We start from the raw sequence: 227,832 nt of genomic DNA, 5'->3' as shown, positions 1-227,832 counted from the left end.
GGAGAAGACTGGGTTTAGTACACTGGGACCTCCCAGCTATACAGCACAATGGTTCATCAGCTCAATAAAATGAAGTGCATACAAGTTCTGCAAATGTAGAGAAGACTGCCTACTGCATGGCTGATAACTGACTGCTCTCTCCCTCTCTTCAGTTAGTGGGAGATGAGCTGCTGACTCTCCGCATCAGATGTGATTGTTGCCAACACACGTAATGCGCACACACAGTAGAATTGCTACTGAGGCTGTTCTCCTGAGCAGCCAAGATGAGCCAGTGCTCCCTTAACCCTGTTTATTTGTCTACCAATGTTAGCTGCTGCTGTAACACTGATGGACACCGACCTGTTGCTGTGGAGATCTCCACAATGCACCGTGTGGTGCATTGCATTTCTAGAAACTTCTACTCTGCCTGGGGCAGCTGGTGACTGTCTGGCTGTGTGTGATCAGCAAGGACTCAAGAATTATCTGTGGCAAGAGAGAACACCTGATGCTAACAAAGCAATTAGGCCAGGAAGAGAAGGCAGATAAGACAAGTGCAGCAGCAGCCTCCCACACAATAGGGATGAGCCACTGAAACACTTGAAAAAGAATTATCGGGAGTCAGTCCCAACACAGGATATTCTTTGATGGGGAAAGTAAGTTTAAGCAGCCTTCTCCCACCTGTCCAGTCAGGAGAACCACCTGCATTCTACCTCCTGTGTGAGTTACTACTCTGGGCTTGTCTTTCAGTCAATAGACCCATAAAACAGCAACTTTTGTAGAAGTGTAGTAGGTGAGCTACAGGAGAGAATCTATGTGGTTGCTAAGAGTCGGCACTGACTTGACAGCACTTAATCAGCAGGTGAGCAATTCTTGATATGTTAAGAGTAAATCTTTGAAGCTCCAGTTTTAACCTGGGGGAGTGGGGGGAAACTCCCTACTATCAGAAGGTTGGAGTGTTGTCAAATATTAAATTTGCAGTAGGAAATGCTAAGATGGAAGTTTTTTTTAAAAAAACTACTTTTGGCTCTAGCTGATTTTTGATCCTTCCAGACAGTCTGAATTTGAACAAAGGAAGACATCTAACACTTGTACACACAGAATGCTGATTTAGACTTGGTAAGATTTAGAATGCTATGTAATGAAATCTTCATGGATGGCGATCTCTCGGACCCTCTGTTGTCTGGACTTACTGCTTTTAGTAGGGTTAGATCATTGTCAATGATCTGAATCTTTGATTTTGTATGTAACAGGAGGGAGAGGGATAATTTTCTATTGACATCCAAGAACGTAAAATCTCTTAATGGTGCTGTTATTTGTCCTGTTCTCTTTACATCTTCCTTCTTTGTAAGTGTGGGCTATCAAGTGACTCTGTTCCAAACTAGATGCTCAAAAGTTCGTTTCCTAACTCAAAATGGGTTACATTATTAAAATCTCTTCTGCCCAGGAGCGACTGCAGTAATTTTTAAATGTACTTTTACTCCATGGTAGCTACTTAGTGGCAGCAGATTGAGGCAGGCCAGGAGTGAAATCCAGATTATGCTTTTTCAGTCCCTTAAAGTTTTCCACTTTCTCAGCCTTTGCCTTAATGCTGCCCCATGAGCTATCTCACAATCTCTTCTTGTTTTCAGTTTGAGACATTAGCACACATACTATACAGTGAAGCAGGCATTTAAAACATTTGAGGGGAACACCAAGATGGTCTGCTGGAGTTCTTGTTGCAGTGGAGTCCCAGGTGTGAGGCACAAGAGAGCAGGAAGATGCTTTGCAGTTGGAGTCCTCAGTTGGAAGGACAAGGGAGCACATAGTGGAGTCCCCAGGAGGATGGAAAGGGGAACACACTGGGTCATGGATACTTATATCCCCTTAGAGGCATAATTTATTTTGTCATACTTTGCTGAATAGAAGAGTCCAGACAGACTGGCATGGAATGCATTGTGTTTGATCATCCTTCCTGAGTAGGAGGGTGTGTGAATTGCCTATTGTTTGCAAGGCTGATAATTAAAATCAGAGTGTGCAGGTGTGTCAAAGAATATCCTGTGTTAATTCTATCAAAAGTTTTGATGGGCACCTTTTGAAAGGTACGTCACTGACTCATCTACTGCCTTCACTTCCTGGCCAAATTGCTTCATTAGCATCAGGTGTTCTCTTGCTTGTGAGAGAATGAGGGGAATTTTAGAGTTCATCCTAAGTCCAAAATGACCTCAGATGCCAGACAACTCGCAACAGCTAGTTCTGGAGTCTGCTTAACCAGAGCGCCCTCACAGAAAGAGGGAGTGCGGATCTAATGCCCTTTCCCATTTATGGGGCATGCAGCCCAATCTAGTCCACAACCAGTCCACTGCCAACTAAGCGACTTCTCCCCATGTATAACAAATTGGGAGCTGATATGGCATGCAGCTGTAAACAGGAAGGTTTCTGGGAGCCGAGCAGAATAAGCTCAGATAGTAACACAGTACAGCTGGGTGCTGAACTATCAGCATTTCACTGCACAGTATGCAGGCCACTATCCTCACTGGATTATCTTTTCAAACTTTTTGGATGATTGTCTTTTTGCCTCCCTTATCTATCTATATACCCATTTTGCAATTAGTCTAGTTAACAGGCTGCATTGAGGGAATCTTGGCATTTTCACTCTTTTCCTTGGGGTAATGGCAGTTACATATATGAGTTGGGGAGAACCACTGCACAGGATCTTGCCATCTGTCCCATCCCCAGGGTAGGGGAGGGAGTGTAGTAGATGCACCCAACATGGTGGCTTTACTGTCAATGCACTCATCAACTTCTGTTACAGAACAGTTTGGGAATAACTGCACTAAGTGCTCAGTTGTGTCCATAGCTATCACTCAAGTCTAGTTTTCCACAGCAGCAGCACGGTCTGTAGAGTTGTGTTTAAAAAAAAAAGTGTTCCAGCAGTTACAAAAGGGGTGTGGGTGTTTAGGAGACTTACAAAACACTCATGCCTCACACAAAAAAGTAGAGAAACATGAAAGAGCAAGAATTAACACTCTTGTACAAAAATATTTCCTTTATTGTGGTAGTCAATCTGACCACTACAAGGTCCCCTTAAAATAATGCAATCCATAGGGTTTTCGAGACTGAATTCTCATTGCATTTTCATGTTTATACTACCTTGAATTGAAAACACTATCACAGAGTGCCATCTTCCTGATACATAGTTTTCTGCTGTTATACAGTACAAGTTTGTTTTAAATGCTTCACAAATTCAAAGACAGCAGTACATAGGTCACAATTTACTTGTGATTACCAGTCAGTCAAAGATTGTCTGAAGCCAAATAATCAACATCACCTCTTTGGAACCATGTGAAAGCTCCCAGCACTTACAGAGGCGGGTCTCACAATCCGTGAGACCCGCTTTTTGCAAAACTGTGGGGAGAGCGGGCTAAGCCTGTTCTCCCTGCAGACGAGCTAGCAGGGAGCCCTGGGCTGCTGGATCGGCCACCCACACGATTGCCAGCTCCATGGCGGAGGCTGGGAGGAGCGGGGACCATATGGCCCCTGTAAGCCCTGCGTGAGCACGCAGGGCATACTGGGGAGACCCCCGGAGTTGGGAGGCAGCTTTTCGCCTCCCCTCAAGGGGTCTACTCATGAGTAGCTGCAGCACGGAGCCATGCCACGGCTACTCATGACCAGATAGCCTGGGTTTGCGGAGCACTCGCTCTGCAAACCCAGGCTATGGGGAGGGCTACAGGAGCGGGTTAGCCACTTGCAGCCGAGCCCAGTGGTTCTGACGATCAGCAAAAATCGGGCTAGCGAAGGCTAGCCCAATTTTTGCTGATCGTCAGAATAGCCCCTCAGTGTTTCTGGGGTGGGAACTCCATCCTGGAACCAGAGTCCTGAACTGCCCCAGCAACAGTAGGGAAGGCACATGGGGAGATGTAGTTTTTTCAGGTTATGATCAGAACTAGGTTTGAGCTTATTTTCAAAATATTTTTCAAACTTAATGTACAGGTTTACATTTAAGATTTGTTTAAAAATTATCTGCACTTTCAAAATTCAGGAATAAATTAACTTTGAACTCATTTACTTTCCTAATTAAATCTCTGAAGAAGTTCCTTTTCCTTCTCGTAATCTTTCCCACTGTTAGCTGTAGTCCCAGCTGTGAGACACTCAACTGTTACTTTACACGGAAGCTGGTTCAGGTATTATGAAGGGACTATGTCTCTCACTGGAATTTCCTGATATTTAAAATACTTCCTCTCTTTTCATTCTTTGCTTCTCACTTGAAAAGTTCCTTTATTTCCATGCCTAGCCATTTAGCTTCTTTTCTTTCTGCCTTCAGCCTTCTGTTTAACCTTTCTTTCTTAGGATTCTTCACACAGTGTAGTCTGTATCAACTTCAGACTGCAGGTGGAGATTTCAGCCCAGCATTCTCCATAACATTGAGTTTTCTGTGTTCCATTACAAACTACACCACTGAGGTGTCCCTGTGTGTCACTCACTACAACTGTAGTAAATTTGGTTCAAATCAGTTAGATAGTCCTCAAGTTAGTGCACTTGTGCCTCAAATGCTCACACATGCACCATCTTGGATCAGTGTGGATGACATCACAACTACACCATTGGGGCATCCCTATGTGTCCCTACAGCTGTAGCAAATTTGGTTCAAATTGGTTAAGCAGTTCACAAGTTAGCCCACTTGTGCCTCCAAAGTTTACGAGTATGTCATCTTGAATCAGTGTGGATGAAATCATCACAAACTACATTGCTGAGGTGACTCTGTGTCACTCACTGCAAGTGTACCCAATTTGGTTCAAATGGGTTAGACAGTCCACAAATTAGCTGGCTTGCACTGCAGGCATTCATGTAACCACCATTTTGGATTGGGGTGGAAGACATCACCACAAACTACACCATTGAGGTGTCCCTATAACTATACCCAATTTGGTTCATATTGGTTCAGGCTTTGTGAAGTTGATAGGAGGGGGAGGGAGGGGGATGGGGAGACACACACACACACACACACACACACACACACACACACACACACACACACACACCTACCTGGGTGATCTCTTAACCCTACGTGGAAATAGGTTAAAAATTAGAGAGAACCCTGCTCTGGACCTTTCCCAAACATTCCCTACTTCTCCAGGCTCCTTCTGTCTAGAACAGGGCTGCACAACTTTGGCCCTCCTGCAGTTGCTGGCCTATAATTCCCATCATCCCTGACTATTGGCTACTGTGTCTGGGGATTATGGGAGTTGTAGTCCAAAAAGAGCTGGAGGGCCTAAGTCGAGCAGGCCTGGTCTAGAACTGGAAACATTAAGCAAAAGGCTATCAGATACATTTCTGCCGGAAGTTCCCCTCTGACATCAGGACATATTACTCAACCACTGCTAAAAGGGCTTCAGCATCAAAATCCACCATCTTGAGCGCATTATGGTATAAATTTTTATTGCATCTACAGTACAAAAATGAACTTATTCAAACACAGTTGCACAGGCCTCCATGTTTACTGAACTAAAGAAAATAGCAAGATATGAGAAGTATTTAATATGTGTACAACTGACAGAAGTGTTTGTGTCCCTTGACCCACACTTCAGCGGCATCGTGCCCCCAACATACTTCTTCACTCACTTGAGGCTGAAGAGAGCAAAGGAATAAGCACAAGGTCTCTCTTTTTTACGTTTTCATACTATACAGCTTATATGACTTTCACAGTTCTGGTTTTAAGACTGTTGCACCAGTGGCACCACTATCATTCTCCTTTAAGTTATTTAAAACAACAAATATCAGAAAGAAAAACATATGGTGACCAACAAAAAATTCTGAAGAGAGATCCATATTACAGATTAAAGTTAGATTCATTCCAAAAATTTCAAATGGTACTGTATTAGCACATTATCAGTTCTTAATATCTAACCTAAAAAATAGATTTTGCATCCAAATTAATATACAGAGCCAGCAATTTCCAGAAGCTTAGCTTCATTTTTAAATGGTACTTTGAGAGATACAATACATAAATAGGAGTATTTAAAAATTGCATTATAACAAGGGAGAATAAAAAAAGTTTAAATTAAGCTACAAATTTAACAAATTTCTTTAAAAGTAATCTCAAACTGTAAATGTGATATACAGTGTGCCTCAGGAACAATTTATTCATTGCTAAAATGAAACTATTCTCCTAATTTCTTCTTCTTGTCCTCTGGTTCACTGTTTGATTTCAGAGCCTGGGTGGAAACACTACTGCCTGATACCTGCCAAAGGAGTGGGGTTAAAAAAAAATAGTATAAGGCTAAAGTGGTTAAAAAAACAAACCAGTTAACCAATAGAACGTACATATTTCAAAAGCTCAAAGGTGCTTTTTATCAAGAAAGCTGCAAGTTCTCTTACAGTTTCAGAAACAGAAGCTCTGCTTGTTGCTAAAAGAACATCCATCCATAGAAAAGTAGATTCTAATGTTTAATCACACTCTAGAGTGACCACATCCCATGACAAAGGCCAAAGGCTGGTTTGCTTCTGAATGAATGAAGTCACCAGACTGGACTGCTGGCCACTGTGGCTGGGGATGATGGGAGCTGTAGTCCAACAACAGGTGGAGGACTGAAGTTGTGCAGCCCTACCCTAATCCCAGCCGTTGTAAAGCCTCTCCGCTTTTGGTGCCATTTTTTGCCTGCCCGTGCCATATCAGAGCTCCCTGCTGGGACTACCCCCTTCAGGCTAGAGTAGGCGTGTATTTTTTGTTTAGCTAATCAAAACTGTCCTGCCTTGGGCATGTGAGGGGGATAACCTATAGAGACGTCCTTGACCCCAGCATCAGAGAAACATTTATTTTTGCACATATAGACGTATGAATAACAAGAACATAGAAAGCTGCCTTCTACTGAATCAGACCACTGTCCATCCAGCCACTGGTCCATCCAGCCCAGTGTTTCAGATCGCCATATTTTTCTAGTCCTACCTGGAGATGCCAGAAATTGAACTTGGGACCTTTTACAAGCAAAGCACTCTCTCTTTACATCATACCAGTGGCATGGGAACTGCTGTAGCACAGCTCATTTCCATACTGCAAAGGTAATCTTAGAAGCCCCAGCCCATTTGGGAGAAGCCTACATTGCAGTTACTCCATACTGCCCAGAAACTGGGTCAATGTGGACACTGACTGGTGTCCATAGCATAGGCTCCTCCCACATGGTTCTCAAACAGCATCAGGAGCTGGCCAAGTGGAGTACTGGCTGAGAGCTCACAACCAGCCCAAGGCCCTGGTGCACTGCTGAAAAGCTCTCCAGGCTATCACTGCTGCTCAGGTTAAGCCTCCACAAGGGTTTCAGGAGACCTATTGTGGTGGCGGCAACACCACCTAAAATCATTTGGTGGTAGCTACCAGCTTTTTCAACTAATAATGCGATGTCCCAGCCCCCATCATTAAGTCACAGTGATGAAATAGCAGAGATATTTGCCTTATTGGCAAAGACGCTGACTGCCCTGCTAAGGGGGGCAAGCACATAATGGCAACTGGTTGAGGGCTCACAGAGTCCTAGTGCCCCGCATTGTCTTGGCAGTGAGTGAAGGGGATTCTGACTGAACTGGAGAAGGAAGCAGCTCACCTTTGAAACACACATAACATAGGTCTTAACAGGGGAGATTGCACAATATTTGGACTGTTAAGTTACTTTTCTTCCTAGATCAAAGTTCTTCCCAAGGAGAATGGATAATCAGTAGGAGTAAAAAGCATTTTAGAACCCCTTACACCACAAAAAGGCAGATAGTAGGCAGAGTAATAAGATGGACAAAATTGGTTTAATCTCACATCTTCCATGAAAGTTCTCCTATGAAACGGAAGTCAACTTTTGTTTTACTACTCTCATAGCTTAAAACTACGAATACACCCCTCCCCAGCAAGGGAGCTAGTCTAAAACTAAACTTTTTAAAAGTGTTATTTACCTTCAAAATTTCTCAGGTATTTTATCCAAGAAAGAACCTTCAAATGCATTTCATATTTAGCTTTAGGCTCTAACTTAAAGCCCTGACAGTGTTTTGATTTACCAGCAACTTACCTTGGGTTCTACCAGAGCCATTCGGATTTTCTGGTGTTGGAGATTGGAAGCATCTAACATGATGTTAACTTTAACTTTGTCAAATATATAGAATGTGGTGCCTTCCACAGTAAGTGAGGGAATCTAAAAAAACAACAACACCCAAACAAACCCATACAACGTTTTTCTAACTCAAGGTTTTGAGTCTATAACAGAGTAATATTGCTTAATTGTAGTATATATTTTTCTAATTTACAACATTAAGTATTCAATAAATTAAAGTTTTAAAAAGTTAAGAATAGTTGATAAAAAGTCTTTTAAGTTTAGGCTTTCATGAGACATGCGAAAGACTAATCCCTAAAGAAAACACCAGTGGCATGCAAGACATTTGGCATACAAAACATAAAGATTTAAGTTAGCATCCCGAAACAGACATGTCAGCTGCATGGCCACCAGATTTCCTTCAAACAGCTCAATCTACCGAACTATCAAGCTACAAGAGCTGATTAACAAGGAGCACATATATATTGTGCATAAAGACAAGAAACAAAATCCCCCCTTAAGCAACATCATGCTTACTTCCCCTTTTTTAAACTTGGGGAATTCTAAGTGCAGTATGGGTAAAAGGTAGCTGTCCCAAAGCTCATCTCAACAGCTTGCTCTCACACACTGCTTTGTATCATAGCTTTACTTGATAGCTTAAATACATTTGGTCTAAGTCAGTAAACTTTCCCAGATATATTTGTACAGAAAGCACCAGAATTGGTGCCAAACTAAAGTTTTCTGTCCAAAAGTGGAAAAAAGATTTTACCTCATCGTTATACAGGAGCGTTAGTTTTGGCTTATCTTTTTCTTCAAAGAACACAGTGCCTTCTAAGCCATATTTGGGAATCAGAACCACAACTGCATTCTTTCTTACGAACAGAATATATGCTTCTTCGTTCACCACACCTTTACTTTTGAAAAACAACTGGGGAAAACACCAAAACTATATTAAGCATTTCAGTTTGTAAAAAATGTTCTCCATCAAAGTGTCCTGACAGAATACTATGCATTTGAATAGCACTTTCTAGTGTTTCCTTCTTGTTTCCTTGCAATCCCTATAACAACCATTTAGGTAAATATGATTATCCCCATATTGCAGATAGAAGGCTGAGAGGAAGTGGCTAGCTTGAGACCAGAATCTTGAGAGACTGAGTTGAACCGATCTGAACTGAAGGTTTCCACATTCTCAACTCAGTTCCTCATACACTATACTACACCAATTCTCTAAATCAGTCTAGAAGGAAAGGTATTTCACTCACACATAATCACCAGTACATTTGAAGATTTATATTTTTTTTCCCTATGGCAAAAATAACATAAAATATAGGTGACACTTATGAGATTTATATCCCATCAACAGCAAAAAGCTCTACCCAGTGATGGGGCCATGCATTCTTCTATTTGATTCTACAGGCAGAAAGCAACCTACTATTGTTGCTGAGTTATATCTGGAAGGTAGGTGGGAAGCTTTTTTTTTTTTTAAAGAAAAGTTTCATTTTTAATCCATTCCATTAATAACATGTGCTTAACTCTCTCCTAGTGCAATCAGTCGTACAAGACAATGCTTCATTTGCCTGCATCATGCCTTTAAGAGTTCTTAAAGAGGAGTTTGTTGAAAGTGCAACAGTCATATTCATGATGGGTGTTTATAAGCCTTGTCCACGAGTTCACTTACCATGGAAGACTGTCTGTAAGCCCTGTCCTTGTCCTGAAATACACTCCCCTCCCCCACACACTTTAGAGGACAGCTTTTGAAGAGGCAAATGCTTTACTCAGGAGAGTTCTCCCACATGCTAAGAATTCCACATCATGGGGGAAATGTGTCTCCAAGTACAGAAATAATCTCCTTGGACAAATGCTATTCCCTGGTACAGAACGGGGGGCGGTGCTAATGAATGTGCCAGTGTGGGGGGCTTTTGGAATGATTAAAGAGGGCTATATTGAAGATTGTAACAAACTGAGTGAACAAGATCACTAAGTGAGTGGTGTCACATTTCTGAAGCTGTGGGGGCCGACATTGATGACGGGACAGGAGATCACTAAGCTATGAGCTTTCTATGCAAGAGTGAGATATAATCATTTTAAAAATGTATTTACTTCATTTATAGCTTGACCTTTTGCTCAAGGAGCTCCAAAAGCAGCCAACAACATAAAACCATTTAAAAACTGTACATAAGAACAACATCTCTAACACAAGATGAACCAGCTATATCACCCCAATATCACTCAATTCTCAAGGCCTGGTGAAATAAAAAGAGAGAAAAATTCACCTGGGTGTGGAAAGCAACAGATGCTCTCTGGGCATACTGAGCCATTTTATGCCTGTAATTGAGATTCTTACACAAATCTGATAATTTATGTTTATCTGTGAGGTCAGGGTAAGTACTGTCTGCTCCTATAGCCACAGCTAATAGTCGATGCACAATTATATCAGCATATCTGCAATAAGAGAAGAAAAACACCCTGATCAAGGGCCAATTGTAATGTATTTGTTACAGGTACATACAATTCCTACTTCCATGTTTTGTAGCTGTTATCTGAGATAGCTGCATTTCACTGAATTTCTGAAGCAACAGTCATTTATTTACTGTAATAAGTGGAGAAGCATGTCAGTCAGTTCTTTATTATGGTCAATGATGAGCAAGAAGATAAAAAGAAACGGTTATGTAAGGTATTTGTACATTTCTGACCGATATTGTCTAAGCAGAAGCTACAAGGAGCCCTAGAAGCTAAAAAGCAAAATTTAGCTACTTTATAAGTCACAGACAGGTCTCTATCATCTGAAAGAAGGTTTATGTAAGAGTCATCCAGGCGACTTGGAAATTTCACTAATATTGGTAAAATCAAGCCTAGCCTCAGATCACAACAGCAACATCGGAGAAAGACGTGTTGTTGACTCAATCTCACCAGAGCCACAAGGACATTGGTGTTGCAATACAGGTATATGCTGGAATCTACCTTTTAATAATGCTGAGGGGGCATTAAAACGGGCTCTAGAAAAAGCCCAGCAATATTTTGGGTAGGTAAGAGTTGATAGATAGGAAGTTTGTACAGGTCTAGAAAGTCCCCTCAGCCACCTATAGGAACTAGACAGCAAGCTTAAATCACTCTGCAGTTCAGAATCCAATATATGCTGTTGGATGGTATCTTTAGATTTCTCATGGCCCAGAGAGTAAAAACCCAGAAGGAAGGCGATAAAGAGCAATTTGTGCTTTATACCCTTCTGCTAAGCAGGCTGAAAATTATCTGATATAAATGAGTCAGTCCTACAGGGATAAAATTGAGCCTAAGCCAGAAGAAAATAGCAGCCATCCAAACTCTGGCTTCGACTCTAATCATACCTGCTTCCACTCACAATACAGCATTTGTGACACGTCTCGGTGTGGTAAAAAGAGCTCTTAGGAATCCAGGTTGAACTCTTTCAAGCAAGCCAAAGCTGGAATATGGGCCCAATTGCACTCCATAGAAGAGTTGTGTTAATGGCTTAGCAGAGAATGAATTAATGGCTGCAGGGAGGCAAGTTCCTCCCTGGGCACGATGGAATCTTAAAATTGCCATAGCACTTCTCAGGGCCAATGTAACAGCATGTTTAACTTGTTCAGCTTTCTTTCCATTAGCCTGAAAAACGACACCTAAATATTTAAAGCAGCTTACTTGCTCAATAGATTGATTATCAATATAACTATTATAGATTTTTGGCCCAATGGAGAAGACCATAATTTTTGATTTTTGAATAATTGATGACCAAGTGCTCCTTGCAATATTGTGCAAGGCCTTAAGTGCTCGCTTTAGGCCATTTGAGTTTGTGATAAAATTACTGCATCATCTGTGTACGGTCAAATAGGCAGCTGTCTGTTTGCCAGCTTAGGGGCATGAGAAGCATGAAAGAGTACGATCCAGCCAAATTTAAGTATGTTTATGTCCCACTGATTTTGGTGGAAGAGTCAGGTATGTGCTTAATGAAGCTTTTTCTAATGAAAGCAATGGTACCTGAATGTGCTTACCTTTAGTTGGATAGTACCCATAAGATTATTTATACAAACCCAGAAAGAGAACAATTTTGCTGAATGATAAAATACTGAATTGGATATTGCAGAGAAGATCAATAATTTACACTATAGGAGCTACACAGTAATGGACACACAACAGGATTGTATGGCAGAGCTGGCCAGTTTTGCAGCAAATAGGTTGCTTTTCATTGTTACGAGCAGCAGACTTTTATCCTGAATCGCTGCATGTAAAAATTTCTGCCAAGGCTAACTAATGAAAGAGCCCAGAGAGGATTTCCTACATCATTCACCATGTAGGAAACCATGCAATATGCTTTCTCATCATGCAATAAGCCATATTTTAGGCCAATTCTTCCTAAAGTATTAAGATTTATGGCTGGCTTCCAGACTAACATTACATGTGCCAAATAACATTTTGCATGTGCAATGAGAGAGGGGCAATTTTCACTGATCCTACCTCAGTTCTGCAGTCCTCTGTGTCCCTGAGGGTTCTGGGATCCTTGGGACATATTATTAAATGCAAAAGGCCGTGGGTGGAATCAGCACCTCCCCATTATTTGGTGGATGCAACATTGGCCTGGATCCTGGCCATTGACAGTTTTTCCACAACTGTGTGCAAAAGCCATCGTAACATTCATTGAGTGTCATAGAATAAGGGGCCAGGTTCATGTATGGATTGGTAACTGGTTTAAGGACAGGAAACAGAGAGTAGGAATAAATGGCTAGTTTTCACAATGGAGGGGAGTAAGAAGTGTGGTCCCCCGGGGATCGTTACTGGGACCAGTGCTCTTTAACTTGTTCATAAATGATCTAGAAGTTGAGGTAAGCAGCCAAGTGGCCAAATTTGCAGATGACAATAAACTATTTAGCGTAGTGAAATCCACAATAGATTATGAGGATCTCCAAAAGGATCTATCTAAACTGGGTGAGTGGGCAACCAAATGGTAAACATGGTTCAGTGTAAGCAAATGTAAAGTTATGCATATTGGGGCAAAAAACCCCATCTTCACATATATGCTGATGGGAGCTGAGGTGTCAGTGACAGACCAGGAGAGATCTTGGGGTCATGGTAGACAATTTATTGAAAGTGTCAACTCAATGAACAGCAGCGGTGAGAAAGGCAAATTCCATGCTAGGGATCATTAGGAAGGGGTTTGAAAATAAGAATGCTAGTGTTATAATGCCCTTAATACAAATCTATGGTGTGGCCGCATTTGGAGTATTGCTTATAGTTCTGGTCACCGTATCTTAAGAAGAACTATTGTAGAACTTGAAAAGGTGCAGAAGGGGGCAAACAAGATGATCAGGGCCCTGGAACACCTTCCTTAGGAGGCAAGGCTACAGCATCTGGGGCTCTTTACTTTGGAAAAGAGGCAACTACGGGGAGACATGACAGAGGTATATAAAATTATGCATGGAATAGAGAGTGGACAGACAGAAATATTTCTTCCTCTCTCACAAAACTAGAACTAGGGTCACCCCATGAAACAAAGTCAAGAAATGTAGGACCGACAAAAGTACTTTTTCACATAGCACATAATCAATCTATGGGATTCTCTGACACGGGATGTGGTGATGGCCATAGCTTGGATGGTTTTAAAAGGGGCTTAGACAAATTTCATTGAGGACAGGTCTATCAATGGCTACTAGTCTGGTGGCTATGGGACACCTCTAGCCTCAGAGACAGGATGTTTCTAAATACCAGTTGAGGGGAGCAACAGCAGGAGAGAGGGCATGCCCTCACCTCCTACTTGTGGGCTTCCCAGAGACAACTGGTGGACCACTGTGTGAAACAGGATGCTGGACTAGATAGCCCTTGGGCCTAATCAAGCAGGGCTTTTCTTATGTTTCTATGAGAGCACACAATAATACAAACTGAAAACAAAGAACTCATGCTTTAAAAAAAAGAGGGCAAACCATAGAACAGTGTGGGATGGATTGTAACTTTGCATTTTGTTTATAGACGCTCCTTTCATTCATTGATTGAGCTTCTGTAAATCCAGTGCAAGTTTAGAATCCAACCCTTTGTTTTAACTACCTTAGATAAGTAACGCTGAGCACAATCCTACCAAAGTTTAGCACTGTAAGTTAGAAAGACATCAGTAGGGGAATTTATAATGAAGCTAAGTCTTTTATATAGAAATCAAAGAAACTTAAATTGAAGCGTCAATCTTTCTATTACTTCCAGAAATGAATTTTTTTTTACATCCCTTCATGTCCTCCCAACCCCAAATCGTTTTCTATTTTTTTAAATTTCTGAACAAATCCAAAAGAGCTAATAATACAAAATTCCGCAGAATAAACCAAGATTATGCAATTAGAATAAAATATAAAAACTAAGCAAATGTATGCAGATATGCATAACTTAACATAACTGCAGAATGTGAGGGAAGTCATCTATCCTAAAGGAATGAAGACATTGTCAAACTTTTTAACTGGCTTTAAGTTTTCTCCTTTGAAAATGTCATGCACCACAGTACCTTCTGATTGGTGAAGTAAAGTGCGTATAAATAGGTGATGCTAAGCCATAGTGATGAAAATCATTATCCATTCCAGAGCAAAAGTAAACAGCTTGCATCATGCAGCGAGTAGCCAAGATACGTAATAGAGTATTCAGATACGGGAAAGAGGGAGATTCTGCACTATCAAGAGAATCAGCCAGGGCTTTTGCTGAATCGGTTTTGATTTCCAAACCCTGAAAAGGAAAAAAGTTGCTTTAAATATTTGGCAGAGTTCAGTTTGGCAGAGTTAGATTTGTATTGCTGAACATATTACCAATCATATGCCAAAGCATCAAGTACAGTATGATGTCTTCATCTCATTGATGGGATAAAGTGGTGGGATAAAGTTAACAAATGAACTTAAAATTCTAGCATGTGATTTTAACTCAAGTGACATCTAATGGCCCCTTCAGAGTCAGCAGTGTGGAACACCATGTATGGCGACTGGAATATCAGCTAGTATCTGGGCCTTTATTGGTTTGAATTCCAAATATTCAGAACTTGCCTTAGACTTTGCTGCCTTCACAAGGATATCATAGTTTGAAGGAGGAGGAGCAGGATGCTTTCTCAGCAAGGCGTGTTCTGAGAATTCATCATAAATTTTTTGTGCTACAGAGATATTAGCCAGCAACATGAATTCTTCAACCATAGAGTTGGTTTCTCTGTCAACAGAAAAATACTATACTTGTAAGAAGAGAAGTTAGGCAAAGTGATAGTTTAGATCTAGCATGTTTATTCTGTGCACTAACTCATCACAGGTGAACTTTAGCAAGAATCAACATATAGCCCCAGAGGAAAGGGATGCTATATCTTTGCTGATTTTTTTATATATTCCAGGTTACACGGAATAACCATGTAATAAACTAAAGGTCAAATCTAGCCTGAATAAAGATGCAGTGCCCACAAGATTCCTATAAGAATAGAACTCTGTTTCCCCCCATCCACCTTCCCATATGTGAGTGCACAGGTAGCACAAGGAACCATTCTACAGAAAGGGGTGTACATGAGCCTACCACTCACATCCCCATTACTTGTGGAGCATGAGTAAGTGCTAAACATGAGAAGTATGCACAAGCCTTCCATGTCTATCACTCTTGTACTGCCTATATGCACATTTTAGCACTTGCACAGGTGTGTGTGTGTGGGGGGGATGTGGATTGAAAACACACACTGGATAGGACACGATGCTGAATATGCAACTTAATCTTGTGGGTTTGTCAAATAGTGTGTTTCAATAGTTCTACAAGAGTAGAGTTGGCCTTCTGCCAACATAAGAAGTGCAATCTACCCATTCAAATGATTACCCATTTCCACAACCCCACATACACACATTTCAGGAAGACGGCGGACCAGTCCAGCCTCCTCTTTCTGTCTCCCGCTACACTGCAACTGACATATGTATGCCATATGTACTAGTTGTCATTATGAGGTTTGCAGCTTCTAAAAACTCTGCCTCTTCCTTCCTTCCCGTTTCCTTTATCTGCCTAATCCTGGATCCTAAAGCAGAGTGAGACCTTGAAATGTATTGGTCTTTGTTTTATTTTACAAGTGGGTGGGATAAATGTTGAATTTAAGGAGATATTAAAGTGATTTTGTGCCTCCACTACATATAATTAATTAATTAATTCTTGTATGTAAACCGCTTTGGGAACTTTGGTTGAAAAGCAGTATATAATTACTCATCGTTTTTGAATATATCCAGAATGGATTATGTTTCAATAACTTGTACTGTATTTGTGAAAGTAACCTATGGCATTGTTCTCACATTCAATGGGTCACTACTAGTGGTCATACATGATGCAAAAGGAAAAAAATGGACTAACCAACTTGCATCTAATATTTTTTGGTGAGCATAGGCAGATACTTCCCACCAACAATAAGGAAGATTAATTGTACCCCTCAAGAACTATCACCAATTACTTAACATTCCCATTAGCACAATCTCATTCTCCTTTTTCATTTAATATTTTATGTGGATAAACAGTTTATATTGAAACTGTAGAAGAAAACCAAGCTTACAAATATTAGTTGGGAAGAGGTAAACCTAGGAGTTGTGTAGCCAATATTAGATGCACAAATTTGGAAGGTTTAGGCTCATGATTGCAAGCTGTATGAAGTAGGCACTTGTTTTGTTTACAATGCCATGTACACTGATGATATAGTATAAATTTATAATACAAATAAATACATTAAGGACAACATATTAAGTAGTTTTCCAACTCTCATAATTTTTGAAGTCCATAGTGAGCACCTCATGATTAAAACACTGTGCTATAACATGCCTACAAATCATAGTTCGGTACATATTCTGTAGATTATGCTGATGGTATGGATCTAACAAGTGCAAAATCTATGCGCAATTCCTTCAGCATTCTAAAGTCCTAATGCTGAGTGCTCCTTTATGCATGTCATATCTTCCTTAGCAAATATAGAGAATGAATGGTGCATTGCTAAAGGGATACTTAAAAATGATTTAATCATTACAAAAACCCGTAATTAAAACATACCTGAGCTCCTTTGTCTGCAAGTCAATAGGATCATGGGTTTCACTATCCATGTGGAAACGAACTTCAGGTGAAGAAAGTGTTAAAGCCCTAGAAGGTAACATGTTTGAACAAAATCAAGATATTTTACAGAATCAGGGTGACTGATTAAAGTAACCGTCCTTGAATTAGCATCAATCAAAGCTAATGTATAGCATAAGCTATAATCACAGTCTGACATAAAGACTAACCCCTTGCCAACATGGCAAGGTTTTCTGTCTTGCCTTGCAAGGGGGAGGGGTGATTTCCAGCCATCCTCCCCTTCCCTCTGCAGCCAACTGTGCCCCCAAAATCATGTTTCCAAGAGTTGGGGGACCCTTCGAGACCACTTTAGAAGTTAAAGGTGGTCGAAGAGGGAAGGGGGAATTGCTGAAAGTTACCACTCCCATAAGGGAAAACCCTGGTGCGCTGGAACAAGGTTAGCCTGTATGTTAACCATTAGCTTTCATACTTTCCATTCTGACTCACCTGCCAAGGACCCTATGTGCATCTGCTATGGAACTTAATGCATAGCAGATCATTCTAGGTGGTATATACAGGTCACTGAACAGCCCAGAAACATATTCAACACTCTAGTGACACACACAGCAGGAGATGATTCGTAGTGGTAGGCAAGCTGTCTATTAGAGAAGCTCATTTGATCAAGAACTGGATAAGCTTCTAACTAACAGAGTTTCACCAAACAGTCTGAAAATCAATGGGTAACATCTAAATCTTTAGTGGAGTAATACTCCACTAGCAGACGCTGCATCTTTTCACCACTCCATTAAGAGTATCAATGCCACCCACTATGTTACATAATATAGGAGTTCTGCCATAATTTTCTTTTCAGCATTGGCATTAAGAAAATCTAGTAACAAATGCTACATGGCTGTACTGGGAAGCAAAGTCCTAGGACCAAGAGAGAACAGGCGAAGCAGCAGGTACAGTATGAACTACTTACCCTTTTTCTATCCGGTGCTTTTTAAGAATTTTGGCAAGCTTATTTAGTCCACGTAAACTAGTAGTAATGTCATCATTCATGCTGGTGGAATCTATTTTCATCTGTGCCTCAGCATATGTAAGGGAAGCCTCCAAAGAAGGAAGGTTAAAGAAAGAGAGAGAGGGAGAAGCATGAAATGTAAGGGCAGCAGTGATTATTCCTAAATGCAACAGATCTGCATGCAACAGAATGCAAAATGTTCTTCAAAGGCAGTTTGGACACAGTATGCAATTGCTTCAGATTTTTTAAAGCAGACATTCTGCTCTTCCATACTTTACTGCAGAGGTAAGGAAAAGAACAATCTGGCCCTAGTCCCTGGTGAGCAGATTGAGGGCTCCTGAGATACAATCCCTGCTCCCAGCCACTGTCTGGAGAAAACTTGCTTCTCCCACCCTCCAAGAAAGAGCTCTCCTGCAATGTTCGATTGTCCTGTGACTACAGTGGCAATCACGAAGGACCACCTGGCCTCAGTTATTGGCCAAATATCATTAACTGTGTTCTCATCTTCCATGAACTGTTTGGATGGATTCATGAAATATTTAGAGAAGATCAGTTTCTTTGGTTTCTCTCACCCTCCATGAATGAATAATTATTGCTAGCTGGGTCAGCGCAGAACATCTGTGCACTAGTTCTCTGGCCGATCCGGCCACCCCCCACCCCCTGCCTTAAAGCTGCTCCCGGGATGGCCATGGGGGTAGCAAAAGCTCCTTCTGTGAGCTCTCATGCCAATCTGGCCCCTCCGCCTTCTCCTCCCGCTACCTTAAGCCGCCCCATGCCATCCGGGATGGTGCTGGAGGCAGCAAAAGCTGCTGTGGTGAACCCTCCTGCTGCCCAAATAAGGGGTGAGGCAGTTTTTGGCCCGTTTCAGGACTCTCTGTGCACGTGCATAGAGAGCCCTGAAATGGGCTGAAAACAGCCTGGCCTGTCATTTGGGCAGCAGGAGGGATCACGGAAAGAGCTTTCGACGCCTCCGTGGCCTGGCCCGCCACCGGGCCGAGTGCCACCTTTGTGGCCGGGCCCGCCACACCAAGTGCCGCCTCCGCAGCCTGCCGCTGCCGCTTTCCAGTCTTTGTGGCCACCCAAGGAGACCGGCCACCTCTTCCCCCACCCCCTGCCCCAGTATTGGGGCCCGCCACCGCCTCAGCCCTTGGCCGGGCCCACCGCCACCTCACCGCCTCGGCCATGCCCGCCACTGCTTCGCCGTGGCCGGGCTGCCAGCAGCCCTGGCCCGCCGCCAGCCAATTCTCCTCTCTCCTCCTGGGTGCGCCAGCCAATCAGGTGCCTTTGCAGCCCAGCCAATCAGCTGGGCTGCCGGGATGCATTCCAATGGCACACCCAGGAGAAATATATAGATTCCAAAAGGACTCACTCTAAAAAGAGAACATAAAGGAGACAGAGCAACAGCCACTGGAGACACACTATGCTGGGCTGATATATATTATATCTATTACATGTAGTCCCTTTTCAGGATTCACAAGAGTTCAAAACAGCCGACAGCCAGACTATGTGCTGGCGAACACGCTAAGGATAGTTTTAGGAATCACACGAGAGTTGCAAAGGGAAGGGGAGACTGCTGAACACTGGTGGAATGTTGTGTGAGCCACTTTATTCAACATGGTTTTTCTAAATACCCAATACATTTTAATCCTACCTTGGAATTAATGACACTTTTTGTAAATCTGGTTTTCAAGATTTCAGCATTGTGATTCATTTCCCATATACATGAAAATGCAAGCCTAGGAAGAGGAAGAAAATTACTGATGAAATAGGCAAAATGTATTCACGATGTCTTGAATATTTTCAAAATTGTCAACATTCAATTACCTATCCACATTGGATCTCAGGGAACATAAGTTGGAACTAAGTAGTTCTGGAACCATATCAATTCTCTGTAAGATGGAGAACAAATATACAAGTTTGCTTCAGTTATTTAAACCAATATTGTTCACAGCTACTCCCATAAAATAGGTTTAAAGAATTGTACCCAATTTGTTAATTAAAATTTTGGGCTTAACACCTATGGGGAAAACCTGCCTTTCTCCAATTAAAGATACTTGTCCAATAGCTATCTCAGGATATGAAAAGTTCTGTTTCATTGTACTGGATTGAATGCACACACAAAAAACCAGTCTCATGAGTAACTGCCAATGACAATCTGCCCACAAATGGCTCAATATAAGACATATTTCTTATCTGCATTGATGAATAATCATAAGCAACCTTAATTAAGATGTAAAACCAGGTTGCTTAGCTGTAAATGATGATCTGGAAGTGATTGGTTGGTATCCATAAGTATGGGTTCTGCACTTGCGCAGGACCTTGCGGGTGGAATGCTATAGCTCCGTGTGGCGCCCGCGTGCTCGGCATGCTAATTATTTAAGGTGGCCAGGGCACCATTTTCCTGTTTCCTGGATGACCGCCAGAGTAGACAGTCATCCTCAACTGTCATTGGTAAGTGAAGTTCTCCTTAATAGTATCTATATGTACTATCAAACTACTGTGGCAGGGAGGAATGGGAGGATCTTATGGATATCAACGGATCACTTCCAGATCATCAGTTATAGGTAAGCAACCTCTTTATGTGGATTGTGATCTGTTGGCCACCCATAAGTATGGGTGTTTAGCTAGCTCCCTTAGGAGGAGGGTGCAGTATTTATTGCAACATCCTTTTCAACACGTGTTTCCCAAAGTGGGTCTACTTCTGTTTATACACCACCAAAATTAGTTCTACTAGCCAATGTGACGGCATTGTCTAGAAACACATTGCCCTTTAGACTTTCCTTTGTAGGAAACCAATAGACGTTTAGTCAGCCTGAAGGATTTTGTGCAATGCAGATAATATAATAATAACCTACATACATCGAGAGCATGCATTGACTTCTCTATGAGAGTGACAGGATCTCTGAAGAACGTGGGAAGTACAATATATTGAAGTGAAAGTCAGATACTATCTTTGGCAGGAATGCATGGTCCATGCGCATCAGCACTTTACACGTAGAGCGGTGAGTTCACTCACTTGTGAGCAGTGGTGATGGCTATTAGGAATACCATCTTGGAAGTAACCAGTTTGAGAGGGGCTGTTGCCACAGGCTCAATGGGCCCCCATGGACAAGGCAGATAGGTCCAAGGATAAGCTCCACTGAGCTACTGGTTGTCAAATAGGTGGGTACACATTTGTTAAACCTTTGAGGAAACTCTTACTATTGGGGTGTCAAAAAACAGATTTGCCATCCCATCCGGGATGCATGGCTGAAATAGCAGCCAAGTGAACCTTGATGGATATATTCGCCAAGACTTCTGTTTTCAGGGACATTAGATATAGGAGTAAGCCCCTGATAGAAGCCTGCAAAGATGCAAAACCAGTCAACTTTGTGTATGTAGAAAACTATTTACAAGCGTAATTAAGTCTTGTGGATGGTTTACACCAATTCAGTAAGATATCATACAGAAGTGTATTCGCCAAGCTGTGAGTCTCAGCATGCCTATTTCTGGATGTAGTACCCAACCCTTGTCCTGAGACAGAAGATCTCCAGTATCTGTGGGGTGACAGTCTCTGTGAGTACCAATGGAAACCAAGACTGGCAGGGCCACCAAGGCGTTATCAATATGCAAGACACCTGGTTTGTAAGCAACTTTGCCACCACCTGTCCTAGTAGAGATTGTGGTGGAAAGTCTAGAAGGCCTGAGTTCCAGTTTATCTGGAAGACCTGAGAAGGCCTGAGTTCCAGTTTAACTGGAAGACATCCCCTAGGGATCTTGGGTCATCCTGCTCTTGAACAGAATCTCCTGTGTTTGGTGTTGTGAGAGGTAGCAAAAGGTTCTATTACAGGATAGTGCCACGCACTGAATATGGGTGTCAATATCTTGAGTAAATCTCTCACTCATGGTGTTGTTGTTGTTGTACAAATGACCTGCTTAGGCTGTCCACTAGCACACTGTCTATGCTCTTTATGTGTATAGCTATTGGATGAATCTGGCTGTGAATGCACCAGTATCAAAAAGGCTATAAGCTTAGGGCACACAGTGACCTGGAGATGGTGCCCCCTTGCCTGTTGATATATGCAATGGCAGTAGTGTCATCCAGTTGCAGCTGTACCACATTGCCCTTTAGGAGGGGTAGGAAGGCCTTCATTCCCAGAAAATGGGCCAGGAGCTCTAAGAAACTGATGTGCATCAGTCTCTGCTGATGAGTTCACACCCTTTATACTTGATGCCCTTTGCAAGGAGCTCCCCACCAGATAGGGATACATCTGTGGTAACACAGATTGACAGTACTGGAGTTTGAAAGTGGACTCCTTCCTTAAGATTAGTCTGTTTTGTCTACCAGTTCAGAGACTGCAATACAGGAAAGGGGATGGTGAGCCATAGATGCGGGCTGTCTATGCTGGGGCAGAAAACAGAGGAACCACAGCTGTAGTTTCCTCATTTTCAGACGTGTGCAGTGTACAGTTGCACTGCAGGCCATTAAATCCAGAAGACATTGGATGGACAGAACATTCCTAGATAAGTTCTTTTATGAGATCCTAACTGGTAAGTATGCCCTTTTTGTTTCCGTGTTCAAAACAGCCCCAATGTAAATTCTAAAATTTTATTGTCTCTGGGTGAGACGATCCAATTTACCTAAATCTCCAGACTGTGGAGAAGATTCAATACATAAGATGTTTGAGAACATAACTTTATCTCTCTTGCTGCCAGGAGCCAATCATCCAGGTATGGAAAGATTGTGATTCCCCTTGTTCATAGGTGAGCCACTATAACTGCCATGCATTCTGTAAAGACTCATGGTACTGTTGTCCAAACAGTAATACTTTGTACTTGTATACTGAATCGCCCACGGTGAAACTTAGAAATTCTGATGCCAATGTGAAAATAAGCATTTTAAAGGTTCAAACGGTGCAAGCCACTGTTCTGGAATAATAGTGAAAGTATGTTTTGCCATGTTATAATGCACAACTTTTTCAAACGGACAAATTTGTTGAGTTGACACAAGTCCATGATGGGACATTTGGGGATCTGAAAATAAATCCTCCCCGTTTACAGATCCCAAACAGATCCTCCCTGATTGAGTATCTGAAAATAACAGGAATAGAAGCCATCCCATTGGCTTGTCCACCACAATAGCCCCTTTTCCCAACAAGTCCTTCACCTCTTCCATCAGAGATGGCATTGCATGAATGTATCTGAGAAAACTTGCAAGGTCTTCAACACTATGGCATAGCCCAGAGAAATGATCTTGAGGACCCAACAGTCTGAAGTTATGTGGTGCCATGCGGGGGCATGGCTTGCCAGTTTGATGAATATGGCATTTAAAGATGGGATTGGAGATGCCAGTGAGATGGAATTGGCAACAGGCTGTTGGATTGTTGGTCGACTTGAAAATGAATACAAAATGCTATTTTGGTATCTCTGACTGCTCCTGGTTAATTTTGTTCTTGTGGCTGGGGGCATGTTTGTTATATGGTTGTTATGGTCTCCTATAATCTCTGCGATCTTGTTGTTTATAAGTGGATTGCTGTTTAGGGTAAGACCTATATCCTGAAGATGAGTAAGAAGTGGATAAAGGCACTGTAAATGATTTAGCTGTAAATTTTGATTTGTCCAGCTTTTCCATGGTGGAATCTGTTTCCTCGCTAAAAAGACCCTTACCATCAAAAGATAAGCCCTCTATTTTTTCTTTCATGTCCATTTCTAACAAAGCAGAACAGAGCCAGGCATGTCTTCTGATGGGTATTGTGGTGGTCATAGACCTCTGCCAGTTGTTTTGGCAGTGCTCAGTTGTTGTCGACTTACCACTGTCGATTTTGCCATGGTCTCAGAGAAATGCTTTTTAAACTCTTCAAGAGAGAAGGTATTAAAGTCCTGTGGAAGGTTTTCCCATAAAGAATTATTATAACTTGCCATACAGGCCAAGTAGTTGCCAATTTTAACAAAGGCATGCTGTGGAGTACACCTTCCATCCCATGATGTTTAATTTTCTTTGTCTGCAGGTGTGGTATGTCATCTGCCTGATGTGGTGGTGTCAATCACTAGTGAAGTAGGGACAGGATGTTTTTTTAAAAGTTAAGTATTATCCTCTTCCTGGACCCGGTAAAGGCCCTCCAGACTTTCTGATGCTGGGGCAGGTGTGTGAATGACCTCCCATGCTGATTGAGCTGCACAATAAATTACTGGCAATATTGGTAATGCTACTGGATGTGCAATCTGAGAGGTTGACAAAAAGTCATGTACTGGGTCCTTGATATTTATTGTTTGTGTCTTTAAATCAAGGCCCAGCACTTCTGCTATTTCCTTGGCTTGTAAATGATAGGCCTTTAGTTCTTCCTTTGGGGATATATGAGTCGCTGGTGGAACATCGTAGAGGGGTTGGTAGCATGTAGTATTCTCTCTGAGTCTGGTTCAGAATCAGAAGAATCATAAGTTCCATCTGAAGATATCACAATAGATGTAGGTACATTTTGGGTTCCTGTAGGGGTGGTTTTTGGAATTTCAATTACAGGAACTATAATTTGAGTAGTGGCACTCTCAAATGTGGGCTTCTCGATGCGACCATCTTGTATAGTGGGTGTATCTTTAAGAGGAGTTAATGTTTGGGTTGTTGACACTGCAGTAGTTGGCATCACATTCACATGACTTGCAGAAACATCACCAGCAGCTAATGTCTTAACAGGCACTGGTCACGCCAAGGTAGATGAAAGAAAGAACAGATGGGTCTGTGTCACCTTAGGTTGTTGTGCCTTCCATAGCCTGTATTCCTAATAACTATAGGGCATCATAGGAACATAGGAAGCTGCCATATACCGAATCAGACCCTTGGTCCATCTAGCTCAGTGTTGTCTACACAGACTGGCAGCGGCTTCTCCAAGGTTGCAGGCAGGAATCTCTCTCAGCCCTACCTTGGAGAAGCCAGGGAGGAAACTTGGAACCAAGATGCTCTTCCCAGAGCGGCTTCATCCCCTGAGGGGAATATCTTCTAGTGCTCACACTTCTAGTCTCCCATTCATATGCAACCAGGGCAGGCCCTGCTTAGCTAAGGGGACAAGTCATGTTTGCTACCACAAGACCAGCTATCCTCCCTTACATACACACACACACACACGCCATTGGGATGTGCTCACCAGAGGTGTTGCCAGATGTGACACTGTGAAAGCAAAACAGGCTGGTGGGTGAAACAGACTTTGGCTAACACTGAACCTGGTACATGTAGGTGACAATGATAGTGTCTTCGGTACTGTGGCTGGAACCTCTGTAAACTCTTGGACTTCATCTGGATCCTCATCTAGCTCTGGGGCAGGAAACATTTGAATGTTGAGGCCAGTGGTATACTGCCATTGGAGTCCAGTAGTGTTGTTGTGATAGAAGGATCCAGACCAGAATCCAAGCCTTCAAGGTCAGTCTCAATATTGAAGATTGGTGGAGGTGGGGAAGGTTCATGGTGTTGAGGAGTTACTTGCTTTGAGGTGTGAGAACTGGAGTATTCAGAAGAGATGAGGTCTCTTGATGTCAATCCATCGACGGTGATGGAGAAAAAATTGGTGTCATGGCAGGCGAGATCATTGTTAGGTGTAGACTCACCTCCTGGAGTGGAGTGCTCAGTGTTGAGGGTTTCGATGTTATGCACTGGTCAGATGTATGCTCATCCCCACTCTTTTTGGGGGTAGAGAATGACGTCAAGGGCTTGGTATGTTTTGTATGGAAAGGCACACTCTGAAGTCCAGCTGGAGATGATGTCTTAACCAAAGTTTGATCCCGACTCTTATACTTCTGGTGAGCTGAAGCCAAGGATTCCTCATCCGAGGAATGTCGCTTTTTCTTTGATTTATAGCGCCAAGTCATAGAACCTCCCGATGGTGGTGGAGGTTTAAATACTGGAGCCAATGAAGCACTGGACGCTGGGGGTTTAGAATGTTTTTCCCCCCTGCAGTTGTTGGCATTGGTATTGATTTAGACAAAGGGGCATCCAGTCTTGGTGTTGGGGGCCTGAGTATGTCATCATACAGAGCCGCTCTCAGTCTATGTGCCTGATCTGCACCCACAAAAGGGAACCAATCCAAGTCGAGGAGCAATGAAGACAAGGTCTGTACGCTATGGTGGTCAGAAACAAACTGGGGAAATGGTGCCTCGGCCGCCTTAAATAACAATGATGCCGAGCGCATGAGGCAGAATGTGGGCACTATGAGGAGCTATAGCATTCCACCCGCAAGGTCCTGCGCAGGCACAGAACCAATATTTATGGATGGCCAACGGATCACGATCCAGATTATCAATTTACATCCTGAAAAAACACTTATGTATATTTGGTGAATACAGCTGCCAAGAAATGCTCAGGATGCAGCCCTGCACAGCAGACAGTTTTGACAATGTAAAGCATGTAAGCTCATTGGGACAGAGAACTCACTTTTTGCTTAAGATATCCTATAAATCAATCTCTCTCTCTCTGTCTCTCTCTCTCTATCAATTACATAATACATAATTGTGAAGTTTTAAGGAAACATGACACATTAATTCCAATGAAGTATTAAGCTGCCCATCATACAGGGCCGCTCTTAGTCTATGTGCCCGATCTTTTTCCCCATTTGGGTGGAAAACGACGTACACATTTTACAAGTGGCTGTATTGTGTCATTCACCCAGGCAAATTAAACAGGAGTTGTGGCGATTTTGGGATGGTAGCTTCATCCCTTAAATGCTCAAGGAGAAAAAGAAACACCTGAAAGGCAGAACTGTAGAAGGTACAACTCTACACAACCGCTTTCTCCACCCCCACACCAGAACAGATTCACAGGGGTAAAGTGCCATCTTTGAAAGATATAACTTGTGCACGATTAAACCAGATACAAATTGAAGTTTGGTAAAAAGAAAGTCACATAATGGTGAGACTATATAGTATTAGAATATCTTGGCTTTTAAACAAAAAGCTGTATTTAGACTCGTCCCGTGTTCTTTCTTTCCTGGCTGTATTTACCAACACTCATCCTTGGGCTGATAGTAACTACTAATCTCTGGTTATATTACTTATTGGAAGCTTGCCATATGACATTAGACACATGAAGCTACCTTATACCAAGTCAAATCATGTATCAAACTCAGTACCGTCTACACTGACTGGCAGCGACTCTCCAGGGTTTCATATGATTGTCTTTCTCAGACCTACCTGGAAATGCCAGAGATGGACATAGCAAGGTTAGTCCCATAAATTTATGAACTCTACTGATACATATTTCAGAGGTATGCACAATACAAATTTAAATATTTTGATTTTTTCCGCTTATCTATTTTGTCTCCTCACAACTATTGCTAACATCAAAATTTACAGCTAATTCCAAGAGGTTTCTGCCTTATCACAGAAGCATGGCCAAAATCCCTTTACCTAGTTCAAGTTTGGAATGTATTCTTCTCTGGAAGAAACAAAGCTGTAACCAAGACAAGAAAAGAATCCTGCTGGAACAAAGAGTTACAATGAAAAAGAAATTTACTTTTTCACACAGATACACAGTTGTGCCCCTTTTTGCAGATTCTTGATCCAAAGCATTTCCTGGTCGAATAAAATGGCTGACATCTGCAATGTGTACACCAACCTAAAAAATAATTAGAATAATTCAGAATTTCCAGGACTATACATTTTATTGTATCTCTCACACTGGAAATCTATTATGTACATTTACACAGAGATAATTTACAACCAACTCTCCTGTTTTCTAGAACTACTAGATACTTATGTTTTGTGGTAGACTGGCAAATTTGTTGTATCTGCAACAGTGCAGTAATACCTAAACTAAATGTCTTGATCTGAAGTATAAGTAAGGAACTAAAAAACCCCTGTGTATATATTGCACACACGCCAAGGCAAGAGTCCTATACTCATTTACAAAAGTATTATGTCATTGCCTTCAACTGCAAACTGTAAATGGATATAGAACTGCAGAACAGTTTATATGAATTCAGGCATATAAAGTGTCAACAATCAGACCCTAACAAATATATCCACAAGGGCAAAAAAACTATTTACAGAGTTGCTTGTTATTTATTTATTCAACATATTTCTATAGCACTTAGCACTTACGTTTATATACCGCTTTATAGCCGGAGCTCTCTAAGCGGTTTACAATGATTTAGCATATTGCCCCCAACATTCTGGGTACTCATTTTACCAACCTCGGAAGGATGGAAGGCTGAGTCAACCTTGAGCCCCTGGTCAGGATCGAACTTGTAACCTTCTGGTTACAGGGCGGCAGTTTTACCACTGCGCCACCAGGGGCTCTATACCGCCCCAAACTCACGTCTCTGGGCATTTTACAACAAGCTAGAGAGTATTAGACAGTGAGTGATACCATTTATCTCTCACATTTGGTTCTTTCACATACAGAAACCATAATATCCCCACACCTAGTAGAAATGAGCCTCAGTAAGGAGAGCCACAACAGTTTGCTGGGCATGATGTTATAGAAAGGAGCCTCAGCCCTCCAAAACCTATTCTTTGTTACAGATCTTTTATAACAACAAAAGGTGCAATCTGCACATGTTGTACAGTCAGCCAATCACAAAATGCATAAATTAATCAGTAACTTTCGGCAATAATTAAGAAAGCAAGTGCAATTAAGTATGTGATGCAAGATATCTTACAGGTAATATTTCACTTTCTCCAGAATGTTAGCTCTTTACTAAAGGTAAAGTTGTGCTGTCGGGTTGGTGTTAACTCCTGGCAACCCCAGAGTCATTTGGTTTTATTTGGTAGCATACAGGAGGGGTTTACCATTGCCATCTCCCACACCGTATGAGATGATGCCTTTCAGCATCTTCCTTTATTGCTGCTGCCCGATACAGGTGTTTCCCATAGTCTGGGAAACATACCAGTGGGGATTCAAAGCAGCAACCTCTTGCTCGCTAGGCAAGTTACGCCATTAGGTGGCTCTTTACTACTTTGACTATAAACACACAAACATATGCTCCCTCCCTCCCTGAATTACTCTCTTGGGAGTCCATTTTAAATCCATTGCACCATTTCCTCTTCAAGCTACAGTTAAGAGGATGGTTGCTTAACCAAAGTTTCCCAAACTACGCTTCTGTATTTTCATCATGCCTTTGTTACTTGATCCTGACACTGCTCAATTTCTGCTCATAATCTGAGTTTTCCTTGAGGAATAGACGAAAAATGAAGTACAACGTTCCCTTAGGTTCGGATTCTGACCATATAGTCAAAGCTATGAGTTAGCGATTTCACTGAATCCTTTATGGAGAACAGGTCTATCAATGGCAACTAGTCTTGATGGCTACAGATTACATCCAGGTTCAGAGGCAGGATGCCTCCCAATACCAGTTGCAGGGAAGCAACAGCAAGAAAGGAGGTGTGCCTTCATCTCCTGCTAATTAGGCTTTCCAGAGGCAACTGGTGGGTCACTGAAGGAAACAGGATGCTGGATTAGATAGGGCTTGGGCCTGATCCAGCAAGGTTCTTATGTTCTTTTTGAAAGCTTGCTTTTACAGTCAAAAAGAGCACTGTCTCCCAATGCTGCTTTCAGTAGGAGTGACCTGACAAGCACCACTATGGTCTCGAGTCCCAGGCAAGCCATTGAAATGAATGGCCTTCATGGAGAAAATCTAAACTCATCTATGCATTCAATGAAATACTGCTACTGCAGGTTCACACTGGTCAAGTGTCACAATAAAACAGAACTTTAGCTTTTACAAGCCATTCCATTTTACAGCAGAAGGCAGGGCCAAGCCTTCCATTTGACACATCAGCTGCTGTTACAGGGAACATCAACCATCAATGATGGAGTGAAGGGTCAAGGAGTGTCTCCCATTTGTTATTCCAGCTGCAACCAAGCAACAACAATTCTCAGAAACAGACGGAGAAGCCAGATCTCAATTTGTTATCCCATTATGATTTACAACAAACATATATAGTAATAATTGTATGTCAGCCTTTCATTGAAATTGGAGAAAAACTTACCTCCAGATTTCCATTTTCCAGATCTCTACAATGCAATGCATCATCAATATCAGTACAGCCAGGAGGATCTACACTGCACACACACAAATGCCTCAGGTCCTCTCTAAATTTCATATCCTGAAATATTTTTGCCAACAAAAAGAATGTTAAAAACCAAGTACAAAAACTCAACTATGGAGCACATGTGCACAGGGACCCACCCAGTTTATACTCTTGTTGCTTCAAATTATAAACTCAGTAATTAAGGCTAGCAACAGTGGAATGCCAGACAGGTAGCCATGTTACTCTCTTCAAAGATTTTGCTGTAACAGTCTTATGGAACCTTACACAGTAACAGAATGTGGCTGGCATAAACTAACTACAGGCCATCTTTGTCAGACACATGAAGTAGTCAACCAAGTGTGTAGGTATGGATGCTGTGAACTTCAAGAGAAGAAGAAAAAACACAAGCTACTTTGTGAAGACAAAAAGTCAAGCGATGCAAGAAGCCACAGAAGGTATGCCATATTATTTATTTATTAATTTATTTATTTTTGCATTTATATACTGCCTTTCGTTTACTACGCAGTTCAAAGCACAAACGAGTACAAGACTTAATCAGAGTGGGTACAACTTGTTCCCAAATGGTGGACCTTGTAGCAAGATGAATAGTGAAAAAAAAATAGCTTTAAAAAGGGTCAATTACTTGTGCAGTAAATCTGCCTGAAAACAGCAGAATGCTGATAATGGTACTAAGAATGCAAAGAGATATTAAGCAAACACTAAGTTCATGATAATTTCATAGTTAAGGAACCGAGACAGATGAGGGTTCCAATCACCACGGGGAAATGAGCACTAAATTTCTGGCTGCCTCTGTTCTACTCCAATGACAATTCTGAGAGTTAAGGTCAAACATTTAAACTTGCATGAGGAAGAACCAGCATTTGCAAGGAGATTTTAAGATTTCCACCCCTACAGATATTGAATCTAAATAATACTCTTCTATTTCCATTATTATTCCCTTTCTTCACACTGCAGTTAAAATGTCATCAACTGGCATTTTTGCTTGCAATTAAGTGCCATCATTGTACCTGATCAGTAATGCTCCAGGGCATTTGAGGCAGGAAGCTAAGAACAGCTTGGGAGAAGGGCTGGTGAGGGACATCATGTTCAAGTAACAGGACCTCAGTCTCAGTCTCCTTATCTCCAGCAGCTCCTAAATTCTTTACAAAATGGCCCTAGGGAAATACACATCTTATTTAGTATTATAAAAACAAGGCCACCTGAAAAAAACCCAGGACAATTAAAGACTATGAAACAGACTATTTAAGGATGCTTATGTACAATTACTTGGTAGTAAGCCCTGTTGACCTCAGTGAGTTTATAGTAAACCTGCTTAGAATCAGGCAATTAATCTATTTATTCTTACTTGAATACAAGAGGAGTCTCCATGGTCCTGAACTGGAGCAGCTCAGGATCCATGGCAGACTGCATCACAACAGTGAGATGAATTTTGCAACAGAATGGCAGGATGTTGAGAACAGTCCTATAGTTCACATATTAACCAATCCAAAATGACACCAAAAGAAAACCAATTGAGGCTAGCCTCTTCTCTTTAAGAGTTTGATCATTAAGTTGACTTGTTAACCTTCAGAATCAATTTAAGAATACGCTACATTGTATTTCATACTTACGTTAGGATATCTCGAATTTCTAGGCCAGCCATCAATAGCAACTATAATCCTTTGGCCTTCAAGTGCTGTAGCCTGTCTTGTTTCTATTCGAATTCGAGGGATTCTGCGTTCAGCTGGTGTAAATAAATGCCGTCTTGCCTGTTAAGAGAAAAATGATGGCAACTTTTTGACTGAGAAAATTGCAACAACTGAAATATTCAGACACAGTTATTCTTACCTCTTTTATATGTGATTTAGAAAGCATGCCACAAAAAGGCCTCCAGTTTCTTTTGATAATGCCCACAACCCTGCCAGTTGGTCGCAGCATATTCTTGCTAACAGAAACCTTGAACTAGATTTAAAAAAAGAGAGGGGAAAAAAGAGTAACAACATGTTCTGAGTTTAACGTGGATAATCAGGTAGTGCAACAGTTCCTGCTTAAATGGTAGAACTGTCACGTTTCATGTCACATGCTATATTATGACATCATTTGAATCATCCTGCTTTGCATAAGACTCCCGTAGGGCTTTCTGAGTTGATTACTACGGTTCTGCACAAGCACAGGTTCTAGTGCTGCCTGCAGAATTAAGTAAAAACAGGTTGCTGACCTGTAACAGATGATCTGGTAGTGATCCAGTAACATGCATAAGAATTGAGTTCTGTGCCTGCATGGAACACTTCAGGCAAAATTTGTTAGCTCCTTGCGACTCCAACCAACCACCATTGCGTGTGCCCTGCACTTGTTCATATCGGCGGTTTGGCACCCTATAGTTCAGTTTCTTGATGGCTGCTTCAAAGCAGCCTTCCCTTTATGTGTGTGGACTTGTAACATATTGCTTGCAATATCTGTAGTGGAGATGGATGGGAGGGTTTTATGAATGTTTTCGGATCACTACCAGATCACCTGTTACAAGTACGCATAAACATCCTGTTTATCTGGTTCATGATCTGGTAACATCCATAAAAGGTGGGTGACTCATGAGCTACATCACTCCCAGAAGTGGGAACATACAGCTGGAGTTGTATAACGTCACAACCCTTTAGCAGTAGATGCACAGTCAATAACTAAAGAGTTTGGATTTGGATGATTGAGCAAGTAATCATTCGCCTCTTCCTGTATTCTGTACCTTTTTGAAGTTGGTGTTGATGTGTACAGCACTTGCCAAGCCATCTGAGCAGCTTTTGTTATCACCAGAAGCATTGGTAAATATAGTGGCTGAGTCAAGTTTGACTTTTTCATCAGATTATATACGGGGTCATCCAGATCACTAACTTTCTGTTTCCAATCCAAACCAAGCATCTCCACAATTTGGAGATGATAGGACTTCATTTCCTCTGTTGGGGAAATTGATGGTTCCGTTGGGACATTGTCCTTTTGAGTCCGAATTGTGACCTGTCAATATCGATTCTGACGAGTCAGAATCATAGTCATCCCCTGAGGACATTGGCTCTGTAGGATGAACCCCAGACTTGCTAGTGGAAGATGAATGGAAGCTGGAACCCACACTCTTATCAGTTCCTGAACCTACAGTGATTCGCGTCAATGTTTTAACTGGCACTTGAATACGTCCAGTGCACACTTTCTTCCCTATATCTCATTCTAAACACATCTGTGTAGACATAGACGTTTGTTTTGCTGGCTTGGGTACCAACAGCGGCAAGGATGCTTGCACACCAGCATCCTGGGCCACATACACTGGTTTCACATTTTGTGCAGTGACTGAATACCCTTGGTGGAGTCATTTGAGTAGCAATTTGTTTCGCAGGAAGCTCCACAACTTTAGGGTGAGTCATCTGTGTTGCCATCTGGACCAGTTCTGTACGCCTTCTAGCTGCCTTCCTAAATTCTGCATAGTCAGCAGGGTGCATAGGGGTGGAATTTGTGGACACATTACCCCATCCACCAACAAGCAATAAGCCTGTCACAGAAATCCCCAAATTGCAAGGGGGTAAATGAAGGTGTTTTTGGCACTTCCATTAACTCTTCCTCTTCCATATGTATTCTATTATTTTTATTTAAAATATTTCTACCCCGCCCAAAACTTGCGTCTCGGTGAAGTTTATATTGAGAACATGGCTCAAGAAGCCCTGAAACATCAACGCCGAGGGGGTACTGTCATTCGATTCCAGCATGGTAAGGGTGTTCTGTGTCATTTTGGGGTCGAAAAGTGCCTCAGTGTCGTCAGCGGCATCGAAGTTGACATCAAACAGCACCGGCGAGTGGTCTCTCCACTCCAACATTGAGGTCCTTGGCATGTGTTCCCTCCACTCTGACATCGGGGTTCTCGGCATCGACGGAGACTGATGTGGGGTAGGTGCAGGCAACAGATAATCTGCTTGACGCCAAGGTGCCAATGTCAACATCGTAGTAGCTCTTCCCCTTTCCAGCATCAATTTTGATGGTGATGAATGTGCTAGGCAAAAGCCAGATGGAGGGGGAGTTCTGGTGCTGGGCACTGACAAATGCTTTCCCCTCCGTTCACTCTTCTACCTGTGCTTTTTGAGGGAAGAAGAACCCGAGTCATCCTCTTGCCTGCGCTTCCTATCCTTATCTCGAGCAGTGCGTCCCACAGGAACTCTCAGCTCCTTAAAAGCGAGAGTCCTTCAATGTCAACAGCCCTGGCATCGGGGATTTAGACTGCGTTTGGACTGCAGTTCCTAATGCTGACTTCAAGGTTGCGATCACCTCCTCCGGAGGTGTGGAAACACACTTTGGAGTAAGGGCTTCCTCAAATAACGCCACTCTTAAGCATGCAGTTCTATTCTTTAAAGTTTGGAACATAGGAAGCTGCCATATACTGAGTCAGACCATAGATCTATCTAGCTCAGTCAGGTCTATCTAGCTTCGAGTATGAGCTGCTGACAGAGCATGCAGCAGCGTTATGCCCTTCCCTCAAACATAGGACATAGAGGTTGTGTCCATCCATGGAGGGGATCTTCCCCCTACATTGGGTACTCCTTTTGAAGGTGGTCTTTATCCTAGGTGTTGGGCTTGAAAAAGACATTCTGAAATCAATAACTTTACCAGTCTGTAGTCGTACACTTTAAATCGCTTTACTGAGGTACCGATATCCATTACACGAAGGATACTCTTTCCCAGTCCAAGTCATACACAAGAAGTTACAACAGAATCTCCAAAGGGTAGTCTGATCACTAGTCCAGTCACATTTCGAGTCAAAACCTTTAAATTCACCCACTAAAATATTTCTGAGGAGCCAAGAACTAATGAAGAACCAAACGCATTGGAGATCAGAAAGAAACTGAACTATAGGGCGCCAAACCGCTGATATGAGCAAGCACTGGGCACGTGCAGTGGTGTTTGGTTGGCGCCACGAGGAGCTAACCAATTTTGCCCCAAGTGTTCCACGCAGGCGCAGAACCTACTTTTTATGGATGTTACCGGATCACAAACCCGATCCTGAGAATTTCAGCTTCCATCAGAAAGAAGAACAGAAAAATAGAGACACACCCCTAGCCTTTATAGTTACAGGGATGGTTCGAAAGTGTGTGGACAATTGTCTAGTGGAATCTTAAAAGCCAAAAGAACTGATTAGAATTTCCATCCTTCAAGGCAATGGTAATTTGCAGAGCTCCTTGAGCCTCCTCCCATGACTAGGCAGAACAGAATAAACTATGCCTAAATTGTACACTAAACACAAGACCAAGTTCTGAACCAGAAAATCTGAATTCTGCACCTGTAAAACTGTGGAAATTAAACACTTCCATTAGCGTTCTCATTTCTGCCATTAATTCTGTATCAGGCGGTACAGTGGGAGGGAGTGGCAAGAAGATATGCAGTACATAGATGCCTCATCTCCGGCCTCTGGAAATTCTACTAAGACCCTTCCTCTAGATTTGGATATTTCACCAAGCAATACCTATTCACCACCTTCACAGGGAAAAGGGCTAAAAAGGTACTTTTAAAGGTGAAGTTACGTGGAAACTGAATTCTGCACAAAATGCAAGATTTTTTTTTCTTCTGGGTTTGTGGGTGCATGGTCGAGAACGTTAAGTTCAGAAGAGTAGAGAAACCTGGCATGTTCATGTCATACACTTTTTTCTTTCTCCTCTTCTTTTTCGACATCCTCTTCATTCTGACCCTCATCATCAAGCAAGACCACAGATGATGGTGCAGCCCAGGCATCTTTTGGCAAGAGTTCCACTGCTACAATATCTTCATGTACTGCTCGGTTTAAGTTTCGAAGTCCTTGTATTATTATCTGTAACAGTGAAAGGAAACAAATAGGTTCGATGTTAATAAAACCATCTGATGAATCACAAACTAAACTAATACAAACTAAACTGATACAAAGTAGAGAAATGTCAAGCTTCAAGCTAAGTTAATCAAGTGCACTGAAAGCAATGCCTCCCAAAAGGTAGACTGGATGAGTCCCCAAAAAAGGCCTGAAGTGAAAGGCTGTAGCTAGCTGGGCAAAATGGCAGTTGGCTCATTAAAGTAATGGTCACATTTTCATAGCGTCTCAATGGCTAGTATAAAGATTACATTTAGACCAGGTTAAGATTAGGCAGGACTAGTTGCCTTAAACTGATATTAGCAATACCTGATGCTTGACACTTTACAGACAGAGCCAGAGAAACTGCTTAACTATGGTTTGCTCAGAGCAGATGTAATCCTCAACTATAAATAATGCAAATCACAGTTTGTAAACTTACTGGAAATATGTACAAAATTAAAGATAAATTAAGCTTAAGACATAATAAATCCATATTCTGCACAGTGAAAGTGAAGTTTACAGAGCAACACATATAAAACAGTGCCACTGAGATGGATGCAAACAAGTATATTTGTACATTATGACAAATATGAAAGGAAGATTAAACTTTTCAGAAGTCATGATGATGCATGTGAAAAGTTGCAAAAAATATGTTTGTTTTTTTAATGAAAGAAATTAGAACAACATAGGCACAACAGCTTAGATCCAAAGAACCGTGCATGAGTTTCACACCCCCATTTCTGCAGAAGTCCTCCTGTCCCTGGCTACTTAAGGGTCAGGGCACCTTCTGGAATAGCTTGTAATGTGTTGTGAAGGGTGGGGGGCACCGTCTGGTGGAAATCAACAACACTTCCCCCCACCATGAACACAAGTCCTTTCCACTTGACATACAGCAGTTTGGACCAAAGCCAACAATTTCAACTGAAGAGAACCTGAATCTTTAGCATAGGGTACAAATTTAAGCCAGCAACAACTCGCAGCTCAATTCTAACCAGATACAATAGTAGTAATAGCCAGATGCAAGTCCCATTGTTGTCAACGATTCAGCCTAAGAATACGATCCTAAGCATACTTACTCAGACATAAGCCCCACTGATTTCAATGGAAGTCATTGCCTAGTAAACGTGCTTAGCATTGCGCTGAAGTGAACTCAAATCTTAATACATATGAGATTATTTCACACACTCTTCCCCACCCCCACCCTGGCCCCCTCTCTCACACACACCCCACCAGTTCATTACCTTTTATATGTTGAGGCAAATGGCAATAAGCCATTGTGCCCTCCCTTGCTGGCTCTGCCCCCACCTCCTGGCCCAGACACTGTCCCTATTTCCCCTTGTTGACCTCACCTTGCAGGGTGTGCCACTGCCTGTTGTTGTAGGCTGACAAGGCAGCGTGTATCCAGAGGCGCCAGCTTCTCCTCCACCAGCATTCTCTCCTCCTTTCTCCTCTAGCACCAAACTTATCCATTTTGCCTGCTCTTGAAATGGAGCATGACTGGTGCTGGTGGGGGAGAGTGCACTGGTGCAGCAGTGGGAGAGGCCGAGGGAAGAAACTGCTGGCACTGGGTACACACTCCATGTTGTCTTGCTGGCCTACAGCAGCAAGGAGCAGCACACCTTGGAATGTGATACCAGTGAGGGGGAAGAGAGGCAGAACTGGGGCCAGTTCCACCCCTGGAAAGTGCTGGATGGGAACAAAAGGTAGGGAGTAAGGAGGATACAAGAAGTTTGGAGAAGGAACAAGGTTATATTGCTTAGAGAGCAGTTTGGAAAAACTCGTTGCACCAGCAATGGAAGGCTGAAATGGAGGTGGTTATGCAGGAACTAGAAAGCCTCTACCCTCTCCTAGAATCTCTCTGAGGCCCACCCCGACAGCTGTTTGCATTCCCATCAGAGAATCAAGCACTCTGCCATCCTTGCTGCAATTGGATCTATGTTCAATACCAATGGCATTCTTCAGAGTCTGGTGGAGAAGCTGGTGGTTCCTCAGTGGGGACTGGACCTTGGGTCTCTGGAACATGGTCCTCCCCAGGAGTAGTCTTGCCCAAGACCGACAGGGCTGTGAAGAGATCTCTTGCTTCAGATCAAGGGAATTGCTGGTTGTGGGCTACTTTTCTGCAGAGTCCCAGTTAAAGGGGTCACTGAGAGCTGGTGAAGCAGGGACAGGCTGGTAAAGGGGAAAGGGCCCCAAAACAGGCAGAGGCAAGGGAGGTTGCAGCAAGCAGGAGGAATGATGCCTGCAGCAGGAGTGGGCATCTGCCAGCTGAGGCTCTCACCTCATGAGGGAGCCACGCCACCCCTCTGCCACTCCACATTTGCATACCTTCACTACCTATCTTGAATGTGAAAAAAATTAAGAAAAGGGTACCTGTATAAAAAGGGAGGGGGGGGAATCAAACTTTTCCCAGAAAGGGATTTGACATGCAATCATGTGTCAACAAACCTCTCTCTCATCTCCATCTCCATGAACCCAAACTGTAGCTTCGAGGTAATTATCTCTGTTGGCTCTGAAGGTTCCTTGAAGGTAAAGGCCAGATTTTATGCCCTGCTGCAGTTTGCTTAGAGGAAGATGCTCCAAGAAAATGATCCTCCCACTTTCTATCTCATTCTGTAACAACAATGTATACATACAAACAATTAGTTTTCTCCAAACTAACTAATTGCTCCAAATATTTAAATTCAGTAGTATAAGGTTCAGCCCGTTATATTGCACTCTAATTTCTTATACCAGTATGATCAACACTAGTGGTTACGATAAGTCCCCATAAGGTATGGAAGAGAGTGAATATTACAGAATCAACTGGCTTGCTCTGCAAGCATTCTTAATTTAGCCATCAACAGCAGTATTTAAGGGCACTAAAGTTATTTTAAACATTTACTAGTTTAGATTTAACAGCTTCTTCAGTCAGATGCCATAACAGAATACCAAGATATAAATTACGTAAAATAAAACACACCTAACACATAGAACAACATAATCACTCACCACATTTACTAGGTCTCACTTTAAAAACACTTAGCAAAGGCAAACCACTCCCAAGTAGATATTCAGCTATACCCAGTGAAACCTATGACACTTTGTTCTACACTAGTAGGTCCAGCCCTCAATCCTAGAGATGCTTCATGGAAGAGGAACTTACAACAAAACATGATTTTAGATGTGCTTAAATTAAAGACCCAAGCCTGATTTACAAAACTAACAGTGTTATTAACTACAAAACTTAAACTGATATCGAAAACTACCACAAAAATAGTGTTAAAAAGTACAAAATATTTTTGGTGAAAACACTAAGAGCTAATTTTACAGAATAGATCGAACATCATAATCACAAGTCTCAGAACAGCTCAAAATATAACTATTTTCCCTAGTTTTTAATAAGGTGCTGGGATTAAGACAGTACAAGTCTCCTGGCTGCTTCTTTTCAGACCATCTGCACTTGTGCTTCCTGGTGCTATCTGGTTCAGCTGTAGGTTTCATAAGCTCAGGAGTGGTTCTGTGCCCAAGTATCCCCAGTGGACAGCTTCCCACCCCCTCTTTTGCTTCTTGTCACGTCAGTGGCACCAATGATAGATAAAAACTACTGTCAAATAGGAGAAAGAGTGATAAATTCACACATGCCATCCTGAGTCTTCCTACAACAATGGAAGGAAATATTTATTAAGGCTTTGTTGCAAACCTTCTTCAGTTGGAAAGTTATACCATGAACCATTCATATTCAAAGACTTTTAATCAGAAGTCTAAAACATACCCCGTCATCATTTAAGGAAGCAAGTCGATCCACAAGTTCAGGGTTTGCTATCAAGCTCTTTATATATTCTTCACCTATAAAACATTTATAAAAACCACATTTACTGTATATAGTAACAGTTATAAACCAAGCAATACTAATTTAAATAATCCAATATTAAAATTTTGCATTCATTTGTTTACTACAGCAGCAAGTCTTCACTTTGGAGACTTACATGTATAAGCAGTTATTCCCTCTTCCAAAGCACGCTCCTTATTTGTTCGGTCATTTGTAAGCAAGATAACTTGCACCTTCTCTTTGCTTTGCAACTTCTTCAGGTGTTCATTATACCATTTTACAGCCACTCTGATGGCTCTGTCATTGCGGTCATTAGAATTTTCTCCTTGTTCTTGTTCTATATATGTTTCTCTGGAGACAAAAAAATATTAAGAAAAAACACACACCAACAATCCAGTTGTTGATTAAAATGCATTCCTTGGTAGTTTAGAAAAGGGAAAAATCTTCTGGATCTGCTTCAAATATATCTCAGTGTAATCAAATTCACCCCCACTCTATGAGGCTTCTATAACAACTTTTTGAATCTGATGCCATTCCAGGCTCTGAAACTGAGCTTAGAATAGTCACAAGGCTTTAAGGGATATGCAGACTGGTAATCAGTGCAGGGTCAACACTGCAAAAAACTGGAAACCTCTGTTTATTTGCAGTAGTGCAGCATATGGGTGTCTCTTTTCCTTCAGTGCACAGGAACAGAGACCTCCGACACACTGCAGGATTACATTATAATCTGATGCTAATATGCATCCTTTGCACAAAGTTGTAAATCCAGCACAAATCCCAGTTGAGGCAAAATTTGGTACTATCCCTAGAATAGTTCTACAAGTAGGTTTCATCCCAAGCTGAGTAAATATATTCATTGGCTAGCATCCAGGGCAGTGCTAGCAAAAGCAAGAGTTAGCACAAGCAATTTCCATTGCCTTCTCCCCTTATAGTGCCACCCACGGAAGGTGTCTCCATTTGTTTTTTGAGGCCTCCCTCCTCCCCGTGCAGCTAACACCCCTGACAAGGTGCCCTCAACCCTCAGGAATGGCTTTTTGGTAGGCTCAGGGGACTGCAGGAGGAGGTGATGGCAATGGCAGAAATTGCTTGTGCCAATACTTGCTTACACAAGTGCTACTCTGGATGCCAGCAAATAACTAAAATCCTGCTACTCCACCTCTGCCAGAAAGAGAGAAAATATCAGGAGATTAATGAGACAACTCTATGGAAGGCAAGAAGCAACACAGACTGCAGCACAGTACTACAATATATTGGAAACAAACTGCTGCTGTCTGACAGGAGGAAAGTGTGCTTCACCAACTCCTGTTATTGGTCAATTATCCTAAAGAAAAGTGTGTATTGCTCTGGGTTTTTATCTAATATGCACTTGTCTTGATTGAAGAACTCTCGCAAAGCGATGGCAGCAGTGTAATATTTAAGTTTATTTTAATATGATGAGAAATCCTGATACAAAATACAACAGTGCTATAGAAAGAAAGGAAATCCAACCTGCATTTCTCTCTGGCATCAACAAAAGTAGGTCTGTAACAAAAGTTAGTATATGAATATAGCATGTACTGATTTACTGACATTTGCCTATGGTCTTAAAATGAAATTACCTAGTTAACTGCTTTTAAAGGGTGGAGAGGGGGAAGGAGAAGGACAGTGTTCTTTCTAATTTTTTCTATCTGTGTGTGGAATGAGTTTTGTTCTGGGCAGCAGTATCAAACCAGTGTTTATGCACATGCATTCAGAGTGGAACCTTACTGATTCAACCTGAGCAAGATCTCAAATTAACTGAGCAGACATTTAAGAACTTGTGAGTGCACGCCTTAGAGGGAACACTGAAGGAATAGCATGCAGATTTAATTTCCTCTCCAAGCAATGCTGCAAGTACCATGGCTGCAGACCACAGAACCTGAGCTTACTGTAAGAATTCATCTATCTTCCATCTCTAGCCTTTTGCACCCTAATGCTCTGCCTCCTGTCACACAGAGATCTCCATTGTAAACACCTCTTTTGTCAGGCTGTCCCTCTCTAATCAGCACCTCCTTTTCCCTGCCTCCTATCTCTGTTGCCATTCTTTGTAACTGTGTAAAGCTCTTAAGCATTGTTTTTTTAATGGGGGGGGGGCAGCATCCAGACTAGTGCTTCATTAGCGGAAGCTTGTTCTGTTAACAGAAAGAGGACTGCACAAGTGCAACACTCCTTCCATTCATGAAAAGATTTCTACTGATGTAATGCTAGTCCAGATGCTGTCCACTATTTGTTAAAAGTTGGCAGGCAGGGAAAATATCTGGACTCTCAAAATAAACTTAACTGTTAAAAGAAAGAACTTTAAAAGGCCAACACACTCATGGGGTCCCTCCCTTCTCCACATTAGTAGCTTTGCCCTGTGGTATTTTTGCTACCTTCTTTGAATGAACCTGCAAGACAAGCAAAATATTGTTACAAATAAATTCTAACTGCACCTAACACACATGTTAACATTAGATATTTCTATTAGCATTAAATAAATGTTAAAGAGTGAAGTAGATTTAATACTGTTCATGCTTACTTGTGATGCTCATTAGTAAAAGAATAGAAATGTTTTTCAGGATTAGCTATCACATCTCTAATTCGCTTGTATACTGGTGCACTCCGCCTCCTTACTTCCTGCAAAACCGTCTGAAGAATGATCACATTTCTGATAACTTGATCTTCAAGGATATCAATCTGAAAAGAAAATGTGTTACTGGAGTTCTTAGCTTGTGCCAGTTACATATTACAAGGATGATCAGGCAGACTTTTTCTTCTGCAGCAGTGTAATTCATGAGCTAAACTAGCCCTCACTTTTGGAAAACAAACTGATTTGCTGGATCAGATCATTCATCTGGCACCAAATCTCTTCTTTAAGAGCAGTTAGAAAAATGCTTCCAGAAAGTGAACAAATGCATCAAGGTGACCACCTCTGCCCATTAGTCCCCAGCATCTGGTACTCATACAGCCTCTCTACATGATTCAGTTATCATGATGAACAAACAGTGACAGGTGTATCTTCCATGAAAACACACCAGAAATGTTAAAACAGCAACTCTGATATCTATGGTATAAGAACATCTGCTGGGTGAGGTTAGGGGTCTACTCAGTCCAGCACCTTTGTTTTCAACACTGGCCACTCAAGTACCTTCAGAAAGCTCACAAACACTGCTTCTATATTAAGGCCCCCCCCAACTAAGAGTTGTTCATAAATCCCACCCGTCATGAGCTTGCTTAATGATCCTTTCTAAATGTCACATAAGCTTTTGGTGATGCAGGGCATTAGCACCAACGAGAAGAAACCCAATGCATAGCATATCAAAAGTAATACCCATATTCTTTCTTGTGGCTGAGAACGTGTGTTTGTTTGCAGGGGGAACGGGGCTAGAAGTGTGGCATTACTTATATTACACATACCAAAGCTGCCTTTTCCCTTTAAATTTATACTCAGTCATACCCACCAGGCCACTTCTCCAGGACTCTTTTACTCCGATTTCCTCTTACCTGGTGCAGCAGTAAATTGGTGTCCAGCAGCAGGTAATGCGGGTCAGGGCAGAGGGTGCTGGCGGCCCCGCTGGGCTGGGCTTCCAGGAAGGAGCGACCTACCGGGCCGTCCTTTTCGCCGGCGGCACCGCAGAGTGTGCAGGCAGCCGCCCCGCAGGAGATGTCGTCCCGCAGGTAATGCTCGCGCACCACTTTCATCACCGCCCCGGCGCGCGTCCGCTTCAGGAAAGTGCGCGAGGTCAACATCTTCCTCCACGGTCTCCTCCTGAGCCACGCAGGGGAAAAGAGACTCACTCCCAGAAAGAGCAGGCACGAGCCCAGAGGCTCCCAGAACACACCGCGCCAAACACGGCCCGCCCAGGAGGGAGGAAAATCAGATGACGCGCACGAGCGACGGAGGGCAGAAGGACTCCTTCGCTCACCATAAAGATCGGGAAAGACGGGCAAAAAAGCATGCACCTTCCGGTTTCTGTCTGAGCGCATGCGTGAGGCAAGAGTGTCATGAAGACGGGGGAGTTACTCTAGTGTCTTCCTATCCTCATGTTTTTGCGTTGGTTGTCCCGCAAGTTCAGCTGAGAGCTGGAAGTGTTGCTGCTGTTTTGACGCCGTCCGTGCACGCGAAAAGGAGCGAGAAAAAGAGAAGAGGAAATTAAACGGGCTGCTAGTCTATTGACAATGCGATGCCAGGCATATAGAACTTTCACCACAGAGATGCAAGGGAGCTAGAGCGATGCTGCAGCGGTGCCATCGCGAGTGAAGGTAGCCAATCAATCGCCACTTTCAATTGAGTACCTGAGGTTCAGTCTGCGTCTCTTTATCTCTATGGTTGCAGCAACGTCTTAGTCCCCCACCCCCACCCCCACCCCCCACTGATTTCTATGGGCATCCACTGGATCCGGCATGCCATGCGAAAGGGCGGGAGAACTAGAAGAGGAGTGCCGCGGTGACTTTACCTTCTGTAGCATCAGTTTCGTTGCTATGGTTACAGAACTGCCTCTCTTCTCGTCCTTGTCGCGTTTGCTCCTTAATATGCGAACGAATTTAGAGAGGAAGCGCGTGAGTAGTTGGTGGTGGTTGCAGGGGCTCTGGATGAGTGGCTGCTGGGGGCGGGGGAGTCCGCAGTACTTTGTCAGCTTTTTCTTTTTTCTACTCATTCTCAAATCTAAGTTCACGGCTTGATTGACAGTGACAGAAAGGGGCTGTTTGGCTGCGTTGACGCTTAAGGAGACAGAAAAATGTCCCAACCAGGACACCGTCCTTCCTCCTCTCCCACGTTCTTTATCTCAGAATCTTCCTCAGCCCCGCATCCCTCCAAAAAATAAAAACCAGGATTTAGTCTGAATGCTGACTAAAGAGTTGTGGCCAAGTTTAATAATACTAGTTAGCAATGTGTTATTTAGTACTTTTAAGGATAATCAAAGCCCAAGCCCTATTCCCATATTTTAGAAAGGGCAAGAAGGATCAACTGTTTCCAAAGTAGTGGAAAGAAAGGGGTCAGAAGAGAGTGGTAGTTGCAAGGATGGGATTTTCTGGGATTGGGTTCTTGGCCCAGTACATTCTCTCCTTCTTTCTCAAAGTGGCTCTATGGCAAAACTGCTTGCTGCTGACTGCTCTACTCACCCGGTTAGTAAATCAGCCTCTGGGCTGTCCCACTTCAGTCTGCTGCTGGTGTATTTCTGAATGTTTCTCCAAACACAACACTGTGAGTCCCAGACTGAAATAATACAATCAAGTCATATGTTCTACCACCTTGGTGAGAACTAGGGCTTGGCAGTATTCCTTAAGAGTTGTATAACAGGAAACGTTTGCTAGCTTTCCTTGTTGCAGTTCTCCTAGCCAAACAAGCTGTAACTGACTGAATGTTCTGTTCTGTATGGCTGAGGTTCACCAAGGTTTTTTCTAAAGTCAGTTTCATTAATTTCATTGAGGTTTACTCCCAATTAATTATACTTAGGATTGCATCTTTAAAGTCTGTCACTCTTTAGGATTTGGACTCGGCAACTTGTTCTTTTTACTAATCACACAAATTCTCTATACATTGGCACCAATTCCATAAATAAAAGTTTCCAAAAGGGTTGTAGGTACTTTACTAATGAGATGAATGAAATCTACTCTGATAATATTAAGAGTAACTGCTTGGGAATGTGATGTATGAAAATGCAAACACAAACATTTTAGTTTTTCCTAAAGACTTAAATGTAAAACACCTTAAAAGCTGAACCACATATATCTATGTATTGGGAGAAATATTGTGCTCTTGTAACTTTTTGGTTGACCAACTAATGAGTATTTGAGTTTAGTAATATTCGTGGTTCTACAGTCTTGGTATCGTAGTATACCAAGTATGTTGTACCCAGTGTATTTCCTTGTTAAACCCTCATCTGACTCTGCATTTAAGGGTACTTGAGGCCAACCTTCAAATTTAAAGTTTTAAAGTAACTTTTCCCCCACTGTAAATATCTGTAAATAAGCGCAATTTGAAACTAGAACAGTAGAGTACTTTACTTTTCTGAATCCAACCTTATTTTTTTATTTAATATAGTATTTCACACACACTTAATGGGTACAAGAATGGCTTGTTTTATTATTTCAAAGAAGATTGTTTCTAGACTATTAGTTGGGGAATGTGAATATGTTGCTTTAAATACATGCTTCCTATGTTTCAGATGTTGCACAAAGAAAAATGAAATCTTTCATGAAACAATTATTTTTACCAGCTTTTTGTATTTTGTTTTTCAAGGTTTTTACAGTTTTTAAACTGTAAATAGAAAATTCTTTAACGGAAGAATGTCACGGAAAGTCTCCAGGGAAACTAAAAAAGTTAATGTTTCCAGCTCCTTGGAATCTGAAGATATTAGTTTGGAGACTACGATACCCACAGATGACATTTCATCCTCGGAAGAACGGGAAGGTGCCATAAAAATCACTAGACAGCTGATTGAGCGGAAGGAGTTGCTTCATAATCTTCAGTTACTGAAAATAGAGCTTTCTCAGAAAACCCTGATGTTAGATAACTTAAAGGTGGAATACCTGACAAAAGTAAGAGCATATTGTTTGTGTGCTTGTTAGTGTTGTGCTGCACAGCGCTATGTATGTTTACTCTGAAGTGAGTCCTATTACGGGGCATACTTTTAAGAAAGTGTGCATAGGATGGCAGCCTTAGGGTTGCACATGGCAAAGTAATTCTCATTAGCATCTTCTGGTTAGGTAACTTTCAAAACAAAATAACTGACATCCACTCCTCAGCTTCCGTAATGGCTTTTGGAAAGAAAGCTATAACATGGTTTCTTACTCTGGCTTTTAAATGAGGGCTGTGTTCTGTGTTGCTGCTGCTCTGTACATTGTTGTTTTGTTACGTACCTCCCTGCTGCCCCAGTGTCCTCTTTGGCCTGAAATAAAAGGAAGTACCCTCCCCCACTCTTAAAGGTACCCCCCACCTTTGAACTAACCCACACCAGTTCTGTGCACATCCCTACTGTGTCTATGATTTTTAAAAAACTTTAAATAACTCTTATTTGTGTATTTTTTATTTTTCTCTGTAAACTGCTTTGAGAATTTTGTTGAAGAGCGGTATGTAAATATCCGTAGTAGTAATGGATTATTATTATTAAATATTTTTAATATTGACATTTAATATTTGAGGTATCTATCTAATATATATATTTTCTCAAAGGTACTGTATTTTAATGAAAGGCGGTATACAAATCTGACAATAAATAAATTGCTTTAGGAAAAGTTCTTCGTCACTTCTGTAGCATACCGTGTTCACATGGAACATATCTATGTTCACTTTGCCTTTTAGAAATGTGTGTGTCTGTGCTATATTCTTAGCAGCATGAATGACAGATTCCTCTTTGATGCATTGAAACTAAATAAGCATCCCCTTTTTGAAGGGCATACAGTGTGGATTAGAGTATTTCTTTAAAATGTTATTAGCCACCCTGAGTATATATCTGTATATTTAATTCTCTAAGGCGTACCCTTGGCTAGAGGCGCAGATGCTCTGCACCAGGCCCAGCTAGTTTGACATAAATAGAAAGATGGGATAGAAATATAATACAGAGACTGTGGACATATTGTTGGTTTTGTTAATACCGATGAGGAGAGAAAAGTATATCCTAAACTGTAATTGAACCTGCAACTGCTCTAACTTTGAAATAGCCTAATTTTGGAATAGCTTCATTTAAACTTGGTTCAATAACTCTTCATTCTTTTTGTATGATTTACCTGTTTTAGATTGAGGAGCTTGAAGAGAAATTTAATGATGCTCTGCATGAGAAACAGATGCTATCTTTACGACTAGATAGCCAGTTGGCACTGCAGCAAGAAGATGCTCGGTATGAAAATAAGGGATCAGAATTAACATACTTTGAACTTGCAGGGATAAGGCACAACATGGTTGACTTCACAATAAGAGACCAACTGTGCAGTATATTTTGTTTTACATTTTTAAATTGAAACTTCAGGTATTTTCTCAGATATTTACAGTACTTGGCATGGATGTTTCTGTCCCATGTAATCCTGTGTCACATGCCACCTTGTTTCAAATGTTCCCCCCCTCCCCCGGACTGTTGGGAATGGCATTTTTTGGGGGGTGCAAGGGGCTACAATAGGGTGGATGGGGTAGGGTAGAAAGGTCCTCTTTTATGAGCTTCCGGGTGGGTGAGTGGATGATTAGATACAGCTCATGATGTTGAAATATAAGCTCTGAGAACAATGACAAACATCCTGGCTTACAAAGTATCTGTGCAAGTAGGGTCTGCGAAGACACAATACCCCCCCCCCCCGCTTGCAAAACTCCCCGTGTCCTGTGCTTGCACTGTTGCTCCAGACTCTTAGTCCTCTTGTGCACTTTGCATTCTCTGAAGAAGCTTAGTAAGGCTGGAAACACTGGAAACACTTTGTCAGAGAGTCAGCAACATGGTTGTTTGTTTGTTTATGTATTAAGTGGATTTTTATACCACCCCAACCCAAGGTCTCAGGGCGGTTCACAACAAACAAAACCCAAACATTAAAATCAATTAAGTACTAAAAACAGTTTAAAACATATCAATAAACAATACATTATTTAAAAAGTTACAAAGTTAAAAAGCTAAAAGTTGAAGTTAAAAACATGTTTCTGAGCTTACTAAGTGTGGGAATGTTCTGGACACTTAGCGCTCTTGCACCATAGTGCAAGCACAAGAGGATGGGTGGGTTGTGTGAAGGGTGCTGCTGTGTCCCTGCAGGCCATACTTACATTCGTTGGTTAGAATGTTGGCCATCAATTTTAATTCACTTTATGGGAAAAACTTAATGACATAAGATTAGGAAGATTCTAATTGTCTGAAAAACCTCGTGAAACAGTTGATATTCTTATTGGACTGATTAACTTTCAGATTATCTTGAATTTTCAAGTTATGCTGAACTTTTTTTATGGCTCTAATAAAAAATGGTGGAAACACGCATATCTGATCTGATGGTGTAATTCTGGTAAAGCTGAGAATAACAAATATGTAGCATTATGTCAGTTACATCTGAAAGAACTTTGGAATGCACTTCCAAGCAGAATTGGTGCTTCCCCATCTCTGGCTGCTTTCAAGAAACAGCTGAAGACATAACATATTTAATCATTCCTTTGGTTAAATAATTTTAAAATGTATACTGTTAGAAATTTTTTTTAAACGGTCTTGTTGGTTCTGTGTTAAATGTTGGTATAATGTTACAGAAATATGCTAAATAAATAAGTCAAACTTTTACCTGCTTTTTGAAAGACTTGCTTCTGTAAAAGAAATATTAATGATTATAATATGTAAAACTAATATATCTGGGTCGAGATCCGTCGAGATCCATAAGAAGTGGGTACTGCGCCTGTGCAGGGACCACGCGGTAGCTATGCCGAAGCTTGTCGAGGCATCCTGGCCACGCCCCACGCTTTGCGCGTGCTATTTAAGGGCAGCCAGGACGCACGTTCCTCAGTTCTTTTCCGACCGCCGTTGCGTTAAGACCTCAGTCTGCCACTAGTTGGGAAGTTCCTCGTTTCTTTTTCTTCAAGAGTTTGTGATTCAACGGACTGCTCTTTCTCCTTTATTCGACTCAGTCTGGCTGACGTGCTCTCTCCCTCATTTTGAACTTGGACTGGCTGACCGATTCTCTCCCTCTCCCCGAACTGGCTGACGGAAACTTCTGGCTCTCTGACCTACGGACTGACTGATGATCCTTCGACGTTCTCATGGCACGATGGCTGAGGAGAAAAAATCCTTTAAGAGGTGTGAGCGCTGTAGAGCAAAACTCCCCTCTAAGGACTTGCATGACTTATGCCTCATCTGTCTAGGCGAGCAGCATAACGTCACCACATGCAAAATTTGCCTATCCTTCTCGAAGCAAACTAGGAAAAACCGCGCGCTTCGATTACGGGCGGCCATTTATGAGGACATGCTGAGTCCTTCGACACCGGGAACACCTTGCCCTTCGGCATCGGGTAAGCGAACTCCCCCGAAATCATCCTCGGCTCCACCGTCGGCATCGACTTTGCATAAGCAGAAGTCGCACGTTCGATCTTCGACTCCGAGCCCTGGCCGTTCTTCGAGGGCCGCAGCGAGTAAAACTGACAAACGGGCCTCGACACCGCCCTCGACGTCGAAAGTGAGAACCCCATCAACGTCCACGGCAAAAGCTGCGTCGACACATAAGGCACACCGCTCTTCGACGTCGGAGGCGGCTCTGGAGACGTCTCTTCCCTCGATGTCTAAGTCACCAAAACGAAGGCATGAACACCCCTCGACACCGGGAAGGAAGCATCAGAGGCTTATCGATTTGACGGAAGAACATACTCCATCACCCTCAAATGTATACCCTCACTCTCCTCTGTCGGCCCCTGCCACCTCGGCCAGCGCTTCGCAACCTTCTCTCGTTACCGAATCATCGGTACCGAGTGTGACTATCTCGAGAGCACTATCTCTTTCCCCGGCCACGACGCCAGTTACCTCGTCGCCTCCACCTACACCGCGGACGACAATTCCTCCTCTCTCGACACTACATACTCCGATAGTCTCGGTATCTACTCAAGTCTCGCCTCGATGTCGACCACCGACCTTCGATGTCGAAGTTGCGGAACCTGTCGACTCCTCGGTGCCTCTCGTCTGGACGGAACAGAATGCTCTCCTTAGTTTGCTAGATTCGACATCCAACACCCCGTTGACATCGACGTTTCTGGGTTTTTCCCCAGAAGTAGAGAACCCTGGATCTGCGGCTTCGCTGCCTCGTCCGACCACAACACTGACAGCAGCCCACCTGCGCAGCCCCTTTTCATGGCATTCATGTGGATTCTCCCATGTCGGTACTGCCGAGAATCTGGGCCCTTCCTCACAGGTGGCCACCGGCGTAGGTGAGGCACTGGGGCCGTGGAGACCTGTTTCTCAGCTAGCCCACCCTGCTGCATTGATAACATGCCCGGAGTGCACGGTGGCTACGACACAGACCGCTTCTGTCACTTTACTACACCAAGCCTCACAAACTAGATCTGTGGGTACACGGTCCATGTCCATCCAAACTGACCTTCCTCTTCTTCTTCAGAAGTCTATTGTGGAAACCCAAACCCTGATGCCAGCGTCACCCTCTACCTTGCATTCTGACCACGGGGGCTCATCAGACTTTGTATCAGATCAAGAAGAAGAGGGAGAGGAAATAATTGTGGAACCGCCGACGGAAGTGGCTCCTACCACCTATGTGTCGCCAAATGAGGAGCTCAAGGCGTATCACAAACATGTACAAGCTATGGCTGACGCCTTGGGTCTGGACCTTCGTTCAGAATTGGCAACCATTGACGACCCGGTCTATAATTTTATGCTAAAGACCCAGTCAGCTGCACCTGTTGCCCTACCTATGCTTCCTGTTATCACACGGGCTGCAAAGTGTGCCTGGGAGGTTCTCCACACCTCCACCCCAACGTCGAAGCGCCTGGAGAGCTTATATCGTATCCAGGACAAGGATAATGCCTATCTTCACAAGTACCCTGCACCAAATAGCCTTGTGATTGATTGCGCTGCAACATCCAAATCAGGGAAGCGCTATACAGTGCCGCCTGACAGAGAGAGTAGAAAATTGGATCTCCTGGGCAGGAAGGTTTACTCGACCTCCTGCCTCTCCATAAAGGTGGCAAATTACTCTGCCTGTACCGCCAAATATAGCCACAGCATCTGGGAGAGCTTGCTTTCAGACTTTGACACACTACCCCCAGAGGAGTTTCGTAAAAGAATTCTGCCACACTTTAGAGCGCTCAGGTGACTTGACCAGGCAACTCCTGAGCATTGCAAAACACTTGGCGGAAAGCGAATCCAGGGCAATGACTGCCGCAATTACCCTACGCAGGCATGCCTGGCTGCGCTCCACTAACTTACAACCCAATATGAGGGGGGAAATCGAAGGGCTGGCCTTCGATGGCACTGGCTTATTCAGCGACGCGACTGACTCCACAATGGAACAACTAAAAAAGTCAAAGTTTACAGCAAAGACCTTTGCATCTCAGGCCTCAACCTCGACCCCCTACCAGTCATGGTTCCGCTCCTTGTTCCAACGTCAAAGACCCTCATACCATCGCCAAGATCACCGTGATTACCGTAGGCCGTACAACCAGTTCCAAAGACGTAACTTCAAGCCAAGTCTAAATCAGGCCAAGCTCATCGGAAGTCTACTGACACCCAGAAGCGTCCCTGAACCACCCGTCCGCCCACTGACGCCTCCTCTTCCCCCGTCCCTGCCTGCGGGGTATCTACCATCGTCTGTGCCGCCACATTACATCAGACTGCCAAGCCATGCCCCCGCATGGCACCACATAACATCGGACCGTTGGGTCCTCAAGATTATATCCTTGGGATATGCCATCGAATTCAGGGCGATACCATGGTTCACTGCCATGAGGTTCACCCCTCCAACGTGTGCTCTGCGGGAAGAGGTAAAGGAACTATTGCAAAAAGGGGCAATAGCCCCGGTGTCCTGGGCGGACCAGCGGGAAGGCTTCTATTCCCGCTACTTTCAAATCCCCAAGAGGGATGGGGGACTTCGTCCCATTATGGACCTCCGCTGTCTGAACAAGTTTGTGCCCGTCCAGAAATTCCGCATGATGACATTACAACAAATTCTCCCCCTCCTTCAAGGAGAAAGGTAGCTTGCGACTCTGGATCTCAAGGACGCCTACTTCCATGTCAGCATCAGGCCTCAACATCAAAAATACCTGAGGTTCACAGTAGGAACGCAAGTGTTCCAATACAACGTATTGCCCTTCGGACTGTCTACAGCCCCGAGGGTCTTTACAAAGTGCATGGCCCCAGTGATCGCCCATCTGAGGACACTGGGAATCTCGATTTACCTGTACTTAGACGATTGGCTCTTGACCTCCAAAGAGCAAAGACGAGTTACTTTCGCATATCCACTGTGTGTTGGACCTACTCTCCGACCTGGGCATTCAGGTGAACTGGAAGAAGTCTCACTTGGACCCAGTACCGGTGACCACGTACATTGGGGCTGTCTTGGACACGAACACCCAAAGAGCATACTTACCAGAAGAGCGATACGTACACATCCACGACCTGGTACACCTCTGCCGCCAGTTCCCTGTCCAATCAGCTCACACAATACAACGCCTTCTGGGCTTGATGGCGTCTTGCAACACTGTCATACACTTTGCATGCTTGAAAATGAGAAAACTACAGTTATGGTTCCTATCTGTCTTCCACTCCTCCAGACACAGTCAATGCAGACGTCTGGAAATCCTGCCCCAGGTCCTAGACTCACTCATCTGGTGGATGACGGAACGGAATCTCCTCGAGGGCATGCCCTTCCAACCCCCAGTCCCGACTGTCTGGCTGAAAACAGACGCCTCTCTTCTGGGTTGGGGAGCGCATTGTGGCCGCCACCGGACTCAAGGCCTGTGGACACCAACACAGGCCAGTTTTCATATCAATTTTCTCGAATTGCTTGCGGTTTTTCTGGCTCTGCAAGCCTTCCAACCTCTTCTCCAGAGCTCGTGCGTACAAATACAACTAGACAATACAACTGCTCTGGCTTACATAAACTGTCAAGGTGGGACGGTGTCTCGCAGCCTATGTGCCCTGGCTGTTCAAATATGGAATTGGTGCCTCCGTCACCAAGTCTCACCCATAGCTGTCCACATAAAGGGGTTGGACAATGTCCTAGCGGACGACCTCAGCCGGGTTTTCCCTCGGGACAAGCCCCACGAGTGGACGCTCAAACTGGAGTATATCACCCCCGTCTTCGACCAATGGCTTCAACCGACGGTGGACTTGTTTGCGACAGCCATGAACACAAAGTGTGCCCGCTTTTGTTCCAGAGCGGGGCGCGACCCGCTGTCTTTGGGAGATGCTTTCCAGTTGGACTGGGCAACAGAATTACCATACATGTTCCCACCTCAACTGATAATAGCCAGGGTGGTGGCCCGTCTCCTAGCAACTCCCATCCAGTCTCCTCGTGACACCGTGGTGGCAAGGCAAGCTTGGTTTCCACAGCTACGCAGACTCTCCCAGAACAGATACCAACGTCTCCCACAGGTGCCGGACCTCCTGTCTCAAGACGACGGCCTCATCCTTCACCCGGACGTTCACACCCTGAAACTGACCGTGTGGCGCGTGGGATTTTGAAGAAAGTCCTCTTGAACTGTAGAAAACAATCGACAAGGCAAAATTATGCCAGCAAATGGCTCCGCTTCCAAAACTACGCAAAGGCCGGGGGATTTTGCCCCATCGGGCCTCTGTAAAGCAAGTCCTACTCTACCTCTCCTCCTTGAAGGCCCAGGGCCTGGCTAATGTTTCCTTGAAAGTGCACCTGGCTGCCCTGTCTTCCCATCACCCTGGTGCGGATGGCAAGACCCTCTTCTCTCACCCGGGACAGTAAGGCCTTCCTGAAGGGCTTGGCTAACGTCTACCCTCCGGTCAAACCGCCTGTGGAACCTTGGAGTCTCTCCTTGGTTCTTTCCACGCTTACTGAAGCGCCATTCGAACCCATGGCAACAGCACCTGTGAAACTAGTCTCCTGGAAGACCGCTTTTTAAATCGCCATCACGACGGCCAGACGTGTTAGTGAGCTAGTGGCTCTGCGAAGTGACCCCCCGTTCACTCGATTCTTTCCCGATAAGGTCCTATTGCGTATGGATTCCTCCTTTTGGCCTAAAATAGTCTCCAGTTTCCATCTGAACCAAGACATTGTTCTCCCGACGTTCTTTAGAGACCAATCCTCGGCTCTGGAACGATCCATGCACTCTCTCGATGTACGCAGGGCCCTCCTTTTCTACCTGGAGCATACTAAGTCGTTTCGCAAGACGGTTCGGTTATTTGTGGCCTATGCGGGCTCCTCCACGGGAACCTGCATCTCCCGTCAACGTCTGTCCAGATGGCTAGTGGATCTTATACTATTTACATATAGACTTCAAAACCGAACTCCTCCGGAAGCCATCAGAGCCCATTCTACCAGAGCTCATGCTTCCTCCGCTGCACACATCTCCGGAGTGACCTTCATGGACATCTGCAAAGCCGCGACCTGGTCCTCCGAGACTACCTTTGTGAGACATTATGCCATAGATATACGTTCTGCTGCAGAGACCAACTTTGGGAGGAGTGTTTTTAAAAGGGTGTTACCTTGATTACTACTGCTCCTCCTCCTTTTTGGGAGCTTGCCAAACACCCACTTCTTATGGATCTCGACGGATCTCGACCCACATAAAGAGGTTGCTCACCTGTAACTGATGATCTGGTAGAGATCCGTCGGCATCCATAAGATCCTCCCGTCCTACCCCTCTGCAGTAGTGTGTCAGGTGTGCAGCATTTGTTTCCGCTAGGGTCTTGTGTGCCTTCACAAACTCACCTGGATGATCATCACCTTGCAGCGGTCGTCCAAAGAACTGAGGAACGTGCGTCCTGGCTGCCCTTAAATAGCACACGCAAAGCGTGGGGCGTGGCCAGGACGCCTCGACAAGCTTCGGCATAGCTACTGCGTGGTTCCTGCACAGGCACAGTACCCACTTCTTATGGATCTCGACGGATCTCTACCAGATCATCAGTTACAGGTGAGCAACCTGTTTTTGTGTACAGTACAGTCTATGCTTTTAAATAGGTATAACATTTTCTCTCATTTTGTGGGGTTAGCAGGTATAAGTTTAGGAGAAGAGTGCTCTCTTCTGTAGGATAAATTTGGTTTACGTAAATAAAAACTTGCATTATTACAAATAACCTTTTAAAACTGTCTTCACAGAAAACATCAAGAACTAATGAAACAGGAAATGGAAACCATCTTGTTGCGCCAGAAGCAACTAGAAGAGACCAATCATAGGTTAAGAGAGTGGGCTGGAGATATCCGTCGCAGTTTGTGGGACCTTGAATTGACTGATGAATACTATGCCAAACTCAAATCTGTTTCTGAAGATGAGCTTTCTCTTCCTGAGTATGTGTCTGTAAGTACCTTTGACTACTCATTTCAATGTTATGTTTGTGTTTCACTGCTGGACAAATTTGTGTTTCTGATGTCTTGTTAATTTGAACAAGACATCAGAAGCATAAATCTATCCAATCTAGGGAGCTCACTTTGGATAAAATAACTTCTTTATTTAGAAAAAGGAAATAAACAACAGAAGTAAACACTTGCATATATGAGAAATTGTATTGTTTTCTGGGATTGTTATGTTCATGCTAATGGTTTCTGGAACTGGTGAGGTAACACATTTGCATTTGTGTTTTTAATCTAAAAAGTAAACCTGCTTTCTACAGCAGGGAAGGAGTGCATCTGACAGGGGGTTCCTTCTCATTGCTCACTTCTAGATGAGGCCACTCAGAAATGTCAAGTGCCACCCCCCACCCCCCTGGAGGAGCCTCCCCTGAAACCCTAGTTCTACCCTGTCTAGCTCTGGAACAGCAGAGTAGCCACAGTGCATTTCATTCCTTTGATCTTTCATTTTCATACCATTCAAGTTCTCTGATGAGAACTTATTGATTCACTACTTCTCTTATTTCTCTCTTAATGGGCAAAAAAATAACAAACAAACAAAAAACCCTCGAGGTTTATGATAGCTAGCCAGAGCATGTCAGCCAGGGAGTCAGCCCTTGATGCAGACTGCTCCCCTGCGGGCACCACCCCACTTTCCACCCCATGCTAACCTTGCTGAGGGGGCTCCAGGGCCAAACTGCCCAAGAAAAGGAAGAAAATAGTGGTTGGATTGGGCTCTGTTTCATGCACTGAGTCTTCAGCAGCACCAGAGGCCCATTCACTCAGGCAGTGGGTAGAGGGGCCATGTGTCCAAGAAGTCCCCACCCCCCTCAGATCCAACTTCTTGTCAGCATCTTCAGTTTTCAGATGCGCCCTACATAGGCATGCAGGGAGCTCGCTCGAAGTAGGGGATATGTTCCATTTCAGGGACTGAATAGGGCCAGTTATACTCCCGTTGCTAAATAAAGAGTATCGCCACATTAAAAAGGTGCCTCTTTGCCCAGTTAGCTAGGGTAGCTGTCCACCCTCATCCATCTCCTGGGAAGCATGGTCTCTTGCTACGATCTGGTTCCCTTGGCGAGATTTCATTTGCATCCTCTCCAGTGGGCCCTTTTGCCATGGCAAGACAGGCTTGCACTCCAAAACATGGGGTCCAATACCCCTCTCCACGATGGAATCACTGCTTTGGTGGGTTTTTCCATCTCTGGGCCATAGGGTATTCTTTCTCCCTTTGGACAAGATTCAGGTCACCACAGATGCCAGCCTTTTCAGGTGGGGTGATCACTGTGATTCTCAAATAGCATAGTGGCAATGGTCACAGAAGGAGAAACCACACAGGATCAATTGGTTGGAACTCCAGGCAATTCGTCTCTCTCTCCTGAGTTTCCAGTCGATGGTTCATCACCATTATGCTCTTGCCCAAATGGCCAAATATGAGCGCACACCTTAGAGGGGACATTGGCTCTAGTACAAAGGTGGTCTCCCGGCCTCCTGTATGCTTTCCGCCTCAGACAACTTTGCCTCACACAACTTGATCCTTTGAATTGTTTTGTGAAGAAGTGGTTCTAGTAGCTCCAGCCTGGCCATGAAGGCCATGGTTTTTGGACCCATTCCAACTGTCCATGAAACCTCAGCTCCCTTTGGGGGAGAGCCTACATCTTCTTTCTCAGGGTCGCATCCTCCAGCCAGACTGGTTGAGTCTCAAAGCATGGTGATTGGTGGGAGGCCCTGGATAGAAAAAAGAACGTGTTAAATACCCTGATGACTTCAAGGAGAGGCTTTACCAAGCCATTGTACCAAGCCGCTTGGAAGGCTTTCTCTAATTGGTGCAGGGCAGAAGGAGTGGTCCCATCCCCAACATCTATGACTTCCATTCTTGCTTTCTTACTAAGTGGATTGGACCAGGGGTTCAAATATGTGTGAGCGCACACCTTAGAGGGAACATTGGCTCTAGTACAAAGGTTGTCTCCGAGCCTCCTGTATGCTTTCCAAGCCTACTCATCCTCATCCTTTCCAAATCCTACTCATTTACCAAGCCTACTAATCCTCCGGCATTACTCCTCCATCTGGAGTGGTGATGCATTCCACACGTAGTACTACTGCTTCGGCCGCTTTTTCTACTCAGGCACCCTTGATTGATGTTTGTCAGGCAGCCATGTGGGCCTCTTCCTCCTCCTTTATCTGCCACTATAAACCAAGTTCACTGGTGTCAACAGACACATCCTTTCGTTCCAAGGATGAGATGGAAGTCCTTATAGTGTGTGTTTGTGAGTGTTTGTGTTATTTGTGTTTGTCTTTTGATGTTGTTAAAATTCAATAAAAAGTATGTACAAAAAAAAACCAGACACATCCTTTGGAAGGAGAGTGCTACAGCAAGTAGTTAAGACGTAATTAGCAGAAACATACGCTCCATGGGACTGAAGCTGAGGTACATCCTGCTGTTGGATGTACTCTTTCCCTGCTGGAGAATGGAACATTGTGACTTGCCTGAAGAGTCCATTCTAAGCAGGAAAACGGAGTGAATCCATTCCACCTGTTGGTCTTTGCATCTTTGCTTTCAAATTAATATACTTCTTTTTTTTCTTGGTGGTTCCCCTCTCCTTCAGGGATTCAGGTTACAGACACTGTTCTTGTTTCTAGCATCTGTCAGTTATGGTTCTGGACCTAGTTTTCTAAATATGCCCCATTGGCTTAGTCAGTTGAATCTAGGATTCCAGGCAAGACTCCTATTCAGAGCACTAAACATTTCTGATTGGCCTTATCTTTGGGCGAGTAATGTGGAGCAACCTGCTGAGAGTGGACTCCTCATGTAAGTCACAATGTTCCTTTTTTTTAATCTTTAGTTCACGTGAATGAATATTTATTTATTTTATTTATTTTTATTACATTTTTATACTGCTCAAAACTCTGGGCGGTTCACAATTAAAATAATTTAAAACATCAAATCACTTAACTATTAAAACCATTCATTTAAAACATTAAATTTTTTAAAACATTTAAAACCCAGTATGTCAGTAATCCAGATTTCCTGTAACACATGATATTCATAACAGGAGTCAGTGTGTGTAGCATCACTTTCAGAAGTAGCTTTCGGATCTCTATTGATCTTGTGGCCCTTAATTTGCAAAGAACAGTTGGCTTGTAGGCACTGCCAGTTGGAAGAGAGGTGACAGAATACATTTCCGTAGCTCCGGTCGCATGACAAAACTTAGGAACTGAAATGGTCTGACCTTCAGCCATCTGATCAAATATCTTCTCTTATAGCCAACTGTGTTCCAATTATATTGGAATTGTAAGTAGACATGTAGTAAGCCTCATTCTTAGTAATCTCATCTCTGAAAAGTAGTGCTGTAAATCATGATAGATACAGTGTTTCATCTTGGAGATAAACGTCTATGGACAATTATCCATGTAATTTAAACATTAATCCAGGGACGTATCTAGGGAAAATAGCGCCTAGGGCAAGCACTGAAATTGTGCCCCTGTCCAGACAGGGATGATGGGACTTGTAGTCAACAATATCTGGAAATCCCTGTTAAAAGGAACACTGTAGTCTTTATTAGTACAGCCAGTGGCCAGAATTAACACTGTACCATCTAGATTAGAACACTGTACCACCTAGACATGGTTGTTGATCAAAACCTGAAAACATGAGCCATCTCTGAACAACAGTCAGGAGTTATGTGAGGATTCCAAGTGTCATTTTTTGTCTCCTCTCATGTTTAAAAAACAAACCATGACTTTGTCCTAGAGGATCACCTGCCCAAATAGCCACTAGCAAAATAGGGAAAGAAGAAGGTGGCCAGGGGTGGGGGAGCCTATAAACCAGTGAAGGATTCCTGCCAGCCTTTGTCTTGTAATAACTGTTGGCTCATGATGGGGTATATGTGCATTCACCACACTAGTGCTTACTCTGGCACCAGGAGGGAGGAGGATGCATTAGTTTATCACACGAGAAGAATTTGCAACAGAAGCAGACAGCCAAGTTCTGCCAGGGCCAAAACCAGCCACTGCCAGATTAAGAAATCATTGTAATTTGCCCCTTCCTGTCACAAGCAGTGTGCTGTTCTTTTTTTTAATTGACTCTAACTCTCAGATATCCCAGTCATGTATGGAGAATTCAGGGTCAATTTACAAGAGACTCATTTTCTACATGGAAGTTTCTTCTGTGCAGGTGTTGTGCAGAAACCCATGTGTAGTATCTATTCTGCCAGGGGCATAGCAAGGTTGGAATGGGCCCAGAGACAAGATTTTAAAATGGGCCCCCAACCCCTCAAAGTCCAGGACCTCCACACACCCCAGGCAGGGGCGTAACAAGGCTGGAGTGGGCCCAGAGACAAAATTTTAAAATGGGCCCCTCGCTGATACAAGCACACACACTTCACAATATATAGTCATGTGACTTGCCTCTGGGGGGCCCTTGAGGCATGGGGGCCCCCAGGCAGCCGCCTCCCCTTGCCTAATAGTAGTTACGCCCCTGACCCCAGGCCCCCAAGGATTTAAGTCTGATATTTCAAAATAAGTATGCTGCCTGGATATACATTTCACTGAATACACACACACACACTTCACAATATATAGTGATATACATTGAGTACTATATATTTGTGCTACTTTTAATGCCTAGAACACACTAGAAACACTAATTATTAAAATGGCCCCCTCGCTGCAGATTAGTAAAGGAGACTTTAAACCATGGAGTGTGAGCCTATGTTTGTTTTCTCAGAATTCTGAACAAATTCAGTAAAGTTTGATTCCAGGAGGTTTTTCACACGAGGCTTTTAAAGCCTTTTAACACACATCTCCTCTGGAATGGAAGTGCATTCACATGTTGGCCAGATTTACCCTGAAGTCCCTGAGAGTTATCGGGGAGCAGTTCACACACAGGAAAAGTAAAATAAAAGCACCACACATGCTTCACAGTTCTCACTCAGATCTTCTGGGCTGCAAAACAACTTGAACATAAGTGCATTTATGAATGAATGAATAAATAAATATAATATTGTTCCAGAAGTTTTTGTACTTTTCTGCCATGAAACAAGCCACTTATAGGCCTTTTTAGATAGTTTTTGTTTTTAAAGCCAGCAAAATTTCCAATCTGTTTTAAATTAAATATTCAGAGACTTCTCAGTCTCCCCCCACCCCAATCAAAGCCCTATAGCAAACAGATTCCTATATATCAGGGGGGGTGGTAACCACAAAAAGGAATTCACATCCATTCAGCAGGCAAAGGCTTATCTGTGCTGGGCAGAGAGAACTGTGGTGGGTAAAAGGCAGCCAGTGATGGCTACTCGGCCTGCCTCCTCCTTCTTTCCTTGCTGGCTGCCTGCCTGGGCACTGGAGTTCAGGCTTCAGGGAGGCCTGCACGGAGGTCTCTCTGGAAGCCCCGCCAATCAGCTGAGAGGCAGGAAGAGGAGCTGCTCTGTCGCAGTTTGCATACTGCTCCAAAGGGCAAGGCCACAAGGAGAGAAGGCAAACAGGCAAGTGGCTGAGGGGACTTGGGGCTGGGCAGGTGGACAATGGGGTGGGGGTGGCAGGCACTGGCATGGTGCTCACCCTCAGTGGCGCCTGGCTGCCCCCCACCCAGTTACGCCCATGCATTAATCTAAAGTTCTCTAGTTTGATATTGAGGACATGGCTTTGTATTCGTATGATCTCAGTTTTAGGACTTCGTTAAACTGTGTGCATTTACCATCATCATCATTAAAACATTTAGAAGCTTGAAGGTAGCAAGAAAACACACAATTGGTGTTTTTGTGTATCCAGATAGAAAGCAATTATTTGCATTTATCATGCAAACACTTAATATGTTTTTTGCAGCACTGTAGCAGGCTACCTGTACAATACCAAAATAAGAGCTTTTCTATAATCCATCAGGGATTTGTGTATTCTTGCCTTATCTAATGAGCTTTATGTTGATGAAGAAACATTGCATCATTTGCTTGAAGTTATGTGCCTAGATTTTAAATTTACAATGTACTGTAAGTGAAGATAAGACACAAAGAGAAAGGGGATAGGGATGGGAGAAAAGAGATCACATGTTTGATATTCTGTTACTTTAAGGAGTAATAACTGTGTGTCTTTGCTTTCTAGGTTAGGTTCTATGAAGTAGTACATCCCTTAAAAAAAGAGCTAAATGAACTACAGATGAAAAAGGAGGCATTATTTGAAGAACTAAATGATAACAAATCTCAGCTGAAATACCTGCTGGAGGTTTGTATGTTGAAACCATTTTTAAAAAAAAAAGAATAGTGTGTGTATGTTGTGCACACACACATACTGCATAGTACATTATTACACTGCATAGTACATTATTTTCCTTTGGGCACTTGCATACAGGAGAATCTCTGTATTCATGTCTGTTTTGTTCTCTGCTGCTACTGCAGATATGGAAGCATTGGGGCAATTGGATTAGGTTCCTGGAGGTCAGAAAATGTTCTGGAAATGGTCATGCAGATGCAGGGAGAAGTGACCTGCCATGATCCACGGGTCCCCAGCAGCACGGCAATGCCTCAATAGGAAAAAAACGGCCGAAAATTGCAGTCTTTTGCCCCTTGGACTGTAGTTCTCTTTAATTTTTGTGACTCATCAGAGGGAGCTCAGGGAGCTTGTGTAGAGAATGGGCAGGTGAAAGGTACCTTGTGCTGGCACTTGATTTGCCAGCAGAATATGGTTGGTGCCATCCTGTTTTCAAAGTTGATGAGAAACCATAATCTCTGACTTGCTCACAAACCGTTTTTTTTTTTAAAGGTAGAACAGAATTGGATTTCTTTTCATAACTTTTTTTAAAGCACCCTTGAGTCCGAGTTTATCAGAATAACAGACTTCAACATGATTTATTGTTACTGCAGGCTAATCTGGCAATTGTATATACAATATATGTGAATTGAACCCATAATTATTTTGTGTAGTGCCAACAATTGCTACTGGATTTCTGGAAAATGTGCTGTCATTCACCCTTTCATCCGTGTGTGTGTGTGTGTTTGTTTGATACAAAATAGCTTTAACATACTGAAAAGTTCTGTTTCCGCACTTACTGCTGCCTGTGTATTTTATACAGTGTGTATCTATGGCTTTGGCTTAACTGAGAGGAATTTGCACAAAACCAAACTTGCAAGTATGAATAACGCAGACTTCAGTCTAGTCAGCGGCAAGACAATGTTAGGGTGCACCAGAGGCAAGACTTCTGAAAATGAGAAATATTTATTTCCATGTAAAATATGGTATCTGGCAACCTTGGCACTGTCACAGTTGTGCAGGGTGTGAAGACTTATTTGAAGAAATAAGAAGGGTGAGGGGGGTAAAGGCTCTAATAGCCTGGTGGGCATTGAAATGTTGACAAAAAGTGGGGGGGGGGAGACTGAGGGGTGGGGTGTGTGTGAAAGAATCAGGAGCAGCTTTGATACCCGTTCTCAAGTCTGCTATTCATTGTACAAATGAAAGGGGCAAAACTTACTGGGGGTCCCATCCACAAAGGATTTGCCAAAGAAGCAGGCAAGGCTTGGCACCATGTTCCAAGGTATGTGGCACTTGGTGTGCTCACTGCTAGCACAGGGGAGCACTGGGTTTCCTGGGTAGTCGAGTGCAGGAATTTGCCTGTGACAAGCCCATGTAGGGAATGGCCAGCCTCAGTGGCTCAGTGATCTTGCTCCATAGTCAAGGGACTTTCAGCCAAGTACAGATTAACCTGAAGCAAGCCCATGCAGAGAGCATTCCAGGAGTGTCCAGGGCAGTTCTGTGCAGGTGTTTCTACAACTGACCTGTGCAAAGAGCACTCAAGGATAGCAATTCCATCTGGACCTCACAGTCCAGTTTTCCAACTTTTAAGGGTTAGTAGTGCACTGATTCAGCATAGCAGAAAGCTGGGCAGTAGACCTCTGGGCAGCAGAAGGCTGTGTATGCCACCAAGCTCCTGCAGTAAAAGCTTGAGTAACTGGGATCCAAGAGCACTGAGGCTTTATGGGGTTTTGCCCTCTGCCAAGTTCCAAAAATGGGAAAACTTATAAATACATAGGAGAAGACTGCAGCATGGGATCCTGAATAAGTTGTCATAATTGCTATTCAGATAAAGCACAGAACAAAAGGACTCCGTCCTGCCAAATCCTAACTAACTGATTTGGGTCTTGACCTTCCTTGTGCTTTCCCTGCTCTAAAATTTTTCTTTTAAGACTTTTTTTTTGGGGGGGGGGGTCACATCGGGAATTGTGGCTTCATTTAAAGGATACAGAATTTAGGGTGGTTACATCCCCTTTTCCTAGGTTCTTGAACCTTGCACTGGTTCAGGGGTTGCATGACACAGCTGTATGATTCCAACAGAAACCAACTTTTCTCATAAGAACATAACAGCCCTGCTGGATAAGGCCCATCTAGTCCCGCATCCTTTTTCACACAGTGGCCCACCAGATGCCGCTGGAAGCCTACAGCAGGAGTTGAAGGCATGCCCTCTCTCCTGCTGTTACTCCCTTGCAACTGGTACTCGGAGGCATCCTGCCTTTGAGGCTGGAGGTGTCCTATAGCCCTTAAGACTAGCAGCCGTTGATAGACCTCTCCTCCATGAAGTTATCCAAACCCCTCTTAAAGCCATCCAAGTTGTGGAGAATTCCACAAGTTGACTATGTGTTGTGTGAAAAAATACTTCCTTTTGCTGGTCCTAAATTTCCCGGCAATCAACTTCATGGGATGACCCCTGATTCTAGTGTTATGTGACTTCTCCGCTGCTGCCCCGAGGCTTTGGAATGTGCTCCCTAGTGAAATAAGAGCCTCCCCATCTCTGACAGCTTTAAAAAAGTCTTTAAAAACACATTTCTTCACCCAGGCTTTTAATTAATGTTGTTTTAATGGTTTAATGCTGTTTTAAAGTATTTTAAAAATTTTAAAATGTTGTAACGTCCCCCCTCCTCCATATTTGTCTTAATGATTGTTTTATTTTGTTTTTGTTCTGTCGTAAACCACCCAGAGATGTACGTTTTGGGCGGTATAAATTTTTTTAACTAACTAAATAAATAAATAAATGTGAGAGGGAAAAGAATTTCTCTCTGTCCACTTTCTCCACTCCATGCATGATTTTATAGACCTCTATCATGTCTCCCTGCAGTCGTCTTTTTTTCTAAACTAAATAGCCCCAGGTGTAGCCTTGCCTCATAAGAAAGGTGCTCTAGGTCCCATATCATCTTGGTTGCCCTCTTCTGCACCATTTCCAGTTCTACAATGTCCTTTTTTAGATGTGGTGACCAGAATTGTACACAGTACTCCAGGTGTGGTCATACCATAGTTTTGTATAAGGGCATTATGATATTAGCAGTTATATTTTTCAATCCCCATCCTAATGGTCCCTAGTTTGGAATTGGCCTTTTTCACAGCTGCCGCACATTGCGAGCTGTCTTCCACGACCCAAAGATCCCTCTCTTGGTCAGTCACTGACAGCTCAGCTCTCCTGATAGCAAATGCTTGCCCAGACCTCACTCATCATTCCACTGGAAGCCAGAGTTTCCAGAGAGAAAGTGGTAGGGTGAGGCTGTCTGGCAACAAGTCTTTTGCAAAATCAGTCTTTTAGCAGACGTAGAAACATTGAACAAACAAGAATAGACCATTTATTTGGTCCAACTGATATTTTAAAATGCAGGCTAGGAGCTTTAAAGTTACAGAGAACACCTTCCTCAGACTGGATATTCAGTTAAAAACAAAAACAAAACCCAGACGCTTCTGTTCATAAACAGTGACATGGCTGTCTTACATTTGCAGGCTTTTTCCAAAATGGAAAACGAATGTCACATAAAACAAGAGTGATTTAATTAAGTCAAAGCAGGGCATACTTAGAATTTCAGGTCACACAAGGCCCTCTTGTGTTAAACTGATATATCATCATGGCTTACATGAGTCATTACAGCAGTTTGAAATTCCCTAGATTTCAACCTCCTCTCAAGTCACTTGTAGATGCTGTGTGACAGTGGCTTCTCTCTACTCTGTTAAAGTACAGGACATGTTTTTGTGTGCCAGTCAAGACTTACTGTTTCTGTGTGTAAATGCCCAAAATGACATACAATCACATAAAGACCCTAAAGACATAATTATAAAGACAACGTATAACTAAAGACATAATTATAAAGACAACTTATAACTTGTCTCTGCCATCTGATCAACATCCAATAGAGGATAATACATTTTATTGTATATCTGTGTGTACACACACACACACACACATATATGCAGGAATGCCTAAATTTGAGTTTTTATTTTTTGCCACTTGGTGTCAGTGTTTACTCAGCAGTTGTCAAACAATCTAAGACTTTTTCCTTCCAGTGATTAGGATGCTGCTCAGTGAAAGTTGAGGGTGCTGTGTCAGTTTCCAGCAAAAGTTTGGAATTTAACCTAGTGTGCTACAGAATATGAACAAAAGTAGCCCTAATTCTGATTCCTGTAGAGAATCAACTGTGTTCCCCTGGTGAACTTCAATACTATATTGTCTCTTAACTAAACTTGGCATACTCAGTCTCGCATATTTTTCCTATACTTTGTATCTTTTGAATGTTTGTGGGAGTCACACTGAAAATGAACTGATCTTTTCAACATTTCACATCTTGATCCGTTTATATCGTGAAAGAAGAAACTCCTGTGCTACCAAAAGAAAATAAGACTTGGGGTGGGTTCATATGTTCCATGGAATCACAGTTAAATGTAAGTTCTGCACGACTTATCCTAGTCTTGGTAGCACATGCTCCCCTTCCTTGCCTGTGTGCAAATTAGAAAAATTCTTCTTTGGTTTGGGGTTAGGAACAAACCCCAGGTTGGTCATGGTGTCTGAATGGAATCATTATTCTTATATACTTACTTGCAGTAAAGAGATATATGAAACCCACTTCAACCCTAAGGTTCACATCTTGATTTATTTCAATTAGATAGTTTAAAAAAATTAAAATGGGTCAGTTCTGTTGTCATGACTGATCTTGGCTTACTCCTAATCTCAGTTGGAAGTAAAATTCTTCTGACTTGTACATAGGGAAGGGAGAGGGAATGCATGCTCCCAATACGGATGTGCATGTGTCCGAGCACATGTCAGGAGCGGGGCGCAGAAGCTTTAAGAGGAGAGCAGGTCCTTACCTGCTCTCTGCTGCCCCATGCAGCTGGGGCAGTGCACAACCCAGAAAGCCCTGTGCGGTACCAGCACACACACCGTCCACGCATGCGTAGATGCCATTTGTGTAGACAGCAACACTATGTTGACCATGTAAATGGCTCCCGCACATGAACGGATGTTATGTGGGGCTTCTTGGGACACGCTTTGCTGCAGCTGCATGAGGCAGCAGAGAGCAGGTAAGGACCTGCTCTCCTCTTAAAGCTTCTGGGCCCCGCTCCTGAAATGTGCTCGAACCATGGTTCATGTACATCCCTATTTCCCAAGTCTAGGGAGTGTCATACAGAACTGACTTTTAACTGTTGTTTCCTATGATGCCTGAATGCCCCCAGTGTAACTGCAGGTTGCTTGCCTGTAACTGGAGTTCTTCTGGTGGTCATCTGTCCACCACACTGATGGGCTTCATGCCTGTGTGGAGAACCTGCCGGAACACTCACAAGCTTTTTTTTTTTTTAAAGGTAGCTAGACTCCACCCACTTACACCTTAGTCACATGATCTACACCCTTCTCCTCAGTTCTGAAGTCTGCCAAACAAGGCTCTGCAGCGGGGTAGGCTGGGTGGGTGTGTGACTGGACAGATGACCACCAGAAGAACTCCAATTACAGGTAAGCAACCTACAGTTCTTCTAAGTGGTCTCTGTCCATCACACAGATGGGCGCATAGCAAGCTCCAGAACCTTGGAGGAGGGGCAGAGCCTCAGTAACAGAAAAACACGGGAAGTATCAGCCATAAGGTGTGCCCAGTAAATTTGTAATTGAACAAATAAGTAAAGCACACACACGGGACACCAGCTTGGATTCAGAACACATTGTTCTTGTTATACACATTCAACGGAGTATACGAACAGTAGTGAGAGAAAAATACATATGGATAACTATAAAACTTTATCATGAACAAACGGCTTGTAAAACAGATTTTCCAAAATCAGCCTCCTGTTGTGCTCCAACATCCAGGACATAATGCCTAACGAAGGATGAAGGGGAGAACCATGTTGCCGCCTGACAGATAGTAGCTATGGGAAGACTCCTATCAAAGGCAGTAGAAGTGGAGACTGCCCTATTCGAATGCCAATTTAATGGCATGTACAATCGAGGCAGAAATAGTTTGTGAGGATGCCCTGTTGCCCTTACGGGGCGACCCATATGTGACAAATAGTACTTCAGTAGATCTAATTGGGGCCGTGCATTCCACGTAAAAGGCCAAAGCCCTACGAATGACTAGTGTATGTAGACTTCATTCCAGTGATGTTACAGGATTGGGAAAGAATACAGGGAACACTATGGACTGTGATCCGTGAAAAGTGGAAGCCACTTTTGGCAGAAAAGAGAAGTCAATTCGCAACACCAGTTCTTTGTTCTGGAATATTAAGTATGGGGAATAACAGCGCAAAGCGTGCAACTCTCCTACCCTCCTTGCCGAGGTAATTGCGACTAAAAATATAGTCTTAAGCATCAGCAGTCAGAGATCACAAGTCGCCATAGGTTCAAAGGGCTTTCCCATGAAGGCAGTCAGAACATGCAGCAGTTCCCACGAGGGGTCTACCGGTGATGGATCTGGGTGTAAATAAGCTAAACCCTTTAGAAATTGTTTAACTTCCTTGAGTGCAAACAAAGAAACAGTCCTATTATCGGTGGCATGAAAAGCAGAAACAGCAGCCAAATGAACACGAACCAAAGACATAGATAAACCAGTTTGCTTGAGGTCTAACAGATAAGACAAAATACAGGATACAGGTACCCTTGTGGGATCATAGTTCCATCTCTCGGAAACGAAATTTAAGAAACGCTTCCATTTGGACTCGTAAGATGCCATAGTGGAAGGCTTCCTACTGGCGGACAGAACTGCCTTCAACTCCACAGGTCAGTCTGCTGAATCTTCCATGCAGTCAGGCACAGTCCCCGAACATCTGGGTGCAGAACCCACCCCCGCCCCCCCGCATGGTAGTAACGTTGGCAAAGAGGGAAGGTGGAAGAACCGTCTGTGGGACAAATGCAGAAGTCGAGGGAACCAGGGTTGGCACGGCCCCCAGGGTGCTATCAGGATGCAGTTTGTCAAGTCGAGACAAATCTTTTGAAGAACTCGAGGTAGTAGCAGGATCAGAGGAAACAGGTAAAAGAGCTTCTCTGTCCATTCCATCACGAAAGTGTCTCCCAGGGAATTCCCTCCCCTTCCTGCTCTGCAGCAGAATGTGAGACAGTGACTGTTTTCCTCGCTGGCGGTCTATGTCTGGCAACCCCCAATGACCGAAAATTTTTGCCAGGACTTCTGGATCTAACTTCCACTCATGAGAGGAAGTTTGTGTCCAACTCAGTTTGTCTGCTATCACGTTGTCAAGTCCTTTTACGTGCATAGCATGGGAGAGAGCCCAATGCCAAATCTCCTGAGTAAGACGAAGCAGAGAGCGAGACTGAGTACCTCCTTGCCTGTTGGTGTACGACTTTGCTGTAGTATTGTCCGTCAACAGAAGCACATGATGGCCTTCCACTTCTGGCAGGAAGCCCTTTCGGGCCTTGAAAATCGCTAACAGTTCCAAGTAGTTGATGTGATGTGCAGACTCTTTTGGAGACCAATGCCCATTGATGTTGAGGTGATGCAGATGAGCTCCCCAGCCTCCTTCTGAGGTGTTGGTTGTAAGTCGTACTTGGGGAGGTACCCGCTTGAAGGGGGTTGACTGTTTCAAATTGCGCTCTTGGGTCCACCACGTGAGAGACTCAAGGACAAATTTTCCTACAAGCGGATGGAAGGTGTCTAAAAACCATTTTTGAAGGGAACGCATAAAGAGTCTCACCATTGGTATAACCCCTGTGGTGGAGGCCATAAAGCCTAACATACGCTGCACGTCCTGTGCAGTATGTATTGGGCTCCGACCTAGTTTCTGCACTAAATTCTGAATATTTTTAATGCGATCTTGAGGCAAGGATACTTGTGCTTTTCCCAAATCAAAATTGAGGCCCAGGAACCTTATGCTTTGCATTGGTTGTAGTTGCGACTTCCTGTAGTTTGTGGTTAGGCCCAAATCTTGTAAGAGTGAAGCTGTCGTCTCGAGGTCATGTAACAGACGCTCTGGAGAATCGGCCGCCAACAACCAGTTGTCAAGATATGGAAAAATCTGAACGCCTTTCTCCTGGAGATGACCTATGATGACGACCATATATTTTGTGAAAGTTATTGGGGCCGAAGAGAGCCCGAACGGCATTGCTCTGAACTCGTAGGTATCCTCGTTGACCTGAAAATGGAGATACTTCCTGTGCTGCAGTCTGATTGTTACGTGATCATGAGCATTCTCCAGGTCGATGGATACAAACCACTGTCCCTCAGTGAGGAGGGGTAGAATCTCTGAAACAGTCAGCATCCAAAAACGCTGGTAGCAGACGTAGGTATTGAGGAGGCGGAGCTCTAAGTTTTGTCTCAGAACCCTAACCCTTCTTGGTATTGTGAAATAGCGTGAGAACAGGCCATCCTGTAGATGGGAGGGGACACGTTCAATAGTCCCTTTCTGCAGGAGGGTAGAGATTTCCTCTTGCAGCACTGTAGTTGCAGGTGTAGTATTTACACCAGAGTCTGGGGGCCTTTCCAAGAATTCAACGGTGTATCCGATGCGTATAATGGTCAGGACCGAAGCGTCTGATGTAATTTCTTCCCATCGTTCTAGGTAGGGTCTTACCCATAACCAGGGATAGTCACGCTCTTTTATGAGCAATTCCAGGCTTATATTTTTGTTGTCCCTGCTTGGGGCCCTGGAATGGTTGCTTTCTGAACTGCTGGTTAGACTGGCCATAGCAAGATTGTAGAAAGGAATGGTTGAAGATTGGAGCCGTGGATGCACGTTGTTGATATGGCCGCTGTGGACGAAATGGCCTATAATGGGAAGACGCAACGGAGGAGGAGAAACTCATAGACTTTGTGGTCTTGCACATTTTCTGGACCTTCTCCATGGTGTCATCTGTCTGAGATCCAAAAAGAGCAGCCCCATCGAATGGGAGGTCCTCAATACGGGTCCGCACTTCGGCATATAAACCAGAGGACCTGAGCCAAGCATGCCGGCATAACGAAATAGATGATATTAAGGCTCTTGCAGCACAATCGGTAGTATGCTTTGATGTATATAGAAGTTGTTTGCTCAACCTAATGCCCTCTCTATGCAAGGAACGAACAGCCTCTTTCACAGTTGATGGGAGCAAGCATAGGTGCTATGAGATCTTCTCCCAGATCAGATGATTATATCTGGATAAAAAGGCTTGGTAGTTCGCAATCCTTAGCAGCATCGAGAGACCAAAATATAGACGTTTGTCTACCGAGTCCAGTCTGCGGCCCTCCTTGTCCATGAGCGATGTAAGTTGCTTATTCTTAGACTTACTCTGCGCCGCCTCCACTACTAGGGAATTCAACGAAGGATGTTTGAGAAGGAACTGAGAGCTGGATTCTGTATAAAGTCTCGAACTTCCTAGAAGTTGGCAGGATCACAGAGGGCTTTCCCCAATAACTCTGGATGATCTCCAACAAGGCCGGATTCATAGGAAGTGCCACCCTCTTGGTTGCATCGTTATCTAGAACATCGAAAAGAGGGTTCGAGGAGGGAGCGACTTCCTCCTGTAGTCGCACACCCAGAGAATTAGCCATGGCAGACATATACATAGCAAGAGACTTGGCATCCCCAGATGGAGAGGACAGAGCCAAAGAGTCCTCTCCTTTCTGTTTCTTCTGTTTCTTCTTGGAGGGGGCTCCATCGGAGAAGCAAGAACTCGAATCAGAGTCCGAATCAGTGGATGAATCAAAAGAATTTTAAAAAATTTCTGGAAGGACCAGGCCAACTGGCTCTAACGCAGATGTGGTAGCAGGGCACCAAATCTGAGTGGCAGGGGTTGCAGAACTGTGCCCATGAGAAATGGGAGCCATAGATGGAGGCGGTGGTTGTTGGGTCCTGATGAAGGATATGCTGCCTCAGGTTTGCAGTATCGGGGTGCCTGGTCGAAAGAAGAATGCGCATCCCCCTTAGTTCCATCCGCCTGTTGGTCGCGCTTACGGTGGCCAGTTGTGGCTGAATAGTGTCAATCGCGGGTAGGGGATCTACCTCTATGCACCATGTCATGTCGGGCCCCACGCACAGGTGGGGATTGAGACCTTGACCTCCATAACCTCATAGGCAATATTGAATGGTGTCTATATCTTCATTTAGCATCATGGATGTAATATTCCCTGGGGTAAGTGTGATAGGCTCTGGATGGATGGTAATGATAGTCATCTTCAGAGTAAACTTGATCACTCTCCTCAGTAGAGTTGAAAGTATGGGAAGGGTAATACTTGATAAAACGATGAGGTGACAGTCTTTTAGCACTAGCAACTGAAAAATGGTCTTCCTCAGACTCATAATTATCCCTTTCCAAATCGGAGTAGTCAAAAAGATCACCCTGTTCATTGTCCTATTGGACGCCTGACTGAGAGCAGTGTCTTGCAGTGAGGTGGGGAGGGGGGCAGGTTGAGCCAGGATCCTCACGGTCTGTCCTGCATTCAAGCCCCGAGCCGGTACTGACGCCTCCTGCTGTGTACTCAGAATGGGCGCTCTTCTGCTTCTGCTTCCCAGGCTCCGACCATGGCTCCTATCAGCACATTTGCGCATGCGCAGGAGCCACTATGGACACAGAGCCTTCCGAAGCAATCAGTCCTGGCTTGTCCTTCGGTACCGAATATGTCTGAGTCTTCTCCTTCTTTTTCTCTTTACCTTTACAGCCCTTAGCGGCGTCACAGAGAGTCTTTCCCCACACGGGAAGGCTTCGGCTTTACAGAAGCACCAGAGGGAGCCGGTTCTGGGGGCTTTGTTGACGTCTCCAGAGTATGCTGAGAGACAGGCACCCCTGAGGCAGTGGAGGCAGAGGTAGTCCCCAAAGGAGTCCCAGGCCCTCCTAGTGGTAACGAGACCACTGAAGCGACAGTCTCCATATTGGTAACACTCTTAGTAAGGGTTAAGTCCAGTTGGTCTGTCGCTGACATCGCTGCCTCCCAAAGATGTAATCGCAAGCGAGAGGCTCAATTCCATTCAGCCTGCCTTGAAAACTTCAGGCAGTGAACACAATTCGTGGTCTGGTGAGACTCCCCCAGGCAGATTAAACAGTAACTATGGCCGTCAGAGGAGGGAAACGCAGTCTTGGACATTAAGCGGCGTTTAAAAGTTCCTTTTGCGGCCATACACCACCAGACTTCACCTCAGCAATCTCCTCAAGAGAGAGAAGTGTGAGGGTGGGGGATGGGTGTTAACTAGTATTCCCCAAAAAACAATAACACATAAAGTGAAAAAGAGGGATGTATGGTGAAGAAACAGAAAGGAATAAACTATAAAAGAAAATATAGATATAAAGTAAGTGACAAGTGACAGAAGCCTGTAAGTGTCCCAAGAAACTATCTCTTAGGCAAATGAAAAAGAACTGAGAAGGATGTATATCATGTGACTAAGTTGTAAGTGGGTGGAGTCTAGCTACCATTTAAAAAAAAAAAAAAAAGCTTGTGAGTGTTCCGGCAGGTTCTCCACGCAGGCGTGAAGCCCATCTGTGTGGTGGACAGAGACCACTTAGAAGTAGTGGTGTGCACGGTTTTGGTCCGGCCCCATGGGAAAAACCACCGGACCGGTCTGGATGGGTGGGGGACTGTGACTTTAAGCGGAGGGGTGGTAGTACTTACCCCCCGCCGCTGCCGCTGCCGCTCTTCCCCCTCCGGTGCTGGTCCGTTGAAAAATCTTCTTGGGGCGGCAGAGTTCCTCCCTGCCGCCCCTGCCCCCGTCGTTGTTAGTTAAGGCTTAAAAGAGACGAGCGAGCGCGCCACTCAGGGCACATGCACACCGCGCACGCTCGTCTCTTTTAAGCCTTAGCTAACAACGATGGGGGCAGGGGCGGCAGGGAGGAACTCTGCCGCCCCAAGAAGATTTTTCAACGGACAAGCGCCGGAGGGGGAAGAGCGGCGGGGGGGGGAGTAAGTACTACCACCACCCCCCGCTTAAAGTCACAGTCCCCCCCTTCCGGACCGGGGGGGACTCCGGACCATGCACACCCCTACTTAGAAGAACTTGGGCTCTCCAGCATGTAGAAAGAAACTGTCAATTTCAGCTATCAGCCAATATGCTTGAAAAACATCTATCTAATCATGATCAAAATTGGAATAATAGTAAGCACCATAGTATACTTGCTTGAATTATTGGAAGCAACTTGAATTTTGCTTCATATATTTGGCTGACCTGGTTTTTTTGGTGGTCTTTTGAAGTTTACATGTAATTTTCAAAAGCAGTTTTACAAACCTGTTTACTAACATGATGAATATATACTATTCCTAGAGCAGTTCTAGGAAGATAGTGATTTACAGTGCAAAGAAAAGGTTTGTGAATCCCAAGTAGGATAATGAGAATCACACTGCAAGGTCTTACCATAATACCCTTGTGTAATTGAAACCAGTCTTTCGTAATGCAATAAAAGGGCATGAATTAAACTATGTTGTGTTGCTTGAGACACAATAATGTACGAAGTGGAGAAAATGAGACTAATTCAGGACAAGTGTGTGAGCTAGTAAGTGAACTTCTATTGTCCTTAGCACAAATAATGGGGTAATCACAATCAGGTGCCTAACTAATTGGGGGACAAGTAAACCACCCTGCAAAGGAAAGCTGCATGACTGAGTCTAGACATTCTGTCCTATATAAAGGTCCTGAATTAGGTCTGTATCATGACACTCATTTGGAACTCTTCAAGCCACAATCAAAAGAAATTCACAGAACCTATGAAAAAGAGTGGGTGATGCTCATCTGCCTGGACAGGGTTACACGGCCACTTCTAAGCAGTTGGGGCTCCATCCTTTCACTGTCAGACACATAGTCTACAAATGGGGGAAAAGTTGAAGACTACAGTGACTGCCCAGGAGTGGTCATTTTGCCAAGATCACCCCAAGAGCAACTTGGAAAATCATCCATAAAGTCACAAAGAACCCCAGACTAACTAGGGATGTGTGGAACCATTTCAATTTGAACCTGGTTTGATTCAAACCAGGCCACTTAGACCAGTTTGAACTTGAACTGGACTCCCCCCCACTGCCCGCCAAAAGGTGTGCTAGTACAAGTTCAGACGGAACCTACCCAGTTTCTAATGGAACTGGTTTGGTGGCTTGAGGGGTATGCTTATAAAGGGGAATCCACTGAGGATTCCCCTTGACAAGCAAAGGGGGAAATCCTGCCTTTAAAATACTTCTAATGGTGTCCAGCAGGGTGGGTCTGGTGCTCTCAGCAGCATGGCCCAGTACTGCAGAGGCCGCAACTGAGCTGTGCTCCTGGGAGTGCCAGACCGGTCTGGAGTTTAGAGAAGTCTCTGCCGCCGACAGTGGTAAGGAGTATTTTAAAGGCAGGGTTTCCTCCTTCCACTGGATTCCCCTTTACAAGCATATCCCTCAAACCAGTTTGATGGTCAAACTGAACTGGGGGCCAGTTCAACTCGAACTGACTAACAGACTGGCAGTCCGTTTTGAATTTGGCTTGAATTTGAACCAAACCGTCCGAATTGGTTCCATTCACACTCCTAAAGATCTGCAGACCTCTTTCACTGTAGCTGATGTGAGGGTTCGTGTATCAAACATCAGGAAAAAACTGAATGGAAATGGTGTTCATGGGAGGATAGCTAGGAAGAAACCAGTGCTCTCTAAAAAGAACATTGCTGCCCGGCTCAGGTTTATGAAGGAACACCTGGATGACCTACAAGGCTTCTGGAATAATGTTCTCTGGACAGATGAATAAAAAATTGAACTTTTTGGATTATCACAAATGTTTTGTTTGGTGAAAACCCAACATTGCCTTCCAAGGTAAGCACCTCATCCCGACTATCAAATATGTTGATGGACATCATGGTTTGGGGCTGCTTTGCTGCATCAGGTCCTGGACGGCTTGCCATCATTGATGGAACCATGAATTCCACCTCATATCAGAAAATTTACAATTAAAATTTTTACAATTTTACAATTTACTATTAAAACAAACCATCAAAACAGTAAAGAGCTAAAACAAAAATTAAAAAACAATGTAACAACAATTAACAATTTAAAAACATTTTAAAACAATTAAACAGTCGCAGTAATTAAAATCTCTGAAATATTAAAACCAATTTAAAAAACCTGAAAAGCCAGGCCAAACAGATACGTTTTAAGGGCTCTCCTGAAGGCTAATAGAGAATTCAAATTATAGATTTCCGCAGGGAGTGCATTCCACAGCCCCTTTAGATGAAGACAACTTACTTGCAAAATACTAGGCCTTTTGGCTGACATTGGAAACAATATAGACTTAAATTCCATCCTAAACTGGCCACTTAAGTGGGAGTTTCAGCCAATACAACACTCATTTCTTCCTTGATCATTTCAGGTCTTGGAATTTGGCTAAATATTATCACTAACCTCATCGGATTGATGGAATTAGGGTGGAATTGTCCTCAAGAAACCCATGACTGATGGGGATTGTTGGCCTCTTCCCCCACCCCCTGCCCCCACAACAAGGGCAGATTGGTACCTTTGGACAAGAACTTGGGTGTAAACTAGGAAGATGAGGCTTTGAATAATAGCATAGTACCCTCAAGTGATGACAAATATGATTATGATTCTGTGGTTAGATTAGATCAGGATTTCTTCTTCTTTGTAATGAGTACCTGAGGGGAAGGGTCTGGCTGGGGATACAGAATTTTCCTGCTACCTTCTCTCTCTCTCTCTCTCTCTCTCTCTCAGATTTGTCTTGGTATGTAGGCAAACCAAGTCTGCTTAGTAAAGTGTCCTTTCTCCTCTCCCTGCCGCCACCCACCTAAGCAACTGATGTTGTACATTTTTTCTATCTGATTGTACAAAAAATGTCCCATATGTATGAAAAAATTATTGCTTGATTTCCTGTTATAAATTTTTATCATATCAAATTTAAGTTAAAAAATAATCTAAAACATTCTGATGGAAAAATAGGACTAGTAGAGTTCTGGAGGAGCATTAATACCCCATTCTCCAGAGCTCTGTGAGTCTTATTTTGATCACTGAGAGGGCAGAATGAAGGTAGAAGTAGACATTACACCTACCATTGGGGATACTGGTAAAAATGGCATCCTGTGGCAAGTTCTTCCTTTTTGTAATGTTTAGCTCACTCACCAGGTGATGTTGCATTACGTTTTGTGTTTTCCCTACCCTGTTCCACATCATTAGCTGCTTACACAGTAAAACATAATGTACCTTCAAATTATAAGGTGGTGGGATGGAAGAGCTTCTCATATGCATGCTGCTTTTAAAAATTTGTTCCCGTGCTGGGTGTAACATTTACTCCTAATTTAAATATCCATTTCCAATTATTTTTGTACATGCGTAATAAGAAAATAATACCTTATTTTTAGCTTAATTCATGCATATGCATTTCTATTTTGTCTCTCCCAGAGGTTTAGAGCAAGAATAATTACATAATTGTGTGGCTATATTTGAATACTGTATACAGTTCTAGTTGTTGCATCTCCAAAATAATTGCCATAGAGCTGAACAAATATAGAAAAGAAAATGATCAAGGGCTTAGAGCATCTTCCTTTGAGAATAGATTAAAGAATTTAGGGAAATAATATATTGAGGGGCATGAGAGGCATGCAGAATTATGAATGGTAGGAGAAAGCAGATAAGTACATCTCTTATCTTTATTTCATAATACATACTATGCTCATAATACTAGAACTTGGGAATACCTAACGAAGTTGGTTGGTTGTAGACTCAGGACCAAGAAATGGGCAAACTTTACACAAAAAAGGAAGTACTGATTCAAAACGGGTGGTTTAGGTGTCATGCAAAGCCAGCATTAAACTTAGCTTTGCGTGCTGCCTCTTGGCCTTGGGAATGCACGCTCCTCCCTTCCCTGCCTATAGGTTGGATGAATTCTGCTTATAATTGTCTTTAAAAAGAAGCTGGGATAGATTGTGACATCTGAACTGGCCAATCCTGGCTTATTCTACCAAAGTGTATGTTTTAAATAAAACATGAACTGAATCAAAAAGTTTGAAGTTAATGGTTAGAATAAAACAGGTTCTGTTGATTCAGATATTGCAACCAGTCTGACTCATTTCTAACTGTATTTGGAAACAGAACTCTGCCAATCTCTGCTCAAGTTGGGGGCTTGGAATCAGGTTTGACTGTGCTTCCTAATCCAGTCTGGGACCTTCCTCAAACAATTTGGGGAAACTATAATGGTCTTTCAAGTGTTGCAAACCTATTGATTATTTTAAGCAATTATGACCAGTTTGCTGCATCTGAACTTAGTCTTTCTTTGTAAATGAAAGGTGTAAGTATGAAAAAACTAGGTTTTTTCAGGGCTAAATAAATCCACCTGTTTTTAATGGTGATTCAACTGCTTGGACAAGTTGAAAATTGTCTGTACCTAGCTTAAGGGTAAATAGTGTCTTGTGACATCAGCGATACTTTTTTTAAAGTGAACTTGCCTATTACTACTAACATTTTGTTAATGTGCTGCAAATCAGTGTCTTCCCCTTTAATCCCTAAATGGCAGTAGAACAGGATGCAATATATAGAATATATGAATGATGATGAAGATGTAATATGTAAGAAGAAGAATAAATTATAATTTAGAGTTCTTGGGAGGTTCCAACATGTGTAGAGTTCACCTTTTTTAAGAAGTTGAGACAGCTTCAAACAGTCTTGCAAATAGTGTGGTGGATTAGTTGAGATTGTGAAGATGGCAGGGAGACTGAAACATGACTCTAAAAGGTTCAAGATTCAGAATAAGCACAATACATTTAAAGGTCAGATTTCACTAAGCAATGTTAACAAGATCCCATAGATAGAACAATTAAAAAGAGAGGGAGTCTAGCATAAGACAACAAGAAAAAGAAATTGAAATAATCTTTTTAGCAATCTGCAGAGCAAAAGGAGAAAGTAGCATGTGTAGCTAAGATCATTATACATGCTTTTCAAAATAAAGCTTTTTTTCTTTGTAGTTGTAATACTGTTTTGATGGTCATTTTCCAATACCATGGAGTGAAAAACAGAGAGTAGTGTTAGCAGATATAACATACAGCTGGATCTTCAAAGCGGGAGGGAGAACCATGTTAATAATAAATGCCTATAATGCAGTATATCAGAATACAAGATATCATGTATCTTATTATCCTTGACTGTGCTTGCTTATCCATTACACACAGTTGTAAACGAACTTTAAATACTTAAAAGAAACAGTTTGCATGTCTTCTGCAGTAAACACAGGCCTTCATCTGTCTTAAGGCCTTAAGTGTGTCTCTTTAATAGGCACACTCCAGCCTTTGGACAGCTGCTATTGAAAATACAGCACTGAAAGATAGGGAAGGTTCTAGAAGAAGCTCAAATAGTTTCTGCCTCTTAAAATGAGGATAGATAGTATTATTGGTCTATTTGAAGTCCATAGAAATAGACCAGAATTAATTGTTAGTCTGACTAGAGAGTACTCGTGCCAACCTAATGGCCTTTTGGTCACCGTAGAAACAGTTGTGTATGTGAAACTCATTCTGAAATATGATAGTAACTCATAATGGGATTGTAACTGAAAGGCGGCGTGATGGAATAGACAGGACTTCACTTGTCATACTTAGGAAAATACTGAACTGCATTGTTATGAACCACTATGTGTGCTAGTTGCAGTTATGTAGAGCTAGAAAACTGGGTTTCTCATAGTAATTGCTAAAGCATGGGGCTGTCTTTACAGACACTACTTACGTTTGTTGATGTACGCATCCATGTGAGAATGTACGCTACACTTAGCTCTCACTTGAGTATCTTTGGGTTATGACTTCCAGAACTCACTCCTATCTCAAGGAATATAGTCTTTGTAGTTTTACAAGATTGCCTTTCTGGCCTGGATCCAAAGAACCATTTAACTAGTTCAATGCTTTGCGGCTTTGGGTTGTATTTCTTGAACATCAGCTCCCTCCTCTACAGGTGCCCCATGGCAACTCTCTTTTGAAACTGAGGGAATTTCAAAAGCAGTTTGTGGTATGGCATGCTTGTCAGCTGATGAAGAAAAAAGGTCAAAAATGCTACTGGGCATGTCTAAGCCGTGGGCACGCTTTAAAATAAATATATGGATATCTCCATCTCCGTGTAAACCCATACAGAGTTGCTGAATAGTTAGGAAATTACAAAAAGCTTGAACCCTTAATTCCAAGCAAAGATGACTTTTTAAAAGCATTATAATCCTAAACATTTGCACTAATGAGATGTTCTGGCAAATATCATGTCTTGTGACAGCAGTTGGTATTCTCCAACCTAAGCACATGTTTTCCTCAGTGGACAAGTATTATGATTACATGGTAAGAGCAGTGAAAACGTTTTTTCAAGCTTGACATTTTAGATTTAATCAACTGAAGGTAATAATTGCCAAAGATAATGTAGTAACTGAAAATGGTAAATCAAATACAATTTAGTCTCTTCTGGAATAATTAATGGTTATGAGCCAAAGAAGCTTGCAACTAGATCCCTGTTTCTCTACTGCTGGATGAGGACATCTCACGCGGGTTATCCTTTCCATGTGCTCCAGAGGGCAGGACTATGTTAATAAAGTAAACAAGCTTTATAAGCCTGGGAAGGAGAACCCCACCCAGTTCTTCCAGTCCTACATCTAGCTCCATGTTTGCCTTCAGCCAAGTGTCTCTCTTGTTTTATGCCTTAAATCTTAGTTCTGTCTCCTTTGCCCTCCATTTTTTGTCTCCTTCACCTCTTCCTCCTCGCCTTTTTACTCCTTAAAAACCCTCCCCCTCACTTCCACAAACTGTGGCACATCCTAACGCCCAAGGGCAAGAATCCTCTCTTCCCACCTGCGGGTAAGACTACTCTGACTTGTTCATCAAGCTGCTGCTGACCTCTAGGTTCTCACTGGTGCCGCTAGAGGTAGGAGACGGTCCTGATCCATTAGAGCACTCCTCGGGCCACAGGCCGCACAAACGTAGCTGTTCTCCAGCACCGGCTGTGCCTGGTCTGCCAGTGGATCCCACCTTTCCACCTGCGGAGCCTCCCAGAAACATGGAGGCCCCTACAGGACCAACCACTTCTCTTGTACAGCCTCCCAAGCAACTGTGGTGAGAGAAGACTCCTCCTGCCGGGCCTGTTACTCCTGCCGCTGCCTCAACTGGGCCTCTGAGAGAAATACCCAGAGAACTTGTGGAGCAATTGGAGGGGCCATCTGGTAAGTGCTTCGCGTGGGCCTCTCCCAACCACTACAAACAAGGCAATGCATTGTTTGCATGGGTACTGCAAAAAACAGCAGAGAAAAACTGAGAAAACAGAACAGCGCTTCGACAAGGACAACGTGGGAAGGCCTTCACAACCAATGCAGCCTGGCCAGACTTGGGAGAGGAAATGCTGAATTCACCACCCAGACTTACAGTGCCTGAACCAGTGAGACCAGGGCCTTCTCTCCTCCTCCCTCCCACACTCCTTAATCAATCTCCTCTTGTGGTCTTCATACCTACCCTTCACACTGAAATGCCTGCAACCTGGCAGACATAGTTCCAGAGTATTTTGGATAAGTCACTGCAGCAGTGCCAGTGCACCAAATCCTTTTTTTTTTTTAAAGAGGGCTAGGGATAGAGAGTACTTCTTCTCCTCCTCCTCCTCTATTTCTCCTCATCAGGGAGTTCACCTAAAAAGGCCAAGAAAAGATATAAACAGTTCATGCAGGCTTTTTATTCAAAAATTCCAGATGACTTTACGCATCCTTTCATACAGCCATTCATACGCTGGGCCTAAACTTCACCATAAGAGCAGCCTACCCAATCTACGGAAAACCTAGTGTTCCCAACAACAAAGCCACAATACCTTCTATTTCCATTTCCAAACTGCTTTGCAGCTACAGTCAAACAGGAGTGGCAAACACCAGCAGTGCATAGGAAGCCCATTCTGCTGGTTAACAAATTTTATGCTCTCACACAGGCTTCCTCAGACATGTTTCAAGTTGCCCCAAGGAATGCCCCAGTTGTGGCTCTGCTGTCTGGTGCAATTCTGCCTCATGATGTGAACTGCTCAAATGAAAATAGTCTAACCTAAAAAAGGGGGCAAAAAGCCTCCTCATTATCTATAGGCATCTCCACAATGGCCTCTGTTATGGCAAGGGCATCCTTATTCCCTTGCCGCACTCCCCTCCATTGGACATTACCTGACAACGTCAGACGCTGCTAAAAAACTTTTTAAAAGCAAGCTTTTATAGCTGATGCTATCCTTGACACAATTCTCTTCACATTCAGCTCCACAGCTTCCGTGGTGGTACGTAAAGTAAAGTGTGCTGTCAAGTCGATTTCGACTCCTGGCGCCCACAGAGCCCTGTGGTTTTCTTTTGGTAAAATACAGGAGGGGTTTACCATTGCCTGCTCCCGTGCAGTATGAGATGATGCATTTCAACATTTTCCTATATCGCTGCTGCCTGATATAGTACCAGCGAGGATTCGAAACAGCAACCTTCTGCTTATTAGTCAAACATTTCCTCACTGCGCCACTTAAGGTGACTCCATGGTGATAGCCATGCACTGGCAGGTGGATGCAGCCTTACGTAATAATCTGGCTGCAGCACCATATACATTTTGGAGAGGAGGCCCTTCAGGAAGTACTCGTAGAAACTAATGACAAAAAGAAGACATTTCCCTCTGCCCCTCACAGGGACGATAGGTGCCTTCCACGCAAGCCTTTTCAGTCCTTTCATCCTTTTAATCTTGCCTTCAGACCAAGGGATAAAGACCAAAGACCACAACATTTCTTTTGGAACAAACAGCACAACAGAACACCCAACAAGCCCCAACAGGCTTTTGGGATCCAATCCAAGCCTAGGCAGTCCTCCTGACGTCTCACTACCAACCCTGGGAGGCCGCCTATCCCAATTCTTCCACACCTGGGAGATAGGGGTGTGTATGGATCCAGGAAGCCCGGTTTGATTCGAATCAAACTGGACTTGAACCAAACCGGGCCTGGTTCAGTTCCGTGCACATTGAGCCACGCCCCAGTTCGGCTCAAGGCCAAACTACTTCGGGACCAGCTTGTGGGAAGGGGGATCATAATTTTTTTAAAAAACAAAACTTGCCACCCTGTCTGGTGGACTCTGGGGAGTGCTGCTACGGGTGTGTGTCTCCAATGCCCCCCCGCTGTCCTCACCCCAGTCTTTTTAGGGCCAGCGTGGCCCATTTACAGGCTTTTTCAGCCCTTTGCCTGCTTGTGGTGACCATTTTGAAGGTCGATGTGAGCAGGCAGAGGACCAAAAAGGCCCGTAAATGGCCTGAACTGGCCCAAAAATGAGTCTGGCGGGGGGAGCAGGGATCATTGGAGACCCCCGCATCTGTAGAGGTTCCAAAGGCCACTGGACCATGCAGTAAGTTTTGCTTTTTAAAAAGGGGTTCTTTTTTAAAAAAAGTTTGGATTGAGGTTGAGCTGAACTGGGCCAAGGGAGTTTGGCTCGAGGTCAAGCCATTGAACAGGCCTGGTTCGATGGTGAACCTGCTTGACCTCAAGCCGTTTCACACATCCCTCCTGGGAGACCAACATACAAATGGGTAAAAGATAAAGATATGCTGTCGAGTTGGTGTCAACTCCTGGCGACCACAGAGCCATGTGGTTTTCTTTGGTAGAATATAGGAGGGGTTTACCATTGCCATCTCCCGTGCAGTATGAGATGATGCCTTTCAGCATCTTCCTATATCGCTGCTGCCCAATAGAGGTGTTTCCCATAGTCTGGGAAACATACCAGTGGGGATTCGAACCAGCAACCTCTTGCTCCCTAGGCAAGTTACTCCCTGCTTCGCAATTAGGTGGCTACTACACACTATATTGCTTGGTTACAAAATAGAACTGACTGCCTTCCCCAACGACCACTTCCTACCAACATCCCGGTCACATTTGCCTACCAAATATGCCAAGTTCCTCAGTACTGTTTATCACTTGGTGTCTATAGGTGCCTTAGAACCAATGCCCGTTAACCAAAGGGGCAAGGGCATCTACTCTATTTTATATACTGTGCCCCCAAAATACAGATTCCTCAGAGTGGTCTTGGACATAAAATTCTTGAACAAATTCTTCCAGTGCAGGAAGTTCCAGATGGAGACTCTTGGTTCTATCGCAGAAGCTCTCCAACACTCGGACCTCCTAGCATCAGTGGACCTGACGGAGGCATACCTGCATATCCCAATCCATTTGGCAAGCCGCCTGCTCCTTCACTTCAGATATGTTGGTCAACATTTCCAGTACAAGGCTCTTTCAATTGGCCTCTTGGATTAAGCACCTTTGCCTAAAGAAAATACAGGTGTTTGCTTACTTGGACAATAACCTGATCAAGTCATCATCGCTAGAGAATGTGGAATTGGATGTACAAGTCATCCTACAAACTCTGTCTGACCACGGCTTCTTGGTGATTAGGGGAAAGAACCACCTCACACCATCCAAACAGATTCATCATTTGGGGTTGATAATAGACACCTCTCAGCACTGCCTCATTCTTCCACAGGATGGCATACTAAAGATCACCTTACTAATTCAACACATCATAGCTAGCAAGAAACTACCACTACTACTGGCAAAATTACAGGGTCTGATGGTGGCATCCATGGATGTGGTGCCTTGTGCATGTTTCTACATCCGTACCCATCAGTGGTTTCTGCTGCCTCACCAGACCGCGATAGTGCCGTGCCAAACAACCAAAGTTGAGGTTCCATCGCAAGTACTCCATTCCTTCCAGTAGTGGACCCACCAGTCCTGTCTTTCTCAAGGCAAGACCTTCCTAGACCCTCCGAAGATTATTGTGATTACTGATGCCAGCCTGTTGGGATGGGAGGCCCAGTGTCTACACCGTTCCATCTGAGGGAAATGAATCCTCCAGGAATGCAGCCACAGCACCAGTTGGCTGTAGCTTGGAGCTATATGTCTAGCCCTACACACATTCCAGCCCCCTTGCTGAAGTGTCATGTCCTCATCTGTATGGACAAAATCGTGGCCATGTGAATTGCTAGGGAGGCACCAGATCCAAATCTCTAAATCAAGAAGCAACTCTTCTTCTACAGTGGGCAGTCTCACCTCGCATCACTGATTGAACACTATGTCAGTGGGTCACTGAACACACAAGCAGAGTGGCTCAGTCAGAAAGAGGCACTCCTGGCAGACTGTAGCCTACACTACAAGGTGTTCGAACTCCTGACACAAGCCCTGGGCCATCCTCAGGTGGATCTCTTTGCCTCCCTGGCCAACGCAGAACTCACCCGGGTCTTCTCCCGATTTCCCTGCGGGGGCGCAGAAGCCACAGATGCATTCTGCGCTCCTTGGCCCCTGGAGCTTATCTACACTCTTGCTCTAATTCCAATTCTCAGCTGCTTACTTTGCAGGATTCGACTCCTCAAGTGATCCTCATTGCTCCACATTGGCCCCATCCTACCATGGTTCTCAGGCATCCTGCACCTGAAAGTAGCGGTCCCCTGGTAATAATCCAGTATCACCAGACCTTCTTCACCATAGTCCAGTTCTCCATCATGACCCAGCGTGGTTCAAGCTTGCTGCATGGCAACTGTGGAACATCCTGAACAGATATGGTTATACGTACTCAAAAGGTCCTGGACAGCATTCTGGCATCCAGGAGAAAGTCCACAAATAGAATATACCAATCCACGTGGAGAGTATTCCTCTGCTGGTGTCATCGTCACAGCCTCTCCACTGAGGAGTGTGGATTTCCAGAGCTGCTTTTCTTCCTGCAAGACAGTCTGGACAAGGGCCTCAGGGCTAATACGCTGAAACATCAAGCGGCAGCCTGGCGATGATTATCTTCCTCTACTAAACAGGGTCTGCACTCCCATCTGCATCTTAAGCTCTTCTTAAGGGGTGCCATGCTCACATCACCTTCAACGGTCCATAGATTTCCTTCCTGGTACGTAGATAAAGTGTTACACGTACTACATACAGTACCTTTTGAACCAGTCTGTTCTATACCTCTCTGCCTCCTTTCATTCAAGCTGGCCTTCCTAGTCACCATCACATCAGCTAGATGTGTATCTGAACTACACACACTCTCGGCAGATCCCAACCTGTATTTTTTAGCCATACTCAGTTTGTCTGATACCTGATCCCTCCTTTCTTCCTAAAGTTTCCTTGGTCTTCCACCACTCGCAAGACATCTTCCTTCCTTCCTTCCTTCCTTCCTTCCTTCCTTCCTTCCCCAAACCAATCCATGCCTTGGAGAAACAATGGCATAAACTATGCCTTGGGCATAAACAATGGCATAAACTGGGGCTTGCAAGCTTAAAAGCAAGGAGACTTGCCAGAAGCAAGTGGGAAGGTAACAGGGGGAGCAGGGCCATTCTATCTGCCTTGCTGGGACTCACCATCTAGTCCCTCTGCCTCCTGTGGACATTCCAGCACGGAGTACAGCCTGCTTGTCGGCTGCCAAGTTCCTGCTGGCTGGTTGCCAGCCTCTCAGACTGCTGAGTCGTTCCACCTGCTGCCTGTCCTGGGAGCTGCTTGTGTGAGGAGTGGCTTCTGGGGCTTGCAAATTTAAAAGCAAGGAGACTTGCCAAAGGCGTAGCCGTCAGCGTGGCCGTCGGGCCGCCTGTAGGTGGCCGCCAAAGCCGGCCGCCAAAGGGGGCTGCCAAAGGGGGCCGGACCTTCGGGGTGGGGCTGGGGGGTTGGGTTGGGTCAGGCCTTTTGCAGACATGTGTTTGGGCTTTCTTGAATGGAATGGTGCTGGGGCTGTGCCTGGCAGTTTGGGAGCAGCTATTACTGTAGTGGTGGGGGATAGAAGAATCGGAGCTGGCAGAGCAGCTGGCCGTTACAGGGGAAGGGAAATCAGTAATTTAGTAACTGTTTCCACTTCCAACTGCTCTGTCAACTCTTCGGCCTCGGAGAGCAGCTCCAACGACCCACAGAATCTGGCCTTGCTCCTCTGCAATGCCAGGTCAGTTTAGAATAAGACCGAAATTGTCCATGACTTGATCATGGATGAGGGAGCTGACCTGGCATGTATAACTGAGACCTGGTTGGGGGAGGCGAGTGGTCCAGTGTGGGCTCAGCTTCTCCCAGCAGGTTACTCTGTCGTGGAGCAGGCCAGGGGAAGTGGGTGGGGGGTGGAGTGGCTGTGGTCCATAAGAATACCATTTCCCTTACCAGGGCCCCTGTGAGACAGCTGACTTGTACTGAGTGCTTATTTTTGAGGCTGGGAACTAGGGATAGATTGGGGATTCTGTTGGTGTACCATCCACCCCACTGCCCAACTGACTCCCTAACTGAGCTGACGGAGCTGGTCGCGGAGTTGGTGTTGGAGTCTCCTAGACTTTTGGTGCTGGGGGACTTCAATATCCACTTGGGGGCTGGCTTGTCTGGTGCGGCTCAGGAGTTCATAGCAGCCGTGACAACTATGGGCCTATCCCAATTAGTTTCTGAACCAACTCATGTTGCCGGCCATGCACTCGATTTGGTCTTTTGTTTGGATCAGGGGGGTGTTCCATGGATGGGGGATCCAGTGGTTTCCCCATTGTCATGGACGGACCACTACCTGGTTAAGGTTGGTCTCACAGCTGCAATCCACTCCTGTAGGGGTGGTGGACCTATTAGTATGGTCTGTCCAAAAAGGCTGCTGGACCCAGTTGGATTTCAAAAAGCCTTGGAGGATTTTGACGTTGGTGCAGCCGGTGATTCTGTCGATGCCCTGGTGGGAACCTGGAACAGGAAACTCAGCAGAGCAGTAGACATGATTGCTCCTAAGCGTCCCTTCCAACCTGCAAAAATGGTGCCTTAGTATACTGAGGAGCTGCGGGGGCTGAAACGGTTGGGTAGGTGACTAGAGCGCAAGTGGAGGAGAACTCAGTTCAAATTTGACAGGATTCAGCATGTGACCCATTTGAAGGCTTATGCGGTGGCAGTGCGTGCAGCAAAAAAGAGATTTTGGTCTGCGCACATTGCATCTGCAGGTTCACGCTCGACGGAGCTATCCCGGGTTATGAGGAGTTTGGTTTCTGCTCCTTCTACTTCCAATCAGTCCCCGGAGTTGCTCTGCTGTGATGCCTTTAATGGGTTCTTTGCAAATAAGATCTCCTGTATTCGGGCCGACTTGGACTCCACTATTTCTGCAAGGTCTATGGAGGAGGTGTCCTGCAATCCCTCTTGCAGTATTAGATTGGATCAGTTTCAATCTGTGACTCCTGAGGATGTGGACAAGCTGCTTGGGGCGGTGCGGCCTACCACCTGTTCTCTGGATCCTTGTCTGACTTGTCTGCTTCTCTCTAGCAGGGAGATTGTTGGAGATGGCCTAGTTAATATCATAAATGCATCGCTGAAGGAGGGTAGGGTGCCCCCTTGTCTGAAGGAGGCAATGGTTAGACCACTCCTAAAGAAGCCTTCCCTGGACCCCTTAGCAATGGATAATTATAGGCCAATCTCCAATCTCTCTTGGTTGGGCAAGGTGATTGAGAGGGTGGTGGTCGACCAGCTCCAGGCAGTCTTGGAGGAAACTAATTATCTAGAACCATTTCAAACTGGCTTTAGAGCTGGCTATGGGGTTGAGACAGCCTTGGTCGGCCTGATAGTTGACCTTTATCAGGGAATTGACAGAGGAAGTGTGACTCTGCTGATTCTTCTGGATCTCTCAGCGGTGTTCGATACCATCAATCATGGTATCCTTCTGGATCGCCTGGGGGAGTTGGGGATAGGGGGCACTGCTTTGCAGTGGTTCCGTTCCTATCTCTTGGGTAGATTCCAGATGGTGGAGCTTGGTGACAGTTGCTCCTCAAAATGGGAACTGTTATATGGAGTCCCTCAGGGCTCCATTTTGTCACCAATGCTTTTTAATATCTACATGAAACCGCTGGGTGAGGTCATCAGGAGGTTTGGTGCTGGGTGTTATCAGTATGCTGATGACACCCAAATCTACTTCTCCTTTTCATCTTCAGGAAATGGCACTCATTTTCTAAATGCCTGCCTACGGGTAGTAATGGGCTGGATGAGGGAGAACAAATTGAAGCTGAATCCAAGCAAGACAGAGGTGCTCATTGTGGGGGCTCAGAATCTGAGGGATGAGTGAGATTTCCCTGTGTTGGATGGGGTTACACTCCCCCAGAAGGAGCAGGTGCACAGCTTGGGAGTGCTCCTGGACCCAGGCCTCACCCTGGTATCTCAGGTGGAGGCCATGGCCAGGAGTGCTTTCTATCAGCTTCGGCTGATTCGACAGCTGCGTCCATTCCTCAGAGAGGATGACCTCAAAACAGTGGTGCCTCAGCTGCTAACCTCCCGGCTTGACTATTGCAATGCACTCTACGTGGGGCTGCCTTTGTACGTAGTCCGGAAACTTCAGTTAGTTCAGAATGCGGCAGTCAGATTGGTCTCTGGGGCAACCCGGAGAGACCATATTATGCCTGTCTTGAAACAATTACACTGGCTGCCGATATGTTTCCAGGCAAAATACAAAGTTCTGATTATTACCTTTAAAGCCCTGAACGGCTTGGGTCCAAGATCTCTTAGAGAGCGCCTTCTTTTACATGATCCCCACCGCACGTTAAGGTCACCTGAGGAGGTCCATCTCTAGTTACCTGCGGTTCGTTTGGTGGCGACGCAGAGGCGGGCCTTCTCTGTGGCTGCTCCCAGGCTGTGGAATGCACTCTCAGCAGAAATTTGTAATCTTAATTCTTTATTGACCTTCAAGAGAGCCCTAAATACTCACCTGTTTGGCCTGGCCTTTTAGGGTTTTAATTAGTTTTAATTGTTTTAACGTTAACCTGATTTTCAGGGTTTTAATTGTTATGATCGTTTAATTGTTTTTAAAGATATTTTTAATTGGTGTTAATATTTATATCTGTTTTAATTGTTATTAATTTTAATGGTTTCTGTTTTTAATTGTAAACTGCCCTGAGCCTTTTCAGAAGGGCGGTATAAAAATCAAATGAATAAATAAATAAATAAACTAGACATGAAACGCTGCCTGAAAGTGTACTTATCACACACTGCAGATCCACAGACACTTGGTTTGTTTGTTTCCTCCCAGCTTCCATAGGCCAGGAAGTATTGTCTTCTACTATTGCTAGATGGATTAGGGCTTGCATAATGCTGTCATATGAAGTGAAGAACCTATGGCCACTACTCAAGATTGTGGCACACTCTACTAGGCCAGAAGCTACTTAAGCCGCCTTTTCCACAAATGCTCTGCTGGCCAAAACACTCCGCAGCCACATGGACATCTCCATCCATCTTCACTCAGCACTATAAACTCAATCTGCATTCCTTCTCTCAGGCAGCCTTCAGCAGATGCATCCTCCAACATGTTCTTCTGTCCCAGTAGATGCTTCCACCTGGGGTTACTAGCTGTGGCATGTCCCAGGTGAAATGTTCTCAATCCAACAGCAGAGAAAGGAACATGGAGGCTGCTTCCTGCTGCTGGATTTGAGGACATCACGATCCACCTGTCCGTGCATCTGTGTCTATTCTTGTGCCTTAACTTTTCTCTACTTCCCTCTCTCTGTAACTTGAATGTGACTGATCAGAACTGGGTGGGGTTTTCCTTCCCACACTTATAAAGCTTTTTGCTTAATTAAGATAGTCCTGTCCTCTGGAGCATGTGGGAAGGATAACCCATGTGAGATGTCCTCAAACCCAGCAGAAAGAAGACACATCCACGATGAGTAACCAATACTCTTGTCCAAGGAGTCATTAGATTTTTGGTGGACACAGAAGAGGTTAAGCATTTCTCTTTCCCTTTGTTGATATGCTCTTGTAAATGCATTGTATATCCCTAGATTTGGAAACCCCTCCAATTGGAGATAAAATAACACAGAACCCAGGTGACCCTCCCCCTGCCACCAGCACCTTCTTCATGAGGGGAACACGTTCCACCATCCTGCCATGACCCAAAGATACAGCATTAATTTCATCCTCTGATTTGAGGAGCTGCGAGTCACAGTTAAGTTTGCCCAGTGCTGCCAGAGTTGGCACTTACAAAATTGCACAAGACCCCTTTAAGTCACAGAGCCTTCCTCAGGGAAGGGACGGGACCAAACTATTCTACATAGTCAGTCATCTCCAAACATTTGCTGGAGCAACATTCAATCTATTCTGTTATACCCAGCTGTCTTTTACCTACTTGAAGGTCTTGATCACTTTACCTGACTGTGCTCCTGTAGTGACCAGTCTCCCCTCCCTCTAAAGAGTTAACAGGAAGTGAACCCTTGTCTTGACTGACAGGCTGGTGTACTCCAGGGCTCAGCAATCAGTACTCCAGGTGGGTGAGACCTAGAGAGCTGTTGCTGGGAATTCTGGGAAGAAGAAAGGAAGTCTGGTCTGGAGGAGTGAACAGGACATGCAGCAATAGAGTTGTGCTACAGCAGGATGACTGTAGATCTTTGTGAAACAGGATTGCTGGAGGCTTGGTTCTCATCAGGAGCTTGTTGAGTTCAAGGGAACAGGAAGCCAAGGCTTGGGCTTTGGAAGTTTAGGGTAGGAGAAAGTGTTTTAGTAAGAACTTGCTTTCGAATTTCTGTTGCTTGGGGTGTGTGCTTTGCATTTCCAAAATATCTGTTCTTTGCAACTATGTAACCAATATTTTAAAAGTGTGTTGCCCCAGCATCATTTGGGGTGCTTTTGAAGTATTCTTGTAACCTATTGAGTATTTTTAACTGTATCTAAAAAGCTGAGAAGGCCTCAAATGGAAGCAGTCTGTAGTATTTGAATAAAAGCCCCCCCCCCCCGTTCTTTACTTTTTACAAGCCTCAGAGGGTTGGCTATTAATCTAGCAGGAGGTGTGGGAGGACTTCTCTGGTGCAAAACACATCTCAAGGAAAGCTTGGCCAAATTAATAATTAGCTCCATGTGCAGGCAGATACATGGGAGAGAGAGGTTTTATTTTTTCTTAATTCTTGCCTGGTAACAAAAGGAAAGAAGAGGAAGACGGTGATTTTTAATCACTCCAATTCCCGTTAGGGACAGCCCAGTTTTATGGGAGAGATCTGGTGGCAGTGAGATTTACCCTACCAGAATATTTTCTTTTTTCTTTCTGGTTTTTGGAAAGCTAAAGATTTTTAAGCCTGCCAGTTTGCTTCTCAAGCAGAGGAAAGGGATGACTCAGTGCTAGTGTCTTCCTTCGTGCTGCAGAACTGACTCAGACTGGTCAGTGAGTTAAGCATTAACTGGCTGAGTCAGAAGGAAAGGAAATTTTCTATACTCACAGTCCGCTACAGCTCCTTTCAGAACTGTCCAAGATTTGCATTCCTTTCAGAACTGCAGCCAGCATCTTGATCCTCAGCACAGGATTCAGTTTGGCTGTAGACCTGTCCTTCTGGAGCAGGATAAGTCCTGCATTTCCCACTATTTCAACAACCATAGGATTGGTGCTGCACATTTGCTAAGATAAAATCTAGTTTGACCTAAACTCTTCCAGATGCTCCAGCCTCAGAGCTGTAGGATTTATATATACATGTGTTGTTCACAAAGTAAAATGAACTCTGACTAAATGTTGTGGTTATCTGTTCTCTCCTTCGGTTAAGCATGAGCATGTCACTGTCATCCCTTTTGAAACTTCTGTAAAAGACTTTCATTACTCTTTTCATTTCCCTGAAAAAGTTCAAACAAATTATAGAGGTCAAAAGAATAGGTTCTTGCACTTTGAAGTGAAGATTCAGCTGGTAATTGGAGGCTGTTGTTTTTCAAAATCTGAACTTTTGTATGGTGTCCTTCAAGGCTCTGTATTGTCTCCGATATTGTTTAACATCTACATGAAGCTACTACATGAGAGATCATCAGGAGATTTGGTGCAGGGTGTTATCAGTATGCTGATGAAACCCAAATCTATTTCTCCATGTCAGCATCATCAGGAGAGGGCATAATCTCCCTAAATGCCTGTCTGGAGTCGGTAATGGGCTGGATGAGGGATAACAAACTGAGACTGAATCCAGATAAGATGGAGGTACTCATAGTGCGGGGTCAAAACTTGGGAGACGATTTTGATCTGGCTGTTCTGGATGGGGTCACACTTCCCTAGAAGGAACAGGTACGCAGTCTGGGGGTGCTTCTTGATCCAAGTCTTTCCCTGGTGTCCCAGGTTGAGTCGGTGGCCAGAGGTGCCTTCTATCAGTTTCGGCTGATACGCCAACTGCGTCCGTTACTTGAGATTGACGACCTCAAAACAGTGGTACATTTGCTGGTAACCTCTAGACTGGATTACTGCAATGCTCTCTATGTGGGGCTGCCCTTGTTTTTAGTCTGGAAACTACAGTTGGTCCAGAATGTGGCAGCCAGGCTGGTCTCTGGGTCATCTAGGAGAGACCGTATTACTCCTGTATTGAAGGCGTTACACTGGCTGCTGATATGTTTCCGGGCAAAATACAAGGTGTTAATTATAACCTATAAAGCCCTAAACAGCTTGAGCCCTGGGTATTTAAGAAAATATCTTCTTCGTTATGAACCCCACCACCCATTGAGATCATCAGGAGAGGTCTGTCTGCATTTGCCACCAACTCGTCTGGTGGCTACACAGGAACGGGCCTTCTCCATTGCTGCCCTTAGGCTTTGGAATGCACTCCCTAGTGAAATAAGAGCCTCCCCATCTCTGACAATTTTTTAAAAGTCTTTAAAGACGCATCTGTTCACCCAGACTTTTAACTGATACTGTTTTGATTGTTTTTAATGTTGTTTTAGAATATTGTTTTTTAAAATTTTAATTGTTCTGTTTTACATGTTTTGTTTTTAACTAATGTTTTAATGTTGTTTTTATTTTGTTGTAAACCGCCCAGAGATGTAAGTTTTGGGCGGTATAAAAATCTAATTAATTAATTAATTAATTAACCTAACTAATTTCATTACAGCTAAGATATTTGATGGTGCACACTGACATTAATGCTGCTACAACTGAGCATGACTGTGCTTACTCAGAAGTAGCATTTTCTGTCAGTGAACTTGTTTACAGTGTTCCACATACATTGCAAGCTATATTGCTAGGACTGGAGAGAGAGTGAGTGAGAGAGAGAGTGTGTGTGTGTATTCAAATGTGCTGAATACATGTCAAGCCTTAATGCGTCCCATGTTTGTTTATTTATTTATTTAAAATATTTATACCCCACTCCTCCAGTGCACTACTGCTCGGGGCAGCTCACAACAACAACATAGACATAAGATACAATAAAAGTAATAAAACTAACTAAATTAAACAAAAACATCAAATTAAAAACCACAATCATTATTAGGTTCAAATTAAAGGTTATTTTAAAAGCTAAAAACTGAAAATTATAAAAAGCTAAAGAACCTACCAGATATGACCCCCAAAAAATGCAGCATTAAAAAGCCTCCTTTAAAAGGTGCATTTTAAGATATCTTTTTTAAACACTGAGGGAAGGAGCATGGCGAAGCTCTTCAGGGGAGGCGTTCCAAAGCTGAGGGGCCACAGCTGTAAAGGCCCTATCTCTAGTCTCCACCAAACATATCTCTGTTAGTGATGGGGTCATGAGCAGGGCCTGAGATGGTGAGCGGAGGGTTCTGGCAGATTCATATGGGTGAATACAGTCCAACAGGTACCTCGGCCCCAAGCCGTTTAGGGTTTTAAAGGTCAGTACCAGCACCTTGAATCTAGCCTGGAAGCGGAACAGTAGCCAATGAAGCTGATGCAAGATGGGTGTAATATTTGTGAAGTGACTTGCACCCACAAGCATCTTTGCAGCAGCATTCTGAACCAGCTGAAGCTTCTGAACAGTCTTCAAGGGCAGCTCCACGTAGAGCACATTGCAATAGTCCAATCTGGATGTTACCAACGCAGGAGTGACTGAGGTCAGGTCTGACTTCTCCAAGTAGGGTTGCAGCTGGCATACCAGCTGCAGTTGGTAAAAGGTGCTTCTGCACAACGCCGCCACCTGTGCCTGCAAGGACAGTGTTGGGTCCAGAAGCATTCCCAAGATGTGGACTTTGTCTTTCAGAGGGAGCATGACCCTTCCCAAGATCCGATTTACCTAATTACTCATGATGTTGTGAACAGGGGCGTAGCCACCGTTGTGTGAACAGGTACATAGAACCTGGGCTGCCAATGGTAGGAGCCACCAAAGCCCCCGGCGACGTGGCTCGGGCTCCAGAAGAGCCCCGTACAAACTCCCCCCACCCTCGCCCTGGCTACCGGGAGCTGGCTTGCATTTGCTTCCTGAAAGCGTCTATTCCCCTTTTCCTCCAGAGGGGGAGAGAAAGGGAGAATAGACGCTTTCAGGCAGCAAGTGCTGCCTGAAATGATACGGAAGCACTCGCTCAGGCTCTTCGGAGCTCGAGGCCATGAAGCGCTTGCTCGGGCTCTTTGGAGCTTGAGGCCACGGCCCCTTTGTGCATGACACATGCAGAGGAGGCATGGCCTCGAGCTCCAAAGAGCCTGAGCGAGCGCTTCCATATCATTTCAGGCAGCAAACTGGACGAAGAGAAAGGGGAATGCTGCCTGAAAAGGATAGGCAAGCCAGCGCTTGCTTGGGGCTTCCGGTAGCCCGTGTGTGTGTGTGTGTGTGTTTTCGCTTGGGGCACACCCCGTGCTCGTGACACACCCCATGCTCGTGACATCACGTGCACGGGATGCCTTCCGAAGGGCCACTGGGCAGGGCTGGACCCAGGCCACTGCTCAGCTGGCTCTGCGCCTAGTTGTGAAGTATAGGAATTTCATTGAGTATCTAGGTTGTCTCTCTGTCTCCTCAGTGCTGCAATGAAGGTAGGTGTGGCAGTCCGAGACATTATTTTAAAATGGAAAGATAGTTTGCCAAGATACACTGGTTCACATTCTGTGCAGTGTTAAAAGTGTGGAACAGGGATTGTGTCTATGGAAGAGGCTTCAGGCCTCAACCCAGAGTGATGCCGAGTGGCCAAATGTGCATGGAGGAGGAAGGGGCAGCTGCTCTCCTCTCCCTCCAAAAGTATTTTTTGGCTTCGGAAACGCCGCACTGAGGGTCACACAGCAGAGGAAACATCAAGTACAGAGTTTTAACTAATTAACCATTTTAAATTATTTGGATTAGGATGCTACGTCCAACAATTCCTTTGCTTTTAGCAACAATTAGTTTTAGTTTTAACAACAATCCATTCCATTTTTATAAACACATTGGCTGACATCCTGACTAATGAAGCATGCACAATTTGAGGGACTGTGTGGATGCAATGGGAGCCTTGTGTAAACCCCGCCCCGCCCCCGTGTGTATACTGCTGCTTAAGAGCCATTAGAGTTCCAAGCACTTCCTGCCCTCCAGAATGACTCTGCAAGATCAGAACATATTGCTGACCTTCAAAGCTCACACACTTCATTAGTCAGGATGTTGGCTGTTGAGCTTAAAGGGAATGCCCCAATTATATTTTATTTCTTCCATTCTTAACTTTTGAATTAAGAAACTAAACTCAATTTTATAAAACTTATGTGGATGTTAATCTGTCAGAAATGTAATTTCTTGTCCTTCATAAATTTTGCAGAATTTTTTATCCCTCTAAACCTTTTGCAGAATTGCCTCTTTTACTCTGAGGAGAAAGAAGCCAGATCATCTCTTGCCTTATTTCATTTTCTAGTAGTTCATGTGCCAATTCTCACTGCAATTTCAAGACCAATTTCAAAAGTATTTTACAATTCCAAGAACATGCCTCTTTAAGTGCATGTTCCAATTGTAAAACTAATTCACCAGAGTCTAAAAGCCCTAAATTTCAGATTATATTTTCTAGTTCCATTCTGAATAACTTGGCTGTTCTTCCAAACAATTTTAAAAAGACTCAATATTTACTTTATTCTGTTGCACTTCAAGATCTATATGTTTCGTTCGTAATTTCCCTCCAATTTAACTTACTCTCATTTGATTGTTTTTCACTAGATACACTATCCAAAATTACTCCCAACTTCCCATGCCAGTATTTAGCTTTATCATCTAAATAGTTCCCAATATTTTCTCTTACTCTAACATACTCTTCAGTTTCTCTACTTTTCATTTCATGAGCATTCTTCTCTCTCACTCAGTTAAACAGATATAATCTATGGTTAGGATTGGAGTTGATTATTCCTCTATTTTTACTCTGCTGGCTAATTTATGCACTCCCCTAATTTCCAGTTTTTTATCTTCCTCTTTTTTATCCCTTGTAAGCAAAATAAGTAGTAATTTGCTCCTTCTTGCAAACTTTCATCCAAATAACTCAGAAACCATAAAAAGATTATGATGATGGTCTGAATTACACAATCCCTTTGAGCTTTTATGTGATTGGAAAGGTAACATTTTCTAACATAAACAAAATGAACTATGAAATATAATTTTACTTCCATTTGCAATTGTAGCATGAATGTTAACCATTACAAAGTTCCTGTTTCCCACATTAAGATTGTTATTAGAGCATGACCTCTTGTCTCTGCTTTCATTTTTATTTTTGTGGGATGCTGCTGCTCGGTTACAGCCATACCAATGTGTAGGACTGACAATTAAATTAAATTACTCATTAGTAGTCCCACTGAAATGGAGAAATCACTCATGAGTAACTTAGTCTGGATGCCATTCTTGGATTTTTCAGCTGTTATTTTTGCTCCACAGGTAAGAAGAAATGGTATCAAAAGTAAACTCTCTCCATATAATAAAATTATCAGTCTTGCTTTTTCTTTTTTTAAGTCAATGAAACAAACAGACACACTTTAGGAAAAATAAGTTTGGATTGCAATTCTTTAAAAATTAGAGAAAATAGAGCTGAATCTGTACCTGTCAGGTAAAACATTTTAAATGATGGGAGAAATGTCTTTCTACTTTGTACAGAAGACTGTGAGCTATAACATATATAATATGCATGTTTACAAGCACATTATTATCCTTGTCAGATATTACATCATGTATACATTTTGAAACTGTAATGTGAAATGACCTGTCCATATCTTATCTTATTGGAATTGAAAACACAATTGTCATTCCAAACAGTTTTTGTCAATTTCCTTTACTCTACTCAAAATTGTAAGTGCATAGTTTAGCTGCTTACCTGGTGGGTACTCCATCCATCAGGAAAAAGGAGATCGCCCCAGAGGTCTCTGCAGTAATCTCTGGGCTAAGCTGCTGGGTTGAGGAGAATGTGAGGTATACCCCAAAAGTTGGGTGATCTGGTGCATTTTAAAAATCTGACAGATGCTGCTTTTGAAAGTCTTCTCCAGTATAAAAGCATTTTGCCATATGATACATGGTACAAGTGAGTGCTATGTAAGAAATACAAGCCCAAAGCTCTTGGGTGTGAGGAACAAGTTGTGTGGGTTCTTTGGTCCCCAGTCATGGCCAGAGTTAGTCTGACCTCTTCAGGGTGAAGGAACTGGCCGTCAGTGTTACTGCTCTGGGATCTTCAGTTTGTTTCCCATAGATAATTAAGCTGGTAACTTAAACTAGAGATAGAGAAATCAGTTTTTGCAGTCAAGAAACATATAGCACAGAGCTAGAAAATAATGTAGTGTGAAATATTAAAGTGATTATTTCATTATTTTTTTACTTTCTGTGGCTATATAGCTTTGTTCTTTGTCCAATTTACTTGGACGTAATGCTGCATAAAGTGCTGCTAGTATCCATCAGTTACAGGCTTGATAGGCTGACTAATAAAATAGGGAGGCCTATCATAAAGAGCATTTTTGAGATTAATAAATGCCATTACCACTTGTGCACTTTACACTGTGTTTTCCAGAACTATGAAGCAGAAAGAAGGAATCGGTCAGAGCTAGATGTTAGATGTCAGCGGTTAACACTTGAACTAGCTGATACAAAACAAATGATTCAGCAAGGTGACTATAGGCAAGAGAATTATGATAAAGTAAAATGGTAAGTATATCTCAGATCATCGTAGACAGAAATTTGATTTGTAAACATAGATAGAATTACTTTGCATCTCAAACATAATGACTCAATGTACACAGTGCTGCCAGCAAAAGAAGAGAACATGAGAAATTTCAGCCCCGCTGCAGCCCCCTGATCCTGTAAAAAAGGCATTGCTGAGGGATCCCTGGCAATGACACAGCTGCATAGGGAGTCGGGAGAAAATGTGCAGAGCTTTGCTAGCAGAAGCCTAGAAACCAGATAGAGGATGCCTGCTAGCAAAGCTCTGCCCAGCTTCCAGGTTCTCCCTCCCTCTGCAGCCACCTACAAAGCACCCACGGTATTGCCAAGAGTCCTTTAGCAAAGCCCTTTTTTTGCTGGTTTGGGGAACTGTTCTGGCACTGAGATGTACTTGCGCTAACTCTTATGTTGGTCTTTCTGTGTGTGTGATCCAATGTTTCTCAATAGAACCAGTTTAAACATTTAAACTAGCAGTTGTCAGTGGTAGCATCCAGAGTATAACACTGACACTTGTACCAGCACAAGGTACCTTCCCCACCAACTTCTCCCTGTTGAAATTCTCTGCATCCCCCATCCCACCACGAAAAGCTGTTGTCGAGAGTCAGGGAATGTTTGGCAACAGCATGTTGGAGAGGATGAATACCTGGAAACAGTGACAGGAACACTAGTGGAGGCACATTGCCTCAGTACTACACTGTGGATGCTACCCCATAGGATACTCAAGCAGACATAATCACTGAAGTCTATTTAATTGATTAGTTAACTCTCTTTTATCAGAATAAACAATTAAGAATCTCTGGTTGGTCTAATAAGTGTTGAATGTTTCTCTTTGTAAGTTGATAGCACTTCCTTTTGATCTTATTTTTAAACTTGACTTGTAGTGATTGTTGAACACTTGTTAAAATGATTCATATGTTATAACCCTTTGTGGAAACTATTTTCTGAAAGTATCCATATTTTATTTGATGCTGTCTCAGGGTCCTTCCTTCTCTGTATTTAGAAAACATGCATAGGAAAGTAGATGGTACATAACATGTCTAAATCATGTTGCAACTATCAAATGTGAAAATTAGCTATGTCAGCCAGAGAAGATGAGAGGAGCAGCAGGTTCCAAGTTCCCTCCCTGGCTTCTCCAAGATAGGGCTGAGAGAGATTCCTGCCTGCAACTTTGGAGAAGCTGCTGCCAGTCTGTGAAGACAATACTGCGCTAGATAGACCAATGGTCTGACTCAGTATATGGCAGCTTCCTACGTTCCTATGTTCCTATGTGGGAGCTTTGTGGGATTTGTGCTGGATTTTCCCAATGTTATGCATATGTCCATGACTTTCACAGACAAGTTTTCACAATATAAAAAGCAAGCCTATATTAAAGGTGTGAAAGAGCATGGACGATTTTTCCAAATCTTGCATCTTATTTGCTTCTACCACCTCTGGAAGAACCCAAATATGGCAATCGAAACAAATTATATGAAGGAAATCACAAGAGTTATGTAACTTATTATTGTGTACCCAGTGGGAGCAAAATTATTTGAAGGACAAGTTAGATCTGCAGAAGAGGAGGTGATTACAGAAGCACACAGAGGTTAATGACTTATAATTTTTCAGTATGTCTTATCGTAATTTGCTTTTGTTTCAACAGTGAACGTGATACCTTTGAGCATGACTTGTCAGAGCTTCGAAGAAAATATGAAATATTAGAAGTGTCCCACAAAGCACTAACCAAAGAAAGGAATGATTTATCAAAAGAGGTAGCATCCTTACCCATAAAAGCCTTGGGCGTGCGTCCGTGCCGCCCGTGTCTTTTTCGCCCGTTCTGGGCATGCGCGGAGATGGGCGGCCATGTTGGACCCGGCCGCCGGTGGGCGACTGGCCCCGATGGCGGCGGCCGCCGCCACGGGAGACCAGAAGGAGCAGAAGCGGCGGGCGGAGAGTGCGGCCGAGGCGGCGGCGGCGGAGCCGCGGCCTCGGCCAAAGGAGTGCAGGCCAAGGAGGCGGTGGCCGTGGCGGGGCGACTGGCTCCGATGGCGGCGGCCGCCGCCACAAGAAACGGCGGGCGGAGAGAGCGCCCGAGGCGGCGGCGGAGGTGTCGGCCCAAGGAGTGCGCCCGAGGCGGGTGAGGCGGCAGCGGGAACCGCCCCCCCACTAGAGCCCGTTATTACAACGGGCTTACACATACTAGTTTTCATATATTGTTTTATTCAAAACATTTATTTGAAACAAAACAAAAGTTCTAAATTAGTTTCTTTTGGAACCTCCATTTGTTTATTACATTTTTATTTGGTCTGTGCCTAGAATGATCTGTAATTTGAACCCCATGGTATCATATACTCCTTCCCAGCTTGTTTATAAACAAGGTTCCCTATCCATATCTAGTTCTGCCAGTTGTCTAAAATTCCATCTATCACAGACTGTTTTATTTACACATTGCCATGTGTTATCCTACCTTTTGAAAGTAGCGTCTCCATTTCAACACAGATATAAGTATTCATGATTTAGAGATCACCTATACTGCCTAGAGAGGCGGAGCTATTTTTTAAATGTGTGATACACTCCCTGCTGTGCAAAACTTTACTTCCTAGTATCCTAATCCTTATAAGAAAGTATAGGAGAGAACATGAATGATTGTTTTCCTTCTTTGTGTGCGTTTAGTGATTGAGATTACAGACAATGGTGTGTCTTCAATAGAGAGGGTAAAGGAGAAGCAAGGGAACCTGATTAGATTCCATTCTTTTACCATTAAAGCCTAGATAGCAAGAAGGAAATGTGGAAAGAGGGAAGCTGGAGTGAAAAAACGCTCAACAGAAGAACATAATTAAAACCACTGCATGATCATCCAAATTGATAGGGGTGTGTGTGTGTGTGTACGTGTGTATGTACACACACACAAGCTTTAGAGTAATTTATATCCATATGATAGTGTATCACATGCAGAAAAAGAAGAATGAGTAAAATGTACTATTGGAGCAACTGTACTTGAAGCTCAAGGAATAAGTATAAATGCAAATCCAGGTTGTTTGTGCAAGTGAGTTGTGCCACCAGTTACAATGGGGAAGTGCAGAATTGCAGCCACTGATCTGACTTCTACTGGCCTCAAGCGTGATCATCAGTTGCAACCAGGTAGATTGCATGTTATAATTATTTTTGTTCAAGGTTTCAGCTTTACAGCAGTCTGTCACCTTGCTACAAAAGGATAAAGATTACCTCAATCGTCAAAATATGGAGCTCAATGTCCGTTGTGCACATGAAGAAGACCGTCTTGAAAGGCTTCAGATTCAGCTGGAAGATGCCAAAAAAACCAGAGAAGAAATGTATGAGAAATATGTGACATCTAGGTTTGTAGTTCTGTTAGTTCATCCTTTCAACATCAACAGCCCTTTGCCCCTCCACTGTTATCAGAATCTTATTGGACAAAAGTATTTATAGTAAATATTTTCAGTAGGTGTAAATACTTTAAGTAGGTGAAGTCTGTTGTTGACTGGGCAAAGTCATTTTGCCTAGATTGCCCTGCTAGGAAAATTCAAGAAATGAAATTTATGAGGCCCTCTAATATCATGGGGGTAACATTAGTGGAAATGTGTAAAACTTAAATACCACTCCTTCTTCTCAGCTGATGCACAGGGAGGCAAAGAGGTGAGAGTAGATGGAGTAGCTTGTGTGTTTGTCACCACTTCTTTAAATCTCCCTGCACACCAGCTGAGAAGCAAGGAGCTATTTAAACTGTATAACAGTTTGTGTGGGGAGTGGGGGGTAGAAAACCATGAATAATTGAAGTACCTTCCCTCCCTGCCATAACTAAATTGCTATACAGGGAGGTGGCCTGTGAATGGGAGAAACTGCTATTTGAGGACCACCTGTATATCATAGAATTTTTTATTAATGTGAACTTCAACTGAGCCATTTTTGGAAAGGCGGTACAGAAATAGAACAAACAAACAAATACATAAATAAATTCATTTTATTGAATAATTACCATATATGGAAAATTTGAATAATAGTAAATTTGAATCTGAGATAGATCTGCTTTTATTGTACATGATGTTGTTTTGGAATTATTGATCTGATTGAGTGTTAAAAATCTGAGATAGCAGTTAAAATATGATTATATTCAAATTTCTTCTAAAAATGCTTTTAAAAAAACCATTTAAGCCATTCAGCGAACATATTCCACTGTAAACTGTAGTGTGTTCAGCCAAGTAAAGTGGCAGGATTGTTTGTGCAAAATTTGATATCAGTAGGTAATCAGTATGATATTCAGAATTTCTTCATAAAAACTACCAAAAAGTATTTAAATGTTTGAGCATATTCCGGTTTGTAAAGTGGTGCATTCAGCTAATTTCAGTGGCAGGATTGTGTATGCAAAATTGCATATCTGTGGGTCATTGGGAAGTATGGCTTTATTTCACCAAACCAACCAGCATACTCACTCTTCTAGATATAATGGGCTGGATCCATATCTTGCATAAAAAGAATGAAGCTTCTACAGGAGAACCTAGCCACCATTTCTTCCTCATGGCATATCCTACATTTGGCCCATAAAAACCAATGCCATGTTCCCCTTTGGTTTCAGGCTCGCTCCCGAGGTTGACATTGAGTACTGCCGATTCCACACAGTCTAAATCCTCAGTGTCAGAGGCTTCGACGTCACCTCCTTTAAAGAAACCGCATGCCCCAGTAAAGTAGAAAACCTCACACAGAGAAAAAAAGAAGCGTAAATACTTAGGATGATGGAACGGTGGTGCCACCTCCAAAGAAGCATAGGGTGACAAGCTGCCCAAACCTCATCCATCGGGATCAAGCGAGGTCTCCAATGGGACTTAAAGAAATATACATTCGCCAATGGTGAAAACTTTGGCATACAGTTTGGGTGGCCAAACTACAGTATCAGGCCTGCACTCGAGAGCAACATCAAGTGTTGATGTGCTTCCTATAACCTTGGAACCGACCCCTTGATGTCAAGCGGTTTCCCTATCTCCGGCGCTTATGGCACAACGATCGCCTTCCACCCCTTGACACCCAGTGTCATTAAACTCACCCTCGATACCGAGGCAAAGGGATAACTCCCCCATCACCTTCAACACCAAGGTCAACACTGAGCAGGATATGGAACTGGATACTGTTCAGCGTGTTCTGTCAGTACTGGAGTCCAATGAGAGTACTCCTCTGCAGCAATGTCTAAAAGATCCATCAGTCATGGTCTGGATGAAGAAGACTTTAGTGATGACCTCATTGAAGACCTTTTTTCTGTGCCATCGTCACCTGCATGCATACAGCAAATAATGCCTGTTTGTCCTGGTCTCGTTCCCACAGGCGACTGGGGTAATGCACTGGGTTTCACCTCTCCAAGCTTGCCTGCAGACTACCAAGAATACAAGCTGTGGAAAGCTCACCAAAAAGCTGTATTTCAGATGGTTCATGCAGCCACTCAGGTGACCCCGCCAAGGATGATGACTCAGGATGTCTTGATTCAGGCCCAGATGGGTATGTTGCCATGTCCTGCACCACCATCTAGAACCTATATGGCCACTACTACACAAACACACACACCAGCCCAGTAGCCGCACCCTGTGAATGCTGTGGCAACTCAGAAAGTGGCTGCGCAATGGACTACATCTTCACAGCCTCAACCAACAACATCTTCACATTCAAATTCATAAACAGAGTCACCTGCCTCATCAGAGTAAGAGTATGAATCTTGCTACATCAGAAAGTGCCTCAGAATCTGTGGGCCATCATTTAGATCTCAATCCAGATGTACCAACTGCTCTATTGATTTCTCCCATGGAGGAAATGCACTCTTGCCACCTTCAAATTGCCAAGGTGGCATCTGTTTTTGGTCTGGACCTAAAGAAGAAAAGTGATTTAGATGATCCTGTTTATAACTTTATGCAAACTACATTGGCTGCACAACCAGTATACTTACCAATGCTTCCAGTATATAGCACAGGCAGCAAAATCTGCTTGGGAGATTCTCCAAACATCCACACCCACATCTAAATGGCTGGAAACCTTATATAGGATACAAGAAGAAGAAAATGAATATCTCCTATAAGATCCAATTCCTAACTCCCTAGTTATCGATTGTGCTTCTTCCTCAAAGACAGGCTGGTGTCATACAACATCAGCAGACAAAGAGGGATGCAAGTTAGATGTTTTGGGGTGCAAGACATATGCCACCACATGCCGGTCGGTAAAAATTGCAAACTACATGGCATGCATATCGAAGTATACCCACTTCTTGTGAGACTCCCTATTCCGGGAACATGATGAACTTTCTCCAGAGGAATTTCAGAAAATGTTTGCCACATCTCTAGAACAACAGCTGCTACCCATCAACAGCTCAGCAATGTGAAACATCTTGCTGAGACTGAATCATGTACTTTGACATCTGCAGTTACCATAAGAAGACACTCGTGGTTGCACTCCTCTAATCTCCAGCAAAAAGCTGCTCCCTGCCCCCTTTGCTGCATCCGCGGCGATACCAGGTGAGCAGGGGGCAGAGGGCCCAAGAGGCAGGCATGCTGGCCGCCATTTTTGTTCCCGGTCACATGTCGTGGGTGGACCAATCACTGTTCAGGAGCACCTGCATAAGCAGCCAGCTCCGTTCATTTTCCCTCAGTTGCTCTGCGGGCAACTCCACCTGTCCCTTGACTCAGCGTGGGATATTGCTCCGCCCGTTGCTTCGCCTGTCCCTTGACTCAGTGTGGGATATTCCTGTCACCTTTTGGAGCCAAGTAGGAATTTTTTCTTCTTCTTAGCTGATTGGCTATGGTTGAGGTCTTTTTTCGCCTACTTTTCACTGACTTTGTTAAGGTTGTCCCTGGGTTATTTGGTCACTTTGCACTTGAGTGCAGGTTGGGGTAGGTTAATGGCAATGGTGTTGGGCTGGAAGGCTGTTATGGTGAGTGGGAATACGGAGGAAAGCTTGGTCAGTTCGCAACTCTCAGGCTAGATCTGCTCTCCCTTACTCATATGCATGCCAGTGAATGCCACTCAGTGCCTCACGACCTGGGTTGAGGTGGGCTGGCATGCATTCCCTCGTCGGGGGTAAACTCATGGTCGAGATAAGGTTTGGACTGGTTCCAAGCTGAATCAAAGCCTGGTCCGTTGCCCTCCTGTGGGCATACCTCCTATGAGATTGACCTACATAGGGGATACCCGCACTTTAGTTTAGTTCCTTGTTGCAGGTTTGTAATGATTTAATAAAGTGGCCCTAGTTTCTTCCAGTTACATGTGTCCTGTCATTATTTGAATCTGGGTTTGCAATAAAGTCGTACTTTATTTGTAAGTCATCCGTTGTATGACTTGCTATAGTCATACTAAAGGTAAGGTGTGCCGTTGAGTCAGTGTCGACTCCACAGAGCCTGTGGTTGTCTTTGGTAGAATACAGGAGGGGTTTACCATTGCCATCTCCCATGCAGTATGAGATGATTCATACTACAGATACCAAATTTTGCAAACACAATCCTGCCACTTAAATTAGCTGAACGCACTACTTCTTACACTGGAATATGCTGGGTGAACGGTTTAAATATTTTAAATCACAATTTAAAATTAAATATGATTTAAGGCACTCTATTTTCATGATTTAAATCACGGAAATTGAGTCTTCCTGACTAGTCTTTTTAAAATTGTGATTTAAACCAAGTCCACCCTGTCTTAGATATTTACATTCAATATTCCAAATATTGGTTTTAAAATATCTAAAAGGCTTAAAATGTTCAATACTTTAATTTTATTTTGCTTTTCTTCACTAGTAATAAAGCTCCTGTAAGTTTGCTTGCAGTCTTTATAGTGTATTACCAGCACTTGTACAAACTCACTTATATGAAAGGGAGTCTGTGAATTCAAAACTAGTACTGGTCCAGTTGGCAACAGCTTCCAGGTAGAAATTCAGTGCTTCTTTGGGGAATTACAGCTCTTGCTGCCGCTTTAGCCAGTGCTGAACTCAGTTCTTGACTGGTAAGGATTAGTGAGCAGAATCCAGACTAAGTTAATTATCTCTCATTTAAGTCTCATTAATTTCAATTCACTTAGTCACGACTGATTCCTGTCAGTACCTTTTTAGCTATGATTAGCTCTAGCACAGATAGTTTAAAACAAACACAAACTAGTAGCATTTATCAAAATCAGAAGTACTTTCAAGAAAGTTACAGCATTTTATTAACAAGTTGTGCATTACATTTCAAAAATTATTTTTCAGAGACCATTATAAAACAGAGTACGAAAGCAAACTGCATAATGAATTGGAACAAATAAGACTAAAAACAGCTCAAGAAATAGAACATCTTCGAACAGCTACAAAGGAGATGTATGAACGTGAGAACAGGTAAATAATACTTGGGGGAGTAATTCTACATAGAAACTAACAAGGAAAGAATATATTGGTGCTTGATAGATTTGAAACTCAATTTGCCCTATTTCTCACTTTTGCCTTCCTGGTGTGCATGCTATAGCAGCGCAGGCTTTTCCCATAATTTACTTATTTATTTATTATCAAATTTGTACACCGCCCCAAACTTTTGTGTCTGAAACGACACAAAAAGCGGCTAAGCCCGCTCTCCCCGCTCACCCTTAGAAAGTGGGTCTCAGTGATTGTGAGACCCGGCTCATTCTCTAAAATACCCAAGGCCTAAGCTGTTTAGGGCTTTATAGGTTATAACCAGCACTTTGTATTTTGCCTGGAAACATCGGCAGCCAGTGAAGCTCTTTTAGTATAGGAGTAATATGGTATCTCCAAGATAACCCAGAGACCAACCTGACTGTTGTATTCTGTACCAACAGCAGTTTTCAGACTACATACAAAGGCAGCCCACATAGAGTGCATTGCAGTAGTCAAGTCTGGAGGTTATCAGCATATGTACCACTGTTCTGAGATAATTTATCTCAAGAAACAGACACAGCTGGCGTTATCAGCCATAGCTGATAGAAAGCATCTCTGGCCATCACCTCCACCTCAGATACCAGGAAGAGGTTTGGATCCAGAAGCACCCCCAGACTGTGTACCTCTTCCTTCTGGAGAAGTGTGACTACATCCAGAACCAGCAGATCAAAATTTATTTATTTATTTATTTATTTATTTATTCAATTTTTATGCCGCCCTTCCAAAATGGCTCAGGGCGGTTTACAATTAAAAACAAAAGCATTAAAATCAGCTAACAATTAAAACAAAAATTATAAAACAGTATAAAACAATTAACAATTAAAACATAAAACAGTAATTAAACAATCACAACAATTTTAAAAACCCTGAAAAACAGGTTACAACATTAAAACCAATTACAACTATTTAAAAAACCTGGAAGGCCAGGCCAAACAGATATTAAGCAACCATATCAAAAATGGTCTCTGGAGTTCTGACCCGGCACAATAAGTACCTCCGTCTTATCTGGATTCAGTCTCAGTTTGTTATCCCTCATCCAGCCTCTTACCGCTTCCAGGCAGGCATTTAGGGAGGATATGCCTTCTATTGATGATTTTGACATGGAGAAATAGATTTGTGTCTCATCACAATACTGATAACATCCTGCACCAAATGTCCAGATGCTCTCTTCCAGCAGTTTCATATAGATGTTAAAAAGCATTGGAGACCGAATGGCACCCTGGGAGGCACCGTACAAAAGCTAACATTTCAAAGAGCAACAGTTTCTAAGCGACACCATCTGGAATCTGCCTGAAACATAGGAGTGGAACCACTGCAAAGCAGTGCCTCCCACTCCCAACTCTCTCAGATGTTCCAGAAGGATACAATGGTCAATAGTATTGAGAAAGCCCCAAAAGATCCCAAAGGACCAATAGAGTCAATTCCCCATTGGAGATCATCCATCAGGCTGACCAAGGCATAGCCCATAACCCACCCGAAAGCCAGTATGAAATGGGTCTAGATAATCAGGTTCTGATAGTGGGAAGAGCCTATATTGAGTCTTCTCCCCATTCTAGCCTTGGCCTAGTTTATATACACCAGTGTTCCTTTCAAAAGAGACAGTGTTATAGAGCCTTCTCAGATTCCTCAGGGTTTCAGATGCTACCTTGATAATATGGGAAAGTGTCCTACAGCAGCTCCTACACCAAAAATGTAATATGAAAAAAGGCCCCCTTGTAAATGATATTGGTAGAGTGACATTAGCTACCGTTGGTTTAAGGTTAGATGTTCTTATGTACTGAAACTGAAAACTCTGTCACTGCTAAGTGAGCGTTGCAAAATTGCACCAGTAGTAGGTGAAAGATAGCACTTGTAGAAAAATGACTAGCTTTTTTAAAAGCTTGTTTTTTAACTTATTTTGTAGTCTTTTGTTCTGCATTTCCCAAAAATGTGGCACAAGGCAGCTGGCAATAATAAATGCAATAAAGTATCATAAAATACTATTAATGTTAAAGCTATACTAAAAAAAGTGGAAAAGAACAAAATAAACTGAATGATAAAATTCTCATCATTAGAAGGGTTGTTTGTTCCACAAGGGCATGTTTGTTTGGTCTTGTGGAACAGACATATTTTCAGTTGAAAACAGCTGAGTCAACGTTGAGCCCCTGGTGGCACAGTGGTAAAACTGCCGCCCTGTAACCAGAAGGTTACAAGTTCGATCCTGACCAGGTGCTCAAGGTTGACTCAGCCTTCCATCCTTCCGAAGTCGGTAAAATGAGTACCCAGAATGTTGGGGGCAATATGCTAAAATCATTGTAAACCGCTTAGAGAGCTCCGGCTATAGAGCGGTATATAAATGTAAGTGCTATTGCTATTGCTATTGCTATTCATATCTCTGGGAAGGACATTCCCATTCTGAGGTGCCACTGCAAAGGCCATTTTGCTGGTTCTTACCAAATTATCACATTTAACAGTGGGCCGAGAGAAGGGCCTCCTAAGCTGATCTCAAGACTCTGGAAATCAGGGAGAAGGCAGTGCTTTTGGTGTCCTGGTCCAAATCTTTGGTTTTCATTAGGGGCAAAACCATCCATTAGGGGCAAAACCAACACTTTAAACTGAGCCCATAAGCATATTGGCATTTGGTACAGTATAAGTGCCGCATGGGCCCTGCTAACTGGGCAAAGAAGCACCTTTTAAAGTGGTAACTCTCGTATATTTGGCAGGAGGGAAGCAACTATCCCTGCAGCACCAGCACTGTGTCTTTCCAGTGACTGTTGCTAGGGTCTACCTTGGGGTGTTTTTTTTTAGATTGTGAGCCCTTTTGGAACAGGAAACCATCTCACTCCTTTCCCCACCCACACCCACCCCCTGTAAACTACTTTGAGAACCCGTTGTTTACAAGCGGTATGTAAATATCCTTGCTAAGAGTATGCCATTCCTCCACCAGCAACCAGGTGTCTGCATTCTGTACAAGTTGAAACTTCCACACTGGCTTTAAAGACAGCCCCTATATAGAGAGTATAGCAGTTGTCTATCTTGAATGCAACTAAAGCATGGATCACCAAAGCTAGGTCTTCCCTTTCTAGGTAGGGCTGCCGTTGACAAACCAGCTGAAGTTTACAATAGTTTGTTTATTTTGGGCACTGTCAGAATTGAGCTGCAATCCTAAACACACTTATTTGCAAGTAAGCCCCTTTTGAACACAGTGAGGCTTACTTCCAAGTTACTGTGCATAGGATTGCGCTACATGACCCACCCAAGGTGAAATTCCTCTTATTGGCATACTGTCTTCCAGTTTAACTAGGATCTGTCTTGAGCAGAAAGACTCCTCAAGAAAGACTCAACAAACAGTCTGATCCCTTAGTGTGGCAAAGCAAGTAGGATGACGGTGAATAGCATTGATTGATTGATTGATTGATTTGATTTGATTAATATACCGCCCTTCCGATACGGCTCAGGGAGGTTCACAACATGATAAAAACAATTAAAAACAAATTAACAATCAAAATCAAACTATTAAAACACAATAAAACCAATAAAACAGCCAAAAGCCCTGAAAATTAGGGCAACAATTTAAAATAGTTTAAAACAATTAATCATTTAAAACTCTGGAAGGCCAGGCCAAATAAGTACTTGAAGAACAGCAATGATCTCAGATTACGAATTTCTGCCGGGAGTGCATTCCATAGCCCAGGAGCAGCTACAGAGAAGGCCCGCCTCTGCGTCGCCACCAGACAAACTGGTGGCAACTGGAGACGGACCTCCTCAGATGACCTTAACGTGCGGTGGGGATCATGTAAAAGAAGGCGTTCTCTTAGATGACTCGGACCTAAGCCATTCAGGGCTTTAAAGGTAATAACCAGCACTTTGTATTTTGCCCGGAAACATATCGGCAGCCAGTGTAGCTGTTTCAAAACAGGCATGATATGGTCTCTCTGGGTTGCCCCAGAGACCAGTCTGGCTGCCGCATTCTGAATTAACTGAAGTTTCTGGACTACGTACAAAGGCAGCCCCAGGGGCGTATCTAGGGTACGGCAGGCAGGGCACGTGCCCCGGGTGCCACTTGAAGGGGGGCGCCATTTTGTAAAATTATTTTTTTAAAAAAAATGGCAGCCAAAAACAAAATGGCCACCACACATGCTCAAATGGCCTCTGTGAGGCCCTAGGCCATGCGAGGCCTTGCAGAGGCCATTTGAGCATGCACAGTGGCCATTTTGTTTACAGTGGCCATTTTTTAAAAAAAATATTTTTAAAAATGGCCACCGCGCATGTTCAAATTGTCCCTGTGAGGCCCTAGAGGCCAGTGGGGGAAGGGAAAACCTTTGCAGACCCCCCATGCCCCCACGGCCTTTAGAAAGCCCCCTGAAGGGGCTACAGGTAAAAAGTTTTTTTTTTTTTAAATAGTATGATATAAGACACTGTACACATATTCAGATTGGCACTATGTACAGCAAATCAGGGCTTGTGAATAATGAGCTGAAGCTTATGAGTTAGGATTGTATTCATTTACTCTTATGATAAGTGAGTTGAATGTGATGTCTTAATAATATGGCTATTAATGGTGAGTTTATCTTTGAATCAGTGTGAGATCCTTAGTATTAAGGCCCACTGGGAGTTTCTTGCTCTCTTTCTCTCATTTTAACTGTCTTTCTGAAATACTATAATATATTCCAAGCAGTGAAACAGTTTACTCTGCATATCCTTTAATTATTTTCAGAGTATCTGGGAAAAGTCCAATTCCCCATTTAATTTTAAAACTTATGTAACAGTGATGCTACAATGCATAGTAGAGAATTAGACAAGCACTTCTGTTTAGTTTTCCAAGTACACCTCCACATAGTATTTGGGTATTTCATGAGCCGCAGCATATTGAAATTTGTAGTTTTCCAGCATTTTTTGGTCTGGCTACATCCACTGCTGAATATTTTTTGAAATATTAAAAGATTAACGAGCTTGACTTGTATTTTTCAGCTGATATTATGGTAAAGTTATCTGAAAGATGAGTGTCAGATGTTTGGACAGGGGGCAGAATTTCTGTGTTCGCCCTAGGCGCTGTTTTTCCTATATACGCCACTGGACAGCCCCACATAGAGCACCTTGCAGTAGTCAAGCCGGGAGGTTACCAGCTGATGCACCACTGTTTTGAGGTCATCCTCTCTGAGGAATGTATGTAGCTGTCGAATCAGCCGAAGCTGATAGAAAGCACTCCTGGCCATGGCCTCCACCTGAGATACTAGGGTGAAGCCTGGGTCCAGGAGTACTCCCAAGCTGTGCACCTGCTCCTTCTGGGGGAGTGTAACCCCATCCAGCACAGGGAAATCTCACTCATCCCTCAGATTCTGAGCCCCCACAATGAGCACCTCTGTCTTGCTTGGATTCAGCTTCAATTTGTTCTCCCTCATCCAGCCCATTACTACCCGTAGGCAGGCATTTAGAGAAAGAGTGCCATTTCCTGAAGATGAAAAGAAGTAGATTTGGGTGTCATCAGCATACTGATAGCACCCAGCACCAAATCTCCTGATGACCTCACCCAGCGGTTTCATGTAGATATTAAAAAGCATTGGTGACAGAATGGAGCCCTGAGGGACTCCATATAACAGCTCCCGTTTTGAGGAGCAACTGTCACCAAGCTCCACCATCTGGAATCTACCCAAGAGATAGGAGCGGAACCACTGCAAAGCAGTGCCCCCTATCCCCAACTCCCCCAGGTGATCCAGAAGGATACCATGGTCGGTATCGAACGCCGCCGAGAGATCCAGAAGAACCAGCAGAGTCACACTCCCTCTGTCGATTCCCCGGTAAAGGTAATCCATCAGGCCGACCAAGGCTGTCTCAACCCCATAGCCAGCCCTAAAGCTGGTTTGAAATGGATCTAGATAATCAGTTTCCTCCAAGACTGCCTGGAGCTGGTTGGCCACCACCCTGTCAATCACCTTGCCCAACCAAGAGAGATTGGAGATTGGCCTGTAACTGTCCATCACTAAGGGATCCAAAGAAGGCTTCTTTAGGAGTGGTCTAATCAATGCCTCCTTCAAACAAGGGGGCACCCTACACTCCCTCAGTGATGCATTTATGATATTAACTAGGCCATCTCCAACAATCTCCCTGCTAGATAGAAGCAGCCATGTCGGGCAAGGATCTAGAGAACAGGTGGTAGGCCTCACAGCCCCAAGCAGCTTGTCCACATCCTCAGGAGTCACAGATTGAAACTGATCCAATCTAGTGCTGTAAGAGAGATTGCTGGACACCTCCTCCATAGACCCTGCAAAAACAGTGGAGTCCAAGTCAGCCCGAATACAGGAGGTCTTGTTTGTAAAAAGCTTGTAGCTTTTCTTGTAGCTTTTCTCTACCACAACACAATCCTAAGTGTCTAGTCATATAATTTGTAATTATTAAATATGGAGTGGGAAAGGGTTCTCTAATGTCTAGTGTTCATTAAAGGTAAAGTGTGCCATCAAGCCCACAGAGCCCTGTGATTTTCTTTGGTAGAATACAGGAGGTATTCTACCATTGCCTCCTCCCACGCGGTATGACATGATGCCTTTCAGCATCTTCCTATATTGCTACTGCCCGATATAGTAACATTAGGGATTCGAACTGGTAACCTTCTGCTTGTTAGTCAAGCATTTCCCCGCTGTGCCACTTAAGATGACTCTAGTGTTCATTAGGGCTTCTTATTTTCCTACCCAGCAATTTTCATTTTCAGAGCATGTACAACTAGGGATGGGTCCGGACCGGTCCAGAGGCCATTCTAAAGTCCTCCAGACTGTCCAGACCGGTTCGGACCTGGCCGGTTCAGTTCGGGTAGGGTGGGTTCCTTTAAGGGTGGGGGAGGGTTTACTTACCCCTCCCGCCGCTTTCCCCCCTCCAGCGCGCGTATTCTTTGTAGTAATTGGGGCGGCAGGATACCTCCCTGCCGCCCCTTCTCCCGCTTAAGTGCAAAAGGCTTGCTAGAGCCTTTTGCGCATGTGCACGTTGGAGAGACGTGAAGCTCGCGCGCAACATGTGCGTGCGCAAAAGGCTCCGGCAAGCCTTTTGCACTTAAGTGGGAGAAGGGGCGGCAGGGAGGTATCCTGCCGCCCCAATTACTACAAAGAATACGCGTGCTGAAGGGGGGAAAGCGGCGGGAGGGGTAAGTAAACCCTCCCCTGCCCTTAAAGGAACGCACCCCACAGTGCCGGACCGTAGCTCTGCGGTTCCATGCACAACCCTATGTACAACAGATTAATTAACACTATGCATGATATTTCTACAGAACAACCCATATTAAGTTGGAGCGTTTAGAAAATATGCTTCCTATTCTTTCATTTTCTGATAAAATTAGATTTAGTTCACAATTCTGCCTGAACAAATTCTGTCCATAGTAAAATGTCTCTTATTATACTGAGTTCCTGAAATATAAACAGACTATAAAAAAAATTATGACAGCTGAGGGAGTATGACAGAGGTTTGTGTAATTAGTTGCCTTTGCATGGATGTGAAAAGGAATTTCAGATTTTAGTTTTGTATTGACTTGCAAAAGCTAAAGAACACTATACAAGTAAAGAATTTATGCAGAATTAGTCCTTATTATTTTATCCCTCCCCTTTCCCAAGCAGCCCAATTATACCAACCACCAATTGCATCATTGAGTTTAACAGAAATCTTTGCTTCCCATGTACAGACTTGCATTGCGTTACATAAACCAGCTTTAAGATCTGTTTATTTATGGAGCTTTGACAGATGTAAAATGTTTGCATGCAGTACAGCAAAGAATATTGGTTTGGAACCAGTTGGCAGAAATAATGTTCCTCATCATGAAAGTATGGTTCATTTGCTGCCAAATCCTGAATGTCTTTATGATTTAAAAGAACACTTGTGAAGAAGAATCTTGAAAACAATGCTTTATTTTTATCCCTGTTGGGGAAAACAGGGTGTGGCAAGCTAGTGAATCATCCATGCTTCCTTTATATTTCTTTTCTTAAACTTGTGTGCTTTTTTGTTTTGTATGCTTTAAGGTATTAACTTCTTGCATTATATGTTTTAAAACTGTACTGTTATGCAACTTAAACTGCAAGCATTTGCTTGTGCTTCTCTAAAGTGACTGAAGAAAGTTGTTTCATTGTAGTTCCACTGTCTTATTCCTGTTCCTAAACCTGCTTATTTGAAAGCAAGTTTGATTCAAAACTGTCACCCATGTCAGTGTATTTAGGATTGAGGTGTAATTCTGTCTCATTAGCTTGCTCTAGCTCTCCTTCACAACCCAGCACTCCTCTAAACATGAAGTCCCTTTTCCCACACCCCAATATACTATTGAGAAGCATGTGAACTTTAAGCCAAATCACTAGATCTGGATGCTTAGAAAATATTTTCAGTAGACCATCTTCAACCTTTGCAGAGCTGGAACATGATCTTTAAACCCAACCTGCAGAATGAAACCCGCTTTTAATTTTTGGCCATTGTCAGTCCTGTCCCTCTCCCTCCCTCCCTCCCTCCCCACCACCCCGGTGGGTATCAATAACAGAACAGCTAGGGGAAATGCCCAAAAAGGATCTGAAAGAAGAGAGGGATTGTTGACAACCACAAATAATGGCTCGCTAGTGAGCTAAGCCCAAATTTGTGCGTTCCTGCCTAAGGACAATACAGTGCACCTCTTCTCATGAGCAGTGAGTAGGGCTAGGGGGCGGGCTGTGGAGAAGGCTGGTTAAACATACCTTCCCCGCAGACGAGCCGTTCTTTCTTGGACAGGCAGATCGTCCACCCAGACAAGCACCAGCTCCTGCTGGTAGCTCCAATGGATGGGGTGCCGGGGCACTTTGCTGCTCCTCGGAGCTCCAATAATGCACCATGCACATGCACGTGTGTGGTGCATTATGGGGATCCCCCTCCCCTCCCTGAGTCTGTCAGCCGTGGCTGGCACATGATCAGATAAATGGGGTTAGGATAGCGCTCACTCTCCTAACCCCATTTAGAAGGGTGGCTCTACAAGCGGGTTTGCCACCATGATGTTGCCAGGATTGGGCATGATTACAGCAGTTCACACACACATGCAAAACTGGGCTGGGTTCCCTTAGCCTGGTTTTGCATGTGCATGCAAATAGCCTGAATATGTGCTTGCTGTTTTTACAGCTAGAGATAGGGGTGAATCTGTCTCTAGTGGATTCCCCTTTTCAAAGGTAGCCAAAACTCCTCCTTGGAATGTCTTCAGGGTTGCATGTTGTATACTGCCAAAGGCCATTTCACACATTATGTAGTATAGGTTTTCCACTGTTTGCTGAGCATTCTTGTGTCATATGTTTCCAAACACCGGTTTGTGGCATTCACACTTTATATTTTTAGCTGCACACTTAAACATACAATGTGTGAATCAGTCCTTTCTAGATTAAGGAGCTGATTAGCGCTCTCTCTCTCTCTCTCTCTCTCTCTCTCTCTCTGAAGCAACCTCATGTGTACATATTTTATGGTAGATTTTATTAAAGCACACACAAATGGACGCATATGAATCAGCCCCATCACAATGGAAAGAGTGCTGTTTCCCCGTTGTATCCCACTCACTATTTAGAAATCCCTGGATTATTATTTTTAAGTGTTTGCTTCTCTTTCCAGTTGCAGCTGCTCTCTGGTCTTGCTTTTGGATGTATCTTTTACATTATTATTTGGCAAATGAACATACATCATTTGTTCAGTTAAAGAAAGTTTTTTTAAAAAACAGGACTAACCATACATTTTTATGTTATCCATAAAATATTTTCTCCTGAGAAATGGAGAACTCATTTTTTTAAATGTTATGGACCATTGTTAGGAAATTGTTAGGACGTTTCTCCTCATGAAACAGTGTTTAAAAGCCAGTACTACATCCTCCTTTGATTAATTATAGATAAAGCAGGAGAATCTGACTCTTCCACCAACTGTAACCATCACAAATCTCATTGCTTTTAGCTTTTCTGTCATAGGCCAGGGATGTCCATAGAAGAGTCAATGGGTTGGTGAGAGAGAGAAAGAGAAGAAAAGAAAGCTAAAGAAAGGAGGCACACCTGTTGGTTCCTTGAAGACAGGAAGGTCCCGTGTAAAGGCAGGATAGAGCCTGGCCAGATTTAATTACAGTCATAGGTTAGACCCTAAACTACATCATATGACTTTTTTTTTTACATACCCTGACAAGCTACTCCAGAAGATTAGCAGGACTGTCCATAGTGATATCCTACACAGGACAAGGGGTTGCATCCAGAAGGGGAAATCATCACAGTCTCTATGTAGAAATACTTTAGAGGCATGCAAAGGCCTCTTTGTATCCCAGCTATGGTAGCCACTAGAATACAGCATAGGAGCTTGCCAAACTGCATGTAGAACAAAGAATTTCCAGGTTTTCAAATTGAAAGGGACCCTACCTTCAGCGAACTAGAATCTGATTTGGGAAGCTCAGAAGCAGTTGCTATATTTTCCCAATAATGTTTCCTTCTGCATAGCATTAGGAAGGAATCAGTGCTATCCCATTCTGTTCCTCCTAATGGCACTACTGGTATATTGCCACAATTATATGCAACTATCTCTGCATGCTCTCTTTCAGAGCAGGTAGTTGGTATTAGCTGGGGAACCTGAAGTATGTTTTAGAGGTGAGGCCTGAAGTCAAAGTTCGGGAAGCACAATGCAAATGTATTTTTATGGTGATTGTTATATCTGTTACACTTTTCCTCCACAAGGTTATATATTCAATTAAAGCAAAAAAACAAAAACACGATTTGGTTTACAAGATAATTATGGGTGTGGCCACTCCAAATGAACTCCAAAAAGCAAAGAGATTTGATGGCCTTTGATGTTCATGCCATGGAGGCTTGATACCTGATGTCCAGTCTAAGATGATGATCTAGCTTACAAAATCATAACCATGAAAACACAATTTGGCTAATGATCCAATCTGGTACCTGCATGGTGACAGCATTCATTACATGCTCAGAGGCACATGTTACCAGATTCTTCCTCAACATTGCTATCATACTAATCTGCAGGTTTTTCTATTGCCATCACTCTATTCGGGGCAGTGCTCGGAGCAGGGCCATTGGCACTCAGGGCAGGGCCAGTAGCACATGGAGTGGGGTCATTACTTCAGTTCTGGCTGTCATTCTACTGAAGTACAGGCAGAATATCAACAGCTTGCACCTCATATGCTAGCCAGAGTTGTGCCTGTTATGTGTCTACCTGTCATACAATTGTTAAATGGGCCCTCTGGCCCTTACAGGAAACTCAGCGGCCTTTCCCCCTTATGAGGATCAAGGTTGGAAGGTGGTACAAGCCATCCAGGAGCAATTAGGCCTACCAGTTCTGAGGTAAAATGAACAAAACAGAAGCAGCTGGAGGCAAGGCCTGTGTGATTTACCTCAGAGACTTGATTTAAACCATTCAGCTGTAATGGTTAGCCTTTCTAGACATTTCTCCTTCTTCGGAGAAAGTGGGGATAGCTTTCCCCAGCTAGGTGCTTTAGAGGCCCTTTTCACAGCTGTTTCGAGGACAACAAAGGCAGAGGCTGTTTCCTCCCCATTCTCTTCTCTGCCCACTCACTGCCTCCCCTCTCTCCTTTTTTCCACCTTAACATTCTGATTGATCTGAGCATGGGCAAGATTGAGGTTATGTTGGCCCTCTTTATTCTGAATTTGTTGAAATTAAAAACATATTTATTTCAATTAACTCATGAAGACAGACCATCTAAAGACATCTTTCCCAAAAAGACTGAAGGTCCATTCACACATTATATTCAAAACTCAAACAAGGGCTACATACATAGGTACGTAACTTGTACATAGGTATAGTCATTCACATGTTATGTTGAATGCAGGTAAAGAAGTACACTTCCTAACTGTACCATGCATTTGAAGGGCCAGTGTGGTGTAGTGGTTAGAGTGCTGGACTAGGACCGGGGAGACCCGAGTTCAAATCCCCATTCAGCCATGATACTAGCTGGGTGACTCTGGGCCAGTCACTTCTCTCTCAGCCTGACCTACTTCACAGGGTTGTTGAGAGGAGAAACCTAAATATGTAGTACACTGCTCTGGGCTCCTTGGAGGAAGAGCGGGATATAAAATGTAAAAATAAAAATAAATAAAACAAAGGGCCTGTGTCCAGGTTCATTTATTAAAAATTAACACAAACAAGTGTACAGACATCTGTACACTCATACAGCATAATGTCTGAATAAGGCTTGAATCGGTCTGTGCTTCCCTGTTTGAATGCAAAAAATCCCATTATAAAGATAGGGGGAGGGGGGCACCCAACCGTCATCTTGAGGTTTCATGTCTGCTTTTTAACTTTTATTCCGCATAACTTAGCCATTTTTCAACAGATTTGCTAAAAAAAATACCTGGCATACTTGCTGAGCAGGTGATTCTGAGTGAAGAGTGCCCCTTTTATCATTAATAGTGCAAAGGGAAAGCTCTGAGAAACCAGACAATTTTAAGGAGCAGTCAAGTGAAATAACATGATGGAATGCTGTTTTACCTCTACACATAATACACAGGCACTGTTGTGCCTGTGTAGTATGGGAGTTATAGCGTTTTCTGCTTGTAACAACTCTGGGAGCTAGTTTAGGCTGAGAGAAGTAACTACCCCAAAGTCATTCAGTGAGCTTTATGGCTGAGTGGGAATTTGAATCCAAATCTCTCCAGTCCTAGTTCAACACTTGATCCACTGCACCATGCTGGATCTCTTGTTTGGTTTTCTGTAAAGTTCTAATATCAAAGGATGAATTCATATTAGTCAGTTTATTGGCTCCGTCTGTAACTACAGTAAAACCAGTATAGCCAGCCCTGCTCCTCTTCTGAGAGAGAGGGACAGAGTTTTGATTGTATTCTGAGCACCTTCAAAATGCAGCACAACTGTAGGACAATCCTTTGTCTTCCTCCCCAGCTCTCAGCCTGTGTGTGATTCTGGATGCGCAAGAAAAAAAGGCATTCCTACCAGTAGACCATTTCCAGCAGATCAAGGACCTGGTTTGTCTTTTCGCCAGCAGACCGATGCAAAGCACATGCAAAATTCAGAGGTTAATAGGGTTGATGGCATCCTGCAATGCCACAGTTAGTTCCATGCGTCTGCGAATGCGGCCGCTGTGAATTTGCTGCCGCTGTGAATGTGGTACCTCAGAAACGTCCGTCCAAATATAGACAGCCAGACTCCCACTCAGTGGGTGACTACAGATGTGTCCCTGTCAGGATGAGGAGCACACTGTGCCGAGCATCAGTTGCAGGGGGTGTGGACGGCGCATCAGCATTGCCACACATCAATTATTTGGAGCTGTTGGCTGTGTTCATGGCACTGAAAGCATTCCAGCCATTGCTCCAGAACAGGGTGGTGTAGTTTCAACTCAACAGCACCACAGCCGTTGCATATCTCAACAGGCAAGGGGGTATGATGTCCCATTTTCTCTGTTCCTTGAGTATACAGATTCGGGATTGGTGCATAAACCATGGTGTACATCCTCAAGTTATACACATACGAGGAGTGGACAATGTGTTAGCGGACAACTTCAACCATTCCATTCAGCAATACCAACATCACAAATTGGAGCTCAACAGCATCTACCTCCTGCAAGTGTTCAGTCTATGGGGTCACCCAAGTGTGGACATGTTTGCACAGCAACCAACAGAAAGTGCCCACATTTTTGCTCGTATGCAGGTGTGGACCGCAGAACCTTGGGAGATGCGTTCCAACATGCATGGAACAAGGGACTCTTTTATATGTTTCTGCCTCAGCTGCTGATAAATTGGGTGCTTGTGCAGCTCATACAAGACAACTTGACTTGCATTCTAGTGATGCTGGGTTTTGGGAGGAGTGTTTTAAAGAGGGCATTGCAGTAGGCTTCTGGTCTACTGTGCCCACCACCTTGACTGGAAGCTGGCTAATCACCCATTCCTTATTAATGCAACGGATCACAATCCACATAAACAAGTTGCTCATATAACTGATGATCAGGTAGTGATCCATTGTATTCATAAGACCGACAGATGCCTCCGTAACCAGTAGGGGGGCACACTGCAATGCCCACAAAGTGCAGGGCCACAGCAAGGGAAGTTACATGTCAGTTACCTAGAAATACTAGCAGTATTCTTTGGGATGAAGGTCTTCCTGTTGTTGAAAGGCCAGGTGGTCCAAATACAACTTGACAATACCACAGCCATTGCCTATATCAACCAACAGGGTGGGATGGTGTCGAGGTTCTTCTATGCACTAAGCCTTCAGTTCTGGCACTGGTGCATCCACAACCAGATACATCCGACTGCCATCCATATAAAGGGGACAGACAATGTTCTTGCGGATGACCTCAGCAGGTTATTTCCTCAACATCAACAACATGAATGGGAGATCCACGAGAAGATCTTGCAACTACTATTCAGTGCTTGGGCTTACCCCACAATAGACCTCTTTGCAACAGTGCAGAATACCAAATATGAAAGGTTTTGTTCAAAAGCGGGTCATGACCCACACTCTTTGGGCGACACATTTCAGTTAGACTGGACCAGGGAAATACCCTACATGTTTCCTTTGCAACTTTTAATTGGTAGGATCGTGGCCAGACAGTTAGTGAAGCCAGTGTTAGGAATCCTCATAACCCCATGATGTCCCCGCTAGTCCTGGTTTCTATCAGTACTCAAACTGTCTTGCCCCAGGTACCAGGGGCTACCACAACTTCCAGATCTCTTATCACGAGACCAAGGTCTGGTTCTCCATCCAGATGTGGCCAGTCTATGTCTCATACCTCGGAAGACAGGCTTCTAGAGCAGATCTTGTTAAACAAGAGAAAACCTTCCACTTGGTCAAACTACACTAGCAAATGGAAATGGTTCAGAAAATTTGCAGAGACCAAAGGGTTTAGGCCCCAAACCGTGCCACCATAAGACAAATCCTACTTTACTTAACCTCACTGAAATCCAATGGTTTACAAATGTGTCCATTAAGGTGCACTTAGCTGCCTTATTCTCCAGACACCCAGGTTGGGATGGGAAATCCCTTTTCATGCACCCAAGCTTTAAGGGATACTATCTCCCCAGTGAAGCATATCACTTGTGCTGTTGGCCTTGATGTTAGAGGCCTTCGAGCCCATGAGCACCACATCCCTTAAATGGGTAACTTTGAAAACTGCTTTTCTCATAGCTATCACCACAGCATGCAGGGTGAGTGAGTTAACTGCACTAAGGATAGACACACCATTGACTAAGTTTTACCTGGACAAGGTGGCCATGCGTATGGACCATGGGTTCCTTCCTAACATTCTCTCGGACTTCCACTTAAACCAAGACATTATCTTACCCACCTTTTTCAGAGATCCCCTCCACTCCTCTGGAAAAAGCTATGCATACATTAATCATGCAAAGATTTCTCTTGCATTACTTGAAAAGTACTAAGCTGTTCAGACTTACTAAATGTTTATGTGTATCTTACAAAGGGAAGGATAAAGGGGACTGTGTTTCAAGGCAACGCCTTTCCCACTGGCTAGTAGAACTGATATTATTAGCATACAAAATCCAAAAGGTGGAGCCCCAAAGTACATCAGGGCTCAGTCTACAAGGACCTATGCTGCTTCAGCGGCCCACTTGTCAGGTATAACCGTTAATGACATCTGCAAGGCGGCAACTTGGTCTATGGAGTTGCCCTTTGTGAGACATTATGCCATTGACCTTCACTTGGCAGCAGAGGCTAACTTTGAGAGGAGCGTGTTAAAAAGGGCTACAATAGCTACTGCACCCTCCACCTTGGGCAGCTGGCTAAACACCCATTCTTATGGATTCCACCGGATCACGAGCCAGATGAACAGGTTGCTCACTTGTAATTATTGATTTAGTAGTGATCCATTGCAGTCCATAAGACCTTCCCTGCTGTCCCCATTGCAGTAGCATTTAATTGTCTTTAAAAAAACACCAAAAAACCCCCACACCCCACTATGGAACTCACCTCATTGTCATACCGAGGATAATCATCTATGCGGCGGTCATCCAGGGACTGATGAAATGGTGTCCAGCCCGCCTTTTATACCATCCACGCTGAGCACGTGGGGCTGGACTTGGATGTCCAGCCCCACATTGGGCTGGACTTGGTAGGAGCTAGAGCACTCGGCTGCGAGGTCCCTGTGCAGGCACAGAAGCCTTTCTTATGGATTGCAACGGATCACTACCAGATCAATAGTTACAGATGAGCAACCTGTTTCATACCACAAACAGAAGTAGTTTTGCTTGATGAGGGACCCTTCCATCTGTGCATGTGCATGTGCATGCACACACATACACACCCTGACAAATCTGCTCCTAAGAGTCTACAGCTTTCATAGACATTGTTTTTTTCAGGAGAGACGGACTCTAGAGGAATGGGAAGATTTGCAAAAATCACCTGTCCCACTTGTGTGAGCAGAATTTCTTCCGCTTGTGGAAGTACTAGTCTGGATGTTACTGCATTGTAGACAAGTGGAAGCTTAATGTACAGAAAAAATATACTTCTGAGTACAGAAAACCTGTTGTTTTTATGCCCTGCTTGGTGAGATTCCAGAAGCTGGAAACAAAATGCTGGTCTAGATGAACATAGATCTGATCCTGCAAGGCAATCCATTTGTTAGGATTACATATATGACATTGATGAGCTAGAAACTTGCAGACAAAAATTGGTCTGGTTCATATAAGTTGGTATGTTAAATGAAGCCTTTCTCCATATCTTGGGCCTTGTTGCCCATTTGGCTTCCTGGTCCACAGTCCTATTGCATTTCCTTTTTTACCCTAGAACCTATGTGAGTTTTTTCCACCCACCCCATTCACCAGTCTTTTCTTCTGTTTCCAGACCAGGGATCTACATAGCCAGCCGTCATTTGTGGCCGCCACCAATCCCCTCTTGTCCTCAAATCCTTTTCTGGCAGGGGTCATAGAGAAGTGGATCTTCTGTCATTTGAACTGGGATAAGGAGATGTAAGAAACAGTGGGAGCCCACTCCTACTGCTCAGAAAGGATTCCTAATGTTTCTTATTTTCTCAGAAATGATAGTGGAACTGAGACCTCTGGAGACGAGAACTGTGCAGTGCTGCATGTCCCACTTCTCAGAAGGCTGTGGCACTCGCTAATGGCTAGTGGATTTGTGCATGCCTGACCCTGATAGTTCTGCCACTTCTCTTCCTGCCCAGCCACTTACTTGTCCTCCTCAGGTTTTTGCTTATCAGTCCACTGCTAACTTTGTCCACCATTCTTATGGGCCTGCTCCGACTAGCTCTAAGGTTCTCTTCCCTCTCAGCTTCCTAGCTCTCAAATTCTCTGTCTACCTAGCAACTCTAATCATATAACTTCTCCCATCTCTGAACCCTGTTTGGTTGTTCTCTTACTCATGCTTGCATAGTTGTACAATACTGTCTTAACAAATTCTGTTACTGACACTTCACACTGAGTGGTTGGAATGTTTAGCATTCTGCAATATTTCATCAGTGCAAGTGTTGAAGGACTCATAGGCATCAACTCTTTGGGGGTGGGCAGCATGTTATTTAAGTTATTTTAAGTGTGAAAATAAGCATTATGACTCAACACTGTACCATTTTATATATGTATTTATATCTACTCTGGAGAGAATCTATCTATGTGGTCGCTAAGAGTCGACACTGACTTATATCTATGTAAACCACTTTGGAAACTTGTGTTGAAAAGCAGTATATAAATATTCATTGTATTTGTACTGTACAGTAGATGTAACAGACATGCTCATATACATGCATATCCAAGTAGATTGTTGCAAGTATGCCAGAGTTTGGGCTTGGTTACCATTTCGAGGCTTTGTTTGTTTTTTTGGTTTTTGTTTTGTTTCTGTTTGCCTTTACAGTTGTGATCCCTTCTTGGAACAGAGATTAGGAGAGCTGTTTGATAACTGTAACTGCATGCCTTGAGCCCTTGGGATGGGATAAAGTATAAACTTAAAGATGTTCTAAATTGCAGCTTTCTTTACTTGAAGGTTCTAATGTGATATTGTAGATTGACCAGTACATGTAGGAACACAAATGAACAAAAACTGCCTTGAAGTTTTAATACTAACGTTAACATACACATTTATATTTAGAGAGAGTTGATTAGTGTACCTTAAGAAGAGTATCTGACTATGGATATAAGGTTTAAATAAAACATCGAGTTTCATTCTCCATCTATCTTTTCCCTTTCCTCCTCAAAGTATATGCATCTAAACAAATTAATTCTCATTGGCCATCAGTTAAGACAAACTGTATTTGTACCATAACTTACTTGTGAGAACATACTTGAGACTAAAAAGAATGTTACCTATGAAATATTTTTACATTTCAGACATTTGCGAGAAGCAAGAGATAATGCAGTGACTGAAAAGGAGAGATCTGTTGCTGCTGAAAAAGATGCTTTTGCAAAATATGAGCAGCTTTTAGGACAGTAAGTACTTCAGTCTTCCTTTTCTTTTCTCATATATTGAAGAAGAGGGAAGATTTAAACTTTTGTACAAGTGAAGTTGAGATTGGTTTTTAAAAAGCAATCAACAGCTGGCACAGATTTCAACATTTGCCACTGCACTTTACAATTTTGTCTGTTCTTCCACCCTGTTTTGAATTTTGATAAGCTGAAAGAACAAGTAAAAATTAGGGTGTGCATGAATTGCAGTTCACAGCACAATTTGAAACATATCCCTGGCTCCTTTAAGCAGAGTAGAAGAGGTGCATACCTGCTGCTCTTGCACGATGCCAGCCCGCACATGGCTGCTGCGCTTGTGTGGAGGCTATGTGTGTGCCAGTGTTACACACAAGCAGCTGGGGAGAGCGCCACCGGCGCATGGTGATAGCTGGGGCGGGAGGAACACCACCGATACAGCTATGCACCTGATCTCTGTTTTAAAGGTGCCAGGAATGTGTTTCGAATCGGGCTGTGAATCACCATGCACATCTGGCATACAAATTGTGATTGGTGGAGAGCTAGAAACACCAACTTTAAACAACAACTGTTCTAAAACATAGTGGGGGAAAACCTAATCATCCCAGCAAAAATTTACCTGAACTATACTGTGATAGTTTTCTGTATTGACATCTTGAATACATTAGCAGAGATTAGAGATTTCCTTTGGTACCCATGCCGGGTTTTATAAAACGTTGAGTTAGTTGGCAGTATGGAACATTTCACATTACAACTGTTAATTTGTATCCATAACAACCTTTTGTAGATAGTTAACTGCTGACTTTATCTCTTTTTATTTAGTTGCTCTGCTTTGTGGCTGCCTATTCTTAGTCTCTCAAAAACTCTTCTCACTCTGTATTCCAGCTGGAAATTATTATAAGACAGAAAGGCAGAACATGGCTATTGGTACATTCATGAAGTGATATTAGTGTTAAAATAGAATCTGTAGTACAGTTTTAGAAACAGAACAGCAGTAGGGCTATTGGATATCTAGTCACAGAAGAATTTGGAAAGGCAGTCTTGGCTTTATGGTTTTCATACTTGTCAAGAGCTTTTAAGTGGCAACGTAAAGTACAACAGTTTTCATTAGCAACAGACATCACTTGGTTTTGGATGAGAATGTAAATAATTTCTGAAACTTCTTGACAGATATGTATGTTTTGTGTTTATGTAAAAAGTTTAAAAATAATTTTAAAAATGATCATATACATGTGTCTGACTATCTAGTAGGATGCAACATCCTGTCTGTGTTGACTTTTCTTGAAAATATGACAATAAACAGTATAAACTAAGGATTAGAACGCAGCCACAGAATTGGGTTAAAAATGTAATATAACATATTAGCAAACTGTGCCCCCTAGCTGTTTACTTGAAATCAGCATCACAGTGAAAATTGCTTGAAGCAGGATTTAACATGTAAGCAAATGGGACTGTTCGGGAATCTTAAGTTAATCAATATGTTCTTGATTGTAAAATAGTTGCTGTAGTAGAACCACCTAATGGCGCAGCGGAGAAATGGCTTAACTACCAAGCCAGAGGTTGCTGGTTCAAATCCCCGCTGGTATGTTTCCCAGACTATGGGAAACACCTCTATCGGGCGATATAGGAAGATGCTGAAAGGCATCATCTCATACTGCGCAGGAGATGGCAATGGTCAACCCCTCCTGTATTCTACAAAAGACAACCACAGGGCTCTGTTGGCACCAGGAGTTGACACGGACTTGATGGCACACTTTACCTTTAGTAATTTTACCATTCAGTAAAATGCTTTTGTAAGTTTATTTTATTGCCGACTTTGATTAAATGCATCCCCTTTTATGATACCAGCACTGAAAATTCATTTACAACATGAGCCTTGTGTGGAGGAAATTAGTTTGTAAACTATTATGAAAGTGACAAATTAATAATAATAATAATAATAATAATAATAATAATAATAATAATAATAATAATAAATAATTCTATTTCTATAGCGCCCTTCCAAAAATGGCTCAGGGCGGTTTACAAAGAGAAATAACAAACAAATAAGATGGATCCCTGTCCCCAAAGGGCTTACAATCTAAAAAGAAACACAAGACAGACACCAGCAACCGTCACTGGAGGTACTGTGCTGGGGGTGGATAGAGCCAGTTACTCTCCCCCTGCTAAATAAAGAGAATCACCACAGTAAAAGGTGCCTCTTTGCCCAGTTAGCAGGGGTCTTATCATATTGTATGTGTTGTTTCTTTAAACACAAGTGGTTTGGGAATATTTTCTGCATATAATACTTCCCAAATTGTATTGTGTTATATTCAAACAAACCAATCTGCTCATGATGGCACCTTCAGCAAAAGGAAGAGAGTTGTATTCATGTAAGGAAGTAATCCTTGCATGAGTACAGCTGTCCATCCATTTGGGCTACTGTAAGCACTGTGGTATGTTTCAGTCCAGCACATCATTGTGAAATATATTTATTTTTTAAAAAATGTTTTTTAAAATGACTTGAATTCCTATCTATGTCACATGCTCTAGAGACATGAGGTGGCATTCTTGTTAGTGTTCCATCGCTTGAAGTTAGTGTTCCATCGCTTGAACAGAAGGTTCATGGAGCACTTGTCTAGATGCTACCTATGGTGCAGATAGTGGAAATTGAGTAGTATTAAGTTATGTATTAGTATCTTGTTGCAGCAAGCACTACTAGTTCCCCCCCATTTTATATTGTATTTAAATATGATAGATAAATAAATAAACATCAGACTTAAAATGAAACAAAGTGACAAGTTTGTTGTAACAAGGTAGAAGGAAAGTCCACAATTTTGAGATTGCCATCTGCCTTGAGTAATTTGCGGTAGCTTGTTTAGAAGCTAATATAACTCCACAGCCTACAGAATGTTGCATCTATTCAATGAAGCAGCCTTCATTTTTTCCTTCTCTCCTGAGTAATTTTGAACAGTTGAGCTTGAGTAATACAAGCAGGAGTGATTTCTAGTCTAGTTCTCATAATAAAATGTTTGTCCACATGAACAATCCTCAACATTCCTGTGGGTGTACCTACACATGCATGCACACACAAATGCAATGTGTGAACTGAGCCCTCGTAATCCAGCTGCCTTAGTCATGGGAATTGCTACTATTTCCATCATCCATCTAGTACACATGTTACTTATTCATTTGAGTAAAAAGGAATAGAATGGGAGGATGAAAACATCGTATTCTCTTGTCCATCAAAATTGGCCTGTGAAATGTGAGGACGGAAGGGGGAAGAAGGGGAATGAAGAGTTAAAATACTGTAAGCTACACCTTGAACTGACAGAATAGGGCGGGATATACATTTAAATAAACAACATTTTTCTATATGAGCAACTACCTGGGATGTTTGGAAAGGATCATATAGACAAAATGTGTATTGCCTCTAGTTTCCGATGTTGGTATAATCTGAAACTTGCAAATATATTTACTTATACAAAGTATATGGAATGTTGCCCAGCCTGAATAGCAGTTAAGAAATGCCTCTGGCAAATCTTGTGATGAAGAGTATAACTAACACCCAATTTTCAAGTCAAGTGCAATTATTATAACTTTATTTTCACTGTTGGCTGGTAACTGAGTTTCTTAGTCCTATTGCTGTTTATAAAATATAAACAAAAGTAATACTATATATAAAATAGTAATGCTTTTGCGCATTCTAACACTAAAGCAAAGATGTAAGAATCTGCTGTTTCAACTGTATAGCCAGCTCTCCCCCCACCCCACTTTTTTCACCTTTCCCCTTTTTGGTATGAAGCAACTAATTGCTTACAACAGCTTGCAAAGCTGTTTTCCTGTTCCATTTATGCAATTGCAGAAGTTATTGCCAAGGGTGAATTCTAAGTGCCAGGTAGGAAAAAAACTTATGTTAGCCGTGTAAAGCAAATACTTATTAAGAAAATAATGTTTCCTAGCCTATAAGTTTTAATAGGAAGCTTACCAACTCAAATGTACACTGCGACTGGTAGTCACTTTTATTTTGATACAGTATTAGAAGCTAGGCAGTAATATATGCATTGTGATGCCCAATGAGACTGGACTTCAGGATTCTTGGAAGGCTCAATAAGGTCATTCCCTCATTCCGCCATGCGGAGGCAGCTGATTCTGAGGCAGTTGCGCCAGATAGTACGTTGGTTGGGAGAAATTCTTTAATGCCTGACCCAGCACTAGCACAAGAGAGGCTGGGTGGGTTCAAGGAACGCCAGGAGGGTCCGAGGGGAGACTCACTGGGGAGGCTGGGGGAAAGCACGGGGCGGTCTGGGGATTCTAGTTCCTCCCGGAGCTTTTTCCATGGACATAACAATAGGGGCTTCTAGATTATGGAGAAGTCCCCAGGCATCCCTGTTCCCACCCGGCACTAACACTGGTTGCACATGAATGGGAGACTAGAAGTGTGAGCACTGGGAAATATTCCCCTCGGGATGGAGCCGCTCTGGGAAGAGCAGAAGGTTCCAAGTTCCCTCTCTGGCATCTCCAAGATAGGGCTGAGAGAGATTCCTGCTTGCAACCTTGGAGAAGCCGCTGCCGGTCTGTGAAGACAATATTGAGCTAGATAGACCAATGGTCTGACTCAGTATATGGCAGCTTCTTATGTTCCTATGTTCCTAGCTGTGCCACTGAGGCACCAACAGGAGCCATGCGGCTCCTGGCAGTTCTCATGGGCAGCCAAGCCCTGTCTTGGCTGCTTGTGAGAACAGCCTCAACGTGTCTTGTCCTGAACCTTACAGTTGCAAGTCCATACATGGTTAGAAGGCAATGCCATGCAGGTTGTTCTACCTTTGCAATATTATAATGTGGTATCTGGCTTCTTGTCTGGAAGATATGATGTTCAGTCTTACTAATAAGAGATGCACAGTATGTCCAAGCCCCTAAGGGGAGACCTCCTTTTGAGGACTCCAGCCAGCCTTGAACAGGAATTGATATTTAGGTCTTGGGGAGAGGGGAGCTACAGATGGGAGAAGGAGAAGAACACCTTTTTCCTCATCCTTTTCCTTGAGGTGCTGTAGAGCACCTGAGGATTAGTTTCAGGTATTGCTGTATAGTGGTGGGGAAGGTAGATTCTGGAGAGTAGGCAAGGGAAAAGGAGTGGGGGAAGTGTCTTGTGGTTTTTTCCTTTCCTCTTGAAACATCCCCATGTTGTACAGTTAGGGGAGGTGTTGTTATGTTGTTTGTTTTACTTCATGGTGCACATTCCACCTGCTACCCCAGGATATTTGTTGTTAGGGGTTTACATTTTACATTTACATTCATATCCTGCTCTTCCTCTGAGGAGCAAAAAGCGGTGTACATGATTACTTTTATCCCCACAACAATCCTGTGAAGTAGGTTAGGCTGAGAGATATGTGGCCCAGAGTCACCCAGTGAGTTTCATGGTTGAATGGGGATTCAAACTCAGTTCTTCCCTGTCCTAGTCCAACACTCTAACCTCTACGCTATGCTGGTTTAAGAATGCTCACTTCTTCTTGCCTTCTGCCCTCCATTTTTATTTTTGTTTTTGTTTTAAGCTTACTGATGTTTTGTAGGTCTTGGAAACCCCCAGGCCACTTTTGTTTTCGGTTTCTTTAAAAAAATTTTTTTTAATTGGTTTGCAAACTTCTGTCTACCTAATATGTAGAATCCACCATTTTATATTTGCATGGCCCTGTTTCACTTCCAAACTGACAGGCACTCAAGCACCTGCACTGAATATTGGAAGGAATGATGCAGAGCTCTATCTATCTATCTATCTATCTATCTATCTATCTATCTATCTATCTATCTATCTATCTATCTATTTATTTATAAAATTTATTGCCCGCCTGACTTCCTTAGACTTGAGACGGTTTACATAAATTAAAACAATGTGGGGGGGGGGAAGAGAGGGGAAAGAATCCCCCCCATTTCCCCCAAAGGGTACAGGTGATCCAGAATAATGCTGCCGGATGGAATTCTGCCGATGCAGTGAAAGCGGAGAAATACGCAGACTTCATCACTCTAACTGCCACAGTATACTCCTGGACATAAGAATGCAGCTGTGTTTGATCGTTCTAGGCATCTTTTGCCCTGTTTCATGCCCCTTAGCTCCTCTGAAAACCAAGGAGCACGAGACCTACAGACTTTAAAAGGCCACTTAGGAGCATTTTCATCCAGCGCCCTCTTGGCCTCGATATTCCAAGCCTCAAATGAGCTGTGCTGGGAAATTCCCCAAGCACCCTCTGGAACCCAACTGGATTCATTAAGTGCCTGGGGAGGACTGATAAATTGGTTCCATCGCCCCTGCGAAGTACAGGAGCCACAGTGATATGCAAACATACCAGGAAGTGATCCGACCATGGCAAGGGTGAGATGACTACATCCCCCATCCTCAGATCACGTCACCACTGCTTCGAGGCGAAGACAAGATCCAGTGTGCGGCCGCCAGTGTGAGTCGGGCCCGAGATTAATAGGAGGCGACGAACTCCTGAGCAATCACCCAGGGCAGGTAGGTTGAAATCTCCCAAGACTAAAAGTCTAGGGAAATCAACCACGAGCCCAGCTACAAGGTCAAGGTGCTCAGGGAGGACCGCTGATGGGCAGCAGGGCAGCCGGTACACCAACAGCAGCCCTATCTTGTTGCATAGGCCCAAACCCACAAACAGGCACTCACGACCTGTCACCCTCAGAGCAGAGCCCCTGAATGCTGCAAGATTATCTCTAACAGTCACTGCGACTTCGCCTCTCTGGCCATGGTCTTAGGGCTGGTGAAGCACCCGGAAACCTGGTGGGCATATCTTGGACAGGGCAACATCCCCATCTGTGCCCAACCAGGTCTTCGTAATGCAAAGCAGGTCAGCCCTATACTCCAATACCATATCATGAATGGAGGCGGTCTTATTACTGACTGGAAAACTATAATAGCATGGAAATTGTCTATAAGAATATATGTGGAGCAATAAAAGACGCTGATCCTGATTCATTTCAGGTCACCATAACTTGTGGGAAGTGTAGCAACATCAGGATGCCATATATTAGCTGTTGTCTTGGAAGAGTGAACCTACTTTCCCCCCCCCCCCCCTTTGGCATAACGGTTTTCCTTGGATAACCACTGTGGAAAATGTCTTCACAAACAAGACTGTCCCTGCCTCACTTTGTGGGCTTCTTGCCCTTGCCATTAAGGGAAACTGGCTTGAGAAATTTCCCCTGTAAGTACTAGATCTAGTACTCCTTTGACATCAGAGCAAAGACATCTGCTCAGTTGTCTTCCTCATTCTAGCACTGGCCCCACCAGCCAGTTCTCCAGAATAATTTAATTTGCCCAGCAATGTTCCTCTACCTGGTACAAGCTGTACCAGGCCTAACAGAAACTGAAACAGAAGTCCTCTGTTCAATATGGAATTTGAGCAGTAAGCCATAAATAAAAAAGGGGCCATAAAACAGTGAATCCTGAGAACTTCTATTCATAGATCATTGCCTGCCTCTGGTATTGCATCTTTTAGAAAACATTTGTTCATTGCATTACTCATAACAGAATTTCACTCCAGTTATATATGCTTTAATTTTTAAGGAAAGTCCACTGATTTCAGTGGAGCTTACTTCCAAGTAAATGTAAATTGAGGATTGCAGCCTAAATTGTCCATCTTTTTAATTCTTTCGAGTGTTTATCATTGCTAACACCATTCCTGTAACATGGAATTGATCTTCACAGTTTGTAGTGGTTCTGTTCCCCATTAGACATGCTCCGGGTTAATCTTCTGAAGGTCTATTAAACTTATTTTGCCTTTTGTGTTAATATACTATAATTGGTTTAAATAATATTTTTAAAATGTTCTCTTGCTTTGGACATGTTACTGACTTGTATTGGCTGACATCCTGACTACCGTGCTGTGTGTGTTTCTAACAGTGACACACGCTGGAGTGCCTCCCACACTTCCGCAGTAGAGGTGGCTGTACTGTACAAGAGCGCACATACTTTCAAAGCTTCCCCTGTGCTCCAGAAGCATGGCGGTCAGGGGAGCTCTGAAAGTATTTGCACTCTTGCCCAAGGGGAGCCATGCGTCAGAAGCTTGAGGACTCTACCACAAAGGCTACCGCTGTATGCATGCTGATATTAGAAGCACACGTGCAGTGGTCGCCAGGATGTCAGCTACTGATCTTATGTTAAGCAAAACCTTGGCAATCCAGACGATGCTAAATGAAAAGTTTGGCAGATTTCTAATAATTTGAAAACCAAAAGTTACAACCATAAGGTCTGTTTTATAATGACACTTTAGATCTTTCTGAATAAAATCATTGGCGAAACAGACATATTTTCCAGAATAATTTTAAATCTGATGTTTACTGGAACGGAAGTTCCATGAATTACTGCCAGTGAAGCGTGAGTATGTTTCTCCCACTTGTAAATGAGCTCTTATTTCCTACAGTACATATTCTGCCACCACAATGACTCATTTTCTACATGTTTCAGTTTAACTCCTAAAACATTTTAAACCTTGGCAGCAATATGTGGATGTTGCACCCTTTTTTAGAAAGGCACAAATTTATCCTGTATTGCAGCAGAAACAGACTTCAATTCCTATTAACACTTCTAGCTTATAAATAGAGATTATAAGTATATGAAAAGGACCATGTATTTGTTGTAAGTGCCTTTTCTGCACAAGGCTTAATGCAGTGGTGCCACAGTTCTGTGTTCTGTGGTCACTGTGCACTGTTATCTCACAGGTAATACATAAAGGTCTTTTATCTATTGGCCTCCCTCAAATATTCTAGACATTGCATTGGTATATTTGCAAATTACTGGTAAAGGACATACATAAGGAAAGCCTGTGAATATAGAAAACATTTTTGCGTGGAAAAAAGTTATTTGGAAAAGCAGCTATTGAGGTTTTGAATGCATTGGCCCTCAGTTCTAAGCAAATCGTAAGGCTCTAAGTAAGCCCTATGATTCTGCACAACTTCATTCCAGTTCAGTGAGCAACACCCAGACTAGTTAGTCGTGACTAAGCACTATTGGAATCAATGAAACCAGTTAGACCTGACTAACTTAAGTCCCATTAATTGCAAAGCAATTTAGCATGACTTAGTCTGGATGTTGCCCAGTTTGTTTAGAATAATATCCTAAGTGGTTTCTATATAAATATGGCTGTGTTTTCTTTTAATGGAGGCTTGTAACTCACTTGGAAACAATGTTAAGTTACATTAAAGTTTACTTTTTAAGTCAAGCTATAAAGCAGTTTTTTAAGTCAGGCTATAAAGCAGCTCGTTTTTTTGGTCATATCCTTATCGGAAAACCCATTTCATTTAAAGGCTCCTGGGTCTGATAGCAGGGTGGATAAAAATCTTTGAGGATTTTTTTTTTTTTTTAACTGCTTAAAATTTTTTGTAGATCAGACTTAAATTGGATTTTTTTAAAAAATGCTGTACTAAGTTGTACTACCTTGCTTCCACACAACTGGGTATTTCCTAGAGTTGCCTCAGGACTCTGAAACGTGTTTCCTAATGAAATTAGAGTTTCCCCCTTCTCTGAATGTTTTTAAGAAGGGCCTGAAAACATACCTGTTTAGTCAGGTTTTTAGTTTATAGTTTTAAAGCTTCATTTTTTTTTTTTTTGCATTTTTATTGCATTTTTGAATTGTTTTAATCATGTTTTAAAGATTTTTAGATTGTGAACTGCCCAGGGACTTTTTTGTACAGGGTGGTATACAAATGTATGAAGTAAAAATTAATTAATTAATTAATTATATTCAAAATTGCGTGTAAAAAATAACAAGGTCATTGACACAATCAAAAACTGTGTTCTGCCCGGGTTTGGGAGCTGTTTGTGATCTCAATTTTTGGTTGGAAGGAAGGAAGGAAGGAAACCTGGGTAGAAATGACAGGTTGTGGCTGCAGCGGGGGTGGGGCTTTGGTCGCGGCTGCAGTGTGGGCAGGGCTTGCCACACACAACCTTAGTGTATTAAATATATAGACAGATTAGGAAACTGTAAGTTTGATGTAGTATGTTTGTAATGAGATTTGATTTTAAGCATTATGAGGTCATTCACACAATCAAAACAACTGTGTTCTACCCGGGTTTGGGAATTGTTTTAATCATGTTTTAAAGATTTTTAGATTGTGAACTGCCCAGGGACTTTTTTGTACAGGGTGGTATACAAATGTATGAAGTAAAAATTAATTAATTAATTAATTATATTCAAAATTGCGTGTAAAAAATAACAAGGTCATTGACACAATCAAAAACTGTGTTCTGCCCGGGTTTGGGAGCTGTTTGTCATCTCAATTTTTGGTTGGAAGGAAGGAAGGAAGGAAACCTGGGTAGAAATGATTGTGTGGAAGGAAGGAAGGTAGACGGAAAAGCAGGTTTTCCTGCTTTTCATAGTTCCCAAACCCGGGTAGAACACAGTTGTTTTGATTGTGTGAATGACCTCATAATGCTTAAAATCAAATCTCATTACAAACATACTACATCAAACTTACAGTTTCCTAATCTGTCTATATATTTAATACACTAAGGTTGTGTGTGGCAAGCCCTGCCCACACTGCAGCCGCGACCAAAGCCCCACCCCCGCTGCAGCCACAACCTGTCATTGCACATCCTCTCCACGGCCATGGGGCAGCTTCAGGTGTGGTGGGGAGGTGGGACAGATGGGCGGGGGGGAGGAACGGGTGACCGGCCGGGGGAAAGCAACTGCCAAGCAGCAAACGGGGGGGGGGAGGGATGGGCAGGCGGGGGGAATTGAGTGGCGAGTGGAGGGGACAAAGAGCGAGTTGCAAGTGGGGAGAGAGCAAAGAGCAAGTGGTGAGTGGATGGGGGAACAGGCGAGCGGGCAGGGGTAAAGCAGCTGCTGAATGGTGAGCAAAGGTCGAGTGGAGGGGGGAGGAATGGCCGAGCGAAGTCTGGGTGGGGAGGCCGAGCGAGGGGGCCTTCTGCCACCTTACCAAGTCTTTGGGGTGGGGAAGGCTGACTGAGGGGGTGGGAAAGCCAAATCCACTAGCACAAAGATGTTCTGTGAGAGTTCAGCTTGTAATGAATTAATGTCTCTCTGTCACACTCATTGAGTTAGTAACCAATCGAACACGGGCATTCACTTCAGTGTCATCTAATGAAAATGCTCTAGCCTGGCCTAGCAATTACCTACTCTTGCTTTTCTACATTTCTGGGCTTTCAGTTTCTGTTTCTAAGCTTGTTTTTCATGTGCAAAGACACAGGCTAACTGAGCAAAGAGGCACCTTTTTAAAGTGATGGTTATCTTTACTGAGTTGGGGAAGTGCAACTGGCCCCACTAACCATCCCCAGCACAGCATCCCTCCGGTTGCTGCTGCTGGTGTCTACCTTATGTTTCTTTTTAGACTGTGAGCCCTTTTGGGACAGGGAACAGTCTTATTTATTACTAGCTGACCCACACAGAGCATCTGCACCATCCCTCCGCCTCCCAGCAGCCAGCTGAGGCCGCCTCCTCAGGCCTGCCACCGCCATTTTCTCTTGTCTGCAACTTTTTTTTCCTCCCAAATTCATTTTTTATTTTTAACAATAGCAATATTGTCATTCTTATGCTCACAAAGGCAAGGGAGAGAACAGGCAGGAAGGGAAGGAGGCAGGAGTGAAGCCCATTATGGCCAGACCCAAGACTCAAATGAACCTTGGTCACTTGCAATGTAATGCCCCTCTTTTAGCAGGCGAGTTTGCATCTTGAATTCCTCCCCTACTCAAACTTTGTCAGGATCCACTTCTGCCAACAGGTAAAGGCTGAAGCCAAGCACAGAATGTGGAATACTAATCTGGGGACATGTAGACAACAAAGTATATCATCATCAAGGTCATTCCTGAGGTCATTTAACTGAGTATAGAGGTACTTTTTAAAGTAAAGTGGTGGCTTTCTTATCTTTAACAGGGGGAGAGCAAGTGTCCCCATTCAATCTAGCATAACTCCCCTCCAGTGGCTGTTGGTGTCTTCCTTGTGTTTCTTTTTAGTCAGCTGGTACAAACAGTTTACTGCTCCTTCTTTTACCTTTACTTTCTTACCTGCATTTCTTGAGGCAGCAATTATCCCTAGAAGCGATTGTTCCTTCAATCGCACTCCTTAGCCAGGAAGCTGCCCTAGAATTTTGCCTGGATTTCTCAATAGAATCATCCCACAAGAACCCCTCTTTCCTTTTGTTGAGACCTGGTAGCTTTGGAATTATTCCTATCCAGAGAGAAGAGCTTTCTTTGTTGTACCTGAAGCCAAGTCTAGTTTTGTTGATGTTGAAAATGGGACGTGGATGAGGTATCATCTTAAATTCAGAGCCCTCTTCCTTTTGGGTAAATACAGGTATAACCTGCATTTAAGCTCTGTTTGTCAAGGGTGGGCGGTGTCATATTAAATTCAGAGTCATCTTCTGTTTGGGTAAATACGGTATCATTTCTATGAATTAAATGTAATGGTTGCTGAGGGTTCAAGACCTTTCTCAACAAAGCACAAGTTTGCATACTGAATAAAATTTTAATTATGGTGAGGTTCCTTCAGTTCTCTTCCACTACAACGGTAAAAGATAAAGAAAAAGGAACCTGCCGTAAATTGGATTGGGGAGGTTATAATGTTGATTATTTTATTTTTCCTTCCCGCTCTCCTTTCAATCAGTCTTGCAATGTGATTTGCTTCTAGGAAGAATGGTTTAACAATGGCTCCCTCACTCACAATAAACATCCAATGGGACTGTTACTGTCTTCTGTTTGTAGTTAATGTTGGATCTCTGTTTGCTTTATTTTTGTGTCTGTTTCTGTAGGGATTTTAATGGAGAAGCCAGTCATAAAGTTGCAGGCCTAACTGTTATAGCAGACTAGTTCTGTTATGCTTCACAATATCTTGTGAAAGGGCAGCTTTGGGGGAAATGGAAGAGGATGCAGAAAAATGGACTGGAAACTATCTTGATTGGTAGAAAAGGAAGAGAAAGCACTTGCCCAAATATGCTTTCTGCTCTGGCTATCGTAAGAAATACAGAACCTCCTTTTGGAAATTAAGCTTTATCCTTTCACTCCACACCCTGTTTAAATGGACGCTATTAGATTTAAAATCTGGATGAGGATTAAACATAACAACTTTTATAATATAAATGTGTACAGGTCTCTATGGATTTAAGTACAATTTTGCACTTATTAAAACAAAATGTACTTCGTGTTCTGTTCTGGCTTTTAGCATTCTACATTGCTTTATTGATCAATGCAGATTCATTGATGGCCAGATGCTCTTGTATTTTTCAGCAGCAGCTTTCATTAACATCTGAATGCTATCAACATTTCTGAGTATCTAATGGCTTTTATTTGGGAATTGCCATTGAATATTGGTTTTGCTTACTGATGCAATGAGCTGAATGGGTTTTCACAAGGATTTTACTTCCTGTTTTCAAAATAACTCTGAGTTGTCTGCTGTATATATTTAGTCGTGGTCAAGGACACATGATCTGGCAAAATTAAGAAGCTGTCAGAGGAGCAGATAATAGCTATTTGGTTGACATCTTTACTAAATTATTTGACAGAAATCCCATTGAATTTAATAGGACAAGTTAATATGACTAACTTGTCCTATTAATTTCAATGGGACTTCAGTAAAGTAATTTCATCAGAATGGTCAGCCTCTGCATCTGATCTGCTACCAGAACTGCCCCAGAGCACTGGCTAGATGCTCCATATGTGCTTTTGGCTTAGCATGGGGAATTAGGTTGACTAGAGGGAGCAGCTTGGTTTCAGTATCAAATTTGAGCAAGTTTGGTGTCTTGGGAAAGAGGAGGAGGCTGAAATGCAGTTCAGAAATTTTATTAAGGTCATAGGGGGGTACAGAAGGCAAAAGTTTAGTTAGGCAGTAAATCCTATCTGATAAACTATGCTAGCAATATTGCTAGCAATAATTTAGCTTGAAGTTCTAATTGAAGATCGATCAGCTTGGCTCAGGTGCTTGTCCGGAGCCGGACTTAAGGCTTGCCGGGGGAAGTGCTTGAAAGCGGGGGGGCTTAGAAGGGCAAGAGCTTAGTTTACCAGTCTTCCCTAGATAAGTTGAAGCATTTGTTGGACATTGGTTGGCCTCTTCGCCAGTAGATAAGCAGGAAGAAGCAGGAAAGAAGCAAGGAGCAAAGCGCTACAACTCGCTTGTATGAGAGTCTGTAGGCTAGTGATCCAAACAGATTCCAAGGCCATGTGCTTTTGGCATATACCTTGAAACGTGCCCTGCAGCAGTTACTAAGCCATTCTAACCACCCTGAAGATGACAGATTCCAGGCAAGATAAAGAAGTCTATTGCCACTCAAACATAATCACTCTGAGGGTAGCTTGCCCAACAAAGGCAAGAGGAAACTATGTAAATGTGATATACGTGGTGGATAGGGCTGTACTTGGTTGACCTTAAGACCAGGTGTGGAAAGATTACACATCTATAGTTTTTATGGGCTGCTGCACTGAGTCTTTGCCAGCTAAGTTGTATGTTCAGAATGGATTAGGAAATGCACCGTTTATCTGTGTGCCTCCTGAAAACTGCTCCACTATTATCTCTTACGAAAGGGAGGAGTCCTTCCCTGATTGATTCTCCTTTTGAAATGGGGTCTACTCACTGGCTACTTCCTTCTCTTTGAAAGAGAGTGGTGGCTGCGTCCCATTCATTCTTCCGCTATTCTGACTTTGGGGCACATTGCCCCAAGCTTTACTCATGCTGAGCAAACAGCTATGGGTCTTGCCAAACCCAGGCAGGTGAAAGGTTAACGATAGGGACTGTGCTCACATAGTCTTGGGCTGTACAGCCATCCAAAGTAGTATAGATAGTGGGATGCTCTCTGGGCTACCCTGAAATCAGGCTGTCTGGCAACAGTACTTGAAATGGTAGTGATTTTAATCTGATATGGACATAGCATGTGGCATCTGGTAGGACAGTAGGTGCATATCTGTCTCTTCACACACCAAAAGTAATAAATTATATGGATGCCTGCACTCAAGGGATCTCTGTTTATTCAACCTTCTCTCCTCTTTTGACTTGGAAAAGTTCATGCAAATTCAGTAGCCACATGTATGACCTAACTGTGGAGTGCCTAAATCTCATCATTTTAGGATCTGGGGTTATTCTACCTACTCTGCCCCCAATGGGCTTCTGTGGGACCGGGTCACGACCCAGGCCACAAAGAGGCCCATTGGGCATGCGCAACAGCCTCCAAAATGGCCACCACGATGGGGGTGAGGCCCGGAACAGGCTGAAAACCACTCAAACAAGGTAATTTGAGGCACAGTGGGGGGAGTACAATTTTTTTAAAAAAAATTAAAGAAAAAGCTCACGAACGTCCAGGGGGCTTTGGTCCGATGTCGAGCCGAAGGCCGGGGGGGGGGCGGGTTGGCTCGACATTGAGTCATCAAACCGAACTGGTTCAATGTTGAACCTGTTTGACATTGAACCAATTTGCACATCTCTATCTCTCTCCCATTCTCCTGGGTGACTCTGGGCCAGTCACTTCTCTCTCAGCCTAACCTACTTCACAGGGTTGTTGTGAAAGAGAAACTCAAGTATGTAGTACACCGCTCTGGGCTCCTTGGAGGAAGAGCAGGATATAAATGTAATAATAATAATAATAAGATGAAGATGTAAAAATATTATGGGACTTCCAACTACAAACAGACAAACATCTGCCACACAAAACACCAGATATAACTGTAGTTGAGAAGAAAGAAAAACAAGTTAAAATAATCGACATAGCAATACCAGGGGATAGCAGAATAGAAGAAAAGGAAATAGAAAAAATCACCAAATACAAAGATCTACAAATTGAAATTGAAAGGCTGTGGCAGGAAAAGACCAAAATAATCCCAGTGGTAATTGGCGCCCTGGGTGCAGTTCCAAAAGACCTTGAAGAGCACCTCAACCCCATAGGGGCCACAGAAATCACCATCAGCCAATTACAAAAAGCAGCTTTACTGGGAACAGCCTATATTCTGCAACGATATCTATAACAACAACAACATTGACAATAAAATTCAGCCATCCCAGGTCCTTGGGAAGGGCTCGATGTCTGGATAAAACAAACCAGTCAATAACACCTGTCTGACTGTGTCAACAAGAAAATAATAATAATATTCTAGGTTCTTCTCAAGTTTGCATTCATTGGAACTTGGTGCTCTGCTTAAGGACCAGCATCTTGTAGTTGGAGGTTTCTTTCTCTTTTTTGATTTCCAACTACCACTTTTTACTTGTGTGCTTCTGTCTTTTAAAAAACTTACTCTTGTTTTCAAAGAACCTTGTCTTGAGTTACTCACCCTTGAAATTGCCTTTATCCATGTCCAACAATAGAAAAATTTCATTACTATATTCTCGTTTGCACACAGTTAGAGCTAATTCCCCCACTCAGATGAAAAGCATAGTTGCAGGGCATATAGCAACTACTCATCTGAGCAAACATGGTAGCATAGCACATGCATTTATGGGCAGGCACGATAAAGCAGCTGTCAAGCAAGTATCAGGTATCAATACTGAGCAATGCTGGAGTTAGCTGGTTGTCATCCCATGAAACTGATTGCCAGGAAATTTAGGACTGACAAAAGGAAGTACTTTTTCACCGAGTGCGTTATTAAACTGTGGATCTCTCTGCCACGGTATGTGGTAATAGCCACCAAGCTGGATGGCTTTAAAAGAGGCTTAGACAAATTCATGGAAGCCAGGTCTGTCAAAGGTTTCTAGTCCTGATGACTATAGACAACCTCCAGGCTCGGAGGCAGGATGCCTCTGAATACAAGTTGCAAGAAAGCAACAGACCAGAAAGGGCATGCCTTCATTTTTTGCCTGTGAGCTTCCCAGAGGCCTCTGGTGGGACACTATGTGAAACAGGATGCTGGACTAGATGGACGTGGATCTGATCCAGCAGGGCTTTTCTTATGAGTTTGGTGATCTCAGATGCCCCAGTATCAGATTCTGTTTTTTAATTAGAATTAGTTTTCAGATTCTCTCTGCGAGCGCTGGGATATTACTCTGATAATGACATTTTCTGTTTACCATTTTGATAGTGCTCCTTTATTCATTTTACTTTTTTCAAATAAATGCATTCTATGTATTTCATTTCCCCACATTTTAAAACACAATAGTATGATAAAATCTTCTGCATCAAGACTTACTCCCTGCAACAGCTAATTCAGGTAATCCATTTTTGTATTCCTTACTGAATTAGCAATGTTGCATTTTGTTCCATTTTCAGGCTACCCTACTTTGTTTAGTTAGAATGGCTCTCCCTTTTCCCCTTCAATGAGCTCCTCTTTTGGACTCCTTGAATGCCTGTGTGCCTGTAATGTAGGAAGCAAGAAACTGGAGAAACCCAAACACAACTGCTTCTTTGGTGGCAGAAGCTAGGAGAGCACATACAATCCAGGGATTCCTCACCCAGCCGTGGGGGAAGGGGGGCAGGAATGACAGAAATGTACCACCACAATAACAGATTGTGTAGAGAAAAGGAAAGGTCACAGTGTGTCTAACTAGGAATTGAAATCTCTCTAATTTAATCTTTCTAGGTTTAGCTTTCAAGAGTGTATTCCTCCAAAAATATGCAGTAGGGATCTACTGATTCTTTTTTGAGCACTAGGCTACAATTATTTGGCAAGCTGAATGTCTGAGGCATCAGGGAATGCACAGAAGAATATTTAATAAAGAGACTGGTTGAAATAAATATAGAAAAATATGATACTAGAATATTAACTTATTTTTAATGTTAATTTAAGTGCTAGAGAGTTAAAAAAATGCATTAAAGCTCACAATAGTCTCAAGGGGAAGCCATTTTTGAACACAGACAAAACATTAGGTGAAGTCTTAGTTGCAAAGATTTGTTGAACTTTTAAATATGCAAATGGCTTCTCACAGGAAAATTCTGAAGTTATTAATGACAGTTTGTATCATGCGTCTTATTTATGTATTTATTTATGTATTGTTTATTTTTCTATATAAACCGCTTTGAGAATTTTGTTGAAGAGCGGTATATAAATATTTGTTGTAGTAGTAATAGTATAGTTTAATGCATTTCTGAAAGTATTTTCATAATTTGAATTCACAATATCCTTGTCTATAATGACTTATGGTACTATGCTTTAAGAAAAGAAAAAGACTATGCAGTCTGGAGCTGCATAGGATTTGGTGTAAATCCCCTACACTAGTATATTTCCATAGTTAAATTGGAGCAAACTTACGCCAGTGTGACTCCACCGTGAGTGCAACTTAGCCAAAGCAAAGCCCAAAATTGAGTGTCTTGCCATGAACAGGTTGGGCAGGGGCAAACATAAACAAAATCTATATCCTCTCTAGACCAAGACGTCTTTATGTTTTTCTAGAAGATAGGATCTAGAGTGAGTGGTTCTACCCACATATAGTGCCATCCATGCCCATCCTCATCAGGCAGCCCAGAAGGTCACCGTAATTGTTTCAAAAAACACTGAGGTCCAGGAGAACCAACAGGATCATGTTCTTCCTGTCTTTCACTTTGTGTGACTTCTCCTCCATTAGGGCAACCAACACAATCAGTCCTAAACTCCTGGTTTTGACTTTATCCAAAGCCTGCAAAGTGAGAGATTCATGGCTGACACAAAGTTAGAGACTCCCTCTACTTCTGAGTTCTGTGTAATGCACAAAGGATTTGGAGGCAGTAAGGGAATCTCACTTCATGCTGGGCATATGGGAAAAGTTGTGGTCATGGCCCAGCCATGCAGGGTCCCACTGCGCAGGCGCAGCAGCCTCCAAAATGGCCACCATGCCAGGGAATAGGCCTGGAAAGGGCTGAAAACGCTTGAACTTTAGAATTTTAAAGAAACGAAGGTCAGCGGGGGGAGGGGGGAACCTCCACAGAACCCACCGGCCACCTTGGAGAAGCCCCCCAGAGGGGGTAAGTTGTTGGGTTTTTAAAAATGTTTTTAAAGGCTTGTCGAACCCCCGAACTAGGGGGCGGGGTTCAGTTTGGGGTTGAGCTGAACCTGGGGGACAGGTTTAGCCCGACCCCAAACCTTTGAACTGAACCGGTTCGACATTGAACCAGTTCAGTTTCAAGCCTGTTTGCACACCCCTAAACAATATGCAAAAGATAGGGAATACAGAAAGATGGTGGAATCCAAAGAATCGTGTAGCTAGCTCTTCATGCCTGAGGGTGTTTGGGGCTTGCAGTTCTTAAACAGCAGCCTCCCATACAAGTGTCTGTTGAAATGGAGAGGACTTTCAAAAGCAGATTGTGATATAACATGCAGGTCTGCTGTTCAAAGGGTTGTGTGTGTGCAGGAGGTGAGGGTGGGGAGAGACCAATTCCCACTGAGCAAACCCAAGCTCTTGGAGGCATAAAATAACTCTTTGGAACCTGGGCAGAAACTGCAAGGGCCATTGAAAGTGGCTTGATGTTAAACACAAAATGTTTGTAAAGAAGGGATACTTGGTGTCCATTATAAATCATTCTAAGTTCGTACCCACTTATTTAATGTATGAATTATCTGACAAAATGTTTACAATCTTTTATTTTACTCCAGTTAGATTCAAATCTTTTGGGACTGGGCAGGCTAAAGTATCTAAATATATTAAATCTATAAAAATAAATGAAGTCACTTGTTGCAACATTTTTCAGGCATGTTTTCTTGACTTAAATGCTATTAAATATTTATAGGATTTATATAGCACTATTTTTTTCCTTAACAAAATGACTACATGCTGGGACATTGGTTTTATTAAGAGCATTACATTCTCTCTCTTTTTTTGATCATGATGAGAGACTTCTCTAAATGCATGTTTGGGATTCCTGTGGATCTTTAGTACAGTTGCTGAGCATACTAGGCATCTTCAACCAAGTTTAAAAAACATAAATAAATCTTGCATTCATTCAAGAGTTAGTTTTCCAGCCAAGAACAACAGATGCTATTACTACCAAGATATTACAGAGCATAACTAGCCACTTCGTGGTACTTCATTTTGGCAAAACGATTTCCTACTACATCTAGAGATAGCCAGGGACCTCGTGTGGAATATAATGCTGCCAAGAAGTATATTTCTAGGGGTTTCCCCCTGCTAAGGAAAATGGGATTACTTACTGTATCTGTTACCTTCTCACATTTGTACTTATCCGTAGTTGGTGAAGCTTGTGGTTATATGTGGAAAAAAATTAAGTATGAGATAAAGATGGGGGAAAATGTGATTGGCAACTAATTGATTAATTGAAAACTAGCTGGAATGGTGCAGAGCATCTGTGTGCTAGTTCTCCCTTCCTCTAACCCTTACAGGCCTATCCAGCCCCATGCCCCACCTTCTCCCCCCCCCCCAAGCTTCCCTCTGCCATCCAGGATGGCAGTGGAGGCAGCAAAAGCTCCTTCCATGAGGCCTCCTGCTGCCCAAATGACAGGTCTGGCTGTTTTTGGCCCATTTCGGGGCTCTGTGCATGCTAGTACTTGTTTGCTCCCCTTGCCCCGCACCACAGCCCTTTCACCTCAGAGACCTCCCCAACCTCACCTGAACTGCGCTCCTGCTCCTCCTCTTCCTCTTCCTCGCTTTCTTTCTCTCTTCCCCTCTCCCCTCCCCTCTTTCTTTCTTTCTTTCTTTTTCTCTGTTTATTTCAGAGGGCTGCCATGGCACAGAATTTTCACTGCAGAGAAGCCCACTGATTGTGTCTCTAATGTCACTGCCTATTAGTTAAGCACTGCATGGGTGGGGTTTGCCTCGTACAACCTAAGCCATTGGTAGGTAGGTAGGTAGGTAGGTAGGTAGGTAGGTAGGTAGGTAGGTAGGTAGATAGAAGTTCCCCACAAATCAGCCCACATGAGTTATCTTGGTGGTGTAGAAGTGCCAGTAAAGGAGAATGTTTTTATTATTAATTTGCTGCAAATAATCCGTCTTTGCTTTAGTTGCTGTAGCATTATTTCAGAATATTTGTGTGTAGCTTATGCTTTATTGCACTCGACAGATATGTATCCACCACAACCTCTCCCATTTTTCTCATCTTCATTACACTGCAACTTTTTTTCATTTAACCAAATGATCATGTATTTGTTGTCAAGCATGAATTTTGCTGCATTAGAAGAATGTCGGTGGTAAAAAGGTTTCCTGTCACTTGTAGATGTGTAAGTCAAGTAGCCAGTTTTCCAAGAAGTCTCACACCTCTATTAAAATCTAGATTTCTTTTGTAGTGGTGCAATTATAAAATGTCAAAACAAGTTAGAAAAGGAGAGTAAGAGAGGAAACAGTATTGTGTGTATTGTGTATATGGAGTGTGTATTGTGTATATGGAGTGGAAATGAACATTGGGAACATTAAAAAGAATGGAAATTTACATTTAAAGTTTAACCCTCAGTAAACATCAGAGTGAATTGTACACCATTTGAGAAGAGGAGGAAACATAATAAAACTGTGTTCAGTGATCTGCAACTCCATCTTTGAGATTAGGATCAACTTTTAATAAGGTTAATTGCCATACAGTGTTTCATTCACCATCCCCTTGAAATATTATCTAAAAGTGTCCTTTTTATTAATATGGATATTAGGGTATTGGCCATCTCCATTGGACCCCATGTTAACTGAAAGAACTTTGCACTTATGATGCTAGGGATCAAAGAGACACCCCCCCCCCCAAATGCAGTCAAAGTAGTGTAGCTTTAAAGGTAAAAACCAGCACTTTGAATTGGACTTGGAAACAAACTGGCAGCCAGTGCAACTCTTTCAAAATGGGTGTGATGTGATCCCAGCGGGCAGCTCCAGACAAAATCTTAGCTTCCACATTTTGCACTAGCTGCAATTTCCGAATATTCTTCAAGGGTAGCTCTACGTAGAGCGTGTTACAATAATCCAGCCATGATGTGACTAAGGCGTGGGTAACTGTAGCCAGATCTGCCTTCTCGAGAAAGGGACACAGCTGGTGCACTAGCCGAAACTGTGCAAAGGCATCCCTGGCCACCGCCTCCACCTGAGCTTCCAAAAGCAGAGCCATGTCCAGCAATACCCCCAAGCTGCGTACTTGTTCCTTCAAGGGGAGTGCAACCTCATCCAGAACGAGTAGAATCTCCTCATCCCAATTGGCTCTCCTACTGACCAACATTACTTCCATCTTATCCGGATTCAGTCTCCGTTTATTAGCCCACATCCAACCCATCACAGCCTCCAGCCCCTGATTCAGGACATCCACTGCCTCCCTAGGATCAGGTGACAAGGAGAGATAGAGCTGAGTGTCATCTGCATATTGCTGACAACTCAAAGTCCCCGGATGACCTCTCCCAGCGCTTTCATGTAGATGTTAAACAGCATGGGGGACAAAACTGAACCCTGCAAGACCCCACAGGCCAATGGCCACGGAGCCGAGCAATAGTTCCCCACCACCACTTTCTGGACCCCCCCCCCCAAGCAAGCCACTCCAAAGCAGTACCTTCAATTCCCATACTCGAGAGACACTCCAGAAGAATACCATGGTCATAGAAGTCCAGAAGAATACCAGGCCCATCTTCTTCGTCATGAACCCCACTGCCCATTGAGATCACCAGAAGAGGTCCTTCTGCTTTTGCCACCGGCTCGACTGGCGGCTACTCAGGGACGGGCCTTCTCCGTTGCTGCCCCGAGGCTTTGGAATGCGTTTCCTAGTGAAATAAGAGCCTCCCCATCTCTGACAATTTTTAAAAAGTCTTTAAAGACACATCTTTTCAACAAGGCTTTTAACTGATATTGTTTTTATTGTTTTAATGTTGTTTTTAGAATATTGTTTTTAAAATTGTTTTAAATTGCTGTGTTTTAAATTTTGTTTTGTTTTGTTTTCAACTAATGTTTTATCTTTGTTTTTATCTGCTTGTAAACTGCCCAGAGACGTAAGTTTTGGGCGCTATAAAAATATGTTAAATAAAATAAATAAATTTAAAAAATAAAGAATGGTATTGAACACCGCCAAGAGTAGATCAATTATGCTGTGTGAAAAAGTACTTATTTTTGTTGGTACTAAATTTCCTGACCTTCAATTTCATGGGATGGCCCCTGGTTCTATTGTTGTGAGAGGGAGAAATTTTTTTTTTCTCTGTCCACTCTCTCTAGTCCTTGCACAATTTTATACACTTCGATCATATCTCCCTGCAGTCGCCTCCTTTCCAGACTAAAGAGCCCCAGATCCTCATAAGGAAGGGGCTCCAGGCCCCTCATTACTTTCAAAGAACTCCAAAAGGTTAGTGAAGCAAGACTTGTACTTGCAGAAATCAGGCCCATTCAGCGAGGCCCATTCTTCTATGTGTTTAACAATTTTGTCCTTTGCTTTCCATCAATTTACACGGCACAAAGTTCAGCTAACTGGCCTGTTATTTCCCGGATCCCCCCCTGGACCCCTTCTTGAAAATCTGAGATATTTATCATGCTCACCCACTCTTATGACTGCAATGGATCACTACCAGATCAAAAGTTACAGGTGAGCAACCTGTTTTTACATTAGCTACTTTCCAGTCCTGATTGAACCTGATTGTAGGGACAAGTTACATATTTTTGCTGGGAGATGAGCAATTTCACATTTAAATTCCTTCAGAACTCTTGGGTAGATGCCATCTGGCCCTGGTGATTTGTTAATTTTTAGTTTCTCAAAACAGTTTAGAACATCTTCCCTTATCACCTCAAATTGGCCCAGTTCTTCAGCCTCTAAGCCTGAGAAGCTCAGTTCTGGAGAGGGTCTTATGGAAGCAGTGTACATTTCTATAAGGTAAGACAGACGCAAAGAACTCATTCAGTTTCTCTGCAATCTCCTTATCCTCATTAATAATCCCTTTCACGCCCTCATCATCTAAGTGTCCATCCACTTCCCTGGCAGGCTTTCTGCTTCTGATATATTTAAAGAAGTTTTTGTTATTCCCCTTGACACTTCTAGCTAAATGTTCCTTAAACTCTTTTTTGCATCCTTGCATTTCTTTTGCCAGAATTTTTTCCCTTTCTGTTCTCTTCATTTGAGCAGGACTTCCATTTTCTGAAGGAAGTCTGCTTCCCTAACACTACTTGTTAGCCACACTGGTATACATTCCAACTGAGCTTCTATTATTGTGGTTTTATATAAGTCCCATGCTTTCCGGAGTGATTCGACCCTCCTGACGTTTCCTTTCAGCTTTCTTTTTACCAGTCCCCTCATTTTTGAGAAGTTTCCTCTTCTGAAGTCCAACGCATGTGTTGGACTTCCTTGACAGTGCTCCACTCGCATATAAGTTGAATTGGATCACACTACGGTCACTCTTCCCCAATGGTTCTACAGCTCTTGACATCTCGCACCAGGTCCTGTGCACCACTCAGGAATAAATCCAAGTTCGCCATCTCTCTGTTTGGTTCCGTGACTAGCCATTCTAAGGTACAGTCACTTAGCATATCTAGAAATTTGGCCTTTCTTTCACTACCTGAATGTGAATTTACCCAGTCTGTGTGTGGGTAATTGAAGTCACCCATTATGACAGCTCTATCTCTCTTTGATTCTTCTCTGATTTGCTTCTCCCAAGTCCAGGTCACCCTCTGCGTTTTGATCCAGAGGGTGATAGCACATCCCTAATAACACATTTCCTTTCAGTTCTCATATTGTCACTCATAATGATTCTGTGGAGGGCTCCAGTCCTCCTAGGTTTTCTAGTCTATTGGATTCTACCCCTTCTTCAATATACAGGTCTACTCCACCCCCAATCCTCCCCTCCCTGTCCCTTCTGTAGAGTTTGCATCCAAGAATAACAGTGTCCCGTTAGGATTAGGGTTAGTGGCCGTTATGCCCACTATATCTCTTTTTTCATTAGTAACCAAGCACTCCAGCTCACCCATCTTCACTTGGAGGCTTCTGGCATTGAGCTATACGCTGACTCTCTTACCTGTTGTTGGCAAGTGCTATCTCCCTTACTATCATTTGACCTTTTTGGCCAGCTGTCATGTGTTTCCTTCTGATCTACTTCTGTTTCTACTCTGTCCCCTTCTGGTTTATCCAAAAGGTGTGCACCCTCACACCTTAGCGGATTTTGTTTGCCAAACTGAAGTGGCTGCCAATCTGTTTCCAGGTCCGATTCAAGGTGCTGATTTTAAAGCCCTAAGTGACTTAGCCCCAAGAACCTCAGGGATGACCTGCTTCCAGTTCAATCTACCCACTTTACTAGATCGACTGGGAGGTCTCTGTTCTGTGTGCTGACATTGCTGATGCTCATTTGTCGAGCATGTGGGACAGGACCTTCTCAGTGATTGCCCTCAGTCTATGGAACTTGCTCACAGTTGAGATCTGCATGGCCCGTCTCTCTCAGCCTTTTGGAGGAAACTGTCCTCTTTATCCAGGCTTTTGGCCGAGTTGCGCCTGTTTTTTTAAGGAAGTAGCTATGCTTGTTTATATTTTTAGGTTGTTCTTATTGAAGTTTTATTATTATTTTTATCTTCTTGTTAACTGCCTGGGGTATTAGGGCAATCTAAAATAAATAATATATAATAAAATAAACTGAAAAGTCCTTCTGCAAGCAGTAGGGATGTGCAATAACTGAGATTCATGCACAGGTTCAGTGCCGAAAGGTGCCGCTGGGGTGGGGAGCAGCAAGAAAGATCTTTTAAGAGCAGGTCATTCCCTGCTCTCGGCTGCCCCATGTAGCATCCTGCTGCAATGGCTCCCTTCCCCTGAACCCACGTGCTGCACACACATGATGTCCATGAGAGCATCATGGTTCTTGGCAGGGGGGACACCTTCACAGGACCTGCTCTCCTACTTTTGAAAGATCCCACTCACTGCCCCCAGGTCCCCTGGTGGCGTGAACTGGTTCAGCACCAAACCTGTGCACTCACCTTGCTCTGTGCACATCCCTATTGAGCAGCAATGTGAGAGCTAGTCATTATGTTTATTCCTATGAAGTGATGTGAACTCTAGACAAAGGCCCCTGTCAAAATTAGCTGTAAATAGAGTATGGAACTTTAATCATAATTTTATTTAGCTTATGTGTATTTTAATAAATGTTATATGTCTTATTTTAACTAATCATAATTTTGTTTTACCAATAGGGTGCTCTCATATATTTCTCTCATAGGTTAACAGCTTCAGTCTGTTAATAGTATTCTAAAATTCAGTTTCTTTTCTGGGAACTTACTTTTAGCTCTTTCTATTCTTAACAAGGGCATATATAGGGCAGGCAGGGCACGTGCCCCGGGCGCCACTTGAAGGGGGGCACCATTTTTCAAAATTATTATTTTTTAAATGGCCACCAAAAACAAAATGGCCAACGCACATGCTCAAATGGCCTCTGTGAGGACCTAGGCCATTCGAGCATGCGTGGCGGACATTTTGTTTTCAGTGGCCATTTTTTTAAAAAAAATATTTTAAAGAATGGCCACTGCACATGCTCAAATGCTCCCTGCAAGGCCCTAGAGGCCAGCGGGGGGAGGGGGAACCTTTGCAGACCCCCCATGGCCTTTAGGAAGCCCCCCAAAGGGGCTACAGGTTAAAAGAAAATTAAATATAATATAATATAAGTCACTATACGCATATTCAGTTTGGCGCTATGTACAGAGAATCAGGGCTTGTGAATACTGAGCTGAAGCTTATGAGCTAGAATTGTATTCATTTATCTTTGCTTCTTGTGATAAGTAAGTTAAATGTGATGTCTTAATAATATGGCTATTAATGGTGAGTTTGTCTTTGAATCAGTGTGAAATCCTTAGTATTAAGGCCACTGGGAGTTTCTTGCTCTCTTTCTCTCATTTTAACTGTCTTTCTGAAATACTAGAATATATTCCAAGCAATGACACAGTTTACTCTGCATATCTTTTAATTATTTCCATAGTATCTGGGAAAAGTCAAATTCTCCATTTATTTTTAAAACTTATGTAATAGTGATGCTACAAGTACACCTCCACATAGTATTTGGGTATTTCTTGAGCCCCAGCATACTGAAATTTGTAGTTTTCCAGCATTTTTTGGTCTGGCTATGTCCACTGCTAAATAGTTTTTGAAATATTAAAAGATTAACGAGCTTGACTTGTATTTTTGAGCTGATATTGTGGTAAATTTATCTGAAAGATGGGTGTCAGATATTTGGACAGGGGGCACAATTTCAGTGCTTGCCCTAGGCGCTTTTTTCCTTAGATACACCTTTGATTTGTTTTAATTAATTTTTTTATTAATTTTAACAATATCTTAACTTTCACAACACATTAAACAAATATGGACTTCCCGCTCACACCTCCTCGTGAGTCACCAACTATAGAATTAACCCTTGCTATAATAATAATTCAAAACATAAATCTAAACCTTACAAACACAATTTTGATCTACCCAACCTGCTAATATTACTAGATTTCAAACCCTGTTGTAAAATCAATGTTAGGAAAATAGTTCTTTAAATATAATAAGAATGGTTTCCGATCTTAGATACGCCTCTGATTCTTAATGTCAGTTGTCCTGTTGAATTTCCAGTTTCTGTGCCCCTGCGTGTGTGTAATGTTTTCAGTACAGCTGTGATTATGCTGCAGGAAATATTGCTGCAAAGCGGGGAGGGGGAGATCTACTTTGAAGCAAGCTGCTTTAAACAGAGCCTATAAGCTTTGCCTCAGCCTAAAAGAGAGATTTCACTAAACCGAAATGCAAAACACTTTGTATGTTTAATTACTAGATGGAAAGCAAATGCAACATCTGGCAAGAACTTCAGCTTAAATCACTTTTACTGTTTGGACTACAGAAATAGTACTTAAAAGAAAATAACATGCATTAAGAGTTTGCCATCTATTGGGAACTGCAGTTGTTGCCAGAAAAGTAGTATAAATCATCCTCTTATTTGAAGCATTTTTAATTATATATTCACTTACCCAGAAACAAGATGGAATGTTGCTATAGAGCCCATAGTACAAACTTCAGTTACAGTGAAATAACTCTTATGCTGAATGGAATAGTAGGAACAGGCAAATAGATTGTTTGGACAACTTAAGTAGTTTTCTGAGGGTAAATCCATGTGACTGGTGGCTTTTCCACCATCAGATGACTTTTTAGTGGGGATGTGCAAAACATTTTGACATTGAAACGTTTAGCAATAGCAATAGCAATAGCACTTACATTTATATACCGCTCTATAGCTGGAAGCTCTCTAAGCGGTTTACAATGATTTAGCATATTGCCCCCCAACATTTCTGGGTACTCATTTTACCGACCTCGGAAGGATGGAAGGCTGAGTCAACCTTGAGCCCCTGGTCAGGATCGAACTTGTAACCTTCTGGTTACAGGGCAGCAGTTTTACCACTGCGCCACCAGGGGTTTCAACTCAGAATGAGCATTTTGAGTGTTTCAACCTTGAAACAAAAACCCCTTTAAATAAAGGGCCTATTTCAAGCTCGAAACAAAACAACCCCGTTTTGATTCATAGTGTTTCGGTGTTCTGAGCGCCATTTTGGAGGCCTTGCTGATTGGTTTTCTAGTACTGGCTTCTGATTGGCTTCTGATCTCCTTGGTTGGCTTGTTATCATACAAATCAAATGTTGTCATGGGCAATTGTGCCCCCATTGGCTGGGAGGAGGGAGGGGAAAACGCAAGAGGGAGTTTGAAAATGTTTTCAAAGGGACTAGGAGGCAGAGAGAACCCTTATACTGTGCTTCTCTTGAAGAGGATACGTAAGGAGGAAGGAATCAAGGAAGGTTTGATTTTGTGGCTTTCTCAGCACCAAATATAATATGCTATGCTATTGCAGCTATAACTATTTGGTTTTGCTGGATCTCAGACTGACAAAGACAGAACCTGGGTGCCTGCCTTCTTTGAGTTGTTGTTTGGTTTGTTTATGAGAGTGTTGTGGTGAAAAATTTGTTTAAAAATTGCCTGCTTTCCCATTTCTTTTGTGGATTGGTTGGTAGTTAGCACCCATCATGCCTACCACCTTGGTGTCCCTAGAAGCTACCCATGGAGAACAATGTGGTGTTTTGACTTTCCCCGTTGTTCCCTGTGGCTGAAACAACCGGTTTGATTGCTGTTTCAACGAAATGCTTTGGCCATTCTGCATTATGTTTCAAGCTTGAAACAAAATGCAAAATCCATTTTGTGCACATCCCTACATTTTAGTGTCCTTGGCATGGAAATCCGTGTGCATCCCAGGCTCATGATTGATTCCTCACTTTTAAGAGTGGAATGACATGTTTGGCAAACACATGATTCTTAACCCCATGTTTTTCCTTCTGTCTAAGGCATATCATATTCTTAATTCCCAAGACAGCTATCTCTTTCACTTTTTAGTTTGTAGATACTTTCCCCCAAAGTATTTCTACAAACATAAGTGTAAGTGTGTGTGACTGTGTATGTGACTGAAAAAACACGTCCTTGAGGTTACCATCTATGAATGATCAGATTGGGAGGCATTTTGGTGTCTGTCCATACCGTGGTGAAATTCCCTTTCCCTGGAAAGTTGGGGTTACTTTCCATAAAATGAATTTCCTTTGGGAAAGTTGCTTCTGCATGTACCAAAGTGAATCACAGATTTTTTGATGTCCACTCAGTTAATTTTAGATCCTACTCCGGTTGAATCAGGAAGGTCCCACTCTGAATATACGTGCATACACACTGCCTTGATTCTGCCACCCAGAACAAAATTCATTCCACACACAGATAAAAAAAATTAGAAAGAACACTGCTGAAGATCCTTTTTATTTAGGGTAACAGTCAGTGGCTGGGGTAAAAAACTGTTTTACAAGAATTAAAAAACGTAAAACATTTTTATAATTCTTATAGGAGGAGGGAAGGGGCAATGGAGCACCAGGCTGCCTTCTCCATCCAGAGCGCCTGGGCTGAGGCACTCATGGGGCCCAACGTGGAGCAGCTCTGGTGCAGCAGCAGTCACTGGCCTGGGGAATGGAGAGGGTGGGCTGGAAAGGACCGGAACCCACCCTCCTCCACTGCACACCCCGTGGGCCTCCTCCTCTGTGCCGGCTCCTGGCTTGCAAAGGCCCAGGCAAGAGCAGGAGTCTTGGAATGCATGGATGTGCTTGGCCCACAGGCCACTCACTCCAACGACAAGCCCCACAGGTCTCCGATCGGGGAAGAAAGGGAACACCAACTCCAGGCTTATAACCTTTTTAACCAGGGTAAAAAACTGCAAAGAAGTCGATTTTAAATAATTCCCTTCACTTCCTTAGTTTGCCTTTACTAAACTGGGGGGGGGGGTTGAGAGAAAGATAGCAAGTGATTATCAGGATCATTGCTGTTTTAAAAATTTAATTAATTTTGTAGCATTTAAACAGCCCAGTTGTAAAACATGCCAGAAAATACGTAGGCAAGAGCCAACAGCTCTAGGCAGGGCTTTTGTGGTGGAACATGGGGAACAACCTACCACATAGTTTGTGGATGTAATGAAAGACTAACAACCCAGTTCTTTACCTCTTTACATAGAAGTAAGCACCACTAAGTATTTCTGAGTAAATGTGCAGAAGGTTGCAGCCGAAGCTGCTTATTAACCAGAAACTCCATTACTATAATATCTCTTAAACTTTGTTAGTTATATTCTGAAGTAGTGATGGCAGATGTAAGGATTTCCAGTATCTGTCAAATTCAGCCACATTTCTTTGCTTAAAATAATATCATGTTGAACAGATGGATTGGTGGTGGTTTAGTTGACTTTGTTGAGCAGCTTCCTGTTTTTCATCACACCACCTTTTACTTTTCAGGTACAGGCAGCTGCAACTCAGTACAGAAAGCAAAGTGACTGAAGTTCTCCATCAGAGTAAACTGAAGTCCTTTGAAAGTGAGCGTATGCAACTTCTACAAGAAGAAACCTCCAAGAACCTTTCACAGTGTCAGATGGAGTGTGAAAAATACCAGCGAAAACTGGAAGTATGTAAGAATGGCTATGGCATGGCTCAAGTGGATAATGAAATGATGTGGGCAGGGCCAGTGTCACCACCTGAACATTGCTTTCCCTTCATTTGGGTGCTCATTGGGTGGTAGAGACCGTGTCATCGTATGTGACACAAAAGAATGGCTGCTGGTAATGCATGCAATATCTCAAACAGAAATCCTAATACTTTGCTTGCATTCTTTTTAAAGCAGTTATTCATCATTATCTGAGCACTGAGATTATTGAATTGAAAACAATTCTAAGACAAATGAAGACTAATGATTTTTAAGCAGGTGTTAAAATACATTTTGACGAAAGGGAATTGTAGTGTATGTTTGATGTCGCAGATGCCAACACACTTATTCTTGGAATTTTGACAAATTGTTTTTCTCAGAATAGAATGTTGATAGAAAACAGAATGTAAACATGATGAAATGTATGTGACATCCTAAAAAAAAAATATATATATGCTCTTAATAACTGCTCTTAATAGGGTGCAGAATGTATAGCCCAAATGAAATATATATCAGTGAAGTGAAATAGCAACTGAAATAAGCTTACAAATATTTGAATTGTGTATACCTATGTCTCCTCATTAACCCTTATTTTAATTTTCATCTTAATAGGTTTTAACCAAAGAATTTTACAGTCTTCAAGCATTGAGTGAGAAACAGACTTCGGAACTTCAGGCACAAAACTCAGAGTACCAGGCAAGGCTTGACACGTATGAAAAACTGGAAAAAGAACTTGATGAGATTATAATGCAAACTGCAGAACGTAAGTCTCCCTAAATCACCCTGGGTTGTTTTTTTCTGAGCTCCTGTGCTGGAATATATTGTGATAGTTAATGAGATTTGGAACATATGAAATCCTAGGAATTTTAAGTAGATATTCAACATGTTACAGTATAATATAAAATTAACATAAAGTATGTATTTTATTATATCTTATTTGGCACTCAGAATATCTATTGCTGTGATTATCTCTTAAATTACACTCTACCAAATACTGTTTACTGGCTTCAAATGCCTTCCCCCCACCCCGGGCAATGCAGGTTGGACCTATGTGCAGTTTTATATTTGCTTGCTGGATCTGGCATGAAGACCCCTAAGAGAAAGAGAGCTCAAGTTGTGCATATCTTAATTTCTCCTTAATTTCTGCAGGGGTGGCAGTCTATAATGGAAGTAAATTTCTACTAATGAATCTTCCCTACTGACAGAACAAATGGCTGTTGCAGAGGGCAAAAGATGTGCATCCAGCACCTGAGTGCATGTGCATGGTACTCCTCCACTGCACATGCAGCTCCAAACACATAATAGGGAAAGATACAACAGAGTGAAACATTGGATTCATTCCAGGCATCCATATTGTTCTCCATCAGCCCACCTGCTGATGATTAGAACTGTCAGAGGCAAAGGGGGCAAGTGCCCCCTCCGGCAAGTAGTTTACCCTCCACCTGTCCCCTTATTTCTCTTTCTGAACAATAATGTTCAGAAAGGGCCTTCTCTGTTGTTGCCCCCAGACTTTGGAATGCTCTCCCAGTGGCCATCCGCTCCTCAGACTCCATCACAGTTTTTAGAAAGCTTCTTAAATCTTGGCTTTTACATGACCATTTCTGTGCTGCTTCTATGTGTTTTTATTCTTGTGTCTATGTGTTTTTATGCTTGTATTTTACAGTTTTTAAATTAGATTTTTTTTATATTTTTAGCTTAATATTTTAATTGTCATTTTTATTGTATGTTTTTAACTTTTGTAAACCACCTTGGGGTTGTTTTTAATGAAAGGTGGTATAGAAATCCAACAATATAAATAAATAAATAAATAAATAAATAAATAAATAAATAAATAAATAAATAAATAAATAAATAAAGTATTGAACACAGCTACCCCATCCTTAAATCCACTTTTTGCCCCTTCTGTTCCCCACCTTCAATTTTTTTTCTGGTGCCACCACTGATCAGAAGGAAGAGGGATCCTTGAGTTCAGAAGCTACCCTTGAGCTAAAAAAATTGTTTCGAATGTTGATCCTCCGAAGATGTTCTATATAGGTTATAATACATTTAAATATACACAACAACAAAAATAAGAAAATTAGACAAGACACCCTTTTCACCCATGCATAGCTCCACACACCTCTGACACATGTACACAAATTCCTGCACTCATGCCTTTTACTTATAACCCTCTCCATTAGAGATGTTCACGACTGTTATTTGGCACCGGCGGCGGTGGTACTTTAAGGGCAGGGGAGGGTGTACTCACCCCTCCAGCTGCATTTCCCCCCCCCCCCGGCGCTCCATTATTTTTAAGCCCCTCAGGGCGGCAGCGTTCCTCCCTGTTGCCCCATTTCCCTAATTGGCCGGAAGTGGCCGGAAGTAGTGACTACGTGTGTGTCCATCTGCCATGCATGCGCGCAACGGGCTCACGCACAGTCACTACTTCCGGCTGATGAGGGAAACGGGGCGTCAGGGAGGAATGCTGCCGCCCCAAGGGGCTTAAAAATAACAGAGCGCCAGCGGGGGAATTGCACCGGGAGGGATGAGTACATCCTCCCCCACCCTTAAAGTACCACCACCGCCAGCGCCAAAACTCCGAACCCTGCCCCCCCCCCAGCCGAAACATTTCGGAGGCCTTTATAATGGCCTCCGAAATGTTTCAGGCTCAAGCCTACTCTCCATAGTCGTAACATATTGTCTCTATATATAACATAGCAAACCCTAGTCACAGATATTTCAAGCTAAAAATTCCTCCTGCAAGCCTCTCATTCTCTGTATTCCTAAGAGTTCCCCCTTCATTACTTATTGCCCCACTTAGATGGGAAATGTAATACACCATTGTTGTCTCTTGTGGCTGCACTTTATCTTAGCCAAAGGGTGAATCGTGTTGGTTGTTTTTCACTTTGCTTTTCAGTATGCAAGAGAGAGAAGAGATTTTGTGCACAATCCAACTTGAATTAAGCACACTTAAGCCCTCCTAAATTAATGGTCTTAAGCATCCTTAATTCTGTATTGTGGTCTCTGTATTCCAAAGAAAATCTTGACTTTTACATTTATTGAGGAGAAAACTTTAAATATAGCTATATAACTTAGATCCATTTGATATTTTTTAATGAAACTCGTTCTCTTACCTGTTATTAGATTTAAAATGCTAGGGCCATTGCAGCCTCTCCTATTCAAAAACATAAGCAAAATATTTCACTCTTAATATTATTATTATTATTATTATTATTTTACATTTATATCCCGCTCTTCCTCCAAGGAGCCCAGAGCAGTGTACTACATACTTGAGTTTCTCTTTCACAACAACCCTGTGAAGTAGGCTAGGCTGAGAGAGAAGTGACTGGCCCAGAGTCACCCGGCTAGTATCATGGCTGAATGGGGATTTGAACTCAGGTCTACCCGGTCCTAGTCCTGCACTCTAACCACTACACCACGCTGGCTCTCTTTCTTCTTTCTTGCTTCTTTCCTTTTTTAAAAAAGAAGTAAAATATGCCTTTGTATACATTAAATAACTTGTTTTAGCTGTGTTTGCTTTTAAAGTGTGAAACTGCACATATTGAACAGCATCCAGACTAAGTTAGTCTTTGACCAAGTCCCATTGACTCTAAGGGGACTAACCTTTCTCATTGATTTCAGTAGTGCTTAGTCATGACTCACTAGCCTGGATAGTGCCTATAAATGTTCTTGTTGGCTTGGATGCAGCTTATGGAATCATTCCATGCAATCCATATTGGTGGCCTCCTAGGTCTCTCATGGGCAGTGAAGTCCATGGTCTACGAGTGGTTACCGTGCATTTATGTGGGATCACTTTGGAGGACTTGGCCTTCAGAGAGTCAGGGTGACCCATTGGATGGAAATCAGATTGCCGCATCTCATTAACTATCACATTTTAAATATATTCCATCTGTATCCTGTTCCTCTAATTGCAGCCTGAAATGCTCAAATATAGCATGCAAATCATTCCCTGTCAGGAAGATGAGATAAAAGACCCAGAACTTTGAATAGAAAGAGTGTTAGACTTTGACTACAAATCTTCAAAATGGTTTGAAATCTTCACTAGCTTATGAAAACTCACTCCATCATCTTTGATCAGTAGCCATTCTCTCTCAACTTAACCTTCTTCACAGGATTGTTGTGCGGACAGAATAAGGAGAAATTCCATAGATGTTGTCCTGAGCTCCTTGAGGAAGTGTAGGGCCAGTTGTGATTCAGTAGTCCCATAATCTATATGGGTCATCTTTTATTCTTAGGGGATTAGGAGTTTTGCTGAGTTGTCCAACCTTTAATAAATAAATAATTAATAATCATAGAAGTGTGGCTGGCTTTTTGGCAAGCTTTGTATCATCACTATTTGCTACGCACCATTAGTAAGGAAGATTGTTTTTTTTTTAATTATAGTAACTACTGAACAAATATTTCTGTACACCCTGTTTTGTCTGTATTCTGAACTAGCAGTCTTTCTTTTTTAAAAAAAAAATCAGTTAGCAATTAACAGAAAATAAAGTATGCGAACACACAGATCATTGCTCTTGTAACAAAATACTTGGATGATTTGGAATCTATTTTCAGTTTTCATTCTTGGATTTCCAGTACTTGTAATTCCCTATCCTTCATTCTTTCTTAGAGCAACTTCAGTGAGTAGTCCAAAATATGAAAAGCACCAAGCGAATTCTCAGATATGGTCTTCTTGAGTACTTTTGTTCTGCAGAAGTATTAAAGAACATCTGAACAACTTTATCATTTGAGAAAGATCCACATAATGACCTTTGATAGGAAACAAGAATCCAGCATAATCTACCATATAGCACAGAGCTTCCCATTTCTGTAAGGAGGGGTGTCTTTCTTCTTCTTCTTTAGTGATATTAATATTGTTAGCATCCATAGAAATACTTGCACAAAGGTGTGTGCCATTTTCCTCATCCCATCTCCTTTTTGCAGCCCCCAGAACTAGCTAAAAAGTCATGACTGAGGGTTGAGGGACCCTCGGCAACAGCATTGGTGCCAAGGTGCAACACTGTCGGCATTGGTACAGCCACTGGTGCACAGTACTGGTGGCTGCAGCAGGAGGGAGAAATGTCCAAAAACCTGGTGGAGATGCCTTTCAGAAGGACAAGAGAAACCGTGTGTGCTTGTACTCTTGCATGACTACTACTGTGGATGCTAGCCAGTCAGTGATGAAAAACGGAGGAGGAGGTGGGGAAAATGGCATGTGCTCACTCCCTTGTGCTAACATCACTGTTGATAATAGCTCTTGACAGTGGCACACCTAGGTAATTTTGGAGCCTGGACCTAAAGGCCTTTGGAGCCCCCTGCTCCTGCAAGTTAAGCATCACCCCCACTTCTCTCTCACACACACACGCACGCACACACACGCACATGCACACACACAGTATTTTTAACCCGTGAGTTCTTGAAGGCACCAACAGCAACTGAACTCACAAGAATGTAAGAATATAAAACAAGTATGTTTATGCAAATATGCTACAGCAGAAACTTTTCAACACACAAGTTAACATACTCCCATCCCTCATATTTCTTTCCCCACTCCCCCTTCTGATTCTAAAGGATCCAATATTTAAGCAACTGAATTTGCAAGAATGTAAAGATGTACAATACCCTCTGTGCAGATATACATTAGCAGAAACATTCCAGGGGGAGAAAGGCTTCACATCCACTGGGCCACAGATCTAAAAGAGCCCCTGCCTTCTGCCCCTTTCTCTCCACAGCATCTCCAACTGGCAGGAATTGCCATAGGGACAACAAGGCAGCAGCCCCCACATCAGCCTGGATGTTATTTATACATATAATAAAGCAAAACTGGTTATCTCTTAAAATACTCTGGCCACATACAGCTATGGTCATGGTTTCCCCCACATCACTTTTGAAGTTCCAATGGATTATGACAATGACCTTATTATTATAGCCTAGATCTATGACAGAGGGAGACATGGGAGTGAGGCAATATTTCGAAGTCAAAATAGTTAACCCATTTTACAGCATTGTCAAACACACATATATATATATGCACAACGGAGGGATATATATATAGTAAGATGCCCCCTTTGCTTCTGAAAACTACATTATATTTAGTAAAATTCAATAAAAGATATTTCAGCAGATTCAGAAGGATATCTGAGCTGTAACTTATTCAGTCTTAAAATAAGTAATGCTAAGGATGGGGCAGGATGGGAAGAGTACAGCAAGACAGAAATTTGAAATTTGGGGAGGTGATGAGAGGCTGTGGCTATGGAAGGCGGGGTAGGAAGAATGAGGGAAGGAAAAGTGGCAAGTTCCCACAAGGAGTACCACCAGTACAATGTTTGGTGCCTTTACCTCCTAAGCCATCTGGAGCCCCAGTGGTTCTGAACCAGTGTGTTCAAACTACGCCAGTGCCATTGGACGTGCCCGTGGCCCCCATGGAGCCACTACCTCAGCTTCCTGTTGCACCCCTTGGACCAGCCCCAGATCCGCTTCTGCCCTCCTGCCCAACAGAACCACTTACCTCAGGTGCGCCCTTAGAATCCTCTGATGATGACTCATATTATTCTTCAGAGTCCTCCAAAACGGACACAGAACCCCACAGAATCCTTCCAATCCCCCTTCAGATGTTCCACTGAAGCCCTCCAATTCTCCAAACAAAGAACTGAAATCGTACATGAAGATGATTCAGCAAATGGTAGAAATACTGGGCCTAGAGGTCAAGTGCCCTACTACCTACCTCGAAGACCTCGTTTATAAAATGATGGCAGCTGTACAATCTATGCAGCTGATTGCTCTGCCGATGCTGCCGGTTATTACTAAAGCAGCTAAAACTCCGTGGGATGTGTTGCAAACATCCACTCCTACGTCAAAACCTTTAGAGACTCTTTATCGCATACAGAATGAAGATAATGTCTATTTATTGATACATCCCATCCTGAATTCCTTAGTTATAGACTACGTCTTCCAAGTCCGGCCAACGTCATACTACCCCTTCTGACAAAGAGGGTAGGAAACTCGATGTCCTTGCGCGCTGCGTTTACTCTACAGCCAGCCTTTATTTTCGCATAACGAACTATGCAGCCTGCTTGACCTGCTATAATTATTGTCTTTGGGACTCCTTCCGCAAAGACCTTACCACATTGAAGACATTGGATCTGGTTAAGAAATTTGATGAAATGCTTAATAAATTGGGTGGCCTCACCAGACAACAATTAAGCACCTTCAAACACTTGGCAGAGACTGAGTCTAGAACAGTTACTACTGCGGTCTCCCTCAGGCGCCATGCCTGGTTGCAATCTACAACATGGATTAACAATATAAAAGATTGAATTGCACATCTTCCATTCGATGGAAAGGGCCTTTTTAGCAAATCCATGGATGCGACAATGGAAACGCTTAAAAATTGAAATTTATGGCTAAGAGCTTTTCTACTGCTGCTGCTGCCTCATCCCAAGGCTCCTCCCATTATCGGTCCTACAACCGTCAATGTTCCGGTTTCAGATACCAGGTCCGGAAAGACTATAGGAAGCCTTTTAAGCCTTACCAAAAAAAGGGCTATGCCCAGCGAAATAAAAACCAAGGCCCTCATACTGGCAAGGACAGTACCAAACAGTCTCTTTGATCTTGGAGACTGTCCATCATCACCAGCCATCATCACTGCACCATCATCATCAGCCAAAGCCTTAAACACCAGTGCACTGACCATCAATGACATGCCTTCAATACCAACTTGTTTGCCACCCAACATCATCAGACTGGTCAGTCATGCCTCGGCATGTCACCAGATAACATCCGACCAGTGGGTCTTAAGAATTATCAACACTGGTTATGCCATCGAGTTCATAACTTTGCCAAGTTTTGAGGGCGTAAAGACTACTCCGATCCTGGCCCTGTGCCAAGAAGTGCATGCCCTGTTGGGAAAAGGTGCTATAGTAGTGGTGTGGTACCTCCTAGCCAAGGAGGAGTGGCTTGCCATGTTAGATCTCAAGGATGTGTCATATCAAAATTCAGGACAACCATTGCAAGTTCTTGAGATTTGCAATAGGAAATTTAGCGTTCCAATACAGAGTTCTGCCCTTCGGCTTATCAACAGTGCCAAGAGTCTTCACCAAGTGTATGTCAGTAATCATAGCTTATTTACAAACTCGAGAGATCACTGTTTTTCCATACCTAGACAATTGGTTCCCGGTACACCGCAACAAATTGAAACTGGAATCTCAGATCCAATTCACCCTATGGCTGCTGAAGGACTTGGGAGTTCAAGTCAATTGGGCCAAGCCAAACTTCAACCGGCCAGATAGATAGATTTCATAGGGGCCCTGTTGGATACGCTAATGAAATGGGCCTATTTAGCTCTTGACAGGTACCAACAAATCTGCACCCTTGTACGCCGCTTCGAAGATCACCCTTAGCACTGAGCCGATCAGATCCAGAGACTGCTGGGTTTAATGGCTTCATGCAAAGCCATGGTTCTCCGGACTCGATTGCAAATGCGCCCTCTTCAGCTGTGGTACCTACGATCCTTCTGCCCAAATATCGACAGTCAGGGGATGCTGCTGGACATCCCCCCACAAGTTCTAAAGTCTCTGACATGACAGAAAGTAAGAGAGAACCTTCTGAGTGGGTTTGCTTTCGACTCCCCGACTCCGACGCTGTGTGTCACAATGGATGCCTCCCTATTGGGTTGGGGAGCCCATTGCAGGACCCATCAAGTGCAGGGTTTGTGGACAACACAACAATGACATATGCACATCAGTTTCTTGGAATTGAGGGCAGCTTACCTGGCGCTCAATTCTTTTGCTTCCTTAATTCAAGACACGATTATGCCATTACTAATGGACAATACTACAACAATCACCTATGTAAACCGACAAGGCGACACGGTGTCGTGCTTCCTGTTTGCTCTGAGCACCCAGTTGTGGAATTGGTACATATCCAGGAATGTCTTCCTAATTATCCACATCAAGGGACTGGAAAACATCTTGGCGGACGACCTCAGCAGGATTTTCGGAAACCAGCAACATCACAAGTGGGAACTGAAACAATCCTGCTTAGACCACTTGATAAAAAGATGGGGCATTCCTCAGGTGGATGTGTTTGCTTCGGCCACAAACAAGACATTTCTGCGAAGTTTGTTCCAGAGCAGGCGTTGGGCAAGGATCCCTGGGGGATGCTTTTCAGCACCACTGGGGGGGGGAGCCTTCTCTATATGTTCCCCCCTTCAACCCCTAATCAACAGAGTAGTGGGCAAGCTGATACAGGACAATGCACTGGCTATTTTGGTGGCACCGTGGTGGCCTTGCCAACCATGGTTTGCATCACTACTCAGACTGACGGGGAATGACTATTGCCACCTTCCGCTGGACCCCGATCTACTATCAAGAGACAGCGGGAAAATATTACACCCATCTCTTCGGACCTTACAACTCACGGCATGGGAGGTCATCTATTAAAAAATATCCTTCTGAACTCTCATCGAGCCTCCACCAGGAGGAGTTATATGAGTAAAATGGAAGCGCTTCGCTATCTATGCACGGGAACATGGTTTCCACCCATTAAAGGCGTCTACTAGTCAGGTCCTGTTATATTTAACCAGCCCGAGAAAAGCAGGCCTAGCTAATGTGTCTCTATGGGTCCACCTAGCCGCTATTTCATCAAAGCATAATGGCTGGCAAGGTCATTCTGCCTTCTCGCACCCAATCTGCAAGAAGTTCTTGTGGAGCATTAATAATCTTTACCCCCCAATAAGACATCCAACTGAACAATGGAGCCTATCACTATTCTTGGCCTCCCTGATGGAAGCCCCCTTTGAGCCACTCTGTGAAGTAAGCCTACATTACTTGATGCTCAAGACCGTCTTCCTAATCACTATCATTACTGCCTGGCATGTAAGTGAGCTAACTGCCTTAAGGGCAGATGCACTGTATACACAATTTTATCCTAATAAAGTTGTTATGAATACTGATCCAGCCTTCTTAACAAAGGTGGAACTGACTTCCACTTGAATCAGAACATCGTTTTTCTGTCCTTTTTTCAAGAGCCGGAATCCTGATTAGAGAAAGCACTGCACTCTCTAGATGTGAGAAGAAGATGATGACGATGATGATTATTATGATTATGATTATTATTGATTCAATTTCTATACAGCCCTTCCAAAAATGGCTCAGGGTGGTTTACACAGATAAATAATACACAAATAAGATGGATCCCTGTCCCCAAAGGGCTCACAATCTAGATGTCTTCTGTATTATCTAAAAGGAATGTATTAGATGGACTATAATGCTCTTCATCTTGTTCAAAGGCAAGAATAACGGCCTGTCTGTGTCTAGACAGGGGGTGTCACACTGGTTAGTGGAGTTCATTTTCTTAACATACAAGTTACATAATCTACAACCTCCTAAGCTGATAAAGGCACACTCCACATATGGGTATGCAACTTCCGCTGTGCATTTATCTGGTCTCCGCTTTAAGGACATATGTGCCACTGCCACATGGTCTACACACTTACCTTTCATTAAGCACTATGCCGTATACCAGGGTTTCTCAACGTGTGGTTCCCCAGATGTTATTGGACTTCAACTCCCATAATCCCCAGCTCCAGTAGCCTTTGGTTGGGAATTATGGGAGTTGAAGTTCAATTACATCTGGGGACCCACACGTTGAGAATCCCTGCTGTAGACTTATGTATGGCGGCGGAGGCCAACTTTGGAAGAGAGATACTCAAGAGAATCCTTCAATAGTGGGTGAAATGGCTGTACCCTCAACCATGGAGGTAAAGCTGGCTAGTCACCCATTTCTCATGATAGCAACAGATCACTTCCAGAAAGACATGTTGCTTACCTGTAATTTATAATCTGGAGGTGATCCATTGTCAGTAATGAGACCCGCCCATACCGCCCCACTGAAACATTTTAAGAACAAGACTGACTTACCTACTTGGTCACTGTATCCCACGATATGTGGATCCTCTATCATCAGATGGATCTTCAAGAAATTGAGACAAAATGGTGCCCGACTGCTGAGAAAAGGAAGGCACGGAGCACGTGCATGGCAGGGAGGAGCGCCAAAGAAGAGCTAGTTAATTCATCCAAGAGGTCCCTGCGCAGGCGCAGTAACCCATTTCTCATGACTGACAACAGATTACCTCCAGATCATAAGTTACGGGTAAACAACCGGTCTCTCCCTTCCCGCCCGAGCTGAGTTCCCCAACGCTGTTGAGTGCTTTGTGTACAGCAGCAGTGGTGCCATTTACCTCACTTGGAGTTTGGTGTAGCAGCACTAATGACCTGCAAACTCTGCAGATCAGCTCGGACACCTCAGCAGCACAGCACTACCGGCATGCTTTTTTGCCCCAGCGGCTTGCGAAGCTGCAAAAGAATGAATTCTTGTGCAGTTCCTCCCATGGAGTAGCAGCAGCAGCCTGAGTCACCCCTTCTCTTCTCCCGTCAGAAAGGAAATGCCAGCTCCTTTCCAAAAGATCGAGTTGAGGATTGGTGGTGATCCACTCAGAGAATGTGGGTTGGTGCGGGCGGGAGAGCACTATTGCCACCGGGATGGGCTGTGCCAAGGCCTGAGCACATGGCCGGCAGCGCCTCCACCCCGCAGCCACTGGGCAGCAAGACAAAGGCAAGCACATGACTTCCGGGGCTGGCGGCAGGCTAGCATGCAGCGGGGGAGGGGGTGTCTTTCCTCTAAGCAGTGGTGACTTGACTTCCCCGCCACCACCTGGAGGCCCCTAGACCCCATCAATGTGAGTTTTTAATACTGTATTTGGAGGGCCCCTAGCACCAGCAAGGGGACATATTTTGGAGGCCCCCACCACCAGGCAGCACACACACATTGTGGCCATGCTAGGGAACACACACACATGATGGCCGGCCCACCGCCATTCAATTGCTGATGCAGGGCAGGCGGGTGTGCTGCCATGATAGAAGCCCCTGGGAACTTTTGGAGGCCCCCCAGTGGCAGAGGACCGGACCTGCGCCTCAAGGTCCAGTCCTAAGTGTGCCCCTGGCTGTTGATATTAACATGTTATTTGCATAAAGACAATGCATATCATATAGATGTCCTGTGGGTTTAAAACAAACTGTCCCAATCCAGAGAAACATGCAGCAAGAGCCACACATACACAACCATGCTTTATATATGCATTGTTCTCCCTTAGCAGCAGGTTTAAAGTATCACCTATTGTCCATACTTGGAGAAACGTCAAACTTGGCATTTCTTTGAATATCATCATAGCATATATTACTTTCTGTCCAATGATGTCAGTATATATGCTCAAATAGCATTATGATACTAATATATGTTTACTTTTAATTGAAAATATTCAGTAGTATAATCTGAATTTCCTAGGTATCCATCCTATAGATCCTTTTCTTTCTCTTTTGCTTATCAAAACAATGTCTGTTTGTTTTGATAATGTTTCCTAGCGCTTGCAGAGAATATATATTTCTTTGCATTCATATTTGAGTTACTGTTGCCAAAAATATTTTGTCCTGTACATTCTGTGCTCATAATTATTCTCCTTGCCGTGTATAATTATGCCATTGCATATGCTGCATATGCTGCCAGGGGGGAAAAGAACACTCACTTCCAAAGCTAAAGAGCATTTATTTGTTACTTTATATCATAGATATGGGGGAGGGACTGGCCATGATGTATATATTTCACTAATAACTAGCTCTTTTTAAAAGGAACCAATGCAAATAATTTTGTGAAATGTGATATTGCTGTGAGATGTTTAGATGTTCAGCCTATTGGATTTTTGTCATTTGGACATGCCTGAAAAGTCATGAGCCTGCACCTCCCACATGGAAGAAAGTATCCATGTCTGAAATCAGGCTAGGCTGGCTTACTCTTCTTCCTGCCCTTTCTTACCATTTAATGCCTTGGCCTGGCTATGAAGGCTGTCCACACACACATGTGCTTTTCATGTCCCAGTTCACTCTTTTCCTTTAGGTGACTGTGCTATTGCATATGCACATATTGCATATTCCTACTCTAGGCAGAAGTAGTCTATGTGCATCAGGCCTGGATTCTTAGGTGCCCCAAGGATATAGACAGCAGGGTTTAGATTGTCATACCATGGCCTAGTACTTTACTGCATCACTGGTTAGGGGTATGCGCAAAACTAGGTTGCCCGGTTCGATTCGAGTCCAGCCCAGACTTGAACCTGACCAGGCATGTTTGGTTTTGTGCACCTCATTAAAAAAAACCTGTTGGTGGTTCAGGGGGGTTGCGAGTGTGTGTGCGTGTGTGTGTGAAATAAAACTCACCACTGCCACTTCGAGGGGGCTTCTCCGAGGCCACAGGGGGGTCACCAGAATTTCCCCTTTCCTGCTTGCCTCCATTATATTCCAAATCGCCCTGATTGGGCCGTCTTTGGCCCAGCCATGCAGAGGCCCATTGGGCATGCACGGCAACCTCCAAAATGGCTGCCACCATGGGAGTGAGGCCCGGAATGGACTGAAGACCGCCTGAACCAGGCAATTTGGAATATAATGGAGGCCGGTGGTGGGGGGAGGGGGAACTTCTAGACACACAACCCCTTGTGGCCTCAGGGAAGCCCAGCGAGTTCTATTTCTGTGTTGTTGTTTTAAACCATTTTGTTAAAGCTTGGAACCCCCCTGAACAGGCCAGGGGCTTCGGCTTGATACTGAACGGTGGGGGGTGGGGTTCAGTCCAATACTGAGCCATCGAACTGAACCTGTTTGCACATCCCTATCACTGGTGTGAGCTTCCACTCACAGCCCTACACACAAAATTGTCCTAACTAGTCTTGTGCTTATGCTTGACTTAAAAGGCCAGCAATGCCCCCCACAAGATCAAGCTTTGCTTGCTAGCTTGGGGTTCTGGATACACAGAAGTAGATATCTACATTCTGTTGTGTGCTGTCATTATAGAAAAAACAATGTTAGTACTAGAAATTGTACAACTTTGCATATTCCCGCAACTTCAATTCCCTGACTACCAATATTATAATACTAGCTGGGCTGGGCGCAGAGCATCTGCGCATCCGGCTGGCCTACCCACCACCACTGCTCTGCCCCACTGGCACACCTGGCTTTCTGGCCGACCGCCCATTCCCCGCCCCCACACTTTCTGGCGGGCTGGCCAGCCGGCCCGCTTCCTCCCTCGCGACACCTGCTTCTCACCCCCACCCCTTGGTTTCTGGCTGGAGGGCCGACCAGAAAGCCGGCCTACCCACTCGTGGTAACAGCCGCTTTCTCCTGGCGGCCGAGCTGGCCCACCACCACCTCCTGCTCCCGCCAGCCAGGCCAGCCCACCGCCACCTCCTCCAGCCAACTGGCGGCTACTGCTGTTGTCTCCCCATCACTATCCCCCAGGCAGCTGCTCTCAAATCTCGCAAGAGCTGCCACGCATGGGATTAGCGATGGGTATGTTTAGGAGAGAGAGAGAGAGAGAGAGAGAGAGAGATGAATTGTAGTATTGCTATATAATATAAAGTGTATAGTTATACCATTATTATATACTAATACTGTAGAGTACTATAATGTACAGTATATGGTGATTTTTTTGGTATATTCTCTAAAGGTAGAACAAGCTGAGGAATGTCAAACCAAGCTTCCATCTTGGTCCTACCAAGACCTTAATAATTTAGCTCTAACTGCTTTTTGGCTGCTCTCAGTCTGTAGTGCAGGCTTTTGGGATTTATACAGGACATGGGGAATGAACACTTGGCTCAGGCTGGCTTTCTGGGCAAAGAAAGAAAGTATACACCTGACAATGTGTATAAGCTGATGAACTGGTCCAAGAGGTGCTGAGTTGTTTCTGTTGCTGGGCAGAAGGCACTTCACTAGATGGCAAATGCTCCCTTAAACAACTTGCTTCCAGGAAAGAAGTTTATATTAATGGATGAGGGAGAGCAAATGAAACACTTACCCATTCCAATGTATTGAATGGAAAAATGCATAGACGCTGCCTTTCACCCAGTTTTAACTATGTTGAAGCAGATCTTGTTCACGTGTGTATCAGAGAATGTGCATATCTCTGTACATGCACGTGTTATAGAACGATGTCATGAAAGATGGAATGAGATGGAAGACAAGAGCACGTTTTAGTGTATAATGGCAACCTTTTGTTAAATATTGGAACAGCAAATATCAAGTGAATGTGATGTGAAGACATATACTAGATGCTTCTCTAATTAAACTAGAGAAATATACGCTTTGAGAGGCTAGGCAAATGTGATCACTGAAAATTTTTAGATAACTTTTTAAAAAGTATCTGTAGAATTTGTTAATAGAATGTTGAACCAACTCTGAATATTTAAATAGTCATAGGGGTGTAAGCTTGCATTCACTAAGTTAAAGGTGTTTGTTTTGTATTGACACACATGACAATATTTGTCTGCTTTTGTATGTTTTTGTGTAGTCTTATTGCTACTGATTTTTTAAAAAATAAATATCAATCAATCAGTCAATCAATTGAATAAATAAAATACTGAGATCCTCAGTACATAGTCTCGTATGAGGAAGCTGTATCATTAAACACTATAGAATACTGTAAGATTCCAGTCCGATTTTGTCTTTCGAATAATGCGAAGCTTTTAAGAAACTCAATAAAGTGATTTTGTTTCTAATTTTAAAAAGAATAAAAGAATCATTTATTATTTTTGCAACTCCTGATTTGTGCTAGATGTACAGAAATACAAACACAAGTTTTTAAAAATGGGACAAAAGGAGAGAGGAGAAAGGAAGAAACAAACTGAGAAGGAAAAATGGTTAGAGAATGCAAGAATTAACCTAGGAATATGATATAATATAATAATATAGCCAAATAGTACATCCAGAGGAAAATTCAAGAGGGAAAAAATTAATTTAACAATTTATTGAAGTGAGATACAGAAAAGGCCAGCTGAATGGATCCACAATTCCAGCCAAAAGTATTGATAGAATTCAATTTGAATGAAGACATTATGCTACCTACCTTTTTTCAAAACTCAGCATTGAGTCTAGAGGTGGCTCTATATTCCTTAGATGTACGGTGTCCATTGCTGTTTTATCAAGAAGCCACAAAAGACATAAGAAAATCAACTAGATTATTCATTGCATACAAGGGGAAGGCCAGAGAGCAACCAATATCGAGACAAAGACCAGTGGTTAGTACAACTGATTGGGCTGCCGTATAAACAGCAAGGGAAGGATCCCCCAAGTGCTGTTTGGGCACATTCCACAAGAGTATACTCATTTTCAGCTGCTCGTCTATCAGGAATCTCAAAGGTTGAGATCTGCAACATGGTTATCTCAACAACCATTCATAAGGCATTATGCCATTGACCTGTGTTTGACAAAAGAAGCAGGCTTCATGCCTATATGAATGTTAAATCTGCATCCTATTTTTTTGTCTCTGGTCAATTAAAAATTGGTATTGTGTCCCCAAGACTAAGAAGCTATCCATCAGTCACATCATGTCTGAACACTGCTGTGCAATGTTTTCTCCTCTGATATTTAACTTGTTTATACCTAAGAATTCCCAATGGACTGGATTTAGTCACCTTAGTTATTTCCAGGTTATTAACTCCTTAGTCCTCTGTGCCAGAAAATGGGAAGATAAACAATGTTACACTGATTTTTCAAAAGGGGTCTGAGAGGAATCTAAGAATTACAGGATGGTTAGCTTGAAAACTGTCCTGGGTAAATTGGTAGAAATCATAATTAAATATATAATTAAGCATATAGAACAAGCCTTGCTGAAGGAGATTCAGCATGGCTTCAGCAAAATCCTGCGTCACTAAACTTTTAGACTTCTTTGAAAGTATGAACAGGCATGGTGATTTGATTGACACTGTGGACTTTCCAAAGGTTTTGATAGAGTCCCTCACCAAAGGCTCTTTAGCAAACTTAGTCATGGAATAAGAGGACCTGTCCTTTTATGACTGATAACTGGTTAAAGAACAGAGGAAAGAGAGTAGAAATAAATTGAGAATGTTCACAATAAGTTGAAAATCCCCAAGGATTTGTATTGGCATTGATTTTTTTTAACTTGTTCATAAATGATCTGGAGTTGGGAATAAGCAAGCTGAGTGTACAAGTTTGCATATGACACCAAATTATTGGGGGTAGTGAAACCAAATGGATTGTAAAGAGCTCCCAAAAGATATTTCTAAAGTGAGTAAATGGGCAACAAAATGCAAATACAGTTCAATGTAAATAAGTGTTAAGTGGTACACACTGGAGCAAAAGAAACCCCACATATTTTTAAAAAAATTAAAAAACCACAGATATTGATGGGATGCAAGCTGCTGGTGACTAACCAGGAAGGTGATCTTAGGGTTATTTAATTATTTAATTAACAAATTTATATATACCACCCTAAACTTATGTTTCTGGGCAATCTACAATAAAAACAGTACACATTAAAACATTAAAACAATTTAAAATTTAACACAATATTAAAACTGTTAAAAACTACAAATCTAATTAAAAGCCTGGGTGAACAAATGTGTCTTAACTGCCTTTTTAAAAATCGTCAGAGATGAAGAGACTCTTATTTCAACAGGGAGCACATTCCAAAGCCTCGGGGCAGAAGGCCCATCCCTGAGTAGCCGCCAGTCGAGCCGGTGGCAACTGTAGACAAACTTGTCTAGATGATCTCAAAGGGTGGTAGGGGTCATGGCGAAGAAGACATTCTCCTAAATATCCTGGGCCTAAACTGTTTAGAGCTTTATGGATTATAACCAGCACCTTATATTTTGCCCAGAAACCTATTGGCAGCCAGTGTAGCTTTCATTTTACAGGAATAAAATGGTCTCTCCAGGATGATCCAGAGACCAACCTGGCTGCCACATTCTGTACCAACTGCAGTTTCCAGACTACATACAAAGGCAGCCTCACATAGAGTTCATTGTAGTAGTCAATGCACTGTATGGTGGATGACTCATTGAAAACATTGATCCAGTATATTGCAGTTGTGAAAAAGGCACATTCTATGCTAGGGACCATTAGAAAAGGGATTGAAAATAAAACTGCTTGCAATGCTTGGTAAGAGTGCTGGTTGCCATAAGTCAGAGCAATATTTTAAAACACAGAGACGTGAGTTTTGGGCGGTATAAAAATATGTTAAATAAATAAATAAATAAATACAAATAAAACAGGAGAATACGATAAGCCTTCGGGTCTTATCCAACAGGATAGTGTTGTTATGTTCTTATGTAATCCTTAATGTTTGTACAAAACTAGCTATCCATTGGTGGTCAGACTCCTTACATATTCTTCAACCTTCTTTGCTATTTACCATTTCTTTTAAATATTTAACTGAGGTTAAATTAAGTTTAAACATGCAGCATTCGTTGGAATGTCAACCACTGATTTATATTACTTTATGATCTTATTTAGTACGGAATGTGTCTATGGAATTGTTCAGAGGTATGATAGGTTAACTTTTTTTTAAAGGTCTATTTTGTATCTTTACAGTTGAAAATGATGATGAAGCAGAAAGGGTTCTGTTCTCCTATGGATACGGTGCGAACGTTCCTACAACAGCAAAAAGGAGGCTGAAGCAAAGGTAAGAGGCATGATGATTTGCAAATGTTACCTATTTTTTAGTTACTAAGTTTTTTATGTGAGAGAGGGCTCTATGAAAATCTATTGTCTGACAATTGCTAATTAACCCCATTGTGAGTAATGACTTTTATACACAAGTAGGATTTCCTACTCTCAAGTAGTTCCATTGGTTACACTGCATGCAGGGGCATAGCAAGGTTGGAGTGGGCCCAGAGACAAGATTTTAAAATGGCCCCCCTCACTGAAGTTCTGTCTGTCTGTCTGTCTATCTATCTATCTATCTATCTATCTATCTATCTATCTATCTACCTACCTACCTACCTACCTACCTACCTACCTACCGAACACCTATGTGCCACAATAGAACATCATCCTACATTATTTTTAAAAAGGTTTTGTAAATTGTGGACGATGCAAGTCATTTAATGGTACTAGAGAAGGACATGCTGTTCTGGTAGCTCCAGGTCTTAACACTCACATCAGTTTCAGAGGATGAATACAATTGAAGGAAGCCTGGGCGGGTGCGTGGCTGGGGGAGTCAGTCATGTGACTTGCCTCTGGGGGCCCCCCAAGGCAGTGGACCCCCCAGACAACTGTCTCCCCTTGCCCTATTATAGCTATGCCCCTGACTGGATGTCCCCCTCCCCCCGGCCTGCTTTCCCAGACCACAAAGCCTACAATAATTTCTCTTTAGGGGAGTGCAGCGATTAACCCCAACCCCACCCCAAGCATGGCACCCTGTGTGGCTGCACAACTCACTGAAAATGTGAGTTGCTGCCTAAGAAAAATGAACATTTCAAACCCAATGATAATGAGGATCCAGACTTCAACAGCTCAGTTCTCAACATTTCAGCTGAAAGGACACACTATGACTGATGTAAAGGCAGTCATCACAGGTCTGGGAGCTGGTCAAGTGCATTCTATGGGCCAGTCTCCCACAATCATCACATCTTTTGTTAGTTTCTTGTCAGCTGGTCTTGGGCACACAGTTCTTGGGTATACACAACACCAACATCTTCTGTCCATCCAAGCCAAACACAGATGATGGAGGTTCCCTTTGTGAATATGGTTGCATCTCGGGGGGTATATCTGGCTTGTTGTGTTTCATGGTGCCTACATAGGTCTACTACATGCTCAGGAGAGCCTCTGCCAACTTTACACTGGGAAAACTGTTATTCCACACCACAATCTTTTGAGGGCAGGTTCAGATTACCATAGTCCTGCATACCAGCTAACATCAGGTCAGTGGCGAGAATACACCTGCTTTGACATCTCTGGTGGGTGTAGAGGGGCGATTCACCTGAAGTAGCACCAAGTTTTGTTCCATGGCTATACACATTGCTGCACAACATGCAGCCCTAGTTGTCTTTGTTGCAGTCCTCCGGCTTGCTTCCCAAAGTTAACATCTCCTGACAGTGGGTAGGATGTTTCTGCATCCCAGCGTTGCTTTCCCCTTTCTGGGTGAATCGGGCAGAGGGTGTGGAGCAACAATGTCTTTGGTGGTTTCACAGGATGCCCGTGTGTTTGTGGTTGTGGTACTGTATCACACCAGGAGAAGTGAGAAAAAACCAGAGACACACTGTAGATGGTTGATCCACTGATGCCAGGCTTACGCTAGGTCTGACATTGTGGAAAGGGCTGGTTTCACTCACCCTGATTTAGGACCATAGAACTATGCAGTGTCCCAGACTAATTTTCAGACACAATCATCTTTCAAGGTCAAATGAGCTTGCAAGGGGAAACAAAACGGAAATTTCAAAAGAGGAACAGGGTGATCTCTCCTATCTCAAATGGCTCAACGTGGAATAGGAGAGACTGTACCCCACCATGCATTTCTGTGGTTGTTTTCTCCCAACTGACTTAATATAGGAATGGAATAGAAACCACCTCATTATATGAAGTCAATTCATTTTGGGGTGGTTTTCTACCCTGTGTCATGTTTTTATTAATAACATAAATATCATCACTGGTGAGGGTCCATACTTGTGGATATACTGTGTATCAAAGTACAGGTAAGAGTATGGCAACAAGAGCATAGCTGGGAGTGCAGTGGTTTGCTTGTTTATGCACATTTACTCAGTTGGGGGTAGAAATTTACCCCAAAAGCCAGATAAGGGTTAATTGTACCTTTCATTGTGATATATATCTAGGCTTAACCTCCTAGATCTTTCTAGGGGCATCAATATTCTTCAAGCAATTTCAGCATCATATGCTTTGCTTGATCCTGTTCCCTGCTTGTTGCATTCTGTGTTCTAGACTCGTGTGGGTTAGCTCTGTGGATGAGGGATCTGACTTGAGAGATAAAATAAACTTCAGTTATCAAAAATAACTTAAAAGAGATTTGTTTAATTCTTCATTAAAAGCAGATTTTATGATAAATGGTCATGTCTAGATACATATTTTTGTTAATCAAATTCACATGAATGATATTGCTTTTGTGTAAAATCTAGATTTCTTTGAATTGGGTTGATCTTTCATTAATCAGAATATAGCTGTAGCATTTAGAATGGCATTTGTGACACAATTTGTGTGATATAATTAGAGAGTTGTACCTTACAAACATAATGCATATCTAAAGGCCACAGCATACTTGACAGTGGGAGATCTCTAATCTTATCTCCTGCTGAAAAAATGGTGAGGTGAGGTGGAGATGAAACCACAGGGCTTCAGAACAGGGCAATTTTCATCTGGGAAATGATGCCTTTTTTAAAAAAGTGCCATAGGCTTGATTGGGTTCCATTTTTCTCCCATGACTGCAATCAAACTTTTTCTTTTGAAAGCAGAAAACTTATAATAGATCCCCTACTAATGTCCATTTGCACGGTTGTTGGATACAATTTTATAGCAAAATTAATATCAAACACATTTTACAGTATTTAAAAGACAGAATATTGAATTTGCCTTTTCTGTGATTAAACAAAGATTGGGTTGTTTTTATATACTGCTAACTGGTTTTTTTAAACATTTTTTTTCCTTTCAAATAACAAACACACTATTATTGTATAGGGTTGAATACTTCATTTATGTGGCCAAGCTTTAATTGTCTGCATATTCCATCTGGAGTGAAGATATGTTTACTCTGTCTCATAGAGCATTCTTATGGAGGCAATTCTAACCATTGTTACATATTTTCCCATATGCTGTACCGCTACATTTTCACTATTAGGTTTCAGATCCGAAACCCCTAATATATTTGATTGGTCCAGCACTATAAAGATAAGATAGTGTCCATTTTCAACATCCATAAGAATAGTTTGCTATTGTTGCTGTCTTCAATATTCCTGTCCATATTAGAACTTACTTGTTTTTCCTTCCAGTGAACGCCTTACGTGTACTCCTATATTAGCAGCAAGTTTTTCCTATTAGACCTGTTTCCATTACTGGAAAATAAAATGAGTTTGAAACAATCTGCCTTTCCAGATGGTGTAGTTGCAGGACAGGGAATCTGCAACTCTTATGAACACTTTGTGTGTGGGGCGGGGGGGGGGGAGGCAGGGGTAGTAATCTAGATACCAGAACCATTCCCTCCGCTAGCGCATCCAGTCCCTGGCAATCACATTTTCCTTGCACTGTAACTGCCTTGTGGGAGAAAGCAGTTACTTTCCTTCTGTTACCAATCTGTTGTGGCAATGGTAACGGCTTAAGGGGTAAATTGCAGCATCTGAGAGGAAGGATTTCTGGTAGGAAAATGGCACAGGGTCCTGATCCTGATCAAAGTTCTACACAGCTTCTTTTTGGTTGGTTTTTTTTTTTAAAGACATTGCCAACATGTTCCTTAATCATGCATTCTACATAACATTGTGGTAATGGTTATCTGGATTGTGGTTCAGCTGGTATTACAACACCTATTAAGGTGGTGCTTATGACATTACTTTCTTTTTCGGGGTGTAAACCTCTGCCCAAATTAGAAGCTGTCTCCTTGCAGCAGGAATATAGCGTCATTGTTAGGGAGAGGGAATAATGTTACCTTAACCTTGGAATAACTAATGCTCTGTGATGTTGTCTGTCTGCAAAGATCCAACTCTCTCATAATCTTCTAAAAGGACTATGAAGCCTTGGGGTAGAATTGCATGCAACCCCAGTGGCCCCTTCTTCTAAGGAAAAGTGGGGCAAAAGAGATGTCCAACCCTAATGCAACTTTATCTAGTCACTCCTCCCACCCAACTCACAGGGGAGGTTATCTGGGGGTATTGTTACAACTGACAAAATCACCCCTACCTGAAAATGCTTTGCCCTTATGGGCCTTTAGGGTTTTGTTATACAGTATGCATTTCTGAGGGCCGAACTACACATTATATAGAATTCATGATTAAGAGACATGCTGGCATTTTTTTTACCAAAATACAGCTGTGTGGGACTTTGATCTAGATCAGGACCCCTGTGCCATTGTTTTATCAGTCCAGGGAAGTAGTATTCAGCGTGCTCTGGGTGGCGTTCCGTTCCTCCTTTTAAAGAATCAGGTTTTCAGTTTTGTAGTCCTGCTTGATCCATCCCTGCTGCTGGATGCTTGACTGGCATCAGGAGCTCACAGCTACCTTTTTCCAGCTGTGTCTTGCACACTACCTGCATTCTTTCCTGAAGAGAGGTTCTTCATGCTCTCATAATGTCCAGGCTAGATAACTGTAATGTGTTGTACTTGGGGCTACCCTTGAAAAGCATTTGGTCACGACCGCTAGTTCAAAATTCAGTGGCCAGACTGTTGACTAGGACTGGCTCCTTCAATCATATCATGCCTGTCTTAAAGGAGTTTCAATCTGTTTCTGGACTCAATCCAAGGTGTTGGTTTTAACTTGAAGCCATAAGTAGTTTGGGGCCAAGATATCTGAAGGAATACTTGTTTTTATATGAACCTTAAGGTCATATTCAGAGGCCCTTCTCCAAGGGCCCCCACTTCCTGAGGTGAGATGGGTGGTGGCTGGAAAGAAGACCTCAGTAGTGACGCTCACATTTGAAACTTGCTCCCAAGACATGTTTACCTGGCACCTTCATTGCCATCTTTTAGAGGCCAGACAAAGTCTGACTTGTTTTAGTGGTGCTTGGTAGCTTGTTGTTGTTTCTCCCACTAATGGAAATGGATCATTTCTATTGGGTAGTTCTTATTTCTTTTATCTGCTGTCTTGCTTGTTTATATTTCATTCATTTTTATATATTGAATTGTTAGCTGCCTTAAGACTTTATTATAAGGTAGGAAATATATCTTTAAGATAAATATTTCATGAGGCATGATGGGTTGCTGCCAGAAATAAAAGTGGCAGTCCACAGGCCTCTTTGGATTCCAGGCCTTTGGTTCTTATTCTAATAAGATATTCTTCCTTGCCTCTTCTGTTTTTTAAAATAATCTTTTTTAAAAAGTCATCCTTTGTTTTTAAATACTGACCTATTCTTTGTATTTTGTTGTACCCTTTTTAACTCAATCAAAGTTATTGTTGCCACTGAATAAGGGACCTGCCTTCAGTAAAACAAAACAACAAAAAGATATGTTAAAGTGAACCATTCAGTACCAGATTAATATTACATAATTATAAGAGCTCATTCAGCAAGGCATTCTGCATGTGGGGGTTGACTTGAAAGAAAGTTGAAAGCACACAAGAAGAGGCAGAGGGGAGGGGAAAGGTTTGTACAATATACCTGTGCAAAGCTGTGGCCAAAGTTGAATGCTCCGCAAAACTTCCCTGACACTGCGCAGCGGTAATTGTTCCCACTGTGTTACCTCCACACAATGCTGCATTTTCCCCATCACCAGGGGCCTCCTTTAAGAGAAATGGAACCCTGTCAAGCCCCCGCATCTTCTTAGAAAGCATACACGGTGCACCGTGAAGTGTAGAGGAAAGTACTGGTCAGAAATGCAGTTCCCAGCTCTTTGTGTACACCAGGCCTGCTCAACAGCTGGCCCCACCCAGCTGTTTTTGGACTACTCCCATAACTCCCATAACCCCCTGCCACAGTGGTCAATAGCTAGGGATTATGGGAGTTGTAGGCCAAAACCTGCAGGAGGACCAAAGTTGAGCAACCCTGGTGTACACCTTCCAAAATGGCACTGGATGCAACAGGGCTCTATTTCTCTTAAACAACAGCTGCTATTACTACTACTACTATTATTATTACTACTACCTGGATGTGTGGGAACACATCATCTCAGACAATTGGGTCCTTACCATCATGTACTTGAGTTACACACTAGAATTCTGAGAAATTCCTTCAAACTTTGGAATCAGGATCAGTTCCCCCCACATTGTCTTCTGGGAAGAAATAGATTCACTCCTGCGCAAAGGGGCAATAGACCCCATCACAGGGCATCACACAGAAGGCTTCTTCTTCCCCATCCCAAAGGAGAATGGAGGGCCACACCTGATAATGGATCTCAGGGAGTCATCACCCACAAATGCTTCCACATGCTAACAATTTTGTACATCCTACCTCTTCTCACCAAGAACATGAGGTTCGCTTCCATAGATTTAGAGGATGTCTGCTATCACATCACCATTCGTTCCCAGCACAGAAAATACTTAGGTTTCCAGGTAGGGTCCAACATCTTCCAGTTCAAGGCCATGCCATTCAGACATTCTTCATCCCTTCATGTGTACACAAAATGTATGGCAGCAGTGGTTGGACACCTTCAAGAACAAGGAATACAGATTTGCGCCTTCTTGGATGATTGGCTCCTCTAAGCACCAAGTCACACCGTTCTCAAAGAACATCTTTCCAGGACCCTTCTATGCAGTTCAGGACTCGGGATAAATTATGCAAAACCTCATCTTCAGCCCACGTGTCATATAAAATTTTAGGGAATAATTTTCAACTTCATCTGGGTGGACAGCCACCTCCCTTGAGACCGCATCGGTCTAATCAAAGACTTATCCTTTCTGCTAGTCAGCTCCTTGCTCTACCCGACAAAGAGGATCCAACACATATTGGGACTCATGGCATCCTCAATGGCAGTCCTACCAAATGCCCACCTTTGCATGCAACACCTGCAGAGCTGATTCCTTCGATTCTCACAGGGATCCCCAGACCAAGAGGCTGTATGTTCCGTAAGTTGTTTGCCAGTCAGTCAGCTGGTGGGCCTCTGCCACTCTCCTCTCCCAATCCACCCGCTTTGTCAGAGCAGGCCTTCATGTGTCTATTGTGACAGATGCCTCCAAAATGGGCTGGGGCACACATTTTGAAGTTCTCAACCTCAATGACAGAAAGATGCCTCAAGAGGCAACGCATCATATCAACTACCTGGAACTTATGGACTTATTCAAGGCTCTAAAAGGCTTTCATGTGCAGATTATGATGGACAGTACATCTGCAAAAAGCCTATATAAACTGCCAAGGTGGCACAAGGTCTCACTCCTTACTGGGTCTGGCCCTAAACATCTGGAACTGGACACTTCACTACAGGATTCACCTCTTCACCACCACATTTCAGGTCAAAAGAATGTGCGGGCAGATCAGCTGAGCGGGACCCAGTTGCTCTCACACAAATAGCAGTTACACCCTATGGTTGCAAAGAAACTGTTCAGACTTTGGGGACATTTTCAAGTGGATCTCTTTGCCAGCAATGCCAATCATCAATGCCCCTTAGTCTTCTCCAGAGCTGGTCTCAGTTGGGACTCCTTGACGGATGCCTTTGCAGTCTCCCAGAACCATTGATACCTTGGATCCTACAAAAGATAGAGACAGACAAAGCAGACTGCATATTCATAATGCCTTGAAGCTGAGATGCCACTGGTTCCCTTCACATTCATATGCTTATCCAACCATCCAGTGCTTCTATCCCAACAACATGGCAGGCTGCTCCATCTAGACCTGTCCAACCTCTGATTGACAGCTTGGAGAATTTGACTGCCTGGTTGCAAGATGTGTTAAAGGTACTATCAGTTTCTCAGAAGCCATCCACTATTTATTTCTATACTGCCAAGTGGAAGCAGTTCTACTCTGGAATATCAGATCTTAGTTCAACCCCATTGCACACAATACTCCATCATCTGTTGTCGCTGAAGAAGTCAGGCCTTTCTATTTTATTGTTAGATTTCTATACTGCCTTTCATTAAAACAATCACAAGGTGGTTCTGTGTCTTCCATAAGGGTGCATCCCACAGCCATTGCTGCTCACTGGTCATCCAAGAGTTCCACTTCTCCCTTCTCTTTTCTTCCTATAGGAAATCATCTGCACTTTTCTTGGCATACGGACAAACTTGTAAGGGCCAACAGGCCTCTTCTCAATTCATTTCTGTCTGGATCGTCCACACCATCAATCTTGCCTACTAACTGACTTCCTTCACTCCCCCATCAGGGCTCAAGGCTCACTCTACTAGGGCCGTAGCCACATTGATGGCCTTTAACAAAGGACTGTCACTGGACTCCATCGGCCAGGCTGCAACCTGGGCCACTCCCACATCTTTCGTCACACATGCTCTCAGTGTCAAAGCATGCAGAGACTCTGCTTTTGGGAGGACAGTACTACAATCAGTTTTTACCTGAATTGTCTCTGGCTCCACCTTCTACCTTCATTGCCTCTATTGTCTCTGCCCCCCACCTCCAGTGATGACACAAGCTTGCAATGATCCCATCTGTGTGATGGACAGAGACCACCCAGAAAAACTTCAGGTTGCTTACCTGTAACTGGGGTTCTTCTGGTGAGCATCTGTCCATTCACACACCTGCTCAGCCTCCCTGCTGCAGAGTGCTGTGGTGACGGACTCCGAAACTAAGGGGGAAAGGGCTGGTCACATGACCTCAGAGTACAAGGGGAGGAGCTACCATATATCTATAGGAGAGAAAAGCTTGGAAAGCTCCTGGCCTACTCTTCACACAAGTGCAAAGCCCTTCTGTGTGAATGGACAGATGACCACCAGAAGAACCCCAGTTACAGGTAAGCAACCTGAAGTTCTTCATATTGTTTGAAAAATGCAACAGACTTTCTAGAAATATTACACAATGGCCCAAATTAGCAATCTTATTTAAAAAAAAAATTAGTCCCATCTTTGTAATTCCCCAGTCTAGCTGTTGAAGCTCCACAGAGTGTTAGAATATCTGGATGTGACCACAGAAGAAAGTGCTGTGTTCTACCATCTGCAATCTGGCCATAGAAAACATGTTACTTCAGTTCTTGCTCATTTGCTCTGGCTTCCTATTCATTTCTGAGCCCAGTCATGCTGATTATAATCGTGAAAGCCCTCAATGGCCTTTGGTTCCAGTGGAAGTACCTCAGGGCAATACTCTGCTGTCCTGGTTTTAGACTTTTTCGATAGTATATATTCTTCTGCATTTTTGTAAATCAATGGTTTTTGACACAAAAGTTGTGTTTCTCGATTACAAATTAGTAATTACCTTTCCTATCAATTAGACAGAAGAATTTTTAAACTGTTGGACATAATAGGCAAATTGTGAGGCCTCAACAGCAAGAGACAGACATTTGCCAAAGGATGTGCAATCTCTTCTGTGCCTGTCCCCTAGGGCTGGAAAGATCCTACCTGCTTCAGGTGCCTGGAAACTCCATGCTGTCATTTATGCATTAGAAAACGTTTCTATTAGCTCTGTTCAGACCAAAACACTTATAAGGGATTTTGAAATGTTTTTCCAGTCCTTTGTCCCAGTGCTTGCATTGAACCAATCAGAGGCAGCTTGCCATCTAACTTTTCCCAGTCATTGCAACACAGGAGATTGCATATCCCATCCTTTAGGCTGGTTGTCAATGTGAGTACTTCACTGGATTGTTGGTTCTGGGTTGTGTGTGTGTGTCTTTGGAAACTTCTGCCTCTACAGAAGCCCGCATGCTGTGGGATCATGCTGTCCTGTATACTTTTCCCTCAGGCCAGGACAGAGAGTAAGCAGCATCCCCTGCGCGACCCCACCTATCTTCCCTTTGTTATTTGATGAAGTTCTGAGAGCTACTTTGTTCACAGAATCCTTTTCCAGCTGACTGAGTTGTTTTGGGGTAATGTAATTGTTGCTGAATATCCAAAATGTTTTTCTCCACAGCATGTCTCTTGTTGACATGCTGTGGGGAAAAACATTTTGGACACCCTGCAACCAGTAACACTGAAGTTGTCCCAGCACTTGAACACTTTAAAAATGCCTTTATTTTCACTAAGTAAGCACATGTCTTGTGATAGGCAGTGCTGTGTAGAAGATTATTGAGTGAGTGTTGCTATTGGAAAGTGCCAGCAGCATCCATGCAGTAGATGAAATACAGGTGAAACTCGGAAAATTAGAATATCGTGCAAAAGTCCATTAATTTCAGTAATGCAAATTAAAAGATGAAACTGATATATGAGACAGACGCATTACATGCAAAGCGAGATAAGTCAAGCCTTAATTTGTTATAATTGTGATGATCATGGCGTACAGCTCATGAAAACCCCAAATCCACAATCTCAGAAAATTAGAATATTACATGGAACCAAGAAGACAAGGATTGAAGAATAGAACAATATCGGACCTCTGAAAAGTATAAGCATGCATATGTATTCACTACTTGGTTTGGGCCCCTTTTGCAGCAATTACTGCCTCAATGCGGCGTGGCACGGATGCTATCAGCCTGTGGCACTGATGAGGTATTATGGAAGACCAGGATGCTTCATTAGCGGCCTTCAGCAATTCTGCATTGTTTGGTCTCATGTCTCTCATCCTTCTCTTGGCAATGCCCCATAGATTCTCTATGGGGTCAGGTCAGGCGAGTTTGCTGGCCAATCAAGCACAGTACACTGTATACTTTTCAGAGGTCCGATATTGTTCTATTCTTCAATCCTTGTCTTATTGGTTCCATGTAATATTCTAATTTTCTGAGATTGTGGATTTGGGGTTTTCATGAGCTGTACGCCATGATCATCACAATTATAACAAATTAAGGCTTGACTTATCTCGCTTTGCATGTAATGCGTCTGTCTCATATATCAGTTTCACCTTTTAATTTGCATTACTGAAATTAATGGACTTTTGCACGATATTCTAATTTTCCGAGTTTCACCTGTACATGCATCCAGCTCTATCCCTGCAATTTTCTTACTTATACTACTACTGATTCTTATGAGTTCTTCCAGGCACTGTGCTCCCTCTTCTGCACTCCAGCATGGCACATTCTTTTCAAAACAAAACTGTAACACCAGCAATCTTCCAAAGCAATTCTCCATCATTTTTATTTTTCTTGTTTACTTTGGAGGGGCAGTTCTCATTTTTAGTTCTTTGAAGGAGAGCTGATCTATTGGTAGCAAGCATGACTTGTCCCCTTAGCTAAGCAAGGTCCCTGGTTGCATATGAATGGGAGACGATGTGTGAGCACTGTAAGATATTCCCCTTAGGAGCCGCTCTGGGAAGAGCATCTAGGTTCCAAGTTCCCTCCCTGGCATCTCCAAGATAGGGCTGAAATAGATTCCTGCCTGCAACCTTGGAGAAGCTGCTGCCAGTCTGTGTAGACAATACTGAGCTAGATGGACCAGTGGTCTGACTCAGTATATGGCAGCTCCCTATGCTCCTATGAGGTTTCTGTTTGTACTATTATTAGCCTACTTTTCCTTAAGGAAAGTAAGCTTGTGAGATCACCCAGTATTCCGTGTGTGTGTGTGTGTGTGTGTGCACGCGTGTGCGTGTCTGCCCATCAACTTTGCAATGCCTGGACCAATATGACCCAAATTGGTTACATTTGTAGGGACACCTCAGTGGTGTAGTTAGTGATGATGTCATTCATGGCAATTCAAGATGACAGATGCATGAACATTTGAGGTGCAACTGGGCTAATTTGTGGAGTGCCTAACCAATTTGAACCAAATTTACTACATGTGTAGGGACACAGGGACAGCTCAAGGGTGTATTTTGTAATGGTGTTATCCACCATGATTCAAGATGGCGGACGGTTGAAGCACTCATAGGCTAACTTATGGACTGCCCAACCAATTTGAACCAAATTTGGTACAGTTGTAGTGAGTGACACATAGTGACCACTCAGTGGCGTAGTTTGTGGTGGTGGTGGTGGTGGTGATGTAATCTACCACAATTCAAGAGGGCATTTGTGTGAACATTTAAGGCTGAAGTGGGTTAATTTGTGAGGATGGTAATTATCAATTAAGATTATAGTGAAATGAAAGTAAGCAGATTAGTTGTTGTTGTTAGTTTTATTTACTTACTTACTTACTTACTTACTTACTTAATTATTTATTTATTGTTTACACAGTCAGACAGGTGTTATTGACTGGTTTGTTTTATCCAGACAATGAGTCCTTCCCAAGGACCTGGGATGGCTGAATTTTATCATCAATACTGTTGGTTATTATAGATATCATCGCAAGATATAGGCTGTTCCCAGTAAAGCTGCTTTTTGTAATTGGCTGATGGTGATTTCTGTGGCCCCTATGGTGTTGAGGTGCTCTTCAAGGTCTTTTGGAACTGCACCCAGGGCGCCAATTACCACTGGGATTATTTTGGTCTTTTTCTGCCACAGCCTTTCAATTTCAATTTGTAGATCTTTGTATTTGGTGATTTTTTTTATTTCTTTTTCTTCTATTCTGCTATCCCCTGGTATTGCTATGTCGATTATTTTGGCTTGTTTTTCTTTCTTCTCAACTACAGTTATATCTGGTGTATTGTGTGGCAGATGTTTGTCTGTTTGTAGTGAGAAGTCCCATAATATTTTTGCATCTTCATTTTCTTCAACTTTTTCAATTTTATGGTCCCACCAATGTTTGGCTACAGGTAGCTTGTATTTTTTGCAGATGTTCCAGTGTATCATCCCTGCTACCTTGTCATGCCTTTGTTTGTAGTCAGTCTGTGCAATCTTCTTACAACAGCTGATCAGGTGGTCCACGGTTTCATCTGCTTCTTTACAAAGGCGGCACTTGCTGCTTGTTATGGATTTTTCTACTTTTGCTCTTATTGCATTTGTTCTTAGTGCCTGTTCTTGTGCAGCCAGTATTAAACCCTCTGTTTCTTTCTTCAAGTTGCCATTTTTAAGCCATTGCCAGGTCTTGGTGATGTCTGATTTTCCACTTATATTGTGCAAATATTGACCATGCAGGGGCTTATTTCCCCATTTTTCTGCTCAGTTCTTGACTTGTTCTTTCTTGTAGGCCTGCTTTGTTTCATTGGTGTTGAATAGTTTCGCGTTCTTGACCATTTGAAGTGCATCTTCTTCACTGTCCCTTATATATTCTTCAAGGCCTCTTTTCTCCTCCTCTACTGTTTGATGGACTTGCAGCATTCCTCTTCCACCTGAGCTGCGAGGGAGGTAGAGCCTATCTACATCACTGCGGGGGTGCAGAGCATGCTTGATGGTCATGATTTTCCTGGTCTTACGATCTAGCGTCTCTAGCTCTGCCTGGGTCCAGTCTATTATTCCTGCAGTGTATCTAATCACAGGTATAGCCCAGGTGTTTATGGCTTGTATGATGTTCCCACCATTGAGTTTGGACTTGAGGATTTTTCTGACTCTCCTGATGTATTCACTTCCAATTTTTCTTTTAACTTCAGTGTGTGCGATGTTATCAGCCTGGAGAATGCCCAAGTATTTGTAAGGTTCTTTCTCTTCCAGGTTCTTGATCTTGCTTCCATTGGGCAGTTCTATTCCTTCTGTTTTTCTTATTTTCCCTCTGTTCATTATTAATGCAGCACACTTGTCTAGTCCAAACTCCATTGCTATATCGCTACTGAATATACGGACAGTGTTTAGCAGTGATTCGATTTCTGACTGGGACTTTCCATACAACTTCAGATTATCCATGTACAGCAGATGGTTGATTTTACTGGATGTTTTAGATGTTTGGTATCCGAGGCTTGTTTTGATTAGTATTTGTGAAAGTGGGGTCATGGCGATTACAAACAACAGAGGGGATAGTGAGTCCCCTTGGAAAATGCCTCTTCTAATGCTAACCTGTCCAAGTGCCTCACCATTGATTGTTAACTGTGTACTCCACATGCTCATTGCTTTTTTAATAAATATCTGAATGTTTTTGCTGACACCAGTTGTTTCTAAACATTTTAGTATCCATGTGTGAGGCAATGAATCGAAGGCTTTCTTGTAGTCAATCCATTCAACACTTAGATTGGTTTTTCTTCTCTTGCAGTTTTCTAAAATCATTTTGTCAATCAGCAGCTGGTCTTTTGTGCCTCTGGTGTTCGGGCAATTTCCTTTCTGTTCAACTGGAAGCTGTTTGTTAGTTAATAAGTGTTGCATGACTTCATCTGCTATTATTCCAGTTAATAATTTGAACATGGTTGGCAGGCAGGTTATCAGTCTATTACTTGGAACTAAACCTTTTGCTGGGTCTTTCATAATGAGATGAGTTTTCCCAGTTGTTAGCCATTGTTCAATATCACTGCCTTTCATAATGTGATTGAACTGTTTTGATAGTTGTTTATGAAGACTTGTTAGGTGTTTAAGCCAGAAGCCATGCAGTTCATCGTCGCCTGGCGCAGTCCAATTTTTAATTTTCTTTGCTCTTTGACTTATTAATTCTGGTGTTATTATTAGATCTTGCATTTGTTGGTAACATTTTTTGACCTCTTTCATCCAGCCTGCTTTTTTATTATAATCTATTGGATTTCCCATAATTTCTGCCAGAATTGCACTGTTTCTTCTTTATTTGGTGTTTCTAGGTTTCTTGCAGTTTCTCCTTCTATGCTTTGGTAGCAACGTCTCTGATTCAACTGGAATTGGAGATTCTGCCTGTGTTGTTTAGTTCTGACTTAATATCTGCTAATCTTCTTTGACACTGCTGTTATTTGCTGCTTTATTATTTCCAGGACTTCTCTAATTTTCCTTGAATCTAGGTGGTATTTTTGGATCAGATACTGTTTGGTGTTTTCATTCTTCAGCTTCTTGTCTTTCATATCTTTCAATTTACTAGCATCTGATCTAAGCCTGGAGATTTTATTTTCTAATCTAATCATCCATTTAGGTGATGTACTGCTTTCTTTTTTTACAGGTCCACTGATCTTATATCCAAGCTCTTGTGTTGTTATTGCTATTATTGTTGTTGTTATTATTATTGTTGTTGTTGTTATTTGGATTTCTATTCTGCCCTTCCAAAAATGGCTCAGGGCGGTTAACACAGAGAAATAATAAATAAATAAGATGGATCAGAACATCCATCTTGCCAGAACAATGTATTTATATGTCATTCTGCAGCCTACATTGACTCCCAAAGTACTTATAATTAAAAACCATATACAGTTAGAGATATATTGGTGTGGAAGACATTGGCTGACATTCAGACTAAATTGCTCATTCCCATTGAAATTATTAATTAATTGTAAATATTCCTTATTTTAATTAGTTACATGAGTAACTTAGTCTGGCTGTCAGCAAATCTTTTCAGGCCTTTGGCAGTTAATGATACAGTACAGGTTCCAGGCTCTTTCTAGAGGGAGGGTGTAGAAGGAGCAACAAATGCACTTAGGGGATGGCTGATGGTAAACCAAGACTTACTTAAGCTGCGGCTACTGCTACTACTAGCATTCTTGTTTTTCCCAATGTTTTTCACAGCATCAAGCCATTAAAATTTCCAGGATAACTTTCAACAGTCATCTGGAGATTGATATTGATTCCTTAAGACTTCAGGCCAGTAATGGACAGCTGGCAACCCACCGGATCAGCCCTTTGTTTATTTTTTGTTGTTTCATTAACAATAACACCACAGAGCTGGCTAGCAGGCTGCCCTGCTAGCCCACCAGCAGCTCTCCAACCCATTACATGAGGAAAGGAAGTAGAAACAGGATATCAGTACTCTGACTCTGAAATCCAGTTTCACCCTAAGGGTGGGGGTGGATGGGAATCTGTGGTGTTCAGGCCCTAAGAGCTTAGCAAAGGTCATCTTGGGAAAGTTTAGGGACCTCTAGTTTAACATGTTTGTCATATGCTCCTTGGTAGCCAGTTCCATTTGCAGATAATTCAACTTACAGCAAGCTAATATATTCGGTTGAATGTCTCCCCTTATTCTTTTCATTTATGCAAATAAATCCTGAAAGCAAAACCATATCTGTTTTGCTGCCAGAGGTATAGCTATAATTAAGCTGATGGGTTCAAAGAACCCGGGACCCCAGCTCCACCCCTCCCTATTTTCTTCATTATCTCCCTCACTCAGGGGGGCCTCTGGGGGGAGGGACGAACACGGGCCACCTCTCCCCCTGGTTGCTGCAGTAAGCATCTGTCAAAAGGCCAAAAACTGTGCTTGCCTATAGAAAATGAAACCACTCGCATACTTCATCTTGTGTTTGTAGCTAGTTGTTTTCTCTTTAATGTCTCCTGCCATACATTTCAACTTCAAGGCACACTTCAATAAATGCTCATTACTTACATGTACTCTGCTTTTTTACATTAAGACATTACTTACATGTACAGTACTCTGCTTTTTTGCACCAAGTACAAGCAAACATTTCCCCAAGAGGTAATTATTAGTATAAACTCTCTTTCTTGGATGTGCTAAAGTATTGTATACATTCCAAGAGATCTGCTTGTTTGAAACAGTAAACCATTTACCTATGCTTGACTGAACTTTAGCATATAAAGTGTTCTTTCAGTCAAATTTGGTTTCAAAACAGCAGAGAAGACTTCCTGGTTATACATCTTTGTTGTTCTGTATATAACTTTTAACTGAAAATCAAGACACAAACAACATGATTCTTTTTATCCAGTTTACTTTTAAAATTGGCTTAAAACTTCTGAATGGGCATGAAAGAGGCTTTTTAAAGCTGAATTGCTTTCAACATACATGCTGTATTTGTTCTCAACAGAGCAGATTTCCACTTTACTTAAGAAGTAAATACACTTATATTTACTTAGGAAGTAAATATACACTTATTTGCAGCAGTAAACACTGTAAAATGTGGAAGCACAGGCTTATAAATGTGCAGGGGCCATGCACTATGAAGCCATGACCATCCAGGCTTCTCTGCCTATGTCCATCAATGTTTATATGTTTATAAACATGTCTCTTGCCTTCATGCTTGACAATGTTTCTGCTACAAACACTAGCTTTATAATGCAGCAAACAAACTTGAATTAGCCCCTTGGTGCTTTATTTTATGATTATGTAATAGGGTGTGTCTGCCTGGGAAATGTTTGCTCTCTCTCATACTTGATCAACATTCACATGTCTGTATTGGTGGTGTTAAAGCTTCCCCACCCCCTCATTATCATGAGGGCATCATAGGTTGAATACCAGATTTCATGTACAAGTCACATGAAATCTGGTATTCAACCCATGATGCCCTCATGATAATGAGGGGATCAGGAAGCTTGAACACTACCAATATAGACATGTGAATGTTGATCAAATATGAGAGAGCAAACACATCCTATTGCATGATCATAAAATAAAGCACTAAGGGGCTAATTCAGGTTTGCTGAGAGTATGCCTTTCGTACTCTCAAATGAGAGAGTTTTGATATATACTGAATGAGAGGCATACTCTCAAATAACTGTACATTCGTAAGACATATTGTAGTAACAAATCTATGTGTAGGCTAGAACATGTCAACTGAAGTACTAAATTATTGTTGTTCTCTGTGCTGCATCCCACATTTATTCACTTATTTGAGAACAGTTCAGTCACATGACACTGCCATGAGCTGATAATGCTTCCTTTTCCCTACTCTCCTACAGAAACGCCTATGTGGTACTCTGTAAACAAAATTCATGTTCTTCAATCTTTTTTTCTTTATTTTATTAAAAAATATTACTTCGTATGTTTATTTCAAGGGTTTTCTAATTTACTACAGCTTAGATAAGTGCAATTTGGAGAGATGCTTTTCTGTAGTGATTGCCTAAAGGTAATTTTGTGGTCCATGGATGCTTTCTGATAATTATCTAAAATGTAACAGATACAGGCTGTTGGCTGCTGTAAGTGAAGTAATATGATTATGCTATGGGAAGTGGGGGTGGGTGGTACAGAACTGAGTATTCTTTCAACCCAGTTAAAACCGAGTGTGTGGGCTATGAGCTTCAAACTTCAGAGTTGGAAAAGAACTTGGGCTAATCCATTTCAGCCCTTGCACAGAAGCAAATTCATTGATACTCAAACATTTCTGAAACAGTTAGCATATTTAATCTTCCTTAGAGCAGTATTGCAAATAGGTCGATCAAAATTACTAGCCCACAATTGTATTATCAGCCTTCCTACTCAATATATCATTTATTTTTATATTGACACAGTGTTCACTTGGCAAGGAGGTTATTACAGCTAGAAAAGCAAAACTCATTGCTTACAAAAGACCTGGAACATCACAAGGAACAAGGAACCCAGATTTCACAAGAGGTATAGTATTCCCAACAAAAAAACAAATTTTAAGAAGCTATGCATATTGAACTGACAACATTTCATCATTGTAAGCAGTGTTTTTGTGTATTATTTGACAATGGAGAAAAACACATTCATGCATAAATTTCCAGAGCAATTTATATTGTATTAAAGCAGAGATCAAAAGGCAGATTACTTTGCAGACTAAACAAAAACGCAGACTAGACAGATAAGTCTCTTTTCTGAATAGTGAAAGAACTAGCAAAACTGGTTCAATGTTCTTGAGGTATTTGATGTTTTCATGTAATACTGCAGGTTTTTATACAGTTGTTTTCAGATTCTTTATCCACTGAGGTACACTTACCTGAAAACTCTCCAGTATCCAAAATACTCAGCCTCCTGAGATGTTAAGCATACAAAACTCCTTAATTTCTGACATCACTGTAAAACAACAGAATTATTCTGGACTTTCACTTATTTCTTTTTTTTAAAGAACTTACCTTTTAACTGAAATTTTATAGAGAACTACTATTTGGAAATATAGTTTGATAAATTACCATACAGCAAAAACCATTCATTCTGGATCTAGCTGATTAAGAATATTTTGAAACATTACTTTCCTATATTCATACTGTAGTCTAAGCCCCCTTATAGACATATTGTAGAGTATACAATAGTGTTTACTCCACTATTAGATACTTAGTGGAGTATCTATATGTCTGTAGGGAGTAAGCACTATTAGTATACTCCTTATAGACATATTGAGGAGTATGCAGTAACAATGAGCTTTTCTTTATTTGGATTTTATATAATAGCTTTTCAACAATAATATTACTAGAGCAGTTTAGAAGTTAAAACAAAAAGCAATAAAAATGATAATAAAATACACACAACACAAAATGGCAGCAGATAAGAGCAACATTAAAAAGCATCATAACCATTCTGAGATTATTCTGAAAGGGTGGAGGACAGGTTTTTGCCCTCCCTTCAACTGCATACTCAAGTGCAGTGCTTTATTTTTGCCCATGGGAGTAAATAACAAATATTTGCTTACATCGGTTTACATCATTGAGATGGGATTGAACCGCCACTGTGCCCCCTGATTACCTAGCCATCAAGATTAGAACCTGCTTCTAACTGCATAACCCCATCCTGAGTTCTGTTGCTTGACCACGTTAGAACATTGGTCTTCAGCTAGTGGGTCAGAACCTTGACCACATATTAGTGTCATCACCATTATTTTTAAGGGGTTTCGTCTGGATTTCTTTTTTTAAGAGGAGAAGATGGGAGGAGAGAAAGAGAGGATGGCAAACAGATGCAAAGGAGGATAGAGTTTCTTTAATATCTGTTGGAGGAAAAGGTTTGGATTGTACATGCAAAAAAAATCCCTTTCTATAAAATTACTACAAATATAAGAATCCTGCCCTTTTAGTAACCATAAAGAGGGGGGAAACTGTTATGGTAAACACATTAGGTCTCATGTTACAGTTGAGATTAAATGTAGACCTTGAATCTATGAAGGCTGAAGCCAACTGTGCTAGAGTGTGGCAAATAACTGTTGGGAAATAACTTTGTAAGGTTATAAATACATATATGTACACACACAAAAGGTTTTTCCGCTGTGCTGGAGCTTATCATTGATGAGTTGTATAATGAGCATGCTCGAGAGACAGGACTGTAGATTTGCAGATTAACTTCCTGCTGCCAGGAGGCGCCCATATCCCCGTTCCAGTCCTGTCTTGTTTAAAATAGCAGATCACGGAGAGAGCTCTCTACAATTGCTAATTTGCCTTATGCTTTATGCCTAGCCTTCCCCCCTTTTTCTCTGGGCTGTTCAATTTTTCTCCTTCACCCTACTTCCCTTTCTTAGATTATGCGAACCGGAATGGCTCCAACTCTGCGCCTGGACATTGAGCACTCAAGACTAACAGCCAAAGTTTATTCCAGTTCCGTTCAGGATACAGTACTGGCCTCCCGCTGCCCCTCCACTCAAATAATTTATCAGGCAACGTGGTCAGCTTTTTCCAGATGATATCTTGGGAAACAACATGAATCCTCTTTCCATAGGAGTTGCAGAGGTCCTTGTCTTTTCTTACAGAGGTCCATGTCTTTCTGGCATGAACCTACAGTTGTGCTCAAATACCCTTAAACGTCAGGCATCTGCCCTTAGAATTTACTCATTTATGAATAAATTAAAAAACACCGGTCCGAGTACAGATCCTGGGGGAGCCCACTTCCTACTTCCCTCCATTGTGAAAACTCTCCATTTATCCCTACCCTCTGTTTCCTGTCTTTCAACCAGTTGGCAATCCACACATGTACTTGTCCCCTTATCCCATGACTGCTAAGTTTTCTCAGGAGTCTTTGATGAGGAACTTTGTCGAAAGCTTTTTGGAAGTCCAGGTATACTATGTCAACTGGATCACCTTGATCCATACACCTGTTGACACTCTCAAAGAACTCCAAAAGGGTTGTGAGGCAAGATTTACCTTTGCAGAAGCCATGCTGGTTCACTCCCAGCAGGGCCTGTTCTATGTGCTTCACAGTTTTATCCTTGAGAGTGCTTTCCATCAATTTGCCAGGAACCAGACGTTAAGCTAACCAGCCTGTAATTTCCTGGATCGCCCCTGGATCCCTATTTGAAAATTGGTGTTACATTTGCTACTTTCCAGTCCTCCAGTTGTAGTCCGGTCCATCCCCAATTGCAGGGATGTTATATATTTTTGCAAGGAGGTTGGCAATTTCACATTTGAATTGCTTAAGGACTCTTGGATAGATGCCATCTGGTCCTGGTGATTTGCTAGTTTTCAGTTTTCCCAGACAGTTTAGAACATCATCTCTTGTCACGTCTATCTGACTCAGTTCTTTAGCCTCCGTCCCCGAAAAGCCTGGTTCAGGAACAGGTATATGCTCAGTATCCTCTGCCACGAAAACAGATGCAAAGAACTCATTTAGCTTCTCTGCAACCTCCCTATCTTCCTTAATAACCCCTTTCACTCCTTCATTGTCTAACGGTCCAACTGGCAGGTTTCCTGCTTCTGATGTCTTTAAATAATTTTTTGTTATTCCCCTTGATGCTTTTAGCTAAATGTTCCTCAAACTCTCTTTTCGCCTCCCTTATTGTTGCCTTGCATTTCTTTTGCCAGAGTCTGTGTTCCTTTCTGTTCTTTTCATTTGGGCAGGCCTTCCAAATTCTGAAGCAAGTCTTCTTCCCTTTTATAGCTTCTTTGACAGTACCTGTTAGCAATGCTGGCATCCTCCTGGTCTTGGTGGTACCTTTCCTCCTTTTTGGTATACATTCTAACTGGGCTTCTGGTATAGTGGTTTTCAGTAAACATGCATTCTGGAGCGAAGTGATTTTCCTTATTTTCTCTTTCAGCTTTCTTTTCACCAGACTCCTCATTTTGGAGAAGTTTCCTCTTCTGAAATTCAAAGTGTCTGTGTTAGACCTCCTTGGTGATTCTCTCCCCAGATGTATGCTGAATTTGATCACACTATGGTCACTGTTCCCTAAAGGGTTGATGACACTGACATCATGTACCAGGTCCTGGGTGCCACTCAAGATTAAGTCCAAGGTCATCTTCTCTCTGGTTGGTTCCATGACCAACTGTTCTAGGGCAGTCATTCAGCGTATCTAGAAATTTGTCGTCTTTGTCATTACCTGACTGTGAATTTACTCAGTCTGTGTGTGGATAATTGAAGTCACCCATTATTACTGCCCTACATCTCCTTGATGCCTCCCTGATTTCCTCTTGCAACCCCCAGTCAGCGTTTTGATCCAGAGAGCAATAGCATGTCCCCAGTAGCACATTTCCTTTCAGGCCTTGTATTGTCACCCAAAGGGATTCTGTGGAGGACTCTGGTCCTCCTAGGTTTTCTAAATTTATTCTATCCCTTCTTTAACATACAGTGCTACTCCACCTCCAAGGCACCCCTCCCTGTCCTTTCTATAGAGTTTATATCCAGCGATAACAGTGTCCCACTGGTTCTCATTGTTCCATCATCTTTCTGTTATGCCCACTATCTCTATTTCTTCATTAGCAACCAAGCACTCCAGCTTGCCCATCTTGGCTTAGAGGCTTCTGGCACTGGCATATAAGCACCTGTACACTGAATCTCTTACCTGGTGTATGCTATTTTTCTTTTGGCTCTACATAATTTGACTATTTGACCAGCTAGCACAGCCTTCTGCCTGCTCTTTATGCAGTTCTATTCCGTTCCCTTCTGTTTTATCTGAATCTTTTACACCCTCGCACCTTAAAGTATGGCATTTGCCGAAACAGATACTGCCCAGCTCCTGTCTGCAGTTCCCCAGGCATCATTTTAAAAGCTGCTCTACAACCTTTTTTATTTTAAACACCAGCAGTCTGGTTCCATCTTGGTTCAAGTGCAGACTATCCCTTTTGTACAGGCTTTGCTTGCCCCAAAATGTACACCAGTGCCTAACAAATCTAGACCCCTCCTCCCAACACCAATGTCTCATCCACACATTGAGACTCCTCAGCTCTGCCTGCCTCGCTGAACCTGCTTGTGGAACAGGTAGCATTTTTGAGAATGTTACTTTGGGGGTCCTGGATTTCAATACACTACCTATCAGCCTAAATTTGGCTTCCAGGGCCTCCCGACTAAATTTCCCCACATTGCTGGTGCCAACGTGCACCACGACAGCTGGCTCCTCCCCTGCGCTGCCTAACAGCCTATCTAGAGGCTGCGTGATGTCCACAAACTTGTTCCCTCAGAGCCAGGAGCTCCTTGCACCGAGCACACACCCATGACTTCTGCCCATGGAGCAAATAGTCATACTTGCGACACTCTGTGCAATACACTGGGAAGTGCCACCTCCCCTGCTGGCTTTCTATCTTCATAACTGGTTTTCTTGGCTTCTTAAAGTATTTAGAGATTGTTTATTAGAAAGTTAGGTCTTAAATGTATTGGTCAGCTATTTAACTGTTCGAACTTCCTTTCTCAAGTATATGAAGGAGGGAGTAGTACTTACCTTCTCTTTCCACTGGGCTCCTTGTGATCGAGGGGACTCGTTTTAGGCTCCCCCACACACTTCCCCGCTAAACTCCACGTGAAACTCCAATGCCCTGTTGCTATCCCTGTTCACTAAGTTCTGGGGCCTTAACCTTGTTTATAGAGACTAGGCTTCAAACTGAGACACAGGAATCTGGCTCACAGGAATGTGCCCCCTACCACCAAGTGTGACTCACTACAGCCCTTGCTGACTCCTCCAGGCAGGGAAAAACAACAACTAAATTCCACAGATCCCCCAATGCAAGCCTTGACAAATGCTAGCTCTGGCAAGAAACACACACACACACACACAAACACACGCCACTCTTTGCTACAGTACCGGAACTGGGATATAGGCACCTCCTGGTGGCAGGAAGTTAATCTGCAAATCTACAGTCCTGTCTCTCGAGCATGCTCAGTATCCAACCCATCAGTGATGAGCTCTTGACACAGGGGAAAGTAACCCTTCATGGTAAGAACCAATGTTCATTTTCAAACATAAATTCTATGCAGCTGCTAGAAATCCTTTCTCCCCTAATCTGAAATTTTCAGAGTATGTGGAGATGGAACTCCCAGATTCTTCTGCACTCAGTCTGTTGGGCTCCTGCCACTGCTAAAGCCACCCCCTCCTTTCCCTAATCAAAGGATTTTTAATTGTCATGCTGAGTTGTTGTTGTAAGCATACAACCCTGATCAAGTGTTAATGCATTTTACACTGCCAGAAAGTACAACAGAAGACTAACCCAAACCACAGCACTTTCTTGCCTGGTGAAGTCTATGACAACTTTAGAAGGTGTTAAGCACCAATAAATGAAAGCTGATAATAGTAGTGCAAAGAAATATGTTTGACTACTTTCATATGTCTACATTTTTTCAGTCAGTAGTTGCCACTTGGAAATAGGTCCTAATTGTTTTCATGAACAGAAGATGGACTTATCTAAACAATCAGTGAAAGCATGTGCTGACTGCTTTTTTTCCTTTTGTAAGATGGTTGTTGATGGATACCCTGTTTTAAACAGGGTTTTATAGTGTGCATAGATGTCTAAATGTCTACATACAGTGCTGAGAAAAGGTTTGTGACACCCCCCCCCACCGGATGGTCTGTACGTTAGCAACCCCATTGAATAATAATAACCCCATTGAATAACTTGGGCAGAAAGGCTTTATTGAATATTCACCCAACAGAAAGATTCAACAAACATCCTTGTGTGAAAAAGTAAGTGAACCCTTCATTCAGTATCTGGTGGCACCTCCTTGAGCAGCAATAATTGCAACTAAACATTTCCTGTAACTGGTGATCGGTCCCTCACATTGGCTTGAAAGAATCTTGGCCCATTCTTCCATACAAAATAGTTTCCACTCTGTTGGCTTCATTTGAGGGCTTCTTTGTGTGAACAGCTTGCTTCAGATCTTGCCACAACATTTCCATAGGATTTAAGTTGGGAATTTGACTTGGCCACTCCAAAACATGAAATCTCTTCTTCAGCCATTCTGTGATAGACTTACTTGAATGTTTAGGGTCATTGTCTCACTTAGTGACCCACTTTCAGCTCAGCTTCAGCTCTCGGGCAGATGGCCTAACATCATCCTCTGTAATTTTCTGATATGCAGCTGAATTCATGGTTCCATCAATGATGGCAAGCCATCCAAGTCCTGATGCAGAAAAGCAGCCCCAAACCACAGTGCCTCCACCACCATGCTTGACAGTCTGGATGAAGTTATTACATTGGAAAACATCATTTGGTTTTCACCGAACAAAACATTTGTGATTGTGTCTGAAAAGTTCAATTTTTGATTCATCTGTCCAGATAACATTATTCCAGAAGCCTTGTGGATCATCCAGGTGCAATACAGAAACAATACAGTACTCTCACATCAGCCACAGAAAGAGAAGCCTACAGATCTTTAGTCTGGGTTTTTTGTGATTTCATGGATGATCTTCTGGGTTGCTCTTGGAGTGATCTTGGCAGGATGACCGCTCCTAGGTAGAGTCACTGTAATCTTCACCTTTTCCCATTTGTAGACTATCTGTCTGACAGTGGATGGATGGAGCCCCAATTGCTTAGAAATGGACTTGTAACTCTGTCCAGAAAGATGAGTATCAACCACTCTTTTTTGTAAGTTCTCTGGTGTTGTTTTTTTATTGTGGCTTGACGAGTTCCCAATGACTGTCATGATGCAGACCTAACTCAGGACCTTTTATATAGGACAGGATGCTGAAGATCAGTCATGCAGCTTTTCTCAGCAGGGTAGTTTACTTGTCACCCGATTAGTTAGGCACCTGATTGTGATCAGCCCATTAATTGTGCTAAGGACACTAGGGGTTCACTTACTATCTCAGACACTGATCCTGAAAGGCTCATTTTTCCCACTTCGTACATTATTGTGTCTCAAGAAACACAGCTTTGTTTAATTAATGCACTTTTATTGTATTAGGAAAGACTAGTTTCAGTTACGCAAGGATATCATGGAAAGGCGTTGCAGTGTGATTCTCATTATTCTACTTGGGATTCTCAAACTGTTTCTCAGCACTGTACATCAAGACTTGATTTCTCAGAGGTTGTTCAAATATTACTTTTTCACTACCCCATTGTGTACTCTACACAGCAGGGAATATGTTGTATAGGGCTTACAATGTAAGCCCTTGAATCATGAGGGGCATCTCTGCATCAGTGCCACATGTGCTGCCGTGGGACATTTTTAATATGATTGATGCATGTGGTTAGGCAACATTATTTCTTTTGAGAGGCATAATGCTTGAACTAAACTTTAGTTTAGATTTTCTTTGAGAAATGGGTCTTAAAACCAGTTTTTGAACTTTATCAGGTGTAGCAAAGTCTAAAGAGGCCCATGTTCCATAATTAAACACTGCGGAGAAAGGAGGAAGTGAGATTTCTTCTTCTTCTTCTTCTTCTTCTTCTTCTTCTTCTTCTTCTTCTTCTTCTTCTTCTTCTTCTTCTTCTTCTTCTTCTTCTTCTTCTGCAACACCATAGGTGCTACCAAAAATTTTAAAAGAGACTCAGGTATTGTCTTGTGTGTTTTTGTTTGTTTGTTTATTTTTGGCTGCTCCCACCAGCCAGCTGCCTGCCCACATGCTTGCCTCCCTTCCTTCTTCCCTCCCCAGTGCTACTAAAGAGCCAGTGCCCATGAGACCAGGGGAGCCATCTGCCTGCCTTTGCAAACACCTTTGAGAGTGGGCAGACGGCTTCCCTGCCCTGGTCCCATGCCCGCCAGCAGGAGGAGGGTGGAGGGACAGGTGAGGAGCCCTCAGCAGCCCCTCTTCCCATTTTCATTTTCAGTTTTCATTGAAATGAACTATATGGCAACTAACAGTCTGCTAAATCGAACTGTAGGAGGACCTAAATTAGTATCCATTTGACTGGTAATTCTTTAAGTAAATATCTGTTAAATATTGTTTTAAAGAAGGTATGAATATATTTATGTTTAAAGTGATTGCCAAAGACTTGGGTTGGTATGTTTCAAGACAGAAGACTAAACAGGAAATAAATAGGTGTTTAAAGATAAGAAAATCTTTTTGTTGCATGTTAAGAGATGGAAATAATACTACACCTTGCTCTGAACCAGTTGGAATATACAAATTAAGATTCATAAGCACTGAGTTTCACTATACCTCAACTTTTACAATGGTGTTTTTAGGTTGGATCCTGTTGAGCATAAATGAAACGAAACCTGAGCAACCCACACCCACCAAACATCTGCTGCTCAGGGTTTAGAGACCCTCTGGAACAGGATGGCAGGGGGATCAACAAAAATCACCCCACACCCTCTATGCAAATGGAAGTGATTTTTGTTCACACAAGAGCCGCCTGTTATCCAACCCTTTGTGTTTTTTGGTGTGGTTTACAAGATTATTCTTTTACTTTATGAACAGTGTGGTGTTCTCATTCCTAAATATAGCAAACAACATTTGTTTGTGTGTTTTCAGCTGGATAGAGCTAATTCCTTGTTGAATCAAGTACAGCAGCCCTACAGGTACCTCATTGAGTCTGTACAACAAAGAGATTCTCAGATACTTTCACAGAAAGAACATATTGCACAACTTGAAAAGGATAATAGGTAAGCCTTAAAATTTTGGTGTAGAGTATTCTAGTTGCATTTGGCCTACCCCCACCCCAGCCCACTCCATTACTACTTCTGTTTATCACTTTCAGTTTAATAGCTGGACATTTTAAGCTCTCATGTGAACAAACTGTCTGCAGCCATTTAGTTGATGGTTTTAATCTGTTTGCATTTCAGTACATTGCAATGGCTGATTGCACATCATTAATCACACAATTTTACCATTCCTGTTGAGTAAGCCATATTACTGTATTAACTGTATTGTCAACTTTATCGCGCATATGTTTCCTTCTATGATTCCTTGAGGATCAAGAGGCATGAATGCTACCTTCTTGCAACACTAGCAGCCTAAATGAAAATTTGGCCTTGATATGGTCAGCAGTCTAATTTCTTTGATTAGTGAGAGAAATCTGTCAATTCTTGATACCAAAGCAATGAAAAGGGGCAATCACAGAAAGAAACAGCCAATGAGGAAGGGAAAGGGAAAATCCCACCGTGACTACAAAAAATAGTAATAACCAACCACTGAAAATATAAGAAATATGTATATTCAAAAATAATGAATGAGTGTATAATCAATATTTAATGAATGATCCATAACATAAGCATTAATGAACAATATACAAAAAGCCTTCTCACAAATGCAGAATGTATGGACAAAAGCATGTACAAAAACTGTCAGATGTTAAGGAAGGAGGTAGCTGAGGCAGGCAAAAATAGGACTGCAGGACGGAATGGGCAAAGTCACATAACAAAATCAAAATGGAAGTGGCAGATGACCAAAGCACTACGTCAGACGTAGTCTCAGAAGAGGTGTGAAATTCCTCAATGGCGAGATACTCAATACTGTCCAAACAGAAGTGAGGATGTAAAATCACCGACGTGCTGATAACAGAGAGCCCGTCGTAGACGCTTCCATAAATGAGCTGACCTAGATCAGAGATAAAGCCCACTGCGAGTCCTTGTGAAGAAAAACAAACTTCATGAATCAGTGTGATTCATGAATCAAATGGCTCTTCCAGATGTATGCCGTTTCGCCCACAGAGCTTCATCAGCCTATACTCCACAACAACATTAGTACCAGTACCCCAGACTGTAAGACACAGTCTTACAGACTGTAAGACTATGTCTTGCTTAAGAAATGGGGTCTCTGTTATCAGCACGGGCTCTCTGTTATCAGCACGTTGGTGATTTTACATCCTCACTTCTGTTTGGACAGTATTGAGTATCTCGCCATTGAGGAATTTCACACCTCTTCTGAGACCAAGTCTGACGTAGTGCTTTGGTCATCTGCCACTTCCATTTTGATTTTGTTACGTGACTTTGCCCATTCCATCCTGCAGTCCTATTTTTGCCTGCCTCAGCTACCTCCTTCCTTAACATCTGACAGTTTTTGTACATGCTTTTGTCCATACATTCTGCATTTGTGAGAAGGCTTTTTGTATATTGTTCATTAATGCCTATGTTATGGATCATTCATTAAATATTGATTATACACTCATTCATTATTTTTGAATATACATATTTCTTATATTTTCAGCGGTTGGTTATTACTATTTTTTGTAGTCACAGTGGGATTTTCCAATTCTTGATACCATGCATTCTCCTGAGAAGGACAGAAAGGCTGGGTTCACACACAAAGCAGAAACATGGTGTTAAGGAACATAGGAAACTGCCTTATACCAAGTCAGAACATTGGTCCATCTAGCTCAGTATTGTCTTCACAGACTGATAGCAATTACAAGGCACTATCTGGAGATGCCATGGAGGGAACTTGGAACCTTCTCCATGCAGGCAGGCATGATGCAGATCATCCCTTCCCAGAGTGACCCCCTTCCATAAGGGGGATATCTTACAGTGCTTACATGTAGTCTCCCATTCAAATACAGACCAGGGCAGAGGGGTCTGGATACAGACCTTAGCAAAGGGGACAATTCTCCTCCCATAGCTAAATCATGGTTTTGTATTACACCTCAGCCTGCTTACAAACTGTGGTTGGTCTTGAGCTGTGAGATGCAGGATCATGGGCTGAACTTGGTATGCAAAGCACAGTTTGAGCTAACTGTGGTTTCACATTATCTCTGAATCACAAACCATTGATAAACCATAGTTAGATCCATTGGTCCACCTAAAGAGGGTGCTGCATCATGAAGAGAGGAGTGAAATTAAGCAACAAAAGCAGACAAAAAAGGCAAGCCAATGACTATGGCTTGCCTGTTGTACTTCTTGAAACTCAAACTAAGGTGTAGGTTCCTAACTGGGGTTAGCATAAACCATGGTTTTACATAGCATATTAACTCTGCTGAAGTGTTAATGACCTAAGAATTAGTGACAGATCATTCAGTCTAATCCATGTTGCCCAGCATCCTAGCTCAGGTATAGGTTTGTTTGTCTAAAGTAAAATTGGCAGCACACTTCAATATTGCACACAAATGTTACTTTTTAAGAGAGTGTAAGAATGAGGATTACCTGCCCACAGCTAAGCCTGTGCCCTGTGGTTCTGTGCCCTGCCCAAAGCAGGGACTGGTTCAGCGGCACATCAAGCAGCCTCATCTACTGTGTCTCTGCACCAGAAGCAATTGAATGATGCAGATACACAGCAGAATTACCCAACCCCAGAGGAGGCTTATGTGAAGGAATTAGTGCTAGAGCAGAGGATCAGCCAGAGATGCAACAGACAGCCTTTTCTTTGAGTGGGTACTTTTGTGCACATAAGAACTTTTCATTTTTAAATTTAGCTCATGGCACACACTTCAGAAATTGGTAACCACTTCATTCTCCCCTAATTACAGTCTTTTCCTATTATACTATCACAAATCATTATAGGATGTGATTCCAACCTAGTCCAGTTATTGTGTGTGTCTTCAGTGGCAAGGTGAATGTTGTTTTCCGAAGGATAATTTGGAAGGAGGAGTTAGATGTTAAAAGTTCCTACTTTTAACTTTTTCCCGGTTAATACTGTGGGCTTGCCATTTTGCCAGCCTGACTAAATTCCCTAACTTTCTTGATCTGTCTGATCTAAACTTATGACCACTGAGAGTGCTTCTACTTGAGTCTTTCCTTTCCTTTAAAAATTTTTTAGTTTCATCTAGGAAGATTTGTCAGAGTAGTTTTGGGAAGGTTATTATATGACACATTTAACTATTTTCTTTAAAGTATTTCCGAACAATATCTCTTCAGTTTTTCCTTGTAAACCTGAACTGTACAGTAAACACACCAAGTTCTTCCTGCAAGTTTCATATCTGTCTATTGCAAATTTTTATCCACCTCATAATTCCTTTCTGAATCGGATCCAATTTTTCAGCATCCTCCTTGAACTAAGTTGGTGAATGCTGTGTCTTGAACAATGCTATAAATCAAACCAGTGTTTAATTTATTGTGTTTTTTTGTAGAAAGTAATATTAAAGAAAATTAGCCCAACTGACTCAGCTCTCTTGTCTGATTAATAGAACAATGCATGAGCCACTTTAGTCCGTATATTTAACATTTTACAATGGCTTTGTTCCACTGAAGTCCCATGGTCCATGTTCTATAGATCATATTTAAAGAAAACATTCACACCTTCCTTTTTCAAAACAATGTAAACCTACAGGTTTGACTAGGAAAGAATCTTTCTTTATGTTGTTGCTTCAGCATATGTTCATAGTTGCCAACAATTTGCTTTAAAAATTCATGTTGCAACCAGAATACAAGATTAGAAGAGATAATCCTTTGCTATTACTGTATTTCCTAATACTAGTCCTCTTTCTACCAGCCTTTTGAATAAAGAAAAGACAGCTTTGCTGCGTGTCAAGAATCAAATGGCAGCAGATTTAGAAAGACTTCTAAATCACCGTGAGGTAATCTTCTTGTTTTAGCAAAGCTATTACCATACAAAGGGGTTTTTCCCCCCAACATAAGAAAGTTTTGTTTTTTCTCTTTTCTAGTTTTATCAATACATTTTAAACAAGTGCCCAGCAAAGTACTGTGGAGTTACATAAAAGGGGAAACACCAGAGTCTCTCCTGCCACATATCTATTTATTTTAAAATCAAGGCACTCAAATCAAGGCAGAAAGATAATACAAAACAGTAAATAAATACAATAAAATATGATAAAGTTCAAAGAACAACCCCTAAAAGTTTAAAAAGCAGCCAGGACCTCCAAATACAACCTAATACAGAAGAACCTTGTTATTCGCAGAACTGCTATTTCCAGTTTCGCATATCCACGGGATGTCTCATGACACCTTTTTTCAGTATCCGAGGATATGAAGGGGTTAAAACCCACATATCCATGGTTCCTAGAGGGCCGGAAATAACTGTGGGTGGAGGTTGCTTCCGGCTGCCATTTTGTTTCACAGAGCCCAGGAGGAGCCATTTTGTGGCTCACTTTTTGTTTTAACTGACTTTTCCCTGCGATTTTTCGCAGTTTTCAGAGGAATTTCACTCTTCAGAAGTCATTCCTGGGCACATTGGAGACCCGCAGAGCACACCACAGTGAGTTTTGGGTTGTTTGGAAGCCGTTTTGCCACTTTAAAAAAAAAATCCCTCCACCCTAGAACTTAACCTAACCCCCTTGCCCCTAGCCCTAATGCCTGGCTACTCATGGCATTAGGTGAGGAACGGAACCTCTGAGAGTAACAAGGTTCTCCTATACAGCATCAGCCCCCTCTAAAAGCAAGAAATCACAGTTTAACTTTCCACCTGAAGGAAGATTGTGTTCTATAGTATATAGAATATGCTGTTCTCCCCCCTTAAATTGCTGTACTATCCATTATTCTGCCTCACAAATGTGTCCTACGTTTAATTGTTGGCAGAGTACTTTCAGAGCCTAAAATGAAAGGTTCTATTAAACTACAAAGTATTCTATTTATGTCAAGAATGCCTTGTACACTAATTTTCATGAATGCCACCAGCTATCGCCTAATACATTTATTGGATGCCACTGTCTTGGATGTGTACATTATTAAGGGAACAATTAGGTCCCTTCATAACTAATTGTTACATTCTGATATGCATATTTTAAAAGTATGTTAGTATTTACACTAGGTGTGCTATTAATTTTTATTATTTCCTAAATGCATGGTGTCATACAGTGCTAACAGAGGACTCATTTATTTCGCCTTCTGTAAAAGAATTGTTTCTCAAGAAGGAATTTTTTAATGCACATGAATATAAAAGTGACCATGTTAGTATTAATTGCACAATATCAACTATTAAAGTGTTTTTAAAACAATATTTTCCCACACATTTGTAATATCTTTCTACACATTTTCCCACAAATACTTGTTGGCTTTTAAAGGACAGCAATTTCTGAATCTGTCTTCCAAGACATAACATGTCTCTGTGGTGTTTCTGAAACTTTTTTTCCAAAAGAGTTTATAAAATTCCTCCTGACAACTAGCACTGTAAGCCTTGCAACAGGAAAAAGTGGCTCCCTCGCATTTATTTATATCTTTGTAAACTGCTTTGAGAACTCTGTTGAAAAGCAGTATATAAATATTTGTCGTATTCGAATGTCAGGTAATGCCTAGTACTGGAATGACTGGATATCCATTGTTGTAGGAAGATAGGAGAGCAATGTCAAACAGCTTCCCTTCTTTCACTAAGGAAACTCTCTTCTCCTGTTTTTGTATGGTGAACATTTTTTGTGGAGTTGTCTCAGGCTATCACATCATTATTACACCATAAAGGTTTTCCCTTCTTGTATTTAAGTATATGCTGAATGAACGTGTCATAATGTATCAGTAAGATGTATTGATCTTTTTTCCTTTCCCAGTGGTTTTAAAGTAATATTTAATGAGGTAATTCATATGATCAAAAAGTGGGCTAAGGGAGCCTAGCCCGCTTTTTGTTGATAGTCTGCTGCCATGGGAGCCACGCAGCTCCCGGCAGCAAACCCCACTAATCCCCCTCCCCTTAGCCGAGGTTAGCAGAACGAGCGCTCCGCTAACCCAATTTTTTTATCGTCAGTTGCCACGGCACGGCTCCACACTGCAGCAACTCACAAGGAGACCCTCAGTGGGGAGGCTAAATGCAGCCTCCCGGTTCGGGGGTGTCTCCAGCATGCCCTGCGCACCCGCGGCCCCCTAACTCCCCAGCCGCCAGTTCGGCCACCCACAGCCAACCAGGGGCGTATCTAGGGTGGGGCAGGCAGGGCACATGCCCCAGGTGCCACTTGAAGGGGGGCGCCATTTCTTAAATTTAAAAAAAATAATTAAAAGGCTGCCGAAAACAAAATGGCCCCCGTGCATGCTCAAATGGCCTCTGTGAGGCCCTAGGCCAGGGTTTCTCAACGTGTGGGTCCCCAGATGTTATTGGACTTCAGCTCCCAGAATCCCCAGCCCCAGTGGCCTTTGGTTGGGAATTATGGGAGTTGAAGTCTAATTACATCTGGGGACCCACAGGTTGAGAAGCCCTGCCCTAGGCCATACCAGGCCTCACAGAGGCCATTTGAGCATGCATGGTGGCCATTTTGTTTTCAGTTCCCATATTTTTTTAAAATATATATTTTTTAAAATGGCCACTGCACATGCTTAAATGGTCCCTGTGAGGCCCTAGAGGCCAGCAGGGGGGAGGGGGGACCTTTGAAGACCTCCCCCCCACAGCCTTTAGGAAGCCTCCAAAGGGGCTACAGGTAATTGTTTTTTAAAAAATTAATATAATATAAGTCACTGTACACATATTCAGATATGTGACTTGTATGTGTCCTTCAGACTTGTATTTTTCCACTGATATTATGGTAAAGTTATCTGAAAGATGGGTGTCAGATGTTTGGACAGGGGGCGCAATTTCAATGCTTGCCCTAGGCACTATTTTCCCTAGATACGCCTCTGCAGCCAACTGACAGGTCGTCTGCGAAGAGAGCGAGCTAAGCCTGCTCTCCTCGCAAACCCCATCTCAGCGGTTCGCCCTGATCGTGGGAACCGCCTCATCGTATCACTTGTGCTATCCCAGTCCAGTCCCATCCCCAGCTGTTCTTGACCACCATGCTGCAGAGAAGCATGTTTAGAGAACTGTATTTGTAAGAAAGTAAGGGTGTTTATGGATCATATCTTGCAGCTATTGAAACAGCTCCACTGGCTCTCAGTTCATTTTCAGTCATAATTCAGAGTGTTGACACTTACCTTTTAAGGCCTTGCACAGCTTTAAGGCCTAAGTATCTGATGGGCCACCTCCCTGCACATCAGCCTACCTCAGTGCTGTGGTCACACTCCAGTACTGTTGGAGGCTGTTCCCTGGGTGTCTCACCTTCTGAAGTAGGGCAGGTGGTAACTGGGGAGAGGGCTATTTCAGCTGTGACACCCCATTCCCCAATAAGGCTCCCCTGCTGCCTGCCCTGATATCAGTCTGGCACCAGAAGACCATTTTAAAATTACTATTGCTTTGTTTTTATGCTGTTATTGTTTGTTTTGTGAGATGCCCTAAGGGCATTTATATTTTGGAGGGTGGGAGAAAAGTCTCTCGGACCTGTCAATAAGAATTTCTCCCCTTTTGAAATCAAAGAATGCATTGATAAAACACAATTGCTGACATGATAGCAAGCCTAATGACGACAGAAGGCATCAGGGTGCTGCTGCTGTGGACACGAAGCACCAGCAGCCCTGTTGCTGACTGGCAGCTGCACAATCAGCATTCCCGCAGCTTTCTGGGAGAGCGCTGCTTACACAGCCACCAGTCAACAGCATGGTGGCACTGCTTCCGGTCTGCAGCAGCGGCAGCATCCCAATGTCTTCCGTCGCCATCAGGCTTGTGTATCTTGTTGGTCACTATTTATTTAAGATACGGTCTTAAATGGAAATTCTCTAATGTCACATTGATAAACTACAGTGACAGAATATTCCAGTTTAAAGATCAGACCACTACAGCTCTCTTATATTTTGGGAGACATTTTTCAACTCCGTGCTTACAATTCATGCTTACGTTATTTGCCATCTGTGCCATAGGCTGCAAGCAAATTCATGAGAATTGGGTGATTTGCAAGGAGATTTGACATGAAGGTGCAAGGAGCAGGCAGATAGATTTTTGAGAGGCCGAAGCAAGCTCAGAAGTGCTTTGGGTAAACAGACAGCCTGCCAGCAGCCCTTTCTTGCTTTATCAGAGCCAGGCACAACCGGGGTGGTTTATATTTCCTGGAGGAAGCCCAAAACAAGTGAGGCAAGGCACAGTTGGGTAGATAATTATAGCCCCTCTTGTTCCAGATGCTCAGCGCAGATAACAGTATTTATTACCCAAAATGCATATCAAAAGGCAATAGGTCACAATCTAAAAAAGTTCGCCTTAATCTGCAAATCCCTTTTCTCTATCCTATTCCCCTTCCACAGTGAGAAGTCACAGCTGGACTGTGTTTGACCTGTTATTTGTTTGGCTATACAGTGAATAATCCACTTGCCTAAATACACTTGACATATTAATTATGTTTTTATATTGTTCTGTGTGTGTAATTTAGAGCCAGATTCAGATTCAATTAAACTTAATCTGAATGCGAGATGCAAGAATGCATCACAAGACTTGAACAATTATTTGTTTTGTTTTTCCCCCTCCAAGACCTGTGTGGTCTCTGATTACATTCCAGTCAAACTTTTTTCTTTCTTTTTTGAACCCTTCAGCTAATACTTTGTATTACACAAAAGTCACAGAGAAAAGTGAGTGTGTGGGTCCTTTGAATTTTAATGCGGCTTCCTCAAGTACATTTAGTTAGGATGGCAGCCACTGTGTGTCCTGAAAAAAATGTCTCTGAAGGTCCTCTCAGGGACACATTTTTGAGAGGCACAGGTGGCTGCAGAGGGAAAGAGGAATGGCCGAAAATCACCCCACCCCTTTGCATGTGGTAGCATTCCTGTGTGTAACTTATTTTGGATGTCTTTTATTAGGACTAACTCATGATCGGTTACAGTATGTGAGCTTTTCAACTTTCACAGAACTCTTCTTTGGGCTGCTATGTCCAAGCAAAAGGTGGGGGAATGGAGACAATGGGTGTTGTGCCTGTGACACCCAGTTTCTCTTGGTGCTTCCAGATGACAAAGTGCTGGTCCTGTTCAGTGCTCATTGTGCATTAGGCAATCCTAATGCTTTACAATTCATCCTTTCCTTCTGCAGATGCTATTGCTGCTGCTACTTTGAGGTTTTTGCTTTTTGCTGTGCACAGTAATGCTTGAATGCTTTCAACTGCTGCTATATACCTTCTCATTCTCCTCCAGAGGACTCGCCTTCACTAAAACCAGAGGACTCCAAGGAGAATGAGGAGGGGCTGAAGTAGGAATACAGGAAGTTGTAGGGCTGAAGCAGGAACACACTCTTTCCACACAGGAAGAGGGAATTTAAATAATCCCCCTCTCTCAGAGCAGCAGCAAGGAAATGGTGTGGACAGCAAGGGCACCCCCATATCCCAGCTTCTTGCCCACAGGAAACGTGTCTGTAAGAGGACTGTCCCAGCACCAGTGACAAGGAAATGGCCAAGAGTACTGCAACTAACAATTTTCCATCATAGTTTCTTTCGCTCTCTACCCCCAAAATTGGACCGCAACCAACTTCTGTGAAACAGAAAACAGGAAAAAATGAAAATAAGAATGAGAAGGAATAAATGAGAAGCATTTGTCTCTCACACACTGCAATTTAACTCTCTTAGCACCTTAAAATCTGGGGTAGCAAGGAGAACACAGGAGTACAATGGTTTATAAAGAACAATATTACAATTGTCAGGAATACTGCATGAGCAAATGGGATCATTACTGGAGAAAAAAGCCAGTATGGAAGCCCATGTGGCTTGGTTCACAAGTAATGCCAAACCACAGTTTGATTTTACATGAGCAAGCCTCAGGGGTCATCTCATGCATTCAAATTCCCTCCCCTAATCCCAGCGGAGCATAAACTATAATTTGCCATTGCATCCATATCGGCAAACTATACTGTAGTTGACTCTTGCCCTCCAAACCAGAATTGAAGAACATAGTTTGTGGTAGGGAGAAAATTAGTGTTGCATGTTAACCAAGCCATTGTCTGAGGAGTTTCACAGCTCTAATACAGGAGGAGGAAAATGAATTGGGTTAAGGCCAGGCCATGTGCTCAAGTTCTACATAATAAGGGAACAGCCTTCTAAGACAGCCCAGTAAATAAAGGGCCCTATTTCCTTCAAAAATATAACATCAAATGAGGAGCCTTGTATGTCTCTAGTCCTATTCAGAACATGTAGATTTCTTGGAAGGCAGAGGACAGGGTTTCAGGAAAGCATAATACAGAGGTCATATATTTTTATTATGATTAGGCTAGTGGTTTCTTCTGAAAGTACATATACAGCTTTAATCTAATTAAGGGCCAGTTTATACATGCAACAAACTCAAGTGTTTAAAGTTTTGCCTAAATTATACCATATCTTAGGCTGCAGGTGAGGCCTATACAATATACTGGAGTTCTCCTCCCATCTAAAAATTCCTTGCACATGCAAGACTAGCATTTCAGAAAGAAGGGTTAGCCTCATCCCTAGTGTGCCACTTTCCCATAGAGGAAAAGGTTTGAGGGTAGAAAAGTTCCCCAAAATGCAGCACCGGCAGCCAGGAAAAGCTTTACTATAATATTCTTTGCTGAATGTATAAATTGATCCTAAGACTGGGAGTATTTGTTGCTTCTGTTTTAAACTTCAGTAAGGTACAGGAAGAAGCTGAACCATCTTTTGAGCATGCAAATGCTCAAATATATTTTAAATAGCTCGCTTACTTGAATACTAAGCCTGACAAACTACCTTACTTGAATACCAAGCCTGACAAAGAGTTTTCTAGAATTCTAGAGCTTGCATACTACATTTTGAACACTTACTGGACAAACTAAATGATATTCTCTTTACCTGCTCTGATAGTTACCAGGACTTTGATTTGCAATTGATGTGTTCAACTGCACACACCTTAGGAAAGATGGATTCCCAGTTCTGATATTAACCATGTGGCAGGTGGAGAAGTTTGGCTTCTTCTCCTGAATATGTGTCTCCTTTATTCTCAGAACATGATTAGCATTGTTCTTAATCATAAATTAAATTGCTGAATGTTAGTAAATAGCAATAGCACTTACATTTATATACCGCTCTATAGCTGGAAGCTCTCTAAGCAGTTTACAATGATTTAGCATATTGCCCCCAACATTTCTAGGTACTCATTTTACCGACCTCGGAAGGATGGAAGGCTGAGTCAACCTTGAGCCCCTTGGTCAGGATCGATCTTGCAACCTTCTGGTTACAGAGCGGCAATTTTACCACTGCGCCACCAGGGGCGCAGTAAATGCTATTTATTGTAAATGCTATTTATTGTAATAGTAAATGCTATTTATTGAGAGTTAGATGGAGAAAGACCTGGAAACCTGTGGCAGTTGAAATGCTGCTCGCCTAATCCTAGAACACCGAGAATATTCTGATTGGTTTTCTGTTTAGTTGAGGATCCGTGTGGAGATCTTTTGGGGGGAAGTATACAAAAAGACTGAAAACAGGCTTTTTGGACTTCCTTCCATCCCCCCTTTTAAATATTTCTTAATTAATTAAATGTTCAGCCACAGAGTAATTATCATTTTTCTTTGGCAACATTGCTGATCCAAAATCCTAGTCTTCCAATAATGCTTTGTATGATGTTCTGGGTTGTTTTGTCGTCTTTTTTCCAGTATATTACGGGGACATGTCTGTATTGGGTAAGCCCTGGAGCCATTCTCATCTGAAACTCAGGGAAGCTTCAACAATTACAATATATTGTTAAATGGTTGTCAAGATGTTTCTAGTTCTTAGTGTGGTGCTTTATCAGCACCCGCCCCCCTGCCCTCATCTGTTGAGTAGTTGTATTACTTATGAAACATGTCTATGTTTTGTATTCTTATGACTACAAAAGGGCTGCTGAATTTATTATACCTTGAAGCTTTTAACAAATTGACTTTTTGTTTTCAAGTTTTGAATAGCTTGTTACTTTCTCGTAGATGTGTCTTTTCCAAGACTGTATTTTCAGCTATTGTATCACTACAAATAAACATGTGCTGAATGTGATTAGGCTTTCAGGAAACAGTTTGCCTATGCTACAAAAATAAGTAGCTTTTTTGTAATGTAAATCCATAGGAATGTATTGTAACCATTTCAAGTTCTGATTTGAAGGGAAAGGTTCCACAAAACACAGTCAGAATTCTTTTTGTTTATTTGGATTGAAGGTTTAAACTTACAAATGCATTATAAGAAATGTCCTTTGGAGAGGATCCTGCTTTCTCTGTCACAGAGATACTGTATATGTATATATATTACAGCGTGTGTGTGTCACTCACTCACTCACAGATCATCCAAATATTTAAATGGTACTTAATTATATTAACTTTTCCCAAGCAGACTGAATCTTTCAATCATGTTGCAGTAGCTATACAGCTGTGTAAACTTTTTAATTTTTCCTGCGTGTTATCATAGTTTGACCTCAGATGTAAAATATGAACTGAAACATATTTGTGAACCACCAAAACAACAGAAGGCTGTTTGAGGAGATACTTAACTTTAACAGAAACACCGACAAATATTTTGACAAATGTTAAAAAGGAATAAGTTGTTTATATATACTTTGATTCCATAGCCTTTTAATACTTGAGAACCTAAAAGAAAGAGAAAATTATTTTCATTACAAATTAGGTTTACCTTTGTTATGATCATACCACCTCTTAAATCTCAAGAGTCCCAAATGGTTCAGATGATGCTTCACGCAAGACAAGTTATGCAAACAGAATTGCAAACTGTTGAATTTTACAGAGTTGGTCTTCAGAAAATTGAGAACAAAGTATGCAGTAGTTTCTTTTTTTGTTTGTATGGGTAATCTGGGATCTGAAGAGCTACTTTAGGAGCACACAATAACATTTTTTGTTGAACAACAGACCCCTATTTCTGAAAGTACCTTCACTTCCAAAAGCATAAAATCTTAGCTCCTCAGAGGAAGAGCGGGATATAAGTGTAAAAAATAAAATAATAATAAAATAGTTTGCCACTTGGTATGGAGGACTGCTGCTCCAGCAAGGCGAACATCCTTGGGCATGAGGAATTAGGTGAATGTTTCTTTGTTTCCTGGCTGTTGCACTGGGAATTTCTGAAGCACTGCAGAAGGAGAAGACAGTGTCCATTGGCTCCTTCTCCATATGCCGTCTGTATTATTGTTCTTAAAATGATATTGTATAGTAGCTGCAACCTTGTGACCCTACCACACATTCAAGGTTAATAAAAGGTTCCTTGCCCCAGCTTGCAGACTAAGGTACTTTGTTTTGGCCACAAATTTGCACTGTGCAATGATCTGTGTGTGTTTGAAAATCAATACAGATGTGCCAGACTAATTTCTGCTATTTGCTGCTGTTCTGTGGTAAACATGCTTCTCTCAACCACTGAGATATCCATTACTCAAGGTTCTGTAATATTATCCCTTCTCCACCACCTATTCAATTCTTAGTTAGTATCATGGACTATAGGGCCTCAACCACGAAGCTCATGTCCTGATGCAAGAACCTAGCTAGCATAAAGAGCTATCTACGGGTGCAGTGGTGAAATGCTTGACTAACAAGCAGAAGGTTGCTGGTTCGAATCCCTGTTGCTACTATATTGCAGCAGCGATAGAGGAAGATGTTGAAAGGCATCATCTCATACTGCGTGGGAGGAGGCAATGGTAAACTCCTCCTGCATCCTACTAAAGAAAACCACAGGGCTCTGTGGGCGCCAGGAGTCGAAATCAACTTGACAGCACACTTTACCTTTAGGATTTGCTAATGCCATGGAATTAACCACAGGGTTCTGTGGGTGCCAGGAGTCGAAATTGACTTGATGGCACACTTTACCTTTACTCTGGGTCTATATGAGTGCAGGCCTTGGAGCCCCCTTCAGGCACATAGGAGTATACAACAATAGCATCTGAACTGACATACAGTATCAAGCTTTTAAATTTAGGCAGGCTTTGCATAAATGCTAGGGGTCTGACCCGCTGCCCACATCTTATCAACAGTATCTTCTACTTGTTCTACTTCAGACTCTAGCTTCTCCTTTGATCCTAGCTAAAATCCTCGGCTCCAGCAACTGACTACAACTGAAGCTGGAGATGCACCCTTCCAATTCAGATATGGCTGCCCATGGCCCGGCTTGACCTGACCCAACCCCGACAGTTGTTTTGTGAGGTTCACTTTATAAGCAATTTGGGCCTTAAAACTTTACAGAATTTCAAATAAAACAAAGTGCACTCCACCAATAACCTGTGCTTTTATTAAGGGCACTGGTTGACACCACTGGTGCATCTGAAAAGTTCAGCTAACTCAGCTCTGCTGTTGGCCCGGTGAGTGCAAATTTCAACAACCTCCCCTGCCCCATGAGTGCTTTGTGCCATCTGAAAATATGAGGGCCATGCAGTCCTCAGGGACATATTTTTGGGTGACACATAGGGCTTCCAGGGGAAGGGAAGGTAGCTGAACTTCCCTCCCACACACACTATCAGTTATTCTGTTATCAGTGTTATTCTGACTCTCTTCAGGCGCACAGGTGCTACATCTGTATTTTCATTAGTCAGGATGTCAGCCAGTGGCTTATGTGAAATGAAAACTTATGGAAGTTTGCCACTGATAACACTAACCAAGGACAGAAATATGTGTCACCTCAGTAAATGCATGTTCTGAAACCTGCATATGATGATGTAAAAAATACTGTGGGTGTGGAGAAATTTGTAGGTCAGGAGAGGGTGCTATCTTTCCATGTCTGCCAGTTCTTGCTGCAAATCCCCCAGGCCACTTTTCTCCTAGTCTGGCCGGTTTTCATTCTTGGAGCCCAGATGGATGGGAGAGGGGGGATAAATTTTTAAAATGGCAAGGGTGTGGAGTTAACAGTTCACAGGAACTGCCTTTGTTCTGTCTGTTCAATTTATATTCCATTTTGTAAAGGTTTGGAGTGGCTTAGAAGATGTTAATAAAAAAAAACCCAATTAAAACAATTAAACCAAATCTTGCCTTGTCTCACCTGGCCACCAAATGCTAACTTAAATAAAGGGGTCTTAAACCACTTGTGGAAGACGCTTAGACTTCCACAAGTGGTATCAATCTTGAGAGTCTTCTAGCTAATGCACTCATAGTCCAACTTGGAGGACTTTTAAGATTTATGCAATTAGATCACAACCTTCCAATGTTTTCCATAAAATGTGTGTTTAAAAACAGCTAATATATTTGGAAATAAACACACAGGGAAACACTTCTTTCCTGAAATGTTAACACAGGTTATACAGTAGACATTAAGGTCCGAACATCACTCATGCCAGACTGCACTAGTTTACCTAAAGAGTTAGAAACCTTAAACTTAACTCTCCGATTGGTCATTCTGTCCCTGTTTGTGATGCAGAGATAGAATTGGAGATGGTTAAATAACTACTGAAAGATAGCATTGTTTGTGAAACTTAAACTGCTCCTTATCCTGAGAATTGCTCAGTATTGCCACTTTTTTGGATTACATGTTCGGCAGAGCTGCACTTATTCATAGCAGTTGCTAATATAACAAAATTGCATCACAGTGAGCATTGCATCCCAGTCCTCGGAAAAGAGCCCTCTTGGTTTCAGTAGCCCTTGCACCCAAGTAAGGATGCTGAGGATCACAGCCATGATCCCTTAAAGATGAAGCATGTGCTTGCAATATAATTGTCCAAGTTATTTCCATCAAGAAATTTCGTCTATGCATTGCTTTGGCAACATCTATGCAGAGTTTACAGCTTTCAGCAACATGTTGATATCAGTCATGCTGCCCTCTGAAACAGCTGCTCTGCAGCTGAGCTGTTTTGACATGCCACTGCACATGGCTGAATTATGCAGATAGTTACAATATTAAATGACTGAGCAATAAGAAGAATGCAGCCAGTGGATGAAACCGTTTGGTGTGCTTTCGGCTTTGGGATTGTAGTACAAGGCGCTCATGACTGAAATATTGGGCACTAATTTGGTAGATGTAGTCATCACTACAACAAAGCCTGCCTATTTTTACCTTTTGAGCAGAAGAATGTGTATGCTGTGGTATTAAAGAACTGCTTATATTAAATAGTGTATGAGGAATGGCATGCTTTCATCCTTCAAGGCACGTTTTCAAGATTTGTAACCAAAACAGTATATCAATCAAAGTGAAGCTTTTAAAGTTAAGAAATTATGCTTAATTTACATCCTTGTACAACTTCAGATCTCTCCTTGTTTGTCATTGTCTGACATTAAACAGTGAATATCAATTTTAGCCACCAGTAATACATGAGGAGCCTCTCCTAAATCATTGTAAAATAACCAAATGGTTTTGTTTTTACTGTTTGTTTCCCTAATTTGGAAAGCTGAGAAATACTTCACCTGAGTATTTCCTTTCCTGAGTATTTTCCTTTCTTAATTTCTGAAATTCTACACCCTGAGAGTTCCCTTTCTGAAAAAATAAAGATTACCCACCTTCCAGGGAATCCTGTGTTTCTGTCTGAGATATTTATTGAGTATACCTCCTGACTGAAAGGCAGCAAGCCCAGAACAATGATTCATGCCGAGATGCAGTAATCACTGTCTCATGAAAGTAGTCAATTCTATTGAGTCTCTACATTTGGAATGACTGAATGAACCATTCATATCTAAGGCTGATATGGCAGAATCACCTGCCTCCTGTGGAGTTTGTTTGGAAATAGCCAAGGAGAGAACAGACAGTTGTGCAGAGAGCAGGCAACCTCCTCTGTAGCTGGATACCATGTGCTCAGGAGAGCTTCTCACACCACACTGGGATTCCTCTGGTGACACTTCATGCAGAAATGTAGTGTAGCCTCTTTTGGAAGTACTTTTGGGTTCACAGAGGCCTTTAATATTCAATCAGTTTTTTGCCATACAGTGTTTGGCAATTACTGTGGATTTTATCCTCCTCAAAGCTAAGCACCATTACAGTCAATGAGACAAGTTAGTTGTGACTTAATTCCATGGCATTAGGGAATCCTAAGTGTGCTGTCAAGTTGATTTCGACTCCTGGCGCCTACAGAGCCCTGTGGCTTTCTTTGGTAGGATACAGGAGAGGTTTACCATTGCCTCCTCCCGCGCAGTATGAGATTATGCCTTTCAGCATCTTCCTGTATCTCTGCTGCCCGATATAGTAGCAGTGGGGATTCGAACCAGCAACTTTCTGCTTGTTAGTCAAGCATTTCCCCACTGTGCCATCCTACTTTTCATTAAATTCAACAGAATTTAGGAATCCTAACTTTCTTAGGATACAACCCTATGTTAACTCAGGGGCTCCCAACCTGTAGTACTCCAGATGCTTTTGGACTATAACTCCCATCATCCTCAGCTACAATTTATTGTGACTGGGGATAATGGGAGTTGTAGTTCAGCAACATCTAGAACTCATGTACTACAGGGAGCCCCTGCATTAACTGAACCAGCCCGAAGCATGTAATAAATTTGCCTCTGTAGTTCTGCTTGTCCGACAGCATGTAGAGCTTCTTACTCTGAACTGGGTGTCCAGAAAACTTTCAAGCTGAGGCTTAATTCAGCTTAAAACAGTCCTGCCAGAATGGGAAGAACAGAGCCAACTCCCCTTTGAAGGTATTTGAAGGATTGCATTGGAAGTATGAGTGCAATCAGTCATTTGGTTAGTTGGGATCACCTATGCGACCAATATGTAAAGCATCCATTTTTGGCCCAAAATCAAAATGGGCAACCTGGGGTGCGATTGCAGGGGTGGGGCAGAATGGGCTATGAGAAACTACTTGTAAGGGTTGCCTTTGTGAGCCATGAAGAAAATAATAAGGGGTGTGGGAAGAATCAGAAAGGCAATAGAAAAATATGACAGATTATTTCCAAAGGGAACCTTTTGGTTTATATTTGTTATTTGAACACATGGCATGAGCAGCTTGCTTCGCAACTTTTATCTTCTCTGAACCATGACAGCAGAATATGTTGTGCTAAACATTAAATGTGTGGTTCCTACTAGTGGCAAAATAAAGCTCTAATATGATGCCATGGAACAATGGACCATAAACTCCACATTTTGTGTGAGCCAGCCAAAGAAGCGAAGGAAGTTGCTCTATGTTAACCAAATGTGTGTCTCTAATAAGAATAGGATGTCTGCTGCACATCGTGTTGTCACCACTGTACACCACTGTACACTGTCTTTCCCACTCATCTTATAGCCTCCTGTCCTTTTTAAATAACTACTTTTTCGTTTTGGAAATGAAGCTCCTCTCCTTTATACTTTTTATAGTTTTACTGTAGTTCATGGAGTATTTCCCGCCCTCCTCCTATATGTCCTGTCCCCCTTTTTGAGAATAACAAAGCATTTTTTATGTCTGCTTTTGCACAACATGCTCTCTTATCCCAACCATCTGACCGTTATTTGTAAGCAGGCAGATTGGATTAAGCAAGTGCTCTTCCTTTTCAAAACAAACCTTTAAAAAGAATGTTTTAAAATAAATGGCAATTTAAGTGAAAAAGAGCTAGTAGGATGCTTAACAGTGCTCTATAAATCTCTTCTGTTATAGCATTTCAGAAATGATGAGCTTCTATTTATATAAATCTTATGCGCCTTTTTGCTTATTGCTTCCTTTATGAAGTGGTTTCTAATAAGTAATTGGACCAGAAAAGAAGATAACAGTCTTTGTTACACAATAATGGTTCCATCTACATGGCTTGGTTTGGTGGACAGAAAATTCATATTCTATAGCTAGTGTTTGAATCTTATGGTTTTGTTTTGCTTTGTAGGAACTTGCTGTGATGAAACAGATGTTGATTAGACTTCACTGTAAATCCGATGAAGACAGTTTGCCTCAGAAACAGGGTAAACATCTTCCTGCAAAAGCCAGATCAAGTCCATTGGCCAGTTTACCTTTAGAACAGGAAGAAGGAAATGTGTTTGCACCTAAACCAACCTTATTTGTGAGTACAATAGTATAAAATTGTGAGTGCAATTTTATTTGAAAGTTTGAAAGATCGATGATTTTTTTTTAGATCACGACAAGCCATATGGTGTTGTAGATCCAGTGTTCAGCCATGAAGCTTGCTGGGTGACTTTGGAGCACCTCTCAGCTATAGCCTACTTCATAAGGTTGCTGTGAAGATAAAATGCTACCCTGAGCAGGGAAGAAGGGCTTTACTGTCTTCTATAGTTCTCGTACTTTTATCATAAAATAGCAGAAGCAGAATTGGAGCCAGAGCTCTGTGAACCCTAGGCAACATTTGAAAAATATCTCCTGTGTAGAGTATCAGGAAGAAATGCGAGGAGAAACGGGCCTGAAAACATAACTGTCCTTATTGTTACAACATAAAAGATGAAGTTCTGCAGAAGTTATACCTCCAGCTACTGCTCCCAAAACTATATGAGCTCCTAACTCTCTCCTGTTTAAAGAACCCTTGAGGGGGCAATGTGAAAAACAGCCATCAAGCACTCTTTCCAGACCCAAGGGGAGAAAGTCATGTTTTCACATTTGTGCGCCCCCTTTGACAGTTGTCCAGAAATTACCTCCAACTAATGTGGCAACCCTAGCTGCGCCCTTGTGTGTGTTGTGCTCTAGACAACTGCCCTGCTCACCTACCCCTTGTCCCAGTTCTAAGCAGAATCGATTATTCAAAAGAAACAAATGATGTTTGATGAAATATGTGCTTCATCTGTATAATATATACTGGTTGCAGAATTCACCTTTTCTTGATGAAGAACTTGATTACCTTGGCACAGAATTTTGATTTGAAAGAGGAAAACAGTGGTTGACTTCCAGAGCTGTGCTAGTGCAAGAAAGTTGCACAGCTATATAAAGTTTCAGCAGTGTGGAAGTTTTAGGGGTGGACTCTTATACAAAAGGTCTCTGCAAAACATGGCAGATGTTTCACAGCAGGAGGCACGCCACATTTGTTGTGCAAGCAACAAGGTGGGGAACTCAGGCTCCTGAACTCAATTATTGCAACATGATTGCGCAAACACAGCATTAGACTGGATGTTGGCCACTATTCACAGCACTATTGCTTTTTGTTAGATATGAAATTTAATGAACTGTTACTTGCCATTAGAAATAGAAAAATAGTAGTTGGAGAAGAAGTGTTAGGTGAATTTACACCTCCACTGGTGCTTGTTGCTTTGCTTATGTCAAATAACCCCCTCACAGAGTTGTGGGGAGGAAGAACAGTAACCTGAGCTCCTTAGAGGAAGGGTGAGATATAGATGTGATGCATCAAACACTAAAAAAATACTTTTTTTAACAGACTAATAAAGTGCCACCTCAGTGGTTGAAGTCAGCAAAGCAGAAAAAAGGAACTTAGATCATTATCCCAAGAAAGAAATATTGGTCATCATAATTATGTTGAAAATATTCAAACCGCTCTATTTTTAATATCTGCATTTGAACTCTCTGTATTTTAATATGGTAATTAAAGGTATATAGTAAAGAGAACTTGTTGGATTGTGCTGTGATATTTTCAAAATTCATACACTACCCATGTGATTAGATCAGGGCTGAACAACTTTGGTCCTCCATCTGCTGTTGGACTGCAACTCCCATCATCCCCGGCAACAGCAACCAATAGTAAGGGATAATGAAAGTTGTAGGCCCTCATTTGTAGGAGGGCCAATATTGTGCAGCCCTAGATTATATGATAGCTAAATGGACAGTGAGAATTACAAATAAGGAAGTTTTAGATCGAGTTAAACCAATAATATCGATAGACGCTAAGATTACCAAACATAGACTGACATATTTTGGTCATGTCAGGCGAGCTGACTCAATCGAAAAGACAATTATGCTGGGAATGATCAGTGGGAGAAGGAGACGGGGATGGCCTTGTACTCGGTGGCTGGATATTATAAAAAATGACACTGGAATGACCATGGCGGACTTAAAGGAAGCCGTCCGAGATAGGAGGGCATGGAGTGCAGTGATCCATAGAGTGACCGAGAGTCGGACACGACTGAACGGATAGAGAGAGAGAGGGAAAATGGTTTGTTGGTTTGTTTTAGTATATTTGCATATCGCCTCAAATGTCTATCTCTGGGCACTTTACAATTTATACAATATAATAAAACAACTTTGAAAATAAAACAATTTAGAACAAATTGACATTAAAAATCTAGTTAAAAGCTTGAGTGAACAAATGTGTGTTAAGCATCCTCTTAAAAACTGTCAGAGATGACAAGACTTGCTTAGGCAGGGAGTGCATTTCAAAACCTCCGGATGGCAACGAAGAAGGCCCATCAGATGAGCCAGTGGCAATTGCAGGCAAACTGCCCTGGATGGTCTCCATTCGTGGTGTAGAAGGTGTTCTCTTAAATTAGTTTACTAATAGAACTTGGATTGGTATTACATGGGAACCAAGCCCATATCTCTGTGCCTAGAAAAGCATTACCTATCTAAATTCTGCCTGTCATGCAGCTGTTATAGATACAGATTTCTGTCAGGAAACAGTCTGGGGCAAATTTTTATACCCATCTAATACAATTACTACTGTTTAAAAAAAACAAAATGCAAAAAAATATCAGGAGATACACTGTCAACCTAGGGTGACTCAGATGCAAAAGAAGCTCCTGTACCACAGAGGGGGCCTTGTAGGCCATCTAATTGAATCCCCTGCTTGACGTAGGAAATCCAAAGCTAAAGAAACCACAGGTGCTGTCCAGTCTCTGCTTAAAGGCCTTCAGTGCAGGAGAGTGTCCCACTCCCCTTAGGTAATTAGTTTCACTGTGAAGACACTTCATCTTCCCCAGAAACTCTGGGTGCCACCCAAAATTATGTCCCTGTGTGTACAGGCATCTGCGCTTGAGAGCACAGCCGCTGCACGCATGCTTCTTTTCTTTGCATAACTTTAGGATGTATTTTTATGGGGAAAGGCAGGATATAGATTAATAAACTAAACTTATTGCAATGACTTGATAGATTACAATTGGGAGGACCCACTTATTCACCAGATAGATAGATCTACCTGCTGCTTTTTTGGCGCTTTTAGCTGCTATAATACATTAGCTCCAATTGATACATTTCCCCTATTGAAGACCATCATGAAAACCACAGGAACTTTGAAAATGTTGATGTACCCAGATCTGAATGGGTTCTGGCTTACAAAAGTGTCTGCTTCGTAAACATGTTAAACTTTTAAGGTGCCAAACAACTCTTTGTTGTTTTTTCTGAAACCAGTTGATTACTCTGGGACCAGATCAAAGTGCAAAGGAATTACCACTGAATCTCTCTGCTCTCCCTTAGGCAACCTGTTTCTGTCTTAAATGTTGTTAGCTTTTGTTTATCATACATGTCTTGAAAAGCACCTTGCATTGCTATGCAATTCCTATGCACATTCCTATCTGATAAACATTTTATTCCTAATTTACTCCTTTTGGAGAGCCATCAATACAGTTTACATCATGATCAAAGCAGATGGAAGCATCAAAGATTTGACTCTGAAAGTAGGGGGTAATGCATCCCTGTATCACATGTTTTCCTGGGTCAATAGCCCCCAATCCATTTCCTCCTTCCCCCACTCACACTTGAAAGCTCCCTTCTAAAAAAAAGAAAATCCAATTTGCATGCTTCATCTCTGGGTGTAATGAAGGTGGTGATTAATCACCTTGCAGGAGGCTCTGCTTGTTTCTGCTGTGGAAATTGAATTGTGCCTAGAATACAGCTATTTAGATGTCATGCCCAGCCTCCAAAATAATATCTCTTTTGTCTCTATAATAAATAAAAGTTGAATTGCCCTGCAGTTCTACTGGCATCTCGTTAATATTAATTGTGAAGCAAGTTAAGGCCAGACCTTTCCTTATGAAATTGCTTCTATAAATAATCAGGTTAGGAAGAATTAATTTTAGCTATATAATTATGTGCTTATGAGGGGCATTTTTGTGCATTAGAATCTGCATTTATGAAAGCCAACTTCCAGTATTCTGTCACTCACTAGTATGACATGAGTAGAAAAACAGAATTGCAGATGAGTCTAAAAGTGACCTTGACTTCCATTTCCTTTAAGTCATTGGAACCTGGCAACAGTTTGTCTGTGACCCTGTTAGTTCTGTTTACGGATTGACGGGTGTGGGTGTGGGTGGGTGGGTGGGGGTGTGTGTGTGTGTGTAAGTAATTCAGTGGCCTTGAAATTTATTGGAGTGGGACAAATTAATATTGGGGAGTGTGTGTTGGAAGTAACAGTAGCACAAAACAATATCACATTCATGTAACGGATGTAGATTAACTTATAAAGCCCTTTAGGGCTTGGAACCCAAGTACCTGAAGGACCATCTTTTTTTAGCTTGGACCCAGGAACATGAAGGATTGCCTTTCCCCACATGTTCCTCCTGCCCATGGATGAAGATCTTCATCCACCTGCAAGTATAAAAGAGGCTCTTATCTGCTATGTCAGCTCATCAATCTGTAATTCATGGGGGGGGGGGGCCTGACCTGGCACTTTCTCATCTCCTTAAGGCTGGGCAAATACCTTTTTATTTCCCCAGGACTTCCCAGGACTTTAAAAACTTCATTTGGGTTCTCTTTATCTTGGTCTTTCCGTTTTATTTTAATGCTACCACTATTTTTATTGTCTTTTTTTCATTCACTTTTTGTTTAATTTTGTTTGAATCCTGGGAGTATTTTTATATTGAAGTGCAGAATATAGATGCTTAAATAAATGAAATTCTAAATGTCAAATATTTAGTTCTGAGTACAGAGCTAACACGTCCAGCTTGCTTGGGCTGTTGGATGATTATATATTGTGTGCCTGGGTTCCTGTGTGGAGAGTTTCTCAAAAATAGCCTTGGAAAATAATACTTTATTTCAAGCAAAATAATCAACTTTTTTAACTGTGAATAATCAAAGCCTTTATAGTAATGCTTCACTTAAAGGCATGTTGGATCAGTTAATGTAACTTAATTGTAGGGAAAGTCTTCTGGATGGAATCTGTGACCACATTTAGCTGACAATAATTTCATTTTTCCTTTCGTAATACAATGCGAGATTCATTTTTAAATAGTTCAGTGCAGCAGAAGCTAGAACTTATTCTCTTGCCTGTGTTCTAGCATGCATTTTATTACTGCACAATAATTTTAAAATGTTCCATTTCCCTACAGCAGTCATCTCCACATTGTCAGGGGTGAAGCACATTACATCCTGCAAGAGAACTGCCACTGAGAAATAAATGAATTTCAGATACATTTTAAAAGCTAAATGCTCTCATGAGTACACCAACAGAGAAGACTGCTTGCTACATCTCTGTATGATTCACTTCTGTGTTTTTGGATTCTTCCATTCCTCCTCCACTGGAGCTTGACAATACTCGTCATCCAGCATTCTCTCATGACAATCTTGGGACTTGTTTAAATGTATAGGCAGCTGTGGAATTAAAATGTCTCCACAAGAGGTTTCTTCTGGAAAGGGGACATAGCTCAGTAGCATGAGCATGCTTTACAAGCAGAAGATCTTGGATTCAATCTCTGGCATCTCCGTGTAGGGCTAAGAAAGTTCCCTTCTTGAAAACCTGGAGTGCTAGTGCTAGACTGATCAATAATATGGCAGAGTAAAGGCAGCTTCAGATATTCATCACACCACTGCGGAGAAGTAACACTTCACCGTTCACACTATCAAAGCAACCTTCTGGGGTGTAAAAGTGCCTCCCATTTTAGTTTAGAAATAAAGTATGCCTCCGCTCCCAGGAGTTTGGAAGACACACTATAGATGTGGTAGAGTCTTCTTTCTTCCCCCTTCCCCATCTTGTTCTGCAGTGGACAGGGACACCGTGTTTTGCTGCATGTATACTTCACAAAATATGGTCAAGGAGGCTAGTGTCAGGATAATGTACTGAAATGTTTGGTTTGTTTTTAACACTTTTTTCAATAAAATGCACAAAGAGTAGTACACTTCATAAAAACAAAGCTCACAGCACAGTTTAGTCAAAACACACACTACCAGAGAGCAGCAATAGCATGGCTGGCATCATTCATTTTCGCAACAGTCATATCAAAATCAGCAAATACATCAACATAACACTTCTACCCTAAAAGCCTGATGACAAGAGTATTGATTAGCAGATTTCTTAGGAGAAGGGCCTAAATGCCTTAGAGGCTGTCCCAAGAGCAGGGTCCAAAGAAAAGATAGCAACCCAGACGACCATCCAGTGGGTCCCTTTGCATCTCTAAAGGCTGAATTCACTGAAACATCCCACTCCAGATTAGAGATGGGTCAAGCCTTAAATAGTAATGAAGGGAAATGACAGGTGCTTGCAACTTTGCTTGAATGAGCACATTCCCTAGGATTTGTGGCATTTCTTTTATTATCCTAACACTTAGCTTGACAATTCATTCCAATCAGCCAAGGTAAGGGAACAATGGCAATGTTTACCCACAGCTGGAGGGAACTTACCTTGCTTTGTTACCACAGTAAATTCCCTGCCAGCTAATCAAAATGCAAGATCAGCTTCCCTCTCGCATTAAAGGGCTTGATTAAGGAAACTCATAAGAGAACCTACAATCTCTTTTAAGTGAATATTAATCAGCCAGGTAAGGGACAGTGGGCTTCCCAATCAAATAGGTGAGTTTAGGTATCCAGAATCTCACAAAATGATTATTTCAAGAACTTAAAATGAACGTAAAATTTTGGATGTAGAAGTCTTCTGCATTCAAAAATCAGCAAACTTGACTGAATTATAGTAAAACCAGTCATCTGCATTCACACAATTTCAGGCTTAATGCACGTATTCCAACATCTTCGCAGGGAGAAAATACAGGGATTGCTCCAGTGTACTTGAAACACACAAATTTTCACACCAAGAACCAAGAGGACATGTGCGGACACACACACAGTTATGCACTGCTGAAGGTTTTTCTCAGCTTAATACAGTCCTGCTATGCTCATTTAAACAGCTTGTGTCCCCACTGGCTTCTGAAATGTGGTAGTAATCATGACAGTTTCCTTTTGGAAATCTTAGGGAAACTATCGAAGGCATACACACAAAACAAGCAAATCATTTCAAAAAATACATACTGTGTATAATTTCTCAGGGACAC

The 227,832-nt window shown here is 42.6% G+C and overlaps 2 protein-coding genes across 7 annotated transcripts; one reads left to right on the top strand and one right to left on the bottom strand.

Moving 5' to 3' along the window:
- Positions 1–5,377: 5,377 nt before the first annotated feature.
- On the bottom strand, positions 5,378–43,685 carry DIS3 (DIS3 homolog, exosome endoribonuclease and 3'-5' exoribonuclease). Of its 3 annotated transcripts, XM_053307221.1 has the most exons (22): positions 43,203–43,685; positions 42,238–42,395; positions 41,190–41,222; positions 39,859–40,052; positions 39,645–39,718; positions 38,339–38,503; positions 35,711–35,878; positions 31,897–32,010; positions 31,680–31,817; positions 31,077–31,223; positions 30,007–30,123; positions 27,530–27,631; positions 19,882–19,946; positions 19,709–19,793; positions 18,019–18,146; positions 17,040–17,126; positions 15,038–15,194; positions 14,512–14,726; positions 10,292–10,460; positions 8,788–8,946; positions 7,998–8,120; positions 5,378–6,197 (listed from the first exon to the last, which is right to left on the bottom strand). In XM_053307221.1, exons 1-22 carry the CDS (start codon positions 43,683–43,685, stop codon positions 6,117–6,119), a joined length of 3,162 nt encoding a protein of 1,053 aa, XP_053163196.1. In that variant the 3' UTR covers positions 5,378–6,116. The 3 variants fall into 3 exon arrangements, with proteins under 3 accessions (XP_053163196.1, XP_053163197.1, XP_053163198.1); XM_053307222.1 differs by lacking the exon at positions 41,190–41,222; XM_053307223.1 differs by lacking the exon at positions 43,203–43,685 and having other exon boundaries at positions 41,190–42,106; positions 42,238–42,369.
- Positions 43,686–43,827: 142 nt separating this feature from the next.
- PIBF1 (progesterone immunomodulatory binding factor 1) lies at positions 43,828–222,250 on the top strand. Of its 4 annotated transcripts, none has more exons than XM_053307224.1 (18): positions 43,828–43,961; positions 45,943–46,241; positions 47,439–47,539; positions 55,443–55,641; positions 61,764–61,883; positions 98,435–98,568; positions 100,223–100,331; positions 101,734–101,915; positions 106,784–106,909; positions 125,224–125,322; positions 155,889–156,054; positions 156,685–156,835; positions 174,477–174,567; positions 192,697–192,799; positions 201,744–201,874; positions 205,632–205,716; positions 220,572–220,745; positions 222,063–222,250. In XM_053307224.1, the coding sequence occupies exons 2-18, from the start codon at positions 45,990–45,992 to the stop codon at positions 222,117–222,119; spliced, it is 2,280 nt and encodes a 759-aa protein (XP_053163199.1). In that variant the 5' UTR covers positions 43,828–43,961; positions 45,943–45,989; the 3' UTR covers positions 222,120–222,250. The 4 variants fall into 4 exon arrangements, with proteins under 4 accessions (XP_053163199.1, XP_053163200.1, XP_053163202.1 ...); XM_053307225.1 differs by lacking the exon at positions 43,828–43,961 and adding an exon at positions 44,074–44,258; XM_053307227.1 differs by lacking the exon at positions 43,828–43,961 and adding an exon at positions 44,074–44,258 and having other exon boundaries at positions 45,869–46,241.
- Positions 222,251–227,832: the final 5,582 nt, after the last annotated feature.

The sequence above is a fragment of the Hemicordylus capensis genome, chromosome 3 (assembly GCF_027244095.1).
Source record: "Hemicordylus capensis ecotype Gifberg chromosome 3, rHemCap1.1.pri, whole genome shotgun sequence".
NCBI lineage: Eukaryota > Metazoa > Chordata > Lepidosauria > Squamata > Cordylidae > Hemicordylus > Hemicordylus capensis.
This window is presented reverse-complemented; position numbering and strand designations above follow the sequence as displayed.

Bases quoted from the DNA above. Each gene is read 5' to 3' on its own strand.
- DIS3 (XM_053307221.1), bottom strand. From the start codon at position 43,685: ATGCGCTCAGACAGAAACCGGAAGGTGCATGCTTTTTTGCCCGTCTTT. The intron at 35,879-38,338 runs GTTTGTTGACAC...TCACTGTTACAG, and splicing joins GAGATGGAGATGAGAGAGAG to ATAATAATACAAGGACTTCG. The intron at 8,947-10,291 runs GTGAATTTTTCT...TGTTTTCCCCAG, and splicing joins CTGTTGCTTTCCACACCCAG to TTGTTTTTCAAAAGTAAAGG.
- PIBF1 (XM_053307224.1), top strand. From the start codon at position 45,990: ATGTCACGGAAAGTCTCCAGGGAAACTAAAAAAGTTAATGTTTCCAGC. The intron at 98,569-100,222 runs GTAAGTATATCT...TTGTTTCAACAG, and splicing joins AATTATGATAAAGTAAAATG to TGAACGTGATACCTTTGAGC. The intron at 205,717-220,571 runs GTAATCTTCTTG...TTTGCTTTGTAG, and splicing joins GACTTCTAAATCACCGTGAG to GAACTTGCTGTGATGAAACA.